This window comes from Camellia sinensis, chromosome 7 (assembly GCF_055761805.1).
Source record: "Camellia sinensis isolate YWXY chromosome 7, ASM5576180v1, whole genome shotgun sequence".
Taxonomy (NCBI): domain Eukaryota; kingdom Viridiplantae; phylum Streptophyta; class Magnoliopsida; order Ericales; family Theaceae; genus Camellia; species Camellia sinensis.
The window spans coordinates 184,822,456-185,110,813 of NC_138967.1; the positions used below are offsets into that span (position 1 = coordinate 184,822,456).

A 288,358-nucleotide genomic window follows, 5' to 3' on the forward strand; every position below is an offset into this window, starting at 1 on the left:
ACATTGTTCACGTCGACTCAACGAAGCCCGATGTATGATGGATTCAGGCGTGAACTCGACCACGAAGTCAGCCAAAACTTGGCCTTTGATTGCTGTTCTGGGTCTAAACTCCAGGTCATACTGGCCCAAGGCCACTGCCCATCTGGCTATTCTCCCTGTCAGGTCTCCTTGCTGCAACAGGGACTTCAATGGGTATTTTGTTAACACCACAATTTCATGGGCTTGGAAGTAATGGTTCAGCTTCTTTGAAGCCATTACTAATGCCAGTGCCAACTTCTCTAGGGATAAATACCTGGTTTCTGCGCCAGTCAGGATTTTGCTTACATAGTAAACAGCCCTTTGTTCCTCTTTTTCTTCTCGGATTACCACTGCACTTACCGCATGTTTTGAAACTGCCAGGTATCTCTCCAGGTTCTGGATTTGAAAGAACTGGAGCTGTGGTTAGATACTTCTTCAAGTTGGCCAAGGTGGCTTCGCACTCTTCGGTCCATAAAGAAGTTTGTGGCTTTCTTCACTAAGTTAAAGAAATGTTTGCACTTGTCTGAGCTTCTACTTATGAACCTATTCAGGGCTGCGGTCCTTCCAGTCAGCATTTGTACTTATTTTGCCGACGTCGGGCTCTTCAGCTTCAGGATGGCCTTGATCTGATCTGAGCTGGCCTCAATGCCCCTTTTGGTCACCAAGTACCCTAAGAACTTACCAGATCCAACTCCAAATGCACACTTCGATGCATTGAGTCGGAGCCGATATGTTTTAAGGATTTCAAAGACTGCTTTTAGGTTGGCCAGATGACCTTCAGGTTCCTTGGTCTTCACGACCATGTTGTCGATGTAAACTTCCACCGTTCGGCCAATCAGGTATCTGAACATCTTGGTTACCGATCTTTGGTAAGTTGCTCCTACGTTTTTCAACCCAAAGGGCATCACTCTGTAGTAATACAGCCCTTTGGGGGTGATAAACACGGTCTTCTCTTCATCTAGGGGGTACATGGCTATCTGGTGCTACCCCTGTAGGCATCCAGAAAGCTCATCCTTCCATGCCTTGAAGTGGCATCCACCAGCTGGTCAATCTTGGGTAAAGAAAAACTGTCTTTGGGACAGGCCTTGTTTAGGCAGGTAAAGTCAACGCAGACCCTCCATTTACCATTCTTTTTCTTCACCACTACTGTGTTCGATAGCCATGTCGGGTAGTTTACCTCTCCAATGGCCCTAGCCTCCAGAAGTCTGTCTAATTCCTCTTCCACGGCCTCGACGTGCATCAACGTCGGTCTTCTTGCTCGTTGGATTACAAGTTTGGCCGACCTGTCAACGTTCAGTTTATGGCAAGTGACCTCGGGATCAATGCCAGACATTTCGTAGGGCGTCTAGGCAAACACTTCAATGTTTACTCTCAAAAAATCCTCCAACTCTTTTTCCTCTTTTTCTGCTAAGCCCGAGCCGAGAAGGAAGAAGCGTTCTTTATCCCCCTCCTGGACGAGGATTTTCTTCAGTGCTTCTTTACTCTTCTCGGCTGGCTCATTGTCGACATTTTCTAGGACTTCCGCGTCCTCGTCTTCGATTTTTGCCTTCTCTGGTTCTTGTATGCTGCAAGTAGATTTCATTGCTGCCATGGAGCAATTCTTTACCTGCAGCTGATCTCCTCTAACTTCTTATATCCCATGCTCTGTTGGGAACCGTAGTAGTTAGTGCAATGTTGAGGGAACAACCCTCATTGCGTGTAACCATGGCCTCCCCAAAATTGCATTATAAGGGGAGGGTGTGTCGATTACGGTGAACTCTATTTGTATCTTCTTAGTACCAACCTGCACCTCCAAGCTCGTTGTTCCTAGTGGCCACGTCGGCGTTCCATTGAACCCGACCATTGGGCCATTAGATTGTTCCAAATCGTCTGGGTGAAGGCTAAGCTCTTTGTAACACCTGACGTACATGATGTTACAAGAGCTGCCTTAGTCGATTAGGATGCGCTTCACTTGGCACTCCCCGATCTGGAGGGATACTACAAAGGCATCATTGTGGGGATGTTGGACCATCTCAAGGTCGGTTTCAGTAAAGGACACTGCTGGTCCTTGGTACACCTCGGCCCGATGTCGTTTTTTCCCGACTTGGTACACGTGCTGCAAGTGTTTTACCCTCTAGGTCTCCCCCTGTATTTCATTTTCGTTGACCTTCGAATGAATTACATTAATTACCCGAGGTCTGCTTGCCTGCGGTTGTTGTGCTGGAGGGGGGTGGAGCTGCTGGTGCTTGAGGCAATCTTGCCTGTTCTTCCCTTGTCCTGGCCTCGTCTACAAGGTCCCTTAAATGGCCTTGCCTTACCAAGTTTTCCAGGTGTGCTTTCAAGGCTTTGCAACCCTGAGTCATATGTCCATCTTCGTTATAGTATGCACAATGCTTACCAAGGCTTCTTTCCATAAATTCTCCTAGCACCCTAGCTGGTGCTCTGAAATAGGGCTGGGATCGAATTTTGTCTAGGACTTTATGAATTGGGATTCGGAACACAGTTGTGACTGCCTATATAGCCCTCAGTCCTATCTCTTTGTTGGACTCGTTGTTCCCCCGGCCTCGCTTCGGCGAGCCGTTGCCTTTCTCTTGCTTTGTCTCTTTAGTTCCTGACGTATCTTCCTTGGCTTTAGCATACTTCTCGATTCTGGCCATGAGCTCTTCCATTCCGTTTGGTAATGTCTTTGTCAAAGACTTTCATAGTGGACAATCGTCTTTTAGGCCGTTCTTGAAAGATACGACCGCCACCTCTTGGTTGCACTTGGGTATTCGATTGAACACCTCGTAGTACCTTTTTGCGTGGGCCCTAAGGCCTTCACCCTTACTGATTCTCAGAGCCATCAATGCATCCACCCTTAATGGTTGTACCTTATTTGTTACAAACCTGGCCACAAACATCTCGGCCAGGCCTTCCCAAGTCTTCACACTTCCCTTTGGCAGTTTGTGAAACGAATCCGATGCAATCTCCCCGAAGGATAATGGGAACACTTTGCAGAGCAATGGCTCGTTCCCACTGTACAATGCCATCGAGTTCAGGTATAATCCAATTTGGAAGTTGGGGTCCGACTTACCGTCGTATATTTGGAACCTCGGCATACTGAATCTCTTTGGAGCCTCAAATTTGTCTAATTCCACCGAGAATGGTGTTCTCGGCTTAACAGGTGAAGTTACCTCGGCATCGGCATTATGTTGTTTCCTCTTGAGGTAATCTCTCAAGTCTTCCTTGCTCCGCCTAGGAGCTCGGCTATCTTCTGACTTCAGTCTTTTCAGTATACTACTCTCAGCTTCGTTATGGGCCTTTTTCGACCTTTCTCCATGAATTGTGTCAAGGCACAGCTCCTGCCTTTGAACATGCCGATCTTCTCTAGAGTCTGCTTCTTTTGTGCAATGTATCCTTCGTGACTCTTCTCTCCTCGACTCTCCTCACGCCGACCTCCCTGGAAGGCCGGTGAGAGTGTTTTTCACTTCTGGTGTGCTGACGGGCTATTGGGATTGGTTTCTGCCCTCCCTTCTGAGCATTGGCCGCTAGAATCGGCGTGTCCTGCAGTAGGAATGGTGGCTGCATGACGTTATTTTGCATCATAAAATTGACGACAGATTGCAGGTCTGCTAACTTGTTTGTAATTTCTTTCACCTCTTCGTCCCTCCGCAGGCATCTATCCTTCCATACCTGGAGGTCGTCCTCGTTGTAGTATCCACTTCAATCTGGTTTCTTTGGCACGTCGCCATCCTGGCCAACGTCTTTCCTGTCGTGATTCTGGTTCTGAGTCTCCTCATTGCGACCATCTTCCTCCATGTTTGGGTCAACGTGTTTACCACTCCCAATAGGGATTTCGTCCCCAACCTTATCCTTCTGTCCGTCACTGGCTATCTATTCTCTTTTCTTTCCCACAGACGGCGCCAAATTGTGTGGGTGAATTTCTGACTACACTGCCAAACTCAGTATTCAGCTGGAGACCACTGGCAAAATAGATGGCACCTGACTGACCTGCAACAGAAAGAGAAGATTCCGGCGGTGGTTCGTCCACTCGGAGGCACTCCGACGATCAAGTCAGTATATCTCAAAGATAATCAATAGTGTTAATCTCACTGTTCAGAATATAAATTGTGTACCTTAGACCCATCGGGGGTGCCTCTCTTTTATAGTTAATTCAAGCCTAGTCCCCATAGAAGCCTAGCTTCAATGGACTTCTGCTCAGTGCTTATCCTGGACTCTCCAAGAGATAAAGATGAACTCTCTAAGAGTGTTATCCTTATCCATGCTGAAGTTCTTCCTCATTCTAGGACTCTTGTGCCTTATCCGCTTATCCTAGATTCCGATATCTTCGGAGGTAACCTCGGCCTAGCCGAGATAACCTCGGCGTCATGATCAGGACATGTGGCACCTTGGCTGACACTTCGGTGCCTCCTCGGCCACGTGTTAGTACTCAGAAAGTATATCTCCACAAAAGGCATAAAATTATTTGTGTTGTGGAAATAATTTATCCAAAGAATAGCTGTAGATGACATTTAAGAGATGAGAGTGATATAGTGGACATACATGTTGTTGTTGTTGTCTTTTTTTTTTTTTTAATCCTTTTAAGATTGTGTTCCGTTGATTAGACATGGTCCTTTTATGTGATTGAGCTTTGTTAAAACATTTTATCCAATGGAAAATGCCTCGTAGCTCGACTTTTAGAGGCTCGAAACGGCTCGAAATGGAGAAAGAGGGAGAGAAGAGAGGAAACAGAGGAGAAAGAGGGAGAGAAGAGAGGAGGAAGGGAAGAATCAGAGGAGAAGTAGAGCCTCGCCACCGCCACCGCCGCCGCCGATCGTCGCAGCAGACCGTCGCCTCGCCCAGCCTCGGTCGTCTGCCCAGCCCCGCCGACATCGCAGCACCACCGTCGTCTGCCAGCCCCGGTCGTCTGCCCAGCCTCCCCTCCTCCTCCAACCGATTTTTATGGCCCCCTCCCCTCCTTCTCCTCCTCCTCCTCCTCCTCCTCCCTCTCCTTTCTCTTCTTCTCTCTTCTTCTTCTTCTTCTTCGTTCTGTAACAAAACCAGGGAAGAAAGAAAAAAAAAAAAAAAGAATCGACACCAAAACGACATCGTTTTGGTGTCGAGCCAGATTTCGAGCCGTGTTATTCAAGCTACCAATCGGAACCGTTATCCAATTTTGTGTGTTTTTTTGTAATTTTATTTGTATTGAAGTTTGATGGAAGTTTTGTTGATTGGTTCTTAAATTTGGTTTCTATCATTGTTTAAAATTTGTTGATTTGAGTTATATGGTGACAATATCTTATCAATTAATTTAGGATAAATTATAAATATATATTTTTATATTTACTTAAAAAACAAATAAGCCTGTAATCATAAAAATTACTAACAGTATTGATAGATTATCTTATGCTTGAACTTTTATTACTCAACATGAGTATAGGAAAATATTTTTCACTAGGTTTGGGGATTGATGTGCACTATGTGCAACAACCACTGTTGGGCAGCCTTTTGGATCTATTTGGAGGCCTATTTAAATGATCTGAATCGTTCACTTTTAAGAACAAGTCAAATAGAATATATTTGTAAAAAAATTAAGTTGATAGAATATCAGTAACCCCTTCATCAAGTCACATTTATATTTAGATTTATACTTCAAATTACATTTATTATTAATTTTTTATAAATACAAATGTGTTTTGATGAAAAGACTACCGATATCTGACCAACTAGTTTTTTGCAAGTATGTTTCATATAATGTATTTTAGAAAATGAATAATTCAGATCATCGAAATAAATTTTGAAATAAGCTCAGAGGTTGCCAAATCCATTTTTCACCTTTTATGTCCGTTGATATTGATCTTGTAGTTTATATTTCCTTTTCAAAATTTTTGTTAGAATATTTATATTTGCCTTTTATGTTAGAATCATACGTCCATCCCTAGTCAAAACTTTAAAATTTGCTAAACCTTCCTCAAAATTAGGAAGGTCAATCCAATTTACCTTTATATGTTCATATTTATTTTATTAAAAGCGTAGATCAAATTATTTCTGTGCTTTTTATTTTTTTCTTTCAAAAATGTCATTTTCACATTTGTTAATTGTCACATCAATAAATGTACTTTTAACATGAGTGTTATTATTAGTATCCCATTAATTATTTTAGACCCTCATTTCTTTGAACTTCTATTTATAAATTTTAAACCCTTAAAATTTCTTTTCTCCTCCTAAATAATACCAAAAGTATTCTTGTAAAAACAATCCACTCATTTAATTGAGACCTTGTTTGGAAACAGATTATTTTAGTAACTTTTTGACTTTTTACCAAAAGATATGTAAAGAAATAGAGAGAGTGATGTGACAACTTATAATGAATTTTTAACTAAAATGTATAGTTGACAAACGAGACTTGAATGCACTCTCTCATACCCCAAAAAATCTCTCCCCAAAATCCTAACAAAACCCACGATAGTGATTGCTACTCTATCTCCAGATACTTGTTCATGACTTGAGAAAATAAATATAGGGTTTTTTTTGCTATTGATTCAAAATTTCCCTTTTGTGAGTTCTACAATCTCCACGAGTTTCAGTTATCTGATCCCGAACAAATAAGAAATGTTTGGTTATCTGTTCCAGAACAAATGAACAATGTTCGAACTTGTGTTCCCGAATTTTGGTCATATATTCGAGAGCTTAGTCCTGAAAATATGACGAACAATTTTTATTATTTTTGTCATTTTTTTTCCAATAAACTTACCCTTACAAGGCTATAAACACTATCATAGCTATAAAACCTCTCTGAGCTTATTGCTGTACTCCTCTCGTCTCATGGAGTTATAATTATCGGAAAAAAATTCATTCATTGTTATTGACGAAGAAGTGTAGGTAATCAAATGGTTGCCACCCTTACCACCGAAATATTTTCACCAAAGGATTTTCAAGATTTTGAGAGTGAATAAGTTTTGAAGAACATGAATGTTTGATGATGAAATGAGTGCTTTCATAAACTTATGGTGTACTGAGTGTGTGATCTTAATTGTGAAATAGAGTATCATAAAATTACTGATGTCTTTTTTAATAATTTCATTTAAGATTATTATTGTAATAATAAATAAAAAACTAAAAAATTAAAAGGTCCAAAATAATTGATAAGGAATTTATAGCAGCACTCTTTAACATTCACCAAATTATCCAAAATTACAAAACAAATTTCGCACCATCATTAAATTGTCCATCAATTTTCAAACGATTTAAAATTTTAAGAAAATAATATACAAACAAAATTTATACACAAACCAATACAAAACGATGCGGCAATAGCTTCTGCAATTTTAAGCCACAATAATGATAGATGTTTTTCTTTAACTAATTCAATATAAAATTTTAGTTTGAAAATTTTGTTTGTCACATTACTGAAAATCTAAAACGTACGTAAAATTGCAAAGCCAGAGGGGGAAAAAATATAAATAATTTCTCAAATCCTATAGCTTCAAAACTCAAGTAGCCTTTTAAATGGCACATTGGTTCCACAGAGACGTTACAAATAAACAAATAAATAGACGTTGAAGTAAAGGAAGCAATTTCCCAGTAATCAAATTCGATGAATTTTCGTTCAATTCCATATAACACCAATATATGAATGTCCAAACAAGGCAAATTGCAAACGAGCCACTGTAAAGAGCAAGACTTCAAGCAAGGCATCAGATAGTAGCAAGGAAGAGATAAAGAATCAAATACAGAATTCTCTGGTCAAAAATAGCTCCAAGTGATCATATATTTCGGGTCAACAAAATCTTCATTGTCATGCTGGAACTAGGGTAAGAAGACTGGCTTACAAGCTACAATACACGAGAGATGCCCATGCTAGCTGAAAGGATATCAACTTATTGCAAGTAGACAATGTCACAATGCGTCGTACAAAAACTTTGTTCAAATAAAGATATTCCAACCATCGATCAACGCTTGACCCACTGGAAGCTCTTTCTGGCTTTGGCTTTACCAGGTTTTTTCCTTTCTACAACTCTTGGATCCCTCGTCAGGAAACCAACTGGTAGCAAGACACAGTAAAATCATTAGTGAGTACTAATGCATACTAATGTAATACATAATTGATATTCTTTTCACATATGATTAGAGGGTAAAGTAGATCAAGATTCTGAAGTACAAGAGGCTAAAAAATATGAAACAAATAACATATGATCTACTGGTTTATGCAATTATTCATGCATGGACACAGAGCCAAGTGTTTGCTACACAGTTCATACAAAAACTATAATCTCATTTGAAGGAAACTTGGAAGATGTGCAGGTCATTGTGAGTATCTTAAGCATGAATATGGGAAAAAAATGAATAGAAAACTATGCTTGCATAGGTTGTACCCGCTCTGAGAGGTGAGCGCAGATCAGGTTCCCAGTTTTGCAAGGCTTTGCTGATCCCCAATTGAATTGCCCCCACTTGACCTGTTCCATGCAGATTCAATTTTACAAATTAAGGAATAATAAGAACACACCAACAGATAAGCCAGAAGTTTGAGCAATAAACAGAAGTGAAGTGACAAATTTGCCACATGCATTGAGTAACATTATAACATGTCCTGAAGTAATTATAATTGTAATTACACAATTAGTACAACCAATCCCAGCCCTATGGGCTCCATCAACATGAGCTTCCATACCAAATTCGATTTGTCAATCAGAATATGAACCTCAACTCACTGATAACAAAATCTCTACAGATCTCAAGGCAGCAAAAATTGATTGCATTCACATAACCAAAGACCAGCTTTCATGAATAGTAGAATAGAGCTACAGTGAGAACATCATGTATGTGGAGAACAGAAGAGCATCAAAAAAGCAATGGAAAACTTCAGGTAAGCAAGAGTAGGAGCCAGTCTAAATGACTCAACTAAATTCTGCTTATGCGTACATTGCAAGGGCAAAACCATATGTCATGTATTTGTACAAATTTCCTATCAAGGGTGAATCCAATTTAATTTTAATTCACTTGACGAGGATAAATCATTAGGTTGAACCTTCAACTCCAGTATAGATCTCTCAAATCTCAACCATCAACACACACACACACACACAAAAACCTCTATTTAGATAATTCATCAACATGCTTAGGATGTACATATACAAGTCCAAAAAAGCGTAAAATAAGAGCAAAGGTGTCCTTATCTCCTGCTTAGAACACCACCAGTCAAACACAAACCAGAAAATAATACAGACCTGAACTAAAAGATTAAGGACATTAAAAGATGGGATATTTGCAAAATTTGCTACAAGGATGTTGAAAACACAGTTTGCACTAGGAATAATAAGCTGAGGGAGACTCAAAAACTTTATTTATCTTTGCAAGTATTATCACTGATTCATCTTATTGAAAACAAATGTAATGATATTTTTAAGGATATATTCATAGAAACCAATAGAAGATTATAGAAAGACAATTTATACTATTATGTAATTCAATCAATATGAAGTTTAATGATTGTAACAGAAACAAAAATACCAAATAATTAGCCCCCTGGTTTCAAACACAAGATTAAGGAACCCAGGAGATATAATTAAGAGTCGAAGATACAAAATACTAAAAGAGATATAATCAAGATGATTAGACCACAGAGAAATTCAGGATTCAGAGTCATCTGGTGTAGAGGGACATTTGAAAAAAAAAAAAAAATGTTCATTGAAGATATTAAAATTTCAGCAGCTATTCAGTTCTCAAAGTCAAAAATGGAATTCAAAAAACTTAAAAAAGATATTTCCGCGACAACCCATCATATATTAAAGGAGAAATTACAACATAATGGGAAGTAGGGAATTTATTTACCGAAAGGTGGAGAGTGCAACTTTTGTGGTTTTATTGCATAGAAAAAGTTGCAACCCCCATGTCTTTGTAATTATTTTTGGTCTTCTACACTGAATTGTAATTTCCCCTAGATTAAATTACAAATTTATCCTCATTATAATTGAACTAATTCTGAAGAATTGTAGATTTTTTGCCAACTTCAAAAAGATTAGTAGAAACAAGATAACAATAAAATCAAATCATTAGAAACAAAGAAGAAATTCATTCAAAAGGTTCAGAGATGTAAAAGATTGGTGATATTTCTTCTCCAGCATGAGAAAAAGGGGATGAGAGAGAATAAGTGTTGAGAATCTAATTCAAACATGTCCAGATTTATTTTAGTGAGTCCATTTCATGTTTGAGTCCAAGTTAGTGGCCTTTGACTTATTCAAAGTAGTGGTATGTAGTTTCAGATTATGTAGGGATTGTGTCAAGTGGTGTCATAGTTTTTTGGATAGTTGGATTAGTGGATAGTGTTTGTTATTGTTCATGGGTCTGCTGCCATTTTTCAGGTAGTGGAGTTAGTGGATAGTTCTCTATTTAAAGAGCATCGTAGAGTCCAAGTTTGCGTGAAAAAAGAATTAAAAAATTCAGTGTTTTCTTCTTCAATCTCTGTATCTAGCATATATTACTTTTGTTTAAGAAAACTACAATGTGGTATCAGAGCCTGGTTGAGGGCTGGAAGAAAGCAGCAAGAGTTTACAACAATGACATTGACTGCAAGGTGTTCGTAGAAAAGTGCAAGTGAGTATTTTGGAGCTCATGGCATACAAATACAACTTCAAATTCTCTAAAAAGTGTTCCCATATTTAATGGAAACAATTATCAATTCTGGTCTATTAAATGAAGACATTATTTGCATCCTATGATTTGTGGGACTTGGTAAAGAATGGGTATGAGATTTTGCTGAACAGGAAAAGGTGTCAGCAGCACAGAGAAATGAATTGAAGGAGAAACAGAAGAAGGACGCAAAAGCCTTGTTTATGATCCAGCAAAGCTTGGAGGACACCATATTTCCAAAAATCATGGCTGCCACTACATCAAAAGAAGCATGGGACTTGCTCCAAGAAGAATACCAAGGTATGTTGAAGATAATCACAGTTAAGCTCCAAACTCTTCATAGTGAATTTGAGAATTTGTATATGAATTTTTTAGAGTATTCAGGATTTTTGCACAAGATTCACTTCTATTGTGAATCAAATTCGATCATATGGGCAAGAGTTGTCCAATCAGAAAATTGTCGAAAAGGTGATAAGGAGTCTTACTCTTAAATATGATCACATAGTTGTTGTTGCTATAGAAGAATCCAAGGATCTAACCACTTATTCTGTGAATGAACTGATGGGTTCACTTCAAGCACATGAACAAAGGCTGAAGACGACAGCAGAGAAGACAATGGAGCAAGCATTTCAGTCAAAGGTGGATTTAAAGAAGTGTTCAGAAGATCTTGGAAGAGGACACAGTGGTAAAGGCAGGGGACGTGGCAATGCATCTCGTGGAAGAGGAAGAGGTAGATTTAATGCCCAACAGAGATACTTTATTAGAGGTAACAATGCTTACTCTATTCCATGTTCACATTGTGGAAAAACAAATCATGAAGACAAGGATTGTTGGTGTGACAACCGAGTTGTGCATAACATTCATGCATCCATTCATGTTAGGAAATTATCTTATTTCATTTGCATTATACATGTGATATGTTCGTTAGGGAGAAATTTAGAATTTATTGAGTATGAGTAGGAAATCTAAGCAGTTTTGATATGGAACCTTGAGATAGGAAACTTGGCAGGAATTGAAAAGTTAGGGAAATTATTTGAAATGGAGATTGAATGCCTAGATGATTTAGAAAACGTGAGAAGCTTAATGATCTTAGTCTAATGAATAGAGCCTAGTGAGTACTAAATTAGAAACTAAGCGGGATTACTAAAAGTTAAGTGGGATTAACTAAAGCCAAGTAGGATTAATTACACTAATTGAGATTAAGATTTAAATATGGTTAATTAGAACTAAGCTTGGTTAATTAGGGTAATGATGAATTAACCTAACCAATTTCCTACAAAAGAGAGAAACTTGGAGAATGATGGAGAAACTTTGTTCATGAGGAGGAGGAGGAGAAGAGAAGAAAAGAGAAAAGAAGGAGAAAAAGAAAGAAAATTCAAGGAAGCTTGAATTCAAACCTAGAATTCCAAGAAAAATCATCAATAAGTATGAAACTCAACCCTCTACCTAATATTGTTGCTTTAACCTAGCTAGAAATTCATTTGAATCAAGATTTGGAAAAATTTAAATGCAGGGGAAAAAAAAAAAGAAAGATTGAAAACTAGAAAGGGTTGAAAGACTGGCATCAAAAACATGTTTTGAAATGTTTTTATCTTGAATTCATAGCATACAAGTGTTTATCTCTAATATACCCATCGTCTATTCTTGTCTAGGAACCTCAACATGTTTTGAAAAGATTTGAATGAAGAAACATGAGGAAGATGAAAAGGAAACCAAGTTAAAGAATTATTGGATTTAACATTGTGTCTAGTTAGTTTAATCTTGAAATCTTTGCAAACGAAAGAATTTCCATGCACATATTTACATGTTTTGGGATGTTATATATGTCATGTTTTGGGGTTTGGAAGTGAAGAAAACTAAATTAGGAAGCACAAGAGCACCAAGAACAGCAAGAACCCGACCTGCCCAAGTTTTCCCGCAAGTGTGGCCAGACCTCCGCATATGCGGAAGTGAACCCCGCAAGTGCGGCCAATTTTTCCCCAGACACCATTTTGCTGCTGTTTTAATTGCACATGCGGCCCGCAAGTGCAACTCATGGTCCCGCACGAACGGCCCAGAGCCCTGCACATTTCGATTCTTTTGACCCTCAGACACCCTTGTGCATGTTTTGAACCTAAATTATGGTTAAACACAACTAGAAACTAACTTGAATTCAGTAATTAGAAAAGAAAAGCTAAGTTAGGATCATTTGATTGTTTTACTTTTGCTTCATCAATACTTGTATTCGTGTTATGTAGGTCGAAACCATAAAGGAGTAACTCTGAGCACGAGCGATTGTGAGTAATACTACTGTAAAGTTATGTTAAAACTAGTTCTGAAAACATTGATGATATGATATGCTTTTGTGAAATCCTTATTTTGTTTCTGAATGAATGAATATCCTGTATTTTGTTAAATCTAGCAGTGGCATCCTTACATAGTCCCAAGCCATTCGGGGACAGTATTATGGACCAGTATTATGGACCGTGGCCTTTATGACATCTCATCAGCCTCTTGAAGGTGAGGCGTTGTCTAACCAGTACGCAGACCGGTTATTCAATTAAAAGGCTCTAATGGATTACCATGTATCATGCTTTGATTATGAGTTATTCTTACGAAATGTTTGAACGATTGTAAATGCAATATGAAATGACCCTTGCAAATGAGTTTGTGATTCATTCATTTACCACTTTACTTTGATATTATTCACTGGGCTATAACTCACCCCTTCATATATATATATATATATATATGTAGGTGATCAGAATGAGGAGTATCAATAGAGGTCATGGACTTAAGGAACCTGTCTTGGATGTCTTTTCTTTTGTTTTCTTTTTTTGATCCTTTTGTCTTTTTGAAAGGCAAGTTTTGACGAGTTGTGTCATAGTTAACAGGTCTTGATACTTTGTGGATGTAAGTATTTGTTCCTTTTGTAATCTATGTACATGATGTAAATTATTCGGGAGTTTAATAAATGAAGTCTGTGTGTTTCATTTTCATATCCACTTATGCACTGCACTATGGACTTAATGGATTAATTATGAAAATTCCGCTATTAAGCCCCATTATATTTTAGTCCAGTTTGAGATTTGACAAGTTAAGCCTTCAGTAATCAAAGATTACTGGCCGGTCACCTCACTATCCTTTAGGGGCAGGATGGGGTTGTGACAGTTGGTTTAAAACCAAAACAGCTAAAAATAAAAATGTTCCACAATGTTATAATTGCAAGGAGTTTGGCCATGCTAAGAGAAATTGTTTTAAAAAGACTAGGGAGCAAGCCAATTTTCATGAAGAAAAAGAAACTAGTGAAGAACATGAGAACCTGTTTGTAGCATGTCTTAAAGCCCATGTTGAAATGAATGAAGAAATTTGATATTTAGATAGTAGGTGTAGTAATCACGTGATTGGAAACAAAAGTTATTTTGAGGGAATTGATGAATCTGTGAAACCATTAGTGAAAATGGGCAATAATAGTGGACTTCAGGGAATCGGAACTATTGAAGTGGCAACCATGATTGGAAGACAGGTTATTAATGATGTCATATATGTGCCTGGTTTGGTCCAGAATTTATTGAGTTTGGGTCAACCATTAAAGAATGGTTACTATGCTGTTTTTGACAATGAGGAATGTGTGCTTTATGATAAGAAAAGCAAGAATCTAGTTGTGAGCATCAAAATGACAGCAAATAAGATGTTCCCTATTGTGTTCTCAAACCCTTCATGCAATGCATTTTGTACATCTAGTGAAGAGTCCATATTGTGGCATAGGCGGTATGGTCATTTGCATTTTGGTGATTTGCATTTGTTGCATAAATTGGATATGGCAGCTGGTTTTCCATTAGTGAAAAATGATGCCAATGAGTGTGAAGCTTGTGCCTTGGCAAACACCATAGGGAAAAATTCCCAAAGGGAAAATCTTGGAGAGCAGATAAGCCATTGTTGCTTGTGCATGCGGACATATGTGGTCCTATGCGAATGTTGTCCTTAAGTGGAAACAAATACTTTATTTTGTTTGTTGATGATTGCACTAGAATGACATGGCTTTACTCCATGAAAGAAAAGTAAGAGGCTCTCTCAATTTTCAAACAATTTAAATTAATTGTTGAAAATCAATCTAGTTGCACTATTGTTACATTGCGTACTAACCGTGGTAGTGAGTTCACTTCCAATGAGTTCAGAATGTTTTGCAGTAGCATGGGCATTCATAGACAACTGACAGCAAGTTACACTCCACAGCAAAATGGTGTTGCAGAGAGTAAGAATCAGACTATTGTTGAAGCAGCAAGGAGCATGTTGAAGGATAAAGGGATGCCAAATTGCTATTGGGCTGGAGCAGTTTTGACAGCGGTATATTTGATTAAATCGCTTTCCCACGAGCTGTTAGAAGAAAGACTCCATATGAAGCTTGAAGCAGGAGAAAACCCAACGTAAGTCGTTTAAAGATTTTTGGGTGTATAGCCTATGCATTTGTACCATTTGAACAAAGACAAAAGTTAGATGATAAAAGTACAAAATGCATTTTCTTAGGCTATAGTAAGGAGACAGAAAGGCTATCGACTTTATGATCCTATTGCCAAAAAATTGATTATAAGTCGAGATGTAATAGTTAATGAAAATGAAGCTTGGAGATGAGATGAAGATGAAGTTATCCCATGTGAACAACCTGCCCCTGTGATTCCTTCAATAAGTTCTAGTGATCTACCTAATTCTTCTTACGATTCTACTCCTAGAAAAGTGAAAAGTCTTGCTGATATGTATGATTCATGTGAATTCGCTTGCTTTGCCATGGAGCCTACTTATTTTAAAGAAGCAGTAACAAAGAAGGAATGGTGTGATGCAATGAATGAAGAAATGAAGGCAATAGAGAAGAACCAGACATGGAGCATGGTAGAACTACCTCCCGATAAAGAAGCTATTGGACTTAAATGGATTTACATGTCCAAGTTTAATTCTGATGGAGCTCTCCAAATGCACAAGGCTTGGTTAGTTGCAAAGGGATATGCACAACAGCCAGGTATTGATTTCCTTAACATTTGCACTAGTTTCTCGAATTCATACTATTAGAACTATCTTGGCTTTGGTGGCTCAAAGAAGTTGGCAAGTTTTGCAACTAGATATCCAGTATGCGTTTTTTAATGGAGATCTTGAGGAGGAAGTATATGTTAAACAGCCCGAAGGTTTCGTGATTAAAGGGATGGAACATAAAGTATACAAACTGAAGAAGGCACTTTATGGGCTCAAGCAAGCACCAAGAGCATGGTATAGCAAGATTGAAAGGTATTTTTTGGGGAAATTGTTTTCATAGAAGTGTTAATGAACCTACTCTTATGTGAAAACTCAAGGCCATCATGGTATCTTGATTGTATGCATATATGTTGATGATATGATATATACTGGGAATTCTTTTGACTTGATGAGATGGTTTAAAGAGAGCATGATGCAAAACCTTGAAATGACTGACTTGGGTCTTTTGCACTATTTTCTTGGCATAGAAGTAATTCAAAACTCAAGTGGCATTTTCATATGTCAAAAGAAATATGCCATGGACCTATTGAAAAAGTTTGGCATGGAAAATTGTACTCCCACAAAGACACCTATGAATGTAAACGAGAAGTTGCTTTTGGCAGATGAAGATGAGTTGGCAGATGAGAGGACTTTCAAAAGCATGGTTAGAGCTTTGATATTGTGGGTAAGTGAGGTTAGAGGCGATCAGTCGTTGACCTTTACAAAGATGGCGAGCATTTCAATGGCCTGAGATCACTAGAGGTGGAAGAGAAAACCAAGGCAAGCTTAGAGAGAAAAGAGGTGGCAGTGAAAGACCTTGAACACGTTGTATATATTCTTGTTATGATTCTTGTTGCTCTTGTTTGGGGCCCCCACTTATGATGCTGGTATATAGACTCCAAGAGTGTTGGAGCCCAAGCAACCTCAAGATAGGTGGCAAGTTCTTGACTTGACAAGAGGTTGATATCAGCCCTACTAATTGTGTCCTATAATTCAGGTCCTTGGAAAGGTTGCTTCATAGGAGCTACAAGTGTACGTATGATATTTTGAGAAGCGGATCATATATGCAACAGGTGTAAGTGTAAGGTCAACGTCCTTTTCTCTAAGCCAAGTCAAGGTAGAACTGTCATTGCAGGGAGACAGTTACATGACCTTAACAATCCCAAAGTCTTAGCCTCCAATCCACAATCCTCTAATGATCCCAAGGGGGATTGCCTAGGTCCTGCTCCTAACCTAGGCAGCCAAGGGGAGTGCATGGATGAGCCAAGACTCACCTTGAATAGCTAAGTGAACATAAATAAGCAAAGGGTCCAATTTTGTTGTTAGAGAGCACGGGTGAGTAGGTAGAGAATATTTATGAAGCACGGATACGGACACGAGACCCGACATGGACACGCAAAAAGGCAAATTTTCAAAAAATAGGGGACACGACACGCCGGGGACACGTTCAATATATATAATTAATTTTATTTATTATATGTCATAAAATTATTAAAAAAAATCAAATAAAGGTAATAAAATATACAAAATAACACTATTAAAATTAATAATTAATAATTGGTCCCCATAATAAAATTAATAAATATACATTATTAAAATTATATCCTCAAATAATAGAAAATAAAAAATAAAATCAGAATATAAAAAAAAAGAAAAGAAAAGAAAAAATAAAATAAAACAAAATCAGAATTAAAGAAAAAGAAAAGAAAAAATTAAATTAATAAAAGAAAAAAAATAAAAGAAAAAAATCAAAATCAAAATCAAAATCAAAATAAAAGAAAAAAAAATAAAAGAAAAAAAAATCAGAATCAAAATAAAAGAAAAAAAATAAAACAAAAAAATGAAATAAAAGAAAAAAATAAAATAAGGGCGAGGCGAAGTCAATTGAGAGGAAAGAAGAGGCTGAGACACAGAGAGAGAGAGAGAGCTATCGAAGAGAGAGAGAGAGTGATCGAAGAAGAGTCGTACCTTCACGAAGCAGAAAATCGACTGAAGATCGCAAATCGCAGATCGAACAAAAAAGATCGAAGACCGACGACAGACGACCGACGAGGAGCAACGATCGACGAGAGAAGACGAACGACGAAGTTAGGTCCTCTCTCTTTCCCTCTTTCTCACCCTTTCTCTGCTGTTTATCTTCTATTCGAAAGTCGATTCGAAGCAGATTAGGGCGAATGGTAGATTAGGGCAAATTTGATCTGTTTTAGCTTATTTTCAAATCGACCCCAAAAAAATTTAGTAAATTGTGAAAATGCCCCCTCGCGTGTCCCAAACGTGTCTATAGCGTGTCCAAAACGTGTCCGGATGTAAAAAAAAATTTAAAAAAATGGGACACTCTCCCATGCGTGTCGGACACGTGTCCACCGCGTGTCCGACGCGTGTCCGTGTCCGACACGTGTCTGACACTGGTACGGAGCCCTCGGAGAGGTGTCCGTGCTTCATAGGAGAATATATTTCTTATGAGTCATGAAGGACCATAGAGAGCTCTAGGTGAGCCAGCTCTACCAAGGTGAGTTGTGGTCATGTTTTATACTTGGTGGTGTGCATGCCCCCCTTACGCTAGACATGCAACCCCAACTTATCATGATGCCTCAGGGGTCTGCCACGTGGATGTGTGATGGCGATGACGTGAAGCCCGTACGGCTTGCCAAGTGCCAAGCACGAAATAGATACCCATAGATATATCTTATTCTAGACTTTATATTATGTTTGTTGTGAGTATTGTTTCCAATTTCATGCATCATCCAAGCAAGCATCTTTTTGGAGCAACAAAGAGGATTTTAAGATACATTCAAGGTACTCTCAATTTTTCCAAAGTCACTAACTTTAAACTGATTTCTTTCACTGACAGTGATTGGGCAGATTGTATAGATGACAGGAAAAGTACTACAGACTACGTCTTTAACCTTGGCTCTAGAGTTATATCATGGGCATCAAAGAAGCAGACTACTACAGCTCTTTCCAGCACTAAAGCAGAGTATATTGCTTCCACTGCTACAGTCTGCCATGCAATTTGGCTGCGAAGGGTCCTCTGTGATTTAAAGGAGAAACAAAGTAATCCAACATGTTTGTTTTGTGACAACAGGTCTACTATTGCTATGACAAAGAATCCTGTGCATCAAGGAAAGGCTAAGCATATAAAATACGCCATCACTTCATTAGAGAAATTGTTGCCAAAGAAGTGCAGATAAAACATTGCAACACCGAAGATCAAATGGCAGATGTATTCACAAAAGCTTTGTCAGAGGAAAAATTCAAGGTGGTATGATGGGTGCCCAACCAAGTTTGAATTAAGGGGGCATGTTGAGAATCTAATTCAAACAAGTCCAGATTTATTTCAGTGAGTCCATTTCACGTTTGAGTCCAAGTTAGTGGTCTTTGACTTATTCAAAGTAGTGGTATGTAGTTTCGGATTATGTATGGATTGTGCCAAGTGGTGTCATAGTTTTTAGGATAGTCGGATTAGTGGATAGTGTTTGTTATTTTTTAAGGGTCTGTTGCCATTAGCAGGTAGTGGACTTAGTGGATAGTTCTCTATTTAAAGAGCATTGAAGAGTCCAAGTTTGTGTGGAAAAAGAAATAAAAAATTCAGTGTTTTTTTCTTCAATCTCTGTGTCTAGCATATATTACTTTTGTTTAAGAAAACTACAATAAGAACAAATAAATCAATGTAAAACTATAAAAGCAAATAAAATAAGTTCACAAAAATTCTATCTCCATGGTTCATATTAGTTTGTACTGCAAAAAAAACAATACTCTTGCCAACCCAAGATACCATACAAGACTAACAAAGAAATCACTAATGGACCATAATATAAACAAAGTTAAACCAAGAATACAGAACATCTCTTTGAGGCTCATATGAAGAATGAATAGAACTATAAGAAACTAAAGAAATGTTTTGATAACTACATAAAAATCACAAATGTAACGGAAGCCAAATGGCATTTAATCATTATATGGGGGGTGGGGGGGGGGGGGGGGGGGGGGACCTTTAAACTCTAGCTAACAATCAACGTCAAAAGAGGTCAAATTTGGGAAAACAGGGGTAGCATATTAACAGTATTGATGTACTTGCTGGTGGTGATATGAACTACACAGAGAAATGGAATACTAGAAAGAGGCAAAAATGCAATTCTTCTTCCACATATAGAGCAAATGTACCATAAAGGAAAGGAGGAAAAAAGCAACATGCTGTGTGATCCTTTTGACAAAATGCAATAAAGAGAAAATGTATTCATTGTCTCCAGCAGAATTTTGTTCCAAATAATGATGCTAATCGATCATAACATATGTTAGTAAAAAAGAGTAAAGCGTACCTGTAACACCACCTCCTTTCACAGTACAACTGATGTCCCAAAGACCCAAAGTCTTCGTCTCAGAAAAAGGCCGAAGAAGAGCAGCACGATGATCAAGCATTGGGAAATAGACATCAAACTCTTTGTCATTAACTACAAATTTACCATCACCGGGTTGGATCCAAACACGGGCCACACTGCATTTCCTTCTTCCAGTTCCATAAGCCCTTCCCTTTTCATCTACTTCTCTCACCCGTGCATTGGCAACTTCTTCCTGTTTCTGGCGCTCTATTTCAGCTCTTGTAGATTTTCGTGTATTTTTCAGATAACGAATGTCTTCTATTTCTTTTAGTGGAGGCAATCCTTGAACACCATCCAGATCCTTCAGAGCAATCAAACTATCTAGCATTGCGTCTGTGATACCAGATGCTGCAACTAGGTCACCGAATGCTCGATTTGGACCTAAAATTAAAAATATTGGATCGATAGTCTTTAGTCAGACATTGTACAGATGACATGATGAGCGAAACTTAAAAACCTTATAAAAACCTTCCGTCACGTAATTTTCCAGCCCAGTATAGCTTTTACAATTTTAGAAAAATAAAATAAAATCTAAAGCAAGGGAAAACTGTCAGGTTCAATGTCACAAGGATGTATTTGAAATAATTTGCCTTATGTAGTCTCCAAGAAGGAAGCAAGAATACTATTTTCAGATTGTCTATAGACTTAGCTAAGATAAAGAAAATACAAATTCAAGACTGCATTTATATTTATGCAGCTTTGAATTCATTAGTGGAAACTAGCAATTGAAAAAGAAGCATGCCACAGATAAAAATAAAAATAACATAAAAACTCAAACAATATTTGTCGTACATGATGCTAACGCCAAATCACTAATCATTCAAAAGAGTGGCTCCATTCTAAGCCTGTGTTTATATGAAATGCATATACAAATGTAGTTAGATACAGTGTTAATGAGCCTAATTCATCATTTGAAAGATATTTCTTTATATGAATCTAATGGTGTGCAATTCACCATTGCCGCTTTGCATAAAAGTCCTGGTCTAGTGAATAATGAATTTTGAATGCAAAGAAGGTTGGTTTTCCTTGTAAAACAAACTTAAATGAAATCTGCACTCAAAGAATAAAAATATTGATAAATAAGATACATCGCTATCCTGAAAACATGTGTACATTGATGGATATATAGGAAAATAATGATATTGTTTCAAATAAATTATAAATAAATTACAGAAGTACAGTGGATACGAGATATTGATATCTTGAAAACAGAGGATATACTGACAAACATATCACAATTCACAAATATGTGGATAATTTATTCTATGACTACATTACCATGCTTAAGAGGCAACTAGAGCACAAGCCAAACTTTGAAGCAGAATTTGTGGCCCTTGAAGGTTATGGAACCAGAAGAACTCAAAATCAACATATTTATATCCATTAGCTTATTCAAATATCATGAAAAGTTTAGCTATGGGTGTCGGACACACATCTCACGTCTTACCCTTGTCATATCTAGTGGACACGGGGTACTCTGAGACAATTAGAAGAGTCCACAATGCTAATTCCACAATCAAACCACAATTATGATATTGAAACAGGTTATTTTCCCCCAAAAAAAATCACAAAAAATATATTTTTTAAAAAAAGAAAAGAAATTCATAAATTGGAGACAATAAAATTGGAACAATAGCTGCATACCAATTGAACAATAAAAATGAGAATTCTACAATTAAGCATAATAAGAAAAAGGGAAATTCTACGGTAAACACCACCTCTAGGGTGTGCACACACCTTTAGTTACGATCTTTGTGTTCTTGGTTATGAACTATTGTGTTGTTAGTTATGACACATTATTTTGGTTACGATTAGGATCCAAGAGTTGTTTAGTGATGTATGGCTATAACTCAATTTTTATTTTTATTTTTATTTTTTTAAATTACGACTTATATGATGATCAAACTCACAAATGGCACCCAAGAAAAAACATATATATTCTCAGATGTTTGACAACAAATTAATAACTGCAGCAATTAATTAAGGTATTTCTAGTTTATACAAGATACAATAGTTAATATAGAAGTGTGAATATATATCAGATATGGTTAGAATAGAAAGATGAAGAACTGAAGGTTACCTTTGAGTACAAGAGAGAGCATTTTCTCTTCCTCCTCAAGCTTTTTAACTTGTTCACTCTTGTCAATCTCCACTCTCTCATCAGAATCACCATCACCAACACCCATTTCTGATAGTTCAGCTCCTATATCGAACACATCGACCTCGCTTTTCTCTTCTTCCGCCAAAGTCCAGGGCTTGTAATCATCATCAGCTGTCGCCCAATCTTCTTCACCAATCTTAACCTCTTTATCAATGCCCTTGAAAATATCTTCCTCTGTATCAACCCCATCTGCCGAAGCTCTCAACCACGGCTCATTCTCTGGTTTTGAATCGCTGCCTTCGAGAGTTCCGAAGACGGAGTCCACAGACTGATCATTCTCCCTCGAAATCTTCCACAAATCGGTTGTTGAGGTTGGCTGATCATTACTGTTCCTCTTATTATTGTTTCCACCATTGTTGTTATCATTGCTCGAGAAGCATCGGGCGATGAAGAAGGAGAAATTGGAGCTAGGGTTTGGAATTGGAGAGAGCAAAGTATGGAGATGGTGGTGATGTTTGGGGTTTGAGATGTGATTTGGGGAAGATATTAGGGTTAGGAGACGACACTGCGAGGATCTGGTAATGAAGCGGGTGAGCATTGTACACACAGAGACAGAGAGACAGAGAAGACAGAGAGAGCACGGTGAAGGTTTTGTGCCAGCTGAGAGGGTTTAGCAAGAATTGTTTTTTTTTTTTGAAAAAAAAAAAAAAAAATTGATTGTTGGTCGAAGGCCCAATCCTAAATGATACTGTTTAATAATTTTTTTTTTCAGTTTTTAATTTATATTTATAAAAAAATTTTAATAATTTTTTAATTTATATATAATTGTCTTAATTTATAAATTTGAGAAAAAAACATAAACTAAAAAATGAGTTTACTTACAGAAATTTAAAATTTTGACTAATAATTTTTTTTTTCAAGTATAATGTGTATGATTCTATTGTCATAAATAATAAAAAATAAATATAAATATTTTAAGCCTGAACAAACATGTTTTTTAATTTATGTTTTAAAATTTTTTTAAACATTTTGTTCAAACCAAACGCGTTTGTAGTTTGTGTTTTTCTAAAAATAAATAAAAATCAATTTATAAAATTTTTATAAATATAAATAAAAAATGTAAATATTACCAAACGATAATCAATAGGGCACAAAACTTATAATGGTCCTGTTTGGTAGAGTTGTGAGAAAGTGATTATAACTTGTAACCTAACAGCTTATAGCTTATAGCTGTGAACATAAGCTGATTTTTTATTTATAAATTAAGCTTCTCCTCCCCCACTCAAAGAATAAATTAATTTTTGACTTACAAAAAGCTATAAGTTGTATTGTTAAGCTGAACCAAACACATTAAAATAGCTTAAATTAAGCTAAAAATTGAAATAAACTAGGAATAAGCCCTACCAAACAGGGTCAATATTGGCCAATAAAAACTCCTTCAAATATTGACTCGATACACAAATTCTTTTTGTTTATTTTTTTTTTGTAATTAATCTGTACTATTTATTAAGTGAAGTCCAATTTTAATTACCACCCGTAAATTAGATAATAATAAATAAATAAAATCCTACCCCTATCCGATCTGCAGTTTCTAAAAAATGTTAGAGATCCCAAAAGTTGTATTAAATTTTTTACTAAATGTCTGGGATCTATATGGGACTCACATGGTGTAAGTCTCACACCTATATGAGACATTTGGTCGAAATTTTGATAGAATTTTCAGAATCTCGCGGTTTATTTACTTAGAGCATCTCCAACGGTTCACCGAATATTTCATCAAATCTGAGTAAAAATATCACCAATTCCTCTATTTGATATTAGACACTCTAACGGAGCTTTATCAAACCACATGATATCTGGGGGGGTCAATCGGTCAGTCAACCGGCAAGAGCAATTTTTTTTTTTTGCCTTCATTTATGTTGTTATTTGTTCCCTTTCTTTATCCATTTCCTTTATCTGTAAATAATAATAATATCACATGGAAATGGAGGAGGGTGATATTAGCAAGAAGAGAACGAAGACTTGCCATGATGATGATAGTCATATTAATATTGCATTCAAGAAGCATGCGAAGGCTCGGAAGAAGAAAACAAGAGGAAGAAGATGAAGAAGAAAGTAAAGGAATAAGAGAAGGTTGTTGCTGTTTGGAACCCTTCATTTCGACTCAAAGATTTCACAGCAGATGATGAAAAACTAATCAAACCTTTACTCATGGAATTGGAAATAGAATTGGAGGTATAGAGTGGATTAGAGATAAGAATTGAGAAAGAGAACATGATAGAAATGGATTCACGGGAAAATGGAAATGAAGTCAAAAAAGATGCTAAGGTGCTCAACCTCGGGGGTCAACTGGTGGGTCGACCTGTCAATGTAAATTTTCACAAATTTTTGTCGTAAAGCTGTTATCTAGGGGGACATTCGGCCGGTGGGTTCAGCTCAACGGCTACGCACAATAAATTGGTGAAAGGGGCGAGTCATCCTTAGTTTGGTGAAACTTTTGATATTTTCTCATTTTGATACTATTTTGGTACAACCGTTGAAGCACAAAAAGCACATATTTTTCATCAAATTTGAATTTGATAATGAATTTAGTAAATGGTTAGAGATGGTCTTAACTGTTCAATTTCATTTTTTTTTTAAATGCTTCTTCCCTACACTTACACGTTCTCTCGCAATTTCTAGCTTTACTTTCATTTTATTGTTCCACACCTACACGTCCCTCATTTTAGTTTGTTTGTTTTTTTTTTGGGGGGGGGGAGGGGGGGTTTAAAGCACTTATTCCTTACACTTACACCTTCTCTCTCAATTTTTAGATTTTCTCTCATTTTATTCAAAGTTTTTTTTTTCCCCATCAGATTTGATTATTTCTATTGTCTTTTTCTTTTTAAAGTTGCTCACTTTAATTTTTCATAATCAAACTATGTTGTTTTTATTTTTAAACTCAACCATTTTGTTAATTTTAGAAGCATCTGTTCTTCAAGCAAAAGCTTAAAAATAAGCATTATCAAGTATATTTTTTTTATACAATTTATTTTTGTGTTATTCGTATGTAGAACACGAATTGAGTATTGTAAAAAAAAATCTTCTGAAACTATTTTCTTCAATTTTTCTCAAATTTTTTTTTAATTTTATTGCTTTATTATGATGTATCATAAAAATTGTGAAGAACCAATTCTCCTTCTCTTAAACTCTTTTTTTTATTTGTTTGAAATATGTAAAACATTGGTGGATTAATGCAAGGTTCTTTAATTGATTTTTTTTTTCCTGGGTTAAAAATTTCAACTTAAGATATTTAAAAAAAAAATATATATATATATATATATATGATAGGTGTCGAAGATAATTTCAAAGTTTTGATTAAATAAAATAAAATAAAGCATATGCCAAAATATTTATAAATTAAAAATAAAAATAAAATAGAATAGGGTAAATTACAAATACAACCCCTGAGATTTGATTAAAATACGAATCGCCTCTTGTGATTTTCAAAATTACATTTCACCCCCTGAGGTTTCTAATTTCATAATAAATGTCCCTTTTATTAATAAATTATCAAGTCAATTAACAGTTTTTAATGATGTTAAAAATATGTTTCAATTAATAATTTAGGTAATTTTATTATTGTATAGAATATTAATTATGAATTTTATTTTTTTAGTTAATTTTATTAAATAAAAAATTATAGTAAGGGGATATTTGTAATTTTTCAAACCACAGGGACAATTTATATTTTAAGCAAACCTTAGAGGGTGTATTTGTAATTTACCAAATAGAATACTAATGAGATAATAATTTTTTTAAAAAAAAAAAAACTCTGAAAGATAGTAAAAAGATATAAGAACTTCAGAAATTATATATGAATAGAAAATAATTTTAAATTTGATTAAGTAAAAAAAGTGACAAGTTATCTATAATAAGGAGACTTCAAAAGATTTTAAAATTAACAACATAAAGTAGATAAGATAAATTTTTAATTTGTTTGTTTTAGCTAATAAGGTTTAATTTATTTGTTTATTTTTTATGTTTATTAATTAGCAGTTTAGATCTAATAACTTCTCAGAGGATGTCTAACAACTCTACCCTTCGCTTACTGTATGTGTGCTATCAGTGTTTGTTTGTTTTTTTAGTATAAATTCTATAATTGTTTAGTAAAAAAAAAAACAATATTTATTTATTTTTAGTGTCAAAATACATCTCAGTGGTTATTTGTTTTTTATTTTTTAATTTTTGTATAAATTTTGTAATTGTTTAAAAAAAATAAAGAAAAATTAGTGGCACATTTCATCTGCTTTGACCGTATACGTTTTATAGTGTTTTGTTTACTTTTAATTATTCTTTACATTCATTTTGTTGATTACATCTATTTTTTTTTTTTTTGTGTGTATAAATCCTGTAATTCTTGAATGAAAAATTCTCGTTTCTATTTTGTTGATCATATTGATTGAAAAAATAACCCAAAAAAAAAACCCAAAAAATATATATATATATATATATACATTATGATGTGGATTTTAGGCTCACATTTTTATGAAAAACTTTTTCATTTTTCCCACCCTATAAAAGTCCAATCTAAACTACAAATTATCATTCTTAGTAATTTTTTTGGATATAAATTCGATTTAAAAAAATAGAATTCATAGGTTCATTATTATTATAAAAATTAAAAAAAATATTGTAATTAAGTAATTGCTTTCTTTATGGTTAACCAAATTAAATGTCTTAAAATCAAACGGTGGTGCTACATGTACCAATTACTGTACACACTAGTATACTAACTAGTGTTGTGATATTATTATTGATCACATTTGTTATACAAGTTACAAATACTCAAAACCATACAAATGATGTCAGATCATCTGTTAATACACTAGTATGTACATTAATTGATATATATATAGCATTATTCAAAATCAAAATACTCCAACTAAATCACATAATATTTTCTTATTATTATTATCATCATTATTATTATTATTGTTATTATTTTGCAAGTTGCTTTACAACTTTGTAACATTAAGAACTAATAACTTGTTAAGGAGTTGTCTAACAACACCAACTTTCTTTTGCTACCAACTTTCTTTTGCTGTAAGTGGTCTTTAGTGTTTGTTTATTTATTTATTTATTTTTTGTATAAATTCTATAATTGTTTAGTAAAAAAAAAATGGTATTTATTTATTATTTAATTTTTTATATATACTATCTACCTATACTATTATATAAAATGAGTCTTTTAACTTGATTTCTTTAAACTTTTGCCATGTGACATTTAGGCCTCGTTTAGGAACATGTTATAGTAACTTTTTGGCTATTTAGCTAAAATATGAGTTAAAAAAAATTAGTATGTTTGGAATGACTTTTTAGCTTTTTACGAAAAGATGTGCAAAAAGTAGAGAGAAGAGAATCTTTGAATTTTTTGTATGAGTTATTGACTTTTTGACTAAATCGGTCGCTTCTCAAACGAGGCCTTAGATAGGGATTTAATAAACCAGTCATAGCCAATCACTTTTACATTCTTACCTTTTCTCAAACTATTGTACAGTTTCAAAATCACTTATTATTTTGCGTATTGGTGGAATCTATTATGTGGGAGGGAAATTTATATTTGTAAAGATTTTACAAACTATTGTACAGTTTCAAAATCACTTCTTATTTTGTGTATGGGTGGAATCTATTTTGTGGTAGTGAAATTTCTATTTGTAAAGATTTGTTGGGAATGTTTCTACGCGGTGTTTGAGCGATAAGCAAATAAATAATAAAAAAAATATAAATAATAAGGAAGACAACAAAAGATATTTAAAAAAATTATTTAATTTTTTTCATGATCATTATAACAAAAATATTAGGATTGTTCCTAAAAAAATTAAAAAAAGAAATTACAAAAATAATTGAAGATAAATCAAAATTTTAAATTTGTCTGTTATAGCTTATAAGGTTCAATTTATTTGTTTATTTTTTATATTTATTGATTAATAGTTTATTATTTGTAGATAATAATAAGATTCTAAAAAATATTAAATAAAAAAAAAAGAGAGAGATAGGATACCTTAAAAAGATTATGTACAAATATAATTTTAAATCTGGTTAAGCAAACAAAATTTAAAAAAAAAATTTATAAATAATAAAGAGGACGCCAAAAGATATGAAAACTAAAAATAAATATTATAATTTTTTTTTTTTAGTTGCACACGCATTGGGTATGCCCTACCGCTATTTCATATAATTGTAGCTTAGGTTGGAGCATTATAATAATTATAATCTTAATTAATTTGATAAATATTTTAGTTTTTTTAAAAACAATTGAAATAATATTATTTAACAAAATAAATATCTCTAATTAAATTTTTTTAATTCATTTAATTTCCTCAAATACCCCAATGGATGTAATTGTAGCACAAATCCTTCCATTGTACTAACAACATGGGAAGAAAAGAGATTTCATTTAGGTCCCAGATAAATTGAGAAATTTAAAGAATAAACATTTATAAGCTATTATCATGAACAGATGGTGCCCCATGCTCTTGAATGATTCACGGAACAAAAAAAAAAAAAAAAAAAAATGTACACACAATTTGAATGATAAGCACATAAAATAATTTATCTACTAAATTATGGAATAAACTACCACCACTTAAAAAATTGTACACATACTTAAAAATGATTCCTTCAATTTGTCCATCAGTCATATTTGGTGAAGAGAGAGAAAAAGTAAAGAGAGACAAAAGAATAGAAGGGTGGTGAGTGGAAAAAGTAAGGCGGGGTGTGCTAAAAACATAAAGGAGAGATAAAAGTGAACAGAAATTGAAGAGGCGAAATGTAATTTTTAGAACTACATGAACCAACACTACAACAAATTGTACTTTTGGTGACTAAAAATAATTTAGTTGCCAAAAGTTGTGGAATTGATGACAAAAAATTATATTAGTCAGCAAAAATACAATATTTAGCTACTATTTTTTTTTAATCAGAGTAAATTTATTATTGGTGACTAAAAAAAAATTAGTCGCTAAAAATGCCACAATTGGTGACTAAAATTTTTTTTAGTCGCTGCATAGTTAGGCCTAGTTTGGGAAGATTAAATAAGTGCACTTTTTGACTTTTTATGAAATATGGGTTGGGTTTGGGTTGATGTGTTAGAGAGGTGATGTGACTTTAATAAGATGATGTGACTTAAATAGGATAGTGACTTTTTAACTTTTTGTCTTTTTTTAATCATGTCAAACTTGGCCTTAGTTTTGGCTACTGAAATTATTTAGTCACTAAATGAAAATAAAAATTTATTTTCAGCGACTAAAAAAAAATTTAGTCACTATATGTCTTGTAGTCTTTGAACAAATTGTTATCCATTTATATATTCCATGAGTTGTTTTATTTTTGGGAGCGATTAAGAGGTAATGGTGATGATATTGCAGCCTCAAGGATAGGTGCAAAGTTAAATGTTGCAGGGTGGATTTTTGAACAAATGGGTGACGTTAGGTTAACTATCTGGACTGTTATCTATTGATTTAAATTTTGTCTGAATGGTGTATGGTGGTGTCATTTGTCAGCTTGTTGGTTTAAAATTTTCTTGGTTGATGAGCATTGATGATGTGTTGTTGTCGATACTTGATTTTAGGGTTTAGTTACACAAGGCATGCATTAGGCTTATGCTTCATGCATCGATACTTTTGTACATTTGATATGTGGGCATCACATAGGAATGTATTGTGGACTGTGGAGGGCCTTACAAATATAATTGAGACTTGTGTTTAATTCATTAAAAAAATTTCTAGCTCAACAAGCAGATGATGTGCTGTTATACAAATTATTTCAGCTTCTTGTACTTTTTCTTCAGTTTACCAAAAAGTATTGGCCTTAAAAATTTCAGTTGACATTTCGTGCTTCATAATTATCTCATAAACTAGTTCACATTCTGGTAAATCTTTCCTCTTATGTTACTTAAGTATTAGAGTTGTTTTATGTGCTAAAGAATGAGAATTCCTATAGAAAATAATTTAAAATTTTTTTGTTGCAAATGTGCAATAGGTGGGTGTAACTGGATTCTGCATGTGGTGCTTTCTCTATTGCTGGCTCTGTTTTAGTCCCTGAGGTTGATGTTGTTGTAGCATTCTATGGAGTTCCTTCATCAGAGCTTGCAGATCTTGCACATGCAAAAGCACCTGTTCAGGCTCATTTTGGGGAGCTCGATAGTTTTGTTGGCTTTTCAGATGTGACGGTATGGTTAATGGATTCTGATTTTTCAATATCATTTTAGCATGTAAATTTCAGTTCATCACTTTATATTTTCAATTGTCTCTGTGTCTTTAAATAATTTTTTTGTAATGCCCCAAAAAATACTACAAAAAATTCAACCCATAAGTGGAAAAATAATAGAAATAATATACTTTCATTCATCAGAGTCTGTATACAAAAGATAACACATGCGATATATATTCACAAACTGTTCATTCTAAATCTACAACATATATTGCAATGATAAAAAACAAAAAACTAAACAGATAATCATATGCCATATAGGATTACATCTTTCCAATTCGTTGCTTGGTTACAACAAAAGCAAGTGTAGCTCAATACAATTAAAGCCATTGGCTATACAAAAAAAATATAACAAAAGAAAGAGGTCCTTACTCCCAAAAGTCCCTCAAAGCTATTGCCTTGGTGGAGGCAATGATAAAAGAACGAAAGACTAAATAGATAATCATATGCCATATAAGCTTACATCTTTCCAAATCATTACTTGGTTACAACAAAAATGAGCCTAGCTCAATACAATTAAAGCCCTTGGCTATACAAAAAGAATACAACAAAAGAAAGAAGCTCTTGCTCCCAAAAGTCCCTCCAAGTTATTGTCTTGGCTGAGGCATATCACCAACACCTGAAAATGGTTTTCCCAAATAAGGTAAGCCAAAGCCCAGTAAAAACAGTCTGACACAATATATGAATTTTAATAAAGATATAAGTATAATATGTATATACAATGCCTACGCCAAACACATTTGTATATTCTACATGATCATAAGATACCAAATTTTATATCTCTATCCATTTTCCTTCAATTCATTTCAAGTTAATTCATGAGTCAATTCATGTATTCTTCCAAAAAACCCATATGAGATTACAACTTAGTGTTCTCAAATCAACACAACTATCACATAAACACTTCAAGCTGTCATTTTACGGAACTTCCGTCCGTGAGAATCAGCATCCATGTATACGCGCGATTTTGGGACTTTCACCCTGGACACTCCGGCCAACTTAATTTCAATGGTGTTCATTCCTTATCTCCTCCCAAAACATGGAGTATATCTCCTTTCTCCTCCCAAACATCATACATATACAATGTATTTAAACATAGTCATATTCAATGGCAGCCAACAAGAGATTAGTTTCAATTCACCTAATTCTCATGCAATTTCTATAACAATTATAGCTATCCTCCACCGATAGCCTAATACAAATATTTCTAAATAGATATTCAATCTTAAGACAGATAATTTATTCAATTTCCATGGATGTAAGGTGATATATATATTTTCAACTCCACCTTTATTTCAATGTTCATCAAATTTCATCTTTACAACACCAATTCCATTTATTTATACAAAATAAATATTTAAACCATTTTAGGGCAAACTCCATTTTTCTCAAATATCAACCCAAAGGCCAAAATTAACTACTTTAAAACAAAATAACCCCATATTCAAATCCCATAACCATTTATATTACATTTACTTAGAAACCCCTGTTTTGACTTTAAACCCAAACCGTAGGTTTGTCCAAAATACTCTCAACTCCCACCATTGTTACACAACAACGAATAACTAAGCTAAAAATTATATGAAAGTGTAAAGAATCCCTACCTCAAAAAGAGAAAACGAGCAAAGCAAGGTTGAAACTCCAAAGTCACTGAAACCCACTTTTGTTCGAATGAAAAAAGAGCCCACGACGTGCTCTACCTTTTTCTCAAAGGCACTAGGGTGAAGAACCCCATGGATCTAGATGAAATAGTAGAGAGAAGATGAGTCTGAGAGAGAGAAACTCAAGATCTAGGGTTTTGGGGAGTTTTAGAGAGAGAGATGAAAAAGTGATGTAAAAAGTCATTTTCGCGATCTGATATACGTACAGTCCGCTTGAGCGCAAGAAGTGACGCTCGAGCGTCAGACACAATAAGTTGTTTCGCTCGTGTGCAAGAAATGCCGCTCGAGCGCCAAGACACAATGAAAAAGACGCTCACCGCTCGAGCGCAAGAAGTGATGCTCAAGCGTAGAAAATACACATCCAGTAGTTTTGCAAACAGTAGACCAACGCTCAAGCGCAATAAAGGTCGATCGAGCGTAGGAAACGCCACTCAAGCGTAAAAAACACTCTCCCAGTAATTTTGCAGACATGCAAAGTACTGGGAGTTCGTAAAGCCTGTTCAAGCGCAAGAAGTACCGCTTGAGCGGAGGACCAAAAATCTGGGCAACATAAGGTTTGAAAACCAAGCAACCAACCTATTCCAAACACACTTGAGACAACCAAATAGCCAAACTCAAATAAGAATAAGGGGAAAAACAACAATGAACAACATTCAAAAATCATAAGCCCGAGCTCGGAATACAACAAGTGTCCGGCCAAAACTAAAATCGCTATAACCTCCCCCCCTTAAGAAATTTTGTCCCTGAAATTACAAATCAAGTTCAAAATCATTATTAAACCATTCACAACAATGTTAATCTAACAAGCTTAACACCATGACCCACTCTCCAGTCATCCATTCTCAACAACTCCATATACAAGTTCCAATATTGAAAGTGCAATTTGCAATTTCTCCAAGATATTTACAATATTTAAATCAAAATCCAAGTTTTTAAAATTTACACAACATATACAATGCTTCCAAAAGTGATACAACATACACGATATTCCATATTCTCAAAACATATGCAATGCTTATATTGAATCCATGTTTCCAAAACACCCCACAACATATACAATGTTCTCGTGTTTTAAAACATATTCAATGCTTTTACATTTTATTAACATAATCAAAATCTCAATATATGTTCAAACACCAACAAATAAGTTCAGATATTTCTCTCGGACTTCCAATTAACGCTTCCAAGTTGTTTCCTCAACTCCGTGATGTTTCCACAATACCTTAACTAAGGGAATCGTCTTGCTTCGCAAAACTTGGTCCCGAGTATCCAAGACCCTCACCAATCTCTCCTCATACGAGGAATCCTCATTTACCTCTAAGTCGGTCCAATCCAATACGTGCGATCGATCCGGAGCATACTAATATGGAACACGTCATGAACCCCAAAAAGTTGTGGCGATAACGCCAAATGGTAAGTTACCTCCCCAATCCGTTGAAGGATCTCAAAAGGCCTAATAAATCGAGGAGACAACTTCCCACTCTTCCCAAATCTCATCAAACCCTGCCTAGGTAATATCTTCAAGAAGACATGATCTCCTACCTTAAAAGACAAAGGTCTCCTCCTATGGTCGACGTAACTTTTCTGGCAACTCTGAGCCGTAACTAATTGCCTACGGATAAGTGTCACCTTCTCCGTCGTTTTCCAAACTAAATCCAACCCCAACATAGGTGCATCACCCACCTCGGCCTAACACACCGGATGTGATACCCTAAGTGTTTAATTAAATACTACATAAATATTTATAGCTATATATAATTATGATTGTATGTGGTGATATATTATTAAATAAATAAATAATAATAAATAACTATATAAATCTAATTTGGCATTGGGTTATCAAATATGAGATTAATTATAGATTATTATTTAGGGTCAAATTAACACAAATATGGAATTATAATACTAGTTAGGCCAAATTAGAGTTAAAGATAATAAATAAATAAATAAAAGTAAAATAAAACAAATATAATAACTAATTTCCACAATTAATTAAGTAACAATTAATGGAAAGATTTGCAAATATTGTTTGGAAAATGAATATGAGCCATCTGTACACCTAGGACTAAGGGAGGGGATGTGACTTAGCATCCTTAGGGCCATTAGAGAGGATGATTTCAAGATCACCCCTCTGTGCTTCTATCAACCGATTCACAGTGTGAGTTGGGCAACTACCGTAAGCAAGGTTGTAGACTCCACAGACTTGCCAAGATGCAAGTCAAACTCACCGAGAGTACCCAATATCTCTCATTCTTGGATGGCGATACAAGCTATACTGCTAACTGATTTCCTACTCAAAGCATCAGCCACAACGTTGGCCTTTCCCAGATGATAATGCAATTCGAAATCATAATCCTCTATGAACTCCATCCACCTGCTCTGCCTCAAATTCAAATCTTTCTGTGTAAACAGATACTTCAGACTCATGTGATCAGACAATACCTCAAATTTCTCACCATACAGATAATGCCTCTTAATCTTCAAGGCAAAGATCACTGCCGTTAACTTTACGTCGTGAGTAGGGTAGTTTCTCTCATGTGTCTTCAATTACCGTGAACCATAGGCTACTACTTTCCCTTCTTGCATTAAGACACAACCCAAACCTCCCGTGAATCATCACAATAAACGGAATAGCACAAACCTCTCTCCGGAATAATCAAAACTGGAGTAGTGGTAAGTCTAACCTTAAGCTCCTGAAATGACTCCTTATAAGTCTCACTCCACACAAATTTTATCTCTTTCCTCGTCAATCTAGTCAAAGGTGAGGCTAGCCTAGACAAATCCTCCACAAATCAATGGTAATACCCGGCCAATCCCAAGAAACTACGAATTTCAAAAGCATTCTTAGGCTGTGCCCAATCTTGCACTGCCTCTATCTTGAATGAATCTATAGTCACTCATTCCCCGGATACCACATGGCCTAAAAACTTAACTTTCCTTAGCCAGAACTCATACTTCTCAAACTTAGCATACAATTAGTAGACTCTGAGCAATTCAAGCACCACTCACAAGTGTTTCTCGTGTTCCTCCTCAGAGGGTGAGTAAATCAAGATGTCGTCCACAAAGACGACCACAAAACGGTCTAGAAACTCACAAAATATCTGGTTCATCAAATCCATAAATACAGCCGACGCATTGGTTAGTCCAAAAGGCATCCCTAGGAACTTGTAATAGCCATACCGCGTACGGAATGTTGTTTTCTGGATATCCTTCTCCCTTAATCTCAACTAGTGATAACCTGATCTTAGGTCTATCTTAGAGAAGCAACAAGACCCCTTCAACTGATCAAACAAATCATCTATACGAGACATTGGGTACTCGTTCTTAACAGTTACCCGGTTCAATTTCTAGTAATCTATATAAAGTCACAATGTTCCATTTTTCTTTTTGACAAAGAGAGTCGATGCTCCCCAAGGTGAAGTACTAGGGCAGATAAAACCCTTATCTAACAATTCTTGGAGTTGAATCTTTAACTCACTCCAATTAGCAGGTGCAAATCTATACGATGCCATAGAAACCGATGCTGTGCCAGACACTAAATCAGTAAAGAATTCTATCTCTCAGTGAGGTGGTAAACTAGTAAGATCCTTGAGAAAGACATCTGGGTATTTAGAAATAACCCTCGACAACTCCACTCGGACTTCATCACACTCACTACTCAAGAAGTTAGTAAGAAGGCAACTAAGTTCACTCCGCCTACGTGGATCATATACCGGCGATAAGACTCTATCCACCCGGTCCCCCCAAGAAATAAAAGCAATCACCGTACAAGGTACATACAGTAACCCTCTGACGGTAGTAATTTATAACAGTCCGGTATGACGATAACCAGTCCATACCCAAAATAACATCAAAACTAGATATATCAAGCAATAAAAATGCAAAAGATAATCGGCGACCGACAACCTCGATGTCATAACCCCGACACCTCTGCTTCAAAATAACCTCACCACCGATAGGTGACTCTACATAGATAGAAGATGCTAACTAAGCCAACTCCAACCCCAAAACCGATGCAAATGCAGACGAGATAAAAGAATGGGATGCACCCATATCAATCAATACATTAGCAACTGAATTGCAAAACAATAAGGTACTCTCACTACAAAAGGAGCAGGTACAAGATCTGGCGTCGCAACAGCATACGTATGCCCAGTAGGTCTCTGCTTAACCTGCTCACCTTTCGGAGCATAAGCCTGATGCACTGACTGAGCCGAAAAAGGCTCCCTAATTGACCCTCGAGGCCTATGTTGATTGTGCATGCTGGTGACTCTGTGGCTGCCTTGAACCAGACGCACCGGGTGTGCCACCCAACTTTAGGCAAAATCTCTTCAAATGCCCTGCCTTCCCATATTGATAACATGTGAGCGGCTGCCCTATCCCTTGACTCTAGCCCTGTGAACGAACCGAAGACGAAACACATAGTTGCCCTCTTTCTCTCTGCGGTTAAGTTAGAGACTTATGGCCCAACTAACCTGTAACAACCCTCACCACTGTTTACCGACTAAAACACTGAACTGACTGATTGAATATGTTAGTTAAATTGCATTTCTATCTGTTTAACTGTTTGGTTACCTGTTCACGTCTTATGCTTTAAACTGCGAATTGAAGGCCTTATCGGCGGCCGAATCTGAAATCGATTAATGTTTTATGATCATTAGGATTTATGTGATTTTATGGTGTATTTATCTGAAATATGATTTGGTACGATTAAATTAGATTAATTATTGATAAATTGCAAGTTGGCCTTATTCACAATTTTGCAACTTAAGTGGCCCATCATTTAAACATTTGAGCCTTACACACACTTGATCACATAACACATTTCATCAGCCTATTTCCTTGTTCTAGCCGACTAGAGTGAGAGAGTGAGAGGAATTGAGTTGTTCATCTTGAGTTCTTGAGAATTGGCTTGGAAACTTGGTAGATTTGAGGAATCCATTGCTAAATTGAGCTGCTAGTCTTGTAATTCAAGACCTAAGGTAGAGTAATTACCCTCTTATTTATGAATTGAGCTTGATCTTGCATGCTTCATGTCAAATTAGTGAATTAAGTCTAGAACTAGCTCAAGTTGTTGAATTAAGAGCTTAATCCATGGATGCATGTTGCCATTCTTGAGTTTTGAAGTTAATGTTCTTGGAATCTCACATGCATGTTCATGTTTATGCTAAAGTTCAGGAAATCATCATGTTTTGGAAAAGAATTGGCTCATTAGAGCAAGTGTTGAAAGCTTTGAATTGGTTAAATTCATGCATGTTTGCATGTTCTTCATATTCATGAAATTTGGTTTCAAATTGGGTTCAAATGATCTTCCTTTGGGGCTTTGATTTTACATTTGAGCTTAGAATCATGTTGAACTATGAGTTTTGGAATGTTTTTTGGAAAATTGGCCTAAAAAGGTTTGGTTTTGATGCATCAAAGGTTGAATTTGAGCTTGAGGTTCAAATTTGGGAATTCCAGATTTTGAACTCACGCTCGAGCGGGATGACTGGCGCTCGAGCGTGAAATTCGTGCTCCCAGTACTTTGCACTGTTTTGAAGTCCGCTCAAGCGGAAGAATTGACGCTCGAGCGGGATCTTGTGTCTTACGCTCGAGTGGATGTTGAGCGCCCAATCGAGCGTGAATTTCACCTATCCAGCACTTTGGACTGTTTTGCAGTACGCTCGAGCGGGTAAGTCTACGCTTGAGCGGATACCTTTGCTGCATGTCCGCTCGAGCGGGTAAACCTATGCTCGAGCGGGACCTCTGCTTTCTGAAAATTCTGAAAATATTTTCTGAATGCGTCTTTACATCCTCTTCCCATCCTAGGCATTCTTAGGCCTAGTTTAAGACATCTTAATGAGGATATAGCTGTAGAACACACCGAGGCAAATTAGGGATTAAGTTATTATCTTTCCCAACTGTGTAGCATAATGTGTGTTCAATCTGTAACTGTGTAGGGTTGGTGACTGGGGACGCGTTCTAGCTTTACTGTAGCCCAGAACTCTGTGAGTAACAACTGTGTAAAGATATGTTCAAAATGATTATCTTCTGAACAAATGAACTGTACTGCTTTCTGAACTGATACTGTTAATTGAATGAATGTATGTCCTATATTCTGAACTGTATTGTGGCATCCTTAGTAACTACTGTTTACCGTTATTGTTACAGAGATCTCTGTCGGTTCCCTTGTTGGAACCACTACTGTTTACTGATTGATGGCCATCATTTACTGTTCAGTCTTTTAAGACCTACTGTTTACTGTACTGCTATGCTAATGGATGAACCACATATGACTGAATGACTGATATACTGAATTAACGAACTGTTTTCATGACTGTAAGGACATTCATTCTTAACCCCTTTACGCATTACGTTATTCACTAGGCTTTAGCTCACTGCTCATATATATATGTAGGTGTACAGGCACCAGACCATGGTTAGAAGCGTCAGGGTAAGCTCCAGTTTTGTCAAGCCAACCACTGCGCCTCACTGCGAGGTTCCGAGCCCGTCAAGTTATGGCTTAGGGGTGTTTTAATTTCCCCGTCTGTCTCTGTATCTGTTTGTATAACTATATAGACTGTTACTGGACTGTTTAATAGGGATTAGGTCCCTGAACTGAATGATTGTATATATGTACATATTGTTCTGTACCGTTCTTGTATATGTGTATGAAAAGTCTTTTTGGCATACAAACTGTCACAGCTCATTGGACATTGTTTATTTACTGTTTTGGCTTCCGCCATACCCCTGTACTCTGTTTTACTGTTAAGCAGGCCGTCGGTAATCTTGGATTACTGGCCGGTTACGGTGCTAAACCCATAGGGGCAGGTTTGGGTCGTGACATAACCACACTTAAAACAAGTAAAATCTCCCTGACCACCTCTCCCAGAACCTGAACTCGGTACTGGAAACGTGGATAACATATGAGCGGCTTCCCTCTCCCTTGACTCTGGCCTTGTGAATGAGCCGACGACGAAACAGACAATTACCCTCCCCCTCTCTGCGGGCAAGCTGGAGACTTATGGCCCAACTGACCACACTTGAAACAAGTAAAATCTCCCTGACCACCTCTCCAGAACCTGAACTCAATACTGGAAACGTGGACCTCGACTAAGCTCCCTAGGACGACTGGGGGTTAGAACCCCTCTATCTCTTACTGTTCCCCTGATTGTCCTGACTCCTCCTAAAGCCCCTCATTCTCTTATCCTCTATCTGTATAATGGTCTCAAGATGGGTCGCCTCCTCCACAAGGCACCCATAGTCTCTAATTATGAATCCGGCCACTCTAAACATGAACCCGGTCCTTAACCGCTTCTTAAACTCCAGACAATGGCGTTCCTCAGTTGCCACAAGCTCGGGTGCAAACCTCGACAAGCTAGTGAATGTGGCCTCAAACTCGACCATTGGTGTGTTCAACTACACTAACTTAGAGAACTGATCTCTTAACTTCTCCCTAACCATGGGAGGCAAAAACTTGTCTTGAAAGGCGTTGATGAATACCTCCCAAGTCACCCCAATACGCCCACGCACATACTTCTACCATTAACCCGCATCCCCCTTTAGCTGGAAAGACGCCAAGGTCACCCTCAACTGGTCGTCCTCGATGCCAAGCATCTCAAACATCTTCATTATCTGCTCTAACCACTCATCTGCCTTTAGTGGCTCATTGGGATTGCCCAAAAACTCATCCGGATTTGACCGAAAGAACTCTCTCTTCAGAAAAGATGGCCCTGCCTTAACGACCTGGGCCTGGATTTGATTCTCAGCCCTAAGAATGTCCATGGATTCCCGCAATGCTCCAGCCATTTCACGGGCTAAGGTGCCCATGGCCTACTGACCCATTAGTTTGCCCATATTGGCCTGACCAACCCCTTCTTCCTGTGCCGAAATATCATCTGGTAGAGGCATCTCGTGCCTTCTAGGCCTACCACGCCTACCACCATTACGTCCATATCTTGACATCCTAACAAAGGTAACAAAAGAGATTAGCACATTTACCATTGTGCCGAGGGTAACTTACTCGCGTCCTAATGCGATGGATAATTGTAAATCACTCAATATAAGCACGTAATCACATAAACACATACGAATTTCCTTCTTAGATAATAACTGTCCCGCGACGTTGCTAGAGTTCTAATTTGAAACTGCAGTGATCAAGTGCTCTTCTAATAGGACTTCTAGAAACCCATAGACCCAATCAATGTCTTAGGAACTAAATCCCATACCCATATAATCATTTAAGCATGTTATCATATACGTATACAATGTATACTAACGTCTCAGTTAAGCGAGACAAAACCTATTGTGGTAATAACCACTTCTCACGTACCCAAAGTATTCAAACCCGGTACGCTTTGATACCAAGTTGTAACGCCCTAAAAAATACTACAATAAATTCAACCCATAAACGGAAAAATAATAGAAATAATATACTTTCATTCATCAAAGTCTGCATACAAAAGATAACATATGCGATATACATTCACAAACTGTTCATTCTAAATCTACAACATGTGTTGCAATGATAAAAGAACTGAAAACTAAACAGATAATCATATGCCATATAGGCTTACATCTTTCTAAATCATTGCTTGGTTACAACAAAAGTGAGCCTATCTTAATACAATTAAAGCCCTTGGCTATGCAAAAAGAATACAACAAAAGAAAGAAACTTTTGCTCCCAAAAGTCCTTCAAAGCTGTTGCCTTGGCAGAGGCATATCGCCAACACCTAAAAATGGTTTTCCTAAATAGGGTGGGCCAAAGCCTAGTAGAAACAATCTAACACAATATATGAATTTTAGCAAAGATATAAGTATAATATGCATATACAATGCCTGTGCCAAAACATTTACATATTCTACATAATCATAGGGTACCAAATTTTATATCTCCATCCATTTTCCTTCAATTTATTTCAAGTCAATTCATGAGTCAATTCATGTATTCTTCAAGACAACCCAGCAGAGATTACAACTCAGTAGTTTTCAAATCAACACAACTATCACACAAACACTTTAAGTTGCCATTTTATGAGAATTTTGTCCGTGGAAATCGGCACATAACTATCACACAAACACTTCAAGCTGCCATTTTATGAAAATTTTGTCCGTGAGAATCGGCACCCATAAATACACGCGATTTCAGGACTTTCATCCTAGATACTCTGGCCAACTTAATTTCAATGGAGTCCATTTCCTATCTCCTCCCAAAACATGGAGTACATCCTCTTTTTCCTTCCAAACATCATACATATACAATGTATTTAAACATAGTCATATTCAATGACAACCAATAAGAGATTAGTTTCAATTCACCTAATCCTCATGCAATTTCTGCAACAATCATAGCTATCCTCCACTGATAACCCAATACAGATATTTCTAAACAGATATTCAATCTCAAGACATATAATTTATTCAATTCCCATGGATGTGAGGTGATATATATATTTTCAACTCCATCGTTTATTTCAATATTCATCCAATTTCATCTTTACAATACCAATTCCATTTATTTATACAAAATAAATATTTAAACCATTTTAGAGCAAACTCCATTTTTTCTCAAATATCAACCCAAAGGTGAAAATCAACTATTTTAACACAAGATAACCTAATATTTAAACCTCATAACCATGTATATCACATTTACTTAGAAACCCCTCTTTTGACTTTAAACCCAAACCTTAGGTTTGTCCAAAATACTCTTAAGTCCCACCATTGTTACACAGCAGCGAATAACTAAGCTAAAAACTATATGAAAGTGTAGAGAATCCCTACCTCAAGAAGAGAAGACAAGAAAAGCAAGATTGAAACTCCAAAGACACCGAAACCCACTTTTGTTCGGATGAAAAGAGAGCCCATGACATGCTCTATCTTTTTCTCAAAGGCACTAGGGTGAAGAACCCAATGGATCTAGGTGAAATAGTAGCGTGAATATGAGTTTGAGAGAGAGAAACTCAAGATCTAGGGTTTTGGGACGTTTTAGAGAGAGAGAGAGATAAAAAAGTGACGTAAAAAGTTATTTTTGCGATATGATATACGCACAGTCCACTCGAGTGCAAGAAGTGACGCTCGAGTGTCAGACACAATAAGTTATTCCGCTTGAGCGCAAGAAATATCGTTCGAGCGCCAAGACACAATGAAAAAGATGCTCACTACACGAGCGCAGGAAGTGACGCTCGAGCGTAGAAAATACACATCTAGTAGTTTTGCAGACAACAGACCAACGCTCAAGCGCAATAAAGGCCGCTCGAGCGCCCACCCGCCCAAGCGTAGAAAACACTCTCCCAGTAGTTTTGCAGACTTGCTGTAACAACCCTCATACTGTTTACTGATTAATGACTGATTGATTACCGATAATCACCGATTACTGTTAAACGAAACGGATACTGACTGATAATTGAACTGGTTAAAAGTACTGAACTGACTGACTGAGATTGGAAACCGAATTGATTGAGTATATGTTAGTTAAATTGCATTATATCTGTTTGACTGTATGATTATCTGTTCATGTTCATATGTTTAAACTGCTAATTGAAGGCCTTATCGGCGGCCGAATCTGAAACCGATTAGTGTTCTGTGACCCTCGTAATTAATGTGATTTTATGGTATAATTATCTGAAAATTGATTAGGTATGATTAAATTAGATTAATATTGATCAATTGCATAGTTTGATTTATTTACCAAATTGCCACCTGAGTGGCCCACTACTTGAGCCTTTTTGATCTCCTAATACACTCAACAAAACATTTTCTTCTCCTCTTCTTGCCTCAACCGACCCAAGCTAGAGAGTGAGAGAGAGTTGAGTTGTTCTTGAGAGATTTGCTTGATCTTGCTTGGAATTGAAGTGTTGATTGCTACTTTGAGCTCCTAGACCTTGAACACAAGACTAAGGTAGGACATCATCATCTTCTTGTTGTTGTCTTAGAATCCATTCTTGCATGATTCATGTTAATTTGTAGAGCTAAGTCATGATTTGGTTCATTAATGGTGGATTGAAGCTCATCTCTTGCATGCATGTTAGTATTGTTGCATTTTGAGGTTGATTACATGGACATTAGTACATGCATGCTCATATTGTTGTTATAGACCATGTTTCCAACTGGTTTGAAAAGAAATGAGCTCATTTGATCAACCTTTGGAGCTTTAATTTGGTTTAAAACTCATACATGACATGTTTGAATGTTATTCTTGAAAATGGGTTTGAATGTGGTTTTAATTGACTCACCTTTGGGGCTTGAATTCATAAATTGAGCTTTGAAACTTGTTATACATTGAATTTAGTTATGTTTTCCAGAATTTGGGCCCAAGAGGTCGAGTTTGGAGTGGTTGAATGCTTGGTTTGAGCTTGGGAGGCAAATCTGGAAATTCCAGATTTGGCTTCCTCGCTCGAGCGAAGGATTCCCCGCTCGAGCGAGCACCTTTGTCCAGGGCTCCGCTCGAGCGACCATCGAGCGACCATCGCGCGTAAAATCTCAGCATCCAGTACTTTTACTGTTTTGCAGACCGCTCGAGCGAAGGATTCCTCGCTCGAGCGAAGCCTTTGATTTTGGACTTCCGCTCGAGCGAATAAAGTCTCGCTCGAGCGAGGCTCCTATTTTCAGCAACTTTGCAAAATGTTTTCTAAGTGTATTTTTGCATCCTCATCCCATCCTAGGCATTCTTAGGCCTAGTTTAAGGCATCTTGATGAGGATATCATTGTAGAACACACCAAGGCAAATTAGGGATTAAGTTATGAGATTTCCCAACTGTGTAGCTTAGTGTGTTCAACCTGTGAACTGTGTAGGGTTGGCAACTGGGGAGACACGCTCTAGCATACTGTAGCCCAGAACTTTGTGAGTAACAATTGTGTAAAGATATGTTCAACTGATATCTTTTGAATACTGAACTGAACTGTTTACTGAACTGGTATTACTGAATGAATGTATGTCCTTTATTTCTGAACTGTACTGTGGCATCCTTAGTACCTACTGTTTACTGTTACTGTTACTGTTACAGAGATCTCTGTCGGTTCCCTCGTGGAGCCACTACTGTTTACTGACTGATGACCATCATTACTGTTCGGTCTTTTAAGACCTACTGTTACTGTTATACTAATGGATGTACCACATATGACTGTTTACTGTACTGAACAACTGAAATACTGATTGAATTAAACTGTTTTCATTACTGTAAGGACATTCATTCTAAACCCCTTTACGCTTTATGTTATTCACTGGGCTTTAGCTCACTGCTCATATATATATGTAGGTGTACAGGCACCAGACTGGAGCTAGGAGCGCGGGTTAGACTCCAGTTTTGTCAAGCCAGCCTATGTGCCTCACTGCGAGGTTCCGAGCCTACCTGTTAAGGCTTAGGGGTCTTTTACAATTCCCCCTTCTGTACTGTTTCACTGTTTTGTATAGACCGTACTGTTTGTACAGACGGAATGTTTTCTGTACGGTTATGTAGGGTTGAGTCCCTAGTTTGAATGGATGTCAATATTGTACATACTGTTCCGTACTGTTTGTATATGTATGAATGCATGAAAAATCTTTTTGGCATACAGACTGTCACAGCTCATTGGGCATTGTTTAATTACTGTATTGGCTTCCGCCAGGCCCTGTACTCTGTTTTACTGTATTACTGTTAAGCAGGCCTTCGGTAATCTCGGATTACTGGCCGGTTACGGTGCTAAACCCATAGGGCCGGGGTTTGGGTCGTGACAGAGTGGTATCAGAGCGATACTTACCACGAGTTATACCGCACACACGTGTCCAAATGAGCTATAGGGTGTCCTAGAAAAGTCATTAGGGCATCTCATGAGCATGATAAGTGTGTGATTATGTTATGACTGAATGCATGCTAATGTGGTAAACTGTTAAACAAATGACTGCTTATGTTTAAAACTGTTATAACTGCTTATAGTGAAATGGACAATGCAAATGAACCTGAATCCTCGTCTACCGAGGCAAGAATGGAAAGAATGATAGAACTGATAACTGCTAGACTTGAGCAACAGAACCAACAGCCCCCTCCTCCTCCTCCTCCTTCGGTACAGCCGGAACCTAATGTTAATGTGAATGATGGGGATATTATTGCTCTGACCCAGAAGTTTAGTAAAATGAAACCGCCATCCTTTCAGGGAGGCCTTGAACCGTTAAAAGTTGAAGCTTGGGTTCTGGAAACAGAAAAATTATTTGAAGTATTTCCGTGCTCAGAAGCAAACAAAGTATTGTTAGCTACCTTCACCCTACAAGAAGAGGCTAGAAGGTGGTGGATGTTGATCCGCGATACAAGCACTGTTTTGACTTGGGCTCAGTTCAAGGAGTCCTTCTTTGAAAAGTACTTCCCTCAGTGTGTCAGGGATAGAAAAGTGACTGAATTTGAACAGCTGAAGCAGGGCACAATGTCCGTTGCAGAGTATGAAACCAAATTTACTGAACTTGCCCGTTATGCACCGCACATGGTGGATACTGAATATAAGAAGGCCAGAAAATTTGAAGGTGGCCTTAATGTGGCAATACTTGACCGGATAAATGTTTTGAAACTACCGACTTTTGTGGGTGTTCTCGACCGGGCATTGATGGCCGAGTCGAACATTGCAGCAGTGAAACAATCTGAAACACCAACAACTGAATGGCATGGAAAAAGGCAGGGTTTCAAATTCAAGAAAGGCAAGCACAACCCAGCCAACAAGAAACAGAACACGGGGTTGACGACTAGCCCCAGCCAAGGGAGTGGGTTCATACCACCCTGTCCTGAGTGCGGCAAGAAGCACAAGGGGGTCTGCTACAGAATATCTGGAGCCTGTTACAGGTGTGGCAAGGTGGGCCACATGGTTAAAGACTGCCCCTCTGCTCCACAAGCCAGTAGTAAAGCTGCACCAAGCGCAGCAGCATCAACTGTAGCACCAAAGCCTAACCCCAGGGCTACCGGGAAAGAGCCCATGAGGCAGGGCCGAGTGTTCGCCCTAGTACCGGGAGACGTGCAAAATACCGAGACCGTTGTGTCAGGTATTCTCTCTATTTGTACACAAAATGCATATGTATTGATTGATTCGGGGTCTACACATTCTTATGTATCGCATGCTTTCTCACGGAAATTGAATAGACCCTTAGAACCTATGAACTATCTGCTAGCCGTATCATCACCTGTAGGAGGATCTATGACCTGTGCATATATGTATCCCGCATGTGAAATTATTGTTGGGGATATGCATCTGTTTATTGATTTACTACCATTGAACATTGATCATTTTGATGTAATATTGGGGATGGATTGGTTACAAAAATATCATGCCACTATTGATTGTGTGACCAAGCAAGTTGTTTTCCGTCCACCTGGTCTGCCTGAATTCGTGTTTAATGGGAGTGGAGTAGTACCTCCTCCGTATTTGATTTCGTCAGTAAAAACTGTTAAACTAATTAGAAAGGGGTGTAAGGGATATCTGTGTTCTGTACTGACTGTATTTACTGATGATAGTGTTAAAACTGATGTGAATTGCATTCCTATAGTCAGAGAATTTCCAGATATTTTTCCAGATAATCTTCCAGGAGATTTGACTGACAGGGAGATTGAATTTACCGTTGATGTGATTCCCGGAACACAACCAGTTTCTAAAGCTCCATACCGAATGGCTCCAACTGAATTGAAAGAACTGAAAGTGCAACTGCAAGAACTGTTAGACAAAAAGTTCATCAGACCCAGTACCTCACCATGGGGTGCACCAGTTTTGTTTGTAAAGAAGAAAGATGGCTCACTGAGACTGTGCATTGACTACCGTGAACTGAATAAGGTAACTGTAAAGAACAAATACCCATTGCCACGCATTGATGATTTATTTGACCAGTTACAGGGTGCACAAGTGTTTTCTAAGATTGATCTCAGATCGGGGTATCATCAACTGAAGGTTAAACCGGAAGACATTGATAAAACTGCTTTTAGAACAAGGTATGGACACTACAAATTTTTGGTTATGCCTTTTAGAGTCACGAATGCCCCTGCTGCCTTTATGGACCTCATGAACAGAATTTTTAAACCGTACCTTGATGACTTTATTGTTGTATTTATCGATGACATATTGATTTACTCCAAAAGCATAGAACAGCATGAACATCATCTGAGACTTGCCCTACAAACCTTAAGAGAACAGAAACTGTATGCTAAACTGTCTAAATGTGAATTTTGGCTTGACCATGTTATGTTTTGGGGGCATGTTGTTAGCAAAGATGGAATTTCTGTTGATCCGCAGAAAATTGAAGCTGTAGTGAACTGGCCTAGACCAACAAATGTGACTGAAGTCCGAAGCTTTTTGGGATTGGCTGGATATTACAGAAGATTTGTCAAAGATTTCTCCAAAATTGCTCTACCATTGACTCAGTTAACTCAGAAGGGGACATCATTTGACTGGACTGACCAAAGGGAATCTGCCTTCTAGGAGTTGAAAACTCGATTAGTGACTGCACCAGTTCTTACCTTACCTTCAGGTACGGATGGTTATACTGTATTTAGTGATGCTTCTCATAAGGGTCTGGGGTGTGTTTTAATGCAGAATGGGAGAGTTATTGCTTATGCTTCCCGACAACTGAGACCAAATGAAAAGAACTACCCGACCCATGATCTGGAACTTGCTGCAGTAGTATTTGCACTGAAAATCTGGCGTCACTATCTCTACGGGGTGACATGTGAAGTATACACCGACCACAAGTTTAAAGTATTTCTTCACACAGAAAGAACTGAATATGAGACAGCGGAGATGGATGGAACTGATTAAAGACTATGACCTACAGATATTGTACCATCCGGGAAAAGCCAATACCGTTGCCGATGCATTGAGCCGGAAATCGATTGGAAACTTAGCATGTTTGCTCACCGGACAGAAAGAGTTGCTTTGTGACCTTGAAAAATCTGAAATAGAAATTGTTTTGAGAGAACAAGGTGGAACCTTAGCTGCTATTTCTGCTCAACCGGCGCTGATTGAGGAGATTAAAGAGAAACAGCAACTGGATGACTTCTTGAAGAAGATCATCGAAGAAAGAGAATCTAAACCGAGACCGGGATTCAAATTCGAGAACAATGTACTGAAATTTCATGAAAGACTGTGTGTACCAAATGATACTGAACTGAAAAGAAGAGTTCTGCAAGAGGGCCACAACTCAAGATTGTCTATCCATCCGGGGAATACGAAAATGTACCAAGATCTGAAACAGAATTTCTGGTGGCCGGGAATGAAGAAAGAAATTGCTGATTTTGTATCCAAATGTCTTCATTGCCAACAGGTCAAAGCTGAACATCAGCGACCTACCGGATTATTGCAACCCCTACCCATACCAGAGTGGAAATGGGAGCATATCACGATGGATTTCATTGTGGGATTACCTCGCTCCAGAAAAGGTATGGATTCAATTTGGGTTATTGTTGATAGACTAACCAAATCTGCTCACTTCTTACCTGTCAAGACGATTTATAATGCGGATAAATTGGCTGTTATTTATATTGATGAAATTGTAAGACTGCATGGAGTGCCTGTGTCTATTATTTCTGACAGGGATTCGAAGTTTACATCGAGGTTTTGGCAAAGCCTACAAACTGCACTGGGTACTGAACCGAGACTGAGTAGTGCCTATCATCCTCAGACAGATGGCCAATCAGAAAAGACCATCCAAACTCTGGAGGATTTATTGAGAATGTGTGTCCTTGATTTTCAGGGAAACTAGGAAAGTCACTTGCCCTTAGCTGAATTCGCCTACAACAACAGCTACCATTCGAGTATTGGTATGGCGCCTTTTGAGGCATTGTATGGCAGAAAATGTAGATCTCCAATTTGCTGGGCAGAAGTTGGAGATGGGCCTTTGCTTGGGCCCGAGATTGTGTATGAAACAACTGAAAAAGTGAAACTGATACAGCAAAGACTGAAAACTGCACAGAGTAGACAGAAAAGTTATGCAGATGTCAGAAGACGGGACATAGAGTATGAAGTGGGTGATCACGTTTTTGTGAAAGTGACACCAATGAAAGGCCAGACTCGTTTTGGAGTCAAAGGCAAGTTAGCACCGAGATACGTCGGACCATACGAGATCATTGAGAAAATCAATCCGGTGGCGTATCAAGTTGCGCTTCCTCCTGAAATGGAGCACATGCATAACGTCTTCCACATCTCTATGTTGAGAGACTATCTCCGGGATCCCTTCCATATAATAGAGCCTACCCACGTAGTGTTGAGTGATGACTACACTTACGAGGAACGGCCTATACAGATTGTAAACAGACGAATCAAGAAACTGAGGAACAAAGAGATCCCGCTAGTGAAAGTTGACTGGCGGAACCATGGTGGTGTGTATGCCACTTGGGAAAGGGAAGATGACATGGCCAAAAGATATCCTGAACTGTTTCCACTGAATCCTGTTTTCTTCCAGAATGAAGGTAACTCAAGTTTAGAGGACTAAACTCTTTATAAGGAGGGGAGACTGTAACAACCCTCATACTGTTTACTGATTAATGACTGATTGATTACCGATAATCACCGATTACTGTTAAACGAAACGGATACTGACTGATAATTGAACTGGTTAAAAGTACTGAACTGACTGACTGAGACTGGAAACCGAATTGATTGAGTATATGTTAGTTAAATTGCATTATATCTGTTTGACTGTATGATTATCTGTTCATGTTCATATGTTTAAACTGCTAATTGAAGGCCTTATCGGCGGCCGAATCTGAAACCGATTAGTGTTCTGTGACCCTCGTAATTAATGTGATTTTATGGTATAATTATCTGAAAATTGATTAGGTATGATTAAATTAGATTAATATTGATCAATTGCATAGTTTGATTTATTTACCAAATTGCCACCTGAGTGGCCCACTACTTGAGCCTTTTTGATCTCCTAATACACTCAACAAAACATTTTCTTCTCCTCTTCTTGCCTCAACCGACCCAAGCTAGAGAGTGAGAGAGAGTTGAGTTGTTCTTGAGAGATTTGCTTGATCTTGCTTGGAATTGAAGTGTTGATTGCTACTTTGAGCTCCTAGACCTTGAACACAAGACTAAGGTAGGACATCATCATCTTCTTGTTGTTGTCTTAGAATCCATTCTTGCATGATTCATGTTAATTTGTAGAGCTAAGTCATGATTTGGTTCATTAATGGTGGATTGAAGCTCATCTCTTGCATGCATGTTAGTATTGTTGCATTTTGAGGTTGATTACATGGACATTAGTACATGCATGCTCATATTGTTGTTATAGACCATGTTTCCAACTGGTTTGAAAAGAAATGAGCTCATTTGATCAACCTTTGGAGCTTTAATTTGGTTTAAAACTCATACATGACATGTTTGAATGTTATTCTTGAAAATGGGTTTGAATGTGGTTTTAATTGACTCACCTTTGGGGCTTGAATTCATAAATTGAGCTTTGAAACTTGTTATACATTGAATTTAGTTATGTTTTCCAGAATTTGGGCCCAAGAGGTCGAGTTTGGAGTGGTTGAATGCTTGGTTTGAGCTTGGGAGGCAAATCTGGAAATTCCAGATTTGGCTTCCTCGCTCGAGCGAAGGATTCCCCGCTCGAGCGAGCACCTTTGTCCAGGGCTCCGCTCGAGCGACCATCGAGCGACCATCGCGCGTAAAATCTCAGCATCCAGTACTTTTACTGTTTTGCAGACCGCTCGAGCGAAGGATTCCTCGCTCGAGCGAAGCCTTTGATTTTGGACTTCCGCTCGAGCGAATAAAGTCTCGCTCGAGCGAGGCTCCTATTTTCAGCAACTTTGCAAAATGTTTTCTAAGTGTATTTTTGCATCCTTATCCCATCCTAGGCATTCTTAGGCCTAGTTTAAGGCATCTTGATGAGGATATCATTGTAGAACACACCAAGGCAAATTAGGGATTAAGTTATGAGATTTCCCAACTGTGTAGCTTAGTGTGTTCAACCTGTGAACTGTGTAGGGTTGGCAACTGGGGAGACACGCTCTAGCATACTGTAGCCCAGAACTTTGTGAGTAACAATTGTGTAAAGATATGTTCAACTGATATCTTTTGAATACTGAACTGAACTGTTTACTGAACTGGTATTACTGAATGAATGTATGTCCTTTATTTCTGAACTGTACTGTGGCATCCTTAGTACCTACTGTTTACTGTTACTGTTACTGTTACAGAGATCTCTGTCGGTTCCCTCGTGGAGCCACTACTGTTTACTGACTGATGACCATCATTACTGTTCGGTCTTTTAAGACCTACTGTTACTGTTATACTAATGGATGTACCACATATGACTGTTTACTGTACTGAACAACTGAAATACTGATTGAATTGAACTGTTTTCATTACTGTAAGGACATTCATTCTAAACCCCTTTACGCTTTATGTTATTCACTGGGCTTTAGCTCACTGCTCATATATATATGTAGGTGTACAGGCACCAGACCGGAGCTAGGAGCGCGGGTTAGACTCCAGTTTTGTCAAGCCAGCCTATGTGCCTCACTGCGAGGTTCCGAGCCTACCTGTTAAGGCTTAGGGGTCTTTTACAATTCCCCCTTCTGTACTGTTTCACTGTTTTGTATAGACCGTACTGTTTGTACAGACGGAATGTTTTCTGTACGGTTATGTAGGGTTGAGTCCCTAGTTTGAATGGATGTCAATATTGTACATACTGTTCCGTACTGTTTGTATATGTATGAATGCATGAAAAATCTTTTTGGTATACAGACTGTCACAGCTCATTGGGCATTGTTTAATTACTGTATTGGCTTCCGCCAGGCCCTGTACTCTGTTTTACTGTATTACTGTTAAGCAGGCCTTCGGTAATCTCGGATTACTGGCCGGTTACGGTGCTAAACCCATAGGGCCGGGTTTGGGTCGTGACACTTGCAAAGTACTGAGAGTTCGCAAAGTCCGCTCGAGTGCAAGAAGTGCCGCTCAAGCAAAGGACCAAAAATCTGGGCAACACAAGGTTTGCAAACCAAGCAACCAACCTATTCTAAACACGCTTGATACAACCAAATAGACAAAATCAAATAAGAATAAGGGGAAAAACAACAATGAACAACATTTAGAAATCATAAGCCCGAGCTCGGAATACAACAAGTGTCGGACCAAAACCGGAAACGCTATATTTTTTTTATTTTGCGCATTTTTTTTTCACAATACAGTCGTGCGACCACTGTAAGTCTCAAATCTGCAATTAAATTCTGTTTTGGTTTTTGTTGTTTTTATATTAGTTTAATTGTTTTGGTTATTATGCTAAACCCCAAATAAAAAAGATTACAATATGGCACCAAACTTAGTTATAATGTTTACTTCTAAAACAATGGTTACTGACAAGAAAATATTTATAATTTTTTTTTTCTTTTTTGTTTTTGATTTGATGATGATAAGATCAATAAACAAATAGTAGAAGAGAAACAAGGTAAATAAGAGCCAAAAAAGGAATAGTAGCACGAAATATTTTATCATCTGCTATGTGGAGGTTTGTATGGTACTTACAAAAGGAGAGTATCACCAACCCAAAATTGCAACAAAATCTCTTACAAGAAATTTTTTTAAAAAAATCATGCTCTGAAATTGACAATGGAACAAGTGGTAAACCTTGAAATATTCTTTTACTTGTCAAGGATTTCGTCCAACAATGTATATTAAGCTCTCACACAACCTCCCTTGCGTGTGACTCTCCATTTTACATAGAAAGAAGAACAACTAACAGAGTGGAGACCAGTCTACAGACAAACCAAATAAAGGAGCAAATGCAGATCAGGAGACTTGAACCCAAGACCTCCGAGCATCACCAAAACATAGATATTACTTTAGATCAACAGTTGTCCAAAAAGCTTAACTTGTTCCACTGGACCAACAATATTTACCAAGCTTTATCACAAACAAAAATACCTACAGAAAACTAAAGACCATTGTGAAAAATGATCTAGGTTGGTTTTTCTTCATGTTCACACTAGCAATATATATGTATATATATAAAGCACTAGGAACTCCTTGATTTCTGTAAATTCATAGAACTCCGATGATGCATAAGTTGATTGACGATAGTCAGGTGAAGAAAAAATATTTCATTAGAAACTTTGTATTTTTGCAGTGACTGGTGTCACAGTTTCACTCAGCAATTTATCTGACGCATATGCTTGTTTTATATTTGAATCTATCAGGATCTAGAGGAGCTGATGAGTTTACTACAAGAGAAGATTTTGCTTAGGTGGGTGAATTTTCATCTGAAAAAATTGGGCTACAAGAAAATAATCACGAACTTTTCTTCTGATATAAAGGTAAGTCAGTATGAAGCTAAATTGTAATAATTTTCTAGTGTTTCCATCATTCTTAGTTATTTGACATTCTTTCTATAATTTTCAACAATTTTGCTCTGTCAATTTCTTGTGTTCCTAAATTTATTGCTGGTGTGAAGATGTGTTGGTTTCTACCCCTTGTTTCTTTTTTGTAAGAAGTTTTATTCCAACTTGCAACTTTTAAACTCTTGAAGCACTTGAATATGATTAGACTGAGGGTGAGGATACAAACATGCTGATTCATTGTTGGGATGAGGATTAATAAATTAATCAGACTCATATTTCTAAAATTTCACATTGTTATACAGTTAATTCTTGTGTTTTTGAGTGGTGCATTGATATTGATAGAATTTTAATGTTGATTGAATGCATACATAGGAATGTTGTTTTATTTACAAAATGATATTGATAGTCCTTTAATTTGTTCATGTTTCTTTACTTTCCATGGACCTTTTTCAATTTTTGTCCAATTTTACAATCCGAGTGATGTGCAAATATTTTTATAAAAAATTTACCTGACATTATTTTTGTTTTTCTTTTTTACAGATGGATGAACTCGTGCACGAAGCTGAATTGTATAGGACTAGTTGGCACTTGTTACATGTTTTGAAGGATTATATATTTTTTGATAGATGTATATGGAAAGTATTTGGATAGATTACTAGTTATATTTTTTGATAGATGCATATGATTATGTTTTAAATTTTTATACTAGATGGATGCGAATTGGATAATTATATAGATTACATTACCATTTTAATTGGACGATTATGTAGTTTGAAATAACTTTTAGATGAAAACTTATAATAGTTGATGACTTTAATTAAGCAGGTTAAGCATTGGCTGATTTATGTATTTTGTTGGATGTTCATGATTCACTTGATTTTGTTGGTTTGAATGATTCTTGCAAATTATAGGTTATATTAAATGGTTTGGATGAATTATTATATATGATACATGTAGCAACCCTAATTTTTCTACTGTCATTATTATTATCTTATTTTGTCTTTTGATTTTATTAATTACATGGATATATAAGAATTTAATGTGATATTTAATTAATTTAATGTGGTATTTAAATATATATAATTAATCTGAATATTTATATATATTTATATTTTATATATATATAATATATATATGTATATAAGGTGTTATATATATATATATTCATCTTATATAGCATTTTTTATATGTTGTATTTATATAATACAATGGAATATAATGTCAATTGGGTTATAAGTAGAGACTCACTAAGATTAAAAATAAATAAATTAATTAAAAAAAAAAAACAGAGAGTTGCGGAAGAAAGCCGAGAGAGAGAGACTCCGGGAGAGAGAGGAGAAGGGAGAAAGAAAGGGTTAGGGTTTTATTTTGGTGGCTTTATTAATTCTCTAAGTATTTCTTTGATCTTCAAAAAATATCGTGAGTGCAAAACCCACTTTCCTTGATTTATATTTATTTTGTTGTTATTATTTATTTATTTTTATTTAGTAGATGTTGGTTTGATATTGTATTTGCATAAAGATGATGAATTGATTTCAATTATTTTGGTTAATTGCGTATGCAAGGTTCAAGGTTTTCGTATATATTTATTTTATGGATGTAATCACACTCATGGATATATGAAATTAAAATAAACTAGGAACCCATAGATAAATTCCGAATACTCCATCATGACTCTATGAATTGTTGTTTTATTTGAGTGCTGGTAGAAAAAACGTATAATAAAAAAATAAGGATTATGAGATTTATGTATAGACCGGAAGTGAAAAGCTAAAGTGGTAGAGTTAAGGTACAAAAAATTAAATATGAACTTCTTGGTATAGTTTGAATTATATTGATTTATACATCTTGAAAAATAGTAAACGACCTCAATAAATTATGAAATTTGGATAGAGGCATGTATATATAATTTTAGACAACTTTTGTATTTTAACTTTTTACTAAAAAGATCGATTAGAACTTGTAATCGAATGATCTTGGTTACAATAAATTTTATTCATTTTAACAATGCAGATTTTAGATGTTGTTTTAACCCACAAAACGAGCTTATTTTTATTTATTTTGCATAAAATAAAGTAAAACATTATTTTGTACACTTTTCTTGTTTTGAAATTTTCCGAAAAAAATCATCTTCGGGCAGTTTCTTTTCGTTTTCAGTTTTAGATTTTTCGCTCAAATTCTGTTTAGGTTCTTCTGTCAAGTTTTCCTCTCAACCTGTTCAGTTTCTACTAAATCCTTCCGCTTAACCTTTTAGAAAATTTGATTCTGTATAACTTTTGTTCTTTGAGTTTTGGTCAATTCGAATGATTCAAGTATGAAATTGTGTGTTTTTATACTTCTTCAGCAATTTACTTATGATTAAATTATATTAACTTTATTTTTTGTAGAATGGTGGGTTTTACTAACTTTTTATGTAGAGCTGACCCATCATATTTTTATTTTTATTTTGTGTATTTTATACTCAATTTATATTTAGTTGTATATGGGCAAGAAACTAAACGCTACCGTATCTTGGGAAATTACCCCTTCGTCTCGATGTGGATGGAATTACTTGTCTTGTCCTGTAATAAGAATTAATGTACTTTTTGTTTGTGTCTGGTGGACACGTAAGTATCAAATCTTGTACTCATACCAGTATACTTGTATACTAACTTGTTTTGTCTCTTAACATCTCGGGTGCATTCAGTTTGAGCACTGCCGAGCTACCTTTGCAAGATTAGTTGGGACTTCGGTGGTGACGAGAAATAACTATGGTTGTATGACATGTCTCTCGAATTTCTTTTGCTTTCATGAGATTAGGGTCGATATTAGTTTATTTATTTATTTATGACTTTAGTATTTTGATAGTTTGGCATTGTGAATTATTTTCCAACTTTACATTATTTTAGCTATTTTCACTATTTGTTGCTATTTTAATGTTGGAGGTATTGGATAGTCATGAATTTATGATAGATGGTTTGGTTGGCGTTTGATTTTATTTTATATTTTTTATCCCTTGTATTGTTTTTTGAGCATTGAAATTTACTTAAACCTTGTGGAGATGAGAACATTTAAATTTTGTTTCACCCTTAGGATTTGGATGATGAAATATTGATTGGGATTTAGTTGTAATTTAATATTTAATTGTTCAAATTTTTGGACGTGACAATATAGGTCAAATGGAATTCTTTTTCTATTTTATTTCTATTTTGATAGACAAAAAAATTGAATTAGCAATCAAAATTTGGCTTCCTTTTTCCTCTTTTCGCGACCAAGTGATTAGTTGGTGTTTCAATATTTACATTTGGCGATCAAAATGTTGGTGACTAAATAATTAGTCGGTAAAATTATTAATTTTGACAACCAAAGTGTTTAGTTGCGAATAGGTCTATTGTCGACTAAAGTTTTAGTTGCGCAAACATTACTTTTAGCAACTAACATTTTTGGTCGGGTAATGTGACAATTGGCGACTAACATATTTAGTCGGGAAAATATCACTTTTGACAACTAAAGTGTTTTAGCTACAAAATAGATTAGTCGCGGTAATTATATATTTAGCAACCAAAAATTTAGTCAGCAAATAGAACTTTTTCCTGACTAAAAACATTTAGTCACTAATTACTTTTCCTGACCCTCAATTGATGACCAAAGTGGCGATCAAGAAAATTAGTCACAGGTAATTTTTGTAGACTAAAAATGGACTTTTGCTGACTAAAAATTTAGTCGGCAAAAGTGCGATTTCCTATAGTGTGAGTAGGCTACGTGAGAGGTGATGTGATAGCTTATTGGACAGTTTAGTTTGAATCTTTAGACAAATTAATTATCTACTTATATATTTAACGTTGTTTGTATAAATTAGGGTGACACTTTCTGTACAAGCACAAAAATAATCTTCTCGTATAATCCTGTTGATCAAGTTTGCACTCCTCCAAACGTCGTCGCTTTGCCACCTAAAAACACAAATGTGAGCTGATCAGCGGGTGTGTGCCGGAAACCCCTCCGATGCTTAAGTCAGCAACTAGACAATAGACAATAAGCTCTGTGTATTCTAGAGTAAGAATTGAGATACCTGTACATAAGTCTGGTCATGAGCTTTTATAGACTTTACTTGGCATAATCCTAGTAGGATTCCAACTCTCCTTATAAGAGTCCTTCTAGGAATCACACACCCTACTCACTACTAACCAAGTGAGATGGTTTGCACAATCCTAGTAGGACTTTACTCTCCTTAGCAAAGTCCTCCTAGGAGCCACACTCCTACTCACTACCAACCAAGTGAGATGGTTTTGCATAATCTTAGTAGGACTCTACTCTCCTTAACAGAGTCCTCCCAGGAGTCTCAAGCCCAAGGATAATGATTATTCCTAAAACACCCTCATCACTGCAAGCCAAGTGAGATGGTTGAACCCTTATCTCGGTTGACATTGCGGTCAACCGTGCTCACACAGCTCGGTGATACTTTAAGCACCACTGTCAGTCTTGACTTTGAGATGACACCCTGCAGAGCTATCCTTTAGCTCGGTTCTCCCTCCACTGATACCTCGGTCCAGGATAGCTAGGTCAGGTCACTGGTAGCCCATCTCTGACCGACTCGATGTTTAGATGATCAAGGACCGTGCTACATAAATAATTACCTCGGCCCATAGTTCGGCCCAAACCCGAAATATGAGATGTCTTCTTGGCCTAAGACTGAGCTACACCAGCCCTTATCTCGGCCCATTACGCGGCCCAACTCCTAAAGAAGACTCTTCCTAGCTCGGCCCAATTTGTTTACAAATTACCCTCTCAATTGCCCCTTAATTCCATCTACGTAGCATGACTGAGATTATTTTTCCTCCAGCCGAGCTAAGAACGCCCCACTCTACCGAGCTAAAAAGTTGTTCGGTTCGTTCGGCCCCAATAAGCTTTGTCAGTTGCTCAACATGTTCTTCCACTAATCTGGCACGACGTCATTCCCAAGATACGTGGCGTGCCCCTATTATCCTCGTTCTCTTGTTGCAACCGTCATGTACCTTCAAAATTTTGAACAGCCCCGCCTTTTTGCCTTTAATATTTATATCCTTTGAGTTCGCAATCATATGAGAATGCGTTCTTTTAGTGTAACCGGGCTATATGTCCCACCTTTTGTAATCATCTTCCAATTAATGAAAAATTTCGATCTCTTTGCTCGGTTACTGTGTTTCTTTTTCAATGTTTTGCATCATTTCGACCGCATGCCTAGCCAAACTAATTAGTTTGGCCTTACTTGATCTTGCCAACCTTCTTTGGCCGAGAAACGCATCTCGGCTGAAGAATCCAAAAAACTTGTTGGTCAAAACTGTCAACCTACTTTTGCCAGGTAACTGTCATCCCGGCCAAAGAGTGTAAAAGTTTTGTTGGTCATACCTGCCAACTTCCTGCAGCCTAGATCCTTATCTCGGCTTAGGAGAGCTAAATGTTGGTTATTCCTGCCAACCTTCTTCAGCCTAGATCCTTATTTCGACTGAAGAGAGCTAAATGTTGGTTATACTTGCCAACTTCTTGCAGCCTAGATCCTTATCTCGGCTTAGGAGAGCTAAATGTTGGTTATTCCTGCCAACCTTCTTCAGTCTAGATCCTTATCTCGGCTGAAGAGAGCTAAATGTTGGTCATACCTGCCAACTTCCTGCAGCCTAAATCCTTATCTCGGCTTAGGAATGAAAAAAGTGTTGGTCAAACCTGCTAACCTTTTTTGTTGTCCCCCAGTCGGGCAAAGACTTATTTAGAAAGAGTTGGTCAAACCTACCAACCCACTTTGCCCCAAGTTGGGCAAAGACTTTTGCGCGGTTAGTCCTACTTGTCAACCGTGTTAACTCTTGCCAAAGGCTTTTTGTCTGGTATCATTGTTGCGTCAGACTCTGCCTTGGTGCACGCCTTATCTTCTTCTACCCGGATGTGTTGGTGCACTCTCTCCATTAGGGCTTCCATAGTAAGGGGCAGCGTCATTGTCATTGAATCCCTTAACTTATTGTCAACTGGCAAACCTCGTTTGTACTGTGCGATAGCTAGGTTTGTAGGGCAATCTCCATTCTGATTAAAAGTCTCCCAATACCGGTTATTGTAAGACCTCAATGTTTCTTTCTCACCCATGTCTATGGAGAGAAGGTGGTCAATCTCCACTGGTGTCTTGGTGTTCGTTCTGAATCTGGTTACAAATGCTTCTACTAGTTGCGCCCACGAAGCTATGCTACCTTCTGGCAACCTTTCAAACCATGTTAGACCCAGGTCACCAAGGTTGGAAGGGAATAGGATACACATTACAACCTCGTTTGGCCGATATACCGCGATGACTTGGCGGAAGTGGCTCAAGTGCATGTAGGGGTCCGACTTCCCCTCATAAGTTGTGAATTTAGGCTGATGGAAGCCTAAGGGTAATGGTGCGTTCTCAATTGCTGGAACGAACGGCAAGCTCTACAGCCTTGTTAACACTTTGTCTGCTGGTTCACAGGCAAGGCGCGGCTTTAGCATTCCTACTTTGACACTCCCATGAGTTCTAGGAATCAATCATTGTAGTGCGGAGACTCTGCGGGGGTCGTGAGCCAGAGTGTCTTCTCTCATTCGAGCCCTTCCTCAAGCACTGCCTACAGGTTCGCCGACCTAGGCGACTCCGTGTGCCTAGATGTCGTTTGATGCGAATGTGAGGGCCGATAACTGCTTCCCTCCTTGTAAGACCTTTCATTCCTCATTCTCTCAGACCTGGAGTAGTGCGTCCTAGAAGTCCTTGATTGGGTGTCGCCTGTTCTAAGGCTCCTACTTTTCTTCTTGTGATGGCGTGACATGTCTATCACGATCTTCTAAGTGGTAAGGGGGCGTATGGCATTTGTGTCCCTTTTCTGTTGCCACCCCTTTTTCTTTGATCTGGCACTTCTAGTCTCCATGTCTGCCGCCATCTTCCTTATTAACTCGTCTTGCTCCCTTACGCGATCCTTCAGAACTTGAGGATCCAACCTCCGCCTCTGTCTTTCTGGACTTTGAGAGCGACAGGGACTAGTGCCCCGTCTCTTCCTTGTGTCCCTCTGGGAGTTCCGTCGCTGGGGTTCTAATTCTGCCATGGGTGGGATAGAAAGGAAACCTTCGCGCCTCCCACCCCCCTCTGGGGTTTGCCCATCAATAGCGGATTGCGGCAAGTCTTCATTGTGCGCCATTGATTTCAACTAGAGAGGAAAACTCGATCAAAAGGTTTTGTTTTTCATGTATTTCCCACAGACGACGCCAATTGTACGAGCATATAAATAATCTTCTCATATAATCCTGTTGATCAAGTTTGCACTCCTCCAAACGTCATCGCTTTGCCACCTGAAAACACAAATGTGAGCTAATCGGCGGGTGTGTGCCGAAAACCCCTTCGATGCCTAAGTCAACAACTAGACAATAGACAATAAGCTCTGCGTATTCTAGAGTAAGAATTGAGATACCTGTACATAGGTCTAATCATGAGCTTTTATAGACTTTACTTGGCACAATCCTAGTAGGATTCCAACTCTCCTTATAAGAGTCCTTCTAGGAATCACACACCCTACTCACTACCAACCAAGTGAGATGGTTTGCACAATCCTAGTAGGACTTTACTCTCTTTAGCAGAGTCCTCCTAGGAGTCACACTCCTACTCACTACCAACCAAGTGAGATGGTTTTGCACAATCTTAGTAGGACTCTACTCTCCTTAGCAAAGTTCTCCTAGGAGTCTCAAGCCCAAAGATAATGATTATCCCTGAAACACCCTCATCACTGCAAGCCAAGTGAGATGGTTGAACCCTTACCTCAGCTGACATTGCGGTCAACCGTGCTCACACAGCTTGGTGATACTTTAAGTACCATTGTCAGTCTTGACTTTGAGATGATGCCTTGTAGAGCTATCCTTTAGCTCAGTTCTCCCTCCACTGATACCTTGGTCCAGGATAGCTAGGTCCGGTCACTAGTAGCCCATCTCTGACCGACCTGATGTTTAGATAATCAAGGACCGTGCTACATAAATAATTACCTCGGCCCATAGTTCGGCCCAAACCTGAAATATGAGATGTCTTCTTGGCCTAAGACCGAGCTACACCAGCCCTTATCTCGGCTCATTACGTGGCCTAACTCCCAAAGAAGACTCTTCCGAGCTCGGCCCAATTTGTTTACAAATTATCTTCTCACTTTCCGTTTTTTTAATAATATTATGATTTAAATACCGTTGAGTCTTGAATCCCAATTTAAGATTTCATTATGGAATTGATTCATCTTTGGTCAGGAAAAATTAGGTTCAACAATTCTCATTGTTATGCTCACACTTCTGTCATTGCCAGCGATATCACACAATAAAAAATGAGCCAATTCCCTCAAGTAGCCCCACAAGAAATTCTTGTTATTGCTTCTTTCTTTCTTTTTTTTCCTTAAATTTTTAAATATCATCACATAGGTTCGGATCATTATATAACGATTCTTTATGATTTAATCATTTTTTAAAAATTTTATTCAATCATATAAATACATAATTCCTTATCATTAAATAGACACATAATAAATGTGATATTCTGATAAGTCTTAAACTAAAGGGGGGTTTGAGATGATCTAAATAAGTGTACTTTTTAACTTTTTATGAAATATGACTTTTTATGAAATATGAGTTGGGTATGGGTTGCGTTTGAAGTGATGTAGTAGAGAGATGATGTGATTTAAATAAGATGATGTGATTTAAATACAATAGTGACTTTTTGACTTTTTAACTTTTTTAGGTTACGACAAATAAGGCCTAACTTTCCACCTTTCTCAATAATGTACTCTCTTTCTGTGGATTGAGTGTGCTAAAGACTATTTTGCCCAAAGCTTCAATCGATGCCGTACATCTCACTATCTTTGTTATAGGCTATGCTTGGCATGAGTTTTTTTTTGGTTATTTAAATCACAAAATAGACTAAAAAGTTAAAAGATAAAATATTACATCCAAACTAAAATTATTATTTTTTTTTCTCACAAAAATAAAAAAATCTCATCACAAATGAGACTTTTTAACCCTAAACTAAAAAAGTAAAAAAATTAAAAAGTCAACTTACATTTCAAACGAAGGCATAAAGTTATTTGTGTTTTGAAAATAATTTATCCAAAGAATAACTGTAGAGAACATTTAAGAGAGGACAGTGATAAATTTTTAGTAGATATGCATGTCCTTGCCATTGATGATGACCCAATTTGTTTGTTACTATTTCAAAAATGGGTCTTGCTACATCCCCTAAAAATATCCCCCTTAATCCCCCTAATTTCTATATCAAGTAAAAAAAAAAAAAAAAAAGAAAAAAGTTGCCCAAATTGGAAATTAGGGGGGAAATTTTTAGGGCTCTAAATCATTTTCCTTCAAAAATATCATTACTACAATTTGATTATCCCATGGTTGTTTTTTTTTTTTTTTTTCTTTTGAGATTGTGTTCCGCTGATTAGACATGGCCATTTTATGTGATTGAGTTTTGTTAAAACATTTTACCAAATTTTGTGTTTTTTTTTGTAATTTTTTTGGAAGTTTTGTTGATTGGTTCTTAAATTTGGTTTCATCATTTTTTAAAGGTTTTGTTGATTTGAGTTACATGGTAACAATATCTTGTCAATTAATTTAGGGTAAATTATAAATATATTTTTTAATATTTATTTAAAATACAAATTACTTGTAATCATACAAATTACTAATAGTAGTTTATGATTTAATCCTTTCTCCTTCTTCTTTTTTTATTTATTTTTATTTTTTTGTTCATTCAATCCTATCAACACATAATTCCCTGTTATTAAATAGAACAAACGTCATATTTTGACAAAACTCAAGACAAACTTCCATTCCACCTTACTCAATAATGTTTCCTTTTTAATTCTTTGGCAGTCCCACTGCTAGATAGAGTTGGAAGACCTTTGATATATAACCCTTTAATTAATACACACAATGATGGAGGATCCAACCTCCATGTCTTTCCAAAATAAAGAATAATGTTATATATATTAACTAGTATATTAATTAATGTATTAATAGATAATGTGATATAATTTTAGAGATTTTAGTTATTTGTAATTTGTAATTTGTAATTTTGGGTAGGATCATAATTTTGAAGTGACAATGTTATAACATATGTTAGTATATTAATTAGTATATCAATTGGTGCATGTAACACTACTGTAAAATAATTTTTTTAAAAAAAATGTAATTGACCTACGATATAATTTGTGAAATATACAACTAACTACCCTCTGTTTCACCAAAAAGTATACTTTGGCCTATTTTGACAAGTTGTTAATACTTTTGATTTTTCTGAGTCATATGACTTCTCTATTTTTTTACATATTTTTATAAATAAAAAAAATCAAAAATTCAGTATTTAACCAACTTTTCAAAACAATCCTTTTAAGTCAAATTCGAACACTAAAATGTCTCAAATCTTAGGTTGATGAGTTTTTTTTTTTTTTTTTTTTGCTTTTTGCTTTTTTTTTTTTTTTTGTTGGATGGGGTTACAATAGAAAGATAAATATAACCTAAAAACCTAATAAAATTATACCAACCATGTGGCTTGCAGAAAGAAGTCAAGACTTTGAGAGAAATTTTAATTAATGTTATATTTAATTAAGGATTTAAGAAGGAATTTGAAAAAAAAATGTGTGAAATTAAATAAAATGTAAATATATTTTATTCACATTTTAACTACTTTATTTATTTTTATTTTTTTTCTAAATTTCCCAATCAAACATAGTGTGAGTGGCTTTTTTAATAAATAATAATAATAAAAATTTATAATCATACTATCAGAATGTGAAATTTGTCATTGATTAATCGCTATGTGAATTAACAATTACACCCAATACTCCCATTCAAAAGCCAAAGATTGACCAAGAATTTTGCCAAGTCACCAGCAAAATTCATTCTCTTGAGTTATAATTTATGATCTGACAAATCTAAAACAATATGGTCATGTTTGATTCACTTCACTATTAGTGAAGCATTAATAATCCTATCAAATTAGTGTGGTGTTAACTATCCCACCCCTACCCCATTACTAATAATCCTACAAATTTGTTGGATTAATTATCCATTGGATTAATAATCCTAAACCAAAGTGTCAAAACAAACATAGGATAATTGGGCCCACGGATTAATAATCCCAATCCCATACTTTAATCCCTCCAATCAAACATACCCTATGAGTAACAAAGTACAAAAACTTCTATGAAAAATATTTGCTGTCTCTGGTTGATTTCATTAACTCAATTCTTTCGCAACCCAGTTAAAAGTTAGTAACTTATTTGAAGTCATATTATTTTTCACATTTTTTATTTATAAAAGAATAAGATAATTAAAAAAAAAGTTAACTTTTAACTAACTTTTTAAAAAGTTTAATTATGAAACTCTGAGGTAGTATTTGGTAGAGTTTTAAAATTATGATTTGAGAATAAAGTTATATTTTGAGTTTGTGAGTGTTGGAAGCATGATTTGAAAAGAAAATTTTTTTTTGGTTATAAGTTTTGAATTTTTTGTTGTGACATATGAAATGAAAAAAATTATTTGGTTATGAGTTTTGAAAAGAGTTTTTAAAATTTTAATTGAAAAACTTATAACTTATAACCAAATACACAACTGAAAACTCTATTGAAAATTTTATTCAACACTCATAATCAAACTCTTTTTAAAATTCAATTCAAAAAAATAATTTGTCATTTTGGTTTTAAAAAATAATTTATATATTTAAAAATATTAAAAACAAATATAATTTTTTTTTATCCAAATAACAGGTGCCGATTGACAATTGAAAAAAAAAAAAACAAAAAAAAGGGTATTGTGCCGGTCAACTGGACGGCCGACCGGGTATATCAAAAATTCAAAAATTGTCTACTTTACCAAACATGCTTTCAAAATGTATTTTAAGATTGATTTGAAATTATGATTTGAAAACTCAAATCAAACATATTATTAAAATGTAAGGATAAAATTAATTTTAGAAAACTCTACCAAAGACAGCCTAATATTTTTAAATTTCCAAATTGAAAACTCCAACTTGCAGTCTATCCCACATTAACAAGAATGTTTTGAGCAAGTTTACCTAATGTATGAACTTTGATAATTATTGATTTATATAAGATTTAATATTTTTAAAAGAATATAAAATATGATAACTACTGAATAATACTATAAAATATCACCCTAGAAATACTTAATAATTTTCACATATAATGTAGAAAAATATACATTGTGTTTGGTAGAAATTTCAAAACTTAATTCTACCATTTGGTTTGAGTGTGGTGTTTGGTTAGAGTTTTTAAAAATTAATTTCACACTTACTTTTGAAAACACATTCATTCGGTCGTCCATCTGGACGTTCGACCAGTCATCTAACCAGTTGGCCGGAACAATATTCGTGTTTTTTTTTTTGGGCACCTGTTACTTTTATATTTTAAATAAAAAAGTATTTTTGGAATTTTTTTAAATTTTTTTATGGGTTTTGAAAAAAAAAATTGAATTGTGTGTTTGATTATGAATTGTAAATTTTTGAATCAAATATCATATGTCACATCAAAAATTCTAAACATAATTCAAACTTATAATCAAATAAATTTTTCATACTCAAATCATAATTTCAAAACTGACAAACTCAAAAAATAATTCTATTCTTAAATTATAATTCTAAAATTTTACCAAAAATTATCATAAATTTTTAACAAATAATAAATATATTACTATTATTATTTATAACAAAATTGAACCTAGAATCATGGTCCACTGTTTCCTATTTCATAGACGTAAATGGTCTATGGAAGGGAAAATTATTACTTTGCTCCAGGGGAAAATTTAAGTGGTGCTCCAAGAAAAAAAATAAGTGGTGTTAACATGTATTTTATTAGTTAAATCTTATCAGTTTTTTTTCTCTTTTGAGAAGACAATGGGACAAGTATCCTGATTTATATGGGATGGAGCAATAATACTCGTGGACGACCCAATAACGTCTCTTATTGAAGTCATCTATTATCATTGGGTATATCCATTTTCTGTTTCACATGAATCATTAGATCTCAATTTATTTATTTATATATATATATTTTTTTGAAAATTACAGTTCAACATCTTCACTCTCACACAGATCTCATTTCCTTTCCAAGTGGCTTTGATTTTGCTTTCATGGCAGGTTAAACTTCTCCCTCTCAAGCCTTTGCTCTCACACTACATCTCTCTCTCTCTCTCTCTCTCTCCAATCTATGTCTCCTCTGCATCACCATTGTGTTTATACATATTACAAAGTCCACGACCGCAAGTAGTCCCATCTTCAAAATCTTAGCATTCACATTACACCAATCTCTCTACCTTTCTCTGTAAAAATTTAAATCTTTATCTTCTTTGCAACACCATTTCTGTGATTCTTCAACAAAAAATTCAATCACAATGACTTCACAAACACCCAAATCCTCCAAACCCTCAAAATCCCAAACCCAATCCCCTTCAAGATCATCTTCTCTCTCCTCCCACCTTGCCATGGTTGAGCTTAAGCAAAGAATCCTCACTTCTCTCTCCAAACTCTCCGACAGAGACACCCACCAGATCGCCATCGAAGACCTCGACAAGATCATCCAAACCGTCTCTCCTGACGGCGTTTCGATGCTCCTCAACTGCCTCTACGACGCCACCGCCGACCCCAAACCCGCCGTCAAGAAGGAATCGCTCCGCCTCCTAGCCGCCCTCGCCGCCGCCCACGTCGATTCCACGGCCACCCATTTGACGAAAATCATTGCCCACATTGTGAAGAGGCTCAAAGACTCTGATTCGGGGGTTAGGGATTCGTGTCGAGATTCGATTGGGGCGCTTTCGAAGCTGTATTTGAAGGGTGAGGGCGATAATGGGGGTTTTGGGTCGGTTGTTTCGCTGTTTGTTAAGCCATTGTTTGAGGCTATGGGTGAGCAGAACAAGTGGGTTCAAGGTGGTTCGGCAATTTGTATGGCGAAGATGGTGGATTGTGCGTCGGACCCGCCTGTTGGTCCGTTTCAGAAGCTGTGTCCTAGGATCTGCAAGTTGCTTAACAATCCTAATTTCTTAGCAAAGGCTGCTTTGTTGCCCGTGGTTTCGAGTTTGTCTCAGGTGGGTTGAATGCTGTGTTTTTAATTGTTTGTGAGTTGTTTTCAAATTTCAAATTGTTTGAGTTGTTTTCAATTTCAAATATGCTGCTTTTGTGGTGTCAAATCTGATGGTTGAATTGAGTTTTGAACTTTGTTTAGTTGGCTAGGAATTAACAGTCCGTTTGGATAGATGGATTTGGTGAGAAAAGAAAAGAAAAGAAAAATCTTTCACTTGTTTGCATGACTAATAGATGAGAAATGATGTGAAATGGTGAGAAATATAGCTCTCTTAAAAACACTGTTTCGATTCTCACCAAAAGATTTGAGAAGCTGGAGTTCTTACATGCTAATAGCCAATTTTAGATGATTTATTTTAAGCCGTACTCCATTATACGAAGAAAGTGAGAGGGGTAGCAAGATTGGGTTCTTAAGCTGAACTGTCTCATATTTGATTTTCTAGTTTTACTTTAAAGCTGTGTAATTGCTGAGGTGTTTTAGTAGAAGAAAATGAATTGGATTCTTGACTTGAATTTGATGATTCAATGATATATATTGTACCATCTGCCATGTTTGAGTGCTGAGAAACGATGGTATAAAACTTGGAATCTTGATATCATATGAATTGAGTTTTACAATCAATTGAAATATATGCTTGGTTTGCTTGCTGAGAAAATGTAGGTGAAGGGAAGAAAAAGATGGTGTGTTTGTTAGGTAGTCACTTCAACCTAATCTGCTTTGAGATTGAAGTTTGTGTTTACGTTTATGGTCCTATCGTTTTCACAACCAAATGGATTATTGGGTACTTTAATATTATTTACAAAGTATTATCAAACCTCAATATAATTTCTGTGAGTCCTCGTTAATATTGTTGGACTATTCAGTGTCAGCAATCTGTCAGCTTTCATTATATAATTCAGGTGATTTTTTTATTTAAATTGATTGTAGTATATAGTTGACTACACTCAGATCCTTTATTTCTATAATTTATTTCAAGAGGATTTCAGTTTTGAGAGGCTCTGTGCCATTTAATATATAATTTTGAAGGCCTGATCAGAAATCAGCAATGCATGTGTAAAAAACTCTATCATGTCAAGGAGAGCACAAACCGTGTACCAATCCTGTGATCTTCGTCTTTAATCGGAGTACAAACCATATCCCAATTCACCGGGTGATATTCGAACTCCTTTCCACTAAGAAAGAAAGGCAAATGTTAGAGAAGTTGTTACTTTAAGTGGAAACTAGATTGAAGGAATAATATACTAATAACTCAGTTAAAACATAAAAATTTGGTTAGGGCCGTCCAATTGGAATCTCCTTTGTTATCTAGGACAAATCACAAATAGCAGTATTGATATATTTACATATCCAACCTTGCTACAAGTTTACAATATTGATATTTTTATGTACCAATATCTGCCAGCATTGTTTTCCTACCTCCATCTATGTTTCTTTTGTTTCTTACCGCCATGTATATTGTACATTTTGTATGAGATAGCAAAACTTATTTGAAACTGAAACCATTCATCAGTAGCCTAGGTTGTATAGAAGCTCTTTTAGATATAAAACGTACTCAAATAATGTTGTCAATTTAAAGCTTCTTTATCAAACACTTCCTGTAGGTAGGGGCTATTGCGCCACAAAGCTTGGAGCCATTGCTGCAAAGCATTCATGAGTGCCTTGGAAGTACAGATTGGGCAACACGTAAAGCTGCAGCTGATACATTAAGTGCTTTAGCGTTACATTCAAGCAACTTGATTGCAGATGGAGCTACTTCCATGGTGACAGTGCTTGAGGCTTGCCGCTTTGACAAGGTACTTAGAATAATTTTTCCTCTAGATAATGATCCATTTTAAAGCCCTCTTGCTGTGATGCATGTGTCTATACTTACAATGTCTACAGTTATCTCGTTTCAGTTTCATTAAAATTATGATGCTAGAAATCTTTACATGCGCCAAACACCTGCCTGTTTTTTTTGCTTGTGGCATTGTTAGATGTTCTTTCTTCAGCGGGCTTGTTTGATTGTGTTATTCAATTAGCATTTCAGGTTTAGAGTCTGAATGCATCTACTGAGTTACTAGAGTCTAGGATATGAATCTCTAGTTAGGTATATGTAAGAGCAAGGTAATTAGTCTTTACCTGCACATCAATGGCGTATTTCACATTCTATATATGCACTTATTTTTACATTCTTCATTTTCACCCTACTTCTGAAGCTTTTCCATAGTCTTCTTGAGGGGAGGGTCCCTCCGGGGGTGGGTTGAGTTTGACACAACATTTGAGTTTGAATTGTATCCTTATTCTCAGCTATTGACAGTTACAACATTTGAGTTTGAATTGTATCCTTATTATCAAGCAATTGACATTTTCCATTCTTGATCCACGAACTTGAAGCATGTTGCATAATAGACTGTTGAAGATGGAATGATCACAAATCAGCTTCACTCTCATGTTGAAAGATTCTGGAGCAGGGTCCATATAACAATTTGAAAATGAAAAAATCATGATGCAAGCTCTAGAAGAGAGCATGACTTGAGGAAGAAGGGAGGGTTGGCTCTGTTTGTTAGTTTGTTTGCTTCTTCTTCTTTCTTCTTTCTTTTTTTTTTTAAGTGGAACCTGTAAGTGGTTATGTGATTCTGCATAGAATTTGTTAGCTTTTATATTTTTAAAGACGTCATATAGGTCTTCTAAAGTGACTTTGGTATATAAAATAAGAATGATTGATTGCTGTAGGTTGTTATACACTCATTATTTCAACATTCACATGATTAATTGATTTTTCAGATCAAACCTGTCAGAGATAGTATGCTGGAGGCACTGCAGTTATGGAAGAAAATGGCAGGAAAAGGAGGAGACGGGGCTTCCAAAGACCAGCAAGCTGCATCTCGTGGTAAGTTTACCAGGGCAATGTTCTTCATTTGACTGATTCTTGAATTAGCTTGTTGCATTTATTCATATCTTGATTTTTCACTTTTTCCACGTGGCCAATTTTTCAGATGGTGAAAATTCTGAGCCAGCTGAGCTGTCAGGAAAAAAGGACCTGAAAGTTCCAAATCATGGCAACACCAAAACTGAGGCCTCAGCGAAGGATTCTCCATCAAGCGGATCATCTCCTAGTGATTTTGCTTCCAAAGGAAAAGGCAGCAACAGTTTAGACAAAGCAGTTGGGTTATTGAAGAAAAGGGCACCTTCCCTAACTGACAAAGAATTGAACCCAGAATTCTTCCAGAAACTAGAAAAAAGAGGTTCAGGTGATTTGCCCATAGAGGTGGTTGTTGCTCGTCGATGTCTCAACTCTGAAAATATGCAAAATGAGGGAGAATCAGAGCCAAATGATTCAAATTCAAGGGCAAGGTCAAAGGGGAACTGCCAGCCAGATGATGGACTGGTAAACCTCAAGTATAACAGCACTGAGAAAGGAACTGTTGGCGTGTCTTCTAGACAGCGAGATTTTGACGAGTTTACCAGAGAAAAGTGGGCTGAAGAGAGAGGTAATGGGAAAGACTCAAGAACGAATTGGTTGGCTATCCAGAGACAATTATTACAACTGGAGAGACAGCAAGCTCATCTTACGAATATGTTGCAGGTCTGTCAAATTTATTTGCGTAGAGAAAGTGGTTTTACTTTTTCTTACTTCATCTTTATTTATTTATTTATTTATTTTGTATCTGCTTATTTCATTATAGTTTTCTTGAATTGCAGGATTTCATGGGTGGGTCTCATGAAAGCATGGTGACTCTAGAGAGCAGAGTACGGGGTCTAGAGAGAGTAGTTGAAGATATGGCACGGGACTTGTCAATATCCTCAGGTCGAAGAGGTAGTAGCTTTATGGTGGGATTTGAGGGTGCTAATAGGCCTTCAGGCAAGTATAATGGCTTCGCTGACTACTCTGGTTCCAAGTTGGGGAGAAGCAGTGATGGGTGGATGCCCTTTGGGGAGAGGTATGGCCCACCTGAAAGTATAGGTTCAACCATGAGAGGAAGGGGACCTTCTTGGAGATCCGATGTTTCTGATAATTGGGATTTTCACACATATGGAAAAAATGGGCAAATGGGATCTAGGAGAATCTTTGGTGATGGTAGGTCACCTAAGTCGGAACATGAGAATGATCAGATTGGCAGTAGGAGAGCTTGGGATAAAGGACCTGTTAGGCTCGGTGAAGGGCCTTCCGCGAGAAGCGTGTGGCAAGCTTCAAAGGATGAAGCAACCTTGGAAGCAATTCGAATAGCTGGCGAAGACAATGGAACTGCTCGAAATTCAAGAGTAGCGATTCCGGAATTGACTGCAGAAGCTTTGGGAGATGACAATAGTGTGCCCGAGAGAGACCCTGTATGGACTTCATGGAGTAATGCAATGGATGCGCTTCACGTAGGTGATATGGATTCTGCTTATGCTGAAGTTTTGTCTACTGGTGATGATCTCTTGCTTGTGAAGCTGATGGACAGAACAGGAGCTGTTGCTGATCAACTCTCAAATGAGGTAGCAAGTGAGGTTTTGCATGCTGTTGCACAGTTTCTACAAGACCAAAACTTGTCTGACATTTGTGTATCTTGGACTCAACAGGTACTTTCTTCTCCTGATTTTTACAACTTTAACCTGCTTTGCTTGTGCAAAACCTGGAAAAAAACAAAAAAAAAAAATAATTCCCACAGCCAAATGAAGAATTAACAATGATCATAGTAACTGGAAAATATGCAGTTTCTGTTAGCAGTATAAGTAGTTATGTACCAGAAATACATATTTCATTTTGTTTTCACCACATGCCTGAAAGGGTTTCTCTGAAATATATTTTTAGATTGAAGAAACTTGAAATAAAAATTTAATAATTAATTTTGTTTTTAATGCAATAAATGAAGTAATTTTGAATGCGTGAAGCATTGTAGGAATGGGTTTCAGTCAAAGCATCAGAACCACCATTAAATGAAATCTAGTTTCTTGAACAAGCTACACCTTCCCTCTGCTGAGGCCTGTTATGAATCATGCAGCACAAAGTTAAGAAATTTCAGAAACCTGTTGTGAGTCTAGCTTATAATATTTTGTGGACTTAGATAAAAGTAACCATACGATTGATCATTGACCCATGGACGCAAGTTGGTTGAACAATTTTGTTGTGTGTTTATTTTGGGGTAGATGTGAGAAGTGACTATGAAGTAAAATGCTGATGCATTAGATCCTCCAACCAAAGTTGTGAGTTTGATATTCTGCAATGTCCATCCAAGTAAAATCATACCTGGTCTTTATATGATGAGCCATCTTATGTTTTCAAAACTGATATGCTGGGGGGGGCGTGGGAACAGCAAAACTATGAAGAAATTAGACATTCTGCCTTACCAAATGCAAACCCATCATTGTTCTCTACTCATGGTTTGAAATACTGTTTATGTTCAGTAGCTTTCCTCTTTTCTGTTTTGCTTCAACTGCTTAAGTTATCTTCTTGTTTCGCTCTGCTTTTTCTGCAGTTGGCAGATATCGTGGGAGAAAATGGACCTGACGTCTTAGGCATTCCAACAGAAGTAAAACAGGAACTTTTGCTGAATTTACACGATGCTTGCACAGAAATTGACACATCTGAGGACTGGGAAGGTGCAACACCCGACCAACTCTTGTTGCAGTTGGCATCAGCATGGGGAATTGATCTGCAACAGCTGGAGAAGTAATCATGAGCTCTGTGGCCTGTCAAGATTGGGTTTTTTGGTTTTTTGGGGGGGTCTGGTGATTGGGATGAACATGTTGTGTACATAGGTCAGGTGAATTGTCTACAGCACAACCATATAATGGAATTGACTAGTTACAGTTTATGATTTTGATTTGATTGAAATTGGATATAAATTTTGTTCTAATATAAGTTGGGGGTGGCACATTACAAATGCTCGTCCTCGTGGAAAGCTCTTTCTTTCAGTTTATTGCAAAATAGATGCTTAAATGTGAAAATCAAGAGACACCCGCAAGTGCTGTGAAATGTAGCTTATGATTTGCTTCTCTTATTGACAAAAAAATAGCAGATTTCGCACCAAGTTCAAATTTTTTATAGAAAACCTTTTTGATAGAAAATGGCTAGGAAAATGAAGTCATATTCCAGTGAAGTTAAGCTTTTTGACGGAAAATGGACAGGAAAATGAGAGTTACATAATTTTCACAGGTTTAGGAAAGAAGAAAATTTCGTAATTAAGGGTGTATATGGTATGTGAGAGTATAATAAAATTCTCCTAATAATGGTCATTAAGGTGAAGAGAGAGACCCCTTTGATGAAGCTTCCTTTTGGAAACTGCCATTTGCCCCAACTTTTTGTTTTTTCCATGAGCTCACATTTTTTCATAATTTTTTATTTCAATTTTATACCAATGTAAAATTCCAACCTTACTCTCATACCTAACCTTGACTCTAACCCTAACCCTACACCTTCATAGCCACCACTTTCAGGACCCCTCGACATGGAGACTCAGGCAAGAGAGAAGAAAGGGGAAGAAGGTTCGGTCATGGTGGTGGGGATTGCCCGAGGCAGTAGTTCTATGGTGGCTGGCATTAAGGTTTCAAAAAGTTAGGCGTAAGGGTAGAGTTGGAACGAAAATGGGAAAAATGAGTTGGTATTTGCAGCACCATGCCAAGCCCTGCTACTGAGTACTGTATTAGCCTATGTTGGCCTTCAGAAAGCATAGAGTAAACACTATATTTTCATTCCTTGAATCAATGTTGGTTTGTTCCCACAAAATTAAAGAAACAGAAATCAGAATAATGCTGAAATATATACAAGCCCTAGTATCTGCAAGAAAACAATGGAATCCAATATCAAAGGGAATACAAAATCCCTTGCAAAATAGTAAGAAACTTCTATATACATCGATGCATCACTCCCATAGTCTCATTTTTTCAAATGTATTACAAAAAATCACCGAAGCAGCCAATATTTGTACTACTAACCCAAACCCTAGCCAAATCATGACTACCACATGGACAAAATTGAAATTCCAAGTCAGCATGAATATAAGAACCATTTCTCTTATGGAAACACACAATTGTTGCACCAGGTGCAAGGTACCATTGAAACACCTGCTGCGCAGTGGGAAGCTTGACACACCGTGCACACGTTGCACTGCTGCTAGGGGTGGGGAGACAAAATTCGACTGTTCTGGGAATTGTGCCGACTATTTACTTGGCTGAATACCAGTTTTGAGCACATTTGGCATCAACAGAAAGGCCAACGTTAAGAATGTTCTTTCCGTCAAAGGGTTTAGACATGCACTCGACGACGACGATCTTGGCGTCCTCAGCAGACTCTGTTGGTCCTTCAAGGATTACTTCATCATGAACCTGTGCACAGCAGAATTGTCTTTTTCAGCCACCAATGCCATGTTAGATAGCATGTAATTTGATGACTAATTCATCAAAATCTGGAGATATTCCTGGTCTCACAACCAAGAAGGCATTCCAGGTTAGAGACTTTTTATTATTATCTGACTCAAACTACTTGAATGATGATGGTGCAAGTTATTTTCACATGAGTGTTAGCTGATGTCATCCATATAGATTTATGAATAATCAGATAAGATCTTAAGATTGATTCTAGGGGAAAAAAATGATATAAGGCAAAGTTAAGGTCAACATAAACATGCATGCAGCAAGTCAATCATATGAAGATGTCTACAGCAAGTTACATAGTAAATGGATATAGTGACAATAATGATGATAATGTTAATGGGCAAGCGCAAGCACAAGCACTTTTAATTATGGAATCACTTGGAAATATATATGATCTATCATGTTATTAATAATTAGAAGTGAGGTGGGTTTGGGTGCACACAAGACAGACCATTTTTCTTTCCAATAATTATGGGCGGTAGGGGAGGGGTGGTTTATGATGGGAATAACTTAACCTGTAAAAGCAACCTCCATCCAAGCTCCTTCAAACGTGAATTCCTTGATATTTCTAACATGGCACACATGGCAACATCAGCAGCGCTACCCTGTTGTGATTGTCAATGACAGACTTCAATATCGAGAGAGAGAGAGAGAGATTTGAAGGTGTTGAGATAACAGAACCTGGACTGGGGTGTTGATGGCAGCTCGTTCAATGTGACCTTTTTGAGAGGGTGTAGCATGATCCATTGAAGGGAACCGGCGGGCTCGTCCTAGCAATGTGTGAACACATCTTGTTTGTCGAGCTTCCTTCTTGCGTTCTTCCTGCCAATCTCGAACTTCTTTTCTCCCATTGTACCAGCGATTGACTGTTTCTTTTGCTTCCTTGACAGAAACCTGAGAGTAGAGATGGAAATTACTTCATGCCTTGGTACACTCAAATATCTCAGTTGAAACAAGAGAAGTCATTTCTCAATTCAGGTACCTTCCAATCACGGGCAAGACCCACTGGAGTTTTTCCATAAGCAATGGAAAAATTGAGCATCTTTGCTTTCCTTCTTTCAGAACCAAAAGCATCCTAGAGAGCAAAATAGTTTAAACATTTCATATATGAAACCCATCTACAAATCTGGTCCATCCTAATCAGTCACTGCCAATATGCCTTGGTTTGTCCAAAGCTTAAGTTAACATTAACACACCTCATATGCATTTAATGCAAAACATTTCAAGATACAAGCCAATATATTGTAGTACCAATCATAGTCTTTGACATGACTCCACACAATTCCCCCAAAAAGAAAAGAGGGATTTTTAAAAAAGAAAAAAGAAAAGGGATCTACTTATGTCATTGAACTAAGAAGATTCTATAGTTTACCTTTAATAGAGGAACTGGGGGCTTTTCTTCACCAGGTTGAGGATGCCACTCAAGAAGCACACGCTTTTGTTCGACAGCTTCACGAATGTGTGGATACATATTCATTGCAGTCCTTGAATGGAAGTCCCCACCAGCTCTGAAGGCATCCAACATACTCTTACAGTTGGCAAGATGTGCAAGAATCCTAAGTTCCAGCTAATTACGAAGATATATGTCAATCAACCATTTGAATCCATACAAAGAAAAATTGGTTAAAGAAACAGAGATAACTATTTATGAATAGAAGAACAGTCGAAGTGCCTTACCTGTCCGTAATCAGCAACGATAAGGGAGTTTCCTGGCATGGCAATAAATGCCTGGCGGATCTTATAGCGATCTTTTTCCAGAGCAGGTTGATTCTGATTTACATAACACAAGAACATTAACACCCCCATACATTTTGTGTGAAAGACAGTGGAGGAAAAATGGCTTTCCACGTCTTTGTCACTTTAGGTGGACATCAAAAGTAGGGTATATGTTATGCATTGGTGACAGCAAATAATCCATTCAACGAATTAATTATTAACGGGGCAGCTTAAGCAAATGCTAAGAATCTGTGTCTTTCAGTTATAATGTACAGCTGGTAATTAGTTAGATTCCTGGATGACATGTCAAGAACCTGCAAATTTGGTCTTCTAGCTGATAAACGCCCAGTTTCCGTGTTGATATTTAGCGAACAATGGATACGCCCATTCTTGCCTGATATATGACTGCCCTGTGGTAGAAAGAAACAAGTATAATCATTAACTGTCTCATGTTTGAAACTAAGATATTGTAGTACATGCAAGTATTAGTGAAAAACAAGTAACAGAAAACACCCCCATGAAGGGAAAGAGATGTCTGTTGTGCATGACCATCATTGCATGACAGAGTTATGAGTCATGATATATGATATACTAAGCCACAGCCAGAACATTCCAGTATACTAGGGCCTTAAACTGTAATGACCCAAGTAGCCTACTACCCAGTGACTTGAGTGGAGTGGCCTACCAACATAGCCAAAATTCTTAAGCTCAAGTTGCTAGTAGTAGCACACATCGATGGAAAAAGCATGTGTGCTACTACTAGTAACTTGAGCTAGTATTTTGACCATGCTGGTAAGTAGGCCACTTCATTCAAGTTACTAGGCTTCTTGGGTCATTATAATGGAATCAGAGCCAACCCTAGTGCTGGAAATTTGTGTTAATGTATATAATAAGATAGTGGCATGTATATAATATGATAGTGGTGTTGGTGGCAGATAGTGGCATGTATAGAATATGATAGTGGTGTTGGTGGCAGATAGTGGCATGTATATAATATGATAGTGGTAGATAGTGGTAATATATAATATGTAAGTGACATATAATGGGTTATAATGATGTTTGTAATATCTCCTATATAAGGAGTGTCATTTGGTCTTGTAAGATAAGAAGTTTTGAATATAACAGAAATATATTCCTTCTTTCTCATATTTTCGGAGTTCTACTTCCTCATATTTTCTAAGTTGGTATCAGAGCAACAAAAAACACAGCAGCCCTAAAACCGTCATAGCCATGTCGGAAGTCACGTCCGAAACCACTTCAACCCCTGCCACTGCCATTTCGGTGAAAACGTCCAACTCTCACTCTGTCCAAATCACCACCATCCGCCTAAATGGTGATAATTTTCTCCGCTGGTCACAATCTGTCCGGATGTATATCCGTGGGCAAGGAAAGATCGGTTACATCACTGGTGACAAGAAGGCTCCTGCTGTTAATGATCCGCTGTTCGACAGTTGGGACGCTGAAAACTCCATGGTTATGACATGGTTGGTCAATTTCATGGAGGAGGATATAAGCTCTAATTACATGTGCTATACTACTGCACAAGAATTGTGGGATAATGTTAGTCAGATGTATTCTGACCTAGGAAATCAATCTCAAGTTTTCGAATTAACTTTGAAGTTGGGAGAGATTCGTCAAGGAGATGATTCCGTCACCAAATATTTCAATTCGTTGAAAAGGTTGTGGCAGGATCTTGACATCTTCAACACATACGAATGGAAATCGGTTGACGACTGCAACCACCACAAGAAAACTGTGGAAGGCAGTCGTATTTACAAGTTTCTTGCCGGCCTCAACATTGAGTTCGATGAAGTGCGAGGAAGAATTATTGGCAGACCTCCTCTCCCATCCATTGGCGAAGTATTTGCCGAAGTCAGAAGGGAAGAGAGCCGAAGGAGCGTCATGCTTAAGAAAAAAGGTACTGGTGAATCAATTGAAATTTCTGCTTTAATTAGCCATGCTGCGGCTAACAAGGCTGCAAATTACCAGCGCAGGTTTGATGATAAGCCACGGGTCTGGTGTGATTTTTGCAACAAGCCTCGCCATACACGCGAAACGTGTTGGAAGATCCATGGCAAACCTATCAACTGGAAAAGCAGCAAACAAGGAGAGAAGAATCGTGGCTTTCCTACCACTAATGAAGTCGATTCAGGTCCCTTCAACAAAGAGCAGATTGATCAACTCTTAAAGCTGATAAAATCCAACTCCTCATCCGGTACTCCTAGTGTTTTGTTGGCACAAACAGGTAGAAATCCTAAAGCCTTCTCTTGCATAAACTTCTCTCCGTGGATCATAGATTCCGGTGCCTCCGATCACATGACTAGTTTTTCCCATTTATTTAGTACCTATTTCCCTTGTTCTGGTCATGACAAAATCAGAATAGCCGATGGTAGTTTTTCACCTATTGCAGAAAAAAGATTTATTAAACTAACTGAGAAAATTAATCTCAATGCTGTTCTTCACGTCCCCAACTTAGCCTGTAACCTTTTGTCTGTCAGTAAACTATCTAAGGATTCTAATTATCGTGTTACATTTTTTGAATCCCATTGTGAATTTCGGGACCAGAACTCGGGGATGATGATTGGGCGTGCTAGGATGCTTGAAGGTCTTTACTACTTTGATGAAGTACTTGTTAGTAATAAAAAAGCTCAGAGCTTTAATAGTACTAGTTCAATCTCTGTTCGAGAAAAAATAATGCTATGGCACTATAGGCTAGGACATCCTAGTTTTCTTTATCTGAAACATTTATTTTCAGAATTATTTAAAGGGATTGATTGTTCTTCTTTTCATTGTGAAAGTTGCATTTTTGCAAAATTTCATCGCTCTACTTATTTGCCAAAACCTTACCAGGCTTCCAAACCATTTTATTTGATTCATAGTGATGTTTGGGGCCCTTCTAAAATCACTACTCTTTCTGGTAAAAGATGGTTTGTTACATTTATTGATGACCATACCCGCTTATGTTGGATTTATTTGATAAATAAAAAATCTGACGTGAAAAATTTATTCACAAATTTTTACAATAAGATTGAAAACCAATTTCAAACCAAAATTGGTATTTTACATTCTGATAATGGAACAGAATATTTCAATGAGCAGTTGAGTGAGTTTTTAGAAAAAAAGGGGATTTTTCATCAATCTACATGTCGGGATACCCCTCAACAAAATGGCATTGCAGAATGAAAAAATAAACATCTACTTGAAGTAGCACGTGCTATAATGTTTTACATGCATGTTCCTAAATATTTATGGGGTGAAGCAATTTTAACAGCCTCTTATTTGATAAACAGGATGCCTACAAAGGTGTTAACATACAAAACACCTTTTGATTGTCTCAAAACTTTTTTTTCCTGACACGAGGTTGTTTTCTGATTTACCCGCCAAAGTTTTTGGATGTAATGCCTATGTTCATGTTCCCAGTCAATTTCGTTCAAAACTTGACCCCCGTGCTATAAAATGTGTTTTTTTGGGTTATTCCTCAAACAAAAAGGGGTATAAGTGTTTCGATCCTCAAACCAAGAAATTTCATGTGAGTATGGATGTGTCATTTGTGGAAACAAAATCCTATTTCCCCAACACTTCTCTTCAGGGGGAGACAAGTGGAGTAGAAGATCGTTTTTGGAATATTTCTATCCCGCTCCCCAATGTCATTTATCCTACACAAAAACCACATCTGTCTGATAATGATCACTTAGGAGAACCAAGTTCTATGGTGCCTAGTCAAGAAGATTCTTGTTTAGGGGGAGAAGTACTACAAAATGATCTAAATCCTGAGTTTCAGGTTTATACTAGGAAGCGATTTCATTTGAGGAATAATGACCCGAATGTCCATCCTAATGACCCGAATGTCCACCCGAGTTCTGGCATCGAAATTTTGGGTAATCCTATTCCTTCTATTTCCGACCTTGATGTTCCTATAGCAATTAGGAAAGGTGTCCAAAATTGCATTAAACATCCTATTGCAAATTACCTCTCCTATCAAAGACTGTCTAAAAACCATAAAGCTTTCACATCTAGGATTTCACACTTGTTTGTTCCAAGGAATATACAGGAAGCATTGGATGATCCGAATTGGAAATTAGCAGTCATGGAGGAGATGAATGCTTTAAGGAGAAGTGGTACTTGGGAGATAGTTGATCTACCCAAAGACAAGAAAACAGTTGGGTGTAAATGGGTGTTTACGATAAAATGTAACGCAGATGGAAGCGTTGAGAGATACAAGGCGAGACTGGTGGCTAAAGGCTTCACTCAAACTTATGGGATCGACTATCAGGAGACGTTTGCTCCTGTTGCTAAAATAAATTCCATCAGAGTACTGTTATCTCTTGCAGTAAATTCAGATTGGCCTCTACATCAACTTGACATTAAAAATGCATTTCTCAATGGTGATCTTGAAGAGGATGTGTTCATGAGCCTACCGCCGAGATTTGAGCAAAGACTTGGAAGCGACAGAGTATGCAGATTGAACAAATCATTATACGGACTCAAACAATCACCAAGAGCGTGGTTTGAACGCTTTGGGAAGGCAGTTATCAGTTGTGGCTTCTCGCAGAGTCAAGCAAATCACACAATATTTTATAAACATTCAAAAAACAGTAAAATTGCAATTTTGATTGTTTATGTTGATGACATCATTTTAACTAGTAATGATGAAGCAAAGTTAGCAGCCCTCAAAGAGAAACTCGCAAAAGAATTTCACATTAAGGATCTGGGAGCCCTCAAGTATTTCCTCGGAATGGAATTTGCAAGATCCAAGGAAGGTATATTCGTTAATCAGAGAAAATATGTTCTTGATCTCCTTGGAGAAACAGGTATGCTTGGTTGTAAGATGGTGGAGACTCCGATCGAGCCTAACTTGAAGTTACAAGCTGCTAAGGCTGAAGAAGTCAAAGAGAGGGAACAATATCAGCGACTTGTAGAGAAATTGATTTACTTGTCTCATACGCGGCCTGATATTGTCTTTGCAGTCAGCATGGTAAGTCAGTTCATGCACTCACCAGGGGCAGAGCACTTTGAGGCCGTTTATAAGATCTTAAGATATTTGAAAGGAACTCCAGGGAGAGGCTTACTGTTCAAGAAACATGGACATCTTCAAGTTGAAGTATACACAGATGCAGACTGGGCAGGAAGTGTTACAGACAGGAGATCAACATCCGGATACTACTCCTTTGTAGGTGGGAACCTAGTTACATGGCGGAGTAAAAAACAGAATGTGGTAGCTAGAAATAGTACAGAAGCAGAGTTCAGAGCTGTTGCCCATAGAATCTGTGAAGTAATGTGGATTAAAAGAATTCTTGAAGAATTAAAGCTTTCTCACCCGACACCTATGAAGGTCTATTGTGACAACAAAGCAGCTATATCTATAGCTCATAATCCAGTTCTACATGATTGCACAAAACATATAGAAGTGGATAAACATTTCATCAAGGAGAAAATCAATGCTGGCATAATCTGTATGACCTACCTTCCAACAGGTGAACAATTAGCTGATGTGCTAACGAAGGGACTACACAAGAAGCAATTTGATAAGCTGACTAGCAAGCTGGCTATGGAAGATATCTTCAAACCAGCTTGAGGGGGAGTGCTGGAAATTTGTGTTAATGTATATAATAAGATAGACTTAGAAAATATGAGGAAGAAGAACTCCGAAAATATGAGGAAGAAGGAATATATTTCTGTTATATTCAAAACTTCTTATTTTACAAGACCAAATGACACTCCTTATATAGGAGATATTACAAACATCATTATAACCCATTATATGCCACTTACATATTATATATTACCATTATCTACCACTATCATATTATATACATGCCACTATCTACCACCAACACCACTATCATATTCTATACATGCCACTATCTACCACCAACACCACTATCATATTCTATACATGCCACTATCTACCACCAACACCACTATCATATGCCACTATCTTATTATATGCATTAACACAAATTTCCAGCACTCCCCCTCAAGCTGGTTTGAAGATATCTTCCATAGCCAGCTTGCTAGTCAGCTTATCAAATTGCTTCTTGTGTAGTCCCTTCGTTAGCACATCAGCTAATTGTTCACCTGTTGGAAGGTAGGTCATACAGATTATGCCAGCATTGATTTTCTCCTTGATGAAATGTTTATCCACTTCTATATGTTTTGTGCGATCATGTAGAACTGGATTATGAGCTATAGATATAGCTGCTTTGTTGTCACAATAGACCTTCATAGGTGTCGGGTGAGAAAGTTTTAATTCTTCAAGAATTCTTTTAATCCACATTACTTCACAGATTCCATGGGCAACAGCTCTGAACTCTGCTTCTGCACTACTTCTAGCTACCACATTCTGTTTTTTACTCCGCCATGTAACTAGGTTCCCACCTACAAAGGAGCAGTATCCGGATGTTGATCTCCTGTCTGTAACACTTCCTGCCCAGTCTGCATCTGTGTATACTTCAACTTGAAGATGTCCATGTTTCTTGAACAGTAAGCCTCTCCCTGGAGTTCCTTTCAAATATCTTAAGATCTTATAAACGGCCTCAAAGTGCTCTGCCCCTGGTGAGTGCATGAACTGACTTACCATGCTGACTGCAAAGGCAATATCAGGCCGCGTATGAGACAAGTAAATCAATTTTCCGACAAGTCGCTGATATTGTTCCCTCTCTTTGACTTCTTCAGCCTTAGCAGCTTGTAACTTCAAGTTAGGCTCGATCGGAGTCTCCACCATCTTACAACCAAGCATACCTGTTTCTCCAAGGAGATCAAGAACATATTTTCTCTGATTAACGAATATACCTTCCTTGGATCTTGCAAATTCCATTCCGAGGAAATACTTGAGGGCTCCCAGATCCTTAATGTGAAATTCTTTTGCGAGTTTCTCTTTGAGGGCTGCTAACTCTGCTTCATCATTACCAGTTAAAATGATGTCATCAACATAAACAATCAAAATTGCAATTTTACTGTTTTTTGAATGTTTATAAAATATTGTGTGATCTGCTTGACTCTGCGAGAAGCCACAACTGATAACTGCCTTCCCAAAGCGTTCAAACCACGCTCTTGGTGATTGTTTGAGTCCGTATAATGACTTGTTCAATCTGCATACTCTGTCGCTTCCAAGTCTCTGCTCAAATCCCGGCGGTAGGCTCATGAACACCTCCTCTTCAAGATCACCATTGAGAAATGCATTTTTAATGTCAAGTTGATGTAGAGGCCAATCTGAATTTACTGCAAGAGATAACAGTACTCTGATGGAATTTATTTTAGCAACAGGAGCAAACGTCTCCTGATAGTCGATCCCATAAGTTTGAGTGAAGCCTTTAGCCACCAGTCTCGCCTTGTATCTCTCAACGCTTCCATCTGCGTTACATTTTATCGTAAACACCCATTTACACCCAACTGTTTTCTTGTCTTTGGGTAGATCAACTATCTCCCAAGTACCACTTCTCCTTAAAGCATTCATCTCCTCCATGACTGCTAATTTCCAATTCGGATCATCCAATGCTTCCTGTATATTCCTTGGAACAAACAAGTGTGAAATCCTAGATGTGAAAGCTCTATGGTTTTTAGACAGTCTTTGATAGGAGAGGTAATTTGCAATAGGATGTTTAATGCAATTTCGGACACCTTTCCTAATTGCTATAGGAACATCAAGGTCGGAAATAGAAGGAATAGGATTACCTAAAATTTCGATGCCAGAACTCGGGTGGACATTCGGGTCATTAGGATGGACATTCGGGTCATTATTCCTCAGATGAAATCGCTTCCTAGTATAAACCTGAAGCTCAGGATTTAGATCATTTTGTAGTACTTCTCCCCCTAAACAAGAATCTTCTTGACTAGGCACCATAGAACTTGGTTCTCCTAAGTGATCATTATCAGACAGATGTGATTTTTGTGTAGGATAAATGACATTGGGGAGCGGGATAGAAATATCCCAAAAACGGTCTTCTACTCCACTTGTCTCCCCCTGAAGAGAAGTGTTGGGGAAATAGGATTTTGTTTCCACAAATGACACATCCATACTCACATGAAATTTCTTGGTTTGAGGATCGAAACACTTATACCCCTTTTTGTTTGAGGAATAACCCAAAAAAACACATTTTATAGCACGGGGGTCAAGTTTTGAACGAAATTGACTAGGAACATGAACATAGGCAGTACATCCAAAAACTTTGGCGGGTAAATCAGAAAACAACCTCGTGTCAGGAAAAAAAGTTTTGAGACAATCGAAAGGTGTTTTGTATGTTAACACCTTTGTAGGCATCCTGTTTATCAAATAAGAGGCTGTTAAAATTGCTTCACCCCATAAATATTTAGGAACATGCATGTAAAACATTATAGCACGTGCTACTTCAAGTAGATGTTTATTTTTTCGTTCTGCAATGCCATTTTGTTGAGGGGTATCCCGACATGTAGATTGATGAAAAATTCCCTTTTTTTCCAAAAACTCACCCAACTGCTCATTGAAATATTCTGTTCCATTATCAGAATGTAAAATACCAATTTTGGTTTGAAATTGGTTTTCAATCATATTGTAAAAATTTGTGAATAAATTTTTCACGTCAGATTTTTTATTCATCAAATAAATCCAACATAAGCGGGTATGGTCATCAATAAATGTAACAAACCATCTTTTACCAGAAAGAGTAGTGATTTTAGAAGGGCCCCAAACATCACTATGAATCAAATAAAAAGGTTTGGAAGCCTGGTAAGGTTTTGGCAAATAAGTAGAGCGATGAAATTTTGCAAAAATGCAACTTTCACAATGAAAAGAAGAACAATCAATCCCTTTAAATAATTCTGGAAATAAATGTTTCAGATAAAGAAAACTAGGATGTCCTAGCCTATAGTGCCATAGCATTATTTTTTCTCGAACAGAGATTGAACTAGTACTATTAAAGCTCTGAGCTTTTTTATTACTAACAGGTATTTCATCAAAGTAGTAAAGACCTTCAAGCATCCTAGCACGCCCAATCATCATCCCCGAGTTCTGGTCCTGAAATTCACAATGGGATTCAAAAAATGTAACACGACAATTAGAATCCTTAGATAGTTTACTGACAGACAAAAGGTTACAGGCTAAGTTGGGGACGTGAAGAACAGCATTGAGATTAATTTTCTCAGTTAGTTTAATAAATCCTTTTCCTGCAATAGGTGAAAAACTACCATCGGCTATTCTGATTTTGTCATGACCAGAACAAGGGAAATAGGTACTAAATAAATGGGAAAAACTAGTCATGTGATCGGAGGCACCGGAATCTATGATCCACGGAGAGAAGTTTAGGCAAGAGAAGGCTTTAGGATTTCTACCTGTTTGTGCCAACAAAACACTAGGAGTACCGGATGAGGAGTTGGATTTTATCAGCTTTAAGAGTTGATCAATCTGCTCTTTGTTGAAGGGACTTGAATCGGCTTCATTAGTGGTAGGAAAGCCACGATTCTTCTCTCCTTGTTTGCTGCTTTTCCAGTTGACAGGTTTGCCATGGATCTTCCAACACGTTTCGCGTGTATGGCGAGGCTTGTTGCAAAAATCACACCAGACCCGTGGCTTATCATCAAACCTGCGCTGGTAATTTGCAGCCTTGTTGGCCGCAGCATCGCTAATTAAAGCAGAAATTTCAATTGATTCACCAATACCTTTTTTCTTAAGCATGACGCTCCTTCGGCTCTCTTCCCTTCTGACTTCGGCAAATACTTCGCCAATGGATGGGAGAGGAGGTCTGCCAATAATTCTTCCTCGCACTTCATCGAACTCAATGTTGAGGCCGGCAAGAAACTTGTAAATACGGCTGTCTTCCACAGTTTTCTTGTGGTGGTTGCAGTCGTCAACGGATTTCCATTCGTATGTGTTGAAGATGTCAAGATCCTGCCACAACCTTTTCAACGAATTGAAATATTTGGTGACGGAATCATCTCCTTGACGAATCTCTCCCAACTTCAAAGTTAATTCGAAAACTTGAGATTGATTTCCTAGGTCAGAATACATCTGACTAACATTATCCCACAATTCTTGTGCAGTAGGATAGCACATGTAATTAGAGCTTATATCCTCCTCCATGGAATTGACCAACCATGTCATAACCATGGAGTTTTCAGCGTCCCAATTGTCGAACAGCGGATCATTAACAGCAGGAGCCTTCTTGTCACCAGTGATGTAACCGATCTTTCCTTGCCCACGAATATACATCCGGACAGATTGTGACCAGCGGAGAAAATTATCACCATTTAGGCGGATGGTGGTGATTTGGACAGAGTGAGAGTTGGACGTTTTCACCGGAATGGCAGCGGCAGGGGTTGAAGTGGTTTCGGACGTGACTTCCGACATGGCTATAACGGTTTTAGGGCTGCTGTGTTTTTGTAGCTCTGATACCAACTTAGAAAATATGAGGAAGAAGAACTCCGAAAATATGAGGAAGAAGGAATATATTTCTGTTATATTCAAAACTTCTTATTTTACAAGACCAAATGACACTCCTTATATAGGAGATATTACAAACATCATTATAACCCATTATATGCCACTTACATATTATATATTACCATTATCTACCACTATCATATTATATACATGCCACTATCTACCACCAACACCACTATCATATTCTATACATGCCACTATCTACCACCAACACCACTATCATATTCTATACATGCCACTATCTACCACCAACACCACTATCATATGCCACTATCTTATTATATGCATTAACACAAATTTCCAGCAGATAGTGGCATGTATATAATATGATAGTGGTGTTGGTGGCAGATAGTGGCATGTATAGAATATGATAGTGGTGTTGGTGGCAGATAGTGGGATGTATATAATATGATAGTGGTAGATAGTGGTAATATATAATATGTAAGTGGCATATAATGGGTTATAATGATGTTTGTAATATCTCCTATATAAGGAGTGTCATTTGGTCTTGTAAGATAAGAAGTTTTGAATATAACAGAAATATATTCCTTCTTCTTCATATTTTCGGAGTTCTACTTCTTCATATTTTCTAAGTCCTAGTGCCAGGAAGGGCGCCATGGCGGTGTGGCAGCGAAGTAGAGGCTATGGAGAGAGGTAAAGGCCCCATGAAAATGTACCCTATGCTTGCGTACCCAACAACAATCCCAACAGGGGTGGGGTTAGGTCTGATTATTCAAATATCAAGTCAAGTTTCCATCCCTCGTAAGAGATTCATACTCTGTTCTGTAACCAGTAAAATTCGGCAGAATAATGACCTGCAAGGGGAGAATGAAGTTGGATATCAAAGAGTCTATAGAGCAAACTTCACATAAAGCAGCAATGGCATGGCATGCCTCCTTCCCATTTTGCCCCCCTCCAAATGCAGCATAAGCTGTACCATAGGCAGATTCTGAGCCATCACTAACAGCTCCAACCTTTGCCTTTGAGAGCTTGGTTTCAGGCAAATTTATGATGTCGTCATCTGACTGAGAGTCATCCGTAAAATCAAATTCTGCGGAAACCTTCCCTGCAAGGGTCTTCAAAGCATCCCCACTAACAGAGGGCCAACCACTTGCAGTGTAAATCTCAGCTTCTATCCCAGAAACTAGGCTATGCAGTTTAATATTACGAAATTTTGTGGGAGTCTTCTTGCCTTCTTCAATTACTTTCTCAACATTGGGAATTTTAAACTCCCTCTGCTCTGGAAGGAACTCATTTGTGTCCTTTCTGTGAAAAGAAAATATGAGAAAGAGATGAATTATAAACTTGTACAAATTCTATAATTTATTTGATCCATGGCAATACAAAATCAGATCAGCATGCAATACTCCCCAGCAACAAAAGTTGTCATAAGAAGACACAAGCCAACTTGGAAATAACAAAACAAGATTATGTGAAGAGAAGTTTAAAGTCCTTCATTCCAGGACTCACAGTCATCATTTCTACAGGAAATGTTGATTTTCATGTTAAAAGTGTGGGTGTAAGCCATACCATAAATAATAATATGGAGAGATTTTTTAATATTATTTTGTGTAGTAAATTACAATCTACTTAACAACGGTATAAACTTATCTATAGCTACAAAGGCTCCATAATTCCTATTAACCGGCAAGATAAAACAAAATTATCTAGTTATATTAGCAAGGCATCAAAGGGCAAGCCACCCATATGCACACTTCGACATTTTTTTAACAGAAAGTATTGCTCTTCTCAGAGTAAAAAGGGTGAACAGAATTTATAAAATTGCCCAAAGAATTCAGATACCAGTTTTTTTAAGATTTGCTTCATTGAATTGAACATTAAACATATGCACTTCATACCTGTTTTGAATTCCACCAAAAAAAAGCTGGCGTAACTGTGCATCACTTCCTACATTCATGTACTTAGCTTCTGGACAATACTTAGATGCCCAACTGCGAAATCTATTAGCAGCAATCTGCTGCTCTGCTCGAGCCACTTTCTCCATCTCAGCAAGATAGGCTCGATCAACCAGCATCCCATCAGTTTCCAATTCTACAAGAAGCTCACCAAATGGGCGCCAGTATTTCTCATAAAAGTCAAACATTGATCCTTGTTTATTTCCAGCAAGTTTCCATTCCCTTCGTGATAGTTTGCTTTTCAAGCTCTCATAGAGATTTAGTGTGCTCATTGAATCCAAGGCAGAATAACAAATCCATGGTTTCCGCTCTTCTCTTTGAAGCTCTTCAACGGGGGGAATGGTGATAAGTTTTCCATCAGATCCATCTTTTTTCACCTTTTTCCTGCCAAAGATGGTTTTCATTGATATTTTACCAATCGAATTTGTATCACAGCACACCTTTGGGTCACCTGAAAGAGCTTCTAGAGAATACCCACCCTCTGTTCGTCTTGAAGAATCCCATAATCGAGCCATATGCATCGTGTCAGCATGGAAACCAGACACTTTAAACCCGTAGTTCTCTATAACATGTTTATCAAAGCTATAGTTGTGCCAAACCTACAGAATGGACAGAGAGTCTTATCATATTCATATTCATTGACAAGGTAAGGCAACACCAGTTCCTTATAAGCAAACTATGCATATAAAAACAATGCAAGATGATAGTTATATTTCTTTCAATACTAAATAAGCAATTGGAACAGTCTTTACAACAAACTGATGACTTAGTCATTGATAATGACCAATAAGAAAAAGTTACCTTTTTTATGGATGGATCTTCAAAAAATGGTGCAAATTCAACCAAAAGATCCTTGCTGCCGCCATCAAGAACATCTACCCAGATGCAAGATTTTCCATCACCAAAATTTGCTTCTGGTCCAGGATAGATACTGAAGCATATTATTTCTCCATGGTTAACAGGTGTCTCCTGCTTGACATCAATATTTGCCACCTGTAAATAACCAGTAAATGAACATATTAAGCTCACAATCAGCATAGGACTTAGGAGCGCTCGCAACTATACAAATACATGAAACTTAAGTAAAATGCATCTGCACAAGTAAATTCAGAAACATATAAATGCAACTCAAGTATGAGACATGCCTCTGTATCACATGCATGGACGCAATGCCTGTACTGATTTGTAAGCATTCTGACAATTTTCCTTGCCATGGAGATATTATCAACTACAAGAACCTTGTCATAAATGCGAAGAACCCTCTTACGAGGATCGGGCTGGTGAACTGTTATTGGCTTAATACTGGTTTCACCTACAACATTTCCATCTGCTGGATCTTTTTGGAGTGCATCACTGGTGGAGCCATTAAGTTGTTTAGAATTTATTTCCTTCACTTCCTTTAAGAACTCCCCTGATGATGAACCCTTAGGCTGGATATCTTTTGGGGATGTTTGCGCCAAAGACAAATCTTGTTCCTTCAGATAATGAGGTAAAACACGACCCTTGGTCATACTATCATGCCCTTTACCATTTCCAGAATATTTTTGTTGCTGACTAACGGGTTCATATGGAGGCGGAGAAATTCGTGGAACTATTGGATTAACCAATTGCCTTTGTACCGTTGAGCTTCTTAAAGCTCCATTCCCAACATTAGATTGTGCACTGTTCCTTGAATATTGTTTGGAGGATGATTTAGTAAGCTGCTTGTTATTGTCTGAAATACTCACTTCAACATAAGTTGGCATACATGAAGCAAGATCCTCATTAATCAAGCCAGGCACGAAGCTTGTGTTTCGTTCACTCTTGACATTACACTCATTGTTGGGTTTTTGTGCTGGCCTATGAACTGGTAGGTTAATTTGGTCATCACCTATGTATCCTTGGCCAAATGGGCTTTGAAAAGCTATTTCTCTGCTGGTATTGTCATCCTCCACAAAGCAAGAATCTTCAAAATATTGTGCAGGAACATAAGCACTGCCATCTCGCAAAGCCTCCAGCTCACTTTGCGCAATCGTTCCAGTAGTTCCACCAGATGCACTTCCATTACATCTACAACTATTCTCACTATTACTGCAACCTGCCATCCCCATGTTCCTTAATTTTTTTTTCTCCTCAAACAATTTGTTCTTCTCATCAAGCCACAGTATTCCAGCAGCACTTGAAGCACTTGCTCTCTGATAATCTCCTTGTTTCTTCTCTTCCTCCAGCCTTTGTGGACTACCAAAACCCCCAGAGAAGGAGTTTCCTTTAGAATTAATCTGATTTGGGAGATCCGGAAGCATCCGAGCAAATGAATTAGAAGAGTAGCTTGCCCGCACAGGAACCACAAACTTCAATTGAGCAGACGGAAGATAAAGTTCCATGTCATCTTGCCTATATTTTTCATCAAATGACATGGTATTATAACTTGAACCTTGTTTAAAATGAAAAGAAATACTAAACACAACCATATTAGATAATGAACCAGCAACATTGTGAAGTGCACAGTCTCCTTGCCTGAAATATAAATCAATGTAGAAATTTCAAATACAGCAGAAAGATAAGTCCATTTATGTGTGTGTTTTATTTGGGGCCATCCAAATTGGTAAGTGGGTTTGCCCACCACATTACTTATGAATCTCCTCTCGTTTGCCTGATTCACTGGCTTAAGTGGTGGCATTTGAACCTCGAGTTTACCTTCCTTGGGTGCGTCCGCCTAGGATGAGTTCTCGATTTTCAAAAAAAAGTATCCCCACCAAGAGGAGAATATAAAATGGCTTTCACAACCCACTTATTCAACAATGTATTGCATAAAACATAACTCAAAAGAAGCTTTGTCTTAAATACTTGGCTTGCCGATATTTTGTCATATACTTAAACAAGGTCAAACAGATTGTCCCTGTCTTACAAATGACCCTAATTTCCCTCCTGCTCCCAGTCAATGTGTTTCCTACTCCATCATTATTCAGCTATTGAAAAGAACCAAATGAGTCAATCCTCTATACATATTTGTACCAACTCTCTACTTTCATGATTATTTATGCATGACACACAACCTGAAAGCTTTTTTGTGCTGAGCCAAATATCAAAATTCTTGCTAAATAACATATTCGTAATTTGGATATTTAATTGAACTGCATTATGTAGTTAGAACTCAAATCAGCTAAATTCAACATTCAATTTCATGTCCAAACTATGAACTTAAATAACTAAAACAGGGACAAATTCCATGATTCTTGTTAAAAAGAAAAACAATTACATGTTGTACTAACAATAACCGCATGACCACGGCTGGTTTGCACAAGGTGCTAACACATAAAAGTTTAGTAGTGTGATAAAAACTCATAGTCCCAAAATCATCCAGTTATATCAATTACCATTTCATTCAGTCCCCAAGGGCCAACCAAATACATGGTAGATGAAAATATGAAGCTGAACATTGTCAAAATCCCAATTGAAGTGATTAGAAAAAGGTATGGATCAATTCCAAAGAAAAACCAGCAAGCACCTTGCCTCAAACGTGCACAAGCTTGTTTGTGTGTTGTGATGCAACGATGCAAGAAAAACTAAGCCAAATCCTATACCTCTTCCAATTAAGACCAAAAAAGAACCCAATAGCTCGACCTAAACTCATTACAATTTTATTAATCAATCTTAAATACATTTTAAAACTCATTAAGTTTGAACAACCCATTTCTCAACTTATATAATTAAAAAACAAATTACTCAAGCTCGACTCATTATCTTCTCCATTAAAGTTCATTTGACATCTCTAAAAAAACAAATTGCTCGAGCAATCAGCTCGATTAAAGCTCATTTGACATCAACTCAAAAGATAAACAGGCACATTTTACAGTTCATTCAGTATTCAAGTCAATTTTAAACAAGCTAATGCTCAGACACCACACCTAGGAGCTAGGGAAAGAACCCAAAACCAAAACATGAAAAATGTAAATGGGTATGTGAAAAATAATCAAAAAAACAAAATACAACACAAATAAAAAAGGAAAAAGACTGAAGCTGAACCTGTGAAAGACTTTTCTGTGAAGGGTTTTTCTGGAGGAAGTCCAAAAGGAGCGAGAAGACACAGTCGAACTTGAAACCCAGAAAAGAGGAGGGAAAGAGCAGGAGGAGGGTTTAAAGTGGGTGGTTTGAGTAGAAACCCCCATAGCCATGACCTCTACGAGTCTTCCAAGCTTGATGCTTGGGTTACGAATATAAGTAGCCGTTTTGATAAGGGGGTTTTGCTAGGGTTTATTGTTTTTTTTGTCTGAAACTGGTGGCTCTGAGCCCCTCTGAATGTGAAGCAGAAACAGAGAGCCCATGTAGAGAGAGAAAGTGAGTAGAAAGAGAGAGGGGACCTGAAAGCTGAAATCCAGGGACACGGTTAAACCCTGGTCAAATTACATCAAAACTAGTAAAAGAGTAAATTCCACTGACACCTCTGAAATTTTGTCTAATTATATTTTATTATATTTTTATCTTTATTATTAATAGTTTCATTTCACAAATTCTCATACATATAGAAAAGATAACAACTCTTAATAAAAAAATAGATAAGAGTTATGTTAGGGACCCTAAATAAATTATCAAATTTTCTACCAAATCTCTCATATGGGTATGGGACCCACACACATTTGATTTGTGTGAATCCTACACCCATGTAAAAAGTGATATGTATAACTTTTCAAATGTCAGGAGTGATATGTATTACACCCAATTTTGATCACAAAAATGTTAAAGATTCTAAAAATTCTACCAAAATTTCTACCAAACGTCTCACATAGGTATGAACATTTGATAAAATTTTTAGGATCTCTAATATTACTCTTTTGATCATCTTAACTACAAAAATACACCACTTTTACACCTTTTAGACCATCTTAAAAAAGATGTATTCATATAATTTTCATAATTAAAGGAGTTTGTATATATGAATTCCTAAATAAGATGGTCAAAATAATATTTTTTTAATAATTGAAGGGTTTAAGTGTAATTAACTCATAAAAACCCCAATATTGCTGCAATTTCTTGGCTGGCAAATATTTGTCTCTCTGCTTTTTTCTATTTATTATCATAATAGAAAATGCCATATAGAAGGAATGGCACTAATAATTGTCTATGTATTTAATAGTAATTAAAATATATAGAAAATGGAATTTTGACCAACTGGAGCTTGCTTATTAAATAATTCTTTTTGTCTATCTGCTTTTCTTAATAATTTTTTTAATTATATTTAAAAATTTTGAACAACTAATTTATCATTCGGATTCTATTATACTAGAAAACATTACAAATTTTAAAAAATAACAATAATAAAATTAAAAAAAAAGTTTATGGCTAATAATTTGATTTTTTTGTTTATTACAAAAAGACGTATAAAAAAATAGAAATAATGTGATCTAAATAAGTCAATAAGAAACTTATAAGCCATGTTGCCAAATGAAGAGATTTAAAAAAATAAATAAAAACACTTAAAAAGGTTTTTTTTTAAAATTTTTTTTAGAATATTGAAAAAAAAAAATCACTAAGGATTAAAAAATGAAATATTTTTAGTTGCCAAATAGAACTTTAGCTTAATTCGTTAAAAAGCAAAAGGTCTCATTCGAAAAATCATTTTTCACTAAAAATTAATTTGCATATGTTCTTCTCATCAACATGCCAAAAAAAGGAGAAAAAAAAATAAAAGAAGAGAGAAAGTACATAGAAAAGAAACAAAGATTTCATAGTTTTTTTGAAAGAAATCTAGGAATACAGAAAAATACACGAAAAGTGCACTGAACAAACCCAAGCAGCAGCTGCTTTTCAAATTTTATGTTACAAGTTGATAGTAGAAATCGACACGTTCGCAATAACATACCAAAAAATAAAATAAAATGACAATCGACTCAAAAAAAGTAGTGAATTTGACTTTACAATATCGTCCAATCGTACATAAAGTGCACAAAAGAGACACGAGATTGTCATCCCATTTTTTTTAAAGAGAAAATCTAGGGGCATAAAAAAAATACACAGTAAGCACAACAAAGAGACAAAGAGGCTTTTATGTGTCCATAGCAAACCTGTTTTTCCAAATTTTATGTTACAATTGGATCTCCAAGAATACACAATGTTCTCATCAAAAGGAAAAACAGAAAATCAAATGATAAGTTTCTGATCAATCTCTTTCCCTAGCACCATCATGTGAACTCTTTTCAACACCTTCAGCTATATTTCTACCCGAGGCCGAGGGCAATTTCGTCTTTTCTTCTGCATCCCCCTCCTCCTCATCTTCATCTTTGCTTCCTGTAGACAAGAACTCGAGGGCAGTTACCACGTCGCTGATCAAAGGTCGAACACTGTCTTCCTCTTGGAGACACATTGCAGCGATTGCAAGAGCTTGGTACAGTCCTTTTATGGGGTATTTGCCTTCCAACAATGGATCAGCCATTAATGTGAACTTTCTTTTGTCTTTGAATAGAGGTTGTGCCTACAAAAACAAAAACAAAAACAAAAACAAAAACAAAAATAGTTAGCATTACTTTTTACTGTAAAAAACTATGCAGGAGTTTGATATTGGAAACATAGTCAAATTCTTTAACAAAGAGGAAAAACATGCTTGGTAAACGCAAATGTTTCAAAAACTCATATTAAAAACGAGGGAGTGCCCAGAGGGGTTTGGAGGTGGAGAGGGACTCACGAGACGTGGCGGCCAGTAGAGGGGTGGTGGTCAGAGGTGGAGGGGGATAAGTTGGAGGTGGTGGCCAAATGTAGAGGGAGACTCATTGGAGGTGGTGGTCAGAGGAGGTCGCTAGGGGTGGTGCCTGGTGGTGGGGAAGGGAGGAAGGAATGAAAGTTTGTTTGAAACAAATGAAAATAATTTTTTTTTATATTTATAGAATTTAGTAAAATTTTGTAAAACTGCTTGCTTTTTTGGAAAAAAATAAATATCAAACAATTTTTTGTTTTCCACTTTCAAAATTTTTGTAAACATAAACAGAAACTTGTAAATATAGAAGCCCTACAAACATCAGTTTCATTTTGCTATTATCTCTGATATCAGTTTTCAAGAGAACTGAATTTCAAACATTGATAAAAGTTGGAAATTCAAAAATCTGTTGTGTTTTCCAGAAAACGAAAGCAAAAACAGAAAACAAAAAAATAAGAAATGATTATTTTGGAGCTGAGAGAGGGTTTTTCAAGCATACCCAAGTAACCAAATTCTGCTCGTCACTTGGTCTTGCATTGTCTATGACTCTCCTCCCTGTGATTATCTCCAAAAACACTACTCCAAAGCTGTACACATCGGACTTCGTTGTCAACTGACCCGTCAATGCATACTCAGGCGCACAATAGCCATAAGTTCCCATCACCCTTGTGGATACATGGCTCTTGTCACCGGTTGGACCGAGCTTGGCTAGCCCAAAATCAGACAGCTTCGGATTGAAATCCTCATCTAATAGTATGTTTGATGCTTTGAAATCACGGTAAATCACTGGAGGGTTCGCTGTTTCGTGCAAGTACTCGAGTCCTCTTGCTGCACCTTCTGCAATTTTCATCCTTTGGCACCAATCCAGAGGCTTCTTATTTGGAGCTAAGTCTGAAAAACAGAGCTGCTCTAAGTATAGTGAAGTTGCAGAGAAACTTGACTAGAGAAAGTAAACTTAAAACTCGTTTGAGCTTGACTCATATGTTAATTGAATCAGCTTGAGATAAAATTTTAGGCTCGTTTAGTGATCAAACGGAGCTCGACTCAACCCTAGCTTGAATAGACTCGTGAATACAATTATATATAAATCAATATTTATTTTATTTATCTATTTATGTTTAACATTTGTGCAACTTTACATATTCGATTGATGGAATTTATTAATAATATAATTTTTTTAAAATTATTTTGATCATAATCTTCTCTTTCAACCTTAATTTGCATAATAATTTAGGTTTTTCCTTTTCTTTTCAAACTCGAGCTTGACTCGTTTATGTAATTGTGTTGACTTAATCTAGGCTCAAGTTTCTCAAATACTTAACAAGCAAATCTCGAGGTCAATTCTCTAAGCTTGACTGATTTTTAGCGAGCCAAGCCAGAACACTCCAAAAATGTTAGATATCAACCCAAGGTGGTTCTCCCACTCCACCTACCCCACTAGCTAGTGGATGGGGCTAGTGGAAGGGGATAGGTGGTGACCAATCGGAACATCTCTCAATTATGTATAAATTGAGGTGAGGAAGAGGGGTTGAATGGAGAGAAAGAAAACCGAGAGAGAGCAAACCAAGAGAGTGAGAGATGTGAGGCAGAGAGACCGTCTCTCTCGGTGTGAGAGAGGGAGATGGGTAAGTGAGGATAGTGTGAGCTCCTCCTCTATTGTAATCTTTCTGTAATTTCTCTATTGTTATAGTAATAACTAGTTACTCTCCCGTGGACGTAGGCATTAAGGCCGAACCACGTTAAATATGGTGCCTCTTTGGGTGTGTGTGTTTTACTGCTTGGTATAAATTCTGGAAGGTCTTGGGCGAGATCCCCGATCTCCGACACAAAACTCAATTCGGCTCAACTCATTTGAAATTTTAGATGTGGGCCACACCCAAAAAGATTGATCTCACACATTTCAAATTTTGAATATTTTTCTATATTTTTTTTTTTTAGTACGTAGTCATTGCTCTAATTTAAAGTGGTTGCAATTGACTGATCACACAATGTAGGGCATAAACTTATATTAATGCTAAAATACCAAAGTGAAAATAAAAGATTTTGAATTATCCGATCATCTTTCTTAAAAATATATTGCAAATCAGAGCTAGTTTTGGGCATACCAAGAAGATGATCCTCCAGAGAACCATTGGCCATGAACTCATACACTAAGATCCTCTGATCTCCATCAGCGCAATACCCGACTAAATTGACAAGGTTAGGGTGGTGAAGAAGGCTCAACATCAACACCTCCACAAGGAATTCTCTGTTTCCTTGGAATCCATTCCTGTCAAGTTGCTTAACCGCCACATCCTACAAGCAACATGAACATAAAATTGATATCAAAACACACATTTCAATCCATTTTCTGACATATTTTATAATTACATGTGGAGAGAGAGAGAGAGAGAGAGAGAGAGAGAGAGATAGATTGTATACTTGATTTGAGCTTTCAATGTGCCCTTTGTAAACTCGGCCAAAGCCTCCTTCACCCACCAAGCAGTCAGGGTTGAAGTTCTGGGTTGCAGCAGACAGGTCTTTGAATGTGAAAATCTGAGCAGTAATATTCCCTTTTCCGATCTTCGCTATCTCTTCAGCAATGTACCTCCTCTTGCTTCCATCTGCACATTGAAACACGATCAAATTTCAATCGGGCAAACAAGGTTTTTGGCAAAATAAATCTTTACTGGTTATTTCAAAAAAGAGTACCCCTGTTTTGCTAGCATTTTAGGTGCATCAAGACCTTGTATCAAATTGTAAAATGATCCGTCAATATGCAAAAGACGACTAGCAAATTGAAAAAGTGAAAATTTTCTGCATTTGTAATGTTATTATTGTTAATGAAAGAACATCAATACAAATACATAATTCTTTTTTAGAAAAGTGCACAGAATGCAATTCTGGCAATTGAATTGAAGGATAGCTTTTCAGAACAAGAAAATTTACCATGCTTTTCTTCAAATTGCAAAATGATCCATCAAGATGCAAAACAGAAATAACAAATTGAATAATGAAATTTAATTACAATACAAAAAAAAAAAATTTCTAGAAAAATGAACAGAATGCAGTTCTAGCAACACTTGAATTGAATGGTAGCCTCACAGAAGAAGAAAAATTTACCAGACTTGAAGGATATGTTAGCAAAGGAGGCCAAAGTTTTCGTGTCTTTATATTCCTTGATGCTTTTCTTCAATGATTTTTGGCTGACTTGCTCTTCGGACATGCAACATGAAAAGCAACTCATCTTTGTTGACATCTAATACCTGCTTCAATCCAACCGAAACCAGATTCTAATTAGAACTTCAAATCAAATGGTGAGATCAGTGTTATCCATATGCATTGTGATTCAATTCAATCCGTGGCATGAACAAGAGGCAAGCAATTCGAGGGCAGGTTTTGAAATTTTCGAGTTTAATCAGATGAGAAATCAAAAACCTAAGCCCTGCAAAGGACCAGCCTATTCTGGTCTTTCAGGAAAGTAACGAAAAATTACGCAGTTCCTTGTTCTTCTCCCTCTAGGCTGTTGTGTTCAGACATATACTTGACATGGTCAAATATGCTAATTTTAGTAACTGACAGATATCAATATCTTTTCTTAACCACCTCTCTCTCTCTCACACACACACATTTTCAGAAGTTAGTTGAGGTGGATATTTTATTAATCATGAGAAATGATGCATAATTTTCTCTGTGCTAGCTCTTTATTTTCTTTTCTTTCTTTTTCCAAGTCAATTCTCCCTCCTACCTATTGTTAGCTACCCAAAACAACGTGTGGTGCATTAAGCCAGATCGGATGGCCTATAATCCTCCTTAAATCGGGGTTGTAATCCAACCCATCATGAATGATGATGTATCACCAACGTTCAACATTCACAAATTCTAGTTATTACCGTTTAAGCCATTTGTTGATACATGTAATGTTTGTTATTTTACTTTCATAAAAGAAGTGTCATATTCTTAATCTTATTTCATGCCTAATGAATTATTTTATTGGTTGGTTTGACACCATTTTTATCAATTGTGTGAAGAATATTTGGGCATTCTTTGAATACTAATTTAATTCTTTGAAAATTAAATATCACATTTTTTAATGTCCATTGCTGTTAGTGGAAATCATTACATTTTCTATCAGTTGAGTTGAGGTAGTTCTTTAAAAAAATGGAATGGCTCAATTTAATGAGGAATATACAGCAAAGACAGACTATTCAACAGAAATCTAAAGTTCAATCAAGCAATGTAACAAAATCAGCAGGTATTTAACCAAAATAGGCAAGGCAGAGCATTGGAACAAATACATTTGGAAGATTTAAAATGAAGGGATCTAACTGACTTACCAACCTAATTGGCATTGGCCAAGTGGTAGTCAATTGATCTTAGGTTGTGAACAAGTCAAGCCGAGACGAGTTTAAAAAATGTGTTCAGGCTTGATCTCAAACGTGTTTCAATCTCGCCAATATCTGGTAGATATAGTTTTATAATACATGTAAATTTATTAAGCTGAGTTCGATTCAAATTCAGAAAATTAACAAGTTTCAAAATCTGTTAACATAACAATCTGATCTCAAACGAACTTGTAATGAGCTGAACATAAGTTGAGCTCCAGTAGCTTGGTTCATTTTATGGGCTCAAGTCCCTGGATGTCTTGTCCATCATCGTTAATAACAACAACATTATGCTAAGAACACAGTGTTGGCCAAAAAACATTACAATGTTCTTATGATTCAAGAAGATGGAGAAACAGAATAACAACATTGTGAAATACAAATATGAAAAAGACTACTTGAAATAAAATTGTACAGTACAATTCACAAACTAGAAAAGCACTCAATAAGTCCTTTCTGAAAATATTACATGTCTCTACCTTCTTTTTAGATGCAAAGATGGTGATTCAAGCTAGCTATTCACCACAAGAAGCAAGAATAAATTGTCCACTTCCTTGACATTTTGAATTATCCCAAGGAAAACACACTGCATGTTCTGATTAGGGTTTCTCAACTGTACACCAAACTCGGACTTTTATGACTTTTGTTGCCCTTTAATCGAAACTAACGCCTAGCTCTTGCTGCTTTTAGCTGAGCAAAAAAATTCTCGAGTCTGCTAATCCGGGCTTCAAGTTCCGATACCGGAAACCCAGGTATATCGTCGATATCGATTTCTCCTTCATTTTTGTTGATGCTTACCCCATTATCAATCTGAATCCCTGCTCTACTCTCAATTACATTTTCAGTGAATTGACACGATTCCCCCATCACCGCTTCATTATACCTAGTATGTTCTCCTGGTTCCACTTGAGATTCCAACTCTTTCCCATCTCCATTATCTGCAATTAGAGGTGATGGAGTTTGAGGTTTTGTGCATTGAGAAGACTCGAGTATGTGCTCATCTTTGCCAATAGATTTTGCTGCTTTGATCCTCTTGGTTTTGGGGGCATCATTGTCTACCTTCTTTCCCTTAGAACTGTGTGATTTTTTTCTCAAATTCTTTTCCTGTACAAAATTTGATCGAATCCACCACTTCAGATATCGAGTGGTAACATCTGACTCGAAGAGTCGTGATGGAACGTACAATTTTGCATCTCCAATTGGTCTGGTGTAATTTTCCCAGGCAATTTCGGGTGTTTCATTGAACCGAGCCACACGACCTGGAAGATCTTGATCCATCCCAAATTGCATGGCAACGCGATGAGGAAGATACTGTTCTATACAGTCTAGGCCAACCAACTCACAAGCCCTCAAAAACCGAGCAAATGACTCCAAATCTTCATCCATTTCAGTACAAGACACCCACTCTTCTCTTTCTTTGTAGAACTCATAAAGAAGCCAGCTTTTCTCAGAAATGGCGAAAGGGCGCCATTGGAAGCTGTCTCCGGCAGAGTCTATAACCGATCCCACATTCTCAATACCCGGTCTCTTCGCCTTGTTCCATCGAGCCATTCTTGGCTCCCCGTGTTCAATCAAATTGGGTATTGGCCTCAATGAGGGAAATCTCTCCCAACCCCAAATCTGAACAAGATGCATTGGTGCCCATAAATCAATTAGACCTAGTTCATCACCATCTTCATTAGTTCTCCTACTAATCATAGAACCAACAATTGCTTCTTTCAACAATCTCAAATCGCGATAAATCCGCGAAAGAACAGCTGGAGCAAGAGCAATCTTCATCCCTCTAGCGAGACGAATCGCGATATGGTGAACATGTTTACCAACATTATTGAAAGAGTTTGGAAAAACATGCCTGGACAACCAGAGTACTAAAAACGCTTCGTGCTCGATTTCGCTTCCACTATTCATGAACCTCTTCGTCCATTGATGTTGATCGGCTTTTCTAGACTTGCTTCGGGTGATTTCAGTTCGAACTCTCAACAATTTCTCATCAATTTCACCCAATTCTTCGATTTCGACAGTACCCAAAACAGAGTCTCCAAGAACAGAGTAACCACCCAACACCACAACATCTTCCAGAGTAACCGTAGCTTCTCCCCATGGAAACACAAACGTGTTCGTCTCAGAACAAAATCGAGAACCAAGCCCTAAAACAATGTCAGTGTCGATACGGATTTGATACGTAGAAGTGATGATTGCTTCAAAGATCCCAGCTTTCTTCCATGTGAGTTGGTGCAGAGATTTCATTCGATCGACCCAATCTTCCCACTTTCTCAGAGGGTCTCGGGAGCCTTTGAATGCGACCTTCAATGGAAGATCAGAGAGATTGAGACTTGGGTTTTGAAGCTCGAAGATTGGGTCTTCAATGGCGGAAACAGAGGGTTTGAGGAAATGGGCGGGTCGGAGAGTTGGGGTTCCGCCAGAGAGTGAGACCATGAGATCTTCTCGATGCTCGATGATGGTGGGTTGTTCAAGGTCCTCCATTGTTGGAGCTCGAGAGGTCTTGATTGATGGGATTGGAAGATTAATTAGTAGGGGTTTTGTGGGTTCTGGATTGGAAACTGAACCATTCGGAAAATGGAGAGTCTGTTGTGCATGTTGACCCAAACCCTATAATGGAGTGTAGCACAAGCTAGTGAAAGACTTATAGAGAAAGGAGTCTGGGTCTGTGGGCCCCTTTTGGTGGGTCCAATTCATGATTTCAATTGTTGATTTTATAAGATTGACAGAAAAATTAAGGAAAAATTACTTAAAAATTTCATTTGGAAAGATGTTGTTCTATTTAGTTATGGAATTTTTTTTTAAAATTAATTAATCTTTTTATTTATGGTATATTTTGGAGGTTACGTATTTATCAGTGTGATTTTGGTTGTGATTTTTTTCTTAATGTCTGAATGGGTTGGTTATGATGTGGTGTTAATTTTTGAAATTTTTGTGGAGGATTGCATAAAGTGATTTGTAGAGTTAGTGATGTTTAGTCATTTGATGTGAAGGGACTGATGTGGAATTGTAGTGTTGTTGTTGATTTGTTATTTTATTTTATTTTTGTTTGATTTTAACACTACCACCCATACAAGACCCACTACATACATGATTTTGACAAATGCATCCTCATTACCATGCATTTCAATAACATGTACACCTCCAACAAATCATCGCCAATAACATACAAGTCATCAACATTCCATAAGAATTCCAACATATCTACAATTGCAGACACTGACGTAATGAAATCATTGCTTCCATTGAAATTGGTTAATTTTTACTAACATGGAAGTCACACGTTCTAGCATTTACGTGGACAATCGCAATCAAATCCTACACAAAAGTCGACAAAATCTTTCACTACCACTGCAACAAACCTCCACTCAAATAAAACTCATTTTCGAAGGCTTCCATTAAACATCCTAAGGCCTCATTTGGGAACAGGTTAATTTAGTAATTTTTTAGCTATTTGGCTAAAATATGAGCTAAAAAAACAAAAATGCTAGAAGCCCCAAAAATTCTACCAAAAGTTTTACCAAATGTCTCACATGGGTGTGGGACCCACATGGGACCCACATTGTGTGGGTCCCACACCCATGTGAGACATTTGGTAAAAATTTTGGTAGAATATTTGGGGTCTCTAGCATTACTCCTAAAAAAAACTAGTATGTTTGGGATGACTTTTTGACTTTTTACAAAAAGATGTGCAAAAAGTAGAGTGAAAAGAGAATCTTTGACTTTTTGGTATGGATTGTTGGCTTTTTGGCTAATTTAGGCCCCGTTTGGGGACTTACCTTTTTAGCCAAAAAGCCAAAAAGGTATCCTTTTAGCCAAAAAGCCAACAACTCATACCAAAAAGTCAAAGATTCTCTTTTCTCTCTACTTTTTGCACATACTTTTATAATTAGCCAAAAAGTCATTCCAAACATATAAGTTTTTTTTACCTACTTTTTTAGCCAAATAGCCAAAAAGTTACTAAATTAGCCTGTTCCCAAACGAGACCTTAGTAACTTTTTGACTTTTTTGCTAAAATGGAGGATTCCCAAACGAGGCCTAAGCATCTATATATCATCAATACCACTCTAAAAAAAATGTAACACTCTAATATAACACTCCAAAAAAATTTATTAGTGTAACATTCTAATATAACACATAATTTTTTTTATTTATTGTAACACTCTAATGGCCCCGTTTGGTAGAGCTGTGGGAAAGTGATTATAACTTATACCTTAACAGCTTATAGCTTATAACTGTGAACATATGCTGATTTTTGACTTATAAATTAAGTTTCTCCTCCCCCACTCAAAGAATAAGTTGATTTTTGACTTACAAAAAGTTATAAACTGTATTATTAAGCTGAACCAAACACATCAAAATAACTTAAATTAAGTTAAAAGCTGAAATAAGCCCTACCAAATAGGGCCAATGTAATACACAAAAAAACTCTTTAGTCTATTATTTCCAAACATAACACTCTAATATAACACTCAAAAAAAATCTTTAGTGTAACACTCTAATGTAACACATACAAAAACTCCTTAGCCTCCGTTTGGCAAGAAAAAGCCCAGGTTTTTTTGGCTAAAATAGCCACAAAAAACAAAATAGGCTATTTTAGCCACAAAAAACAAAACATCAAATCCAACCCATAATCATTACAATCCTCTCTCACAAAAAAAGCCAAAAAAGTCAAAAAGTCCTTCCCAAACCAGGCTAAAAAAGCCAAAAAGCCAAAAAGCCAACCCACTTCCCAAACGGAGGCTTAGTGTAACACTCGAATGTAACAAAAAAAAAAAATTCGTGTACTTTTTCTAAATGTAACACTCTAACATAATACTCTAAAAAAACTCATTGGTGTAATACTCTAATATAATACACAAAAACTCCTTAGTGTAACATTCTAATGTAACATACAAAAAAACTCCTTAGTGTACATTTTTTTCCCCCAAACATAACACTTCAATATAATACTTAAAAAAAAATTTCTTAGTGTAACACTTTAATGTAATACACAAAAAAAACTCTTTGGTGTACTTTTCCTAACCTTAACGCTCTAATGTAACAAAAATAAAAAATAAAAAATAAGTCTATTTTTCTTAAACGTAACATTCCAATATAAGATTAAAAAAGGAAGAATGTGAGATTTTTCAAACCATTGCAAAATAAATATAAATATTCCTTAGTAAGTTTTGGACAAATGTATAATTTCAAACTGTGGGTGTTACGTTTGGAAAATGAACACTAATGAGTATTTTTAGTGTTTTTGTGTATTACATTAATGTATGTTTATTGGAGTGTTACATTTGGGATTACACTGATTTAAGTGTTACGTCTGGGATTACACTGATTGAAGTGTTACGTTTGGAAAAAGTACAACAAGGATTTTTTTTTTAATTTTATTTTTATGTTACATTGGAGCATTACGTTTGGGAAAAGTATACCAATGAGTTTTTTAGTGTGTTACATTGAAGTATTATGTTATTGGAGTGTACATTAGAGTGTTAGGTTTTTGTTCGTTCTAAAATTAGGAAAAATTCAAAACTTCTATATTGTAAATTGTTCAAATGTGTAATTTTATATTTTGAGAAATTCACTTTTATCTCTAAAAAATTAAATCCAAACATGTAAATGACTACCCTTTTATGTAATTTCTATTTTAATAAGACATTTGGGTTCATACAAAAAAATGAAGGACTAAACAATTTACAAAATCACATTTTGAGATTTATTGGTATTTCACTAAAAAAATAAATTATGTAAAATTTTAATTAATTAGATATAATCATTACATGATTTCGGGGTGATTTGGAAAGTCGGTTAAAAGTTGATTTTTTGAATTTTTTATCCTTTTGTGTTTAAAAAATATGAAAGATGATGTGACCAAAAATGGATTAAAAGTTAAAGTTTTGTTTGGTTATGTATTTTTGGCTAAAAAAACACAAAAAGACAAAATTATCTATATAAGTTAATAAGACAAAATATCACATCTAAACCATAATTATTACATTTTTTTTTCACAAAAGTCAAAAAAATCAAAAAAGTCAAATCAAACAAGGTTAAAAAAATCAAACTAAAAAAATCTCAATACAAAAAAATTAACTAAAATAGTCAATGACAAACGAAGGCGGTAATTTAACTTTTTTTTTGGCTTTCTAAATGGTCAATGTATTATCTATAATCTATGGTTTCTTTTGACAATATTTTTTTTAAAAAAGGTTAACTTATTGAGTTATTAACTTATTTAAGTTATATTATTTCTCTATTTTTTGTACTTTTTTTCGTAATAAATAAAAAAATCAGTTAATAAATTATACCTAAAACAACCCTATATTATCAACCTGTTTGGGAAGTAATTTTTTTATTAAAATATAAAATGAAAAAAATTAATATGTCTAGAAAGAATTATTTAATTTTTTACAAAAAAAAAAATTTGTGTAAAAAATAGAGATAATGTGAATTTTTTTTTGATGTTCTTGTATGTGTTAAATTTTTTTATGACTTTTTTTAATGATTTTTTTGTTTTTTTTTAGTTTATAATATCTTCCAAATGATTACAAAATTTTGCGGGTTCTGTTCTATATGCTTGAAAAATTCAATGCAATTTTTTGAATTATTTAAACAATGAAAATAAGTAAATTCATTATGTGTCACAATTTGATTGGTCTAAAATTAAACTTTTAAAGTAAGTCCTTAAACTCTCATGAGTTGTCAAAATGTTGTTGAATTTCTTTCCTTAAATAATACTATCGTAATTATTTGTCATTAAGACTTTATTACCTTAAAACATGATATCACAATGACAATAGGCTATTTTAATTGACTTTTTAACTATTTTAAAGGGTGTTTGAAACAATCTAAATAAATATATTTTTTAGTTTTTTATAAAAAAAAAATATATGAAAAAATAGAGAGATAATATGAACAAAAAAAGATTAAAAAAAATGCTAATATAGGGGATGCCAAATAGTGTATTTGGAAAAATAATTAATTTTTTTAGTTGATTTGATGGTTATGAGAAAAAAAAAAAAATAATTATAATTTAAATGTGACATTTTCTCTTATTAATTATTTTAACTTATTTTGTCTTTATTAATTATTTTAATCCAAATTCAACTTACCAAACATGAACAATACCCTTGGACACTGTTTTGGGGAAAAAAAAAATTAATTTTTATAATTTTAAAAGGGCGCTTTTTTGATAAATCCCCTTTCTAAAAGTTTTATTCCATTCAATCTATATTTTTTTTGACTATTCGTTTATGTCCTATTTGAGATAATAAGACCAAAACATCCTCAATCTCTCTTACCCCCATTAATGTTGATATTTAATGTTAATTGTCATTATGTTTTGGTAATTCCCATACATCAAGATGTTGACTGTTATTATATTCATATTAATTTGAAAATGAATTTTTGTCATTGTGTTGTCATTTACATAATGTAAATATTCATAATAAAACATACGAATGTGAATATTCACATAAATTCTGGAATATAGATAAAGACACCATGATCATGGTGGCATGTGTGAAAGTTCGCATTGGGGCAAAAAAATAGACAATATTAAGTAGAAATGAATATTTTTCAATGGTAATTTTCATGTTATATCCATAGACAAATGTTAATGTTCACAATGTTTATATCAACATGATCATGGTGACAGGTGTGAAAGTTCGCATTGGGGCCAAAAAATGGAAAATATTAAGTGAGAATGGATACTTTTCAATGGTAATCTTCATATTATATCCACATACAAATATTAATGTCCACAATGGTAATGTCAAGGTTCACATTAACAACCCCTGTTTTGAATATAAGAATAATGTTAATATTCACGTTGTAGCTTACAAAGTATAAAAATATGACAATATCAACAATACATTAACCATACACTACTATTTTTTTTGGATAATCAATCATGATGTGAATAAGAATATACAAATAATGTGAATGTTCACATTACAACACTAGCTACACACACAAACAATAATATATCAAACCACCATTTCATTATTTTTTGAAAAAAAAAAAAAAAAAAAAAGCAGAGAGTTCACATCTTTTGAACACCATCAACACCAATAGCAACCACAATCACAAAAAGGGAAAAAATAACATATTATCATTGCTTAAAAATAAGAATGTTCACATGTTGTGAACGTTCATATCACTACATTACATGAGAGAGAATTGTCCGAAAAGGTGTTGTGAACGTTCACATAAAATGAGGGAGAAAACACAAAAATATGACAGCTTCAACAATGTATTAACCACACACCACTATTTTTTTGGGTAATCAAACATGATGTGAATAAGAATGTACAGATAATATGAATGTCCACATCACAACACTAGCTACACATATAGACAATAATATATCAAACCACCATTTCATTATTTTTGAAAAACAAAAAAACAAAAAATAGAGAGTTCACATCTTTTGAACACCAACAACACCAATAGCAATCACAATCACAATCATAATCATAATCACAAAAATGGGAAAAATAACATATAGTCACTGCTTAAAAATAAGAATGTTCACATGTTGTGAACGTTTACATCGCTATATTAGATGAGAGAGAATTTTTCGAAAAAGTGTTGTAAACGTTCACATCAGATGAGAAAGAATTCTCAAGGCGTTGAAACCATTAAAGAACTTTCTAGAAAGGTGTCCATTTTATAAGATTATCAAATTTTTTAATAAGTTGGATGAAAATGGAGCTTTTTTTATTTAGGGTTTAGGGACATTAAATATCAACATTAAAGTTTGATGAAAATGGAGCTTTTTTGGTTTAGGGTTTAGAGACAGTAAATATCAATATTAAATATCAACATTAAATATAAGAGTATAAAAGTCTAAGAAAATAGTGTAAATCAAGAAAAATGACTTTATGGAATAAAAATATACATACATAGAACTAAATTGTTAAAAAATTCCTTCATGAACTTCTTAAATTAGAACACTTTTAAATGAGATTTAAGAATAAAAATCCCATTTTAAAATAATAAAAGAGTTTTGCAACACAACATTAATTTATATAACAGAGCTGCTACAAGGCCCAAATATGTAACGGCTCGAATGGCTCGAAAGTGGTTTCCCTCCGAAAATTTGATGCATGTGGAGCTCACGTGTTCTGGAAAGCAAACTAATGAAACAAAAAACAGAAACAAGAGAGAAAAGAAGGGAGAAAGAGAGAGAGGTTGCGAACCAGACTACAGGACTTCACGATGACGAGAGAGACAACCATGATGACCATCGACCTGGTGTTCACCGACGAGCGTCGCTGACCACTGTCCACCGTCGTTCGGAATCTCCATGTCGAATGTCCTAAACATTTTTATCTGTGCATGTAGGTAAGTTATTGTTTTTATTTTATTTTATTTTTCTAAGATGCATTTGTGAGAGAGGTGTAAGAGGCAATTTATTTGATCTGTATCTGTTAAAAAAAAAAAAACTTTTTTGGTTGTTTCGAAAGCAAGCCCTCTGTTAAACATTTCCATTGTAGTGATGCATGCCAATTGTTTGATGAAAGTCCCCATAGAGAAATTATCTTGATTTTTTATGTTTTGGTTAATAAAAGCCCTGATGCATGGCAATTGTTTTGGTTGATGAAATTATCCCCATAGATTCATGATTCATGCCAATTATTTTCAAACAAACAAGTAAATAAATTTAACCAAAGTCAGATTGTGACCAACCTATATAATGTCATTGAGTTTACAATCTCAATTGAGTTATTTAGCAAGAACAAATGGTATTTAAAGTCCCTCTCTTAGGGATTGTTTGGGATGTACTAAATAAGTGCACTTTTTGACTTTTTATAAAAAGATGTGTAGAAAAGTAAAGAGGAGATATTGATTGATGTGACCTAAAAAAGATAAAAAGTATGGACTTATTTAGTCTTCCCAAACAAGTAATTTTGTGAATAGTTATACAAATTTAGTGACACGATGCTAATCTTTCTTGATTTAGCAAGAACACTGAAATTATGTTTGAATTAACTAATTTTGACAGTTAGAGTAATGTTTGGATTACTGTTTGAATTCAAACACTAATCTCAATGTTTGAATTAACTAATCTCATTACTGTACATTAGTTAATTCAAATAATCTCAGTGTTTGAATTTAAGTGTATGTACAGTGTTCTCATTAATTAACAAATTTCGGTGTAAGAATTAACTCATTACTGAGATCAGTGTTCTCATTAGTTAACTGAGATCAACTCATTACTGGGATCATCTCAGTGTAAGAATTAACTCATTACTGAGATCAATGTGTTGAATTAATCTCAGTGTTCTCATCCATTGTTGTACATTATTGTTTGAAAATGGAACACTTAATTTGTTTCAGTGTTGAAATTCCTATGTATGTTAAATTCGTTTTTGGCAAAATTATTGACCATCTAAGAACTTGGAAATCATTGTAAACCATTTCAATGTTGTTTGATAAGACATAGAACTTTCATGGACATTAAAACAAATGGTATTAATTAACCTTGAAATGAAATATCCCTATCCAATATGAAAATCTATTTGGTTACCGGTTAAGTTGGAGAACCTTAGAAAAATTGAAATGCACTTACACTTTATTTTCTATTTGGTTTGAAGCTACACGAACTACACGCTTCAATGGACATTGATTCAAACAATCCTTCATTGAATGAGACTGAGGAAGTTGAAGAAGCGGAGAACAATTCGTCATTAAATGAGATTGGTGAAGTTAAAGAACCTAAGAAGGGCATGTGTTTTAGCTCAAAGCAAGAAGTATATTCGTTTTATGCAAAATATGCGAAGCACCTCGGATTTGCTGTAGCTTATAAAACACAGAATATTGGACAAGATGGGGAAGTAAAATACTTTGGAATTGAATGTACTCGGGTACGCAAGAGAACAAAACAATCAGAAGTACACCCTCTCGAACCATCTTTGTCATCATTCATTGAATGTAAAGCAAAGGTTAGAGCAACTTTACAAAAGGATGTAAGATTTAAGTTGACCACAGTTGTGCTTGAACATACGCATGACTTGATTCCTAGTGACTCGCGACATTTTGCAATGAATAAGAGAATTCTTACCCCTGTGAAGAGAAGACTAGAAATAAACGATGAAGTAGGGATAGGGGTGGCTAGATGTCGCGACCCAAAACCTGTTTCTATAGGTTTAGTGTCGTAACCAGCCAGTAATCTGAGATTACCAAAGGCCTTCCTGTACAATAAAAAATAATCGGGGCTAGCGAAAGCAATATTCAAAAACACCAATAGTCCAATGAGTTGTGCATCTATATGAACAAATATTTACATGCAAAAAAACGTTAATTTACCCACATTCAGTACATAACTAGTAACTTAAGGCACTCAAAACAACTCGGTAGACTTCAAAAGGGTAACTCGGTTAAAGACCCCTTCTAGACTTGACTTCCAGAACGCTCACCTATACATACATATATAAACGGTGAGTTAAAGTCCAGTGAATAACATTAACGTAAAGGGGTTAGTGAACTAATTCCAAATATATCATATCCGTAAAACAAATCATGACACAGTCATTCATATCAGTCTCATATCAGATTATAACATAATGATATATCTCATAAAACATATCACATATCGTCTTCCGACTAGAGTAATCGGTTCCGGATACCGATTAAACACATATCACCACAATGAAGTGGCTAACGAGATCTCATAATCACATATATGTCATGGACCCGCATTAACATGTCGTCCCCCATGACTTGGGACTATCTATGGATGCCATAATAGATTTCAAACATCGGACATTCTTTCAAGTAAACAAATATCATTTCAAAAATCATAACTTATCAAATCACATTTGGAACATAATTTATATGAACATATCTTTACAATAATGTTACTCACAGTGGGCTTCCAGAATGGTTGGTCAAGCAGTCCTTTGACTTGTGACCTACAATCACAAATATACATAGCATGATACACAATCATCTTAAACATATTTAATTCACTTAAGCTTTTAAATATAGATGACTAGAATTATGAATTAATTAGATTATTAATTTCCTTTAATCTCTAATTAAAACATGTTTAGTCATATATTAACCAAACTAATTAAATATAAGTAATCTAATCATAAACCAATCCTTATTAGGTTCACTAATTACACAATCAAGCCTAAATTAGGCTCATACACATTAAATTAAAATTATTCAGTCATGTTTAAATTACTGAATCAGAAACTCATAAGTATGCACATTTTGCAATTTCAACTCCATTTTCAAGCAAATGAAGGCCCAAATAATTAATCTTCACATTTATTTCCATAATCTTGAGCCTAACTCAATTTCAATTGAATTTAATTAATTCTCAATTAAGTCTTAATTTGACTACATCTAATTTTATGAACCTAAATCAAAATTTTAATTGAATTCTTATAAAGCTCTAAATATTAAATTAAACCCATTTTTTCCATTTTTGAAACTCAATTTCATGAAACATCCATTTTCTTGAACCCAAGCTCTAATTCATGCTTAATCTCTCCTTAAACTCCATGAATCATGTTTGAAAATAAGTTTAGAATCATTGTTCTCTTGAAAATATGTCATGCATGTAAGAATTATGAGTTAAATTGATCAATTCTTCAAATTTTTTTCACATGCATGCCCTAAGCTCTTAATTACATGAGTAAATCTCCTATTTAAGGACAAATTCAATTCATTTAAACTTATACCTTGGAACATGATGTGTAATAGAGCTTCAATATCAAAAGTTTGGAATAATTTCTTACCTTAAGTGAACAAATTATAGAGGAATGGCCTTCAATTCTAGTTCTCTCTTTTCTTTTCCTTCTCTTTTTCTTGTCTGTTGAGTTCACATTCTCAAAGTCTCTCTTTTTCTCTCTGTAATAACCCTCACCACTGTTTACCGATAACACCATTGATTACTGCTAAATTAAGACTGATCATGATAATTGACTGAATTGACTGAAATCCTGAACTGATTGATTGTCTGTATCTGTTTAAGTGCATTTCTATCTGTTCGACTGTCAAATTATTTGTTCCTGTTTTATGTTTTAAACTGCAAATTGAAGGCCTTATCGGCGGTCGAACCAGAAATTGATTAGCGTTATGTGCTAATTAGAATTTATGGGATTTTATGGTATATTTACTTGAAATGTGATTTGGTATGATTAAATTAGATTAAATAGCATTGAAGCACAAAAGTCCAAGTATTTACCATAATGCCATGTTAGTAGACCACTTAGGCAACACATATTGAAGCCTTATTACATTCAAACAAAACATTTGTTCAGCCATTCTTGAGCCCTCAACTGACTAAGAGAGAGAGAGAGAGAGAGAGAATTGAGTTGTTCTTGAGAGTTTTAGCTTGGAATTTGAAGAATTATAGAAGAGACTGCTTACTTGAGCTTCTAGTCTTATAATTGGAGACTTAAGGTATACCTTCTTGTTCATGAATTCAAGTCATTTTGTTGCATGGCATGGAAGTCTAGAGATTAAAGACATAAATTAGCTTCATATGTAGAATTAAGAGCTTAATCCATGCATGCATGTTGCCATTCTTGAGTTTTGAAGTTAATGTTCATGAAATTCCACATGCATGTTCATATTTTTGCAATGGACCATGAATTCATCTTGTTTTTTAGGGAATTGGCTCATTAGAGCATGTAATTGAAGCTTTGATCTTGGTTAAATACTTGCATGTCACATTAAAGCTATGTTCTTGAAATTTGGTTCAAAATTATGTTTAATTGAACTACTCTTGGGCTTTGATTTCTCAAATTGATCTTCAAAATATGTTATACTATGAGTTTTAAAGTGTTTTCCAGAAAATTAGCCCAAAAGGATCGAATTTGGTACATTGAAACTTGTTTTTGAGCTTGAAGTTCAAATTTGGAAACTCCAGATTTTGGACTCACGCTCGAGCGGAATTACTGAAGCTCGAGCGTGAAATTCATGCATCCAGCACTTTACACTGTTTTACAGTCCGCTCGAGCGGCGTATTGGACGCTCAAGCGAGAACTTGTGTCACACGCTCGAGCAGGTATTGAGCGCCCAATCGAGCATGATTTTCACACATCCAGTACTTTTGGCATGTTTTACAGTCCGCTCGAGCGGGATAACTCATGCTCGAGCGGATTATTTTGTTTGCCTCTACGCTCGAGCGGGTAAACCCACGCTCGAGCGGGACCCCTATTTTCTAAAAATTCTGAAAATGTTTTTAAAGTACATCTTTGCATCCTCATTTCATTCTAGGCATTCTTAGGCCTAGTTTAAGGCATCTTAATGAGGATATTGATGTAGAACCACACCGAGTCAAGATAGGGATTAAGTTATTATTTCCCAACAGTGTAGCTTAGTGTGTGTTCACTCTGTAACTGTGTAGGGTTGGCATCCGAGGACGTGTACTAGCTTATCTGTAGTACAGAATTCTGTGAGTAACAATGTTGTAAAGATATGTTCGAAAATGAATATTTTCTGAATGATCAACTGAACTGTTTTCTGAACTGTTTACTGTTAACTGAATGAATGTTTGTCCTCTATTCTGAACTGTATTGTGGCATCCTTAGCAACTACTGTTACTGTTACTGCTACTGTTACAGAGATCTCTGTCAATTCCTATCTTGGAACTTCTGTTTACTGTTACGATGGCCATCATTAACTGTTCGGTCTTTTAAGACCTACTGTTTACTGTACTGTTCTGCTAATGGATGTACCACATATGACTGTTATGACTGAATGACTGATATACTGATTCAATGAACTGTTTTCGTTACTATAAGGACATTCATTCTTAACCTCTTTACACATTATGTTATTTACTGGGTTTTAGCTCACTGCTCATATATATATGTAGGTGTACAGGCACCGGACCGTTACTAGAAGCGTCATGGTAAACTCCAGTTTTGTCAAGCCAACCAACGTGCCTCACTAAGAGGTTCCAAGTCCTTCAAGCTAGGGCTTTTGGGTGTTTTAGTTTCCCCCTTTTTGTATCTGTTTTGTAATTACTGTATAAACTGAATGACATCGTACTGTACTGTTATGGTAGGGATTCGGTCCCTAACCTAAATATCTGTATATGATGTAGGTATGTACTATTTTGTTCTGAATGTGTATATATATGAAAAGTCTTTTTGCATACAGACTGTCACAGCTCATTGGACATCGTCTAATTACTGTTTTGACTTTTGCCAGCCCCTGTACTCTGTATTACTGTATTACTGTTAAGCAGGACTTCGGTAATCTCGGATTACTGGCCGGTTATGGTGCTAAACCCATAGGGACGGGTTTGGGTCGTGACACACACACTCTCTCTCTCTACGTGTATTTGATATGTGAAACTAGCAATACCCACTAACCTCTCTATCTTTCTTATTCAATTTATGGGAACACACTAGTTCTTGTGATTATACATATTTTAGGTTTTAATATTATATTACCTAATTGGGATAAAATTCTGTCACGCCCCAAAATTTGAGACAAAATATATATATATATATATATATCAAGTACAACTCAAACAAGAGAGATAACCACAATATTTTAATATACACATACAAGCAGACTTATAACATAGATAACTGATTTAAGTTCCACTAGAGGTTTACAAACATTGTCAAATCAAAAGGTAAAAGAAAAGAGAACACAAAAACAAACTACTAGTCCAAATTTTCAAGTGAACCACGGCTCTAAAACTTCATCTTGATTGTCTTTGGGATAACCTTCCCCGTCGTAAGCTACTTCTTCACCTGGCATGACACGCCATGAGCTTGGAATGCCCAGTAAAGACGCACACGCTGCCATATCTTCTATCAATCAATCAACCATACACAAAACAATTCAGGTAACATAATGTACTTACAATAAGGTTTTATGAATTAGTAGTTAGACTAGGCATCTAGAACCCCCAAAAGAGATCATTCTACCTAACCACAAGGATTGAACACCGGACTATTCAGAACTCCCCTTTTTGCTGCTTTGCAGACCTTACCACCTATGCCCACCTTCCGATTATTTACCTGTCAGTGGCATTGATGGACCTCAAAAGGGATGGCCAACAAGTGGGCTCGCTTACACCCAAATCGTGCCCAGGGCTCGCTTACACCCTGCACATACCATACCAAAGGGCTCGCTTACACCCTAAAACTACCGTGTAAAGTCTGAATACATCCGGGTCAACCTAGGGGCCCGCTTAAACTACTTACACAAGACTTAACTCACTTGGTATTAATCCCATCATAATTCATGTCATGCATATGTATAAAATTGTTCTAAGACACTAAGATGAACGTCACCCATTGCCAACCCCTTATCATTTCCCGTGTAGTAGATCTTTTGCTAAGTAAGTTAGTCACATTCCCTAATTCGGTCATATAAAAGAGTAAGAGAAAAACATACGAGAGGAAATATAGTCCATTATCATCATACATAAGTATAGTAAAGCAAGAAAACAACATTAGAAATGCTTTGAAACATTTAGAGACAAACAACATAATAGAACACAATTTCCAGCACTGTTCGGTTCTGCAGGGCTAACAAGAACGCTTTGGTAAAAATACTTCCAGGTCAAATTAGGGGCTAAAATTGCACATAAACAATATTAAATCTGTCTAGTTTAAGTTCCAATTTTTAGAAGTTGCACAGCCCCTCCAAAAATTCATCTACAAACTATATTAAAAAACCTGTCCTTTTCTCTCAATCCACCCGACGATTTTCACTCAAATAAAATCTGTTGGAAAGAGGACTCAGAGTTCTAAATTTTGACAGAAGAAACAACATGAGATGATTTTTCTAGAATTTTATAAAATTGCTAAAAGTGGACTGTTTTTAAGAGACTCAGGACCAGATTTTTCAACAAATTATCCAACCCCTAAAAACACACAATTAGGAGCTAATAAAATTGTCACATGCTCTAAACACATAAAATATCCTACAATAAATTCAGATTTGAGAATTAGATAGATTTGATATTTCTTTTAAATTATAGAAGTTGCAGCAGTGCCTAATTTCACAAATTTGCAAGACAATGACACTATATCATACCCATACTTTCACACACACCAAAAACCCTATTTACCATTAATTTGTAACACAAGAGACATACTAGACAATAGAATGAGATGATGAAAGGATTGGAGAAATTAAGGGAGAGGTATGTTCTTACCTTCAAGAATTCCTTCTTTTTTTTTTTTTTTTTTTCTTCTTCTTACTTCTCTACTTCCTTTGAACCAACTCTCCCTCTCTCACCCTCTCCTTGGGCTTTTGAAAAACGTGGGAGTGGATTTGGACAAGCCCTCAATTTATAGAGTATAAGGTAGCTTAATGGCTAAGGGAACTAAATATCTAGATATTTGTTTTATTTTATTTTATTTTATTTTTTTGTTGTTATCCAACCAACTCTTCCACCAACATATTATATATATATATATATATATATTTGAACTATGTACATATTCAAATACACAATAGTATTCTATTCAAATAAATAATAAATGAAAGAACAATAAAAACAAAAAAAAAAGAAATAAAAATAAAATGTGTGAATTAATTTAGAAATTATGAGGTAAAATAAATAAAACCAAGTTTTAGGATAGTTCCAATCATAAATTGGTGTTCTATGATTTAATTATGGTAACACACGGAGAAATTATTCTTTACTTAGGCCCTTACGCAGACTTTTACGAAACTATGGCTAAAATGTTATTAACCTAAGGCTCAGGGTTTCAAGTGTAATTACAAAAAATTAGGGTCTCTACAACCTATCCCCCTTAAATAAATTTCGTCCTCGAAATTAGATCATACCATACGTCTCAAATAGTTGTGGATAATTTGCCCGCATCGCATCTTCATGTTCCCAGGTGAACTCTTCAATACCATGGTGACGCCAGAGTATCTTAAGAAGGTGAATTGTCTTCCCTCGCAAGTTCTTTTCTTGTCTGTCCATAATTTCTACGGGTCCCTCCTTAAAGGTAGCGTCTTCATTGAGTTGGATTTCTTCCCAGTTGATGATGTGAGAAGGGTGCATTATATACTTCCGCAGCATAGATACATGGAAAACATCATGTACTCCAGCCAACTGTGGGGATAAAGCCAACTTGTACGCAACCTCTCTGATTTTCTGAAGTATCTCGAAGGGTCCAATATATCGAGGTGATAATTTTCCTTTCTTTCCAAAACGAATAATCCCTCGGTGGGGCTGAATTTTTAGGAAAACATAATCACCAACAGCGAAGGTTAGCGGTCTTTTCCTTTTATCTGCATAACTTTTCTGACGATCTTGAGCTGCTACTAATCTTTGTCGAATAAGTTTCACATTTTTTGTAGTTTCTTGCACGATCTCTGGGCCCACTAGACTCACTTCTCCAACTTTAGTCCAACAAACTGGTGATCTGTAAGGCCAACCGTACAGTGCTTCGAATGGAGCCATGCCAATGCTAGCCTGGAAACTGTTGTTGTATGTGAACTCCACCAACGGTAAGTGTCGCTCCCAACTCCATTTAAAATCCATCACAGAAGCACTCAACATGTCCTCTAATGTCTAAATGGTACGTTCCGAATGTCCGTCGGTTTGAGGATGAAATGCGGTACTGAAACATAATTCGGTTCCTAATGCTTCCTGTAAGCTTCCCCAAAATCGGGAGATGAAACGCGGGTCCCGGTCGGACACAATTGATACAGGAATTCCGTGTAATCAGAAAATTTCTTTAATGTAGAGATAATTCAGCGATGTCAAAGTATCGGAGATTTTATATGGCAAAAAGTGCGCAGTTTTCGTCAAACAATCAACTATAACCCATATAGCATCATGTCCTCTAGGTGACCTGGGTAGTCCAGTGACGAAATCCATTGTTACATGCTCCCATTTCCATTCTGATATCGGCAAGGGCTGAAGCATCCCTCCAGGTCGCTGGTGTTCTGCCTTTACTTACAAAAACGGTGGCTCCATGTTTGAAAAAAATAAACAAAAGGAAAAAAAAAAATAGTCTTACTTTTATCTTTTTAATTATTAACATTTGCTGACTATTTAAAATCAAGGAGTGTGCTTATGTAAGCCATGACATCAAGAGCGTGCTTATGTAAGCCATGACATCAGCAAGGAGCGTCCAACGGGTATATTTTTGTGTATAAATAGAAGTGTTGTGTGTGGAGAAAAAATCAAGAACTTGAAGAGAAAATTTTCTGTGAGCTCCAAATTGTATTATGCTCTTTCACATTCAGATCTAAGTCTAGCCTTTGTTCTTACACTTTCATATCTACTCTTTGTGAGAGAATTATTGTAAAAGAGGGTTTAAGTACCACTTATTCTTATTCCTTATTTTTGTGAGAGATTTTGTAAGGGTAAGGCTTTTATTATTGAGTGAGGCTCAATAGATAAGAGTAAGTCCTGTACCAAATCCACAAGCTTGGTGGTGTATTTATTCAATTGATAGTAAAGAAATTCTCAATGAGGTTCCTTGGAGAGTGGACGTAGGCCTGGCGTGCCGAACCACTATAAATCGCAGTGTTTGATTTTCTCTCCCGATCTCTCTTACTTTTATATTGATAATTATTATTATTTTTTTTTTATTTATTAAAATTTTGAATATTATGTTGATTTTAATATTATGAAATTTTTAATAACCCAATTCACCCCCTTCTTGGGTTGCCTATCTGGGACAACCCAAATATATCCGCTCATTTGGTTGCATTCTTCTAAGCCTTCCTAACTCTTCAAGAATCTAGTTTCCGACTGGTCTTGGCAACTCCTCAGCAGGTATAGGTCTACCGCGATTAACGCCTTGATTGCGAGCTGGACGTCCTCGTCGGCGTCTTACTTGATCGTTTGCTTCCATATTGTCCACCATCTGCCAAATTTGTGGGTAATATAAGCTTAGGGTTGTTGTGAAGGCGAAGAGGTGTTCAATAAATAGGCTAATTTAATGTGGTCCGGGGTGTAATTAATTTTTTTCTTTCTAAATTAATGATGTAATTAAACCAAGCAAAATAAAATAAATTGACATACAATACACTAGAATAACCAACTAGATATTTTATATATACGTATATAACTTGTTCTTACAAAAGGTTACACTATCTAGGTTAGCGTGTAGCGTGTATATACTAAAACAAAACACGCTTCTACCACACAAAACACTATTTACAAAGGTACACAAAAAGGTTCGTTCCATGACTACTACAGCCCTATGTCAAACGATTCCTCTGGGTCTTCTTCGGGATCTTCCTCGGGATCCTCTGGTGGTAAAGAAGCATATGTCGGGGAGGCTGGAAACTACTGAGCTGGTGTAGGGGAGTACTCTGATGACACCTCTATAGGGAATGCAGTGGAAGCTCCGGGAAGTACTGAGACAAAAGGAACCTCTAAGTCAGGATGATGAGAGCCACAACTCTCGAGTCCAATGCGACGCACCACCGGACGCAGATCCTCAGCCAATACCTCTTGCCTAAGCTCAGCAAAAGTCTGACCATTCCGCTTTATCTGTAGAGCGAACCTAAGCTCCCGGTATTTGCACTGGAGGCATCGACGTACGAACGCTCGTCTTGCTTGCATGGTGTAGTATGAAAAATCCTCCTCTGTTTTCCAAATAGCTTTCTTTATCACGCGCCCCGCTCCTAATTGACACCGTCGGTTAAGTCTTTGTGGACTAACAGCTACTGCCCGCCTATTTTGGAAACGAAAAACTCCCCAGTCATCAATGCTTTCTGACGTACAATCCATCCTACGGTAGGTAAACAAATTTTTTTTTTAGTCCACCTTTAATATGATATAGTATAATGTTAACAGAATATAGTAATGTGAAAGGCAAGGATATATAAAATCACAAGTCAACACGCGTGGGTTAAGGGTTGAACCTAGGGCTCTGATACCAATTTGTCACGCCCCAAAATTTGAGAAAATATATATATATATATATATATATATAAAGTACAACTCAAACAAGAGAGATAACCACAATATTTTAATATACACATACAAGCAGAGTTATAACATAGATAACTGATTTAAGTTCCACTAGAGGTTTACAAACATTGTCAAACCAAAAGGTAAAAGAAAAGAGAACACAAAAACAAACTACTAGTCCAAATTTTCAAGTGAACCACGGCTCTAAAACTTCATCTTGATTGTCTTCGGGATAACCTTCCCCGTCGTAAGCTGCTTCTTCACCTGGCATGACACGCCATGAGCTTGGAATGCCCAGTAAAAACACACACACCCCCATATCTTCTATCAATCAATCAACCATACACAAAACAATTCAGGTAACATAATGTACTTACAATAAGGTTTTATGAATTAGTAGTTAGACTAGGCATCTAGAACCCCCAAAAGAGATCCTTCTACCTAACCACAAGGATTGAACACCGGACTATTCAGAACTTCCCCTTTTGCTGCTTTGCAGAACTTACCACCTATGCCCACCTTCCGATTATTTACCTGTTAGTGGCATTGATGGACCTCAAAAGGGACAGCCAACAAGTGGGCTCGCTTACACACAAATCGTGCCTAGGGTTCGCTTACACCCTGCACATACCATACCAAAGGGCTCGCTTACACCCTGAAACCACCGCGTAGAGTCTGAATACATCCGGGTCAACCTAAGGGCCCGCTTAAACTACTTACGCAAGACTTAACTCACTTGGTGTTAATCCCATCATAATTCATGTCATGCATATGTATAAAATTGTTCTAAGACACTAAGATGAACGTTACCCATTGCCAACCCCTTATCATTTCCCGTGTAGTAGATCTTTTGCTAAGTAAGTTAGTCACATTCCCTAATTCGGTCATATAAAAGAGTATGAGAAAAACATACGAGAGGAAATATAGTCCATGATCACCATACATAAGTATAGCAAGGCAAGAAAACAACATTAGAAATGCTTTGAAACATTTAGAGACAAACAACATAATAGAACACAATTTCCAGCACTGTTCAGTTTTGCAGGGCTAACAAGAACGCTTTGGTAAAAATACTTCTAGATCAAATTAGGGGCTGAAATTTCACAGAAACAATATTAAATCTGTCTAGTTTAAGTTCCAATTTTTAGAAGTTGCACGGCCCCTCCAAAAATTCATCTACAAACTATATTCAAAAACCTGTCCTTTTCTCTCAATCTACCTGACGGTTTTCACTCAAATAAAATCTGTTGGAAATAGGACTCAGAGTTCTAAATTTTGACAGAAGAACCAACATGAGATGATTTTTCTAGAATTTTAAAAATTGCTAAAAGTGGACTATTTTTTAGAGACTCAGGACCAGATTTTTCAACAAATTATCCAAGCCCTAAAAACACACAATTAGGAGCTAATAAAATTGTCACAAGCTCTAAACACATAAAATATCCTACAATAAATTCAGATTTGAGAATTAGATAGATTTGATATTTCTTTTAAATTATAGAAGTTGCAACAGTGCCTAATTTCACAAATTTGCAAGACAATGTCACTATATCATACCCATACTTTCACACACACCAAAAACCCTATTTACCATTAATTTGTAACACAAGAGACATACTAGACAATAGAATGAGATGATGAACGGATTGGAGAAATTAAGGGAGAGGTATGTTCTTACCTTCAAGAATTCCTTCTTTTTCTCTTCTTTTTTTCTTCTTCTTACTTCTCTACTTCCTTTGAGCCAACACTCCCTCTCTCACCCTCTCCTTGGGCTTTTGAAAAATGTGGGAGTGGATTTGGACAAGCCCTCAATTTATAGAGTATAAGGTAGCTTAATGGCTAAGGGAATTAAATATCTAGATATTTGTTTTTTTTTTTTATTTATTTTTTTGTTGTTATCCAACCAACTCTTCCACCGACATATTATATATATATATATATATATTTGAACTATGTATATATTCAAATACACAATAGTATTCTATTCAAATAAATAATAAATGAAAGAACAATAAAAACAAAAAAAAAAATTAGAAATAAAAATAAAATGTGTGAATTAATTTAGAAATTATGAGGTAAAATAAATAAAATCAAGTTTTAGGATAGTTCCAATCATAAATTGGTGTTCTATGATTTAATTATGGTAACACACGGAGAAATTATTCTTTACTTGGGCCTTTACGCAGACTTTTACGGAACTAGGGCTAAAATGCTATTAACCTAAGGCTCAGAGTTTCAAATGTAATTACAAAAAATTAGGGTCTCTACAACCTATCCCCCTTAAATAAATTTCGTCCTCGAAATTAGATCATACCTTACGCCTCAAATAGTTGTGGATAATTTGCCCGCATCGCGTCTTTACGTTCCCAGGTGAACTCTTCAATACCATGGTAACGCCAGAGTACCTTAAGAAGGTGAATTGTCTTCCCTCGCAAGTTCTTTTCTTGTCTGTCCATAATTGCTACTGGTCTCTCCTCAAAGGTAGCGTCTTTATTGAGTTGGATTTCTTCCCAGTTGATGATGTGAGAAGGGTGCATTATATACTTCCTCAGCATAGATACATGGAAAACATCGTATACTCCAGCCAACTGTGGGGGTAAAGCCAACTTGTACGCAACCTCTCCGATTTTCTGAAGTATCTCGAAGGGTCCAATATATCGAGGTGATAATTTTCCTTTCTTTCTAAAACGAATGATCCCTCGGCGGGGCTGAATTTTCAGGAAAACACAATCACCAACAACGAAGGTTAGCGGTCTTTTCCTTTTATCTGCATAACTTTTCTGACGATCTTGAGCTGCCACTAATCTTTGTCGAATAAGTTTCACCTTTTTTTAGTTTCTTGAACGATCTCTGGGCCCAATAGACTCACTTCTCCAACTTCAGTCCAACAAACTGGTGATCTGCAAGGTCGACCGTACAGTGCTTCGAATGGAGCCATGCCAATGCTGGCCTGGAAACTGTTGTTGTATGTGAACTCCACCAATGGTAGGTGTCACTTCCAACTCCCTTTAAAATCCATCACACAAGCTCTCAACATGTCCTTCAAAGTCTGAATGGTACATTCCGAATGTCTGTCGGTTTGAGGATGAAATGCGGTACTGAAACATAATTCGGTCCCTAATGCTTCCTGTAAGCTTCCCTAGAATCAGGAGATGAAACGCGGGTCCTGGTAGGACACAATTGATACAGGAATTCCGTGTAATCGGACAATTTCTTTAATGTAGAGATGACTCAGCGATGTCAAAGTGTCGGAGATTTTATATGGCAAAAAGTGCGTAGTTTTCGTCAAACGATCAACTATAACCCATATAGCATCATGTCCTCTAGGTGACCTGGGTAGTCTAGTGACGAAGTCCATTGTTACATGCTCCCATTTCTATTCTGATATCGACAAGGGCTGAAGCATCCCTCCAGGTCGCTGGTGTTCTGCCTTTACTTGTTGACATGTAAGGCATCTGGCTGCGAATTGAGCCACGTCTTTCTTTATTCCGCTCCACCAATATTGGCGTTTTAAGTCTTGGTCGTCCCTCCTGGGTGCACTGCGAACACCGAATGGTAGAACTCCTTTAGAACTTTTTCCCTAAGCGACTCATCTTGTGGTACAAACACTCTACCCTGATGTCTCAAACTTCCATCTGAATGAATCGTCCAATCAGGTATAGGATCGCTAGATGTTATTCGCGCTTTTATGAACGCCACCTCCCGATCATACTTCTGTGACTCTATTACCTCATTCAGTAATTTGGGTGTAGCGATTTGAGCGCCAAGGTATACCTTCTCGTCCTGAGCTTTCATCTGTACTCTAAACTCATTAAGTGTTCCGATCATGTTCCATTCCTTGAGTGCCAAGATAGCAATAATTCCCCGGTTCTTGCGACTCAGGGCATCCGCCACCACGTTAGCTTTGCCAGGATAATAGGATAAAGTAAAATGGTAATCTTCGAGGTATTCTAGCCACCATCTTTGTCTCATGTTCAAATCCTTCTGCGTGAACAAATACTTCAAGCTCTTATGGTTCGTGAAAATGTCAAATTGTTCACCGTACAAATAATGACGCCACTGCTTTAACGCAAAAACCATTGCTGCCAACTCTAGATCGTGTGTCGGATAATTCTTTTCATGCGATTTCAGTTGCCTGGAGTCGTAAGCCACCACCTTCCTTTTTTGCATTAGCACACAGCCTAGTCCATCCTTGGACGCGTCGCAATATACCGTATATCCTATGTCTCGCTCTGGAATGATGAGTATTGGGGCACTAGTCAATCTCATCTTGAGTTCTTGAAAGGATTGTTCACATGCTTCGTTCCAATCGTATTTTATACCTTTTTGCGTTAGACGAGTCATCAGTTTAGCTAGTTTAGAAAAGTCTTGAATAAACCGTCGGTAATAGCCGGCCAACCCTAAGAAACTATGAACTTCGAATACTGAGGTTGGCTGCTTCCAATCTAATACTGCTTCTACCTTGGCCAGGTCTACAGCGATTCCATGCTCCGACACTACGTGTCCCAAAAATGTGACTTCCTTTAACCAGAACTCGCATTTACTTGCTTTTGCGTACAACTGGTTGTCTCTTAAAACCTGGAGAACCACTCTCAAGTGTTGCTCGTGTTCCTCTTCTGACGGTGAATAGACTAGAATATCATCGATAAACACCACCACGAACTGGTCCAAGTACGGAGTAAAAATCTTATTCATCAAGCTCATAAACACGGCTGGTGCATTGGTTAATCCAAAGGGCATCATCACAAATTCGTAATGGCCATATCGTGTTCGGAAAGCAGTCTTTGGTATGTCATCATCAGCGACCCGCAATTGATGATAGCCAGATCTAAGATCAATCTTTGAATAACACTTTGAACCTTGAAGCTAGTCAAAAAGGTCATCAATCCGTGGAAGTGGATATCGGTTCTTGACCGTCACCCGATTGAGTTGCCGATAATCTATGCACAATCTTAGTGTTCCGTCCTTTTTCCTTGCAAATAGAACTGGTGCGCCCCACGGTGAGGTACTTGGTCGGATAAATCTCTTTTCCAGTAAGTCTTGCAGTTGCGTCTTCAATTCCCGAAGTTCAGTAGGAGCCATACGGTGGGGCGTCAGGGATATTGGTGCAGTACAGTACCTGCTTGTAACTCGATGCTAAAATCTACTTCACGATGTGGCGGTAATCCTGGCAATTTCTGATGGATCTTCATTATCTTCCTCTTGGAGAGCAAAAACTCTGTCTGCGGCTTTTTGATTACCGGTTAGTCAAACTTTTCGGTTTCCTCCTGACTTGTTCGTCCATGGCCTTTGCCCGCCAATAACTTGAGCATTCGCGCCTGAAACCTCTGTTTGATTTCCCATCCCAGAAAGTTGGGGACATTCCGACTTCTTGTGCCCTATCTGATGACAGTGAAAGCATTGGATTTGTGTAATATGCTTGGTTTGTAAACTTCGTTTCTGGCTTTGCTGTTACGGCTGTTGCGACGGGCTGGTGTATGGTGTCCGTACCACATTCCTTTGGTCATTTTTTCTTGGTCCTACAAAGGACTGACCCCATTTCTTCGTTTTCATCATCCAAATCCTTTTTGAGTCTGGCCACTCTCTTTCTGCATCCAATGCCGTATGCACCACATCAGCAAATGTAGAGAGGCGCAAGGGTAACACTTTACCTTTGATAATTGGGTCTAAACCCCACTCGAATTTTCATGCTTTCTCTCCCTCATCTGCGACGTATCGGGTTGCGTATCAAGCCAGCTCTTCAAACTTGGCCACATACTGAGTCACTGACATCTCACCCTGTTTCAAAGTTTGAAATTGCCAAATTCGATCTTGTCTAACTGTGTTTGGGAAATATTTTCTTAGAAACAATTCTTTGAACTGAGCCCAAGTCATGCTTGTCGTGTCCCGAGAGTTTTTCATCAAGGACCACCAATGATCCGCTTCTCCTTCTAGCGGATAACTTGCCAGGGCAATCTTGTCCGTATGCACAGTAATACCCACGGTTTCCAACATCTTTTCTATTTGACGAATCCAGCTCTCAGCGACTTTCGGGTCCGGCTTACCTGTGAATACCGGCGGACTTTGCTTTCTAAACTTAGATAACAAATATATCCGCTCATTTGGTTGCGTTCTTCTAAGCCTTCCTAACTCTTCAAGAATCTGGTTTCCGACTGGTCTTGGCAACTCCTCAGCAGGTATAGGTCTACCGCGATTAACGCCTTGATTGCGAGCTGGACGTCCTCGTCGGCGTCTTACTTGATCGTTTGCTTCCACATTGTCCACCATCTGCCAAATTTGTGGGTAATATAAGCTTAGGGTTGTTGTGAAGGCGAAAAGGTATTCAATAAATAGGCTAATTTAATGTGGTCCGAGGTGTAATTAACTTTTTTCTTTTTAAATGGATGATGTAATTAAACCAAGCAAAATAAAATAAATTGACATACAATACACTAGAATAACCAACTAGATATTTTATATATATGTATATAACTTCTTCTTACAAAAGGTTACACTATCTAGGAAGAATATCAAAACAAAACACGCTTCAACCACACAAAACACTATTTACAAAGGTACACAAAAAGGTTCGTCCCATGACTACTACAGCCCTAAGTCAAACGATTCCTCTGGGTCTTCTTCGGGATCTTCCTCGGGATCCTCTGGTGGTAAAGGAGCATATGTCGGGAAGGCTGGAAACTGCTGAGCTGGTGTAGGGGAGTACTCTGATGACACCTCTATAGGGAATACAGGGGAAGCTCCGGGAAGTACTGAGACAAAAGGAACCTCTAAGTCAGGATGATGAGAGCCACAGCTCTCGAGTCCAACGCGACGCATCACTGGACGCAGATCCTCAGCCAATACCTCTTGCCTAAGCTCAACAAAAGTCTGACCATTCCGCTCTATCTGTAGAGCGAACCTAAGCTCCCGGCATTTGCACTGGAGGCGTCGGCGTACGAACGCTCGTCTTGCTTGCATGGTGTAGTATGAAAAATCCTCTGTTTTCCGAATAGCTTTCTTTATCACGCGCTTCACTCCTAATTGACACCGTCGGTTAAGTCTTTGTGGACTAACAACTACTGCCCGCCTATTCTGGAAACGAAAAACTCCCCAGTCATCAATGCTTTCCAACGTATAATCCATCCTATGGTAGGTAAACAATTTTTTTTTAGTCCACCTTTAATATGATATAGTATAATGTTAACAGAATATAGTAATGTGAAAGGCAAGGATATATAAAATCACAAGTCAACACGCGTGGGTTAAGGGTTAAACCTAGGGCTCTGATACCAATTTGTCACGCCCCAAAATTTGAGACAAAAAAAAAATATATCTATATATATATATATAAAGTACAACTCAAATAAGAGAGATAACCACAATATTTTAATATACACATACAAGCAGAGTTATAACATAGATAACTGATTTAAGTTTCACTAGAGGTTAACAAACATTGTCAAACCAAAAGGTAAAAGAAAAGAGAACACAAAAACAAACTACTAGTCCAAATTTTCAAGTGAACCACGGCTCTAAAACTTCATCTTGATTGTCTTCGGGATAACCTTCCCCGTCGTAAGCTGCTTCTTCACCTGGCATGACACGCCATGAGCTTGGAATGCCCAGTAAAAACACACACACCCCCATATCTTCTATCAATCAATCAACCATACACAAAACAATTCAGGTAACATAATGTACTTACAATGAGGTTTTATGAATTAGTAGTTAGACTAGGCATCTAGAACCCCCAAAAGAGATCCTTCTACCTAACCACAAGGATTAAACACCAGACTATTCAGAACTCCCCATTTTGCTGCTTTGCAGACCTTACCATCTATGTCCACCTTCCGATTATTTACCTGTCAGTGGCATTGATAGACCTCAAAAGGGACAGCCAACAAGTGGGCTCGCTTACACACAAATCGTGCCTAGGGCTCGCTTACACCCTGCACATACCATACCAAAGGGCTCGCTTACACCCTGAAACCACCGCGTAGAGTCTTAATACATCCGGGTCAACCTAGGGGCCCGCTTAAACTGCTTACGCAAGACTTAACTCACTTGGTATTAATCCCATCATAATTCATGTCATGCATATGTATAAAATTGTTCTAAGACACTAAGATGAACGTCACCCATTGCCAACCCCTTATCATTTCTCGTGTAGTAGATCTTTTGCTAAGTAAGTTAGTCACATTCCCTTATTCGGTTATATAAAAGAGTATGAGAAAAACATACGAGAGGAAATATAGTCCATGATCATCATACATAAGTATAGTAAGGCAAGAAAACAACATTAGAAATGCTTTGAAACATTTAGAGACAAACAACATCATAGAACACAATTTTCAGCATTGTTCGGTTCTGCAGGGCTAACAAGAACGCTTTGGTAAAAATACTTCTAGGTCAAATTAGGGGCTGAAATTGCACAGAAATAATATTAAATCTGTCTAGTTTCAGTTCCAATTTTTAGAAGTTGCACAGCCCCTCCAAAAATTCATCTACAAACTATATTAAAAAACCTGTCCTTTTCTCTCAATCTACCCGACGGTTTTCACTCAAATAAAATCTGTTGGAAAGGGGACTCAGTGTTCTAAATTTTGACAGAAGAACCAACATGAGATGATTTTTCTAGAATTTTATAAATTGCTAAAAGTGGACTGTTTTTTAGAGACTCAGGACCAGATTTTTCAACAAATTATCCAAGCCCTAAAAACACACAATTAGGAGTTAATAAAATTGTCACAAGCTCTAAACACATAAAATATCCTACAATAAATTCAGATTTGAGAATTAGATAGATTTGATATTTCTTTTAAATTATAAAAGTTGCAGCAGTGCCTAATTTCACAAATTTGCAAGACAATGACACTATATCATACCCATACTTTCACACACACCAAAAACCCTATTTACCATTAATTTGTAACACAAGAGACATACTAGACAATAGAATGAGATGATGAAAGGATTGAAGAAATTAAGGGAGAGGTATGTTCTTTCCTTCAAGAATTCCTTTTTTTTCTCTTCTTTTTTTCTTCTTCTTCTTACTTCTCTACTTCCTTTGAGCCAACACTCCCTCTCTCACCCTCTCCTTGGGCTTTTGAAAAACGTGGGAGTGGATTTGGACAAGCCCTCAATTTATAGAGTATAAGGTAGCTTAATGGCTAAGGGAACTAAATATCTAGATATTTGTTTTTTTTTATTTTATTTATTTTTTTGTTGTTATCCAACCAACTCTTCCACCAACATATTATATATATATATATATATATTTGAACTATGTATATATTCAAATACACAATAGTATTCTATTCAAATAAATAATAAATGAAAGAACAATAAAAACAAAAAAAAAATTAGAAATAAAAATAAAATGTGTGAATTAATTTAGAAATTATGAGGTAAAATAAATAAAACCAAGTTTTAAGATAGTTCCAATCATAAATTGGTGTTCTATGATTTAATTATGGTAGCACACGGAGAAATTATTCTTTACTTAGGCCCTTGTGCAGAATTTTACGGAACTAGGGCTAAAATGCTATTAACCTAAGGCTCAGGGTTTCAAGTGTAATTACAAAAAATTAGGGTCTTTACAAATTCTCTCAAATTAAATTAACTCCCATCATATCATGATCTCAATTACAATAAATTAAATTACACCGAGGTGAATTAGGCTCTAACTCCTATCTAATTTCTTAATTCCAATTTGCTAAAATTAGCGAATCAGACGAAATCAGTTTTCAATTAAACGTCCTAAATGGCTCTAAAAATTCCCATTAGCATATCCATGTACCTAATTTTAGTTTCTGAACCCATTATGGTCGTCAATTTCAGTCCCAAAGTTGTAGCCTCATTATATATTTTCAAATTAATTCGTATTATCGCATAATTAGATAAAGATAACTGTGACACGCATTTTGGAGCCATTACACTAGGAATTTTCATTCTATAGTTGTTGAAGCAGGGAGGGGTATGAGGCATTAACATTTGATGAACGAGATGCAATGAATCACATTCAGAGTATGAGAAGATTGAGGCTTGGGGTAGGAGATGCTTAATCAGTTGCACTTTATTTTCATAGAATGCAACAACAAAATTCAAACTTCTATTCTGCAATTGACCTCAATGAAATGGTCGCATGCGAAACTTGTTTTGGTCGGATGCAAGGAGTAGGGCAGCTTATAAAGCATTTGGGGATGTGGTTTCATTTGACATAACTTTTCTCACAAACAAATATGATATGTCATTTGCTCCGTTTGTAGGAGTTAATCACCATGGGCAGCCAATTTTGCTTGGTTGTGGGTTGTTATCTAATAAAAACACTGAAACATTTGTGTGGCTATTCAGAGAATGGTTAAGTTGCATGTTTGACGTTTGTCCAACAGCTATAATAATAGACCAGTGTAGAGCTATGCAAAATGCCATTGAAGTTGTCTTTCTACAAGCTCGACATCGTTGGTGCTTATGGCATATAATGAAGAAAATTCCGGAGAAATTAAGAGGATATGCCCAATATGAATCCATCAAGTTTGCTTTGCAAAATGCAGTTTATGATTGTTTTACAAAAAGATGAATTTGATGAAGAATGGCAAGCGATGATTGCAAAGTTCAAGCTAGATGATAATGAGTGGTTGGGGGTATTATACAGTGAGTGACATAGGTAGATTCCTGCCTATGTTAAGGACGTTTTTTGGACTGGCATGTCGACTACACAACGAAGTGAGAGTATAAATACATTTTTTTATGGATATGTGAACTCAAAGACAACTTTAAAGCAATTTGTTGAACAATATGATAATGCCTTAAGAAGTAAGGTTGAGAAAGAGATGAAATCAGACTTCAAATCTTGAAACAAATTATATAATTGCTTAACGGTATATGAGTTTGAGAAGTAATTTCGTGCAGTCTACACGAATGCAAAATTTAAAAAAGTGCAGGTAGAATTGAAGCGACTATTGTATTGTCGTGCGAATCTTGTCAAAGAGAAGGGAGCAATTTGTACTTATCATGTGAAGGAGGCTGTTCTTGTCGGTGAGAAAATGAAGACTGTGGAATTTGTTGTGTACTTTAATGCAAGTGAATGTGAATTGCATTGTATGTGTCGGTGGTTTGAGTTTAAGGGCATTATGTGTGCCCATGCAATTACTGTATTACTTGAGAGGTGTATAGATCAGGTTCTAGATAAATTCATTATATTAAGATGGAGAAAAGATATCGAAAAAGGGTACACATACATTCCAACCACATACACTAAAGCCGGGGCTGTTCTTAATGCAAAGTTGCATGATAAATACCACAAGATATTGGATGAAATCATAGAAATTGCTGCCAACAATAATGGTAAACACGAAGTGCTTGATCTTGGGTTGATAAAAATCAAGGATAGAGTGAGAAAAAATCAATCGGGTAATGCGAGTCACGTACCACCTTCTACTAGTAACGTGCCACTTTCTACTAATAATGTACCACCTTCTCATAGTTCGCTGAAAAGTTCGTCTGCTCGTAGTACTACAAAAGCAAGCATGTCTCGCAAGATGCTTAGTCCTATGGTTGCTCGCCGAAGAGGACGTCCATGTACTAAACGAAACGTTAGCAAAGTGGATGAAATAGTGAATCAGTTGAAGGGAAAGAGTAAAAAACCTCCAAAACCACAGGTAAGTTCTTTTCTTGTGTGTGATATTGAAATTGTTGAATGTACTTAAGATAAATTATTTACCAATGTGTTTGTGTCTGTGTCTTACTATAGGGACGCACGATTCCTCAATGTCAGCCTCTGAAGTTAAATTTTCCTGTTATAGATGATATGCAATACAATACTTATCATGACCCGATATGTATTTGAATTTTTATGTTGTTGGTTGTTGGTTGTTTTTTGTTTTAATGTCTGAAATGTATAATGAAATTGTGTTACTATGATCATAAGGCGACGCAAACTGCACCTTACTATTTTTCTTGCATGGATGGTACGCAATAGAGCATGTATGTACCGGTATGTGTTCAATGTCTGAAGAAAAATATTTGTTCTTGTTTTAATTGATATATATGTTGAATGGACAATATTTGTAAAGTGTACTTGTTTATTGAATAGGCACAGTTTAGTCAAATGCAAACAGTGGACAATATTGGAGGCACATCTCATACTCAATCAGGAATAGTGAACAACATCAGCAGTCAATGTTCGACAATCGCTTCAAATTTTGTTCACTTCAATGTAGATGCGGACCCAAATGTCCCTTTTTTTTTTTTTTTTAGTTTCGCATTAGTACGTTGTAATATATATATATATATATATATATATATTTGTACTTTTACACTTTTTTTTTCTTTTCTTGTGGAATGCTCCTGAGATGAGTTTGTTTGTAGAATACTATGAATGATGTTTAACTATAAAATTAAATGGGGTAGATTGATAGTTAACTATGAATGATGTTGAATGGGGTAGGTTGATGGTTAACTATGAATGATGTTAAATGATGTTGAATGGGGCAGATTGATGGTCATATTTTCTATTGCTATGATTTTTAACTATTGCTATGATTTTTAGGGTCATATTTTCAAACTGTTATATGACTGTTGCTATGATTGTTCACTTCAATCTGTTTCTCTTTCAATCTGCCACATTTTCAAACTGATGCTTCAAGTCCATCTCATGATCTTTTCCTACTTCCATTTGCTGCTGGAACCTTCTCTATGGCCCCTAAAAGTTACGCACATTATGCCTCCTCATCCGATTATGGGGGACAAATATTTCATGGGGTTGAAGGTGGTTTTGTTGATGTTACAATGATCAATGGAAGAGGAACATACAAGCGAAATAGTGTTTACTTTTGCATGTTTTAGTAATTCTCCATAATAAAATTACATCCATAATGAAATTACAACAAAATAGATCCATAACAAAATTACATCCATAATAAAATTATCCTAACCCTGTTTTAGTTAATTCAAACAATACATTACATCTATAATAAAATTACAACATCATATTCATTCAAACACTAACATTCAGCATGTCCATTACATCCATAATTACATTCATCAAATTTTCCAAAAACTAACAATCAAGCACTTCAATTCTTACATAATAAAGTACAAAACGATACAAATTACAATCACATAAATCATAGCCTTGAATTTGTTGTCCATCCTTTGAAGCCTTCTACCATGGTCATGTATTTCATTTTCCATCTCAGAAGGCCTTGCCCTAACATCATTCAATTCTTCTGTTCGGATAGCTTTACGAGGTCCACTATTGGAATGGATTGTCGAGGTAATGGCCCTATCATCATCGTCCGCAAACTTGAAGTAATTGCAGTGTTCTTTGTTACTCTTACTCTACAATGCATGACAATCAATTATTTAATTTACACAAATAATTTCCGAAATACTACAAGTTTAATTTCATAACACATACTTACATATTTGGATGGGCAAACAAAAAAGAGACGCCCTTGATTTCCATTCTCATTGGTTCGTACAATATACATTGCAGCTGTTTTCCTGCATTCACACATTCTTGGTCTTAATCTAATGTTGCTGTTGTTAGTAGAAGAAAAAGCCATTTTTAACCTGCATAAACAAAATTTAAAATATTTGAATATTAATTTCAAACCATGTTTCCATATTTTATGTCTTCAATGCTCTATGATATTCATTAGACAAGTGTCTTATACATTCAAAATTCAAAATTGAGATTTTATGGCAGTGAGTTTTTACAAAGTACATTTTCAGGAAAACTCATAACCTAAATCACTTAACAAGACACTGAACATATACATTCAAAATTGTTAAGTGTCTTATACATTCAAATTAAGTGTCTTATACTGTGATAACCCTGTTCCGTATTATGCTAATTGGTCCTCATTATAAATGTGATTATGTGTTTGATACGATTTTGTGTGCTATAATATGAAAATATGTGGTTTTGAATTTCTATCTGTTCACCGTAAGAATATCTGTTTGATTATCTGCTTTGGAAATTAAATTAAAGGCCTTATCGGCCACGAAATCCGAAATTGATTACGCCATTGTGATTAGTGTAATTTTTAGAGCCTACGGTGAAATTTAATTGAAAATTTATTTAGATCAGAATAATTAGATTCAGAACGATGAATTGAGTGCCCAATTATTTAATATTGATAAATTGACTTAGTGGGGCTATATAAAGGGCCATATACACTCAATTCTCCTCTTTAGCTTCAATATTGGCTGATTTTAACTCTAAGAAGAGAGGGGGAGGTTCGGCTAGAGAGAGAGAGTGTAAGAGATTGAAGTTTGATCATTGAAGCTTGAATAATTTGAAGACCAACTCAAGATTTGACTATAGTTTGGGACGATTAAAGCTCCTTGGTGAGTAATCCATGAGTTCTTGTTGTAAATTTGTAAATTCAAGGTTGAATAATGATAAAGGTCATGAATTGAGTTGTTTTTGTCGAATTTGAAGTCATGGAATGAATGCATGTGTATAATTGCCATGAATTTGTATAGTTGAGTATGAAAAATATGATCCATGTAGAATTTTGGTTAGAACTCATGTTTGTGATCACCATTTGCACCACTTAAGTTGAAATTGGAGTTATAATCCACATGCATGTACGAATTATGAGGAAATGAGTTTGAAATACATGTAATTGTTGTCATAAAAGCAAGTGTGGTGTAATTTGGGACATGCATGTGTTTGATCATGAAATTGAGCTTCATAATGATATAATGTGGTGTTTGTATCATGTTAGCACAAGTATATTTGAAGTTTGAGCTATATATGCAAGAAAGGTTGGTTTGAATGTTGAATTCGAGCTCAAGAACACAATCTGGAAAACCCAGAATTCATGATGTTCGCTTGAGCGGGGAAACAGCCGCTCGAGCGTAAAATACGAGCTTCTAGTATTTTTCTGCAGACATGACGCCCGCTCGAGCGCGGAAGTTCACGCTCAAGCGGGGAGCCATGTAGTGAGGCCTTCAGCTCGAGCGCCCAACTTCACGTTCGAGCGTAAATTTGATGCATCCAGTACTTTTGCAGGCGTCATGGGTCCGCTCGAGCGGGGACCCTGTTTCTGAAAATTTTAAAAAGGTATTCTGTGTTTCGTTTTCTGTTCTCTTTCACTTCTAAGTACTCTTAGGCATACATTAAGCATTGTAATTGAATTAAAGGGATAAGAAAGAGGAATATGTGAATTAGAGAACGGATTGAATCATTTGTGACCCATATGTGTTATGTGATGTGTAGGGTCAAGCTCCAGGGCAAACCAACCAACCGATCACTATGAATAATATCTTGACAAAGATATCTGAAATATGTTGTTGTCCAATTGCTTACTTCTATGTAAGTTTATAAGTTTGTTAATCTGATTGGTGGACAATGTTTGCTATGCCAAATGAATGGGCCTAATGCCAGTTTGACATGAAAGTATGAATGGGCCAGAGGCCAGTTTGACACGAATGAATGAATGAATGAACGGGCCGAAGGCCAGTCTGACATAAATGAATGGGCCAGAGGCCAGTATGAGTTTGAATGATAGAGTGAATGGGCCAGAGGCCGTATGAGTTTGAATGACAGAATGAATGGGCCAGAGGCCAGTGTGATCTGAATGAAAGATAAATGGGCCAAAGGCCAGTTTGAAATGAATAAATGAATGGGCCAAAGGCCAGTTTGACAAGAAAGTCTGAATGGGCCAAAAGCCAGTTTGACATGAATGAAAGTCTGAATATGCCAAAGGCCAGTTTGACATGATTGAAAGTATGAATGGGCCCAAGGCCAGTTTGACTTGAATGACACGAATGAATTGGGCTCGAGGCCGTATGATGTACTTGGAACCGTAATCACTTGACGTATATTTATATATGCTAGTTAGAAACACGAATTGGAGTCAATGCCGTTTGAAGCACGTTGTTCTAAATACCATTTGTGTAACTTCCTTATTTGATATTATTCACTGGGCTTTTGCTCACGCTCATTCATGTGTTTGTAGGTGAGCCAAGAGAGGTCCAAACCTAGCCCCAGTGAAGTTTGTGTGGAACAACCAAGGTTTTGAAGAGTCAGCCTTACGTCTCACGCACGAGATTCATCTTCGCCTTTTTGCTATCTTTTTATTTTGTCATATTGGTGAAGACTTTGGATACGTTTGTATATAGTTTTGTTTGGCTGACTGAAACTTATATGATCCTGTATGTACAGAGCTTTGCGTAGTACTTATTTTGATGTGAGTTATTAATATGCATATGTATGGTTTGTTATGATGTGCCATGTAAGCACAGCTCTATGGACAAAGTTTTAAATTGCTTCCGTTTGGCCCCCATTAACTCTGTTAAAATACGTTGGGTTTGGTTTGAGGCTATAAGTAATCTCATGATTACTGGCCGGATATGTCCTTAACACACGGGGGCGGGTTCGGGTCATGACATATACATTCAAATTAAGTGTTCCATTTTCACTAAAAACTCACAACCTAAATCACACCAACAAACACCCAACTTACATCCACAGTTACACCATTAACAATTTCTATGTGAACTTTCATCAAACATAAATTTTCTATGTAGACTTTGTGAAAGATGGCTTCTTGATGTTTCCTTGTTAAACATTCACAAATAAAACATACGTTAAACATAATTCTGGCTTCTTTATTTTTCCTTGTTAAACATTCACAAATAAAATAGATGTTTCCTGATTGCTTCTTGATTTTTCCTTGTTAAACATTCACAAATCAAACCTATGTTAAACATAATTCTGGCTTCTTGATTTTCCTTGTTAAACATTAACAAATAGAATAGATGCCAAATCAGTTGCTTCTTAATTTTTCCTTGCTAAACATTCACAAATAAAACCTATGTTAAACATAATTATGGCTTCTTGATTTTCCTTGTTAAAAATTCACAAATAAAATAGATGTTTCCTGATTTTTCCTGGTTACACATTCAAAAATTGATTTTTCAATTCCTTATTAAATATTCACAAATTGATTTTTCCTTGTTAAACATTCAGAAATTCCCTTCCTGTTTTAATCTAATGGAAGAGGTTTCCACAGAGTCTCACTACAGAATAACGACAAATTTTTTTTTACAGAATGATTGGAACAAAATTAGTTGGGGACTTTCATCAAAACAGGAAGGGAATTTCTGTAATGAAGAAAATCAGTTGGGACAAAATCAGTTGGGGACTTTCATCAAACACTTGGAATGCATCAATATAATGGAAGATGTTAAACCGAGGGTCTGATTCCAGAACAACCAAATAATTTTTTTTTTTAACAGACATGGAGTCACACAATTCAGCATATCCATTGTTCCTCTCACAAATGCATCTCAAATCGAAAAAAAGAAAAAGAAAAACAACAAATAGAACAATAGCTTACTTCACAAGCTGCAACTGTAGGGCAAAATACAAAACCCTCAATCATCAAACCCTAGTTTTGAGTTTACAGAGTTTACCTGAGATTGGAAGGAGAGAGGAGGTGACATAATAACTTCTTTTCGGCGTCATTTCGGAGGAGATAGACTCGAATGATTCGGAAAAACGATGACAAATAAAGCAATAGAGAGAGAGTTTGAGAGTTTGGGTATGAGAACAAAAATGAGGATAGAGGGTGAGATAGTTTGGGTATAAGAAGAAGAAAAATGAAGACAGAGGACGAGATAGGTGTGAGCCCACGTTTTCGGGCTATTCGCGCCAAAGTATTCGAGCCCTCAAACAATTTTCTTTATCAAATTAATTACATAACAGGCACAGGAGTGAGCTCACTCATCCTTTGTGTGGGACCCACCACCTGCTTCTATTCTTTGTTTAATTATGTGAATCTCTTCTGTTAAGCATGGGATATAGGCCATCACTTGTATTTATTCTATGTTTAATTATGTAAATCTCTTCTATTATTACATAACAGACACAAGGGGTGGGGCCTACTATTTTTTTTTTTTTTTTTTTTTTGTGTGGAACCCATAATTTGTGTCTATTGTGTGTTCAGTTACATGAATTTCTTTCATTTAACTTTTCTGATAATAAAAACGACACATATGATTGTGGCTTTGTTTGGCAGGTTAATTTGGAGTTAAAATAATTATACAAAAAATAAAATAAGTTAAAAAGTCAATAAAATAATTCTACTTATACTATTATTTTAACTCTTTACGCCTCTTATCTCATTTCGTCACTAAAAAATGTGATTCTTTTTGGGCCAATTATACTACCAAAACTAATCCTAAACTAAACTAAAAAATGTAGAGTTTGAGATCAAACATAGCCGTTGACTAAGGCGCAGTCGATGTGGATGGAGACGAAACTCTCTCTATTTCGCATCACTACTCGATTTGTTCACCTCACTCAAATCGAACATGGCTGAATCGTTGTTGCCCCCAACAATTTCTTTCTTCGAAGGGCCTTGCGATTGGGTCATCAAGCCATACAACACCTCTGCAATCTCAATCTCAATCTCCTTTGGGTTTGAAGACAACAATTTTGACAATGATTTTGGTGGCCTTGGCTTGGGTCCATTGGGTTTCTACAAGAAAAAAAAGTTCAAAAGTCAATCAATTGAACAACCTATGAAGACAACAAAAAGGGGTTGAAGAAAAGGAACTGACCATCCTCTTCTGAACCAAAGCATTGGAAGAAGATGGCGAGATTGGAGTCGCCAGAGGTGTTGAAGTCGAAACCAAACTCAATCTCACTATCGAATTTGAGGCTTGGCAATGAATTTGCTTTTCTCCAACTCCACGACCAGAAAGTCCAGTATTCATGAGGCCTTTCTGCGTAATTTCACTCGTGGGTAAAATTGAAAACAAATCCCATATGGGTGTAAAGAAATAAAATAATAATGTAGCTAGAATTATTTTAAGATAAAATATTACATTCAAATCATAATTATTTTATTTTTTTTCTTATAAAAATTTAAAAAAATCAAAAAAATCTAACCCAAACCAACTTTTTAACTCTAGACTAAAGTAGTTAAAAAATCAAAAAAAACTAACCTACTCCCAAACAAAGGCTATGTGCTGCACTTTGGTTGGTCTAAAAAGTTCAAAGTCTCAGCCTAATTTTAAATTTATAAATAAATTTAAAATAATAAAAATAACATGCATCATCATGTGTCACAATTTAATTGGTTTACAATTAGCTTTATATAATTTTATTAATTATAAACAAGTAAGCACCATAATTTAAACAATTTACTTTTCTATAATTAGCACAACTACCATATATGTGTACAGGCATTTTTTTTTTTTTTTTTTTTTTTTTTTTTTTTTTTTTTTTTTTTTAAGATAGAATATGTATGTGTACAAGTTAACCAATATAGTGCAGGTTAACCAGCCACTATCCCTGCCATTTTCTCTTTTTTATTTGCAAAACAAATATAAGTCTTTTATATACATTATTAATATATATATATATATATATAATAAAAACAAATATTAACAGCAACCTCAACGTATTTCATTCCATTTGTGTTCAAGTAATATACTAGCTCAAATTATTCCATAGAATATGTATGTTTTACATGGTTAAGTAATGGTTATCTCAATTTGAAAAAAAAAAATAAAAAAATACTAAACAATATTGCTTCGGCCCTTTATAAGTTTTCATACTTATGCTACCATCTCCATCTCATCAGTCCTAAAATGTCCTCCTCATCTAATCTCTACATTCTCTATAATTTATTTTATTTTATTTCCTATTTTGGTTCCCTAGACTGTCTAGTGAACTCAATAATGCTAGAGACTTGTAACAAATTCTTGCTTATGGACAATCTCCCACCCCCCAGAATATATATGATCTTGAACACTATGCAGTAAAGGTCATGTAATTTTTTACATTGTTCGCAAACTAACACATTAATAACTTATTAAGACTAGCGGCATGGCCAGCAGTAGCTCACATTTATGGTGATTAATGAAAGAGGTGAGACTCACCATTTTGTATTAGGTGATAAGAGAATAATAGGGGTATAATGGTTTGTGATTGGTGTGTCACATGTATCACGTGATGCCTCATAAATACCGAGTATCTTGCAATGAGTGAGTCACATAATTGCAGATAGGACACTATAAATACAATAATAGTATATACTTGGGAAAAAAAGTCAAAATTCAAAACATACTAATCATATTGATTCTACATATGACCATATCATACTAAATTTAAATTTACGCCATAATTCTAAATATTTTTTGAAGTATTTTTTTTAATAAATACATAACACATTTACATCAAAATGTGCTTAGACACAAATGTTACCAAACCACCACACACACACACACACACACACACACACACACATATAACCAAACCAAATCAAATCAAGTTTCAAGTCCATCAAATGTGATCGAGTAGATGAATCTTTCTTCATACTAAAAAAAAAAAAAAAAAGTTCGTACGAACACTTAGGCTGAGTTACTTCACTTTTTTTCAACGCATGGAAGTGGGATTTATCCCCAACCTCTTCTCTATCCTCTGAAACCTTCCTTCTATAGACAATTCAAGTTCTTGAAATTGACTTGCACTAATCTCCATCTTCCAATCATCAACATTCACAGGATTATCATAAGACTCTTTAACAGCAACTACTTTAACTGATTCTTCTTTGCTCTTGTTCTGTTTCATCATCTCTCTCAGCAACACAAAATCCAATTCTTCATCAAAGTGGTTAACGATATCAATGGAGCCTTTCTTCTTTAAATTCCCTTCTTCTTTCGAAGACAACTTTCGCTTTCTATTCATAGTAGAAGAAGAAGGAACAACATTACCTTTCCGCGAACTTCTTGTCCTTTTCCAAACACTGGAATCTTGGTAAATCTTTCCAATACTTGAACCTTGATATCGCTGCAAGTTGTTTTCTTCGTTGACAATTTCTTTTGAAAATTTTGAAATTTTCTTGGGAATTTTGGGAGTACTTGATGCATTTGAAGCATGGAAATCACCCTTTTTGTTTCTGGTCTTGATTTTCGATGATCTTTTAGACCGTAAATCAGCTCCTTCATCGGTCCAATCTCTAATTATCTGTGTCTTTGAAGAAACACCAGAATCTTGATGAATCTTTTCAATACTTGAACCTTGATATGGCTGCAAGTTTTTCTCTTCATTGGCAATTTCTTTTGAAACTTTTGAAATTTTATTGGAAATCTTGGGCGTGTTTGAAGCATTTGAAGCATGAAAATCACCCTCACTGTTTTTAGTCTCAATTTTTGATGATATTTTGGACGGTAAATCAGCTTCGTCATCGGTCCAATCTCTAATTATCTGTGTCCTGGAATAATGACAGTTTTTCTCATTCATTTTTGGTTGGACTGACGATGATGAAGCTTTTTTCATCATCATTTTTGCTTTCTGCATTGAGGCATCCCTAATTGCTCGTTTTCGAGCAAACATGAAATCATCCCACCATTTCAAGTACCTAACCGACACACTGGGCTCAAAGAATCTTGATTGGACAAAGAAACCGACATGTTTCAACCCAGTCTTTGAACCCAAATGATCAGCAGTAGGAAGATCTTGATCCATTCCAAACTGCATCGCTACGCGGCGTGGCGAATACTTCTCTACACAACCTATTCCAACCATATTAGATGACAGTGTTGATCGAATGTAAGATTTTATTTCATCATCAAAACACGAACGATCAGATACAAATTGTTCGGTTTCTTTGTAGTATGATAAATGGCGCCAATTTTTCAAATCACTAGCATAAGGCCGCCAAAGGAAATTTTCCGGCAGCCTAAGAGCCGATCTGACAAGTGGCAGATTTATTTTTGAGTTTAGTTTGTGCCACCTGGCGGCTCTAGGCTGGCCGAGTTCTAATGAGTTTGGGGTTTTCGGTCCCAAAAGTGGGAACCGCTCCAATGCCCAAAGCTGCACCAATTGAAATGGCGCGAAAACTACAATACGTTGTGAACTAGTGATCGCTTGTTCGTGCAGCAATCTCAAGTCTCGATACAGACTCGAAAGTACTGCAGGGGCAAGTGCGATTCTTGCCCCTACAGACAAATGTGCTGCTATAGGAAAGATGTGCTTTCCAATAGTCTTTTCAGAAATAGAAGGGAACACATGTCTAGATAACCAATATGTTAAAAAAGCAACATGCTCAGACTTAAACTCAGACTCACCCGTGTTTTCCATACATTGCTTTATCCTTCTAGACATCTCCATTTGGAGGCATCTCAACTCGTGCTCGACTCTCAACAAGTCCTTGGGAAGCGGGCTTGTCACGGGCTTTCCCAGAACCGAATACCCACCAAGAACCATGATGTCTTCGAGGGTGATCGTCGCTTCACCCCATGGAAAGACAAATGTGTTGATCTCGGGACACCAAAATTCAGACAATCCCAATACCAAATCTTTGTCGCGACGAACCTCGTACAAAGAACTAAGGATGGCGTCACAGATACCGGCCTTTTTCCATGTTTTGGAGTGTTTTCGGGCTAATCGTTCGACCCATTCTTTCCATTTTCTGTGGGGAAGTTTCCAGCCTCGGAACTGGACCTCGGAAGGCCATTGCTGGAGATTGTGAGGGAAAATATCAGATAACAGAGGGGTGTTTGGGATTGGGACAGCATTTTTGAGATGTTTGGTGCATGGTTTGAGGAATCTGGCAATTCTGAATGTGGATTTCCCGTCTTTGTGGGAAATCATTTTCTCAGCTCTTTCTTCATAGATATTTTCAATTGCCATTGTTTTAAACTGTGGAAACTAGAGAGAGAGTTGTTGGATGAAATAGATGAGGATGAATTTGAATTTAGGGGGGTTGATGCAACGATTTGTTTGGGAAGTTGAAGAGCGGAGAAAAAGCCACTACTGATAGTGGGCAGTTATTTTTAGGAGCACTATGCAAGGATTGCATAAACCACAAAACCAAACCTGACATAAATCCACAATCTATTTTTTGAAAAATTACTACATTTTTTGGAATAAAAAATAATTTAATTAAAAAAAACTCATCAATGTCATATGATTTTTATATTTTCTGAGAGTTTTTTCAAACTAATTTCTATTTTAAATAATTATTACAAAAAAAAATCCAATATTTGAGCGTTTTAATAAAATAAATTCTAAAATTTTAATTTTATTAATTTAAATTTAAATTTTTTTATTTGTTTCTAATATAAATCATCAATCTATTTTCATTGAGTAAACTAACAGAAAAAAGCATATTTTAGTTAATAAACTTAATGAAAAATGTATTTTAATTTTAAATTTTTTTTTTGTATATATGACTTTAAATATTATTTTTTTATTAATTTTATTTAACGAAAATAGACAAATGATTGAAATTGCAAAACAAATTAAAAGATAAGATTTTAAATTGATAAAATTAAAAAATTAAAAATTATTTTATTATAAAACTCAAATTTAGATTCTTTTTTGTTGTAATTTTATTCTTTTTTATTTTATTAGAAATATTTTTAAAAAATATTCTAAAATTGAAACTAAAACACGTTCAATTATTGGCTCCGTTTGGTTTAGTCTTAAAATTATAATTTGAGTGTGGAGTTATGATTTAAGTTTGGAATTGTGAGTTGAGTTTTGAAAAGAGTTTTAAAAGGTGTTTTGAGAAGAGATTTTGAATTTTGAATTTTAAAAAGAATTTTAAATTGTATTTTGAGTTTTGAGTTTGTGAATTTTGAATTGTATTTTAAAATTTTTTAGATTTATTTTTTTTAAATATTAAAAAATGTTTGAGGAAATTTTATTTTTATTTTAAATATATAATTTTTATTTAAATTTTTTTATTTTATTTTGTAAATATTTTAATTTTTTTAATATTTTAAACTTAAAACACAACTCTACACTCAAATCGTAACTAAACACATAACTCAAAACTCAATTCAAAAACTATTTTCAAAATTTATAACCAAACACATAACTCGAAACTTTACACTCAAACTATAACGAAATACATAACAAAAAATTAAAATATTTAAAATATATTTATAAAATAAAATAAAATACAGCACACAAATGTATGAACTATAGTGCACATTAAAATAAATAAATAAATATTTACCCTAAAAAATAAAATTAAGAATTTTTTTAAATATTTAAAAAAAAATAAATCCAAAAAAAATCAAAATAGAACTCAAAACTTATTTCAGAACTCATAACCAAACACATAATTCAAAACTCCACACTCAAATTATAACCAAACGCATAAAAAACAAATTTAAATATTTATAAAATAAAATAAAATATTTAAAATAAAATAAAGCACACAAATGTATGAAATATAGTATACATTAAAATGAATAAATAAATATTTAAAATATAAAATATTTACCCTAAAAAAATAAAATTAAGAAATTTTTTAAATATTTTAAAAAATAAATCCAAAAAATTTCAAAATACAACTCAAAATTTATTTTAAAGCTCATAATCAAACAAATTTTCTATTTTCAAAACTCATAACCAATGTTTTAAAAATCGGACCTGTGAGCGAACTAAAAAAATGATTAGGTGGACAGGTCACCGGTTCAACCGTAGGGTTAAACCGAAGTCTAACCGTGACGTCATAAACATATTTAAACTATATTTAAATAAAATTATAAATTAAAAAAATTGAAAATATTAAACTATTTTAAATATTTCTCCTAATATTTTTCTTACCGAAAAATATAATAATGTATTTTAAAATATTATTAATTTTAATTTTGAAAGAGGAAACCAAATATTTAATATTCCCTTTATATGATTTTAATTCAAATAATTTGATTGAAAGAAGAGCAAAAATTTTGGAGGGATATCAAAATTTTAAGTATCCCTCCAATAAATTTGATTGAATCCCACATAGATTTTTTGAAAGAATTTTTTTCTTATAAATAAGTTGAGAATTTCACAATAGTTTCAAACTCTCAATGAGATTCCTCACAAAAAGAGATCCTTGAAAGAGAGTTTATAATTAATTTATATATATATATATTATATATCTATATAATATGGTAGACTAATGTTATATGCACCAATTAGTGCACTAACTAGTGTACCAATTGATGATGTGGCATAATTTAAGATGTTTTTGGTATTTGTAATTTGTATAATAAGTGGGTCAATAATAATGTCATAACTAATATTGGTATACTAGTTAGTATACTAATTGGTGCATATAGCACCACTCAATATGACATGACGATTTTTAAAAATGTCTCAAAATGTATTCAGATTATTTCATCTAACAATTTAAGGGTCAAGATGATTTCTTTACTTTTGCTTTCCCCCCAAAATCTCTCTCTCTCTCTCTCTCTCTCTCTCTCATTTTTGAGTCTTTTCCCAAATTTCAAGTGTAGTGCACTACTTTCTCCAATGCAATTGTTTTCTTCACATCTAACATTACCATCTAAAACTTTGCACCTTCCCTTCCTCCATTCCTCTTTCTCTCTCACGTCTCATCTCATTCTCTCTCTATAAACTCTTATCTCTCTTTCTCTTAGCTTCACTTTTTAGATTTTAAATTTCAAAACACACATTCACTTCCTCTCTCCTCTCATACTCTTCTCACTCTCTCTCTAAACTGTTTCTATCTCTCTTAAGGCTCTCAGCCTTACTTCCCAATCTCTAGTCTCACTAAACACTCTATCTTTTGTCTCTCAGCCTCACTTCCCGCGGCCCAAACTCAATAACTCGGTGGCGTCGACGAACAAGCTTTTATTGTCGTGACCACATCCGAGAGCAATGTTGGGGACTTTGGTCCTCCGAAACATTAACATTTCAGTTGAAAAATCGCCCACTGTGAACGAACCGTCACCGTACAATACTTGGTAGAGACATATCTGATGGTTGTTGCAGCCCGTCGAGTTGATTTAGTCAAATCGAAGATCAGGGTTAGTTTGAGTGTAGCGTTGGAGGTGACGTGGAAGAGGCATTATGGGGTGACAGTGAAGGTGGTTTCGGAGAGGGTTGTTGGTGAGGGTGGTGTAACTGTAGGAGAGGATGATTTTGGTTTCTAATTTGGCAATGAGGGTATTTAAATCTTGGGTTATTGTCCATGAGAGAGACTGTGGTTTTGGAAGAAATTATAGGATGAGGGTTTGGAATTTGAGGGGTTGGGAGAGAGAGGTAAAGGTAAAAAAGAAGAGAAGTGAGAAACTAAACATTATTTTTATTTTTTTTTCTATAATCCAGGCATGCCTTAGATTTATGAGTTTATATGTTTTATGCTCTTAAAAGTGAAGAGTATGCCCTAAATTAATGGGTTTTTGTAGTTTATATATATATATATATATATAAATAAATAAAAAGTAGGGAAGGGGGATTTGGAGGCAAAAAGCATGTGAAATTGGTACTTCTTTTTTTTTTTTTTTTTTTTTTTTTGGCATTTGCTTTGTGTGCTGGCTAGTGCTGCTAGGTTTGATTATGGTTAAAAAATGTTTATGGAAATTTTTTTTAGTTTACAAAGTTGATTTCAAAATTTAAATAAATAAAAAAATTGAAGTTGCTTGGTTATTAAGAAATGAAACATTATTAGAAATATTTATATTTAATAGGTGTTTGGGTTAACCTAAAAAAGGTAAAAAGTTAAAAAGTCATTACAAAAGTAAAAAAGTTTATACTATTCACAATTTTTTTGGCGGGAAAACAACAACACGTGTCAGAGGCAAAAAAGACTGAAATGCCCCTTTTTTTGTTTGGTGAACAGGAAACATGTACCCCCAAAATATATATATATATATATATATATATATATATTAAACTTTGTACATATATATCTTCTCAAGTCAAGCTATCCCACCACACATTGAAAAACCAAGCCATACTGGCCATCATGTGAGGCACTGTCAGTACGCATAAGGACATAGGGGCAATACAATAATTTGTATATTTATTACAATATTATAATGCACATTTTTTTCGTAAAAAGTCAAAAAATTATCCCAAATACTCATCTTTTTTTCCCAATTTTTTTAGGAATAATATTTTGTAGCTCGAAATTCCTTTAGCTCGAGTGGCTTGACTGCCCAAAACAACGTCGTTTTGGGTAGTTTTTTTTTTCCCCCCCCTTCTTATATCTCTGAAACAAAGGGAGGAAGAGGAAGAGAAAGAAAAAGAGAGAAAAGAGAGGAAGAAGGAACAGAGAGAGAGAGAGGCTCCATCCATCATCGGCATTACCACCAACGCCATCACTGGCGCCGCCATCCTCTGTGTGTATACACAGATCTGTATAGATCTATGTACATCTGTGTGTGTGTGTGTGTGTGTATGTATAGATCTGTGTATGTATAGACTATTTCTCTCTCTCTCTCTCTGTCTGTGTATAGATCTATGTGAGTTATGGAAGAAGAAAAGAAAAAAAAAAGGAAAAAAAATAGAGGAAGAACATATACGAAGAAGAAAGGGGGGAAAAAAAAAAAGGTGCCAAAATGTGTTGATGATGATGTGGTGTCGTTTGTTGTTGTTGTTCAGATTCTACAATGTTTTTTTTTTTTTGGTTATTGTTGATGCCTTCCTTTTCTCTCATTCTTCTTCTTCTTCTTCTTCAGAGAGCAAAGAGAAAGAGAAAGAAAAAAATAAAAAATAAAAAAATTGCCCACTCCGGCCAAAAGAATTTTGAGCCACCTAGCGGCACTGTTTTTTTAGCTAAAAAAATCAAAAAGTACACTTATATAGATCATCCCAAACAACCCCTTAATGATGAGATCAAAATATAATTGGAAGATTTTTTTTTTGAAAATGTTTTTTTTTTTCTTTGGTGAACAAATTTGAATTCAAAATTTAAATTAGGTTCTGTTAACAAAAAAGAGTGATTTAGTTTTACTATTAAAATGTAATCTTTTCACAACGAAAGATAAGAGAGATAATGGGGGTGGTGTAATTTGTTTAAAGACTAAAAAAGGCCACCTCAATAACAAAGACAACATATTTTTATTTTCGGATAACTAATCGGACCTATATTTATATTTTTACCTCAAATTTTTAGCAACAAATTTGATAAGTTACATTTTAACTTAATAATTTTATACTCAATTATATTTTGATCTTATTATTAATTACACCGCACCTTTAGACACGATCATATACTAGTGTATAAATATAATAAGAAAGAAAGAAAAGATAAAAAAAATAGTTAAAAAATATAAAATAAAAACAAAACAAAACAAAATTTTTAATTTATTCAACCCAGCCGGTTCACTTGACTCGTCCCCCACCCAGTTTTGCGTTCCAACCGTCGATTTTTCAAGTTTTCTCTAAATAGGTCGATTTTTAGGTTAGAACGGTTTGGGGGGTATATCCGGATCAAAACCTTGGCCGATCAACGATTCAACTGGTCGAACCAGCTGGTTCGATCCGGTTCTCAAAACCATGCTCATAACTCAAAATGCGACTCCATATTCAAATCATGATTCTAAAAATAAATTTAAAAAATAAAATAAAATAATATTTTTTTGATATATTTTTAAATAGAGTTTTGAAAAGAATTTGGTTTTGAATTTTGAAAAGAGTTTTAAATTGAGTTTTGAGTTGTGTGTTTAGTTATAAATTTTGAAAATAGTTTTTGAATTGAGTTTTAAGTTGTGTGTTTGATTATGAATCTTGAAAAAAAAATTGAATTTTTTTTATTGAAATCACAATTTGAAAATACAATCAAACGCTACCATTTACTTTGTTTGGTTTTAGTTTTCATAATTCACTTTTTAAAAAATTATACTTTTTCAATTTCTGTATTTTTTTTATTTTTACTAAATTTTTTTAATATTTTAAGCAATTTTTTTTTTTAATTTTTAGATACACCTAACATAAATACACTTAAAAAGTTTAATATTTGTGAAAAAATTCTTTAAAAAATTCACTAAATACCAAAAATACAAAAAATAAAATAAAATAAAAATTCAATACATTTTTTTTGTATTTTTGTGTATTTATTAAATTTTTAAAATATTTTTTTACAAATATATTTACTATTTAGAAACATCTAAGGGCATCTCCAACGGTATATCAAATATTTCACCAAATCAGAGTAAAAGTTTGAGAAATTCCCCTATCTGATATCCAGCTCTCTAACGGTATATTTTTGGCTATCAACAAAATGCCGATCGACTAAGAGGACGACCGGCAAAGTAATTCGAAAAATCTGTTTTCTTTGTTTGCTCATTCATAGTCTCAAACAATGGCTTCACAGACAGCGAAACCACCGACCCAAGACCTCTCATCCTTTCCCCCATCCTTCAAATACTACAACGAAAACGCCCCAATCGCATCGCGACACAAGTCCCTCACCCTCGAATCAAAGTCCTCGAGCCTCTTCACAATGTGGGCAATGATTTTCGTCAAATGGGTCGCCGTAGAATTGCCATGGGAAGTGCATAGGATAGTGAGAAGGCAGAGAGACTCTTTTTCACAACGGGTTTTAGGTCGTTTGTGGATTCGTAGAGGTAATTGAGGAGCATCGAAACGCCATTAGGAGAGAGGTTTTGGATGATCTTTTCAAGGTCTTCAATGGTGATCTGGTGGGTATCTCTATCGGAGAGCTTAGAGAGAGAAGTGAGAATTCTTTGCTTTAGTTCAACCATGAAGAGGAAGGTGATCTTGAAGGTTGGTTTTGGGTTTCTGAAGATCTTGAAGATTTAGATGCTTATAAACTAATTGTTGGTTGATTTTTTTTGTTGATGAAGAATCAGAAATGAGGGTGGAAGTTGTGAAGATTGAATTTGGGAATGTGAGTTCATTGTTGATGAAGTTTGATCTTGAAGATTTGGGTGCTTGTGAACTCATTGTCGATGAAGAAACCAGAGACGAATTCAATTTGAATTCATTTAACTACCGTGTTGCTGAAGCATCTTTTGGAGTCAATTTCACATTTACTTGAAAAATGGCTTGAACAACCAAATATACAAAGTGAATCACCATCCGACAAAGAATGTGTTTCCACCCGAACACACCTTAATCGGTGTCTGATGGCCATCTCAATTTAGGCTCAAAGTTAGCCAAAAGTCATAGTTGCACAAACCATTTTTTCAATACTCTGTGTTACCTATTGTTGTAGAAATTTTTAAATGAAGAGGATGACTAGGGGACATCCGACCGATCGTCCTATGGGTCATACCTCAACGGACATGCAAAGTAAAATAGTAAAAGATGGTCCAGATCCTTAGTTTGGTGAAATATTTTTTAGATTCTCAATTTGATACAGGTTTGATAAAATTATTGGAGTACAAAAAAAGAAATTTTTTCATCAAATTTGAATTTGGTGATGGATTTGGTGTAACGTTGGAAATGGCCTGAGTAATGTGTATATAAAAAAATAAAAAAATTATCTAAAATTAAAAAATTGTTTACTAAAAATAACAAAATAATAAGAAAAATAAAAAAATTTAATTTCTAAAAAACTGAATTCAAACAACTGAAACAAAATATGCTGATTTATTTTCACGGACAGTGGTGCTACATTCACCAATTAATATACTAACTACTGTAGTAATACTAATTATGACATTATTATTGACTTCCACTTATTATACAAACTATAAATATTAAAAATGTCTTAAATTATAGAATAAAGATTGAGATTCTCTTTCTCTCCACCCCTTTCTTTTTTGATTGGTCACTTTTTTTTTTTTCCTCCTCCAATCACCATCTACCACGTATGTATAAAAATGATGAGGGTTGAAGTTTGAGGGGTATAAATCACTGCTCTAAATTATATTACATTATTAATTGATATATTAATTACATACCGTCGCTTTTTCACGAATTGACCCGAGCCACCTCGTTGGAACAGGTTCCCGGGTTGTTTTGACGGCCTACGCCCAGACATACCGGATACTCCGGTTACCGGTGAGGAACCTGACCTCCATCTTCACACACAAAGCTGTATCTCGAAGAAGCTAAACCAGAGAGACAGAGATAGAGAAAGAGAGAGAGAGCTCATCACAAAAGTGTGATGAAGAAGATGCTGAAACTCAGCAATGGAGTCTCAGTCCAAATGACACTGTCACTTTCTCTCTCTACAATCCTCCTCCTCATGATGTGTGGCGGCGTTCGAGCTTGGACTGGTGAAATCCATGGCAGAGTCGTTTGTGACGTCTGTGGGGACTCTTCTATTGGCCCTGAAGATCACGCTTTAGAAGGTCACTACTCTCTCTCTCTCTCTCTCTCTCTCTCTCTCTCTTACTTGTTCTTCAGTCCAATTTATGAATTGGGGTTTTGTGTAAAATCATGGGTTTCTGATAATTTTGCCTATGTTGATTGCTGCTTGTCTCTTTCTCCGTTTCTGTTGTAATTTTTTCTTGGATTGGATTGGATTGGATTGAATTGATTGATATGTTGTATTGTGATTGGAAAATCTAACCTTGATGTCGATGTAAAATTTATGTGTTGGGTTTCTGTTGTAATTACTTGTTCTTCAGTCAAATTTATGAATTGGGTTTCTGTTGGAATTACTTGTTCTTCAGTCAAATTTATGAATTGGGTTTATGTGTAAAATCGTGGGTTTCTGCTAATTTTGCCTATTTTGATTGCTGAAATTGATGTATGCTTGTTTGTACTCTTTCTCTGTTTTTGTTATAATTTTTTCTTGGATTGAATTGATTGATATGTTGCCTCTTGATTGGAAAAACTAACCTTGATGTCGATGTAATGATTGATTTGCTTCAGTTTTATGTTCTCTCATGGAATTACTTGTTCTTCAGTCAAATTTATGAATTGCGTTTTTGTGTGAAATCATGGGTTTCTGCTAATTTTGCCTATTTTGATTGTTGAATTGATATATGCCTGCTTGTGCTCTTTCTCTGTTTCTGTTATAATTTTTTTTTGGATTGAATTGATTGATATCGTGATTGGAAAAACTAACCTAGATGTCAATATTATGATTGATTTGATTCAATTTTATGTTTTTTAATTGCGATTTATCGTGTTTGTCTGCTTTACATGCTGGGTTGTAATTTGAGTGACTGATCTATTTTGCATATATACTTCATTTTCAACATGTATCCCAATCAAGAGTTACTCAATTACCTCAGTTGGGATTGGTTTTTAATAACCCTAATTTTTTTTTTTTAATGTAAATGATAAGGCTTTAACATCAACTTAAGAACTAATTGGAGACGAAGTCATTTGGTATTGTCAATTGAAGCAATGAAATCTTTAGTATACAGAAGTTGAGGACTTGGTATTGTTTTTGTCTTGACCAAGCACTGCATTAATGTGCTTTCATCCATGACTTTGACCCAAATTCATTTGTCTTACCAATCTATATGAGTTACCCTTTCTCCGTTTCACAATCTGGAATTTGAATAATTTTGTTGCCCCCAAGTCCAAGGGCTGTTGTGTGGAGGCTCTCTAAATTGTTACATCTTGATTAAGAGAAAATGATGTGTAGGTCATTTTTCAAAATTTTCTGCTGGAAACCTTTTTTAAAGGTATTCTCCACTGACATCAAAATTGCATGATTAAGAGTATTAGATTCTATCTTTCCCACATTCACAGCATGACTCGTGCATGTATGCCCACAAGCAAATTTGTCATTGATGGCGAGGCAAAACAAGCTTATTGGACATAATGCTGGAAAGCTATGCAAACTATTGATCTGAGAGACTTCGTACTGTAAGGTACATGATATGGTCAGGCCAAAGGTTGTGCATGTACTGCACTTGTTTCTGCCATCATATGGATTGCTTTTGGTATTTTCTGGCTTTCTTTTTAGGTTGAGTTGTGCATGAGGAACACAAATCTATGATCGGAGTATCCACTTCATATGAGTCTTAGCCAACTAAATGTGGCAAGCAGTTCAACAGCATAACCTCCTAAAAAAGGAAGGAAAAAGAAGAAGAGGGGGGCGTGGGGGGAGGACCATTGCTGCTGTTATCTGATTAATATGTGCTAGCGCTACAATTTTACAGGATAACCGGTTCTAAAGTAGTTTTGTGGTCCTAAGTTGCAAAGTTGTAGTGTTTGATGTCCCTGCTTGCTTCCTCACATGAACACTTGCATCACTTTTGACTTTCATAGTGCTGTGATGTGAACAGTGGATGGGCTTGGTTATCCCATGCCAAGTGACCTAACCATTTCATGTAGGTGGAAAAGTTGTTCCCAACTCACAAATTGGTTATTAAGACCAATATGAAATCCAAATTCATGTTTTAAATGTGTGGAATCAGGATGTCTGCTTCATTGGATTCTAGTAGGCAGCCTTGTGTGTGGTTGTACAACTATGAAGCACCGACACTTCAAAACAAGTGTCATATCCGTGTCAGACATACGGGCACTTCGGGGACACAGCAGAGACATGCATGTGGCGCGTCTCCTTATTTAATTAATTTATTTTCAGGGGATATGCTGGGAATACTTTGGAGACACATTAGGGACAAGCCAACTTGTCTTTTCCCTCATTTTCTTTAGTATTTTTGATGAATGTTTGATGTTGAGTGTTTATTATTATTTTTTTCTTAGATTTAAATACTTAATAGATCACCTATAAAAAAAAATATAAACTGTAAGTGTTAATTTAAAAATACATTTAAAAAAAAATAATATAGAATTAGAGTTAGTTTTTGTTAATATTGATTGTTTGTGGATGTAATATTAATCTAGATAGCAAATAAAAATATATGAAAACATATTTTATTAGCAAGTCCCCACTGTCTTTGTGTTTCTATTTTTTTGAAATCGACATGTCTTGTGTCCGCATCCGTGTCCATATCCACATCCATATCCGTGTCCGTGCTTCTTAACTGTACAGGGTTATTGTTTAGCAATTATGGTAGACAGTAATACATCAGAGTGCATCCATCAATGGAAGCAAGCTGGATGGCTATAAAACATCCTTGACTGTTGGCACGTGGGCTCAAACTTCATACCAAAGGAGGGGCAACATGCATTGAACCACTGTGCCAAACAGTATTTTTTTAAAGTTTTAGATGATATGATGGTATTTAGTTGTACATCCAATTCTTCTTGCTGGAAAATAAATATGAAGATGTAAAGGCATATGCACTATATGGTTATATAGAAAAAATACTTATGACTGTTTGGTGTGGAGTTCAAATCATGATTCCACACCCTTTTTTGAGTATGATGTTTGGTTAGAACTTTCAAAAATTATTTCTACATCACTTTTGAAAACTCGTTTCAGGTGGGGTTTGAATTTTGAAATTTGGCCTACCTAATCCTCCTCCTGGACCTTCGGCCGGTTGACTGGAACACTGTAAATTTTTATTTATTTATTTTTTTTTTTGAGAATTGGCATCTATTATTTTTTGGGCGATGCACCAATAAATCCCAAATCTTTATCTTATGATCCATTTGGTCCTATGTTTTATCTTATGATCCAATTAGTCCCAAACTAATGTTAATGACAAATTAACCAGTGTTACACTATGTTTTACGCTTTTTAGTAAGGATAAATGAAAAAAACCCCAACATGGTATTGACTGAAATGCCCAAAACTCTGTAAAAATTTGTTTTTCCTCCAAACAAACATCAACAAAACAAAAACATCAACAACATCAAACATTAAAACATCAAATATCATCAAACACATCAACATCATCAAACATCACAACATCGTCAACATTGAACATCAACGTCAGAACATTAGGAACAAACATCGTGAAAAATTACACATCGCACTAGCTCCGTCAACCTCTTCATCAAAGACCAAGTCATCAATCTTCATCAAAGCATCAAAGCAGCGTGAATCAAAACAAGAACAACTCCAATCAAGACCAAAAACAGTATATTGGCGGTGGCGTGAGTCAGCAAGAGGAGAAAGATCGTGAGAACCGGTAGTACAATGAGCACAAAGTTGAATCGAGTTGGATCCGATCTATGTGACGTGTATCATTGCAGTTTTTCGAAACTGGGAAATAGATCCCTCCTTCCTCTCGCATATCTGTTTCAGAAACAGATCTCAGATCTGGAACAACTATTTGTCTTGCTTCAACATGTGGAGAGTGTTATGAGTCAAACCATCCGCGGCTGTTTCAGATCTCAAATCTGAGGCGATTCCGAAGGTGGAACTCTGGTTTGGAAGTGAAAATGGGCTAGAACCTTGCGATCTGGCAATGGCTTCAACAGCAATTCCTCTGAGAACTCTTCCCATTCTTCTTCTTGTGGTTCGTACCCTATCGATTCGAACGCAAAGCAAGGCATGAATAACAACAACAACAGAGAGATCATCGACCGTGGACGAGCCATTTCGCTACAAACCCTCCTCCGCCATGGAAGCCTCTGAAAAACTCATCTGGTTTAAGATCTGGCCAGTTATTGATGTAAAAGGGTATTGATGTAAAAATAAATAGAATCAAATCACACCCTCAAAAACTGGTAATACATTAGGACTAAATGGTATACAAGAAAACTTAAGGGACTAAATGGTTTAACTTTTTTCAGAATAGGATTTATGGGTAATTTTTCCTTATTTTTTATATATTAAATAGAAAATATTTTTCAAAATTTTTAAATTTTTTTTATAAGCTTTGAATAGAATTTTGGGTTGTGTGTTTGGTTATGAATTGTAAGTTTTTTAATCAAATATCATATGTCACATCAATTATTCCAAACTCAATTCAAATTTTTTTTTCAAAACTTTTTTCAAAATTCATAATCAAACAAATTTTCCACACTCAAATCATAATTTCAAAACTCATAAACTCAAATACAACTCTATTATCAAATCATAATTCTAAAATTCTTCCAAATGCAACCTATGATTTTTCATAATTGTTAAGAAGACAAACATAAACATTCAAATAATTTAAAAAAAACCTTGCTCATGCACAAGGTGGTAGACAAAGGCGGCTTCATGCAATACCTAGTCACCAGGACAATAGCTCGTCCTCGTCCAGTAGCCACCAAATGGAAGTTCGAGCCCCACGTTTGTCTTAACTGAGCAATCGCCAGATGGCTGCTCAGTTCTCTGGATCGCTCTCACTGATAAGCCGCCATGTAGTCATTTAGCTCCACAGGTCAATCCGTACTGATCGGTTTCTAGTGCGACCTTATCGCCTCTCTATTGATCCCAATGATCTAGCACCTCTTCCATTTGTTGGACAAGCGGCTTTCGTGCAGATATCCCACCTACACTGGAAGCAGGGCGTAGGGCATCCACTTGAGATTGTTGGAGGAATGTGGCTTGGAGGCTGGAGTCAACGGATTGTCAGGGTTGCTTGGCCCACCCCTACATGGAGGCCCTACCTTGACCAATGTTAGAGAGAGGGGTTTTGACTGAGAAGTGATATCTCGGACAACGTATCATACCTATGTCTGTAAACTTGTGATACGCCCTCTGATGCATATCATACCTATCCACTGTCATCTGATCATCTTCATACACATCTCCCAAGACCTGATCATGGAAATGGGTAGTTGAAACATCTGGATTGTTGGAACGAGGAGTACGAGTCAGCTGTCCAGGGTGGCTGTCCTCCATGGTTCGACTCTCCTATAAAAGGGTCATCCCCATGCCTGTAGGACACAAGCAAGCCTCAGTCTCCCTTTGGCAAGCTTAAGAGCTCTCTCTCCGCTGCCACCCTTTCTTTGTCGCTCCCTTGCCTCTTGCCTTCTCCACCTCCGGTCGTCTCATGCTAGCTTAATGCTTATCACGTTCCCAAATCCGCCCTGGCAACCTCAACTGCCCACAATCATAAAGAAACATAAATGATTAACCTTTTTTGTTCTTATTTTTGGTGATTTCTATACTTTTCTGATGTATTGACCTTATCTTTGTGGTTGCCTTGTGCCTTCAATTGCTATGAATAACAAAATGGAGATTTTTTTTTTATTACCGATGATAAGGTTTAAGGTTATTGCTTCAAAATTTATGGATGTAGATATTAGACTGAACTTGGTGGTATAATCAATATTGAGAATTATTAAATTTTGTCTACAATACAGTACTGATAACCTCAATGAAATGGTTTCTTCATTGCTATACTTTTATCACATGTTCACTTCATCATTGTGGTTGCCTTGTGCCTTAAGTTGCTCTGGAAGAATAAAATGGACCGATTATGTTTCTTCGCTGAAATGTTGTTATCTGAATCACCAAAATAACCCATAAATCAACAATAAATAAATAATAATGCACCAATTAAGTCATGATATCTTGTATTATTGTATGCATACGTTCTGACGGGGTGGTTTTTGGTTGTTTCGGGGCAGGTGCTGAGGTGGCTGTTCTTTGCATAACAAAATCTGGCGAAGTTCTAAATTATCAGGCATTCACAAACTCTAAAGGGATCTACACAGTGGCAGAGACGATGCCAGAAAGTGACCGTTGGGATGCATGCCTGGCAAGACCTATCAGCAGCTTCCACGAACACTGCGTTCATCTGGGAGACGGCAATTCCGGTGTGAAGTTTGGTTACAATCACCCATCGGGTTATTCTCACACCGTTCGACCTTTTGTCTATCAGCCAGCCGATGTTCCAACTTACTGTCTTTAAATGTTATGCCTTTGCTATATAGTACTTATATCTGAAACATGTGTGAAGATGAAATACAAATTAGGTCATATTTATTGTAAGTTTGTGCTTGTTTGGCTACCAACAAAATGTCTTTGTACATATTTTGGCTTGACCGATAGGTCTGTGCTATGACTTCATAGTTTCATTGTCAAAATTTGCAAACCTATACTTAGTGGAGACTAGTTTATGAAGAATAAATGGCTATGATTGTTGCAAGTTCAATTTTTTGTGTCATTTCAGAGGGTTTTGATAGCTTTTCTGTGATGAGATTTTTGCTTCTTGTGAAGAGAGCATGGTTGTTTGTTATTTGGATGTTACAGAATCACTTGGGGGTGTTTTTATTCTTCATGTTGCTCATTAATTTTGAATACCAAAAAAATATATATTTATAGAATTTTAATTCAGAATGATGTGGTATCATTTTAAAAGCAAAAGCTCATCAATTGGACTTACATTTTTAAGATTGTCATTGTCACATTATTTATAGATTTTTTGTTTGTAAATTGTTTTCCTTACTTCCCTATGATGTTCTTATAGTTTCAATCTTATCAATTTAAATTCTAAATTTTTAATTACATTTTAATTTGATTAAAATGTTACGTGTAACTCACATGAGAATTTTAACAATTCTCGTACAATAAATAAAAATGTACAAATTATAATAGTGTTTATATATATATTTTAAAGTTTGGTCTCTTTAGTTTCGTATTCATTTTTGTGTCCAAATTGTTAACGGCAACTAACAATTGGATTAATGAGTTGGGTTCGACTCCAGGGTGTGCGAAAACGTTGGATTTTCCAGTAGTTTTTTTTAGACCTTTGTGCTGTACTCCGATCGAACGGGTGGTTAATGAGTTTCACTAGTGCCTCGGTGGTGGGTCTTTTCTTATGGGTTGAGCTAAGTTAGGCTAGCAACCAGTTATCCAGAGGCTTGAGCCCACGGATGCCGTGATGACACCAAAGAACATTCTTTTTCTTATTAAAAAAAAAAACTAATAATTGGATTATATTGAAACAAAATTTGAAAGTGTAGAATATAAATTGATGGAGGTTTTTTTTTTTTTTTTTTGAGAACCAAAATAATAAGTAGGAAAATTGTTTACGGATCTGGCTAGGTTATGAACTGGTTTAACATCCTGCTGCGGGACTTTATAAAATACATAGATAATCAAAATACTTACTAGCCCTCTTTACAAATACATAGGATTTTACTAAAATTAAAAGACTAATGATGTAGTTACAATCTAATGTGATTATGCTCACTAACTCAAATTTAATTGACTGAAAGTAAAGGCATATAACAATCTATATGCATTCGTTCAATTTATCCATAAATAAATAAATAATTGATCTGATAATATTAATTATACAATTCATTATCAAATAAATAAAAATATATAATTTTGAAGATATATTTACGAAACAATTGTGATCAAATTATATAATTATAATTGTTGAATCAGATTACTATTTTTATTATATAAATAATCTACATACAGTTTTTTATTATTAATTTTAAATATTTGTAGGTCCGATAAACTCAACAGTATGATCCAATAAACAGATGAGAAACTGTATCCCAAAATGGACAGTTATGGAAGTTTTTTACAATATCCAAATTACAAAATATGATGACGAGCGTGTGCGTGGAGCTTTGATATGATTGGTCCAAGTGGCGAATTGTGCCACGTGTCAAGCAATATATGGCCCCTGTGACATGGCCGAATATGAGAACAAAGTTTGGCGCGAATAACTTTCCCAAAATGTTATTTATTTAAAATTATTGATTCTTATGTCAAAATATTAGAAAAATATTTGGAACTCCTTTGGAGATGACCTCCACACCCTTATGCTAGTTGAGAAATTTAAAAAAAAAAAAAAAAGAAAGAAGTTAGGTAAAATATGAATAAAATTATTCATATTTTACCTAATTTCAAATATTTTTTTTTTCTAAATCTTTGAACTAAACACACTATTAGTGATTCTGATCCTTCATATATATGTGGGATTTACTTATGTATGTGTAAAGTTTACATCATGAGTGATTCAAATTTATAGAGATCTTATACTCCAAAATATTTATAATTATAATATATATTTTACATATTACCAAAATATTTATATATATATATTGTACATATTTTAATACTTTTTATAGATATTATTCAACACTAAGATAACTCTTAGCATTTTCCTTCAAAATTATTTCATTCATTTCATCATCTCATTATTTAGGGCAAATTACATATACACCCCTCGAGGTTTGACTAAATTACAAATATCCCTGAGGTTTGAGAAATTACGAATTCCCCCCTGAATGCTATATTTGCATAAGAAATTAGGGGGTAATTTGTTATGAAATATAAACCTCAGGGGGTAAATTGTTATGAAAATACAAACCTCAGGGGGCTGGATGTAATTTCCGAAACCTCAGGAGGTATCTGTAATTTAACCAAACCTCGAGGGGTGTATATGTAATTTGCCCCATTATTTAAGTTTAAATTTTAATAAAAATTAAAAGATAAAATTATATAGTAATTTTTATACTAATTAGTTTTTTTTTTTTTGGAGTAATTATTGTTTGTCCTATTGGTCAGACAAAGAACAATAAACCGTTGAAAAAAGCGAGTTGTGTTTAAAAAGAGTTGTGGCATGGATGTTCCCCCGAATTCGGAGAACGCACTCTCCACAATCCCCATTCTTCTCTCTCTTCGATCCAGAAGACCCAAAAGCGACACACACACACAGAGAAACACAGCACAATCTGGGTTGAAGCGCGAAAACCAGCTTTTAGTGGCGTTAGAATCCAAACACGATGATACGGTATTTGCAACGGATGCGAATCGCATTCGGGACTTCTTTTCTTTGGCTCGTCTGCTTGATTTACTTCACCCAGGTTCCATTTTCCCTCTTTCTTTCTTCCCAGATCTATTTCTATTGATTTCTTCCTCTACAATCGCATTTCTCTTTTCAATTCCTGTCATGATCGACGCTTTTTAATTTTTTTTTTTTTAAGGCATTTGAATTGAATTTATTTCGAGGTTTTGGGTGACGGAGAGACTTTTGGAATGTGGGTTTGTTGTTTTGGGATTCTGGGTCAATCAGGTTTATTTTTTATAGGTGATCTTCTAGCTAAGATTTTGAATCAAATTTTTATCTTTGTAGGGATTTGTTTCTATATAGCCAAGTTAATTTGGTTTTGTGAAATAAAAAATGCAACAAAATGCTAAAAGCAGGGAAAAAAATTCTAATTTCTCTACAGGCTTTGTGATGATATAATAAACCAAGCAAAAGATATTTGAAAAATATTGAATTTTTCATGGATATAATTGATTTCAAAATTAGCTGTGGAGATGGATGCCCTAAAGGGCAAAAAAGAAAAAGAAAAAGGGTGTGCAATGCATACATTGGTAGACTTCTTATGTCACATAAGTTACTCATTTGGTATCCAAGTGATAGTTTTTGTTATCTGGGATCAATTGGCTGGAGTGGGAGCCTTCTAGCTTCTGTGAAGAACGTAGGCACTAAGATGGCAAGGGACAATCAGGGGTGGAGGAGGTGAGAGCTGAGGCAACTCTAGAAGAAGAGGGTAGTGATTGAGAGGGAGAGAACTTTTGATCTTGTTGAAGGGAGCCTGTGTATCTTGCATGCATGGAGAGGTCTCTTGTAGAGGGGAGTTGAATCATAGGGGCCCACTCAATGTTGTGCTGGGGGGACAGGTGGCTCAACCCCTCCCTTAGTTCGACAACTGGGAGTTTTCCCAACTACCTGTTGTGCCCATGATCAAATATTGGTAGTTGTATCATGAGATTGTAATGGGTAGCTATTTTAAACCTCAGGGATGTATTGGGGTTTTGCAGTGGTGGGTATGATACGTCCTTTGAGGTGTCACGTGTCTTGGTCAAAGCATCTTTCTCTAAGGCCAAGCAACCTTGACATCCCTCTACTCTAGCCTCTAGGCTACATATCCTCTGGTAATCCCAAGTAGAGGTTTCTAGACTAAGGAATGGAGGTTTTTAATTCAGAAAAGATGGAATTTTAGGAATAAAAAATGGCTAAGGAGAATTTGAGAGAGCACAAGAACAAAGTTTCCTCAAGGCTTAAGGCAAAAAAAAGTGTTCTCTGAGTTGGAGAAGGCCTCTGGTATTTATAGAATATTTTTGTGCCCAAGGGCACACATCTATAAATGTGTATAGATCAATTTTGGTATGTACGCATCTATAGATGTGTATAGAAGGACCATACTGTCCCACATGGTCCTGGTATGGGCAACTGTACCTGAAATGACCAAAATCAGATTTGTTTTGGATTTTCAGGGGAAAATTTTAATCAACATGCATCTACAATTGTGTACAAAGGTTTGCTTCACTAGTCAAATTCGGAATGCGCCATGGGCTTTTCTAACCTCAGATTTTTGTGTCATATATCCTTGGAAATCTTAAGAAATTTGGTTCCATTTCCAATTAGGCTGGTTACCAAACTCCTAGTATTGGAAATGACTATTTTACTCTTGATAGGTCGAAACAAGAGTGAGTTTTGTAAAATTATCATAACATTTTCACCTAAAATCGGATTAAGTACCATTCTATATGGTTAGAAAGCCATTTCACGATATGGAAAGTTGGTCAGACCAAATTTGAAAAATGAAATATATGGAGCACAAAAATCAAGGATATCAACCTTCTTTTCAAAACAATTCAGTTATTGACTTTAATATTTTTCCTTTTTGGTCAAATGAAAGTTATTGGAGGCCTTTTGTAAGTCTTATCAAGTCTAGAAACACTTGGAAAGTTTTTTGTTGGTTTGGATTATTATTATTTTTTTATTATTTTTTTTTTATAAATAAGTTGGTTTGGATTATTCCCCAATTGATAATAGGTATGAACAAATTGGGGTGTCAACGTTGTGCAGTCATAAAAAACCGATGTAAATTATGTTGTGAGACAATTGCTTGTGGTCCAGCCTGGAATTCTTTCTATCATATCGAGTAACATTTTAAGGCATTTTCAGAATATTTGATTGCTTTCTATGGTGTTTTTCTCTTTCTGTTTTTCTAAATTCCCTTTTCATTTGTTCAAATTCTTCTTGCTTACCTTTTATCATATGTGTGAATAGGGTTTCAGGTCTTTTGTGTGGACAGCAGTTTCGTACCAGCTGAAAGATAGGCTAAAGTTGTCACCCTCAGCCTCTCAATTTGTGTCTTCAATAGCATTTTTCCCATGGAGCATAAAACCGTTATATGGGTATGTATTTGATTTTTACTGTATTGGAACTGCTCAATTTGGAAATTTACACGTCCATTAATTTTGGAAATAGAAGTGGGTCCTTTAAGTAGTATCTCCTATTCCATGAATACTCTTCACCACATACGACTGCAAATACACTCTAGATACAAGTACTGATACATACAGTATATTAAATTTGTGAAAAACTGAGGCATTTCACCATCCATCAATTTGTCTCTCTTTGTGCACATAGTAGTTTAGTACTTGAAGACACAAGCCATTATTCTGAAGGAAAAATATGGAATAGCTGCAAAAATTTTGATTCAACACAAATATATTTGAAGTGATGTGGTGATGTTTCTTCTTGAAATTGTAAATATGATCATCAACATGGAATCTTCAAATGATAGGTGAAACAACATACTGGTATGTAAACTATTATAATACAACGTCATTTCTTTCTTTCTTTTTTCTTTTCTTCTTCTTCTTCTTCTTCTTCTTCTTCTTCCTCCTTTTCTTTTTTGGACCAAAAAAAAAACATGATGACATTTCAAGAATACATTCAAGCTTACCTTAAGAAAGCATCAAATAATGAATTTCAAGAGAACCAGTTGGCCATAAGACAGTTGCATATGTGGATGTGTTAGTAAAATTTTTTGCCAGCACACTTAAAATCCTTCCAGGGGAAAATTTTGCTAGTTCACCTCATGAGATTTTAATTCCTGTGGGCTGTCAATTGGTGTTTATAGCATGAAATTTGTGTTGAGTAGACCATTCTTTATTCATCATTATAGTTCATATTTTTGTTCTTCGAACTGTAATTTGAATGTGTGTCCTCTGTGCAGTATCTTGTCTGATTGTATCCCAATTAGAGGCAGAAAAAGGGTTCCATATCTGATGATTGCAACAGTGCTCTCTCTTGTTCCGTGGCTCATTTTGGGCCAAGTTTCATCCCTAAGGAGTTCCAAGATGCCCTTCATGATCTTCTTAACTCTGCAAAACCTAGGCTCTGCAATGGCCGATGTTGTGGTTGATGCAATGATAGCTGAGGCAGTAAGGGTTGAGCGGTATGTTCATTAAATAATCACTTACAGTTATGTATATATGAATTCTGGTTTACATATTGGCCAGTCTGTAGCATGCAGTCTGTCAACAATATGAGATACTGCAGCACTAGGTTGTTGCACGAACTGATGAACTGAGCTGCTCTTGAGCTGCTGGGTTCAAATCTTGTTAGGAGATTAGATAGACTTGTTTGCTGACCAAGCCAACCAAGTTTAAGCTCTTAAATTTAAAGTTTGATTGCTTCAAAAGCTGAACTTGGGCAATGCAAGTCCTGACTTGTCTAGGCTACCGAACAGTTGATGTGGGTGTTGGTGTCTTGCAATTATTGAACATAAGTATTGCATTTTATTGTAACTAGTTAGGTATTATAAAGAATCAGTAGACTTTTAGTATAGTTTTCAGCTTTTAATTTGCACTGTTGTGGTCAAAGTGTTGGATATAATGTAAAAACAGCTATGGGCTTAGGCTAATGAGCAACCCTAAGCTTCGCGAAGGCCGAAGGGCTTTTTCATCTTTGATTCAAGAGCATTATATTTTGCATTTTCATGATTGGCCCAACTGTGAGATCTAACCCTTCAAGTCGACCCACCTGAAATGAAGTGGCAATACCTTATGTTTGTGTCTTCTACGTGTGTGTGGATCTCCCACATGGTTCACACTTGTCTTTTATGTGCAAAGTGTGTCTTACAGCTGATTTAATGTATTGATCTTTTGTTTAAGAGAATAGAATATGAGTTGACATTTTACAATTACCCATGATCAGGGCCTCATTTGCTGGTGATCTCCAGTCAATATCATGGATGGCGATGGCTTTGGGCGGCATCTGTGGGAGTTTGTTGGGAGGATATGCATTAACGAATATACAGATAGAGAATATTTTTCTTCTATTCTCTGTTCTTCCTGCCATACAGTTGTTTTCATGTGGTTTGGTCAAAGAGAATAAGTTTGCAGAAAGTAAAGTTTTGCCTGAGGTTCATGCTTCAGATAGTTCCCATGTGGCAAATGGAAACATTAATGGATTGGATGTAGACAATTTCTCAGTTGAGAATTCCAAAACCCGTACTTCGAAGAGAAAGAAGAATCGGAAGAACAGTAAAAAGAGGCCGGTCATCACAAGCAAACCCCAAAAAACAGAAAGTGATGGCTTGTTTATATCAAAATGGTTCAAATCTCTGAAGACGGCCAGTTATAGTTTGTTACAGGCTTTCAGACAGCCAGTCATTCTGAGGTAACTAGTGAGAAATTTTGTGGAACTTTGCTGGTTAATCTTTTTATGCCAATTGAGAATCACTTGTCAACTTGTCTGCCTTCAATCACCACTCTTATTAGGACAATGCATCAATGTTTGTAATTGTTTGAGATCTTTGAATTGTGTTGTCTAATCTGAGGTTTTGGAATGGAACTAACATGATGTGACAATGCACTCTTTATGTGCATTTTTATAATTGGTTGTAGTTGGGGCCAATTGGCCTATACCATGTGTTATTATTATTATTTTTTAATTTTTTTTCTATGGATTTGTTTATTTAGTCTAATCTGATTAGTTTCCCCTCAAATTCCCTTTTGAAAAGCCCAGACCAATGAGTTGGTTTTTCATAGCACATGTGACTGTCCCGAACCTCTCAACAGTCATGTTCTATTACCAGACAGAGTTCTTAGACTTGGAAGCATCCTTTTTGGGTACAACACGTGTTATTGGGTGGCTGGGCCTCATGCTTGGAACTTTCATTTATAATCGATACCTAAAGAATGTGAAACTACGAAGAATCCTCCTGTAAGTAGAAAATTTGTATATATCATTAGTATATTTTTGCTTTATCTTCTAATCTGTTTGCTGATTGATGTTTTTTTCTTTTATGAAAATATGATGCAGGTGGACTCATGTTGGCTTGGCTTTCTTGAGTATTCTAGATATGGTTTTAGTGTCTCGAAAAAATGCTGCATTTGGCATATCAGACAAGGTTATGGTGCTATATGGGTCTGCTCTTGCTGATGCAATTAATCAATTCAAGTATGTGCCTTTTTTAGCCTCGGAACAATTGCAATTTGATTATTGTTAGGTTCTTGTGCATGCATTGACTTGACAGGCAGAATGCAAAAAACATAGAAGCTAAGAAGCACAGACATGGACACGGCACATAAATTTTTGCAAAATATATACAGTTTTATAAACATAAAATTATGATATGTCATGTATATGAAATGCAATTTAAATATAATAACAAAATGTAGTATAACACTAACTTTTGAAGTTTAAAGGAAGAGAATAAGTATAAATTTATATTGTTTTTCTTTTATCATTGGATTTCAAGTTATTTTATTCAAACTTGTAACACTAAACGTGTGTCTAAGTGATAGACATATATGTTCCCAAAGTGTTTGAAATGTGTTCGAGTCTAGAAATTTTTTAAAAAACATTGTAAGACATATTTAGATGTGTGTCCAATAAATGTCATGTCATGTTGGTGTCTGACACGAAACGCCATATTTTTAGAAGTGTCTGTGCTTCTTGGTGTACCAGTGAATTTTACATACCTAACTCACTGTTGTATGCTAATTCCAATGAAACTACAGGTTTATGCCGTTTCTGATCTTATCGGGACAGCTTTGCCCTCCTGGAATTGAAGGAACTCTGTTTGCCCTCTTCATGTCAATAAACAATTTTGGGTCGACAGTGGGATCATTTGTAGGGGCTGGTTTGGCCTCGGCTCTAAACATCTCTTCGGGTTCTTTTGACAACCTTCTTCTGGGCATTGGTATTCAAGTCATTTGTACTTTCATTCCAATTGCTTTCCTATTTTTGATTCCAAAGCAGGCTACAGGGACATCAGCATAGTGTAGTGACCAGCCATTGAACTTGAAATGAGATAGAGTATGAGGACCAAACAGGGGTCTTTTCACCTTTTGTCTTTTTTTTTTTTTGTTGTCCCATTACTTGGTGGTGGGTTAGTTTTCACATAACAGCATAGATGTAGGATACATAGTGAAATATTTCAAAGTTACATCCTTTCTTTTCTTTTTCTTTTTTTTTTTTTTTTTTTTTTTTTTTTTTTAATACAGTTTTACATTTGGAGCTTGACTCTGACAATTTTGGTGCATGTAACTTGTGTATAACAGCTTGGAGTTAAATTCTTATTTCAATATACAGAAGCTATTTACATCATTAATGCTGTGTTTGGTTGGGGTTTTTGGGATGGGATTTGGAAAAGGAATGAGAAATGTAATCCTATTTATGTTTGGTTATAATAAAAAATATATGGGAAAAGAAAGGGGGTGAGAAATAAATAAAGAAATAGGAGACCTTTTAGGACATCAATTCTATTTTATAACCAACACAACCAAACATAGTTGGGATTTGGAATTCTATTAATTCTTTCTCCTTTTCCTTTCATTTTCATTTCCCTTTCCAAATCCCCCAACTAAACACAGCTGAAGTTGCTTTCATTGGTATTCTTTTGGAAAAATTGCAAATAAGTGGAAAAGAGAGAAAATAACTGTAAAAATATGGAGCTGCAAGTGGAGTCTATTAGTGCAAATAAGGTCATAATTTTGACTTGCATCAAAACACAATTTCACTCATTAGTACTTTCATGTTCTTACAATTATTTTCTTTACTTCACTTATTTTCAATTTTTCTTATTCTTTTCATGGTTGACCACATTAGTTTTGCAATGATAAAAAATTATATATGTTTTGATGGAAAATGAAGGCAAGGTGACAAGTTACATAAATTTTATATGAATTATATATAAAAATTACATTTGTATATTATTATTCTAAGATAATTATTAAGGCAGGGTATCAGGCCTGAAGGCCACCTGAGTCCAACTTGCATTTTAAGAGATTGGGATTAATTTTAAGCCGATAAGGTTGGGTTGAGTTTGATTGGGATGATAATCATAATTAAATAATTTGTCTTAAAAAAGTTAGACAATAAATATGATTTTAAAATAGTTCATTCATTTTATTAAAGATAAATATGATGAAATTATGTGACTAATATTATCATATAGACACCCCAATTGATTGAGATTGTTACTCGTCACCATATGATTCAGTTTTCTAAAATCCATCATGCATTTTGTAATAATCTCATTGAATATGTGTGGCCACCATAAAAAGAATAAATTTGTTAAAGTGATTATATTTTATACATGTGGAATGTTTTCAAAATTTACTTTGAATTAAAATTATTCTAATATGATGGTTAATTTCAATTTTAATTTTAATTTTATTTTTTGTGAAAAAAGCATTGATTTTAAGTTTATATACATGGCATGACATTTTTGAAAACAATACAATAAAATTTAAAAAGTCAATTGTTAAACATTAGTTGTTGTTTGGAAGTGACTTTTTTAATAGTTTTTTGATTAAAATAAGAGTCGAAAAAAATTAATATGTTTAGAAATGGCTTTTTAATTTTTACAAAAAGAAGTAAAAATAGAATAAATGGAATGAATTTTTAACTTTTTTTTATATCAACTAAATTTTTTTGAGAAAATAACAATTCAGAGTGAATTTGGAAAAAAAAAAAAGTTCAAATCAATGGTAAAATTTATGAAAGTGTTAAATTTTTACGTAAATCTATAATTATTTTGAAAATGTGATATTGAGATGTAATTTTCTGAACTTTTTAATTAAAATATTAACCCTCATCTAAAAAACACGCTAAAATAGTAACTATCCATCCGAACAAGACCTTACTCATGCTAAAATTAGGCCAAACACTTTTATTACGTCAAACGCAATCAATTTATTAAATTAGTTTAAAAATTAATCTCGATCTCATTTACTATTTATTTATTTAACAAATCAAACCAAATTAAGTCTGTGTTTGGCAAGTAGGTTTGCAGGTTTTTTTGGCTATTTTAGTCACAAAAAACAAAATAGGTTATTTTAGTCATAACAAACAAAACATCACATCCAACCCATAATCATTACATTCTTCTCTCACAAAAAAACTCAAAAAAGCCAAAAAGTCCTTCCCAAACCAAGCTTTTAAGCCCAGGCTAAAATAGCCAAAAAAACCAAAAAGCCAAAAAGCCAACCTACTTCCCAAACGGAGGCTAAAGGCTTGTTTGGCATCTACTGTATAAGTCAAAAAGTCAAAAAATTACTCTAAAATCCAAAAAGATATCACTATTCATAAAAAAAAAAATCAATTTTTTTCAACAAAAGTACACGCGGAATTGATGACCGTGCAGCTGCTGTGTGGCAGTGGGGAAAACAAGAAATGATTGGGTGTGCTTTTTACACACACCGTTGTTCGTTTCATGGGGCTATCACGGCTCCCATTTTGACAATCTGAACCGTTCAATGTGTAGAAATCGTCAGGTACTATATATTTGCAAAAAATCACATTGATCAGATATCGATAACTATATGATCAAGTCAGTTATGTACAACTAATGGATGGTGTTATAATTAATGATTGAAAAATAAATAAATCTGATCAGATAGCTATCGATATCCGATTAACGTGATTTTTTATAGGTACATAGTGTTCGACGCATTACACACATTGAACGGTTCAGATTATTAAAATGGGACCCGTTATGACCCCCACGGGCCAAACAAAACCGTCTAGTACAATGTCCAAAAATTAGCCAATAATTTCCTACTCCAATTCGGACACGCAGGTTGTACGGCTGGGCCCACTTCTCTCTAATCTTCTCTTACACATTTTTTTTTATACAATTTTTTAATACACATTTTTCCATAAAAAGTCAAAAAATTAACTCAAACCTCCATATTTTTTTTTCAACTTTTTTAGTCTAAAAAGACAAAAAGTGCACTTTTTTAGGACACCCCAAATCAGCCCTAAGTCGAATTAAAGGTCTCATTTAAGAAGTCGAATATTTTAGTAAATTAAAATATTTATGTTTGAAAAAATAATTAAATTTTTTTATAATTAGATATAATAATTAAAAAATAAATAAAAAAAATAATTATAAATTTGATATGACATTTTGTTTTACCAACTAATTTAACTTATTTTGTAAATTTTAATCCAAAAGCATACTGAAAAAATAGCCCGGCCCGTATTTTGGAAGATCGGGTCGGACTATGTGAGCCCGCAGAATGTCAAGGACGATTCATATGCAGAAGGTTTATACATGGAAACCCCCAAACTGTTGTGAATCTTCAGGCAAACAATTCTGATCAATCGGTAATGAGATAGATATGCATCACCATGTGTGCCAATCATTTTTTGCAAACTCAGTTTTTTCTCTGATCCCCAATCTGTTGCCTTTTCAGATTGAAATTGAAGAAGAAGAAGAAGAAGAATGAGGCGAAGACCTGGAATTGGTGGTTTACAGACCGCCGCCGCAGCTAGGGTTCGTGTTTTTAGAATCTACTTTTTTCATGTCATTATACATATATTCATATGTGTATATATATATATATATATATATCACTCTTGTTGTATATACGTGAATTGTGTAATGATTTCAGGATCAGTATCGGTTGCTCGGAGAAAATGTAGCGAAGTTGAGAACTGATCTTATGAAAGAACAGCTTGCGACTTTTCGCTCTCAGTTGGAAGACTTTGCTCGCAAACACAAGGTCCACTCTTTATTTATTTTTATGTATTTTTTCTGTTTTTGATAATATGATTAGTTTGGTTTCTGATTGAATCACTGAAATAAAACCTTGTTTAGTTTCCCAAGATTGGTTGGTTGATATTGAATTCGAATTGACAGCTTCTAATGAAGTGGGTGAACTCATGATCTGAATTTGAGAACTTTTTCAAATTTTTGGTTAAGAAAGATTTGTTGGAAACATGCTTTTGTCTTAATTTGAATTATAGATTCAGTCGAAGTCAGGCAGTGGAATTCGAATTGTTTCTGATCGAATCACTGAAACAAAACCTCATTTAGTTTCCCAAGATTGGTTGGTTGATATTGAATTCGAATAGACAGCTTCTAATGAAGTGGGTGAACTCATGATCTGAATTTGAGAACTTTTTCAAATTTTTGGTTAAGAAAGATTTGCTGGAAACATGCTTTTGTCTTAATTTGAATTATAGGAATTCAGTCGAAGTCAGGCAGTGGAATTCGAATTGACAGCTTCTAATAAAGTGGGTGAACTCAGGATCTGAATTTGAGAACTTTTTCAAATTTTTGGTTAAGAAAGATTTGCTGGAAACATGTTTTTTTCTTAATTTGAATTATAGGAATTCAGTTGAAGTCAGTCAGTTGAATTCAAATTCGAATTGACATCTTCTAATGGAGTGGATGAACTCAGGATCTGAATTTGAGAACTTTTTCAAATTTTTGGTTAAGAAAGATTTGCTGGAAACATGTTTTTTTTCTTAATTTGAATTATAGGATTTCAGTTGAAGTCGGTCAGTCGAATTCGAATTGACAGCTTCTAATAAAGTGGGTGAACTCAGGATCTGAATTTGAGAACTTTTTCAAATTTTTGGCTAAGAAAGATTTGCTGGAAACATGTTTTTGTCTTAATTTGAATTATAGGAATTCAGTTGAATTGAACTGTGTGAAACATGAATTCTGAATTGGGCCAATTGAATTGGGTAGGATCTTTTAACATCCTTGCTGATTAGTTTCCCTCAGAATTAAGGAGTGTGATGGGTTTTGCTTGTCTCATCTTGAATTTGACTGTGTGTGTCTATTGTCTTGCAAGCATCTTCATGTCACAAATAATAGTCATAAATAGGGAGATATTGATGTTTGTGGTTTGTTGAATTGAAATGTTTCACTATGAAGTGATAGATTTGGAATTGGTATAAAAAACAACAGGTCACCCAATTGAATTTTTTGGCAGTTTAAGATGTTCATTATAATATGCTCAGCATTTAGTGATTAAAAAATATACTTATGTTGATGTTATTGCTGCAGAATGACATACGCAAGAATCCTGCATTCAGGTCACAGTTCCATGAGATGTGTGCTAAAGTTGGAGTAGATCCCTTAGCCTCAAATAAGGGTTTTTGGGCGGAGCTGCTAGGGATTGGTGACTTCTACTATGAACTAGGTTGGTACCTTTCTTTGTGATTCCGGTGCATCTCCTGTAAGTCAAGTCTCCAATTTTGTTATGATGGAATGGGGAGCATAATGTTGATTGTTGCAATTACTGTTTGACTGTATGATCTACCATATTGAGAAATTAATGGGAAAGCATGTAGGTGTTATTTGTGGTGCAGCACCTGTTAACTGTGTGTTGCCAGTGCACATGGGTCACTTGGTGAAAATTTCTATCATTTTTTCCCCCATATAAATTGAAGAACTCAACGTTATCTTTGCATTCTAATATCTGGAGGCTTTGACACCTTTACTCATACTTGCACCTGATGCATTTACCCCCAGTCCATGTACCAATGGAATTACATATTAGCTAGAAAATACATAATCATGAGTTAAATATATGGTCTGTCTGCTGGTGAATTCTCAATTGTCAGATGACTTCAGCTGATTTATTGTATATTAAGGTATGGATTTCATGTTGTTGAATTGGATGGATAAGAGGTAAGCAATTCTTAATGTTGTTGCCTGTGGAAATTAATCTTCAAGATTCATGGGTTTAGGTTACTGGTGTTTTAGCGGGTCTTTGTTTTAGGAAACTATGTCAGATTGTTATACATAATCTGGATAGGCATGATGTGCATGGTTTTTGAATTTCGCCATTAATCCATTTTTGTCAATTATGTTTAAGTCATGACTTCTTGCCTGTTGTCATTGTGATAACACTTAGTAATGTCTAAACTTGACATGAATTGACTCGGCTAGACAGGGGTGCAAATTGTTGATATTTGTTTGGGTACCAGACCCCATAATGGGGGTTTGATCAACTTGGAGGAACTCTGTAAATTGCTTTGTCAGAGGCGAAAGAGTGCTCGTGAAGCTGTGTCCGAGGATGATTGCTTGCGTGCCATTAGTAAGCTGAAGGTATTTTTGTTGAAGATTTATGTTAGTCTTTGATAGCATATTATGGACACACATTGAGAGTCTGCTTGTAGATGCATTACATTCACTACCACATGCCTCTATTATTTGTTTATGGGTTATAGATTCTAGATAATGAAGCGAATGAGGATGGATTCAGAGATGTCATAAATTTTAGGAGTTGAGGCCAATGGGGTTGTATTTTGCCTTTTGTTTTTAATTCTATTTTTATTTGTTAACTAATTTTGTCATTTAAGAACAAAATATCTAATGATATGTGCATTAGCGACTGTAGCAAAACGAATATCATATATCACTGAACACTTCCCATTAGATAACTGATTTCTTGGGTACTAAGAGAGGTTTTCCTGGGAATGCAGTAAGAACATGGATGTAAGATTTACAAAATTCTCGCGCCCATGCGATATAATCCAGGAGATCTCCTAAGCAAGAGTCAATCAATTTGATCAATATAATCATCACTGTTATCAACTTATTCTGGTGAAATATAAATGATGATGTAAAATTTTGGACTTCATGTGATAAAAATATGAAACCATAGATTTTAAAATTATTATCTCGGTGAACCTAATTGTCTTGTGACTTGTAAAAAATGCAGCTCACCATTGTGCTTTAGTAGTCTGCAACAGTAGATAGGTTTCTTCACTTCATGCTTTGTAAATTTTCAAATTTATGTTTGTACAATTAGTTAACATTTTTTTTTTTTACTTCGATTTGTTATATGAATCTGGATTAGTTAAAATGACTTTCATCTTGGCTGTGTAGCATAGCATACTGACCTGTAGTGCATGGATTATTCCAGGTATTAGGTAGTGGTTATGAGGTGATCTCTGTTGGAAAGAGAAAGCTTGTTCGGTCGGTTCCAACTGAGTTAAATAAAGACCACAATGAAATTTTGGAGCTGGCCCAGGTTATTTCTAATCTCCCCTGCAACCTTTATTGTCGAGTCTTGTTTTCTTTGCAACTTTTCGTATTCCTCAAAAGTGATGGTAATGCATATTTGCTTTATGAACATAAATTTTCCAAATTATAGTCTATAGATATGTATTAGGGTAGTTGGTGTTACAAAATTATGCTTTTTTAGATTGCATTGTGTCGTTTAGGGGGATTGCGTTAATTGGATTGGCATGTATTCCTGTGCCATTACAAAATTCTTAACAAGGAAATGCAATGCAGTGGAGAAGTGATATGAATTGTTGGGAACTGGAAGATTATATGAAATCAAGGGGCAAAAAGTTGTGAAAGATGGTGTTTACAAAATTATGCTTTTTTAGATTGCATTGTGTCGTTTAGGGGGATTGCGTTAATTGGATTGGCATGTATTCCTGTGCCATTACAAAATTCTTAACAAGGAAATGCAATGCAGTGGAGAAGTGATATGAATTGTTGGGAACTGGAAGATTATATGAAATCAAGGGGCAAAAAGTTGTGAAAGATGGTGTTTTGGGGGGGGGGGGGGGGGGGGGGGGGGGGCTCAATATGTATATGTTTTCAGCAATACTTGCTAAAAGGGGAGGGAGAAGAAATAACACAACGTAATAATTATGTGCACTTTATTCTTCTTACTCTATATTCATGAGAGAAGCGGGAAGAGCCTGGAGAGAGAGAGAGAGAGAGAGAGAGATCTGGACTGATCTAGCCCCAGTGGTTGGGCAGGGATGTTTTGAAGCCAACAACCTTTCATTCCAACCAAATTATATGCTAATTTAAGAATGGGTCATTTAAATATACACGCAGCTTTGATAACACTTATTAATTTGATAAATGCTCGTAGTTAATCAGAAGCTAATTCTTAAGAATTTCTTTTGTCTTCTATCTTACTAGTGTTCAAACAGGTGAGACTGTACTAGTTATATATAGATTCAATTTGAGCCTAAAAAGCTTCATCTATGCTGAAGGTTTTATCACTAGTTTTTGTTCTTGTCTTTTCATATAAAAGGTGATGACTTTGATTTACTAATTGTGTACAGAGAATTTTTTTTTCTTCCTTTTTAAAGTTAAATTGGGAAAGTAAATAGCCATCATCCACACATAGAAGAACATTTTCTAAACTTGTATAATGGTTATCATAATTTCAATGGCCTTGCTCTCTTAGGCTCAGGGCTTTGTGACGGTTGAAGAGGTAGAGAGAAGGCTGTCCTGGTCCTCTGGTCGTGCCACCGATGCCCTTGAAACTTTGTTGGACGTAAGTTACTGCTTCTTTTAACTTCATTTGCTGTCTCAACATATACTTACATCAGGCCCTCACAAACCATTTCAATATTGCAGGAAGGTCTTGCTATGATTGATGATGGTCACAGAGATGGCAAACGACGGTATTGGTTCCCATGTGTATCTTCCATCTCCGCTTATGTAGGAGCTGAAACAATGTAAGATTTTATATTTCCGTCATTTAGAGTTTTATCATTGTATTGGTGATGAGATGTTTTAAGTGAATATATTCATCATTTCTTTCTGTAATATTAACCATAAATGGCTGTTGTTGAACAATAGAAAAATATTCCTACTTTCACCGAAAGACCGCCTTCAGATGTTGCAAACTGTTTTTTGTTACAGTATTGTATCACCGCGTGCTTTATTTCTGGTGTAGAAAATAGTGAAAGAAAACAATATATTGTATCGTGTAGAAATGATTATCAAGAAAATAGTGAGAGAAAACAATATATTGTATGGTGATAAAATGGGTGTCTTCCATCCAATTTTTGAACAACACCATTGACAAACCTTGCATTTTAGCAAGATGAATAGATATGAGAAAAAGAATAAAAACTAAATCAATGGAGTGCGAAGTATTTGAGGAGTTTCTATCTCCTCAGCCCAGTCCAAGTTAGGCTCAGTCCAGGACCGTGGTCGAACCCCAAGCTTGAAGAACACGACCATCTCCAATGCCTCAAACACTTTATGCTCGTCCAAAAATTCATTCCACACACCACTCACTATGCAGTAGTTGTTGTTGTAAGGCTGCCGGTGGTGTGCTGCGTGTTGTGACCGGGACACAAGCACTCCGGCATCCTGCAAGGCCAACACTGGTGGCGGGAGGCGGCTCTTCGCGCTGTGGGCCCAAGCATGGAATTGCTGGCTAAACATAATACAACCGGAACATACAGCCACAAACCCATGTAGTACTGGGCCGTTGAAAGCGAGATCTATGGGAAGCACAGTGAAGGTAACTGCTCGAGCGAGGGCCTGTATGTTGTTGGCGAACTGACGCCGTGTGATTGTCCATGGCCACTTATGGTGACCTTGAAATGCTTCTATTTGGGAACCGAAAACAGGGGTTGTGGAGCCTCCATAGTTGTCGATGGCCCAATGGTAGACACCGGAGCCGAGGTCCGCTAGCACATACCCAACCAGGCCAGCCAAAATGGGTTCGAGCCACATGTGTGAATTGGCTGCAGCAGTGACACATTTTCCTAGAGAAACAAGCACGGTAGTGCACCCGCAAGCCACCCAAGCACGGTGAGACCATGTTGATTGCAGACTTGGGTCATTGAATATTGGCGGTGTTTGGAGCCGCGATGGTTCAATGACTAGCTTCGCAGGGTTGTGCTTGGGTTTGGTTGTGGTTGTGGTGGTAGTGGTAGTGGTTGAGCAATGGACACGGCTGGGGCTGGGGAGGTGTTGGCGGTGGCGGTGGCAGTGGCGCGGGCTGGCATAGTGGAGGGACGTAAGAGGGGAGTGGTGGTGTTGAGATAAGATGGACATTGAAGCAAATGGTGGCCAAAAAATTTAAGAGAGTTTGTGGCAATCAATGAGCATGAGAGTGAGAATTTGTAAATGGAAAATAGAGGAGGTAGAGAGAGAGTTTTTGAGTCATGTGATCATTTTGGAGAGAGAGAAGAGAGTTGTGCAATATTGTGGTGTGAAGAAAGGTTGCGTGGGGTTATGGAGGTCGTTAGAGCCTTCTAGAGGTGGAAATGGATGGGTGAGTCCTACAATTCAATTCAATTTGGTGGACCCTTTTAAAGTGGAACAAACCCTTGGCTGCTAGCGTAGTATGTTCTAGTGGTGCACAGTGACTCAACTTGCTACGGTACCAATTAGATCCATTAAACTCTTACTAGCAGGTATAAACTCGTAAAATAAAATATAAATTTCAAAAAAAATTAAAAAATTGAAAAGCAAATTAAATATGAAGGGAAAAAACACTTGAAAAGCAAACCAAACACTCATAGAACATTTACTGTTAAAGAAGATTGGTACTGTTATATAACCACTTAAAAAGTTATTTTAGTATTTTGCCTTGAAGACACCTGATTTGGTTAATAATAAAAAAAGCAATTATATAATCGCGATGCTATTTTTATTTTTATAATAATAGTGAACCTATTAATTTTTTTTCTTTTAAATATAATTTATACCTAAAAAAATTACTAAGAATGATAATTTATAGTTTAGATTGAATTTTGATATGGTGGGAAAAAACTGAAAAGTTTTTTATATAACTATGAGCCTAAATTTTCATCATAATGTATACATGCTTTACGATTTTTTTTATTTGTTATTTTTTATTTTATACCTACAAAAATTATTAAGAAGGATAATTTATAATTTAGACTGAACTTTTATATAGTGGGAAAAAAACAAACGGTGTATTAAATAAAAACAAACTTAATGTAAACAATAATTAAAAATAAACTAAAAACTCATAGAACAGTTACAGTCAAAGAAGATTGTGTGTTTGATTTGAGTTTTTTGAATTAAGTTTTTTGAAGACTAAGTTTTTTGGTTTTCGTGTTTTTTATTTTTATTTTTAGTGAATATTTTTTAAATTTTAAACGTTTTTTTTTTAGTTTTTAGATGCACCTTACTTAGATGTATCTAAAAAGTAAAAAATTTGTGAAAAAATATTTTAAAAAATTAATAAATACATAAAAATACAAAAAATGTATTAAATTCTTGTATTTTTTTGTATTTTGGCTATTTAGTGAATTTTTAAAAGGTTTTCTTCACAAATTTTTTACTTTTTAGATACAGTTAAGTTAGGTATGCCTAAAAATTAAAAAAATTGCTTAAAATATTTTAAAAAATCAATAAAAATAAAAAAACACGAAAAATAAGAAAGTAGAATTTTCTGAAAAGTGTTTTTTGAAAAGTGAAACCAAACATATTGAGACAACCACTTCAAAAGTTATCTGCTCTCAATAGCACAATGTCATAAATCAACCTGTAAAAAAAAAAAAAAAAATCTATAATTACCTCTTTTTTCATCACAACAAATCATATAAGTACTTAATACATTAACCTGAGATCAATAGATATTATCTTAAAGATTAAATAATTCCAAAAAATGAAAAGGAAAAAAAATACAAAAAACAAAATAAAAAAATAAAACCAAATTCTGGAGAATAGAAATGACATAAGCAAACTCGCTTTGTTTGAACCCAAAAAAATTAAATAATTCCAGTAAATGGGCCTCTCGTTTCCCGGTTCCTGGATGGCTTCACAATAGTAATACACAACTTTAAAAAAGAAAAAAAAAAAAGAAGAAGTAATAATACAAATTACAGCACAAAAAACCAAAACCCACTTTGAAAGCCGTGAACTTTAAATAGTTATAGAATTTATATCTAAAAAAATAAAATATTCAATCACTGGGAATATAAAAAATTGAAGACTCTTGAATAATTATAGAATTTATATCCAAAAAATAAAAAAATAAAAGCTTTCACTGAGAATATAAAAATTGAAAAGTCTTAAATTATTTACTGTAAAAAAGAAACAAAAGATTTGTATTTTGTTTGTCATAATTGCGTCAAATATTTTTGTACTTTCTTTGAAAAAGAAAATCATTGGAAAAAGAAAAGAGAAACCATAAAGTAGAGAGGATGAAACCAAAAAAAAAAAAAAATTGAAGAAAAAAATAGTGAAAATAACTTACTGATTGTAGAGGTGTAGAGTTGGATGAGAGATGGAGAAAAAAAAAAAAAAAAAGTTGAGTGGAGGGATAGGTGAATTTTTTTTTTTTTTAATTATCTAATTTTTACATGACAGAAGTTTTAAGATATTAAAATTGATCCTTATTTAATATAATAATATAGATAATTCAAGTAAATATTCATTTGAATCATCAAAAAATCATGGTGAGTCTTATGCGCTGGGTTCTTTTAATTCTCAAGTTTAAATTTGTATTAAAGAGAAATTTAAAAAAAAAAAAAAAAAACATTGGCCTATTTTGAGAAAATGGTTAAAAGTCATCTTTCAACTTTTAACCTATTTTTGATTACATTATCTCCCACAACTTTTACACTTTTTTTCAAAAAAAGCCAAAAAAAGCGAAAAAACTAATTTTTAACCATCTTGGTTCAACATTATTAATTGCTTTTATTACTACAAACTTGACTTCAGATTCCTATTTCTTCCTCATTGAAGGAATGTTTTCGATGGAATATTGTGACAGCCTTGAGTCATATCACTTTAAAAATAACACTTTATCAATGAATAATTTGTATTTAGTGAAAATTTGTATTTTTAAGATTATCATTGTTACATTATTTTGATATATGAAATTATTTATAAACTTTTTGAATGTAAATAAGGTCAAGAAAATTTATTTGAAGAGACGAAATTGTGAAATTTTCATAGTAGGATGACACATTCACAATGAAATCACACATTAAAGGAGAGTGAAGAAAATGGAAGAGAGAAGCAAAATTGGTTGTTCGAATTGAAAAGAGTAAGGAACGGGAAGGTTAATAACTCAATGAAATCATACATTAAAGGTGAGATTTCATTCTCAAGTAATATTAGGAGGTGTTTGATTGGAAGAATTAAGGTGTGGGATTAGATTAAAATTCATTAGAAGTCTTTTATTCGGCATTTATTCATTTTTTTTACTCTGTTGGATATAAAGTCCGGTCGGACTCTTTATTCTCTATATATGGGATTATACTGTTCGGGGGAGGGGGTGTGGGACAATTTTCATGGAATAACAATTCCATGGGATTAAATCGTAAAAAGCTTATTTTGCCCTCATTATGTATCATTTGCTTCCTCTATTGTTGGTGCGTATTGGGTCAGTATTTTTTATTTTTGTTTTTTTTAGCCTTGAAAAAGCATAGCTGGCTATTTTTTTTAATGGATGCTATTGCTGCTGATTGTTTGTGGTGAGATGCTTTTTTTTTTTTTTTTTTTGGGAGCCTTGAAACATAGCTAGTATGTTCCTTTTAATCTGTGGGTGTGAAGGCGTCTTGTTGAAATCTCTTCAACTTTTGTTTTTTATTCTTTTGATTTTTGGGCGTGTGCTTTTTACTCTTTTTCTTTGTTAATGCATTTATGCTTTGTTCGTTCTATACATTAATAAAGTTATTTTCTTATTGACCAAATTATTATTATTATTATTATTATTATTATTTTTTTTTTTTTTTTGTGTTGGATAAAAATTAGAAGGGAAATGGCTTTATTTATATTGAAAGAATGTAACCATTAAAAAATGTAACTACTGGAAAAATGTTTGTTTAAAATATTAAAAAAAATTAAACAATTAATTGTGGTCAGCTAATCAATTATAAATAAAGATTAAATTTAAAGACAGATTTAATATTGCTATTACTTAGTAAACAATTAAAAATAGTAAAATAGTCTTTTGATCATTTATCCTTTTCTAGTCCAGGGAGCTTCTATTTGCACACAGCACTTCCCCTCTCTTTACACACTTAACGATATTTTTTTTATTACATTTTTATCCGAAAATAAAATTGCCAAAATATCATTTTCTTCTTCAACCAAAACCCTAACCCTAACCCTAATACCCAACACAGTCCCTCCCCCCTCCGGTCGTCCCCTTCCTCAACACAATCCCTTCCTCCATCATCTTTCCCCAACCTCTCTTTTCTTAAATCGAAGCCCCTCCTCACCCGTCACTCGTTGCTCACCCACCCTTCCCACCACCTCCGTAACCCTTCACTTCGCAACGTAACACCACCACCGTCGCAACTCCCATCCTTTCGCTATCCTCAATCTGCAGAGAAAGAGAGAGAGAAGCATCTTGGAACCTAGATCTGGGAAGAAGACTCATTTTCTTGTCATTCGAACTACCAATATCGAAAGAATCGCCTCCATTCGGAAATCAACCATCGAATCAATGAATTTGGTTCGACCATCAACATCCAAACAAAACACATTGGTTTGACCATCAACATCCGAAACCCCCTTTTCGCGACTGAGAGACAAAGAGAGAGAGATTGAGGGGATGAGGTGAGGGTCGCGGTAGTGTCGCCAATGGTGGAGGAAGGGGTGAGAATGGCAACTGGAAGTGAAAGGGAGGTGGTAACGGTGGTGCTATGTCGCCGCCGGCAAGGTGATTGCTGGTGTGGAAGGTGCATGGATTGGGAGTGTTGGAAAGTTGTGTGTATGGGGATATAACTGGAATGTGTGTAATAAGTAAATATATATATTTTTTTAGGTGTGTGAACTAAGAAGGATGTGCACAAAGAAGAATGCGTATGTGCAAATAGAATCTCCCTTCAATTTGTCCAACCAAATATTGAATTCACTAAAAATAGTCATTTCTAGACATATAATCCCATGAGAAAACAAATCCGGGATATACATTCAATCCAACCAAATAGTTTGGAGGATTCACGGTGTCAGAATTCAAATCCGATGAATTCTAATCCCCTTATCCAACCTGTCAAACATCCCCTTATATTATTAATATGCGATTTAATGTTCATGGTGTTAAATACATTGTCAAGGTGTTCCATGTGATTTTATATTGACCACATTAATTACATTGCCAAGGTGTCGTGTTATGATTTTACTTAAAATTACGTATAAAAATTGTGATTTCACTTAAAATAGTGTATTTAATTAGGGAAATCACAAAACAAAGTTATATTTCAAAAATAATTATTGATTCATGAGAAAATTTATTATTTTAATTATTAAAATTTATAAAATTTATCATTAATATGATTTTTATTTTTTATTTTTTTGTTACAACTATCCTTGAATTGTTATTTCTCCTATTTTAATTTGTAATTTCTAAAAGTGTTAGATTTGGTTAAATAATTTTTTAGAGTTTGGTAAATGTAATTAAAAATATAAATTCTTGCTGAAACACTCTTAGGTTGCGAACTAGCGATACTTTTTAATTTTACTTTTTCAATTAAATTTGATGATACTAATTGGTTCATGAGGAACGGGACGGGCTGATCCAGGCCTCCCACACCGCTGTCCGATCGCTGGGCCCACTGAGAAACCTGCACAAGAGTCCAATGGGAAACGGGAGTCCCCTAGTGAACCTTCCAACGAGCAAGTTAGAGAAGAGAGATTAACGGAATATAGAGATAGGATGGTGATAAAGAACTTAACCTTCTCTTTGTCTTAGAAATCTGCTTATATCCTTTGTTCATCATTTCCTTGTCCACTCCGACCTGTCATGTTGGCCGAAAGTCTATGTTCTAGCTTGCCTTGTTCATGGCGAGGCTGTTCTGTTCCGACGTGAAAGGGTTATTGCAATAAATGCTACAGGGAACCTCATAATGGCTGATGTGTGGTGCAATAACTCTGCAGGATCTTTGTCTGCTTATGTGGCTGGTTCTTCTCTTGACAAGTGTTTAGATGTCATTGGTTCTTGGTGTAACGTTGGGTTCCAAGGATGTTAGGCTTTAGTATTTGAATCATGAATTGGGCCTTAAGTGGTGGGCCAAAAGCCCCTATGGACCCACCTATGTCAGTAGTCCCTCATTCCCAAGTGCCCACCTATGGGAATAAGGAAGAAGATGGGGGTTGTGGGTGGTCGAGTGAGAGAAGAACGACTGGAAGTAGAGCCGATTGCGAAGGATGACCAAATGAGGAGGCCGATCGCGAAGGGTGACCGAGTGAGAAGGCCGACCGCAAGGAGGGCCGACCATGAAGGGTGATCGAGTGAGAAGGTCAACTGCGAGGAGGGTTGACCGTGAAGGGTGACCAAGTGAGAAGGCCGACCACGAGAAGGGTCGATCGCGAAGGGTTACCGAGTGAGAAGGCTGACTACGAGGAGGGTCGACTGCGAAGGATGACCAGGTCAGAAGGCCGATCGCGAGGAGGGTCGACCTCGAAGGGTGACCAAGTAAAAAGGCCAACCGCGAGGACGGTCGACCGCGAAAGATGACCAGGGAAGGAGGCAGATCGCGAGGAGGGTCGACCGCGAAGGGTGACCAAGTGAGAAGGCCAACTTCGAGGAGGGTCGACCCCGAAGGATGACCAGGTGAGGAGGCCGATCGCGATAAGGGTCAACCGCGAAGGGTGACCGTGTGAGAAGATCGACTGCGAGGAGGGTCGACCGCAAAGGATGACCAGGTGAGGAGGCCGATCCGCGAGGAAGGTTGACCGCGAAGGGTGACCAAGTGAGAAGGCCGACCGCTAAGGGTGTCCGAGTGAGAAGGCCGACCGCTAAGGGTGTCCGAGTGAGAAGGCCGACTGCGAGGAGGGCTGACAGCGAAGAGTGACCGAGGGAGAAAGGGGAAATGACGGCGCGAGGGGCTCGAAGAGCGGCGTGACACGTGATGATGTGAAGTGGAATAGACAGGGAAGGGGAAAAGAGTAGTGGATCGTGGTCGTACACGTGGCACAATCCCATAGTAAGGGAGGTGGTGCGTTAGCAGGAAATGACGGGATAGGCTAATATAGGGCGTTGAAGAGGCGGGGGTGGAAATTTTTGAAAATTTTCAAACTGGCGAAATTTAATCTTGACCCTTAGAATATAGGCAAACCGTGGGCATTTGAAGTTATTCGCTTTACTTACCTTATCGCAAAAAACCAACACATCCTTGAAGTGAACTCATTTGTCTCATGTGACATGCCTATACAACACTTTGCGAACTTCCTTGTGCCAGCGTCCGAAGTGATATGAAGACACGTAGGAGGAATGGCTCGAGATGAAGTGCCAACCGCAAGGCTTGACTCGTTGGGAAACGACGATGCAGTGGAGTTGGCGGAATAGTATCAAGCAGAGCGAAGGGATGAGAGATGAGCGGGTCAAGCGGCGTAGGCTCATCAGGCGATGATGATCGTAGCTGCTAGGCCAATTAGCCAAGTGGAGCCAGACCACTAGCATACCAAGGCCGGCAAGTCCACGTTTACGGCGGAGGAGTTGGAGGAGGTACGAAGGAAATCCCTACGGAGATAGAGCTGATGCTGCCCATATCGAAAGAGAGGGCGTCAGATGCACGACCGATAGGATTCGCATTGTACGAGGAGGCATTGCGAGGGGGTCTGAGGCTACCACTCCCCCAAATAGTAGCAGACGTACTTAACAAGCTAGAGGTGGCGCCAGGGCAGTTGATGCCGAACGCCTAGAAAATACTGATGGCCTGTGCGAGCGCCTAGTCGCAGGTTGCTGGAGGAGCGGCAATGATAGTGGAGGAATTCTTCTCCTGCTATAAGGCCTCTGGTCAACAGGAGACGTGGGTGACCTTGCAGGCAGTGATGGGCCGGGGTCTAGTAGCAGGCTTGCCATCTTCGATGAAAGGATGGAGACCGAGATGGTTTTATGTATCAGCGAACTGTGGGAGAGAAGTTCGCACAACATGGAAAGCCCCCATGAAATTGGTGGAGCCAAAGTTAGATATGGGGGCCGAAAACAGGGTGAAGAAAGTGAAGGAGTGGAGGAAGGAGAAGGGGGTGAAGTGGGATGAGCTGATCCTTCTTTCAACCATGTTTGCCTTGAAACTGGGACCGTAGCCGACGGAGAAGGATTCGGCGATGGAGGAGCTGGAGGCGCAAAGGAAGGCAGAGGAGGCGGAAGACAGGAGAGCATTCGCCAAAGCGGATGAGTATAAGGAGACACAGTTGGGGCCTGTCCCTAAACTGGTGATGAGGGAGCGGGTCCGACTGCGTTCCAAGCCACTGGGAGACAAAGACTTAACTGACTTTGCCCCACTGCAGCGCCCCAGTAGACCCGCTGAAGGAGAGGGGTGAGCGGGAGGTGGAGGCAATGTTGAAGAAGACAAAGAAGAAGAGGACAGCTGTAGAGGGGGGAAAAGATGCCCCTGTCTTGAAAAAGATGAAGGTTGTGAGCGAGTACCCCCCTATGGTGGGGAAGGTGAATGAGGGAAAGGTGGAGGCAGCTCCAGAAGAGGAGACCGCCTAAGTAACGAAGGAAAACAAAGATCCAAGCACCCAAGTACTGAAAGAACACTTGAGCCCAAGTGCCCCTATGGTGGCGACGGTGGTACCTGTACCAGAAATAACCCCCAGTCCCAGTGAAGGGAAGACTGAAATCAATAAGCCGGAGACGAGTGCCGTGCTGGCGACCGCGTTGTACCACGCGCGCACACTGGCAGGTCGCTCGGCAGAAGAAGGGAAGCCAGGGTCGCAGCCGACCACGTTGTTGGAGTGGTGGAGGATGCGGCCGTGCAATCGATGGCGCGGTTGACGGAGGCCGACCTCCTGAGAGGGTTTTGCTCAGCCCAGATGGAGGCAGCGACCCTGGCGACTACCTTGATGAATAAAGCAGAGCGCGCGAACGTGGAGGTAGAGCTGCTGAGGACCCAGTTGGAAGAGACAAAGCTGCAGCTACAGAACCTAAGGGTTGAGACAGCAGGGTGGAGGAGGACCGCTCAGAGTGCATGTGTAGACACCTCATTTTTGACCGTCCTTAAGACTTGGACGTCATCGCTTGAACACTCGATGATCATCCATGTCTGTGTTCGTTTTGAGTTTCCGGAGGCCTCGGTCGCGCGTCTTGCCTCAAGATCTCTTAGCTTGTCTGTTTTGTGCTTGGTTGTGGACCAAACACTTGTGTTTTTGCTTCTGAGGGAAGAGGGTGGCTTGTTTGCCATCCCCTGAACCCATCGGCCAAGGCTTGAAGCCGTCGGCTTTGTTTTCTTGCCATCAGCCAAAAGTTTTGGCCGATCGGCACTCCTTTTGGCCGATCGACACTTATGTTGGTCGATTGGCCATGTTTTCTGGCCGAACCCTGTTTATCTGCTTTATGTAGATATTTTATGCCAGCTGTCACAACTGGCATGCATAATTCTCCCCCTCCATACACGTATATGGAGGGATTTGCCCTTTGCTTAGCTTCCTCAAGAAGCTTTGCTTTTGGTTCTCTATAAGAGAGAACCATCTCCTCCCTTCTCAAGGGTTCAAAAAATTGAGTCTTGAGGGATAGATATACTTTTGTATCTATTCTTCTTTGTTTAGCCTTGTTTTGTACTCAAAAGTGTAGTATTGTCTTACTATTGTACACAAATACACACTAGAACACTATCCTCTTGGAGCTGAGGTCCCTTGAGGTTGATTTCAGAGTTCTTGGGTTGGTTTGAGTTTGGAAAACCTGCTGGAGCTTTGTTCTTGAAAATGTTTTTCAAGGGTGAGCATTCTTGCTTTTAATACCCATTTCTTGCTTAAGATTTTAGACCTTCTTGCTTATTGTTTTAAGCTTAACTCTAAACTACAATAAGTTCTGATTTTTTATGCTTTAGATCTTTGTTTAAGATCACTTTTTGGTTTGGGATTGTTTCCCTCCTCTTAGGCCTTGTTTTAGGCCATCCCTTTTGGTCCTTGTTTGTCACGACCCAAACCCGGCCCTATGGGTTTAGCACCGTAACCGGCCAGTAATCCGAGATTACCGAAGGCCTGCTGAACAGTAATACAGTGAAACAGAGTACAGAGCCTGGCGGAAGCCAATACAGTAAATATATAGTGTCCATTGAGCTGTGACAGTCTGTATGCAAAAAGGCTTTTCATACATTATACAAAAACAGTACAGAACAGTATACACAATATTCACATCCATTTAACTAGGGACTCAACCCCTAGTAACAGTACAGAAAACATTCCGTCTGTACAACACAGTATACAAAATTAACAGTCACACAGTACAGGGACCTAATCCCTGTATAACAGTACAGTAAACAGTCAGTCTATACAAAACAGTGAAACAGTACAAAAAGGGGGGGGGGAAATTCTAAAACACCCCTACGCCTTAACAGTAGGCTCGGAACCTCGCAGTGAGGCACAAAGGCTGGCTTGACAAAACTGGAGTAACCCTGACGCCTCTAGCTGCGGTCTGGTGCCTGTACACCTACATATATATATGAGCAGTGAGCTAAAGCCCAGTGAATAACATAAAGCGTAAAGGGGTTTAGAATGAATGTCCTTACAGTAATGAAAACAGTTCATTTCAATCAGTAATTCAGTTGCTCAGTACAGTAAACAGTCATATGTGGTACATCCATTAGCATAACAGTAACAGTAGGTCTTAAAAGACCGAACAGTAATGATGGCCATCAGTCAGTAAACAGTAGTGGTTCCACGAGGGAACCGACAGAGAATTCTGTCGCAGTAACAGTAACAGTAAACAGTAAGTACTAAGGATGCCACAGTACAGTTCAGAAATAAAGGACATACATTCATTCAGTAAATAATACCAGTTCAGTAAACAGTTCAGTTCAGTATTCAAAAGATATCAGTTGAACATATCTTTACACAATTGTTACTCACAGAGTTTGGGCTACAGTAGGCTAGAGCGTGTCTCCCCAGTCGCCAACCCTACACAGTTTACAGATTGAACACACACTAAGCTACACAGTTGGGAAATCTCATAACTTAATCCCTAATTTGCCTTGGTGTGTTCTACAATGATATCCTCATCAAGATGCCTTAAACTAGGCCTAAGAATGCCTAGGATGGGATGAGGATGCAAAAATACACTTAGAAAACATTTCGTAAAGTTTGCTGAAAATAGGAGCCTCGCTCGAGCGAGACTTTCTACGCTCGAGCGTACGTCCAAAATCAAAGGCTTCGCTCGAGCGAGTAATCCTTCGCTCGAGCGGTCTGCAAAACAGTAAAAGTACTGGATGCTGAAATTTTACGCGCGATGGTCGCTCGATGGTCGCTCGAGCGGAGCCCTGGACAAAGGTGCTCGCTCGAGCGGGGAATCCTTCGCTCGAGCGAGGAAGCCAAATCTGGAATTTCCAGATCTGCCTCCCAAGCTCAAACCAAGCATTCTACCACTCCAAACTCGACCTCTTGGGCCCAAATTCTGGAAAACATAACTAAATTCAATGTATAACAAGTTTCAAAACTCAATTTATGAATTCAAGCCCCAAAGGTGAGTCAATTAGAACCATATTCAAACCCATTTTCAAGAATATGAAGAACATGCAAACATGCAAGGATTTAAACCAAATCAAAGCTTCAAAGCTTGTTCAAATGAGCTCATTCTTTTCAAAACAAGATGAAAACATGGTCTACTCTTACAACATGGACATGCATGTAACCATTTACCATGAATTCAACTCAAAACTCATTAATTCAACCATGCATGCAAGAAATGAGCTTCAATTCACCATTAATGACCCAAATCATGACTTAGTTCTACAATGAAGCATGAACCATGCAAGAACTAGTTCAATAGCATCAATAAGAAGATAAGATCCTTACCTAGAGCTTGAATTAGAAGACTAGGAGCTCAAATATGCAATCTATACTTCAATTCCTTCAATTCTCTAAGCAAAACCCAAGGTAGGATTCAATTCCTCTCACTCTCTCTCCTCTCTTCCCTCTTGGTCGGCAATGAGAAGGAAAATGGCTGAGGAAATGTTGTTCTTGGCTCAAGTATGTGTGTGAGATAGTGGCCCACTCAATGGCAAAACGGTAATTAAGTCCAACTCTTCAATTGGCTTATTTTAATCTAATTTAATCACACCTAATCAGTTTTCCGATAATTATACCATAAAATCATATTAATTATGAGGGTCACGGAACATCAATCGGTTTCTAGTTCGGCCGCCGATAAGGCCTTCAATTAGCAGTTTAAACATATAAGCATGAACAGATAATCAGACAATCAAACAGATAGAATGCAATTAAGTAACATATACTCAGTTAATTCAGATTCCAATTTCAATCAGTCAGTTCAGTACTTTACTTAGTTCAATTATCAGTCAGTTATCAGTTCCGTTTAGCAGTAATCGGTAATTATCGGTAATCAATCAGTCCTTAATCAGTAAACAGTATGAGGGTTGTTACATTGTTCTTGGCTTTGCATGACCTTTCTACCACTAAAATCCAGAGGATTTTCAGTGGTGGAAAGGTGGTTTTGGAGTCCTAAATAGGAGAGGGTCATCCCCTCTCCTTATTGTCTTGAATACTAGTATAAATGGCTTATATTGATAGCATGTTTGCTTGGCTTGTTTTAGCTTCATTTCAGTATGTATTAGGCTTTGTTTTGCCATGATATAACATTGTTTTGCTTGGTTTGGACATACCATGTATGCTTCATATACTTGCCTTGCAATCCTTTCATTTGCCTTAACATGCATCATGCTTTAAGCCATGTTTCTAGCATGATTTTGGCTCGACTCCATGAAGCTTTTAGCCTTGTTGTAACATGCTTAAGCTTTGATTTGAATTGTTTTGACCATATATGCCATGCTTTGTATAGCCATAACGCATTCTAGCTTGTTAGCCTTAAGTGTCCAAGTCACTAGCATGCTTTACTTGAACCATTTCAATGATTTGACATCATTTGTTATACTATTTCAGTCCATGTTTCATGCTCAAACACTTGCACTTGTCACTCCTTTAATGCTTTAAAGAGTTGATGTTTTATGTCTCATGAATGGGTCATTGCGTGTGCCATTATGTTTAGGTCTTTGGGATGCCATCTAAGTGGGTTTTTGGTCTTGTTTTACCATGCCATACCTCTGTTTTTCATTGCTTAAGTCATGCCATGTTTGGTTTTGATAGGTGTAGTGTAACACCTCTTTTGTAGCCTTGTATGCCTCATGCTTTCGGCCCTTTGTTCTAGCTTATTTTGGCTTTGGTTCTTGCATGTTTTAGGCTCATTTTGGCATGATCTAGGACTGTTTTGGATTATACCTGTCATTTGCTTCAGATTTTGCATAGCCTTGGTTTGAGCCCCTTGGCTAGTTTCAAGCTTTAAACCTTTTTGCATGACTTGCTTGCTTTGTCTGGTTGGTTTGGCACCTTTCCTAACATGATTTTAGAGCTTACAATGTCTGTCACATGTCCATATTTGTCCCCTTTTAAGTGTTCTTGAAAGTTGCTCTCCTATGCTTAGGTGATAGGCCAATTGGCATGCATGTTTGTATGTACCTTTGTCTTCATTTCCATAGCATTTCGGCCACTGATTTGGGCATGTTTAAGAGCTGTCCACTTTAGTTTAAGTCCATCCTTTCGCATGTTGTTGCATGTTTACCTTGCATGTTGTCGCATGCTTATTGCATACTTGGTACATTATATGTTGTTGCATATTAGTTCCCTTGCATGTTGTGGCATGCTAGTCCTATTACATTATGCTTACATGCTTGCTAATTGACATGTTGTTGCATGCTCATCTATTTTTCATACTTGTTAGATTACATGTTGTTGCATGTTTGTTATCGGTATTGTTGTTGCATGCCTATTATATTGTATGCATGCATGTTTGCATGCTTAGGTTGCATATCGTTTGCTTGCATGCTCATGTTGCATTAGCTTGCTTGCATGCTTAGGTTGCATTGCATTGTGTGTGTATTCCCTTGCCTCTTGATCAAGCATGATAGAGGTTGGGGCCCCTTATGTGTTTTGTGTTTTATTTGATATTGAATTGCACACTTGGCTCCTTTGGCCATCATGCATTGGAATGCGTGATTGGTGGCTCGAGGGTCGAGAACTACACACCTTTGAGTCTTAAACATGATAAAGGGTGTAGTTGTGCAGACATTGTCTTGTAAATGTATTGCCATGCTCTGTTTGTCCTCTGCTGCAACAACATGAGCTTTTTACAAGAAGAAATGGTCGATCAACCATATTCAGTGCCGATCGGCAATAAACACTTGGCCGAGAGCCTTATATTTGGTCGATGACCTTCCTATCTTGGTCGATGGCATCATCTCTTGGTCGATGATCTCCCATAGTGTACACAAGATGGTTCAGAAGTGTCACAGAAGTTGACACAATTTTCAGAGGTACAGAGCAGTGCAAATAGAGGCAACATGAAGCATGGCAATGGATTTCTGAGCGAAGCCGTCCAAGCATGCATTTGTTCCTCTTCCCGAGGCTGCTTTACTGTTTTCATAGCTTAATTAATTTGTTTAATTAGTTAAGAGTTGTGTAATAATTAATTAGCTTGTCAGTTAGTTAATTAGTTGATTTGTATTATTCTTTCGGTCTCTCCCTCGAGAGAGCCAATTGGTGTAATAAGCGTACGTGTATGTGATGCATGCCTTCTAACCCCCACTTCTTTCTCCTTTTTACTTACCTGCTTTCAGTGGTTAGTTCTAGGGCATATTTCATTTAGCATCCTTATGCTATGCACGTTTACATCATTCATCTGTATTGCATGCACCGAGCTCGGCGCATCATACTAACTGCATTGTATTTCAATTTTAATTTGAATACATGTATTGAATTGTCGCATCTCATATGTCATTTTAGAATAACCGAGCCTATTTCTAGTTGCATTTTGCATGTGTTGCATTAGCCATCTTAACATGAACTAGGGTCATGCATTGATTTCTAACTAGTTCTCTATTTTGGCTCGGAGTACACTGTGAGTGTTTATGCTTTAGCATACTGCATGTGTGTTAATCTTGCCATGTCAACATGCTTGCCATGAGGCTAATTGCTTATGTGATATAATTGCCTGAATGCCTGCGGGTGAAGGTTGGATTACTTGAATTGGAACGATTCATTGAAATCCGTATTTTAGCCTACTTGCGAGTAGCAAACTTCAAACCATTTTCAAACAAATGAAAATGCAATGCTTTGTTTCAAATTAGGCGATCTAGTCTATACTTGTGAGTAGTGCGCATCACATAGTAAATTCTAGCTAATAACCGAAATAAGAACGCATATGTTTTTCAAAAACAAGATATCATGCTTAGTACATGCCGATCTTTGATCGGGCGAGTGAGGGTGCTCATAGATGACCTTCCCCTCTCGTACCCAAGTTCCCGAGCCGAGGCAACTTTGGTATTGACGGACACATGGCCTTAGGCATGAGTCAGGGTTTCCTGAATTCCCTCAAAATAAAATATTTAGGTGGCAACTCTGTATCTGGCAAAACAGTCCATGTTTGGCACTTCTTTCTTAAAAATCAGTTTTCGAAAACGATTTGTCAGATTTTGACTCTTTGGTGATTTATCAGTCTTGCATTTCATTTTGCGAGATCAGATTAAGAACCGTGACATTGAGTCCGAACTGTAGCATGAAACCCAATGGAGCGTCTATAGCATGCGCCAAGGAGTTGAAGTATGCACAAAGGGCGAAGAACACGGAGATATTGGCGTTGGTGCAGAGCTACTCAGGAAGGCGAGCTGGTGTCAAGCTCTTTGCAACCAAATCAGAACTGGAAGCGGAGTCCCACAAGGCGGTATCGCTAGAGTTCGAGTTAGCGGGCGAGAAAAGGAAGCTAGAACAGGTCCAGCAAGCCTGCACCACTGCCTGTAACAACCCAAATTTTTAATTATTCTATAAAATTTATACTAATATTATTTAATTACAGTTGGAAAATATATGATTTATTTTGTATTATTATGTATAATTTTGTAAAATAATATAATTATTATAAATTTAGGGATCAAAGTATAAATAAATAATAATAATAGGGTGGTAGTAAAATAAATAATTAATTTACTGTTAGTATACGATAGAGTGTAATTTAATTAGGAATTAATTTATTTATATAGTTATATTAAAATACTGGGCTAAAGTGTAATTATCTTAAATATCTATTAAAGATAAGTATAAATCTATATAATTATTAATCGAATCTGTTGGGAGATTCGGGGCCACGTATGCGCCTTATCTCCCTATAAATAGGGAGGTGTTCACCTGGGAAGAAAAGGAAAAGAAAGAAGGAAAGAAAGAAAAGAAAGGAAAGAAGAAGAAATGAAGGAAAAAATAGTGGAAGGCGAAAGGGTCTTTGGTAGTGGAAAGAAAGATTAAGGTATTAAAGTTAAGGAGAGTTATATTCTACCTTGAGTCACCATAATGTATTTTACGTATGTTTTGACTTACCCTTATTTATTTTATACAAGTTATGTTTTATAAATTATTATAAACTATATTAATATTTCAGTTACATGGTTTAATTTTTGAACCCTATTTGTAAAAATGAAACCAACGGATATGTTTGTTTATATATTAAAGAATATTTGACTATAACCTTATAAACAATTATGTTTTGTAAGTACTACCACGGGAGTCCCACACCTTTGGGGACTTAAATAACCATTGGCCTTTGTTTAACCACTTTGTGGTCCTCTGTTTGTCATGGATCCATTGACCTCTATTCTGTGCGAAGCAAAGTGCTGTGCGGAGCTAAGTGCAACACTATTGTGGGAGCCACCTCTAGAGTCCGTACGAGCCACCTCTTGAGTCCGTACCTCTGTTCTGATTGTCACTTCTGTGACCTCTGTTCTGTTCTGTTTTGTACCGTGGTTATGGTTATTTATTTACATAATTTCCATATTTCAGTTTCTGCCACTTAAATGATTTATTTACCAAACTGAGTTATATAAATGTTTTAGTCTAATTAACTATCCATGGTTATTTCATGTCCCTTATACTCTTGGTATAATATTTCTCACTCTGCCATGTGCTTATAGCTGTTTACCAATTTTCAGAAAACAATGCAATTCAGAAATAGCTTTTGGAAAGTCTTAGATGCAGGGCTGCGGAATAGACGCAAATAACACTTTTATGATATTTTTATATGTAAATATCGGCCTTTTTAGTCAATAAATTTTGTAATAAAAATAGAAACTCCGATGATTATTTTGGTACTCTTATTTAAATATTACTTCCACTCGCGTTTATTTATTTGTTCAAGAATTGGCCAGAGGTAACTTCAATTACTGACCATCACGATGCTTAACCCTTAGGTACGGGGAGCGGGTCGTGACACTGCCAACAAGAGATGGGAGAAGGCCATGACCAACAACGAAGAATTGCGTGACCAGGCGGTCAAGGACAAGGAAGAGGCCGATGGTCGGATCGCGGAATTGGAGAAGGCCCTAGCGGAGGAGAGGGCCAAATTGGCATCTGAAAGGGCGGCATACCCCGACTTGTGTATTGCGACCATAGTGCAGTTCAAGGGGGCCGTCGGCCTCCAAATGGCCATTGATGTCGCTGTCGCCAGTAACTTGGCAAAGGAGGGGGATTGGGGGGCTAGGCCATTGGGAGCGGCCGCTGGAGGTAGGAGTGAAGAGGAAGTGATCTAGAGCTTCCAGCGGTCTGACTTCTACAAGCACGAAATGAGCGAGTTCTGGGACAGCGGCTGGATGTCTTTCAAGCATAAGGCGCAAAAGTTGTTCCCGGACGTGGACTTTAGCCTCGTGAGGATAGGCGAAGACAACGTCGCCCAGACCCCTTTAGACGAGGGGATTGAAGAGGAAGATCTTGCCTCTAGTAAGGAAGAGTGATCTGTGTAACTAAGTGTAAAAATTTTGTGTTTGTGTATTTTGTTTTGTTGTTGTTTTTTTTATTTATGTAATTTGTGCAACGATTTGTATGAAAGCGTAAGTTTATGAATAAAACAACGAGTTTTCTTGTGTATTATTGTTGTCATGATTCTGAGTTGTAATTTGGGATGGTAAAAATGGCTGGGCGGAATTTACCAAAAAGTAGGTGTAAAAAATGAAACTTGTGCGTAAATTGTGAAACTTGAAAGAAAAATGTGATGTAAAATGGTCAAAATAAGCAATCATGTTGGCTTGTATAGATGATCAGTGAAAATGTTAAAAATGGGCAAACCATGTTGTAATGCGAAAGTTTGTAACAGCTAAAGTAATATGAAATTCGTAAGTAAACCATGATGTAAAAAATGTTAAAAATGGGCAGGCAGTCCAACTTGTATGACTAGTGAAAATGGATGGTCATAAACTTGGATTTTAACTAAGTATGGCAACCGTGTTGTAACATTAAATTGTGAAAATGTACCGGCTGAATTCTTCATTCGAGTTCTAACTAAGACTTGGAGGGCTCTGTCGCACTGAGGGTTAAGTTAACTCGGTCTCGCTGAGCTCTGCGTGTTCAGTCTGGCTGAGACTTTAGCTAACTCAGTCTGGCTGAGCTCTTCGTGCTCAGTCTGGCTGAGGCTTTAACTAACTCAGTTTGACTGAGCTCTTCGTGCTCAGTCTGGCTGAGGCTTAGCTAACTCAGTCTGGATGAACTGTAGTTAACAAGTCGTTATTGAAACACAATGCAGATAATGGAGATATAAAGTCATTGTCATTTAAGGCGTAGCCCAGTGATCACAAGTTTACACCATGTATGGAAAGGACAAAAACGAACAAGTGTGTAGATCGTTAAAAAGAACATACAACAATTGATCAATACAAAAGTAGGAGACGCCATGTTACTGGAAATAACGCTTCAAGTGCTCGGCGTTCCATAGATGGGGGAGGTCTCTGCCTTCCATGTCCTGGAGTCGGTAAGTGCCTGGGTGAGGTCTAGCTTAACGACGTAAGGTCCTTCCCATTGGCTGCTAGCTTGCCCTCGGCGGGATTTTTGGTGGCAAGAATCACTTCATGTAAAACTAGGTCCCCAATTGCGAACTCCCTCGGTCGAACTTTGCGGTTGTAGTGTGTTCTCATTTTTTGTTGATATGAGGCCCGTCTGACAGCAATAGTCTCTCGGAGCTCTTTAATCAGGTCTAAGTCAACCCGACGCAATTCTTCGGTTAGTTCTAGATCCGGGTACAGAACCCTCAGGGTCTGCAGGCTGATTTCCATTGGGATGACCGCCTCAGCGTCGTATGTTAAGCGAAAGGGGGTCTCCCCAGTAGGGGTTTGAGCAGTAGTGCGATAGGCCCAGAGTACGTTTGGTAATTCCTTAGCCCAGAGTCCCTCAGCGGCTTCCAACTTAGTTTTGATGATCTTCAGAAGAGAGCGGTTGGTGACCTCGACTTGCCTATTGGTTTGGGGATAACCTGGGGAAGAGAAACATGGTTGAATGTAGAGCTCTGCATAGAATTTCCTGAACTTAGCATTGTTGAATTGTCTGCCGTAGTCTAAGACGATGGCTTGAGGGATTCCAAATCGGTATACGATCGACTGCCAGATAAATCTGGTTGTGTTCCGTTCAGTGATTGTGGCGAGGGGTTCCGCTTCCACCCATTTAGTGAAGTAATCAATGGCGACCACAGTGAACTTGGTTTGGCCCCTACCGGTGGGTAATGGACCAACTAAGTTGATGCCCCACTTGGCGAATGGGTAGGGACTGCTGAGTGTAATCAGTTCTGTAGGTAGAGCATGAGAGATGTTGACAAACCACTGGCATTTATCACATTTAAGCACAAATTCAGTGGCATCGTGGTTGAGAGTAGACCAGAAGTAGCCGGTGTAAAGGATTTTATGGGCCAGCGACCTGGCACCCAAATGATTACCACATACGCCCTCATGGACTTCCCTTATCACATAGGTCGCTTGATCAGGACTGAGGCACCTGAGGTATGGGCGTGAAAATCCACGTTTGTACAGTAGGCCGCTGATGAAGATGTAATTGGACGACCGGGCTTTGACTTTGGCGGCCTGCTGTTTGTCGTCTGGCAACTCCCCACTTGTCAAAAACAGAAGGATGTCCGCCGCCCATGGGATAGGTTCGTTTTTGAGGAAGTGGACCTCCTATTGGGTTGGCGAAATAGTTGGGTAGGCTAGGTATTCAAGACGGACGCCATGGCTGAGGTCTGACTGGTCGGTCGAGGGTAATTGGGCCATTTCATCTCCCTTGGAGTTTTCTAAGCGAGGGATGTGTTTGATGTGGAAAGTGTTGAAAAGGCGAATAAGGGGGAGTGCAATATCCCGGTAAGCTTGCATGGTGTCTTTTTTTTAGTCGAATTCCCTTATAATCTGTCCGACGATCAGTTGGGAATCACTGAACACTTGGATATGGCTTACACCAATGTCTTTGGCTAGGCGAAGACCGGCTATCAAGGCCTCATATTCGGCCTCATTATTGCTTGCATTGAACAGGAAGCAGAGGGCACACTTGAAATAACCGCCCTCGGGGGCGGTGGGGATGAAACCAGCCCCACTGCCTTCTTTGCGGGATGATCCATCGACATTGAAGGTCCAGGAGTGGGGATCTTCTGCCTCAGTATTGAATTGCCTAGGCGGATGGGGCGTGGTTGGAGTGGGATTGGTGAATTCCAAGATAAAATCGGCGACAACCTGTCATTTGATCGCTGTTCGAGGTCAGTAAGAGATTTTAAATTGGCTGAGCTCGACAGACCATTGTGTAAGTTTTCCAGACAACTCTGGTTATTGCATTACCTTCTTCAAAGGTTGGTTAGTGAGGACCACTATGGATTGAACTTGGAAATAAGGTCAGAGTCGTTTTGAGGCTATGACCAAGGTAAGGGCCATTTTTTCCAACAGAGGGTAGTTCTGTTTTGCCCCCCTGAGAGCTCGGCTAATGTAATAAATCGGATGTTATATTGAGTCGTCCTCCCTGATGAGGGCTGTACTGACTGCGATGTTCGATACGGCTAAGTATAGAAAGAGGGTCTCGCCCGAGAGTGCCTAAGAGAGTAGGGGGGTTGGCCATACACTGCTTCAATTGTTGGAAGGCCTCTTCGGATTCAGTGGTCCACTCAAAGGCCTGCTGAAGGACTTTGAAAAAGGGGAGGCACTTGTCTGTTACACAAGAAATAAAACGGTTGAGGGCGGCGACTCTGCCAGTAAGCCTTTGAACCTCGTTAACCGTTCTGGGTGACTGCATTTCTATCAGAGACTTGATCTTTTCGAGGTTGGCCTTGATACCCCGCTGACTGACCATAAAACCCAAGAACTTCCCAGATCTTACGTTGAATGCGCATTTCTTTGGATTCAGCTTCAATTAATACTTACGTAGGGTTTCGAAAGTCTCTCGCAGGTCTGTCAGATGATCAAAGGAGAGTTTGCTTTTGACGAGCATGTCATCGACGTAGACTTCCATGTTCCGACCTATTTGATGGTGAAAGACGGCATTGACCAACCGTTTGTAAGTTGCTCCGGCATTTTTCAATCCAAATGGCATAACACGATAGTGGTAAGTTCCCCTGTCTGTGATGAAGGATGTGTGTTCCTAGTTTGCCGGGTGCATCAGAATTTGGTTGTAGCCAGAGAAGATGTCCATGAAACTAAGCATCTGATGTTCGGCCATGACGTCGACAAGCAGATCTATGCGGGGGAGGGATAACTATCTTTGAGGCAAGCCCTATTAAGGTCGCAGTAATCGACACAGAGTCGCCACTTACCGTTGTTTTTACGGACCAGGACCACATTTGACAGCCATCTGGGATAATCTACGTTCTTGACAAACCGTGTCTTTAGTAGTTTGTCTACCTCAGAAGTAATAAGGGCATTGCGTTCTGGGTGGAAGACACGCTGCTTCTGGAGAAAGGGTCAGAAATAGGGCTTGATACTGAGATGATGAGTGATGATGGAGGGATCGATACCCAGCATGTCGGAATGGATCTAGGCAAACACATCATTGTGCTCGGTTAAGAGGGCTGTAAGGTTGACATTGGCTTAAGAGGATAAGTGGCTGTCGATCTTGGCTATTTTTGTTGGGTTGGTGGGGTCGATGGGGACTTCAACAAGTTCTTCCACTGGTTCCCCTCTGACTAACTCGTCTTCGTCTCTGACGTCGAGTCCTTCAATGATCATAGCCTCTTTCAGCTTGATCTCTTTGAGTGAAGCGACGTAGCATTCTCTGGCCACAGTCTGCTCTCCCCTCACGGTGCCGACCCTGAGGTCGGTAGGAAATTTCATGGCCAGATGGTATGTAGATGTGACAGCTTGAAAAGCGTTAAAGGCTGTACGACCGAGGATGATGTTATAAACAAAAGGACAGTCGATGACGAGGAAAGTGAGTAACTTGGTGGTCTGTCGTGGGTACTCTCCGATGGTGATGGGAAGATCAATGGTGCCTATGGAGGTCACCTGATCCCCCGTGAAGCCGACCAGTGGGGTTTGGAGAGGGGACAATCTTTCCTTCCCGACCTTGAGCTGCCGATAGGCGTTTAAGAAGATGATATTTGAGGAGCTGCCGTTGTCGACAAGCATTCGTCTGACCTTGTAATTGGACAAGTGAGCAGAGATGACGAGGGGGTTGTCATGAGGGTAACGAATGCTTGTACAATTGGCCTCCGTAAAGGTGATGGGTTCCATTCACTGTTTAGGGTGTTTGAAAGGGCGATCCAATGTCGCGACTTCTTTGTCGGAACCCTGCCTGATTTTTCTGAGTTCTGCTCATTGGGCCGAACGGGATGGTCCTTCGCATGCCAGCCCGCCAGCAATGACTCGAATCTCTCAAATCGGGGGGGCAGTGTTGCCTTGCCCTCGGGGTTATGGTGGGGGCCGATCGTTGCTTTAGTTAGGTTATGTGGGTTGTCGAGGAGGGGTGTGTCAATGATTGGACGTGGTGGGTTCGGTTCTTGGCCGTTGCTGGGGACGGGCTATCGTGAATCGACTGAGGTGCCCCTGGCGAATCAAACTTTCTACCTGGTCCTTAAGGCTAACACACTCCTCAGTATTGTGGCCATGGTCTTGATAGAAACGGCCGTATTTGGATAGGTCTCGCTGGTTGGAAGGGGACTGCGAGGGTTGTGGCCATTTCAAGTTGTGATCTCATTGGATCTGGTTTAGGACTTGTTCCATGGGAGAGTTGAGGGGTGTGTACCGTTTGAAAGGATTAGGTGGTTGGGTAGGTGCCGCTCGATCGGCTCGAGCGGTTCGGTCAGTATACTGAAGTGTTTGCAGTGTGTATTGGGTGGTTCTGGTTTCAGATTCCTTTCTCTTCTCTTTGAGGGTTGGGTTTTTGGTTGTGGAATCTTGGCTGGCGGCCAGAGAATCTTCGGCATTCATGTATTTTTGGGCTTTAGAAAGGAGGGTTGCCATGGAGGTTGGAGGGTTTTTGGAGAAGGAGAAAAGAAAATTGAATGATCCCAAACCAGCCATGAAAGCCGTGAGAATGACTTTGTCGTCATTTTCTGCCACCTGCAAGGCTTCGGTGTTGAAATGGGTGACGAAGCTACGCAGTGACTCCCCCTCCGTTTGATGGATGTTGAGGAGCTAGGTTGTCGGATGCTGTTGGCACTGAGCACCAATGAAGTGGCTAGGAAAGAAGTCACTTAGGTGCTGGAAAGTAGAGACGGAGTCCGTCGACAGTTGACTAAACCACAGTCGGGCTGACCCCTTAAGTATTACGGGGAAAACCCGACACATGATCTCATCAGGGAATGCATGGAGGACCATCAGGGTCCTGTAAGTCTCCAAGTGGTCGACTGGGTCCGTTGTACAGTCGAAAGAGTCGATGGAGGGCATTTTGAACTTAGGAGGTAGGGGTTTGTCCCTGATGAAAGTGACAAACGGTGAATTGGCTATTGTGGAGGGTTTATTCTGTATGTTCTGAATGACTCCTTGAAGTTGGAGGTTCATAGCTCGTAGTTTCGCATCCCAGATAGGAACGTTGTCACCACCAGAATGCAATGAAGGCTGGATACTACTGGCCTCTCCCTCGGGAGCAGGTGCATGGATTGATGGATGTGGAGCTTGATGTGGTGAGTTCATATCTTAGAGAGGGGGTCGCAAACCCTCCAAGTTGGAAGGACGGGCTTGTTGGAAGGGATGGCTTGAAGTTCGTTATCGGCTTGAAGGAGGTAAAGGGAGGTCTCGTTGAAGTAAAGCGTTGATCAGGGCTTGGTTTTGTTCGGCTAGGCAGTTGATGCTGTTGGTGAGTTCTGTGAAATATTGCGGTGGGTCGTTTGGGTTAGGAGGGTCGGCTTGGGGGTCGGCAACGTTGTGTTGAGAGGCCATGCATCTAGTTGTGACCATTCACCTTGGTGGGTGGCAGGTAGGGATAATCGGGAATGCGTCTCTGGCAACAATGAGCACAATTGTTACACGGAGTGAAAGGTTCCCACAAACAGCGCCAACTGATGATACTAATTGGTTCTTGAGGAATGAGACGAGCTGATCTAGGCCTCCCACACCGCTGTCCGATCGCTAGGTCCACTGAGAAACCTGCACAAGAGTCCAACAGGGAACGGGAGTCCCCCAGCGAACCCTCTGACGAGCATGTTAGAGAAGAGAGATCAACGGATTATAGAGATAGGATGGTGATAAAGAGCTTAACCTTCTCTTTGTCTTAGAAATCTGCTTATATCTTTTGTTCATCATTTCCTTGTCCACTCCGACTTGTCATGTTGGCCGAAAGTCTATGTTCTAGCTTGCCTTGTTGATGGTGAGGCTGTTCTGTTCCGACGTGAAGGGGTTATTGCAATAAATGCTGCAGGGAACCTCATTAATGACTGATATGTGATGTAATAACTCTGCAGGATCTTTGTCTGCTTTATGTGGCTGGTTTTTTTCTTGACAAGTGTTTATATGTCATTGGTTCTTGGTGCAACGTTGGGTTCTAAGGATGTTAGGTTTTAGTATTTGAATCATGAATTGGGCCTTAAAGTAGTGGGCCAAAAGCCTCTATGGGCCCACCTATGTCAAAATTCATTATTTACTTTTCAAGGGTTCAACATTTCTTTTTTTTGGATTGATAGTTTAGGGTTTATTTGATTGGAGAATTTGATGAGAAAAATTAAAAGAGAGAAGAAAATATAATCTCACTTTTTATTTGCTTATAATGAAAAACATGTAGAAAAAAAAAGTGAAAGGAAGATACAATTCTACTTTTGTCTTTTAACTCTTTTCTTTTGTTATTTCCCAACTCAACTAAATATAATTTGGAATTCAAATTTTATCAATTTATTTTTCTTTTCTTTCTATTTTTCTTTTTCTTTTTATTCTCATCAAATACTTTAATCAAACACAATTTAGGGATAAAAGGAAAAGATTTGGATAGAATTTTTATTTATTTATTTATTATTATTTTTTTTATAAAAGTAGAATATGACACATTTTTTGGGAGATAGAATATGAGATTTTTAGTTTTCAAATAACTAATATTTTATACTTTTAAGGTCATTCACTTTACATTTTTTTCAAGGAGAATGGCCCACAACATTTTTATTAAATATTTTATTAAATACCTTATATGAACGTGACTCTACCCCTCACTTAAAATTTAAACTTATATAAGATATTTGATAAAAAATATTAAAATTTTTAGAATTACTTTTTTATTATTATATAAAAACAAAGAATCTTATAATATATATCTTTACTATATGTACTTTTAATTATGCTCATGATCAATTTTTTTTTTAATTATAATATTATTTTGATATATTTAATTATATCCTATGTAATGTTTAATTATAATTTTTTTTTAGTTATAATTTAAAAATATAAAATTATCACATTTTTTTAACAAAAATGCCTTAGACCCCCAGCTGGGGGTGCTGGCCCCAAAATTTTTTTTTTTTTTTTTTTAATTTCAGCCAACCCCAATGCGCCACGTCACTGGGAGTCTGTAGCATAACCCTTTTTTTAATTATAAGATATATGTAGGACATCATTTTGAGAGACGTGTGCTACTACCTTCCCTCCCTCTCCTTCTCATGCTTTCCTTTCCTTCACATCTCATGCTTTCCTTTCCTTCACAACTAAACTCACTAATCAAATAACCGAATTAAAAAGTCAACAGTTACCTCTCATTCACGATTAGTAATTGACATTTTTTATTTAATTTATTCCATAACAAATCTGAGTCCGATTCATGATCCATTATGGAGAAGATTCAAATCCCATGATTCGATCCATCTCGATATGACCCAAATCGTGCGATTCGCATGGTTTCATCTACTCATTTCGCCATGAAATTCAAAACTTGTTGACCCCCAGACGGAGAGAACCAGAGGAGAGACATGTCTTCTTCTTCTTCTTCTTCTTCTTCTCTCTCTTCTCTTCTCTTCTCGACCCATTTCATCTTCACCTTCCTCACCATCTCTTCTCTATTCACATCACATACACATGGCCTGAAATCACTGTTTCATCCAAAGGACTTACTACCTCTGTTGCCGAGACCAGTCTCATGGCCTATTCTCAAGTCTCTAAACAGTGCAGTCGACATTTTGCCCACTTTCGTGGGTGCTGCTGTTTCGCCCCCAAACGACGCCTTGGAGTGGAAGGGCACTTGCTTTTACAAGAACCGCGCTTGGATGGAGTTTCACAACAAAAGCGGCTCTGAATTTGGTGGTGGCACTCTTCACATCAAGGTCTGTGTGTTCGTATTTGGGTTTTTGTGTTTTTCTGCTTTATTGATGATTTAGTTTTGGTTTTGGCGAAATTTGGGGTATTGGGTATGTGGGTGCTACTCAACTTGCTGTTTGAAACTTTGAATTGATGTTTTTGTAAATAAGTTAATTGTTGGTTTGAGGGTTTGTTTGTGTGTATTTTTATTTGGGGTTTTGTGTTCTTTTACTTTAGTGATGATTTAGTTTTGGTTTTGGCGAAATTTGGGTTATTGGGTATGTGGGTGCTACTGAACTTGCTGTTTGAAACTTTGAATTGATGTTTTTGTAAATAGTTCATTGTTGGTTTGAGGGTTTGTGTGTATATTTATTTGGGTTTTTGTATGCTTTTACTTTAGTGATGATTTAGTTTTGGTTTTGGTGAAATTTGGGGTATTGGTTATGTGGGTGGTACTGAACTTGCTGTTTGAAACTTTGAATTGATGTTTTTGGTAAATAAGATCATTGTTGGTTTGAGAGTTTGTGTGTATATTTATTTGGGTTTTTGTGTTCTTTTACTTTAGTGATGATTTAGTTTCATTTTTGGCGAAATTTGGGGTATTGGGCATGTGGGTGGTACTGAACTTGCTGTTTGAAACTTTTACACTCTGGATTGAGGGGTTTGGTGAGAAAAGAAAAGAAATAGAGAGAATGAGGTTTCTCATGACTTGTTTGGATGATTAATGATGTGAGTAATGGTGAGAAAGGAAGAGAAATGGTGAGAAAGACAAATCACAGCAAACTTAAATTTTGTAAATCTTATTTTCATTGTTGTTTTGTGGGTTTGTGGTTAGAACTTGTGGATGTTGGTCTTCCTTAATGTTGCTCTGTGACTGAGCTTCTCTGTGTATGTTTTGTTTACTTTCTTAATAAATTTGATTGGTGTTTGTGGTTTTAAACCAAACCAAACCAAACCAAGCCTTAATCCCATCAAATAGGGTCGGCTACATGAATCCTTCTTCTCCAATCGATTCTATCAACAGTCATTTGGTTAGTCAAATTAAAGATATTCATATATCTATTTACTACACTAGCCCACGGCAATTTAGGTTTGCCCCTTCCTCTGACACTTTCATCTACCGTCACTGTATCGTATCTCTTCACTACTATCTCTATTGGTTTCCGTTGTATATGACCAAACCATCGCAATCTATTATCTCTCAACTTATCTTCTATTGGTATTACTCATACCCATTTACTAATATACATTCCTGACTCTGTCTTTTCTAGTCTTGCCACATATCCACCTTAACTTCCTCATTTCAGCAGCACTCATCTTATTTACATGTTGTTTCTTAGTTGCTCGACATTCCGTCCTATACAACATCGCTAGTCTAATAGCCGTTCTATAGAACTTTCATTTTAGTCTAGTGGATTCTCGTTTATCGCACAGTACTCCGGACGCACTCTTCCACTTAAGCCACCCAGCGTTAATTTTATGGACCACAAAAATGACCTAGTTTTGGATATAATTTGGCTCTCTTTTAAAATTATTGTTGATTTCTAGACTTTGGGATTTCGGATGTTTGGGTATTGATGTTGTTGAGATTACTACCTGAATTTGAGTTTTTGGTTGTTCGAGGATTTGAACGGTTTTGTTCTCGAACTTTGTTGCTGGAGTTGGTGGTTGTTATGACTTTTCTGTTTGTGGACTGGTCTAGTAACAGAGTCTTTTACAATTTTGGAGTATTGGGTACCTGCGGATTGTGCTACTTGCATCTTCTATTAGGGCTTTTTTGTTGCTTTACTTTTTATTGGATGTCTTCAGTGGGTTACTTAAATGTTTGTCGTGAGCACAAACAGATATGATTTGGCTTATACGTATAGATTGCTCTAAGTTTTTGGCCGATTGTGTTGAAAATTAAAATGTTGGGGAATTTGGTTTATGAGCGTGTAAGTTTCCAGACATGCTGTATTTGAGGTTTTGTTGGTTTTCTTCCAATGACTCTTTAAGGGGATTCGTTTAGTTGTTTACACGTTGATTTGCTTCTTGGCAATTCATATGTTTCCATTATATATTCTTGCATGCTTGCTAGATTCTTTTTAGCTAATCATGAGTTATTCAGGAATGTAAATTATTTAGTATAGGCATTTAATTAAAATTGGAAAATTTCAGTGGATCTTCTCTCATGTGAGTTTGGTAAAACACAATCAATCACCATTTAACCCATGTTAAAAGAGATGTAACTTGGTACAGAATGCTCAACATGCTCACTGGAAGGTGGTTGTAGGAAAGATTAAATCGTATATTTTATTTTTACTGATTAAACACTTAAAAGTTTCAGCTCTAATATTTTCTGTACTTCTTATATAACCTGTAATATTAGGTCTTTCAGATTTACACCCTCAATTGCTTCATTAGTCCAATAATTTATATCTTCTTCTTTTTCTTCTTCTTCAGGTTAGCAATGCTCATAGTTGGACATGTATGGATCTTTATCTCTTTGCAACTCCATACCGTGTGACATGGGACTACTATTTTTTAGCTCGTGAACATACCCTTGAGTTCAAGGAATGGGAAGGGAAAGCTGAGTTTGAATATGTGAGTTGCCACTTTTTATGTTTTTCAGGACTTGCTACACCAGTTTGTCTTGAACTTGCATTTCTTTATAGACAATGTCTTACTTTCTATGAGAACAGGTGAAACATAAGGGTGTTTCAATTTTTCTCATGGAAGCGGGAATGCTTGGGACCCTTGAAGCGCTGTGGGATGTCTTTCCCTTATTCACAAATACAGGATGGGGTGAGAGCTCAAACATTGGGTTTCTCAAGAGTCATATGGGGGCTACCTTTGTACAACGTCCTCAGCCATGGGTTACAAACATTAGTGTTGATGATATTCACTCTGGAGATTTCCTCGCAGTATCCAAAATCCGGGGCCGATGGGGCGGTTTTGAGACTCTGGAGAAGTGGGTCACGGGAGCTTATGCTGGTCATAGCGCAGTTTGCTTAAAGGATCCTGAAGGAAAGCTATGGGTTGCAGAATCTGGACATGAAGATGAGGAGGTACTTCCATACTAGTTGCCTTAATTCAGTAACTCTTTTAACAGAAATTTATGCTCCCATGAGTTATAATTCCATTGGATCAATTAGTTTTGGTTGTATGTCCCCACCACATTTGATTCCTCAGAGGTTTTTCATTTACATTTGCTTTCTTATATGTGACCTGCATGTTATTCCAATTATTGCTTAACTGGGCTCCATGGGTTGAAGGTCCAATATCTGTTTCTTCATAAACATCTTTCCTTGCCTAGATTCAAAAATCCAAAAAATTCATTGCAATTATGCAAATTGGAAGATGTTGCAGGGATGAGATATATCGAATTTGGATGAGTTTTGCACTCTAATATATCCTCTTATATTGCAATATAGATATATGATGCGGGATATTAATAGAAATTTTATGTCTGATTTCAAATTTTATGAATTATGAGTTGATAATTTTTAGGATTTGCTGTGAGATGATTGTTGATAGGAGGAATGGAGGATTGGAGTAGGATTGAGGTTTATTAGGATTCTAGATGGTTTGTTCTGTGATATCATTAGGGTGAGTCGGTGACACTGCTTTACAGCAGAGAACTGTAAGAAAAAAGACAATTGAGGTGACTAGAAGAAGAGGGACAAGAAAGTAATTTGGGAATCCCACACCTAAGGTGTTAATTATCACCTTCAGTCAATCTTAGATAACAGGGCAATGATTAAGCTGCTTCAAGGTTTAAATTCTCAATGGGTTGTTACTATATTTTGAACCCTTCTCACTGGCTTGTAAACTTCGATTGCAAAAAATTTGGTCCATAAATTGAACTTAAGTCTAAGTGACGTTAATAAATGGTTAACGAGATCCAGAAAATTCAATTTCTAATTATTTCTTGCTGCTTGTGTAAATAATATAATACTGGTAAGTGAAGAGAACTCATTACGGTTGTGTAAAAGTAATGCCACGGTAAGTCACTGCACTATTGTACTTCTAACATGAAAAATGAAAAGCAACTCCTTTGCCATGTTAGTGTTGCCTAAGCATCTGGGCTCTAGAACCAAGCCCTCAAGGCCTGCTCTTATGGGTAAATTTTTGCACTGGATGCCAATAACTGTTTCCAGGAGTGTGGGACACAAGTTCCCTTGAATAAGTTAATAGTTGTTGACTGTATAATGACCAAAGGTAAATGATACATTTCTGCCTCCTTCTTTCACCTTTGGTGAAATCAGGATGTGAGGCACGAAAAAGTTATTGAGCCTTCTCTCCAAATTCTTATATGTTGGAACCTTCCTCTATAGTCTCTTTCTTTGCTTTCCTTTTTTTTTTTTTTGAAAAAAAAAAAAAATCTTATGTGGACCCAGCCAGTCCCTGGTCATATGCAATCCCCCCATCCCACATGCATCTGGTAATTGCTGAGAGAAATCCTTTGGGGTGGCCCCAAATGGCATGGCTTGAACACAGGGCTTCTTTGTTCCAAGGCAAGATTGTGGCCATCTCATCTTCACTTGGGGCTAACCTCTCTTTCAATCTGAAAGTGTGCATTTTATGCTAAAATGTTTGTATATTAAGTTTAAGGTGCATGTGGCCAAACCCACAACCTTTTTTTCATGCATTTGAAATTTTGGCTTGATTTATCAATGGTTTTGAGGAAAAAGAAAAAGGGATGATAATAGTTTATCATGTAATGCAACAAAGATTTTTACTTTTTGAGCTGATTTTCTAATTCAGAATCCTGGCATTTGCATTCATACAAGTTTTCTTGGTGTACATACATACATAATGAGCTGTTTCACCGACCTTCTCATTTTGCAATTTTTGATCTTCTGTATACGGGTTGTAACCCAGTTGATTGTTTTCTCCCTTGTTACATAACTTATTTGAGTATTTTTTAGATGTGGCTAATTGAAGTGTAAGATCCTTAATTCCCACTATCTTGAATTATTATTTTTTGAACATTTCTTCTCATTTGGTTGTAATTTGTGCATTGAGCTGTCCACTATTACCGCCTTTAAGGAGATTCTTACACCTTCCCTTGTAAAATGCACTCTGCTGTGATGGAAAGAATGGAGCCAAGCTTATCAAATAAAATTTCAGCTGCCTATTTTGCACAATGGTACATTTTTCTGTAGATGAGTGTAGTGTGTATGCTGAAGTTTTAGCATAGCCTTTGGTACATTGTACTTCTTCTACAAATTGTCGTTAGTTCCATATTGTTGCCACTTTAAACCAAACATGACTTAAAACTCATGTAAAACTGGTGTTTCACATTTTCGTTTTAGGGATATGTTATAATTGATGTTTTGCCATGGGATGAGTGGTGGAACTTTGAGCTCACTAAAGATGAGTCCAATCCACATATTGCACTTCTTCCTTTGCATCCTGATGTCCGGGCCAAGTTTAATGAGACTGCTGCTTGGGAGTATGCTTTAAGCATGGTGGGCAAGCCTTATGGTTATCATAACCTGATATTTAGCTGGATTGACACTATTGATGGGAACTATCCGCCTCCCTTGGATGCTCATGTGGTAATACATTTATTTTTCCTTTTCATATTTTATTGTTTGGGCCTAGTTTGCAAAATAAGTAGAGATATACTTTTTCTATTTTATTTAAGCTTTTCGTTGTCAACATTTATGCAATTTATTAATATTTCTATTGTATGGTTTGGTACCATTTGATAAACCAAACCAATCCTTAAGTCTCATCAAATGGGGTCGGCTATATGAATTCTTCTCCACTTGACTCTATCAACGGTGATGGGTCGTTTCACACACCAAAATTAAACACTAAATTATACCAAATTCTATTAGAATAATGGCAAATCCAGGTATCAATCCACAAGGACAATTGTGAAATTAAACTAATTTAATTGTTAAATTCCTAAATTAATGTTGATAAAAAGATTAATTGTTCATAACCTAATAATAATTAAATCAAGCAAAGCGAATAAACTAGTAATTATAAATAAAGATGAATTTACTGATTTGGGAAAAAACCTAGGGCAATGGGTTCACTACTAGTTACGTAAATAAGGTTTCAATTTGAAATCAATTATGCTACGGTTCGAACGGAATAATACTTTGCAACTACAAGTTCGAAGCATTTATCAAGAAAATCATCACGTTCAATGTACGGGCACGAACCATCTCAAGTAGTACGAATTGTTCGCTCTAAACTAGGATAGCAACACGACTCGTCTCTCGTAGTATGGTTCGTCTTATACCTTGAATATGAAAGAATAGAAAACTATTGTATGGAAAACACTCAACAATCACAGAGAGCCGAATACTCGAAGAAGTAGTGGAAAATATATATATGAAACTTCTAAAACACCATACAATTGTTTAAACTTTTACAGAATCAAAAACAAAAAAGAAACCCTAATTACATAGCTAGGGTTTCATCAAAACCCTAGAAAAGAAGAGCTTAGCCACTCATGGAGGAGTGGGAAGAGGTGGAAGAGATGGAACCCTCTATGAGAATTTGCTTTGAAGATTGAGAATCACCTTTCCCAAACCCTAGCCTCCTCTTTCTTCTTCCAAATTTCTAAATCCTAATCTAACCTATTTTTTGCCTTTTAATCCCTTGGCTGTCTTTCAAACAGGTTCAAAACAGCGGCACAAAATCTGAGGTACGGCCGCACGTGCGGGAGTGGTCACCGTACGTGTGGGAAGGGGTGCCGCACGTGCGGGAAAAACCCTCCGCACGTGCGGGAAGCTAAGGTTCTATTTGGCTGTGAGGTAAAGGCCACACGTGCAGGAAGGAATTTTCTGCTCATTTTATGCTCCCACTATGTACAAACCTAATTGACATTAAACAGGCATAAAATGTATAGTTTGTCAGGCAAGTTAAGAGATCCTAATAACGTCCTCAATGTTGCACAATTCGGCTTTAATCAAACGGCTATTTGGTTAGTCAAATTAAGGAGAGGTTTGGTACCATTTGATATTTCAAAGAATTATATTCCGCCCACTACTGCTTTGAATCCTAAGGCTATCAGGTATAACTTGATTATAAACACTATTAGTGATTTATCTAACATGTAATATTGCACAAGCACTAAAAAATTATGTAAATGGCACTCGAAGCGTAAACCAGATATCTCAAGACTACACCTTAAGGAGTGGATATCCCAAATTCAAGCTGGCCCACAAAGGAGCCAGCCCATCGGATTTCCAAGGGTTATTTAAAAAAAAAAAAAACTGAATTTTGATTCTCATACTTCGACGGCAAAGTTAACTTCATGCTGGCCTTTGGGTTTGCTATGTTCTATGATCTTTGCACACCCTTGAGATATGCTTAGGAATCGGGCAATTGAGAATCAATTTATTAATGAATTAGACAATTAGATGTGTTTGGTTGTAAAAATGAAATAATTAGAAGATCTACAAAATTTGCTTTTTTCCATGAAATTTTAAATGTGTTCAATTAATTCATTACTACCTACCACATTCCAGAGGCATGTAAAGGTTGAAAAGGTTAAGACTGGCAGTACCATAATGATGACACTAATAATGTAGAACTTATTTGCTGGTGCTGCGTTCCTTTCTGTCTCCTCTTTCTCCTGTATATTATGCAGCGTGGGGGGTTTTATTTTCATTTACTGGTTTTGATTGTCAAATTTGTTACGGAACAGGTTGCTTCTGTTATGACCGTTTGGAATAATGTACAGCCTGATTATGCTGCTAACATGTGGAATGAAGCCTTGAACAAGCGACTTGAAACTAAGGTATTGTAACAATTTATTCCTCATTTTATTGGCCGAAAGTTCATAAAGGTTTGCTTGTTGAAAAACGTAGTTTAAATAGATGGGATTCTCATGACCGAAAGAGGATTCCCATCGTTATCTATTTGGGTCCTTTTATATTGAGGAATGGTGTATCAGGCATCTGTATCTCTAGAGTGCAATTGGGATAGTGAAAAAAAAAGAAAAGAAGAATTTATCTCATTTAACTAAGCATATAGTTTTTGATAGAGCTGAATGGTGAAAAAGGATTCATGTAGCTTACGATTACCCCGATTGGTTGGAATGTAAGGCTTAATTTGGTTTGGTTTGGTTTGGTTTGTTTTGTCATCAAAGACGACTTGGGAAATGTATTGGTACTGGCAGTTCATGAGATTAATCGACAATCTCTTGGAACAAATCTAGACAAGATGGTTTGATCCTAACCAGCAAGCCATTGAATTTAGACGTTGGTCTGGATGAAGTGATATACAATAACTAATAGCATCATTAAATTCTGGTGTAATACTTAAAATAAATGAAATGTGTACTTGTCTGTATTTGTTTAAATATTTGATTTGACATTGGACTTCTGTGTAGGGCCTTGATCTTCCTGAAATTATTGTAGAAGCTGAAAGGCGTGGGTCATCTTTTGATGAATTGTTGACAATTCCCGAGCAAGACGATTGGATATACACTGATGGAAAGTCTACATCATGTGTCGTTTTCATTCTTGAAATGTACAAGGAAGCAGGGTTGTTTGATCCAATTGCAAACTCCATTCAAGTTACAGAGTTTACGGTGAGTTTGTTGTGAATATTCAATTTCATTAATTTAAATAACAAAAGTCTCTAATTTGCATCCAATTGATGTTGCATGATCTGTAAAATGGTTTTATTTATTTATTGAAATGGCTTATATGTAAATCCAGTACTTAGATGGTTTAAAGTATGTTATTGTATTTGCATGAGGTTGGAAGATCTGCTGTCTGAACCCTCACGTTTCACCTAAGTTTGCATTGAATGATTATTGACAAATTTTTTTCTTAATAGAACTGTTATTGTCTATATGCACTGCTTTGTACTTATTTATGTACAAAAAATAAAGAATTTAAGTTTATTTTAGGGTAAATTACACAAATGGTCCCTAAAGTATTTTGGTCCCATATCTTTAATTTGCATCAATTGCATCCCTAAACTTCTCACATTAATCCAATGTAGTCCCTTTCTTAATTGTTGTCTAAAAAACATACTAAAAATTGCTTATGCCAGTCTCACATCAAGCATAACGGGCATTTTGACACATCTATTTATACCATATACTATCATTCAAAGAGCCAAACACGCTATGTATTTGACTTTCATTAATGAAGTGGAAGTCTTAGATGTGTGTTATTTTGTAAATAACGTTCATTTCACTTGTCTTGCTATTCATTTAGGTGGAAAATGAGAAATTGTTTCTAATGCTCTCCAAATGCCTTATGTGAAGCTGACATAAGCATTTTTCATATTTTTTTTAGACGATAGTTAGGATAGGGGACTACATTGGATCAATGTGTAAAGTTTAGGAATGTAATTGATACAAATTAAAAACTATAGACCAAAATGAAATTAATGGTATACTTTCGGGATATTTATGTAATTTGCCCATTATTTTACTATCATGAAACTAAACTTGAACTGTGTGGGAAAATATGGATGTTCAACTGAAATTGATTGTTGTGTGGATGTAAAACCCAGGTCCGGAATTTCACTTATTATTGCTTTATTAATTTATCTTGTCCAAACTGCAGATAAAAGATGCTTACACACTCAAGTTCTTTGAAAACAATTCAAGCCGCCTGCCAAAGTGGTGCAATGATGCGGACACTGTGAAGCTCCCTTTCTGCCAAATTCGAGGGAAGTATAGAATGGAATTACCTGGATACAATACAATGGATCCATACCCACATATGAATGAAAGGTGCCCATCTCTTCCCCCAAAATACTCTAGGCCTAAGGGTTGTTAAAAGTCTTTTGATTTGTTTATTTTGTTTCGGAGTTTTTATACCACTGCTTTGTATAATACTAGGTTACTAGGTTGTATTTTTTTTTTTCTGTATACAACTTTTCTGATGCAAAGACTTGAAAGATTTCGAAAGTTTAGTTGATATAGGTTTGAAGTTGTTTGTAAATTTGCTATCACAATACAACGAGAGTAATAGTAATTTCATTGTTACTGCACAGTTCTACTTTGGAATATCCTAATTCACAAATCTAGATGATGGAATAAGGTTTGATTTGGATGGAATTGCTATTCTTTTTCAAAGATCAATAAATTATGGAAGGCATCGTACAAAAATTGTGAAGTTAGATCTAATCTATGTAGAGTTGAAGTGCCTAATATTGAATTTGAACTTTGAATCACATGGTTATGATTTTTATTTTTTTTCTAAGTTCATATATTATTCTCATTCATTGAGGTTTATAAAGTTTGAAAATTAAACTTCCTTTGGTTTTAGATTTTTGGTTAAAAAAGCGTAAAAAGACAAAATTGGTTAGCCAATAAGATAAAATATCATATTTAAACTATAATCATTATATTTTTTTTCTTACAAAAGTTAAAAAAGTCAAACCAGACGAGACTAAAAAAGTTAAGTTAAAAAGGTCTCAACACAAAAAAGTCAGTTAAAAAGGTCCAAATGATTTTTGCAGCCCTAAAAAATCCAAAAAGTGATAATCCTAAGAACTATTCATTTTGAGATTTGAAAAACTTGTGCCAATTTAAATTAAAATGATTAAAAGTAGTGTTTAGTAACTTGTGGTTACTTCTTTTTTTTTTTTTCTATGTACAAAGAACATAAAATATGTTTATTCTTTATTCTTTTTATTTTTATTTTTATTTTTTGGTAAAAACTAAAATAAATAGCATATTTTCTCAAAGCATAAAAAATCAAAGAGTAGTGCTACTCTAACTAAAATGTTAGATTCATTTTTCAAATCACATGGCGCTCTATTATAATATCGGGTAAATTATAAATATATTTCTTGAGATTTGATTAAAATATAGAGTGTTTTATGTGATTTTGAAAATTACATAATGTCCTTTTAAGGTTCTAATTACATAACAAATAACTCATTTTATTAATAAATCATCAAGTCAATTTAGCTTCGTTTGAGAAGAAGGGTTGGGTTGGGTTAGGTTTGGGGGCTATTTTAGTTCCAAAAAGATAAAATAGGTTTTTTAGTCTAATAAAACAAAATATCACATCCAATCCATAATCATTACATTCTTTCTCTCACAAAAAGTCAAAAAAACCAAAAAGTCCTTTCCAAACGAGACTTTTTAGCTCCAAGCTAAAATAGTCAAAAAGCCAAAAAAATCAAAAAGCCAGCCCACTTTCCAAACGAATGCTAACTGTTTTTAATCATGTTAGAAATATATTTTAATTAACAATTTAGATAATTTTATTGTTATATAGAAGAATAATTAAAAAATTTATTTTCTTGTTAATTTTGTTAAACAATTTTTTTTGAAAATGAGATATTTGTAATTTTCAAAATTACAGGAGACAATTTATATTTTAAGTAAATCTTAAAATGTGTATTTGTAATTTACCTTAAAATATTTAAGTCAACTCTCTCTAATATTTTCTCTAATTATTAATCAATCATCTTTTTTACATTACATATCACTAAGTTTAAAAAATGAGTTTAAAAAATAGACTTGTATATCATTTTTCAAAATGAAAATAAGTATAGTAAGTTATCAAAAAGGGGAGTGGTTGGACGTGGTTGTTGGAGCAGAAACGGTGGCTAGAGGACAGAAGAGTGAAGGAGGTAAGAAGGAATGAAACTTATTTTGAAAATAAGTAAAAACAAAATTTTCTCATTTCCTCAAATTTGTAGCCAATTTTTTTTTACGAGCGAAAACAATTAGCAAACGTATTTTTTATTTTAATTTTCAAAAAATTTAAAGCAAAGCAAAATAAATAAAATAATAATTTCACCAAACTTACCCTAAGATTTAGGGTTCCAATTAAAATATTTGTGAAATTACCAACTCTCAAGGATTAAAATTAGGCGGTCAAATAACAGGCTCCCCATCTACTATAAAAACAAAAATTTAATAGAGAAAAGAAGGAAAAAAGAAAAAAGAAAAAAATATGATCCCAAAATGAATACAACAAATCGAGTACCAAGAGCACGTGAAAATAAATAAATATATAATAAGCATTTAAATGTGGTAATGATCCAATATGGTTAGAGTTTTCTCTTCTGTCGCTATAGATAATTTTTGTCCCACGTAGACATGTTTTGTATTGACAATCCCAACTTCTGGAATGCGTGCAACTTTCCAATAATTTCCACCTTCTAAGTCTTTGTTCAGGCTCGAAATCAATTTGTCAGAAATATTAATCAAATAAATAGATTTAAGGTTGGTTAGATATTCAATGCCAGAGGGCAACTCTTCTACCAATTTACATTCCCGTATTAATAACACTTCAAGATGAGGCATCGAGCGAGCCTCCACTTTCACCCATTTCAATCCTTTTATTCCACAAGTCCTATTCTCACGAGTCTTTTAAATCCACTAGCCTTGAAACACAATTCTTGTCCTTGAAACCACAGCTTTGTATAATACCAGGTGGCTGTATGATTTGTTTTTCTGTATACAACTTTTCTGATGCAAGGACTTGAAAGATTCCAAAAGATTAGTTGATGTAGGTTTGATATTGTTTGTAAATTTGCTACCACAATATGCACAGAGAGTAATGGTAATTTCATTGTTACTGCATAGTTTTACTTTTATGCTGTGTTTGGTTGGGGGATTTGGGAAGGGATTTAGAAAGGAAAAGGAAAAAGTTGTGTGAAACTATGTGAAATATAGGCATGATTTATTCATATTTCATCTACCTTTTCCATTTCCCTTTCCAAATCTCTCTCTCAAATCCCCCAACCAAACGCAGCATTAAAGATCCTAATTAAAAAATATAAATGATTGAATAAGGTTTGATTACGATGGAATTGCTATTTTTTTCAAAGATCAATAAATTTTGGAAGGTATCTTACAAAAATTGTCAAGTTAGATCCAATCTATGTAGCTATTTGATGAGCCATCAGGATTCCACGGTTGATTTTGACGTGCTTCTCCTTCAACTGGTTGCTCTATTACATCATGTTGCTCAATTAGTTGGGTAGAAAGAACTCATGTTGTGTCAATCACGTCATGTCTGCAAAGTGGAAAATCAACTAAAGACCTCTAAACGGAGGAAGCTTGTCTTCACGCCTACACTCTTAGCCAAGTCATCATTCTCCGATTCTTACTACTACATATATTGAGTTTGAACTTTGAATCATATGGTCATGACTCAAAAAATTTTAACTGATTGCAAATATTATTCTTATTCGTTGAGGTTTATAAAGTTTGAAAATAAGTTTTCAAATGCTTTTTGCAGCCCTAAAAAGATTCAAGAAGTGATATAATTCTAAGAAATTCATTTTAGTGGTGCTACATGCACCAATTAGTGTACTAACTAATGCACCAATACTAGTTATGACATTATTATTGACCTCACTTATTAATCACATTACAAATATAAAAAACTTTTTAAATTATGCCGCATCATCAATTGGTACACTAGTTAATACACTAATTGGTGCATATAGTTTTATTCAATTCATTTTGAGATTTGAAAAACTTGTGCCAATTTAAATTAAAATGATTAGAAACCAATATTTGAAGAAGTGTTTATGAACTTTTGGTTATTTTTTCCCCCCCTATGTACAAAGAACATAAAATATGTTTATTTTTTATTCTTTTTATTTCATTTTATTTGTAAAAACGACAATAAATAGCATATTTAGTATACATGTTCTCAAGAACATAAAAAATCAAAGAGTAGTGCTACTTTAATAAAAAAGTTACGCTTATTTTTCAAATCTAATGATGTAGCACTCTATTAAAATATTGATAAATTATAAATACACTTCTTGAGATTTGCTTAAAATATATATTGACCTCTATGATTCTAAAAATTACATCTCGCCTCTTTAAGTTTCTAATTACATAACAAATAACTCATTTTATTAATAAATCATTAAATTAATTAATTATTTTTAATGATATCATAAGTATGTTTCAATTAACAATTCAAATAATTTATTATTATATAGGAGAATAATTAAAATTTTCATCTTTTTGTTAATTATGTTAAATAATGTTTTTTGATAATGAGGTATTTGTAATTTTCAAAATTACAAGGGACAATCTATATTTAAAGTAAACCTTAGGAGGTGTATTTGTAATTATTTTAGAATATTTAAGTCAACTCTTTTTCTAATATTTTCTCTAATCATCAACCATTTATTATTATTTTTTTTTTTACATTATACATCATCGGATTTCAAAAGTGAGTTTATAAAATAGATTTGAATACCATTTTTCAAAATGAAAACAAGTATAGTAAGTTATCAAAAGGAGGGAGTGGTTGAAGGTGATTGTAGCAAAGACGGAAGGGTGAGGGTGGTAGGAAAGAATGAAACTTGTTTTGAAAATAATTAAAATCACAATTTTTTTATTTCCAGAAATTCAAAGAACTATAGCTAGATTTTTCTGAAAGTGAAAACAATTAGCAAATGCGTTTTTTTATTCAAATTTCAAAAAATCTAAAGCTAAAGAAAAATAAATAAAATAAAAATCTCACTATTCAAAAATTTGTGAAGTTAGCAAACGTGTTTTTTAAAAGTAAAAACAATAAACAAATGTGTGTTTTATTTCAATTTCAAAAAAATCTAAAGCTAAAGAAAATTTTAAAAAATTAAAAAAAAACTCACCAAATGAACTCTAAGATTTACAATCCCAATTAAAAAATTTGTGAAGTTACCAACTCTCTAGGATCAAAATTAGAATGTCAAACAACGGGCTCCCAGGCTGCTAGAAAAACAAAAATGTAATAGAGAAAAGAAAAAAAAAATAGAGAAAAATTTGATCCGAATACAAATACAACAAATCAAGTACCAAGAACACATGAAAATAAATAAATACATAATAAACATTCTAAATGTGGTGATTAGAGCTCTCTCCTCCCTCACTATAGATAATTTCCTTTCCAATAGCCATGTTTTGTGTCCCCAATCCAAACTTTTGGGATGTGTGCAATTTTCAAATTTTTCCCACGCTCCAAATCTCTGTTCATACTCGATATCAATCCATCAGACATATCATACAAATCAAGTGATTTAAGGCTGGTTAGATGTTCAATGCCAGAAGGTAACTCCTCTACCAATTCGCAGTGCCGGATAAATAACTCTTCAAGACGAGGCATTGAGCCAGCCTCCACTTTCACCCGTCTCAATCCTTTTAATACGCCGAGTCTAAGTCTCAGAAGTCTTTGAAATCCACCAGTCTTGAAACACAATTCTTCCCCTTCATGAGTCCGAACAAGTTCAAGTTCAACCAAATTGGGCAAATCTTGAAGGGATTCCAGTGGATCAACATCCCTTAACTTACTCCATGCTAAAACTACGCTTACCAAGCTATGCAGTGAAGGTATCCAATTCGGTACCCTACGTAAACTTCCACCTAGGTAGAGGGTTCGAAGATGTTGAGGTGGTGAGGAAAGAGAATCTAGATCAATGATCTCGTCTTCCTCTGTTGCACGAACAATCAATGAGCGAAGGTTACTAAGCTTCTCAAGGGACGAGCATAACACCCTCCCATCTTCATTTCTCAGGCTTTCAATCTGTAATTTCCTCAGTTGAGTCAACTTCCCTACCTCTCCTAGCAAAATGGTCCCATTGTCATGGTTTGTTTCAATAGAACAAAGTTTCTGTAAGTATGACAACCTTCCTATTTCCGTCGGGGCTTTGAATCCGCAAAGGTGTTGAAAACAAGTGGAAGGAACAAGATCTTGTTTGTAGCGATACAACAAGATATGGCGAAGTTGTTGGAGCTTCAGGATATCATCAGGCAACTCAGTGACGCACGTATCTTTGAGGTCCAATGTTTCCAGGTTTTGGAGCTTTCCAATCGACTTCGGAATTACTTTTACATTGGTTCCCCTCAAACTTAAATACCTGAGTTGAACTAGTTTCAAAACTTCATTTGGGAATGTCTCCAACGAGGCACCTTTCAAGTCTAGCACGGTTAGCAACCGTAGACCATCATTTGACGATGCAAGCATGGAGAACTTGGACAGTGAACCTGTTGCGTTGAACATAAGCAAAGAACGGAGTCGAGTGAAACACTTGCTTTGTTGTGTATTTTCCAAATGACTGTGGATTGATAAGCGCCGCACCTTTTTGGGCCACTCTCTGCTTTTTTCACCGGCTAGTGTCACAACATTTTGCTCTCCCGACTTCGAAACAATCATTTCACGCCAAAGGTCATGGATGCGATACGTTGCGACCCTTCTATCTCTTCTTCTCTCTGCCACTTGAACCAAGCTTCTATTGATTAGCTCATTGAGGTAGCCCTCGGCAACTTCTTCTTTTGTCATTCCTGCTTTCGTTTCTACAAATCCTTCTGCCACCCATAATCGAATCAATCTCCAATGGTCAATGAAACAATCCTCTGGAAAAACACTTAGATAGAGAAAGCAGAACTTCAGATAATAAGGTAAATCTATGTAACTGAGGGACAATAATTTGTTCATGCTTTGGAGTTTGTCATTTCCTTCTAGTTCTGCACCGAGGCTGCGGTAGATCTTATCCCACTCATCCACACTGCTCTTATCCTTTGTTGATAAAAGACCACTAATTGCCACAATTGCAAGCGGCAATCCCTCGCATCTATTCAAGATGTCTTTTGAAAGTCTTTCCAAATGTGAAGGGCAAGAATTCTCCATAAATGTTTTCCTGCAAAACAATGTCCAGGATTCTTTGCGAGGCAAGGGCAGGAGATTATAGACATCACCATGATATTCTTTACTCGTGAAAGAGGCTAAATCTGCATTTCTGGTTGTGAGCACTACTCGACTGCCACAATTGCCAATGGGAAACACATATCTAAATGATTGCCAGGCATGAATATCCCATACATCATCGAAAACAAGCACATACCTCTTTTCTTGCAGGAAAGCATTAATTATCCCTTTCAAGCTGTTGGTATCCATGTTGTCCATCCTTTGTGGGACTGGTTGCTTGATTTCTTCAAATAATTGTTCGACGATGCCTTTTAGGAGCACCTCAATCTTGAAGGATTCAGAAACAGTGATCCAAACATGGCTCTGGAAATGATTCTTCACAACTGCATCATCAAATACCTTTTTAACGAGTGTTGTTTTGCCCAATCCGCCCATTCCTGATACGGAAAACACCTTCAGTCTGGGGTCTTCATGCACCAACCACGTAATTAGTTGCGATTTGGGCTTGTGGATGCCCACAAGCTCAGATTCATGGAGTAAAAGGGCATCGCCACGATAATCATGGCATGCTGTGTTAAGACCAGTGGACCTTGAGCTTGAGCCTTGCTCTAACGTACCATATATATCATGGTACCTCTGATGTCCCTTGGAAATTTCTTCGACTCTGGACTTCATTCTTTGAACTTCAGAACCAATTTGATGACGAGCTTTTAAAGTCTTAATAAAGCAAGAAACCTTACGAAGAGAACCGCGAAATCCAGCGCCATGACGATGTCCGAGGCGAAGCATGTACAACTCGAGAACATCTCCAATGTCGTACGCAGCTTCTCGGACTTGCCTGACCCATACTTTGAGTTGGGGGTTGTTGTCTTCCATAGCATCGGCACCTCTGAGGAAAGCTGTCATGCGCTCGAATTCATCTCTGATGTATTCGATCTCTTCTTGAACTCCGATCAGCAAATTGGCCTCTTGTTGGAGGAAGGGTGCAAGGTTGGCTAGTAGATGGAGCACCGCAATCTCCGCCATTTTGCTCTGTTGATGAGAAAATAATGGAGCTCTGAATTCTGAACTGAGTTTGGAATAATAGGTGAGTAGTGAGTTTGAAAATTGAGGATTTGTAATGCTCAAATTCAACTGGGTTTCATTGATCCTTGATTGGGGATTAGGATCCTCTCCAGCCATGGTTTCCTCCAGCAGTGTGCTGCAGTTTGTACCAGATGAAAACACATGGAGAAGAGTTGATCCAATGGACTGACATGGACCACGTAGTGCAGATGACCAGAACAAATTGAAACGGTACCGTTTTCGAAAAAATAGCATCGTTTTGACTAACGGTGGCAATGGCAAACGGAGTGTATTTCTTTTTTCTCCCTTCGAATTTCAATTTGAGTCCAAAAAAATCAAAAAAACAATGGGAAAGAACCCTTCAAACATCAGCAGCAACACTGACTACTGCCGCTGTGCATAGACCAGCAGTAGCACCGACGGAAAGAACCCTTCAAACATCAGCAGCAACACCAGCAAAAAGAACCCTTTACACAGACGGAAGGGACACTCCATTTTGGTACATTGTCAACTTTCTCTCTATACGTATCCTTGGAAGAGATGTTGTGTTGATTTGCTTGGAGGTGTTGTGTTTATTTACATTATCAACTCTCACTCTCTCTCTCTCTCTCTCTCTCTCTCTCTATATATATATATATATTTTATCTAATTACATTATAAAAATATTTTATTACTTTTGGTGCTCTGTGTTTTTTTTATTGCATTTGGTGCTCTGTTTTCTTCATTACATTTGGTGGTCTGTTTTATTATTTTTATTTTATTTTTTAATTGTTCTTTATGAAAGTGCTTTTTATTCAATGATAATAACATGATAGTGTTATATATAATTTTCGTTGAACCTAATTTGTGAATCGATTTTTTTAAGTTGGTATAATAAAAAAATTTAGTTTATTGGATTTGTTGCCTAATTTGTGAATCGACTTTTTCATTCATGTTTAAGAGATTTTTGTCTAAAACAAAACCATTTTATTCTTGGTAAGGGCTGGCAGTGACACCAATTCAATTTGCGTTCTTAGCAAGTAGCTGCTGCTGCATCAATGTTGAAGGGCATGTTTCTCAAAATACATTAAAAAAAAAAAAAAAATCTAAAACACGCATATTCATACATACATACATATATATATATATATAGATAGAAAAAATTGGTGCCCCAAAGTCATGATACAAAATAAATCTTTTGTTCATTCATCAAAATAAATTCACCAATGTCATTACAATGTTGAATGGTGCACTACCATTACATTCTGTTAATCTCCATTACAGTGCTTTCAAAATAAATAGAAAGTTCACATTTTGTCATTCTTTTTTTTTTTTTTTTTTTTGTTTGAACAAGCAAAACTGGGAAATATAGTAAAGAGGAGAAGTCATTACATCTTGATGCAGAAGAGAACAAAGCTCTAAAGGGGGCAAAACAACCCAGTTAACAGGTAAAGACCTGTGTGTATGAGCCTTGGCAAGGCAATGCGCCACTCTGTTGTAACTACGCCTCGTCCAGCAGAAGGACACATTCCTCATTTGGGAGAGCCCTTTAATATCAGAAAAGATGGCCATGCAATCCCAGGGGGGAATCATTTCAAACACACATAACTTAATAACCAGTGAGTTATCACTTTCGACAACCACATTGGTCAAAAGCAAATCTCTGGCCATCGAGCAGGCCAATCGAACCACATTTTGTCATTCAAAGGTTTACATTTTTGCCCACAAAGCTAGTAGATTCATAAACAAGGAAGCAACCAAAGCAAACACCAGCCACTCAGCTCTGCACAATACTTCTCTACTATTTCTAGCCTTACAATTTTGATCCTTGCCTGCAATCACTTGTACATCTAGTATGCTCTCCCTAGTTGTTGAAACTTCGACCTTCACTAACACAATGCAAAATAAGCATATTTTGCACCACAAAGGATCAAAATCTATGTGAAAGTCCTACAACAAAGTTAATATTTAAAGACCAAACATTCACAACCATCAACAACCAATAAATTAGGCAACAAATCCAATAAATTAATTTTTTTTCTTATACTAACTTAAGAATGCAAATTCACAAATTAGGTTAAATTTTTTTTTATAATAACACTAACATGTTATTATCTGTCAATAAAATGCACATTGATACATGAATAAAAAACATAAAAATAAAATAAAAAATAAAAAACCAGAGCCCCAAATGCAATAAAAAATATTTAAAAAAAAATCAGAGCCCCAATTGCAATAACATTTTTTACAATGCAATTGGATAAAAAAAAGCATTAGTCTGATACAGTAATATAAAACAATTAAAAAAAAAACACTAACGCTGTGTTTGGTTGAAGGATTTGGGGAGGGATTTGGAAAGGGAAAGGGAAAAGGTGTGTGAAACTATGTGAAATGTAGGCATATTTTTTTCACATTTCACCTACCTTTTCCATTTCTCTTTCCAAATCCCTCTTCAAATTCCTCAACCAAACACAGCATATATAAATTTGATACAAGAACAAAAAACAATATATATATATATATATATATATAGAGCAAGAGAAGAGTTAATTTTATTAAAGTCCCAAATTTCTTGAAGTCACAACACAAGACTTTAAGCAAATCAACACTTCTCTTCTTGGATATATGGAAAAAATAAGAGAACATGGCTGATTCATGGACCCTTTTTGTGTTTTTCTTTGACTGAAATTGAAGGGGAGAGAGAGAGAGAGAGAGAGAGAGAGAGAATATGGGTGCTGTTTCCGTTGTTATGGGCACCGTTAGTCAAAACGGTGCTATTTTTTCGAAAACGGTACTGTTCCCCTTTGTTCTCACCATCTGCACTATGTGGCTCATTTCAGTCCATTGGATCAACTCTTCTTCACGTGTCTTCATCTGGCACAAAGTGTATGACAGTGCTGGAGGAAACCATGGCTGGAGAGGATCTTGATCCGTTCGGGATAAGCTGTAGTTGTCTCGCTTGACCGAAGTAAAAGAAAGAGACAAGAGGGATGTCCCTACTTGTACATACTTTAAACTCTGACTTGTGTTTTAAGCTCCCACTTGCACTTGTGTGGTAGTGGGTAAATTTCTCATCATTGTCAAAAAGAAAACAAATTGAATCAGGACAATATATAAGAGGTTTTGGTTAATATGTGTGTTAAGATGATTTGTTAAGAAAACATTAAATGAATATATTTATATTAATTTGTGTAGAAAATAGTAAAATATTAAAAGTTGTCTTAATTATAGAAAATAGTACAATATTAATTTGCGTTTATAATTATTTATATATATGTGAATTATAATTTTTAAATGTTTTTTTTTTTTGCACAAATAAAAAGAAATATAACAAATGAAGCATATTTTCAATCAATTATTTTATGTTTACTTTTGTTCAAAATTTAAAAATAATGTATGGACAAAATTTATAACTAAATTAAGGAAAAATTTATTTCTAACAACATTTATTTACTTCTACATAAATACTTAAAAAGACAAAGCTAAAAAAGGTAGTCAATATAAATATTATGCATTAAATAAAAAAATGTGGTTAGCAATTATGCTTACATAAATTTACTATAATTTTAATTTCAAATTTAAAAAAAAAACTATTTTAAAAGCATTTTATTTAGCTAGTACCAAATGAAATTTTCTTTGCAAAAAAGAAAGTTATAAAATTTTGTTGCAAATTTTCAAATGTCTATTGTTAAACATTCTATTTTACTTACTTGTTTGTTTGCTTGCTTATTTTGGAGTTTTGATCTTTGATTTTTACTCAACATTCATTGTATTGTTTTATTTATTTTTCTTCTTCTTACTTGATTTTTGCATGGCACTTCTTTCATAGTGTATAACTGAGTATATTAATGAGAATATCATACACTTAAAATGTATAAAATTACAATATATAGGGAGAAAAAAAAGTAATTGCTCAAAACTAAAACTATTTTAAGAAAAAATAAAAAAAATAAACACAAAAATGAAATTGTTTGAAATAGAAAATGATTTATTTATTAATTAATTAATTTTAAAAATAAACTTTTAAAGAAAACAAAGAAAATTATATATATATATATATATATATATAAGTATATAAACCAAACATAAAATATAATACAAAAAATAAATAAATTATAGGATTTTTAAGAAGTGAGACCCACAGACAAATGTTGTAAATCATGTCTATTCATATACTTTTTGTGTATGTTTTTTTTTTTTTTTTTTTTTTTTTTTTTTTTTAATCTCGAGAATGACATTAAAATAGTTTGCACTTCTTATATTAGGTCCATCTAATAGCTTTAGCAAGCAGAGATGTAATAAATTTTATAACACCAAACACAAATAATTGTGAGACAAAGTATTTAAAAAAATGAAAGTAATGTTCAATGATGATGTAGCAGCACATCTGACAGTTTAATTGGAAGTATAACCAGATAAATCACCATATAAAAGGAAAACAATCTTTATTTTTCATCACAACAATTATATAACTCAATATATAATTTTAATATCTGTCACTCTTCCACGCGTCCAATTGTCTATCAATATTAGAATGAATGCATGAACCAAAAAAAGGGAATATTTGAAAGGACAAAGAGATGTGGATTGAGACCTTTCAATTACTGAATTCTATTAATTAATAGTTATTAGGCTTCAATGGTCGGACTTCTAGTATTTGTTAGCCATTAAAGTTGAGATCTTTGGTTTAATCTATATTCATTTAATAATTTGAGAGTTGACACATGTCAAGTCTTTACACAAATACTTGACACATTTTTTGAGTGTTATTAATGAAATGTAGAGTGTAATTTTTTTTTCTTCGCTTTTTTTGCAATTGCAATATGTTATTTTTAATAAGAATTTATATTTGTTTTACATATTTTTTTAATATAAAAATTATTTTTTACAGTATATTTTTTTTTCTCTTTTTTTTTTCCGCAATTGCAACCTATTATTTTTTAATAAAAAATTATATTTATTTTAGATATTTTTTTAATATAGAAATTATTTTTTTTAGATTTTAATAAACTGCACAGTGTTTTTTTTTTCTTTTTTTTTTCCCCATAATCGTAACATGTTATTTTTTAATAAAAATTTATATTTATTTTAGATATTTTTTTAATATAGAAATTATTTTTTTTAGATTTTAATAAAATGCGCGGTGTAATTTTTTTTTCTTTTTTTTTTCACAATTGCAACTTGTTATTTTTTTAATAAGAATTTATATTTATTTTAGATATTTTTTCAATATACAAATTATTTTTTACAGTGTAATTTTTTTTCTCTTTTTTTTTTCCCCACAATTGCAACATGTTATCTTTTAATAAGAATTTATATTTGTTTTAGATATTTTTTTAATATACAAATTATTTTTTTTTAGATTTTTTATAAAAATAATTTAATAATCCCATCACTAACCATAGTGTATAGGAGAAGTTGAAAATGGTGCGGTAATAGGTATGGAAGAAGTCAAAAAGACTTGTGGGTTTGGAGAAGTTAATAAATCGTGAGTTTTTTTTTTTTTTAAATCAAAAAATTAAAAGGTTAAGATTGAGATACTGTCATGATCCAAACCCGATACCCAAAGGTTTAGCATTGCAACAAGCAATAATTGAAGTCATAACAAATTAATAGTGCAGCGGAGTAAAATAAAAGGGTACCAAAATCTTTATTCAAGTTTAACAAAAATGTATATATTGGAGCTTCTATTCGATTGCAATACCAGAGCTATACTATGACTACAAAGTGCCTTGAGTTTATCCCATGCACTGGTCTTGACACGTTACCTTAAAATTAATACATCACTCTTTCTTTCTGCTATCAAAGATCTTCTTGACTTTTTCTATTTTCTTCCCCTTTCTTAGTTTGTTTTTCCTTTTTCCATTCATAGCACCACTCCTTTTATACCAAGTTTAATACTTGCTCAACACTTTTTAGGTGACACGTAGCCTCTCTATTTTGTAGCCATCATCATGCTCTAGACTTGAAGCTTATTCCTCAAATGGATAAGTTTAGATTAGTTGCTTATTTATGCTTGGGCCCAAATATTAAACTAATTATATACCCCTTTTTTTTCGATAATATATACTCCCTAATTTAATTACGCTTTATCTCATACACCTATAACATTCAATATTTTATTTTACTATTATGGAATATTTAATGAAACATTTAGGATTTTTCTCATTTATAATTAAATAATACTAATATAAAATTTAATGGACAACTTAAATTTTAGGGTTGTTACAATCTTCCTTCCTTTTAAAAATTTCGTCATCGAAATTTGTCATATGTGTAAGCTATCCGTTGCGTACTCTGATAAATATATATATATATATCAAGAATAAATTTGATGATTAATTTGATATAAAACATTGCTAAATCATTACCTCAAAAAAAAAAAAAAAAAAAAAAACCAAGAACAACTCACTGTTTATTTGTCAAAAACTGTTTTGGGCTAAAATGAGAAACAATGGGTGACTTTAAAAACCTTTCATTGATTTTGTTTACAAAAAAAAAAAAAAATGAGAACACAGTTAAACGGGCAATTAGAAATGAAATGACAGAATCATATACAAGAGTTGAAGAAATTTGAAATAAGCTTCCATTTCTTTTATCCGTGAACTTTCCATTGATGGGAAATAGTTTCAAAATCAGTATTTTTATAAATTTTTTTTTTTTGTAAATTTTGAAAGATTATAAATTTGAACCCACTTCTAAAAAAGTCAAAATGAATTTTTTTTTTTTTTTTTGTAATTGTTTTTGTTTTTTTTTCCTTCAAATTATTTAGCATATGCATGAACGATATATACAATTATATATAAAGTAACAAATAGCTCATCTTAATTACAAAATTTAATGAAATACCATAATTATATATACTACGATTGTTGCTACACAAATATTTAATTTAAATACAACTTGTAATCTAACTCAACGTTTCCCCCATCCTATTTGTGCATGTCTTATGCTCCAATGGTTTGATAAAAATAATTTAAAAAACCTAAGCTCTGATACCACTTTTGTCATGACCCAAACCCAGTACCCAAAGGTTCAGCATCGCAACAAGCAATAACTGAAGTCATAACGAATTAATAGTGCAGCGGAGTAAAATAAAAGTTTACCAAAATCTTTATTTAAGTATAACAAAAATGTATACATTGGCGCTTTTATTCGATTGCAATACTAGAGCTGTACTATGACTGTAAAGGGCCTTGAGCCTACACCATGCAAACGTAGCCTCTCTGTTTTGTAGCCATCATCATGCTCTAGACTTGAAGCTTATCCCTCAAATGGATAAGTTTAGATTAGTTGCTTATTTATACTTGAGCCCAAATCTTAAACTAATTATATATCCCCTTTTTTTCCCGATAATATATACTCCCTAATTTAATTACACTTTATCTCCTACACCTATAACATTCAATATTTTATTTTACTACTACGAAATATTTAATGAAACATTTAGGATTTTTCTCATTTATAATTAAATAATACTAATATAAATTTAATGGACAACTTAAATTTTCGGATTGTTACAGATATTGAAACTCTTACAAGGCTTGTGGGTTAGAAACACTATTTTCCTTATATAATATATATATTGTATAATTGAATTTAAAATTTAAAAATTAAATTGAATTTAAAAAAATCATAAGTCGAGAGATTTTGAAAAACAAATCAAAAAAATAAATAAATAACTTGAATTGAGGACATAACTGCCCATACCACTACTATAGGGATATTTAGGAAAAATTTAGACATGAACATCAACACTGACCTTCCCATATAATATTATCGATATTATTTTTTATTGAAATTTTTTATTTATAGACATAAGTAGATTTTATATACATTTATTAATGTGCAATGTTATACCTAATTCATTTTTTTGTACTATTTACTCACTCCTAAATACAAGGTAATAAGATCTACACTAATAAATACACATGAAACTAAAGTCTCATTTGGAAGCATATTATTTTAGTAACTTTTTGGCTTTTTATGAAAAGATGTACAGAAAAGTAGAGAGAGTAATGTGACAACTTATAGTGACTTTTTGATTAAAATTGAAACTTTCCAAAAGAAGCCTAAGTATAGAAATGAATAAAAAAAAAAAAGAAGATAAAAAATGAATTATATATAATATCTTTCTTTATTGTCTCAAAATAATGCAATTACTACACTCTAGTTTTCACTAGCTAAAGAACGAAAAAAGTACACTGTTTATCTTACTTAATTACTTTGGCTATTGTATTCTCCAATCACAAATTTTAGCTAATAATTCAAACTAACTTAATTAATTCTCAAAACAAAAAATACTAATTGCTGATATTTTACTAATGTAAATTTGCAATAATAATAAATTTGTCCATACAAGCATACAAAACTTGTAGAATGAGGAGAAAAAAAAAACAAAATGCAAAATAAGTTATTCCGTAATTCATCAAAACAAAATTGAAAAAATATATAAAATTGCTACATACATATATACATATACATATATAAAATATATAAAATTCAAATCCAAGACTTATATAGAAAAATCCAAGACATAAATATAGAAAAATCCAAGACATATACATACATATTTGTTTGGAGAGCCTATGGGGCTCTTTAATTGTAGCTAGCAAAAAGGTAGGATGGTAAAGTAGTTGGCCCAATAGTCCAAAATGGTAAAGTAGATGGTAAAGTAGCTGGCCCAATTATTGGAGCCCAAAATTAGAGTTACATTGGCGAAAATACCTAACAAGCCTTTTTTAGCCACACCTTGGAGATGCTATAGTTTAGTCATTCCATAAGGTTATGACTATGGGGGTGATTATGACGTTTTTGTATATAGTTGGGCCCAAAATGTGAATTCTCCAAGAAGTTATTGGGTGGTACAAGAGCATGGTTAGTTGGTTCCTTTTAGGATTGTGATTTGTTGATAATCTGATGAATTGACACAATTATTCAACCACCCCACTAATTAGGGTGCTTACAAATCCAACCGATTTATTAAAATCAAACAATCCGATTTAATTCATTCACTCTTAAGTAGTTTCAGTATAAGCGGATGGATATGAATATAGATTTTTTAAATTTACTTATGTTCGAACGGATGGTGGATAAGAGGTCCCTTGACCCATCTGAATCTACCAACCCTGCTTAAAAAAATAATGTTATGTTTTAATACTTTGCATGTTAAAAAATAGATATTTTATTTAGTAATAATATTAGCTATTTATGAAATTTGAAAATTTGACCTTTATTTTAATTATAAAAAATGAACAATAAAAAATTTTAGACTCAAATAAGGCTCAAAACAGTAAAAAATTGCTCTAAAAAAGTTCCAAGAAAAACATAAAATAGTAAAGCCCATACTACCAAATCATTCTACATTCACCCGCCAATCTGCACGGTTCGTTCAATCTGCATCTGCTAACCGAGTAAACAAGAATGTGAATTACATTTTTTTAATCTACCTAAATTCGAATGAATAGTAGATGAAAGGCAATCTGATCTGCAAACACCCTATCACTGACAAAGGGTCTAGCCAATAAAAATGGCATTGGTAGAACACGTGTAGCTGCCCTAGGCCAACTAACAATTTTCTAAATGTCTTACTTAAATATTTGTTGAAAGTGTAAATGATATATACAAGGCCGGCCTTGAGTTTTTGAAGGCATAAGGCGAAACAAAAATGGAGGTTTATATTTATAAAGAAAAAAAAAATCACTCTATTTCGTATCATTACTGTCGATTGATACCAAAATAGATATCAAAATGTATTCATACAAAAAAAAAAAAAAAGTTACCAAAATTAAGAAAACTTTATTCAATTAAAATGTATTGGATATACATTGAATTAATTGTTGTTTATTGAATGTGTTGTTTATGAGTGTGATTGCATTGTTGTTTATTGAATATGTTGTGTATGAATGTGATTGAGATTGAATTAAGAGTAATGATAGAGAGCACTAGAGTTGGAGCTCTAATGCTAACTCCAGGGATGTAGCAATACATAAAACAAAAACAAAAAACAAAAAACAAAAAATGCAACATCACAAGGCAAAACATCAAATCATAAAGTAGGGCCTACCTCTAGAACTCCCTCTAAAGCTCCTCATTTAGAGGTCTCAAACATTTTTGTTTCACAAAAATCTAATAAAGAAAGAAAATAAAAAAAAAAATAAAATTAGGGGCCCTATTTTGGGCCACTAACATTTTGTATGTGTATTTAGTGTTTCTCATTCAAGAGCCACCAACATTTTATATATATTTTAATTTCAATTGGGTCAAATCACACTTATAAACAAATATGGGCTCAACAGAATATTTTTGAGTCTTTTAGATTGGTCCTAAAACAACAAAAATATTTTGGGCTTATTTATATTTATAATATACTATAATACTTTTCTAAATTTGGAGACCCTATTTTGGACTAATTTTTTGAGGCCTAAGGCACAGACCTCACTGGCCTTAGCTCAAGACCGGTTCTGAATATATAGATCGAGACGTGTCCCGCATGTTTTAGCCGGCAAAAAAAAATTATTTTGGCTAGTCTCAATATGAGGTGTTGTCATGTTCTTATCTTGGTGGATTTTAGAGCATATACAAAGTTTTTAGCCGGCCAAAAAAATAAATAAATTTGGCTAGTCTCAATATGAGGTGTCATCATGTTCTTATCTTGGTGGATTCTAGAGCATATAATATATAAAGTTATTTTAGGAAGTATTAAATAAGTTGATTTTTTATTTATTTATTACAAAAAACGTATAAAAATAAAAAAAGTGATGTGGTCTAAATAAATTAAAAAATTAAAAAATTGATTTATAAGCCACTTTCCATTAGTTTTGAACGATTTTTATTTAAAATTTTAAAATTAATAATTAAATATAATATATTTATATCTATAAATATAAATATGAATGTATATTTTCTTAATTATTATATATATGTTCTTATTTTTTTTATTAAAACTTCTTATTTATGTCGACGTAAGTAAGTGAATTTTACATATTTTTGTTAATGTGTAATGCTATACATTATTATTTTTTACCTTATTTTCTTATTCTTACACACTAATGAGATCCATGCTGATAGATGCACATGTGACTGCCTTACTTGTGTATAGTGGTGAGAAAATTAGATAAAAAAATGAATTATATGTAACATTTTTAGGGCAAATTACATTGACAACCTTGGAGGTTTGTGTTTAATACAATTTTCCTTTCACATTTGAGAAATTACACTAACCTCCTTATTATACTTTATCTTTTAACATTTGTAATAGAAAATATAAAATTACCTTATTACGCTTTGATGTTCAAACAAAAATATTGTTGGAACAATATTCTGTTTAAAATAAATAACTTGAAATAAATCAAACAAAAATAAATAAATTACTTATAGAATTTATCACCGATACAACTTTTAGATCAAGTCGAGTGTGTGACACTCTGTCTTTAAGACAGATTCGCCCCACTTAGGTGTTTACGGATAAATGGCATCTATCTCTCAAGATATAATAATCTACACAAATTGTAGTAGTACTCCAAACAATTTGTACGATGAACAAAACCTGTGTTCTATACTCTCTGAATTTTTCTCTAAAACTAGTATGAAGAATAATAATGCGAGAGAGTAAAATGAAGGCAAGAAAATGAATTTTTCCGAATCAAACAAATGCTGGAAAGGGACTGCTTTTATAGGCAAATGGTAACCATTTAGATCTGTCCGAATAGGTGCAAAAAAACCTGAACAGATCAGTTTGAATTTTAAATAGATCTGGTGGCAGTTTCAACAGATAACTGCTTGGCAGTTTAAATCTGTCTGGGCAGTTTTAAAATTGCTGGAAATGGACTGAACAAGGGACTGTTTGGACTGAAAAAATTAGCGCAAAATTTAAATTAATTTTCCTGCAAGAAATTGAAAAAATTCAAATAAATTTTGTCTAAAAAATTAATGCTAGAACCGACCAGACCGGTTGGCTGCGGTGGCGCGCGTGTGTGTGGTGGTTTGAGTCAAGATTCACTTTGTCCATAACTCTTATTTTCTACAAACTTGGGGTGTTCCTTGGGGTCCAACCCAAGTGTTGCCACCTAAAACTTATATATATACGCAAGCTCTTTTAAAGTTTCAATGTAGGACAAGCCTTACAAGGAAACCCATATTTTATTCTTTAATTTATTCATTCCACGAACCAGAAAATGACGTCAACTTCCCATTTACTCATAAATGGTTTTGACGAACCGTGTTCACCATATGACTTGTCATGCGACAAGGAACACGTCACATCTTCGAACCCACTCCAAAAGACATATGGGTCTTATGCAAATTTAGGCTAAAAATTAGCCCAAAATAAGCCTATAAAACCATATTTTTCCAACAATTACCTTATTGTCCACGTCTTACCATGGTCATCTTCGTCAATCTCAAAATTAAATCTAGCATTCAATCAATTTATTTGGAGGGAATGTTTAAAAAATTTAATTTCTTTAAAATAAGTGACTTTTTTTTTTTTATCAATTATGACTTTATTAAATATTATTAATAAATACTATGCAACAATTTTTATTTTTATTTGATTATTTATATATATTTTTATTTATTTATAATTTATAATTATATTTTTTAATTATATAATATTAATTATGACGTCACGGTTCGACCGCTTTGACCCGATGGTTGAACCGGTGACCCGTCCACCCGGTCCCTTTTCCGGCTCACTCACCAGTCCGGTTTTGAAAACATTGCTCTAGAACTCCCTCTAAAGCTCCTCATTTAGAGGTCTCAAACATTTTTGTATCACAAAAATCTAGTAAAGAAAGAAAATAAAAATAAAAAAATTAGGGGCCCTATTTTGGGCCACTAACATTTTGTATGTGTATTTAGTGTTTCTCATTTAAGAGCCACCAACATTTTATATATATTTTAATTTCAATTGGGTCAAACCACATTTATAAAACAAATATGGGCTCAACAGAATATTTTTGAGTCTTTTAGATTGCTCCTAAAACAACAAAAATATTTTGGGCTTATTTATATTTATAATATACTATAATACTTTTCTAAATTTGGAGACCCTATTTTGGACTAATTTTTTGAGGCCTAAGGCACAGGCCTTAGCTCAGGACCGGTTTTGGATATATAGGTCGAGACGTGTCCTGCATGTTTTAGCCGGCAAAAAAAATTTATTTTGGCTAGTCTCAATATGAGGTGTCGTCATGTTCTTATCTTGGTGGATTTTAGAGCATATACAAAGTTTTTAGCCGGCCAAAAAAAATTTTTTTTTGGCTAGTCTCAATATGAGGTGTCATCATGTTCTTATCTTGGTGGATTCTAGAGCATATAATATATAAAGTTATTTTAGGAAGTATTAAATAAGTTGATTTTTTATTTATTTATTACAAAAAACGTATAAAAATAAAAAAAGTGATGTGGTCTAAATAAATTAAAAAATTGATTTATAAGTCACTTTCCATTAGTTTTGAACGATTTTTATTTAAAATTTTAAAATTAATATTGAATATAACATATTTATACCTATAAATATAAATATGAATGTATATTTTCTTAATTATTATATATATGTTCTTATTTTTTTATTAAAACTTCTTATTTATGTTGACGTAAGTAAGTGAATTTTACATATTTTTGTTAATGTATAATGCTATACATTTTTACCTTATTTTCTTATTCTTACACACTAAAGAGATCCATGCTGATAGATGCACATGTGACTGACTTACTTGTGTATAGTGGTGAGAAAATGAGATAAAAAAATGAATTATATGTAACATTTTTAGGGTAAATTATATTGACAACCTTGGAGGTTTGTGTTTAATACAATTTTCCTTTCACATTTGAGAAATTACACTAACCTCCTTATCAGACTTTATCATTTAACATTTGCAATAGAAAATATAAAATTACCTTATTATGCTTTGATGTTCAAACAAAAATACTGTTGGAACAATATTCTGTTTAAAATAAATAACTTGAAACAAATCAAACAAAAATAAATAAATTACTTATAGAATTTATTACCGATACAACTTTTAGATAAAGTCGAGTATGTGACACTCTGTCTTTAAGACAGATTCGCCCCACTTCGGTGCTTACGGATAAATAACATCTATATCTCAAGATATAATAATCTACACAGATTGTAGTAGTACTCCAAACAATTTGTACGATGAACAAAACCTGTGTTCTATACTTTCTGAATTTTTCTTTAAAACTAGTATGAAGAATAATAATGCAAGAGAGCAAAATGAAGGCAAAAAAATCAATTTTTCCGAATCAAACAAATGCTGGAAAGGGACTGCTTTTATAGGCAAATGGTAACCATTTAGATCTATCCGAACAGGTGCAAAAAACCTGAACAGATGCAGTTTGAATTTTAAATAGATCTGGTGGCAGTTTCAATAGATAACTGCTCGGCAATTTAAATCTGTCTGGGCAGTTTTAAAACTGCTGGAAATGGACTGAATAAGGGACTGTTTGGACTGAAAAAATTAGCTCAAAATTTAAATTAATTTTCCCGCAAGAAATTGAAAAAATTCAAATAAATTTTGTCCAAAGAATTAATGCTAGAATCGACCAGACTGGTCGGCTACGGTGGTGCGCGTGTGTGTGGTGGTTTGAGCCAAGGTTCACTTTGTCCATAACTCTTCTCTTCTACAAACTTGGGGTGCTCCTTGGGGCCCAACCCAAGTGTTGCCACCTAGAGCTTATATACATACGCAAGCTCTTTTAAAGTTTCAATGTAGGATAAGCTTTACAAGGAAACTCATATTTTATTCTTTAATTTGTCCATTCCACGAACCTGAAAATGACGTCAACTTCTCATTTACGTATAAATGGTTTTGATGAACCGTCTTCACCATGTGACTTGCCATGTGACAAGGAACACGTCACATCTTCGAACCCACTCCAAAAGACGTGTGGGTCCTATGCAAATTTAGGCTAAAAATAAGTCCAAAATAAGCCTATAAAACCATATTTTTCCAACAACTACCTTATTGTCCACGTCTTACCATGGTCATCTTCGTCAATCTCAAAACACCACATCTCTTTCTCTTTACAAGTAACGCTTCTTCCTTTCTCTCTCTTACTCTCACCATGTTTTCATTTTCACCAATGCCTCCATCTCCGCTTTCCCTTCCTCTACCCCATGTACATCATTCCATTCTTTGACGATATAACCCTTTCTTCATAATTGTGAGCCACCGCTCACTGTGCCTCCGTATTATTATTTTTTCTGCTTTCAACGTTTCTTTGTAATCAACAACATCATCTACTCCCAAGCATGGGCGGACCCAAGATTCGTCAATGGGGTGGGCTAATATTAAGATAAAATTATATAATATATTTTAAGTATAATCACATAAGAAAAAAAAAAGAATTTAATAATATAATCTAGATTAATATCTAAATTTATTGATTATAAACAATAATTCTTGAGTGTGCAAGGCATATGGTATGCCATTTACTTACGTATTTTTGTGATGTAAGTTACACATTTATGTGAGAACTTACGATATATTTTTATGGGTTAACTTACACGAATTTATATTAAATTATGCGATTTTATAAGGTGACTTGTATATGTTTATGAGAATTTACGATAAGTTGTGTTTTTTCAAATTTTTATGAATTAAATTATGTGAATTTGTGTTTAAATTATATGATTTTACAAGATAATTTTCATATTTTTATGAAAATTTACACACACTTCCTTCCCCAATAAAAATGGCATAGGTGCAACGCGAGGAACTGCTCTTAGACTTCCGAATACCTCACTTAAATATTTGCTCAAAGTGTGAATGCTATATAGGTCCAAGATGTGTTCCACATGTTTTAGCCGACAAAAAATATTTTGGGTCTCAATCCATGGAGTCATCAAGGTCTTATCTTGGTTGACTTTGGCATGATCTAAAAAAGTTAAAAAGTCACTATCTTATTTAAGTCACATCACCTTATTTAAATCACATTACCTCTCTAACACATCACTTCAAACCCAACCCATACCCAACTTATATTTCATAAAAAGTCAAAAAGTGTACTTATTTAGATCATCCCAACCCACGGTTATATAATATTTGTTTGTTAAAATGTCTAATTAACTCATTTTTTTTAGAATAATACTTGGAACTCCCAAAATTTGTAACCCCCACAACCTCCAATTGATTTGTAACCAATCATTATTTTTTTTTATATTTTTTTCCTCTCTCTCTCCTCCCTCTCTCTCACAAAATGTGTGGGGGGTTCTAGAGGTCTCTATCACCACTGTTTATTTATTTATTTATTTATTTCTTGAGTAATATTAGAGACATTAAGAGATTTATTAATATTTTTATTAAATGTCTTATATGAGTGAGTCTCATACCTATAAGAAACATTTAGTAAAAATATTAATAAATTTCTTGAGGTGCCTAACATTTTTCTTATTTGTTTCTACCCAATGCATAGTAGAGGTGTTCATAGTTTGTTTGTCACTAAATTTGAAACCAATCCAATTGTAATCGTTTTTGAGTTTTTGGACTTAGAACTAAACCAATCATGTACTAAAACCAATCTAACCCAACCCAAACCAACTTGGATTGATTCGAGTTGAAACCACGATTCCACTATATTAAAAACAAGCAAATCACTCAATAATAAATAATTAAAATAAATAAGTTTTTAACATTTAAACATGCCACAAACTAAGAGTAAAATATTATTTAATACAACTAATACAAATTAAATCAACTACAAAATCTGACCCAAGCTTCTAATACTTTTTTCGTTTACCTGATAATTTTGTATATAAAATTTATAAGTGTAATCAAAATTCATTGTAACATAACAATAAGACAAAAACATGTCAATATAAATAAAAATTTAAAAAATAGATACATATATACAAATTGGTTTGATTTAGGCGGCAAAAAAAAAAATATTATGACTTGTCTCAATCCATGAAGTCATCACAATCTTATCTTGGATTTAGAAAAAAGCTTGGGACTCCCAATTTAGAGATCCTCTCATGACCTCCAAATATGTGTGATTGGCCCATGTGTGTTGTTGTTTTATTTGTTTATTTATTCTCTCTCTCACATAGAATGATGTGGGGGTTGTGGGAGTAAAATTTTTGTGGAGGTCTCAATTATTGGTCGTGGATTTAATAGCATCCCTAATACACTAGACGTCATCAATATACCATGGTGGATTTAATAGCATCCCTAATACACTAGACGTCTTCAATGTACCTTTTATATAATAAATAAAGATTAAGAGTTTTAATTTTGAAACTCTAAAGAGAACTTTAGTAATGTAACAAGGAATGAGGCTCATGTGTGATGTGATGTGTGTTTATATTTTTGTTTTATTTTTTTATTTTCTTTTCTTACCACATCACTACAGCTCTCTTTAAAACTCCAAAATTAGAGCTCTCTATCATTATTGTTATATAATACCTGTTACTAGTTAAAATGTCTAATTAACTCATTTTCATTTTCTTATTTGTTTCTACCCAATGCATACCGTACATAGTTTTTGTTTCAGTTTGAAGTATTAACCAAACACTAGAAAATAAAAAGATTATTTTAGTGCAATGTAGGTATATAAATACATTAAAACAAATGAAACCTATATGTTTTTTTCATCTTTTTTTTTTTTAAAAAATGGACAAAATATGATAAAATTATATTGGGGGTATTTTTTTATTTTCATAAATCGTACTTCTACTATCTTATTACACTTATTAAAAAAATTTAATTTTTTTAAAAAAAATTAATAATCTACACAGAGGAACTTTAGTGTCCCAAACTCTAATTATCATTGAACAAAGTTCAAAAAAAATATACTAATCTAAATCTATTTATTTATTTATTTTTTTAAAAATAACTCTTTGGGTCATAGATATTATTATTTTAAAAATTCAATAAATGTGTCATGTTATTTACACAAGATATGATTTTTTAATAAATTTAAAAAAATTAACAAAAAAAAATAATTATAATAAGATAATACTTTGAAAAACTTAACTGTTAAATTTTGAAGTTCAAATGGAGAAATTACAAATGAGTTAGAATTTGAGGGGTTTTAGTAATTTATCATTATGCTGTGTTTGGTTGAAAAATTTAAAAAGTGATTTGAAGAGAAAAATGAAAAAAGCGTATAAATGTAAATAAAATATAAATAAATTTTATTGAAAGAGCGGTGATAGAGAGCTCCTAAAGTAGAGCACTAAGGGCATGTTTGATTGGATGGATTAGAGCATGAGATTGGGATTATTAATCCGTGGGCCCAATTATCCCATGTTTGTTTTAACATTTGGGTTTAGGACTATTAATCCAATGGATAATTAATCCAACAAATTTGTAGGATTATTAGTAATGGGGTAGGGGTGAGATTATTAATCCAATGGATATTAATCCAATTGGATAATGAATACCACACTAATTTAATAGGATTATTAATACTTCACTATTAATCTTGTGAATCAAACATGACCTAAGAGCTCTACTTATGTGGCAATGAGAAAAAAAATAAAAAAATAAAAAGAGCAATGATACATTCCTATAATTTTGAAGTTTTAATGATGTGACAAAGAATAAAATAAAATAAAATAAAAGACAAAATATTACGTCATAGTAAGGTTCACTCCCATTAAAGCTGATTAGAGCTCCTTTATTAGAGTTCCCAATCATTTTTCAAATAAAAAAAAAGGGACCAAAATATCATATTAATAAATAGACCCCACCTATTAAAACTCCTTTAGAGCACTTAATTTAGAACTCTCCAACATTTTTATTATTCAAATTTCACTTATATTTTGTTTTTGTCTTCTAAAATTTTACTTCAACCAAAAGCGGCGTTAAGAAGTGAGCGCAAAATGTCGTCACTCTAATGACCTTTTAATACAAAAATATTTTGGATTCACATTTCAAGCGATAGTTAACTGCCCAACTGTTTTGCGCCGTGGTGTGATTCACACAGATGCTAGTAAAAAGGTCTTTCCATGGCATCTTTCAAAACATCAAACCCTAAACACTCATTCATCTCCTTTCATCGTGTAACCTGTCCCACATTCCTCTCTCTCTATCTCTAGTTTTTTAACCCAATCTCAATCCCCAAACGAAGATACCTACGACCCTCCATTTTCTTTCACCTCCAAAACCCTAAACCCAATGACGAAATCAAGGGAATAGTCAGAATGAAGCTTCATCGAAATCGAAGAAAGTCTTGGGTTTTCCGTTGAAGAAGAAGAAGTGGCAACGATTGTTCTCGCCCGATTAATTTGGGCTCTCTCTCTCTCTCTCTCTCTCAGGGATGCAATCGATACAAATTGAAGATTATAGACCAAAATGAAATCAATGGTATACTTTAGGGACTATTTATGTAATTTATCTTTCATTTTACTATCACCAAAATAATCTTGAACTGTATGGGTAAGTAAATATGGATGTTCAACTGAAATTGATTGTTGTGTGGATGTAAAACCCAGGTCAGGAATTTTACATATTATTGCTTTGTTAATTTATCTTGTCCAAACTGCAGATAAAAGATATGCTTATAACACTCTCAAGTTCTTTGAAAACAATTCAAACCGCCTGCCAAAGTGGTGCAATAGCGCGGACACCGTGAAGCTCCCTTTCTGCCAAATTTGAGGGAAGTATCGGATGGAACTACAAGGATACAATACAATGGATCCATACCTGCATATGAATGAAAGGTGCCCATCTCTTCCCCCAAAATACTCCAGGCCTAAGAATTGCTAAAACATCTTCTGATTTGGTTGTCCTGTTTTGGAGTTTTTATGCCACTGCTTTGTATAATACTAGGTTTTTGTATTATTGATTTTTCTGTATATCTTTTCTGATGTGAAGGTTTGAAAGATTCCAACATGATCAGTCGATGTAGGTTAATGTTGTCTGTAAATTTGCTACCACGATACACATGGGGAGTAATGTTAATTTCATTGCTGTTTATAGCACAATTTGGAAATTTCATTGTTCTTGAGGCTTTTGGAGTCCATGTCATATGTTGAAGTCACAGCCACATCCAAAATCAAGGTTTCTATTGCCTTAACACTATACTATTGTTCTTTTTGTTGTGCAGAATAAAATAGATAAATAAGAGGAGAGAAAAGAAAGCTATTGAAATTCTGATTTTATGTTATTTACATCTAGATAATCAGCTACAAGATGATGCTTAGACTTCTTTTTTTTGGAGCACTATGTTTGATGTTAGTGGGTTATTAAGTTAGGGTTAGCTCAACCGGGCATTCAACGCTTCTCCATAAGCTCGAATGCCAAACCTCCCTCTAGAACCTGGAAGTACATCCACTTGAGCTGTGCTCAAATTCAGATGATGCTTGAGAATTTATAGAAGATGACATTTCAAAAGGAAAATTTAGACTAAAGAATTTATATCAGATAGATAGCAACCTAGTTGGTGCAAAGTCCTTGATACTGTAGCTGGTTTTGATTAATTCAATTCTTGTGGTTAATTTAGGAACTTTGATTTTATTGTTATCAGTATATTAACTATTTTAGTATGAGAATGGAACTTGTTGGTATTAGCCTTACTGGTGAATGGGACTGGTTGAAATTCTGTTTCAAAAGCATTAAATCATTTTTTGTTTTTCGCCTCATGATTCATTTGATTAAATTTAGTTTGAGATCGACTCGAAATATAAACAAGCCAAGTTCATTAAGTTTTCAAGTCAAACTTGCACAACTTATTTACTAAGTTCAACTTGACTCGTTTACAAGGTTCTATGTAAAAGTGTTAGACATAAGAGCAATGCTACGTGCACGAGAAAAAAAATACACACACAAATATGCACACTTAAAAATGAACAAAACACAACACAAATTCATTTTTTTCATACGCTTTTGTTTATACTTTTCTGTGCAATACCATTATTGTTAGAAGAAGAATAAAGAGATCAAATAGAAAAGACATTTAAAAGATGGTCTGATAATGAAATTTGATACCAAGATAAAAAAGCAGTTGTACATAAAGAATGAGGTCCATCAATGAGTCATGAAAATAGACCTCATTCATTATATACAATCTCCATCAAGATTGGAGAAAAATTGATTTAAAAAATAGCCAAGAAGTTAATCCCAAGGGGTTGGCCTGGTGGCAAGGCCTTAGGTCTTGGGGTTGTGCTCCCTCCAAGGTTCAAGGATCGAAATCTCTTAAATGCTAACAATTCCTTAGGGTCATTAGAGTGGGAGAAAACCCTTGCATTGACCGTGATACACTTGCAAGAAACTCCTTGCCAAGGGTCTATGCACCCCTGGTGATTTGTAGGGCTTTGATCTGGATACCTCAGTGCCAATAAAAAAAAAAAAAAAAAAAAAATTGTCCAATACAAACATGTCTAGAACCACCTCACCAAACGTAATGTAATAAAATAAAAATGTTACGATTATTATATTGATTAAATTTTTTTCACGGATAATATACATTGATGGTCTTACAGAATTGTTCGAATCATTGAAATGGACTCGTGATGGGCCCCTTGGGCATGAACTTGAGAGAAATTCAACTAAAAAAAAAATCACAATTATTGGCTTGATTGAATAAGGTTTGAAGAAAAAATGTGGTAGCTGCCATCTCATATTCCCTCTAATCATTAACCAATCATCTATTTTATATGGTACTAAATATAGAAAACGAGTTTAGAAAACTTGTATATCATTTTCCAAAATCAAAACAAGTATAGTAAGTTACCAAATGGGGGAGTTGTCGGAGGTGGTTGTAGGAGAGGAGACGTTGGCCAGAGGATGGAAGGGTGAGGGAGGTAAGAAGGAATGAAACTTGTTTTGAAAATAAGTAAAACCACATTTTTCTTATTTCCTCAATTTTTGAGAACTGTAGCCATTTTTTTTAAAAGTGAACAATTAGCAAACAGTTTTTTTATTTCAATTTTCAAAAAATTTAAAGCTAAAGCAAAATAAATAAAATAATATAAAAATCTCACCAAACTAACCCTAAGATTTACAATCCCAATTTAAAAACTTGTGAAGTTACCAACTCTCTAGGATCAAAATTAGGAGGTCAAATAACAAGCTCTCGATCTACTGAAAAAAATGAAAAGGAGAAGAAAAAAAAGGCAAAAATTTGATATCAATATGAATACAAGAAGTCAAGTACTAAGAGCATGTGAAAATAAATAAATACATAATACGCATTCTAAATATAGTGGTTTCCAATATGGTTAGACTCCTCTCTCGCTATAGATAAGTTCCTTGCATAGAGCCAGATATTGTGTCCCCAATCCAAACTTCTAGAATGTGTGCAATTTTCCAATAATTCCCACCTTCTAAGTTTATGTCCAGGCTTAAACTCAATCCATAAGACATATCAACAAAATAAAGAGATTTAAGGCTGGTTTGATGTTCAATGCCATAGGGTAACTCCTCTACCAATTTACATTCACAGATAAATAACTCTTCAAGATGAGGCATCGAGCCAGCCTCCACTTTCACCCATCTCAATCTTTTTAATCCAGCAAGTCCTAATCTCACAAGTCTTTGAAATCCACCAGCCTTGAAACACAATCCTTTCCCTTCGTATGTCCGACGAAGTTGAAGTTCAACCAAATTGGGCAAACCTTGAAGGGATTCTAGTGGATCAACATCCTTCAACTTACTCCATGCTAAAATTACTCTTACCAATTGTGCAATGAAGGTATCCAATGCGGTACCTTATGTAAACTTCCTACTAGGTAGAGCGTTCAAAGAAGTTGAGGAGTTGAAGAAAGAGAATCTAGATCAATGATCTCGTCTTCTCCTACTGCACGAACAACTAATGAACGAAGGTTACTAAGCTTCTCAAGGGACGAGCATAACACCCTCCCATCTTCATTTCTCTGTTTTTCAAAGCGTAATTTCCTCAGTTGAGTTAACTTCCCTACCTCTCCTAGTAAAATGGTTTCATTATCATGGTTTGTTTCAATAGAACAAAGTTTCTGTAAGGATGACAAACTTCCTATTTCCGTCGGGGCTTTGAATCCACAATGGTGTTGAAAACAAATGGAAGGAACAAGATCTTGTTTGTAGCGATACAACAAGATATGGCGAAGTTGTTGGAGCTTGAGGATGTCATCAGGCAACTCAGTGACATACGTATCTTTACGCTGTGTTTGGTTGGAGGATTTGAGGAGGGATTTGGAAAGGGAAAGGGAAAAGTTAGGTGAAATGTGAATAAAATATACTTATATTTCACCTAGTTTCACACACCTTTTCCCTTTTCCTTTCCAAATACCTCCCCAAATCTTCCAACCAAACACAGCATTAAGGTCCAATGTTTCCAGGTTTTGGAGCTTTCCAATCGACTTTGGAATTACTTTTACATTGGTTCCCCTCAAACTTACATACCTGAGTTGAATTAGTTCCAAAACTTCATTTGGGAATGTCTCCAACAAGGCACCTTTCAAGTTTAGCACAGTTAGCAACTGTAGACCATCATTTGATGATGCAAGCATGGGGAACATGGACATTGAATCTGTTGCATTGAACATAAACAAAGAACGAAGTTGAGTGAAACACTTGCTTTGTTGTGTATTTTCCAAATGATTGTGGATTGATAAGTGCCTCACCTTTTCAGGCCACACTCTTCTTTGTTCACCAGCTATTGCCACAATGTTTTGCTCTCCTGACTTGGAAACAATAATTTCATGCCAGAGGTCGTGGATGCGATACGTTTTGATCCTTCCATCTGATCTCATCTCTGCCACTTGAACTAAGCTTCTATTGATTAGCTCATTGAGGTAGCCCTCAGCAACTTCTTCTACCGTCATTCCTACTTCCATTTCTACAAATCCTTCTGCCAACCATAATTGAATCAATCTCCAATGGTCAATGAAACAGTCCTCCGGACAAACACTTAGATAGAGAAAGCAAAACTTCAGATAATAGGGTAAATCAAGGTAACTGAGGGACAATATTTTCTTCATGCTTAGGAGTCTGTCATTTCCTTCTAGTTCTGCACCAAAGCTGTGGTAGATCTTATTCCACTCATCCACACTGCTCTTATCCTTTGTTGATAAAAAAAGACCACTAATTGCCACAATTGCAAGTGGCAATCCCTTGCATCTATTCAAGATGGCATGAACAACTCAAGAACATCTCCAATGTCGTACGCAGCTTCTCGGACTTGCTTGACCCATACTTTGAGTTCGGGGTTGTTCTTTTCCATAGCATCGGCAACTTTGAGGCAAGCTGTCATGCACTCAAATTCATCTCTGATGTATTGGATCTCATCTCGAACTCCAGTCAACAAATTGGCCTCTTGTTGGAGGAAGGGTGTGAAGTTGGCTAGTAGATGCAACACTGCACTGTCAGCCATTTTTTTTTTTAAATGTGTTTTGTTGCAGAGGAGTAGCCTTTGGTTGGTTGGGTTTGAAGGGAGGAGGAAGATGAGAAAATAATAGTGGTGGTCTGAACTGTGAACTGAGTTTGTGATCAAAGGTGAGTAGTGAGTTTGAAAATTGGGGATTTGTAATGCTGAAATTCAATTGGGGGTTTCAGTGATCCAGGTGGGGGGCATTTACTCGTTTTGATGTGTGAAATCTCATTTTTCTTCCTTCTGTTGAATTTGTTGTTGCTGTTCACGTGGAGCCGTCTTGCTTGACCAAATAAAAAATAGAAAGAGACAAGAGGGGGGGTGTTGTTACTGGCCCCACTTGGTACCAATCAAAATTCAAGTAATATCACAACTTAATGGGAAATTCAATTGTATGCAATTTTTTATTACAATTTTTATGTCTTTGATTGTAATTTATTATGTTATTAGTTATGATATATTATGATATTAATTATGTTATTATTTTAATTATAATTAAAAAAATTATTTAATTATACATAATGTGATATTTGATTATAATTATTCTATCAATTGAACATAATATTTGGTAATTTATTTAAAGAGTTTTCGATGCATTAGGTTAGGCACGTGTTATAGTTATTGAATTTTTAATTATATTTAAATAGTGAGTTGACTCCTAATTGTTTTATTATTAGTTAATGGTGACATAGTATTGTACTGAATTTAAACTCCCACGTGTGTGGTACTAGCTAAATATCTCTTGGTTGCCAAAAAGAAAGAAAATAAATTGTATAAAGAAAATATTATATATATTCTTATTTTTTTATTTGACGGAAAATGTCTTTTGTTTTAAATAATTGGCATATTTCTTATTGTTCAGTTGAATAAATAAGGAGCAAGTAAAATATGTTTTTAAGAAAACTATTTTTGGTCATAGTCTCCAAAATAATTTGTCACTAAAGATTTGGTAAGTCAATTTTTAGAAATTCACTTTCAACCTGGCTATTCCAACACATTGAACTTTTCAAAAGTGAAAGGGTAGATTTTTATTGGTTTCTACCCATAGAGTAATTTTTTTTTTTTTTTTCAAGTGTCAATTAAATACTGAAAAATAAAGTTTTTTATTTTTTTTGTGTGTGTGTGTGTGTGTGTTTTTGTGTGTGTGTACAAAATCAATTTACATAAAGAATATTTATAGGTGTAAAATATTTTACAAACTTGTTCAATAGTTTTTACATGTAAATCTATGTTAAAAGATGACTTTAAAAATTTGGTTTTATAAATTTCTTTAATTGGTATCTTTGGGATATTCCAACTTAAATTGATTTTTAAATTTTGAAATTCATGTTCTTCTTTGTTTATTATTGTATCCAGTATGGGAGCTAAGGTTGTAGATCTAGAACTGACTGAAAAATTATTTCTGAATAATCGATTCATGGTTCTAAATTCTATAAATGGTATCAGAGCCAAGTTGTGGTCATGCTAATTGATTAGTTGTTCTGTTTGTATCTTCTTTATTCTATTTCTGTAAATTGTTTCACATCTTCTTTATTCTTCCCAACTTATCACTAATTTTTCACTCTGCTAGTAAGAAGGATATAAGGGTTTCCAAAAAGGGTATGAGCGAACACATAGTATGTGAAACTATGATAAGTCATCAAAGAATTTAGATTGTCTTGAAACCATTTATGGAATTTAGAACCATGAGTCGATTATTCAGAAGTAATTGTTCAGTCAACTCTAGATTGACAACCTGAGCTCCCATACCGGATACAGTAATAAACGAAGAAGAACATGAATTTCAAGATTTAAAAATCAATTTAAGTTGGAATATCCCAAAAATACCAATTAAAGAAATTTATAAAATCAGTTTTTTAAAGTCATCTTTTAACATAGATTTACATGTAAAAACTGTTGAACAAGTTTATGCTTTAACAAAAATTCAAGAAACATGTCAAGTATGAACTAAAGAATCAATCAGAAAACATCTATCCATTGGTCATAATTTTATTCATATAGGCTTAATTCAAGTAGTAGTCAAACCATTAACGACTCAATGATGTAATTCTTTTGTTTTGTTATGTTTATGAGATGCTCGATTTATCAATTATTATGATAGTTTAATGGGTATGATGGAATCTGGTCTTCATAAAGGTCCAATCCATTTTAATTGCTTTCTTGATTTTACTTTTAGTCTCCGAGATCCTCACATATTAAAAGCTTTAACATTAAATACCTAAATTTCTGGTGTATTTACTAATATGCTTGGTGGTGCACATTCTATTGCTTTAATATATTGGATATATTATAAATGTATAAAGACCAATCTTAATGTTCATGCCTTATTTAAGAGTCCGAAAGACAAAACCTTACTCATGCATGGTAGTACTAATGAAACAAATATCGAAGTCCCTACAACTATTTGTTGGAAAAAAAGTAACTCTTCGTCATAGTTGGGTTACAATCAATGAAAATTATTCTCACCCATACCAATCTAGTAGAAATAATGTCCAACAAATTCGACAATATGATGATGGTTCAGTCCATATCCGTTTTAATCGCCTAACTTGTAGTCAATCCTCTCGTCATAGTATCTTCAGTATCCCCATTGATGACGATGAAATTTTTAGTACTCCTTTATTTACTTGAAGAGACAAAAAACTTCACATTAGTCAACCTTCACACACTAATGAAAGTAAGTTAAAAGGCATAGATAATTCCTCTACATCTTAGATTAGTAAACCCGTTTATTCAACACAAACATATCTCCATGATGAAGTTACCACATCTCAAGATTCACCCACTCAAACTGATTTTGAAGTCATTCCTCCTGTTAATCCTCAATTATTAACCATTAGTAAACCATTTACGCCCAATCTTAATAAATTCCATGCTGAATTTAAGTTTAAAGATAATAAATTAAACCGACACACTTGTCAGACTAATTATAATGAGCAACAACAATCCAAAATCACTAGGAAATGGGGTAAATTTATGCATGAATTAGGTACTGAAGTCAATTTCTTTGATTATCTGGAAAATTATTATCAAAAAATAAATACTATTACAAAAACCAAATGGAAAACTTCCACGAATACTACCGTTTATTCTAGTCATCTTCTTCTTTTAAAATACTTGGTGATGAATTTGAATTAAAAAAGTTATTGAACAAAATAATTGTACAAATCAATGTTTAAAAACTATTGGTAAACAGTTAGATAAAATTGAGACTACTTTTGATGATTATTCAAATAGCCATACATCTACTAGTAAAACTCTGCAGAAACCACTTATTAACCTTCCTAGCACTAGGAATAGATTAAGTTTAGTCACCCATGATACTAATATAGTTGACGCCACTGAATAATTATTTACCAAATTATCTACCCCTTCCAAGGACAAATGAATCACTATATTAACTCAACAACTATCTTTAAATATTGACCCTGAGTCCGGCATATTTACAGCTACTAATCATGAAATTAGTCAATTAGAACAACAATTTCAACCTACTAATCTCAATCGACTAGTACATCCAAAAGTTAACCCTACTGTTACTAAAAATTGGTACACCCGACCGACACCACCTGATCTTCAATTTGAAGAAACTAATATCACTAATCAATTTTTTGTTTCTGCTAAAAAATTGTAAAAATGGAATATTGATGGACTTAGTGAAAATCAAATTGTTCAAAAATTAAATCACACGTCTATGGTAGCAAATAGCTATCTTCGTAATTGGCCTGATTATACCCAACCTAAGATTGTCTCTCTACTTACCTCTGGTTTTACTGGAATGGTTAAATCTTGGTGGGACAAATATCTTACTAATGATATGCGCGAAACTATTCAACATGCCATCCAAGTAGATGAAAATGAATTCCTTATCTTTGATGAAGAAATAGGTATGAGTAAACCAGATGGGATTAATACTTTAATATTTACTATCATTAAACATTTTATCGGAACACCTACTAATGTTCATTCACGAATCCATGATCAACTTAGTAATTTTGCTTGCCCCACACTTAGTGATTTTAGGTAGTATAAAGATGTCTTTACTTCACGAGTTATGCTTAGAGATGATTGTACTAAATCATTTTGGAAAGAAAAATTTATTTATGGCTTACTTAATCTTTTTGCTCACAAACTTAGAGATGTCCTTAGTCAACCTACTGGTATCATTGAATATGATAATTTAACCTATGGTGATATAATTAGTACCATTTAAAAAGAAGGATTAAAAATGTGTATCGACATGAAACTCAGTCAGAAAGCTGCTAGGGATAAACATAAAGCTAAATATGAATTAGGTAACTTTTGCGAACAGTATGGTCTACCTCCTGTCATGCCATCACGTTGCAAACATAATAAACCTACATCTTCACATAAAACACATACCAAATACCGTAAAAAATATTCACCTTCTAAATCACTTGATAAATATTATGCTAAACTTAAAAAGAAATATCACAAGAAAACTAAACACTCTAAGAAGTCGCAATCCACCCAAGTTGTTACTTGTTACAATTGTGGTAAAAATGGTCATTATTCTAATAAATGTAAAGTCAAAGATAAACTTAAGGATAAGCTTAATCAACTATAAATTACTGAAAAACACCAAAGTCAAATATTTGAAATATTTAACCTAAATAATAGCCAATCTTCTCATACTTCTAGTAAATCTTCAAATGATAATAACCCATCAAGTTCTACTTACTATAACGATACTTGCTGATACCGATAATAATCAAATTGAATTAGGATGTAACGATACTTGCTATAAACAAGTCATTGTTCCTAGTAAATCACAACAAAAAGAAGATTCATTAATTGAATTAATTAGTAAATTAGAGAATCTTGAATTAAAAAGAAAATATACCAATAAATTAAAATCATTATTAATCAATGGAGACAATAAACCTCATCAAGATAAACCCATCATTAGTTTAACCACTACTGTAGAAAGATTCTGAAAAGATAAACATAAAGAAATAACTTTACAAAATTTACAAAATGAAATTATCAAATTAAAACAACTATTAAAGAACTAAAAAATAAGGATAAATCATTAGAAGAAGAAATTGCCATACTTAAGTCTAAATGATTTTCAAAATAGTAAAGACACCTCCTCCGATGAATCTAGTTCTACTCATAATCCAAATTGCGTCATCTTTGATAATAAATCCACCAAATCTTATAGTGACAATGATAATCAAGACAATACTCGATTAAACATATTCAATCGAATAAATATTCAAAAATGACATTCGAAAGTCAAACTAGTTATTAATGATTTTGAAATTGAAGTCATGGCCCTCGTTGATACGGGTGCTGATTTAAATTGTATTCAAGAAGACTTAATCCCTACGAAATATTATCATAAAACTAGTGAACAACTAAGTCCTGCTAATGGAAGTCCAATGCATATTAAATATAAATTACCCAAGGTACATATTTGTCAAAACAATGTCTGTTTCAAAACATCATTTGTTTTAGTATGGAACATGACCGATAAGTCATTTTAGGAACTCCATTTATTTTTTTATTATATCCATTTACCACTACTAATTATGGTATAACAACACAAGCCGTTGGTCAAACAGTAACTTTTAAATTTTTAACTCCTCCTGAAATAAAAGAATTAAATCAATTAAAAGAATGTTCCATATCTCAATCTATTAATCAATTAACCAAACAACTCAAATTTCTCAAAAAAGAAGTGAAATATAAACGGGTTGAATCCCAGTTAACTAATCCAATTCTTGTTTCAAAAATTGAACAATTTAAACAAAACTTAGAAACTATAGTTTGCTCTACTCTACCCTACGCTTTTTGACATAGGAAAAAAACATGTAGTTCCTTTACCTTATATTAAAAATTTTAATGAACGTCTAATTCCTACTAAATCTAGATCAATTCAAATGAATAATGAATTGGTAGAAATATGTAAAAAAGAAATTAATGAATTATTAAAAAATAATATCATTTGTAAAAGTAAGTCACCTTGGTCTTGCCTTACTTTTTATGTTAATAAAAATGTTGAACTTGAACGTAGTGTTCCACAATTAGTTATTAATTATAAATCATTAAACAAAGTTTTAGAATGGATAAGATATCCAATCCCCAATAAAAAAGACTTAATAAAAAGACTTGGCCAAGCCGTCATCTTTAGTAAATTTGATTTCAAAAGTGGATGTTGGCAAATACAAATTCACCCTAATGATAGATATAAAACTGTTTTTACTACACCTTTTGGTCATTATGAATGGAATGTAATGTTTTTTGGGTTAAAAAATGCACCTAGTGAATTCCAAAATATTATGAATGAATTATTTAATTCCTTTAGTCAATTTTCTATTGTTTACATAGACGATATTCTTATTTTTTTCCAAGTCCATTGAAGAACATTGGAAACATCTTTAGATCTTTCTCCACATTATTAAACATAATGGCTTAGTCATCTCTACACCTAAAATTATGTTATTTCAAACCAAAGTCAGATTTTCAAGTTATGACATATACCAAAGTACTATTTTTCCAATTAGCAGATCTATCGAATTAGCTTCTAAGTTTCTTGATGAAATCTTAGATAAAACCCAGTTACAATGATTCTTAGGTTCTCTTAACTATATTGTTGAATTCTATCAAGACCTTAGAAAAACCTATCAACCCCTCTTTGATCGATTGAAGGATAATCCTCCTCCTTGGTCTCCCAATCATACTGCTATTGTGCAACAATCAAAAAATATGTCAAAACTTTGCCATGTCTTGGTATTCCTACTGAAAATTCATTCAAAATTATTTAAACAGATGCCTCTGACATTGGTTATGGTGGTATTCTCCTACGACTCTCTCCCAAATCATCTGAACAAATTGTTCATTTCCATTCTAGTGTTCGGAACAAAGCACAAAAAAATTATAGTACTATTAAAAAAGAAATTTTATCCATTGTCTTATGTATTAGTAAATTTCAAGATGATATTTTAAATCAAAATTTTTGAATACGTGTTGATTGTAAAAGTGCTAAATATGTTTTAGAAAAAGATGTTCAAAATATTGCTAGTAAGCATATTTTTGCCCATTGACAATCTATTTAAAGTATTTTTAATTTTGATATTGAATATATTCTTGGTAGTCAAAATTCTATTGTTGATTTCCTTACCCGAGAATTTTTATAGGGAGGCTAGTGTCATTCCTACTCCTTATATTTCCACCCACAAGTTACAAGTTATCAAATATCGCAAACTAATTCGTTGTTATGCTTTTAAAATATCCCATTTAAAGACAATTGACCAGGATCCTTATCTCCAATTCCTTCAGATTAGGAGTCAACGCAATTTAATTGCCCATTACACCAATCTTCTTCACTTCCATGTTGAAAGTCTTAGATATCCTTAGTGGATGCTATTCTATTTCTATTTTACAGATGTCAAGCCACAAACCCTCTACAAAATCTCTTGTCATCGTACCAACCAGTCAACCTCTTGTTGCTCCCCAATTGATCTAGTCAATAGATACCAAATTCTTGGTAATATTCTTAAGCCTAGTTACACTTCAGTTCTGGCTTCAGACCCCTTTATGTGTTAGTCAATTGCTCCCATGCCTCCTAATTATCCATACAGATCAACCCCAAGGACAGATTATGTTCTTAAACCTCAGTCATCCAATCTTTTTTTACAAAGAACCAGTCCACAAAAACAGTCACAATGTCATTGACTTAGTTAAAATGTATTTCCCTTCTGGATGGCATTTCATTCCCTCTCATCCAGACAAGTCAATTACTTTTTATAAAGATATCTTCTTTCATCACAAATCCATAGTCATTAAACCTATTTATGATAGAGTTAATGTCAGTAAAATTATCTACCATTCCGTATACATACACAATATTGTATCCCTTGAAGAATGGGGTCAACCTTATTTACTGCGAGATCTTCCAAATCATAAGATACAATACAGTTATTATGATTACATTGATGCATGGTTCAGAATCCTCCTGCATCAAAATGAGTCATTCATTCATTCTTGGTTTTTCTCTTTTGATCATAAATTCAAGTTCGAATTCTCTTCTTGGTTTATGAGATGGTGGTCTCAACATGGTGCCATCCACAGAAATAATCCCTTCTGATATAATGGAACAAGTCACTTATTTCTCTTTAGTTTACAAATTAAGTCAACACAAGAGTCAGTTCCCCATTTTACTCCATTTTATGTCCAAATACAAAGTCCTCTGGATATTTAAATGGCAATACAGTCTTTCAGACAATATAGTCACTTGGCAGCATTCTGTCAAATGGTGGGATGCATTCAAAACCCATCACATTATTGATCAAGTCCAATAGGAATTTTCAGTCAATATTCATGCTCCTACTCCAGCAATGATCAAATCTACTCAGCAGAACCCAACTGCTTCAGTCACTCAAGGAAGCCCACTTCCTCTCACCACAATCAGGCTTGGAAGCCCAGCGACAAGTTCTGAACCTTCCAAATCCAAGTCATCCAAGTCCAAGCCTAAAGCAAAACCCAAGTCAAAGACCAACAATGAAGAACTCATCCAGAATGCAAAATTATTATTGGCCCAAGACAAGTCACAAGATGAAGACTATGCTTCTGATGGTTCAGCCTCATTCGAAGCCTCCACAAGTCATGATCCATATGATCCACAATTCCAAGAAGTTCAGGACTCATATGCCTAAGAACAATCATTGGATTCCATATATACATCAACTTCAATCACTACTCCTACTTTGAGAAAAACTGTTGATATATATATATATATATATATATATATTGATTCCCTTTCAGTCAATCTTGCAGTCACATCTCTCCACCGAAAGTAAATGAATAGTGAAAAAAGTCACTATTTACTATTCACAAAAAAAGACAAGTTAAAGTAGACAGCTCTCAATCAGTCACCGATTCAGCAGACAACGCCCATATGCCTCCTACTTTCCAGTCACATTGGCTCACAAACCTCATAGTCATCTCCTTCTCCTATAAATAATCTTCTTCAATCAGATAGAAGGTAGGATTTTCAAGAATTGAGAATACACACCTTTCACCTTCTCAGTTGTATTTTATATTCAAAATTCAGTTATTTTGAAGTTATGTATTTTGAAGTTACCAGTTGCTTTCAGTAATCAATTGTAAGTTTTAAATTAAAGCCTTATTTCAAGGTTATTTATTTCAAGTTATTTCCATTCTTTGCTTGTTTATCCTATTCTTCCGCTCTTTCCGCTCATTTAAATATTTTACATTGAAACAAACGAAACATAAATGTTTTTTGCATTTATTTTTGGAAAATGGACAACAGGTATATTGTCCACATTTCAAAACAAATATGTTAAAATCATCTTATTACAATTATTAAATTAATTATATAACACAGGGACTCAATGCATCCTTAGGTCATGTGATAATATTGAGACACATGAATCTCGAGGTATAATTTAACAAATAAAAATGTATTAAAACAAGTGGAAAAAGACATGTGCTTAAAAAGATTGCATATTGAGATTCTGCTTTAGGCCTTATTAGGGGTTGGGCTGACCTTGTAAGAATCGATAAGATGAACAATTTAAATCATTACAATACAGTTTATTTGACTGGAATTTTATTTTTATTTTTGTAAAAGTAAAAAATATTTTCAAACTAAGGTTTTACTAGGGGAAAATTAACATTAAGTGGTAATTTAAAAAACATATTACAAATTTATGAAATCGTCACCACCGTTGCTACCACTACTTTCGCCACCCTATGACTACACCACCCTTACTACCTTCGCTTCCACATTCACCCTTATCATTAATACAATCATTCGAACACATATAAAAACATTTTTTTAAATAAATATTTTTCATGAAAACAAAGAGAGCGTTAATATTTTGTAACTCTTATATGAAGTAATCTCACATTTTTGTTTGGTGTAATATTTTTTTAAGTTAAAAGTTGATAATTAAAAATTAAAAACTAAAAGTTTTATTTCCCAATTTTTAAGTGGGTCATTTTTTTGATAAATTCTCTTTCTAAGTGTTTTACTTCATCTAAGCCATATTCTTTTTGAGTATTTGATTAAGTCATATTTAATGTAATATGACCAAATTATTCTTTCTAATTTTTTTCACATGTTTCAATTTTGAAACTAATACATAACAATAGTCCTCATTTATGGAGAAAATTTTTCCCTTATTCCATGGAGAAAAGTTCTTCCTTATTCTAAAGTGAAAATCTCTCTCGCATTTCATGGAGAAACTCTCAAATTATGGACTTTGAACCTTTTTATAATTTGAAAATTTAAAAAATAACGAAACAAAAAATTTGAATAAAAATTAAAATACAATGTGAATGTTTACAGTAAACAACTAACATACAACTAACTTTTGAAAAACAAAACACATACTAAAGTACAATGTGAATGTTCATAATAAACAACAAACATACAACTAACCTTTGAAAAAATAAAATTCATATCAAAATATAATGTGAATATTCACAATTTATAATTAACATACGACTAGACTTAAAAAAATAACTCATACTAATGTAAACATTTATAGTGCAACGTGAAAATATAAAACAAAATTAAAAATAAAAATAAAAAAGTGAAAATTGACTATTTCAATTATTCAATGGTAACAAAAATGATTGTTCAACTAATAAGTATAGTAACAAAAACAACAAACATACAATTAACTTTCGAAAAAACAAAATTTATACCAAAATATAATGTGAATGTTCACAATTTACAATTAATATACAACTAGCTTTAAAAATAAATAAATAAATAAACTCATACCAATGTGAATATTCACACTACAATGAGAAAACATAAGATAAAACTGAAAAAAAAAAATCAAAATCGACTATTTTGACTGTTCAACCAGCAAGCATAGTAAAAAAAAACAATAAAATACAACTAATTTTAGAAAAAACTTCAAAAAAAAAAAAATCATACCAAAATACAATGTAAATGTTTACAATTTACAATTAACATACAACTAACCTTAGAAAAACTAAATTTATACCAATGTGAACATTCACACTACAACATGAAACAAAATTGAAAGAAAAAAAATTTACTATTTCATTTGTTTAATGGTAACAAAAATGATTGTTTAAATAACAAGTATAGTAACAAATAACCAATAATATGTGGACATTCATATCTTGTAAAATATATAATTATGTCCATATCTATATTCCAACACTTATTTCTCAGACTTTCAAACAATGCGAAATGTAAGCATTCACACTGATTGACAAAAAAATAGAAACAATGACAGCTATAGAATTAAAAATTCAAAAAAAAAACTCAATCACTCTAGAAACAAAAAAAATATCACCCACATCCTCACCTTCATCATCATTTTCATCATTATTACTATCATTAACAATCTATACAATTTCACCAGGCGACCAATCTAAATCAAACCAAACCCACCTTTGAAGAATATGTTTATAACAAAAATGACTAGACATAAATAGATCTTTGATTTACAACAATACAGAAATATAGAGTTTCGAATACAGAGTAACAATAGACGAATATAGAACTTCGAACACAATGTAACAATAAAGGAACACAAAGTTTCACCACAATAATGGAGAAACATAATATTATTTCATCACCATATGTAAATTAGAGTTTCTAAATCCTACCAAATAGAGAGTTTTGAAACCCTAGTACAATGAAACAATACCACAAATGTGAATGAAACTGATCAAAAAGAAAAACGTAAATAATGGTAATTACCAAAATAGAGGTAGCAACAAAAATGAAATGTGTATATCTTTTTTTTTCTGTAATACATATCAACAATAAACATAAGAGTATAATAGTCTAACAAACAATATAAATCAGAAAAAAAAAAGACCTTGTGGAATAAAAGTATGAATACATGAGACTAATTATGTTATAGTTTTTCTTAGTGGACTTATTGGGTTAGAACAACCCTAAATGAGACTTATTAATAAAAAACTCTAAGTAAAAAATTCAACTTTTTAAATTAATTATACATGCTATAAGTAGAAATTGAACAAAACACTCTGTCACTATGGGTGGCAATTAAATGTGAAGGAGGAGGGATGGATATAGTAAAAACACTCTCTGAAAACAAGTTTCATTTTTAATTTTTTTTGAATTATTTCTTTGAAAAAAAAAAGAAAAAAAAGAGCAATATGTCATATAAATTTTAGTTTTCACATTTTTTTTAATAAAATAAAAACAGAAACAGAAATCTTCAACACACACTCTCTCTCTCTCTCTCTCTCTGTGCATTTGTATCTGTGTATGAATGAAAATCTCTCTGTTTCACACTTTCTGTCTCTCGCCCCTTCGATTTATTTCTTCTTCTCCCTTGGAGTTGAGTGGTACTTCTGTCTAGCAACGGTAGCCAAAGAACTTCCGCGACGACGATCGTAGGTTAGTTTTTTTATCTTTATTTTTATTTTATTTTCTTGTAGTTCTGCATAAATGGGTATCTGATTCAGTAAACATTGTTGGTTTATGGGAATTATAATTGCAATGGGTGTTGGATAGGAGAGAGATATATATATAAAAATAATAATCGCCTGTTTGGGTGTCTTCTTAGATCTGCTGCTTTAGGTAATTGTTATCTTCTTGGTTGGAATACCTCGATTTTTTCAAATACAAACAAACCCTCTTTCTCTCTCTCAAGCGCAAGAATACTGGATATGTACATCTTGAATATATCAAATTCAAATTTGAGTCAAAAACTCCCAAAACCCTCTTCACTCCTTTACTTGAAAAGCTCATATCAAAATGAATTCCCTCCACTCTTACTCAAATTTTTATCAATTTTACTCAAAACAAGGGAGGCCTATAGTGGAATGGTTCCATATGTTGGATAGGTCGCTTGTTGGTACAGTGGGAGAGTGGCAAGAGGATGAGCTTTGCTGCAATGTCTGATTGGGTACAATGTTGGTGGAAGACATCGGGAAAGGTTGAGGTGCGTCCGTTAGGTAGCCAGGTCTTTCTCTTTGTTTTGTCAAGCAGACATGAGGCAGAGGTGTTACTGCGACGGCGGTGGATTGCAGATGGGAGGGATCTCCAGTTGGAATGGTGGTTGCCTTTAGCACTTTGTACATCGAAAGCTACAACCTTGACAGCGAAGAGTGTTTGGATTCGGGTGATGGGGGTGCCCATCTACCTTCAAGGGGAAGATGTTTACCGTACCATTGGTGATCGGTGTGGTGGTTATGTGGAAGTAGATGAATCCTCTGTGGATCTAGGTTATGTTCGGCTGCGAAGTAGAAGCTCTCATGACACACCGACGCGTGTGGTTGTTCGTTGGGGTCGGTGGCAGTTTTCTTTAACTGTTTGGGTGCAAGAGGGACCTTCGGTGGAGTCGGCGGTGCCGGATATGGTGCGCGGTGGAGGAGGGGGAACGGATAAGGATGACCGAGATTCGTTGCAATCAGCTAGAAGAAAATGGTGAGATCTGGGGGTCAATGAATATCTGCAGAGATTTGGGCTAACTAATGGGGATAATGGTGGACGTGGTTATTTATTTGAACGGACCCACTTGGGCCTGGATCAAGATTTAACTCAGGGTAATCAAAAGGGTTATTTGGGCTTTACTAAGGTCCAAGCTAAAAGGAATGTGGGTCTACCCAAACCGAAATGGGCTAAACATCAAGGGGTTACTAGAAGTGGGCCATCTCAAGGTGTCTTATTTAGTCAAAGGAGGGTTGAGAGGGTTCATTCTATGGAAGCCCATGCAAACCCAGTTCTCAGTCGGGTTTTCTCTTCGTTGCAAGTTAGGTTAGGTCCAAGACCAGATGACAGGTCTTCGCCAGTGGTGCGTGACCCGATGGGTATTGCCGAGAGGGTGACCACTGGTCCACTGCCGTCGTCTACTGTCGAGAGGGTGACCACTAGCCCATTGCCGTCGTCTGCTGCCGTTGTTGATGTTCCTTCAGATTTACAGGGAATGGAGCGGCACAGTCGGGTTTCCGACGGATCTTCGCCGGTGGTGTGTGCTTCGATGGGTAATGCCGAGAGGGTGCTGACTTGTCCACCCCCGTCGTTTGGTGGTGTTGGTGATGTTCCTTTAGTTTTGGAGCGGCATGTTGACGAGGTGACAGAGCAGCGATCTAGTCTAACTGGGCTTTCGGAATTGCAACTGCAGCAACCTGTAGGTGATGAAAATTGTTGGTTTGATATGATGGATGAGTTGGCCATGGTGGTCAGGCCTGAGGCCGGTTCGGATGAGGTGGTTGTGGAGTTTGGTGTGAATGAGAACATTGGTTCGGATGAGGTTGACCTTGACAGTGTTACTGTTGGTTCAGATGTTGACATACCGGTGCCAAAGGAGGTTTCTACTTGGGTTTTGTCTCGAATTAATGAGGTAAGCCAATCACTGGGGGTTTCTTTTGAGGGCCACGAAGAAGAAGCTTTGAGACTATTTTCGGCATTAGAGAAATCTTGGAGAGGTGAGGTTCCTCTTCAGCAAGGGATGGCTTCGACTAACCATAATGACAAAAATGCTAGGGAATTACATAGGTTGGAATGTACTGTTAATTATGACCGGTCTCAGGGAGATGAAGTGCGATGTACCAGACGAGGACGTGATCAGCCATTGTTGTTATCATGCGGTTAAAAATTTTATCTTAGAATGTGCGAGGATTGAATGACAAGGGGAAGTGGGTTTTGGTGAAATCCGTCCTTAGAAGTGCACAGGCAGATGTGGTTTGTCTTCAGGAAACAAAGATGGACTGTATTGAGGGGGCGGTAGTTTGGGATCTTTGGGGTGGTAAATTTGTGGCTTGGGATTTCCTCCCTACACTGGGAGTGGCTGGGGGTGTTCTTCTGTGTTGGGATCAACGAGTGGTGGTAAAAGAGGATGTGGAATTGGGGGGTTTTTCTTTGTTTTGCCTCTTTCGATGTGTAGAGGATGATTTTAGATGGGCCTTCACAGGGGTTTATGGGCCAGTTCGGAGAGTAGAGAGACCAAGCTTTTGGGAGGAGCTACAGTCTATTGCTTATCGCTTGGGGGTCCCGTGGTGTGTGGGTGGGGATTTCAATGTAGTTTGGTGTTTGGAGGAGAAAATGGGGGCTTCCTCAGGGAGGGGTCCAATGCAGCATTTTTCTTCTTTCATTAATGATATGGAATTGGTAGATTTTCCGCTTCAAGGCGGTGGTTTCACTTGGTCCGGGGGTGAAGCTATGTCTCGAATTGATAGATTTTTGGTCACAGGGGATTGGGAGAAGCATTTCTTTCAGGCAACTCAACGGTGGTTACAACGTCCAACTTCAGATCATTGGCCAATATTGTTGGATAGTGGGGATATTAGAAGTGGTCCGTCGCCTTTTCGGTTTGAGAACACGTGGTTACAATCTGAGGGCTTTGTGGAAATGGTTAAAGGCTGGTGGGTGACTTACAATGTGGTAGGATTGCCTAGTTCACGGTTAGCGAAAAAATTAAAACTCCGTAAGTTAGATTTGAAGAGATGGAATAGGGAGGTTTTTGGGCAATTGGAGGGGCAGAAAGCTAGAGGTTGGAGGAGAAACAAGGTGGTGAGGTGTTGTCTGAGGTTGATGTGGTTCGCCGAGAGGAAGTTCGGCAGGAATTTGGTCACATTGCACACTTGGAGGAGATTAGTTCCCGCCAGAAGTCTAGATGTCTGTGGTTGAAGGATGGTGACCGTAATATTAAGTTTTTCCATCATATGGTGAATGCTCACCAGCGGGTTAATCAGATTGGTCGGATTCGAGTAAATGGGGTGGAGTTTTCATCCTCAGACGAGGTCAAGGCAAGTATTGTGGGTTTTTATGAGCACTTATTTCGGTGCGTAGGGAAGGAGTGGCATCCGGGTTTGGATGGGGTAAGTTTTGATGTTATTTCAGATGAAGAATGTACTTCTCTAGAAAGGCCATTTACAGAAGAGGAAGTGCTTAAGGCTTTGCAAAGTATACATGGGGATAAGGCGCCTGGTCCAGATGGGTTCACTATTTCATTTTTTCAACACTGTTGGGGGTGGTGAAGTTAGAGGTGATGGCTATGTTTGAGCAGTTTCATCAGTCAGGCGAATTTGAAAAAAGTCTTAATGTTACATTTCTTGCCTTGATTCCCAAGAAGGGGAGGGGGGGGGGCAGAGGACATTAGAGATTTCCGGCCTATTACTCTTCTAGGGAGTGTGTATAAGGTGTTGGCTAAAGTTTTGGCGAATCGTTTGCGCGAGGTGTTGGTAGGGGGGGTATCGGAATCCCAGAATGCTTTTGTAGGGGGGGAGGCAAATTTTAGATGCAGTTCTGGTAGCGAATGAATGTGTGGATTCGCGGTTGCGTCAAGGGAATGAGGGGATTATTTGTAAATTAGATATTGAGAAGGCCTACGATAATGTAGATTGAGATTTTTTGATGTATTTGTTGGAGAGGATGCAATTTGGGGTGAAGTGGCGGCGTTGGATTTTGTTTTGCATTTCTACTGTGCGAATGTCAATCTTGGTTAATGGCTCCCCGGCAGGATTTTTACCGACTCATCGCGGGCTGCGGCAGGGTGATCATTTATCTCCTTTGTTGTTTATCCTGGTTATGGAAGCTTTGGGGCGTTTGTTGGCAAGGGCGGTGCAAGCAGGTTTGCTGAATGGATTTGAGGTAGGAGTGGCTCCTGGAAATGTGACGGTGTCTCATTTGTTTTATGCAGATGATGCGCTTATCTTTTGTGATGCGGAGGAGGCCCAGATTGGACATTTGAGATGTGTGTTGTTGTGTTTTGAGGCAGTGTCTGGGCTTCGGGTTAATTTAGCAAAATCAGAATTGATTCTAGTGGGGCAAGTGACGAGGTCTTCGGTTTTGGCAGCCATTTTGAGGTGCAAAGTGGTATCGTTACCTGTCATATATTTGGGTTTGCCTTTGGGGGCTTCTTTTAAAGCAACAGGGATTTGGGAAGGAGTGATGGATTGGGTGCGTCGTCGGTTGGCAGGGTGGCAACGACAGTATTTGTCGAAGGGAGGGCGGCTTACATTGATTAAAAGTATTCTGTCGAGTATTCCGACCTATTTTATGTCTGTTCATGTGATACCGGTTTCTGTGGCAAGGCGGATTGAGAAATTGCAAAGGGACTTTTTGTGGGGTGAGGGTGGTCGGTATCATTTGGTGTCTTGGGATCGGATTTGTCAGTCTAAGGAGCAAGGGGGATTGGGGGTTCGGAGGTTGGTCTTGTCTAATTTGGCCTTGTTAGGGAAGTGGCTGCGGTGTTTCGTGGAGAAGAGGGAGTGGCTTTGGAGGCGGGTGGTGGCTGCTAAGTTTGGTGTGGTTAGGGGGGTGTGGTGCTTGGGACGGGTGGGTCATTCTCATGGTTTCGGGTTATAGAAAGGGATTTGGTTGGGTCGGGAAGCATTTTGGCGGCACGTGAGGTTCAAAATTGGTGTGGGGGATAGGGTTTGATTTTGGCGGGATAGGTGGTGTGGTGACTTGTCGTTAGAGCTTCACTTTCCTTTGATATTTGCTATTGCTATGAATTTTGAGGTGTTGGTGAGTGCTGTGCGGGTTGGGGAGGGGCAGTTTAGGGTGTGGAACGTGCAGTTGCGTCGTCATATCTAAGGCTGGGAGCTAGATCAATTAGTGGATCTCCTTGGTTTTTTATATGGTCTACATCTTGGACAGACGGATAATGATGCCTTGGTTTGGGATTGTCCTAGGGCCAAAGGTATTTTCACGGTGTCTTCGTTCTATGGGGCGCTTGTTGAGGATAAGTGTGTTGTTGATGGCACCTTCGTCTATCCGTGGAAGAGTGTTTGGGTGCCAGGCACGCCATCCAAGGTTGCCTTCTTTGTGTGGACGGTGAGTTTGGGTCGTATTTTGACTATTGATAATTTGATTCGTCGTGGGCATATTTTGGTGAATTGGTGTTGCTTGTGCGGTCAGGCTGCGGAATCGGTTGACCATTTGCTTATTCATTGTTTGGTCTCTTCTCGTCTTTAGATGCTTGTGGTGGCAATGTTTGGGCTGGTTTGGGTTCAACTGGGTTCTTTGTTTGCAGTTTTGCAGAGTTGGGTTGGGGGGAGGTTGGGGAAGAGGCGTCAAAAGGCTTGGATTCTTGCCTTGCACTGTTTACTTTGGTTGATTTGGTTGGAGCAAAACAAGCGGGTGTTTCATGGGGTTGCTCATTCCATCACTTGGTTAGAGAGGCGCCTTCTTACTGTTCTGTATAGTTGGGTGACAGGTTTAGTGGATCCAGATGTATTGGCTTTTATAGATTTTGGGGAGAATTTGATTTGTTAGTTTCGATGAGCTCTCGAGGCCGTTGATTGTGTTCTTTGCATCTTCTTGATGCTCTTTAATAAAGTTTGGTTATTTATCAACAAAAAAAAAAAAAAAGGAGGCCTATATTCGTTACTAAAAGTTCTATCCAATCCAAACTTAACAATTGGGCACTTTCACCTAAACTTTCCACTAATCTCTTCTACTTCAACCCATAACTTTCACTCAAACTTGACACTTTGGCAATTTTGCTCAAACTTGACATGTGGTTAATTTTTTTGTTTTCTACGTACAGAGAACCTAAAATACATTTATTCTTTGTTTTTTATTCTTTTATTCTTCTTCTTTCTTTTTTTAGTTGTAAAAACTAAAATAAAATAAATAGCATATTTGGTATACTTAATTCTCAAAACATATAAAAACTATAAATAAATAATAAAAAAAAGTTTGGTAAGTTATCAAAAGTAGGGGTGATAAATGAGCTAAACAATTGATTTCCTTGTTCAAAAAAAGAAAAAGAAAAAACAAGGAGCCGATTAGTATACTTTTCAAGCTTGGTTTAATAACTTTAATGAGTTTTAAAATTTGTTCAAACATGGTTCCTTTACTTTTTGAGTTGATCTCAAACGAGTTTTTCTCGAACCAAACTCGAATAGTTTCGTATTTTTATATAGTTTTAGGCTTATCGAACTGAGCCACATAAGAATTGTCTGTTCAAGCTTGGTTTGAAAACTTTAAAGAGTTTCAAAATGTGTTTAATCATAACTTGTTTACTTAATAAATTGAGCTCAAATGAGCTTTTAATGAGCCAACATGAGTCGAGCTCAAACTGTTTGGTTCATTTATCACCCCTAACCAAAAGGGGGAGTGGTCGAAGATGGTTAGTGAAACAAAGAGGGTGGCCAGAGGATAGAGGGAGGCAAGAGGGAATGAAACTTAAGTAAAAGCACTTCTTTTTTTTTTTTTTTCTGCGAATTATGAAATTGTAGCCATTTTTTTTTAGAGTGAAAACAATTACCAAACGTTTTTTTTATTCAAATTTTCAAAATTTTTAAATCTAAAACAAAAAATTGTAATAATCATAAAAATAAAAACCTCACCAAACGAATCCTAAGATTTACAATCTCAATTAAAAAATTTGTGAAGTTACCAACTCAGAGTCAGGAGGTCAAATAACAGGCTCCTAATCTACTAAAAAAACAAAATTGTAATAGAGAAAAAATACATAAATAAAGAAAATTTGGATCCCAATATAAATACAACAAATCAAGTACCAAGAGCACATGAAATAAATACATAACAAGTATTCTAAATGTGGTGGTGATCCAATATGGTTAGAGCTCTCTCCTCTTGCACTAAAGATAATATTCTTCCACATAGCCACGTTTTGTATTCACAATCCCAACCTCTGGTATGTGTGCAATTTTCCAATAATTCCCATCTTTTAAGTCTCTGTTCAGACTCGAACTCAATCCATTGGACATATCAACCAAATGAAGAGACTTAAGGTTGGTTAGATGTTCAATGCCAGAGGGTAACTCCTCTACCAATTCACATTTCCGGATAAGTAACACTTCAAGATGAGGCATGGAGCCAGCCTCCACTTTCACCCATCTCAATCCTTTTAATACAGAAAGTGCTAATCTCACAAGTCTTTGAAATCCACTAGCCTTGAAACACAATTTTGCCCCTTCATATGTCTGAAGAAGTTGAAGTTCAACCAAATTGGGCAAATCTTGAAGGGATTCCAGTGGATCAACATCCCGTAACTTACTCCATGCTAAAACTACTCTTACCAAGCTATGAAGTGAAGGTATCCAATGCGGTACCTTATGTAAACTTCCTACTAGGTAGAGTGTTCGAAGAAGTTGAGGAGGTGAAGAAAGAGAATCTAGATCAATGATCTCGTCTTCTCCTGTTGCACGAACAACTAATGAGCGAAGGTTACTAAGCTTCTCAAGGGACGAGCATAACACCCTCCCATCTTCATTTCTCAGTTTTTCAATGCGTAATTTCTTCAGTTGAATCAACTTCCCTACCTCTCCTAGTAAAATGGTCCCATTGTCATGGTTTGTTTCAATAGAACAAAGTTGTTGTAAGGATGACAAACTTCCTATTTCCGTCGGGGCTTTGAATCCGCAGTGATCATGAAAACAAATTGAAGGAACCGGATTTTGTATGTAGTGATACAACAAGATATGGCGAAGTCGTTGGAGCTTCAGGATATCATCAGGCAACTCAGTGACATACGTATGTTTAAGGTCCAATGTTTCCAGGTTTTGGAGCTTTCCAATTGACTTGGGTATTATTTTTACATTGGTTCCCCTCAAACTTAAATACCTAAGTTGAAATAGTTTCAAAACTTCATTTGGGAATGTCTCCAATGAGGCACCTCTCAATTCCAACACGGTTAGCAATCGTAGACCATCATTTGACGATGCAAGCATGGACAACATGGACAGTGAATTTATTGCATTGAACATAAGCAAAGAACGAAGTCGAGTGAAACACTTGCTTTGTTGCGTATTTTCCAAATGATTGTGGATTGATAAGCGCCGCACCTTTTCAGGCCACACTCTTCTTTGTTCACCAGCTATTGTCACAACGTTTTGCTCTCCCGACTTTGAAACAATAATTTCATGCCAGAGGTCATGGATGCGATACGTTTCAAACCTTCCATCTGATCTCATCTCTGCCACTTGAACTAAACTTCTATGGATTAGCTCATTGAGGTAGCCCTCGGCAACTTCTTCTAGAGTCATTCCTGCTTTCATTTCTACGAAGCCTTCTGCCACCCATAACCGAATCAATCTCGAGTGTTCAATCAAATAATCCTCTGGATAAACGCTTAGATATAGAAAGCAAAACTTTAGATAGTAAGGTAAATCAATGTAACTAAGTGACAATATTTTTTTCATGCTCAACAGTTTGTCATTTCCTTGTAGTTCTGATCCAAGGCTGCGGTAGATCTTATCCCACTCATCCACATTGCTCTTATCCTTCGTTGATAAAAGACCACTAATTGTCACAATTGCAAGCGGCAATCCCTCACATCTATTCAAGATGGCTCTTGAAAGTCCTTCCAAATGTGAAGGGCAAGAATTCTCCATAAATGTTTTCCTACAAAACAATGTCCAAGACTCTTTGGGAGGCAAGGGCTGAAGGTTATAGACATCCCCATGATATTCTTTACTAGAGAAAGAAGCTAAATCTGCATTTCTGGTTGTGAGCACTACTCGACTGCCACAATTGCCAATGGGAAACACATATCTAAATGATTGCCACGCATGAATATCCCATACATCATCGAAAACAAGCAGATACCTCTTTTGTTGCAGGAAAGCATGAATTATCCCTTTCAAGCTATTCATATCCATGTACTCCACCCCTTGTGGGACTGGTTGGTTGACTTCTTCAAAAAGTTGTTTGATCATGCCTTTCAGGAGCTCCTTGATGTTAAAAGATTCAGAAACAGTGATCCAAGCATAGTTCTGGAAATGCTTCTTCACAACTGCATCATCGAAGACCTTTTTAACGAGTGTTGTTTTGCCCAATCCACCCATTCCTGATACGGAGAGCACCTTGAGTCTGGGATCTTCATGCACCAACCACCAAATCAGTTCCGATTTGGGTTCATCGATGCCCACAAGCTCTGCTTCATCGAGTAGAAGGGCATCGCCGCGACAATCATGCCATGCTTTGTTAAAACCAGTGGACCTTGAGCTTAAGCCTGCCTCTAACATACCATATCTTTCATGGTACCTCTGATGTCCCTTCGAAATATCGATGACACTAGCCTTCATTCTTTGAACTTCAGAAGCAATTTGGTGACGGGCTTTTAAAGTTTTAATAAAGCAAGAAACCTTGCGAAGAAAACCGCGAAATCCAGAGCCATGACAATGTCCGAGGCGAAGCATGAACAACTCGAGAACATCTCCAATGTCGTACGCAGCTTCTCGGACTTGCTTGACCCATACTTTGAGTTCGGGGTTGTTTTCTTCCATAGCATCGGCAACTCTGAGGAAAGCAGTCATGCGATCGAATTCATCTCTGATGTATTGGATCTCATCTCGAACTCCAGTCAACAAATTAGCCTCTTGTCGGAGGAAGGGTGCGAAGTTGGCTAGTAGATGGAACACTGCACTCTCGGCCATTTTGCAATGTTGATGACAACTCTAAACTGAAGATGATAAAAGGGTAGAGAATAAGGGGTGGAGGACGTCCCTCACACATGTGGAAGCATCTATCAAAATTTGGTCACTCTTTTTTCTGTTTTAATTATATATTAGCAATTTTTATGATCCAAAATATATATATATATATATATTTGCAATTTCATCTATTTAGTTTTCATAATTTTTAATTTTAATTCATGTAGTTCAGTTGGTAACAATTTCACCGTAAAATTTGATTTGATAAAGATTATTTTAAAATTTTGAACCACTTAAATTATGTAACCCAATACTCCTTTTTCTTTCCAAAGTGTGATATGGTGCAATTAGGTGCATAGGAAAATTGGGATTTCAAAATAAGACTATGAATTGTAAATTTTGGAAATTATCATAATCATTTTTCATCCAAAACTTTAATTATTATTTTTTATTTTCTTTAATTGGCACAAATTATAAAATTTAAGATTAAATATATTTCGGTTGAAATGACATGAATCAAATTGACATAATCCATAAATAATCCGCAATAATCTAAATTGCTGACAACTATTAATATGCAAACTAGTTTTGATGAAAGTAAATACTAAAAAAAAGTTAAATTAGTTTTTGCTTTTTTTTTTTTGGAACAAAAAAAAAAAAAATGAATGATGTAAACAAAAAAACAAAACAAAACCTTTTGGTAGAAAAACGAAAAATAAAAAATTCTCATCATTTAATGGTTCTCTTTTTTTAAGATATATGTATATATATATATTATTTTTTTTATATTGATTTTTGTCAAATTAATTTTTATTTTTAAAAAAATAGTAAACATATTCTGAAAACTCAATTACCCAAAATATTTTATCTTGATTTTTGTCAAATTAATTTTTATTTTTACCAACGCATTTGTGTATTTAGGCAACCTCTACATAATTTTTTTTTCTTTTTGAATGAACCTCTAAATAATTGCTCAAACTCGAAGTATGAAAGCCCCATGCTTTGGTACCGAAAGTTCTACGTGTCCCACACGTTTTAACCCCACGCGTTTTAGGAATCCGGATCCTCGGCCGCCCTACCCGGCAGCCCCCCAAAACGACGTCGTTTTGGGGGGTTTTTTGTTTTTTGTTTTTTTCTTTTCTTCTTCTTCGTTCTTGCTTTCTCTCTCTTCTTCGCAGAACCAGAGGGGAGGGGAGGGGAGGGGAGGGAGAAAGGAGGAAGAGAGAGAGGAAGGGGAGAGGAGGTCATCGAGCTCGCCAGCCGGATTCGCCGAAGACTCGCTGTCGCAGGTCATCGAGCTCGCCGTCGCAGGTCCGATCGTCGCCCGACCGCGGTCGCCTCCGCCTCCGCCCCGCCTCCGCCTCCTCCTCCTCCTTCCCCACTGGTTATGGCCCCCTCCTTCCCTTCCTCCTCCTCCTCCTCCTCCCTCCTCCTTCCTCCCCCGTCCTCTCCTTCCTCCCTCTCTTCCTCTGCGTTTTTTTTTTTTTTGAAAATTTGCCCCCAAAACGACATCGTTTTGGGGGCTGCCGGGTAGGGCGGCCGAGAATCTGGACTCGCGTTTTAGCGGACAAAAACGGATTTGACTTAATTGTACATAGAAATGATAAAATATTAAGTTCATGGATAATTATTCAGTGCCTTGGGATCCCCTCTCCCCAAAAATTGTTGTCCCTATGTGTCAAAGCATTCATAATTATTAGATATGTCTTGGGATTCTCAATTCTTGAGATTCTCACATGATTCAATGGCTTTGAGTGATTTGGGACAGGGGATCCTTACTGTTATTGAGTAATCTTGGAATATGTATACGTAGTCTTCTATAGTATTATGATTGGTGAAGAAGATGAATAGATAAGGTATTGTGTTGGATGATTGAAGAATATGAAAGAATATATTAAATGATGATTAATTAAAAAGTACAGACACATAATATTCTGAAATTATTGAATAACTTTCCAAAATTTATAGTCCCAGTTTTGAATTTTGCTTTGAGGGTGGGGCAAAAGAAGGTCAATGGCTAGGGTAGGGTAGGGTGGGCTGGGAGCAAAGCAGGATTGATTAATTTCATAACTCTAAAAAATTGTAAATATTAATGAAAGTTAAAAGATGAATAAAAATAACGTTAAGTATCACATTTTAGTGTTTTAATCTTATTATATTGAAAAAAAGTAAAAATTATATATTATATAAATATATTTAATAAATATAATTTGGACCGGAGGATAAAATCTATGCAGAGCAAGGCATGGATGTAGGGGCGGAAGAAAATTATCATTCCTAAGAATACAGTTGTTGAGCCCGTGAAATTTATCATGTGTCTTACTTTGGAGATATAATTTTTTTGATTTGTTAATTTTTTGTATAAATTATTTAATAATCATGATTACATGCTTTTTACCTGTCTTCACAAATTGGATGACAAGTATACTGTTTATCTTTTACAAATAAATATAACAAAATTATCTGGTCATAATTATTAAATTTGTTTATTTTCTAATGTATAATTTACACACAATAACCAAGATAAACAATTTAAATCATTATAATAGGCCCAACTACACCACAGCTTTCTTTGGGAGTTAGTTTTTTTTTTTTTTTTTTGTCTATTTTAGTTCGGCTTATTTTATCTTTATTTATTTATTTTTTGATTTTAAATTAGAATCATTTAGATGAGACCAACCTAAAAATGAAATTGATTTTTATAAAATAAAAAATAAAAATAAATTGAAAAGATAAACTAGACCTTTTATAATTTTAGCCAAGGCAGTGAACTTAAGCCATGGCAATGGGTCAATTTAAAAAACAAGCCATGGCAATGGGCTAGCCCGGACCTAAAATTTAAGGCCTATGTCCATGGGTTTTGACCAGTCAACTGTGGGAGATCGAGCCAGGCCATCTCTTATGGACTTAAAAATACGAGTTTGTAGGATTCAAGTCGGTCTTGGCTATATGAGCCTAATCTAGGCTTTAAATTCAAGAGAAATACTTTCAAGATGTGTACCATATAGGAATTATGTTATTTGTAAGTTTGATTATCATAAATGACATAACTCAATATTATAGGAAATCATAATTGAAAAAAAAAAATTTATTATAACTAAATATCATATGAGATATAACTAAATAGCTCTTGAATTATAACTAAAATCTTATCATAACTAACATTACAATATATGATATATGTCGTAAGCATTGATTCAAAATTCATAGCAAAAGATGCATATAGTGTGTACAATAGAATTTCACTTAGTTCAACTCTTTTTTATTAAATTCAAAATAAATTAAGAAAAAAAGTTACTTATATAACACAAAATCTTAAAATGCATTACCATAATTAGAATAGAATATTGAATCAAGAAAAACAAAAAATAAACTTTATTTCTTGAAATACATAATTACATTCATTATGATTATGTTATTAAACTCTAGGAATCTTTAATTTGATTAAAAATATAGTTATTAATTTCACAGTTGGAGTGCTACTCATTTAGTTTTAGAGAAAATTAGTGAAACAACTCTCTCCAACTTTGTGTAGTATGAGAAGTCCAAGATATTTTTTTTATTAGTTAAGATCCCTCAACATTTTTACGGAGAAAATTTGACTCAAAGAAATTTCACCCAATTTGGTATGATCACAGATAAATTTTTTTAAAAATTTCTCTATGAAAATTGAAATTTCTCCGAGTCAAGCAAAATTTCTTTGAGTCGAATTTTCTCTGTAGAAATGTTGAGGGACCTTAACTATTATGAAAATATTATATATCCTTTATCTTATAAAATCTTAATATCAAGAACCTTAAAAAAAATTCCCCTTAGCTTTATATTATTTTACTAAAACTGTATTTGTACACAAAAAATAAAAATAAAAATGAGAGAGTGAGAATATTTATTATTTAATATATATATATATATATGAGGTCAATATGAACCTCCGACATAGGCCTATTGGCCAACTCATGAGTCCAACCCATATATTTTAAGGGCCATATCAGTTGGGCCTATCATTGGGCCTGGGTCGAATCCAAAAAACTAGACAAATCCAACTCTCTTTCTCTGTCTCTCTCTCTCTACTGTGAATTGTCTTTGGCTCTTGGAGAACTTCCATGACGATCATAGGTTAGTTTTCTACTCGCTGTCTTTCGTTCTTATTTGTTCTTTCACTATTTTTAGGTTCTTATTTGTTTAGGCTTCTCTATCTTTATTTTTATTTTATTTTTTCAATTTTTTTTTATAAGTTTGCAATGATTGGGAATTGGAGTTGTTATTTTTATCTAATTCAGTTAAGATTGTGGGTTTTATGATATTCTGCAATGTGGGAATTTTAATTACAGTTAAGATTTGTGTAGCTTACCTCAATTGATTGGGAAGCTGGGCTTAATTAGGTTTGGTTTGTTTTGTCATCGAAGACCACTTGGGAAATGTATTGGTACTTATAGCTCTTGAGATTAACTGACAATCTTTTGGACTAAATCTAGACCAGATAGTTTGATCCTAATCAGCAAGCCATTGAATTTAGACGTTGGTTTGGATGGATGATATACAATAACTAATATCTTGTTGGACAATTTTCACTGTATTTAACTAGATTAAATTCTATTATGTACTAAACAACAACTAGAATATAAAGAAATAAAAGAAATGAGAGAAAAATGTTTGATTACAAAAATAAAACTAGAAATAGAATTAAATAAATAAAAAAAAGATTTTATTTTGTTACCAAAACAAAATTAAAATCTAATTTAAATAAATAATAATAAAACAGAAAATAAATAAATAACTTACTTGATTAATATCTTCAATAGTATTCTGATCAAGTCCAGTGTTTGACACTGTGTCCTTAAAACATATTCGTCCTCTCCACGGTGCTTTCAGAATGTGAACGTCTATCTCCCAGAATGAAATGATCAACTACAAACAATAGCAGCACTACAAATTGTTTGCCTAACGAACACACTAAGAGTTTATATTCTTTCCCACAAAAAATTAAATGCTACAAAATGAAGAATAAATTTTGCAAAGATGAAGTACGAAATTTCTAAATGTAAAAATCAAATGAAGGGCTGATCTATTTATAGGCAGAATTGTGGCTGTTAGTTTTGAATTAAACAGGTGCAAAACCTGTTTGAACATGTATGATACATGTTCAGTTTGAATAAACAGATACAAGTCTGTTGGGTTCAAAATTTGAACAAATAAAAACAGGAAGGGACTTGTTTGAGTGTACAGAAAAAACCGGACCAGTTTATTTCTGGAATTAATTTGAATTCTGGATTTTATTTTTCAAAAAATAAAATTAAATTCAAATGTTTTTGACCCAAAAAGATAGGTATTGGGTCGAACAAGCCCAACCCAACCTCACACCCACGCCCAAGCACAAGCCCAACCCAGCCCGCCCGACCAACCGGACGGACGGCGGCGGCAGCGCGCGCGCGCGTATGTGGTGATTTTTGGGTCCAATGGGTCTAGCCCATTTTGCCCATAACCTCCCTCTCTAAAACACTTGGGTACCCCTTGGGGCACACCCAAAGTTCCAATCCCATGCCTTATAAACTCATTCAAAACTTCCTACCAAATTAATGTGAGACAAGCCTTATTCAAACCTTTAAGGATTTTCCACCAAAACTTCATTTCCATGGAGCATACTTTGACTTCAATTTTTCATTCACTCGGTAATGGTTTTGAGCAACCAAATATACCACGTGAATCACAACGCGGCATAAAACACGTTACCACTTTGACCCGTCAAAATCGACGCTCGGGTTCCACCTAAATAATAGACCAAAGTTAGGAAAAAATTCTGATTTTACCTAGAATTTTCCAACCATTTCCAACAATCCCCCACATGAATGGAATTTGATGACAACGGAAATACAACAATATGCAGACTTTATCGAAAGAGTATAATTCAAAAATATCTTGCATCAGGATAGGTAGCTTTCGGCCTTGAACCTTCCCTAGTGATAACCTATCAGACTTACTGGCTAACCAATGGACGCGATGCCTTGAATTGTTCAGCTATTTGTGTAAGCCAAGATAATAGATTTCACACAAAATATCTTCTAACACATCGTGGTTCTCACTGTTGTGTTCATTTTAGCCTTGAACGCTCCTAGTTTTCATGAGTGTTTCTAGAGAATTTAGCCTTTTTTCATTCTCATAGAACCGGCCCCAATTCGACACTCATATAGGTGATTCTTATTTTGAGTATCTCCTTATACTCGTCTTGATTTTATGCCTCAATTAAGATATAAGTAATCATTAAAAGCAAAACTTATCCTTATACCCCTACATACAACATATGTTGCAGATATCACTCTCACCATAGGAATGGGTAAGGAATTTTAATCCCTTGGTGATTTCTGGCGAGCCACACATAACTTAGTTGTCCCTTTGAACTTAGTTTTTGGGACCTCTAGTCATATAAGTAGGGTTACCATTATGACAACTCTTATGTAATAGGCTTTAATCTCATCTCCTTCGATGAACTATACACTAGCTCTTTTGTCAAAACTTCTGTTAACGGATCCGCAATATTCACTTTAGATTTTATATAATCTATTGAGATTATTCCATTTGATGACAACTGCCTAATGGTATTATGTCGACGACGAATATGTCATGACTTACCGTTATACATATGATTCTGTGCCTTGCCTAGTGCAGATTGACTATCACAATGAATGCAAATAGCTGGCACAGGTTTTGGCCACATTGGAATGTCTTTTAAGAAGTGACAAAGCCATTCTGCTTCTTCTCCTGCTTTGTCTAAAGCAATGAACTCGGATTCCATTGTGGATCGTGCGATGTAAGTTTGTTTCGTGGATTTTCAAGAAACAGCAGCGCCTCCCAGAGTAAAGACATATCCACTAGTGGATTTTGAATCTTTAGTATCCGATATCCAATTGGCATCACAATAACCTTCGAGTACTGCTAGATATCGAATAAAATTCAAACCATGATCATGAGTAAATCTTAGATATCTAAGAACCCGAATGATCACTTTCCAATGGTCTTCTCCGGGGGTTACTATTGTACCCACTCAATTTACTGATTGCATAAGCTATATCAGGACGAGTACAATTCATTAGGTACATTAGGCTTCCAATGATTTGGGAGTATTTTAACTGCGACACCGCATCACCTTTATTTTTCGATAAATAAAGATTGACGTCTACAGGTGTTCTAGCTAAATTCATATCATCCTTGATAAATTTAACAAGAATTTTCTCAATATAATGCGATTGAGATAATGCATATCCGTCAGATGTTTTAGTAATTTTCATTCCTAATATAACATCTGCAACCCCCATATCTTTCATATCAAATCTTTTTTAAGCATTTGCTTAGTTGATTTGATCATGTTTCGACTACTTCCAATAATAAGCATGTCATCCACATAAAGACAAATTATGACATATCCTTGGTCAGTGTTTTTAACATAGACGCATTTGTCACATTCGTTTATCTTAAACCCATTAGTAAGCATTGCATGATCAAAATTTTCATGCCATTGCTTAGGTGCTTGTTTTAATCCATAAAGAGATTTTACAAGCCGACAAACTTTCTTTTCTTGTCCCGACACTACAAACCCTTCGGGTTGCTCCATATAGATCTCTTCATTTAGATCACCGGTTAAGAAAGTTGTCTTAACATCCATTTGATGTATTTCTAAATTAAACAACGCTGCTATAGAAATAAGCATGCGAATAGATGTTATTCTTGTCACAGGGGAATATGTATCAAAATAGTCCGGACCTTCCTTTTGTCTGTAACCTTTTACTACAAGTCTTGCTTTATACTTGTCTATTGAACCATCTTCTTTCATTTTTCTCTTGAATATCCACTTATATCCAAGAGGTTTAGAACGTGGTGGAAGATCCACCAATTCCCAAGTATGATTTTGCATAATGGATTCAATTTCATTATTAACAGCCTCTTTCCACAAAGATGCTTCAGGACCTGTCATTGCTTCCTTAAAGTTTTGAGGTTCATTTTCTAACAGGTATGTCAAAAAATCTGGACCAAAGGATCTTGATGTTCTCGCTCTCTTACTTCTCATTGGTTCATCATCAGTTAAATCCTGTTGGTCGAGACCATTACTAGTCTCTTGTGTTTGATTATCATTAGTCTCTTGACTTTGTGTACAATCATAAGTTCTTTTCTGTGAACTTAATTCTTGTCCTTTCTTGTAAAGAAAGATATGTTCAAAAAACACAGCATTCCTTGACTCTATAATAGTGTTCACATTTATATCAAGTATTTCTGATTTATAAGTCAGAAACCGATATGCACTACTATTCTGAGCATAACCAATAAACACACAATTTCAATTTTAGTCTTTTTAGAAACAGGAACTTCAACTTTTGCCAAACACCTCCACACTTTTAAGTATTTGTAGGAAAGTGGTCGATCTTTCCATAATTCATAAGGAGTGCTGTTGGTTTTCTTGTAGAGTATTCTGTTAAGAACATAATTAGCAGAAAATATTGCTTCCCCCCACAAGTTCTGTGGTAAGCCTGAACTTAGTAACATGGCATTCATCATTTCTTTTAGGGTTTTATTCTTCCTTTCAGCAATTTCATTTTGCTGTGGAGAATAAGGTGATGTAGTTTGGTGAATAATGCTATGTTGTGCACAAAATTTATTTAATGGTACTTCATATTCACCACCCCTATCACTTCTAACCATTTTAATGGTTTTACCAAGTTGATTTTCAACTTCTGTTTTGTAGAGTTTAAGCATTTCTAAAGCTTCATCTTTACTTTTAAGTAAATAAACATAACAATATCTTGTGCAATTATCGATAAATGTTATGAAATACTTTTTGTCCCCTCTAGTTTGAACAAATTTTAGATCACATACATCAGTATGAATTAATTCTAGAGGTTCGGTTTTCCTTTCAACCGATTTAAATGGAGCCTTAGTTAGTTTCGCTTTTACACAAACTTCACATTTATGATTAGGATTAATTTTAAACTTTGGTATATAATCCAAACCAATTAATCTACGCAAAGCATCATAATTTACATGTTCTAATCTACCATGCCATAAATTTGACTCAAGAATGTAACCAAAAGATATGTTATTCTTATTCATAGCAACTTTCGGTACAACTGTCATTACATTCAACTTAAAGAGACCATCACTCATGTATCCCTTACCAACATACATACCACTTTTTGTTAATACAAATTTATCAGACTAAAAAACAAGCCTAAAACCATTTTTACTTAACAAAGAACCAGAAACTAAATTCTTCCGGATGTCAAGTACACGCAGTATGTTGTTGAGGGTCAGTTCTTTCCCTGATGTCATCTTCAAGATCACTTTCCTTTGTCCAACCACAGTAGAAGTAGAAGAATTTCCCATGAAAAGTTGTTCACCATTTGCAGCCTCATTGCAGGTAGTGAACATCTTCTTGTCCGCACAAATGTGACAAGTTGCTCCAGTGTCAACCCACCACTCTTTGGGATTTCCAACCAAGTTAGCCTCAGACACCACATCAGAGAGGTTAATGTCATTCACTCCGTTAAAGATGTAATCTAGTTCAGTTACATTGACTTGATTGGTAGTCTTCTTGCTTGTACTTCTATGATTCTTCTTAGGGTGGCGGCAGTCAGAAGCTCGATGCCCAGTCTTGCCACAGTTATGGCATTTTCCTTTGAACTTCTTGTTGCTATTGCCTTGTTTAGGACCATCTCCAGTAAACTTCCTCTTTTTGTTATGTGGTTTATGAACTTGTTCAACCACATTAGCCTCGGACTCAATGGGATTTTTCCTATTTCTCTTTTCGGCCTTTCGGTTATCTTCCTTAATTCTCAGTCTTACAATAAGTTCATCCATGGTCATTTCTTTGCGTTTATGTTTTAAATAATTTTTGAAATCTTTTCAAGTCGGTGGTAACTTTTCCACTAAAGCAGTGACTTGGAAGACTTGGAAAGACTCGCTCAGAGACATACCCTCAAAATGAATATCGTGTAAAATTAATTGAAAACTTTGAACTTGAGAAATTACCGTTTGTGAGTCTACCATAACAAAGTCCAAAAATTTACCGACGACAAATTTCTTCGTGCCGGCATCCTTTGTCTTGTATTTCTTCTCCAAAGAATCCCACAATTCTTTTGCTGACTTCAAAGAACTGTAAACATTATACAACATGTGGTCAAGGCCATTGAGGATGTAGTTTCTGCACAGGAAATCTGAATGTTTCCAAGCATCTATAGCGACAACAACTTGCCGATCACTTTCACCCTCTTTAAGTGCTGGAGCCTCTTCATGGATAAACCGGGCCAAATTAAGAGTTGTAAGATAGAACAGCATCTTCTGCTGCCATCTCTTAAACTCAGTACCGTTAAATTTTTCTGATTTTTCTCCATGATTGATTGGTACATGAACGTAGTTCTGGATAGAGACCGGTGTTGGTGTAACAATTGGAGTACCACTTCCAGTTGCAGTTTCAGTTGCAGTAGCCGTAATTTCTGATTACAAAAATCAGAAAAAATTAAAACACAAATTAATTTTCTAGTTACTAAAACCAAGAAATAAATTATTACACAAAATAATTTTATTTTCCTTATTACTAAAACTAAAAAAATAAAATACTCTAATAATTTTCTATAACACAAATTAATATTCTGCAATTGTTAATGACACCAGTATATTACTACTAGTTGTCAAAGAAAAGAGACAGTATATTACTACTATCTGTCAGATAGCATAAATCACTATTTGTTTTTCCAACCAGAATATGTCTTTATGAAATCACAGAAAATTAAATAGAATGAAGATACCAAAAAATAATCTGTCTTAAGATTGTTGGACAATCTTCACTGTATTTAAATAGATTAAATTCTGTTGTGTACTAAACAACAACTATAATATAAAGAAATAAAGGAAAGCAGAGAAAAATGTTTGATTACAAAAATCAAACTAGAAATAGAATTAAATAAATAAAAATAAATTTTATTTTGTTACCAAAACAAAATTAAAATCTGATTTAAATAAATAATAATAAAACAGAAAATAAATAAATAACTTACTTGATTAATATCTTGAATATTATTTTAATCAAATCCAGTGTTTGACACTGTGTCCTTAAGATGGATTCGTCCTCTCCACGGTGCTTTCAGAATGTGGACGTCTATCTCCTAGGATGAAATGATCAACTACAAACAATAGCAGCACTACAAATTATTTGCCTAACAAACACACTAAGTGTTTATACTCTTTCTCACAAAAAATTAAATGCAGCAAAATGAAGAATAAATTTTGCAGAGGTGAAGTACGAAATTTCTGAATGTAAAAATCAAATGAAGGGCTGATATATTTATAGGCAGAATTGTGGTTATTAGTTTTGAATTAAACAGGTGCAAAACCTGTTTGAACAGGTATGATACATGTTCAGTTTGAATAAACAGATACAAGTCTGTTGGGTTCAAATTTTTAACAGATAAAAACAGGAAGTGACTTGTTTCGATGTACAGAAAAAATCGAACCAGTTTATTTTCGAAATTAATTTGAATTCTGGATTTTATTTTTCAAAAAATAAAATTAAATTCAAATGTTTTTTACCTCAAAAGATAGGTATTGGGCCGAACAAGCCCAACCCAGCCCGCCCGACGGACCGGACGAACGGCAACGCGCGCGTGTGGTGATTTTTGGGTCCAATGGGTCTAGCCCATTTTACCCATAACCTCCCTCTCTAAAATACTTGGGTACCCCTTGGAGCACACCCCAAGTTCCAATCTGATGCGTTATAAACCCATTCAAAACTTCCCACCAAATCAATATGGGACAAGCCTTACTCAAACCTTTAAGGATTTTCCACCAAAACTCCATTTCCATGGAGCATACTTTGGCTTCAATTTTCCATTTACTCGGTAATGGTTTTAAGCAACCAAATATATCACGTGAATCACGACGCGGCATAGAACGCGTTACCACTTTGACCTGCCAAAATCGATGCTCGAGTCCCACCTAAATAATAGACCAAAGTTAGGAAAAAATTCTGGTTTTACCCAGAATTTTCCAACAATATCATCATTAAATTCTTGTGTAATACTTAAAATAAATGAAATGTCTACTGTCTTTATTTGTTTAAATTTTTTATTTGACATTGGACTTCTGTGTAGAGCCTTGACCTTCCTGAAATTCTTGTACAAGCTGAAAGGCGTGGGTCATCTTTTGATGAATTGTTGACAATTCCTGAGCATGATGATTGGATATACAGTGATGGGAAATCCACATCATGTGTTGTTTTCATTTTGGAAATGTACAAGGAAGCAGGCTTGTTTGAGCCAATTGCAAACTCCATTCAAGTTACAAAGTTTACGGTGAGTTTGTTGTGAATATTCAATTTCATTAATTTAAATAACAAAGTCTCAAATTTGCATCCAATTAATGTTTGGGAAAAGCACCAATAAGTCCCAAAATTCAATTTGTTAAACCATTTAATCCTACAATTTATTTTGTAGACTGATAAATCCCAGTAGAATGTTAATTACGTAGAAACCCATGCAAGCAACACGCGACTTGTCTTTAGTAGAGGGTAAATGTGAGTTTTTGCTGATGTTGTAGTTACCAAAATACCCAAAAATATACCATGGCATTTTTATGTTTTCCTTCCATCCCGAACAAAACGGTCAAGATGTAATGGAAACTTCTGGGTTTCCATCCCAATGTTAGTGATTGGAATCTTCATCCTGTGTGATTAAATATTCACATTCGGCAACGTTGATCATTCAATATACAATTCCAATGTTGTAACCCAACCCACAAAAAACTTAGAAAATCAAAAAACCCCTTGTTCAGCGTTAACATTTGTAGAGGCGATTCACTGTTCTTGACCTGTGATTGTCATCGATACTATAACATCGGCGAGCTAACATCATTGGTGAGTCGGCGTTGGCGTGGGTGCTATTGTGCGATGACAATAGGTATGTGAATTACTTTGATGTTGATTTGAATGTTTGTGGGTTAGAACATCACGGGGTTGATGTTCGACACCAATGTTATTTTCGGTTTCGAAGTCGTATTATGGGTTGGAGGGTCGAATTGTTCTAGTTTTTGAAGATGTTATTTTGTTCCGAAATCGACTATAATGAACGAATCACCCAACACATGAACATCTTGAGAAGATGATGTTGCGAACCCCTATTCGTCGGACAATTGTGAATACGTTCCAAACACAACATCATACACTCATTGATCCAACAAACACCACAAAATCGCTATTCGCTGTGAGAAATGAGGACTCTTGACCTGTGATTGTCATCAATCCCATAACATTGGCGAGCTAACATCATCTATGGTTATGTTGTTTTGTGATGTTCCAGTATTGTGTTTGTTACTGATGTTGCTAATGTTGATGATGTTGTTTTGTGATGTTCCAATACTGTGGCCATGTTGTTTTATGATATCCCAAAATATAACATTATAAACCAAATACTAAACTAGGAATGGTGAAACAACTTCCAAAAGAGTCCACGAAATCCCCTCCTACAAAATAGTAATGTTACAACATCTTACACACACCATGACAAAGTCAAAATGAAATCACAATATGGGCAAAAATGTAAGCTCCATACACAATATATCAAAAACATATATCATACCAAAAATAAAAAAGGACTAAATGGTTTAAGAAAAAACACGCAAGACTAACTAGAACAACATTTACTAAAATGGGATTTATGAGTAATTTTTCCTTAATGTTTCACGATCAATATAATGATTTTTTTTTTAATTTATTTTATAATATTATTTATTGAATTGGCTTATATTAAATCTAATATTCAAATGTTTTTAACTATGTTATTGTATTTGCACGAGGTTGGAAGATCTCACGACTGCACCCTCACATTTCACCTAAGTTTGCATTGAAATGATTATTGACAAATTTTTCCCCAATAAAACTATTATTGTCTACATGTGCACTGCTTTGTACTTATTTACGTACACAAAATAAAAGAATGTTAGTTTATTTTAGGGTAAATTACACAAATGATTCCTAAAGTATACCCCTAATTTTATTTTGGCCCCTAATCTTTAATTTGATTCAATTGCATCCCTATATACTCCACATATTAATTCTCTTAGTCCACCAATTTAAATTAAAATGATTAGAACCCAATATTTGAAGTAGTGTTTACTTGCGAAGGTTTTTTTTTTTTTTTTTTTCCCTCCTATGTACGAAGAATATAAAATATGTTTATTTTTTATGCTTTTTATTTTTATTTTTGTAAAAACTACAATAAATATCATATTTAGTATACATGTTTTCAAGAACATAAAAAATCAAAGAGTAGTGCTACTTTAATAAAAAAGTTAGACTTATTTTTCAAGCCTAATGATGTAATACTCCATTAAAATATTGATAAATTATAAATATACTTTTTGAGATTTGCTTAAAATATATATTGTCCTCTGTGATTCTAAAAATTACATCTCCCTCTTTAAGTTTCTAATTACACAACAAATAACTCATTTTATTAATAAATTATCAAGTTAATTAATGGGCGAATTACACTAACAGTCCCTATAGTTTAATACTTGTGTCACTTTGGTCCCTAATTTTTCAATTGTGACACATTTTACCCTGAATTTTGAATCTTGTTTCAAATAAAGACAATTGAAGATAACATTGCTCAATTTCAAAGACAAAGTCATCAATTTGATAAAATATAAACTAATTTGACAAAATTAAATGTCAAAAAATATTTTTAAATTTTTAAAAATATACCTACCAAAAATAATTATGTAAACTTGATAAATCTTTTACATATTTATTTATTACCAAATTAACTTTTATTATACGTTTGGATGATGATCATGTAATGGTTGATTTTTTTTTTTTTTGTTTTTTTTTTGTATGTTTTTTTATGGTTATTATGTAATAGATGATTATATTTGTTGTTAACAAATATTTTTGGATGATTATCATATAATTGATGGTTATTAGGCTTTTAATGTGCAACTGATATATTGAACATATGAAATGTTTTTAGTTTTGGATTTTTTGATATAATGGATTGGTTTAATAATGATATCAAAGTTGTCGCCATATTTGACTTTTGAAAAAATAGAAACTAATTTAATGAAAATAAAAACGACCACTCATTGTATGATTATCATCCAAATATCTATTAAAAATTAATTTGTTAAAAATAAATAAATAAATATTTAAAAGATTTATCAATTTGATATAATTTTATCTTTGTTGGGTATAAATAATTTTTAAAAAGTAAAAAATAATTTTTTGATATTTATTTTTGTCAAACTAGTTTATATTTTATCAAATTGACTACTTTGCCTTTGAAATTGAGCAATGGATTTCCAATTGTCCTTATTTGAAACAAAATTCAAAATTAAGAATCAAATGTGTTACAATTGAAAAGTCAGGAACCAAAGTAACACAAGCACCAAACTATAAGCATCGTTAATGTAATTCGCTGTTAATTAATTGTTTTTAACAATGTCATAAATATATTTCAATGAAAAATTCAATAATTTTATTGTTCTATAGGAGAATAATTAAAATTTTCATATTTCTATTAATTATGTTAAATAATTTTTTTTGATAATGAGGCATTTGTAATTTTCAAAATTATAAGGGATAATCTATATTTTAAGTAAATCTTAGGAGGTGTATTTGTAATTAACTAAGAATATTTAAGTCAACTCTTAGCCTAATACTTTCTCTAATCATCAATCATTCATTTCTTTTACATTATACATCACCGGGTTTGGAAAGTAAGTTTATAAAAATAGATTTGTATATCATTTTTCAAAATGAAAACAAGTATAGTAAGTTGCCAAAAGGAAGGAGTGGTCCAAGGGTGATTGCCAGAGCGAAGACACAAGGGTGAGGATGGTAGGAAAGAATGAAACTTGTTTTGAAAATAAGTAAAATCATAATTTTCTTATTTCCAAAAATTCTAAGAATTGTAGCCAGATTTTTTTGAAAGTGAAAATAATTAACAAATGTGTTTTTTATTCCGATTTCAAAAAATCTAAAACTAAAGAAAAATAAATAAAATAAAAATCTCACCATTCAAAAATTTGTGAAGTTAGCAAACGTGTCTTTTTTTAAATTGAAAACAATTAACAAATGTGTTATTTATTTTAATTTCAGAAAAATCTAAAGCTAACGAAAATTTTAAAAATTTTAAAAAAAAAACTCACCAAACAAACCCTAGGATTTACAATCCCAATTAAAAGATTTGTAAAGTTACCAACTCTCTAGGATCAAAATTAGGAGGTCAAATAACAGACTCCCGAACTACTAAAAACACAAATATGTAATAGAGAAAAAAAGAAAAGAAAAATAGAGAAAAATTTGATCCCAATATAAATACAACAAATCAATTACCAAGAGCACATGAAAATAAATACATAATAAACATTCTAGGCGTGGTGATGATTCAATATGATTAGAGCTCTCTTCTCCCTCAATATAGATAATTTCGTTTCCAATAGCCTAGTTTTGGGTCCCAAATCCTAACTTTTGGAATGTGTGCAATTTTCTAATTATTCCCACACTCTAAGTCTCTGTTCAGACTTGAAATCAATCTATCAGACATACCAACCAAATCAAGTGATTTAAGGTTGGTTAGATGTTCAATGTCAGAGAGTAACTCTTTTATCAATTCGCATTTCCAGATAAATAACTCTTCAAGATGAGGCATCGAGCCAGCCTCTACTTTCACTCATCTCAATCCTTTTAATCCACCAAGGTATAATCTTACAAGTGTTTGAAATCCACTAGCCTTGAAACACAATTCTGCCCCTTCATATGTCTGAACAAGTTGAAGTTCAACCAAATTGGGCAAATCTTTAAGGGATTCCAGTGGATCAACATCCATTAACTTACTCTATGCTAAAACTACGCTTACCATGCTATGTAGTGAAGGTATCCAATGCGGTACCTTACGTAAACTTCCCATTAGGCGGAGCGTTTAAAGAAGTTGAGGTGGTGAAGAAAGAGAATCTAGAATAGTAACAGGTCGTATCACATAAGTTAGATCGTCACTGATCTCCAACACCTTTGGTAATACTACTTGGGAAGGGTCTTGCACACACTTCCACAATAAAGATACATGGAACACATTATGAATCATAGCTAAAGCAGGTGATAGGGCTAATTCGTAAGCCATATTACCAATCTTCTCAGTGATCTCGTATGGTCCCACAAATCTAGGTGCCAATTTTCCATTCTTTCCGAACCGCAGATACCCTTCATCGGCGAAACCTTCAAAAACACATATTCTCTGACATTCAACTCAACCCCCTTACGTTTTCTATTAACGTAACTCTTTTGGCGACTCTATGCAGTCTTAATACTTTCCCGAATAATGTTCACCTTCTTTGTGGTCTCTCTCACCAACTCTGGCCCTAATAACGACGCATCTCCTACTTCCATCCAATAAGCAGGTGATCGACATGACCTCCCATACAAAGCCTCAAAAGGTGCCATTCTGATACTAGAGTGATAGTTATTATTATAAGAAAACTCCACAAATGCCAAGTGTTCTTCCCAACTACCACCAAGATCGAGGATACAAGCTCTCAACATATCTTCCAAGATCTGATTCACCCGCTCAGTTTGCCCATCTGTCTGAGGATGATAAGCCGTGCTCAAGTCTAACCTAGCATCCAAAGCATGCTGAAAACTCTTCCAAAACTCTGGCATAAACAACGGATCACGATCCAAAACTATAGAAACTGGCGCGCCATGAAGTCATACCATCTCCCGAATATGTAACATAGCCAGTTTATCCACAGTTCGGTGAACACTGATAGGAGTAAAATGAGCAGACTTGGTGAGTCAATCCACTATCACCCAAATAGATTCATTGCCTCACGTAGACCACGACAATCCATCCACGAAATCCATAGAGATGTACTCCCATTTCCAAGTAGGGATCTCGAGAGGTTGCAAAAGTCCAAATGGCCATTGGTGTTCTACCTTAACCTGTTGACACACATAACATCGAGAAACATACTCTTCTACGTCCTTCTTCATACCTTCCCACCAAAACGTCCTCTTCAGGTTATGATGCATCTTAGTCCCACTAGAGTAAATGGTATATCGAGACCTATGGGCATTATTCATAATCTCTTTCCTTAATTCAACTATGTTAGGTACACATAATCTGCCCCTGAATCGCAATCCCCTATCTGAGTCCAAAGTCCAATCAGTAGGTCAATCATCAATCAAATCCACCATAAGGTCATCGAGCTTGCTGACAAGGAACCCATCTAAATTCTGCATCTGACGAACCTTACCCAGTAATGTCGGCTACACGGTCAAACTACCAATGTGTGCCCTTTTGACACTCTCTATTGGTTGAACATCGAGCATCAAAATTAACTCCAAGGACTTTCATTCCTGAATCATCAAAGAAGCTATAATCCCAAGTTGTCGACTAAGTGCATCTACAACCACATTTCGTTTCCCTAGGTCGTAAAGGATCTCAAAATCATAACTACTGACGAATTCAACCCACCTTTGTTGCCTCATGTTCAACTCTTTTTGGGAAAAAAGATATTTGAGACTCTTGTGATCTGTGTATAACTCAAAGTTCTCCCCAAACAAGTCGTGTCACCACACTTTCAATGCAAAAACAACTGCTGCTAGCTCCAAGTCATGAGCAGGGTATCGTCTCTCATGAGGTTTTAACTATCGAGAAGCATAAGATACAACCTTTTGATGCTGCATCAACACATATCCCAAACCAATTCCACTCGCATTCCCCTTGTATTGGTATAGTTAACACTGGAGCTGTAGTCAAACGCTACTTTAACTCCTGGAAAGCTCTCTCATAATCATATGACCATAAGAACTTCACATTCTTGCAGGTCAACTTGGTCATGGGTGCTGCAATAATGGAAAACTTCTCAATAAATCTCCTGTAATAGCCGGCTAGTCTTAAAAAACTCCTCACCTCTGAAAGATTTGTGGGCTACTTCCATTCTTTGACCGCAACAATTTTCTCAACATCTACCACTATCCCCTAATTAGATATAATATGTCCCAAAAACCAGACTTCTTTCTTCCAAAAGTGGCACTTACTGAACTTAACGTATAACTGCTGCTCCCTCAAAGTCTGTAATATAACTTTCAAGTGTTCTTTGTGTTCTTCCTCATTCTTAAAATACACCAGGATATCATCTATGAAGATAATCATATACTTATCTAGATACGATTGAAAAATTGTGTTCATCAAGTCAATGAAATAGGTAGGAGCATTAGTCAAACCAAAAGGCATTACAAGAAATTTGTACAATCCATATCGAGTCTGAAAAGCAGTAAACGATATACTTTCCTCTGACACACCCATCTGATGGTAACCTGTTCTGAGATCAAACTGAGAGAACACAACTGCCCCCTTTAACTAATCAAACAAGTCATCAATTTTAGGTAACGAATACTTGTTCTTGATAGTCACCTTGTTCAGCTCTCTATAATCTATGCACATGCGGAGAGTGTCATTTTTCTTGGAGACAAAAATCGTGGGTGCTCTCCACGGGGAGTTACTTAAATGAATGAACCCTTTCTGAAGCATCTCTTACAGCTACTTCTTCATCTCCAGAAGCTCCTTAGGCACCATTTTGTATGCCGCTTAAGAAATCGGTGCAGTTCCCGGCACTAAGGTCAATGCGAAATGCTACTACTCGTCGAGGTGGAGGTCCAGGTATCTCCTGAAATACATCCTCATACTCACGCACCACATCTACCTCACTAATATCCTGCTTAGAGATTTCTACCGAGCACAGAAAACTCGTCATCCCCGGCTCTTCTCCATCGCTAGAAGTGTGGGTAAGCTGTGGCATACCGAGAATATCTATATTTATAGTCCTTCCAACATAATCTAGAGTCACAAAGTATTTTTGCAGCCAATCCGTACCTAAAATAATTGTAAACCCCTCAAACCCTAACACAATTAGGTCCGCATACAAGACTCTGCCCGCAAAATCAATTTCAAAATCTTTACACATCTCAAAAAAAGTAATTGCCCCTCTTAAAAGGGTCTCAATACGAATAGGTCTAGACAAAGAGATAGTTAGAAGGTGTTCTCTTTCTACAAACTATCTAGATATGAAAGAATGAGAGGCACTAGTATCAAAAAGTACTCTAATGGGTTTTTGAAAAAGATTAAAGATACCTTCCAGCCATCACCTTCAAGTTAAACACATAAAAAAGAATTCATTCATAAATACTATGAATAAATTCAATCACCAAACTAAACTAGTTAACCCATGTTTCCACAATCCGAGGATCACCTAAACTCTCATAAGTCTAAGGTAACTTAAAGCTTTGATACCATTTATTTGTAACGCCCCAACCCTTTACATGTCATCAATATTGTCCGCTTTGAGCCATGCCTGCACGGATTTGTTCTTTCCAGTGGGTCACCCATCTCAGAACTACTCCAGTCTAAGCACGCTTAACTGCAAAGTTCTGCTAGGGATTTTACCACCCAAGAAAAGGCCTTGATGCTATATAAGGGTCCAAGTTTTTTACTTTTATAGCCCAAGAACTCCCCCTCCATTCCCTATGTGAGACACCGGGACCTTACAAGATATAATAAATTTTATAATACCAAACACAAATAATTGTGAGACAAAGTATCTAAAAAAAGGAAAGCAACGATCAATGATGATATAGAAGCACATCTGACAATTTAATTGAAGGTATAACCAGATAAATCACCATAAAAGAGGAAAACAACCTTTATTTTTTATCACAACAATTACATAACTCAATATATAATTTTAATGTCTGTCACTTTTCCATACA

The 288,358-nt window shown here is 35.6% G+C and overlaps 16 protein-coding genes and 3 long non-coding RNA genes across 21 annotated transcripts; 7 read left to right on the forward strand and 12 right to left on the reverse strand.

Moving 5' to 3' along the window:
- Window positions 1-7,436: 7,436 nt before the first annotated feature.
- Window positions 7,437-22,789, reverse strand: LOC114297273 (Ribosomal protein S5 domain 2-like superfamily protein). Its single transcript, XM_028241671.2, has 4 exons — window positions 22,048-22,789; window positions 19,908-20,348; window positions 8,352-8,432; window positions 7,437-8,020 (listed from the first exon to the last, which is right to left on the reverse strand). Exons 1-4 carry the CDS (start codon window positions 22,664-22,666, stop codon window positions 7,929-7,931), a joined length of 1,233 nt encoding a protein of 410 aa, XP_028097472.2. The 5' UTR covers window positions 22,667-22,789; the 3' UTR covers window positions 7,437-7,928.
- Window positions 22,790-66,175: 43,386 nt separating this feature from the next.
- On the forward strand, window positions 66,176-73,157 carry LOC114297303 (microtubule-associated protein TORTIFOLIA1). The gene is made up of 6 exons (XM_028241706.2): window positions 66,176-67,315; window positions 68,913-69,104; window positions 70,075-70,180; window positions 70,287-70,876; window positions 70,993-71,853; window positions 72,750-73,157. The coding sequence occupies exons 1-6, from the start codon at window positions 66,626-66,628 to the stop codon at window positions 72,945-72,947; spliced, it is 2,637 nt and encodes an 878-aa protein (XP_028097507.2). The 5' UTR covers window positions 66,176-66,625; the 3' UTR covers window positions 72,948-73,157.
- A 786-nt stretch (window positions 73,158-73,943) lies between these two features.
- On the reverse strand, window positions 73,944-93,066 carry POLGAMMA2 (polymerase gamma 2). 2 transcript variants are annotated; one of them, XM_028241704.2, is made up of 12 exons: window positions 92,698-93,066; window positions 89,838-91,065; window positions 89,494-89,685; window positions 88,636-89,291; window positions 87,592-88,042; window positions 76,677-76,772; window positions 76,324-76,416; window positions 76,019-76,213; window positions 75,629-75,721; window positions 75,328-75,540; window positions 75,162-75,251; window positions 73,944-74,598 (listed from the first exon to the last, which is right to left on the reverse strand). In XM_028241704.2, the coding sequence occupies exons 1-12, from the start codon at window positions 92,844-92,846 to the stop codon at window positions 74,437-74,439; spliced, it is 3,618 nt and encodes a 1,205-aa protein (XP_028097505.2). In that variant the 5' UTR covers window positions 92,847-93,066; the 3' UTR covers window positions 73,944-74,436. The 2 variants fall into 2 exon arrangements, with proteins under 2 accessions (XP_028097505.2, XP_028097504.2); XM_028241703.2 differs by having other exon boundaries at window positions 89,838-91,188; window positions 92,698-93,054.
- Window positions 93,067-94,712: 1,646 nt separating this feature from the next.
- On the reverse strand, window positions 94,713-100,338 carry LOC114258156 (putative serine/threonine-protein kinase PBL23). Its single transcript, XM_028198044.2, has 6 exons — window positions 100,203-100,338; window positions 98,462-98,604; window positions 97,781-97,962; window positions 97,465-97,654; window positions 95,859-96,250; window positions 94,713-95,140 (listed from the first exon to the last, which is right to left on the reverse strand). The coding sequence occupies exons 2-6, from the start codon at window positions 98,595-98,597 to the stop codon at window positions 94,829-94,831; spliced, it is 1,212 nt and encodes a 403-aa protein (XP_028053845.2). The 5' UTR covers window positions 98,598-98,604; window positions 100,203-100,338; the 3' UTR covers window positions 94,713-94,828.
- Window positions 100,339-100,386: 48 nt separating this feature from the next.
- On the reverse strand, window positions 100,387-102,207 carry LOC114258166 (uncharacterized). Its single transcript, XM_028198054.2, has one exon. It carries the CDS (start codon window positions 102,205-102,207, stop codon window positions 100,387-100,389), a length of 1,821 nt encoding a protein of 606 aa, XP_028053855.2.
- An 8,126-nt stretch (window positions 102,208-110,333) lies between these two features.
- LOC145796368 (protein FAR1-RELATED SEQUENCE 4-like) lies at window positions 110,334-110,876 on the forward strand. Its single transcript, XM_082881458.1, has one exon. The coding sequence runs from the start codon at window positions 110,334-110,336 to the stop codon at window positions 110,874-110,876; it is 543 nt and encodes a 180-aa protein (XP_082737584.1).
- A 12,034-nt stretch (window positions 110,877-122,910) lies between these two features.
- Window positions 122,911-123,953, reverse strand: LOC145796369 (uncharacterized). Its single transcript, XM_082881459.1, has 2 exons — window positions 123,783-123,953; window positions 122,911-123,303 (listed from the first exon to the last, which is right to left on the reverse strand). Exons 1-2 carry the CDS (start codon window positions 123,951-123,953, stop codon window positions 122,911-122,913), a joined length of 564 nt encoding a protein of 187 aa, XP_082737585.1.
- Window positions 123,954-133,545: 9,592 nt separating this feature from the next.
- On the reverse strand, window positions 133,546-139,335 carry LOC114258176 (uncharacterized). The gene is made up of 4 exons (XR_014336553.1): window positions 139,157-139,335; window positions 138,008-139,074; window positions 133,999-134,149; window positions 133,546-133,915 (listed from the first exon to the last, which is right to left on the reverse strand). It is a non-coding gene; the product is annotated as an uncharacterized LOC114258176 (long non-coding RNA).
- A 1,643-nt stretch (window positions 139,336-140,978) lies between these two features.
- Window positions 140,979-143,377, reverse strand: LOC114297281 (uncharacterized). Its single transcript, XM_028241679.2, has one exon. The coding sequence runs from the start codon at window positions 143,235-143,237 to the stop codon at window positions 140,979-140,981; it is 2,259 nt and encodes a 752-aa protein (XP_028097480.2). The 5' UTR covers window positions 143,238-143,377.
- Window positions 143,378-151,624: 8,247 nt separating this feature from the next.
- On the forward strand, window positions 151,625-157,681 carry LOC145795504 (uncharacterized). The gene is made up of 2 exons (XR_014336554.1): window positions 151,625-153,274; window positions 153,306-157,681. It is a non-coding gene; the product is annotated as an uncharacterized LOC145795504 (long non-coding RNA).
- A 2,769-nt stretch (window positions 157,682-160,450) lies between these two features.
- LOC114297294 (Major facilitator superfamily protein) lies at window positions 160,451-167,415 on the forward strand. The gene is made up of 7 exons (XM_082880103.1): window positions 160,451-160,850; window positions 163,070-163,197; window positions 164,025-164,246; window positions 165,008-165,472; window positions 165,821-166,018; window positions 166,118-166,255; window positions 166,819-167,415. The coding sequence occupies exons 1-7, from the start codon at window positions 160,770-160,772 to the stop codon at window positions 167,078-167,080; spliced, it is 1,494 nt and encodes a 497-aa protein (XP_082736229.1). The 5' UTR covers window positions 160,451-160,769; the 3' UTR covers window positions 167,081-167,415.
- A 2,647-nt stretch (window positions 167,416-170,062) lies between these two features.
- VPS22 (EAP30/Vps36 family protein) lies at window positions 170,063-175,693 on the forward strand. The gene is made up of 8 exons (XM_028241692.2): window positions 170,063-170,413; window positions 170,503-170,582; window positions 170,701-170,811; window positions 172,107-172,242; window positions 172,999-173,153; window positions 173,974-174,081; window positions 175,267-175,356; window positions 175,440-175,693. The coding sequence occupies exons 2-8, from the start codon at window positions 170,532-170,534 to the stop codon at window positions 175,542-175,544; spliced, it is 756 nt and encodes a 251-aa protein (XP_028097493.1). The 5' UTR covers window positions 170,063-170,413; window positions 170,503-170,531; the 3' UTR covers window positions 175,545-175,693.
- Window positions 175,694-175,819: 126 nt separating this feature from the next.
- On the reverse strand, window positions 175,820-176,876 carry FADA (fatty acid desaturase A). The gene has a single exon (XM_082880104.1). It carries the CDS (start codon window positions 176,874-176,876, stop codon window positions 175,941-175,943), a length of 936 nt encoding a protein of 311 aa, XP_082736230.1. The 3' UTR covers window positions 175,820-175,940.
- A 25,686-nt stretch (window positions 176,877-202,562) lies between these two features.
- LOC114297289 (inositol-1,4,5-trisphosphate 5-phosphatase) lies at window positions 202,563-213,210 on the forward strand. Of its 2 annotated transcripts, XM_028241683.2 has the most exons (7): window positions 202,563-203,271; window positions 205,688-205,828; window positions 205,927-206,292; window positions 208,543-208,788; window positions 210,900-210,992; window positions 211,587-211,787; window positions 212,779-213,210. In XM_028241683.2, exons 1-7 carry the CDS (start codon window positions 202,921-202,923, stop codon window positions 212,992-212,994), a joined length of 1,614 nt encoding a protein of 537 aa, XP_028097484.1. In that variant the 5' UTR covers window positions 202,563-202,920; the 3' UTR covers window positions 212,995-213,210. The 2 variants fall into 2 exon arrangements, with proteins under 2 accessions (XP_028097484.1, XP_028097485.1); XM_028241684.2 differs by lacking the exon at window positions 208,543-208,788 and having other exon boundaries at window positions 202,578-203,271.
- Window positions 213,211-217,899: 4,689 nt separating this feature from the next.
- LOC114323214 (disease resistance protein RPM1-like) lies at window positions 217,900-221,238 on the reverse strand. The gene has a single exon (XM_028270762.2). It carries the CDS (start codon window positions 221,149-221,151, stop codon window positions 218,059-218,061), a length of 3,093 nt encoding a protein of 1,030 aa, XP_028126563.2. The 5' UTR covers window positions 221,152-221,238; the 3' UTR covers window positions 217,900-218,058.
- Window positions 221,239-239,781: 18,543 nt separating this feature from the next.
- On the forward strand, window positions 239,782-241,009 carry LOC114297282 (uncharacterized). Its single transcript, XR_014336555.1, has 3 exons — window positions 239,782-240,212; window positions 240,394-240,568; window positions 240,723-241,009. It is a non-coding gene; the product is annotated as an uncharacterized LOC114297282 (long non-coding RNA).
- A 2,074-nt stretch (window positions 241,010-243,083) lies between these two features.
- Window positions 243,084-245,199, reverse strand: LOC145796370 (disease resistance protein Pik-2-like). The gene is made up of 3 exons (XM_082881461.1): window positions 244,994-245,199; window positions 244,135-244,946; window positions 243,084-243,508 (listed from the first exon to the last, which is right to left on the reverse strand). Exons 1-3 carry the CDS (start codon window positions 245,197-245,199, stop codon window positions 243,084-243,086), a joined length of 1,443 nt encoding a protein of 480 aa, XP_082737587.1.
- Window positions 245,200-264,762: 19,563 nt separating this feature from the next.
- On the reverse strand, window positions 264,763-267,561 carry LOC145796371 (disease resistance protein RPM1-like). The gene has a single exon (XM_082881462.1). It carries the CDS (start codon window positions 267,559-267,561, stop codon window positions 264,763-264,765), a length of 2,799 nt encoding a protein of 932 aa, XP_082737588.1.
- Window positions 267,562-284,513: 16,952 nt separating this feature from the next.
- On the reverse strand, window positions 284,514-285,031 carry LOC145796372 (uncharacterized). Its single transcript, XM_082881463.1, has 2 exons — window positions 284,899-285,031; window positions 284,514-284,806 (listed from the first exon to the last, which is right to left on the reverse strand). Exons 1-2 carry the CDS (start codon window positions 285,029-285,031, stop codon window positions 284,514-284,516), a joined length of 426 nt encoding a protein of 141 aa, XP_082737589.1.
- Between the last annotated feature and the right edge of the window lie 3,327 nt (window positions 285,032-288,358).

What these genes read in the sequence shown, in the direction of transcription:
- VPS22 (XM_028241692.2), top strand. Translation starts at nt 170,532, where the DNA reads ATGAGGCGAAGACCTGGAATTGGTGGTTTACAGACCGCCGCCGCAGCT. An exon ending in AGACCGCCGCCGCAGCTAGG is followed by an intron (nt 170,583 to 170,700) that starts GTTCGTGTTTTT and finishes TAATGATTTCAG; the next exon opens with GATCAGTATCGGTTGCTCGG. An exon ending in AAATTTTGGAGCTGGCCCAG is followed by an intron (nt 174,082 to 175,266) that starts GTTATTTCTAAT and finishes TTGCTCTCTTAG; the next exon opens with GCTCAGGGCTTTGTGACGGT.
- LOC114297303 (XM_028241706.2), top strand. Translation starts at nt 66,626, where the DNA reads ATGACTTCACAAACACCCAAATCCTCCAAACCCTCAAAATCCCAAACC. An exon ending in TGGTTTCGAGTTTGTCTCAG is followed by an intron (nt 67,316 to 68,912) that starts GTGGGTTGAATG and finishes CACTTCCTGTAG; the next exon opens with GTAGGGGCTATTGCGCCACA. An exon ending in GTGTATCTTGGACTCAACAG is followed by an intron (nt 71,854 to 72,749) that starts GTACTTTCTTCT and finishes CTTTTTCTGCAG; the next exon opens with TTGGCAGATATCGTGGGAGA.
- LOC145796369 (XM_082881459.1), bottom strand. Translation starts at nt 123,953, where the DNA reads ATGGACTTCGTCACTAGACTACCCAGGTCACCTAGAGGACATGATGCT. An exon ending in TCCGATTACACGGAATTCCT is followed by an intron (nt 123,304 to 123,782) that starts GTATCAATTGTG and finishes CTGAAAATTCAG; the next exon opens with CCCCGCCGAGGGATCATTCG.
- LOC145796372 (XM_082881463.1), bottom strand. Translation starts at nt 285,031, where the DNA reads ATGGCACCTTTTGAGGCTTTGTATGGGAGGTCATGTCGATCACCTGCT. An exon ending in GGTGAACATTATTCGGGAAA is followed by an intron (nt 284,807 to 284,898) that starts GTATTAAGACTG and finishes GTGTTTTTGAAG; the next exon opens with GTTTCGCCGATGAAGGGTAT.
- LOC145796368 (XM_082881458.1), top strand. Translation starts at nt 110,334, where the DNA reads ATGGACATTGATTCAAACAATCCTTCATTGAATGAGACTGAGGAAGTT.
- LOC114297294 (XM_082880103.1), top strand. Translation starts at nt 160,770, where the DNA reads ATGATACGGTATTTGCAACGGATGCGAATCGCATTCGGGACTTCTTTT. An exon ending in GCTTGATTTACTTCACCCAG is followed by an intron (nt 160,851 to 163,069) that starts GTTCCATTTTCC and finishes ATGTGTGAATAG; the next exon opens with GGTTTCAGGTCTTTTGTGTG. An exon ending in AGCATAAAACCGTTATATGG is followed by an intron (nt 163,198 to 164,024) that starts GTATGTATTTGA and finishes TCCTCTGTGCAG; the next exon opens with TATCTTGTCTGATTGTATCC.
- LOC145796371 (XM_082881462.1), bottom strand. Translation starts at nt 267,561, where the DNA reads ATGGCCGAGAGTGCAGTGTTCCATCTACTAGCCAACTTCGCACCCTTC.
- POLGAMMA2 (XM_028241703.2), bottom strand. Translation starts at nt 92,846, where the DNA reads ATGGCTATGGGGGTTTCTACTCAAACCACCCACTTTAAACCCTCCTCC. An exon ending in CCCCAGTTCCTCTATTAAAG is followed by an intron (nt 75,722 to 76,018) that starts GTAAACTATAGA and finishes TTTGCTCTCTAG; the next exon opens with GATGCTTTTGGTTCTGAAAG. An exon ending in GTCTTGCCCGTGATTGGAAG is followed by an intron (nt 75,541 to 75,628) that starts GTACCTGAATTG and finishes CTCTACTCTCAG; the next exon opens with GTTTCTGTCAAGGAAGCAAA.
- LOC114323214 (XM_028270762.2), bottom strand. Translation starts at nt 221,151, where the DNA reads ATGCTATTTTTTCGAAAACGGTACCGTTTCAATTTGTTCTGGTCATCT.
- FADA (XM_082880104.1), bottom strand. Translation starts at nt 176,876, where the DNA reads ATGTCCATCTTATCTCAACACCACCACTCCCCTCTTACGTCCCTCCAC.
- LOC114297273 (XM_028241671.2), bottom strand. Translation starts at nt 22,666, where the DNA reads ATGCTCACCCGCTTCATTACCAGATCCTCGCAGTGTCGTCTCCTAACC. An exon ending in GCTCTCTCTTGTACTCAAAG is followed by an intron (nt 20,349 to 22,047) that starts GTAACCTTCAGT and finishes TTTTAATTTTAG; the next exon opens with GTCCAAATCGAGCATTCGGT. An exon ending in GCGCTCACCTCTCAGAGCGG is followed by an intron (nt 8,021 to 8,351) that starts GTACAACCTATG and finishes TCTTGCTACCAG; the next exon opens with TTGGTTTCCTGACGAGGGAT.
- LOC145796370 (XM_082881461.1), bottom strand. Translation starts at nt 245,199, where the DNA reads ATGGCTGACAGTGCAGTGTTGCATCTACTAGCCAACTTCACACCCTTC. An exon ending in AAGCAAGTCCGAGAAGCTGC is followed by an intron (nt 244,947 to 244,993) that starts GTACGACATTGG and finishes CATCTTGAATAG; the next exon opens with ATGCAAGGGATTGCCACTTG. An exon ending in GGACCTTAATGCTGTGTTTG is followed by an intron (nt 243,509 to 244,134) that starts GTTGGAAGATTT and finishes GAGTAATTTTAG; the next exon opens with CATGGAGTAAGTTGAAGGAT.
- LOC114258156 (XM_028198044.2), bottom strand. Translation starts at nt 98,597, where the DNA reads ATGTCAACAAAGATGAGTTGCTTTTCATGTTGCATGTCCGAAGAGCAA. An exon ending in TAACATATCCTTCAAGTCTG is followed by an intron (nt 97,963 to 98,461) that starts GTAAATTTTTCT and finishes TTCAATGTGCAG; the next exon opens with ATGGAAGCAAGAGGAGGTAC. An exon ending in TCTGGAGGATCATCTTCTTG is followed by an intron (nt 96,251 to 97,464) that starts GTATGCCCAAAA and finishes TCTGTTTTTCAG; the next exon opens with ACTTAGCTCCAAATAAGAAG.
- LOC114258166 (XM_028198054.2), bottom strand. Translation starts at nt 102,207, where the DNA reads ATGGAGGACCTTGAACAACCCACCATCATCGAGCATCGAGAAGATCTC.
- LOC114297281 (XM_028241679.2), bottom strand. Translation starts at nt 143,237, where the DNA reads ATGGCAATTGAAAATATCTATGAAGAAAGAGCTGAGAAAATGATTTCC.
- LOC114297289 (XM_028241683.2), top strand. Translation starts at nt 202,921, where the DNA reads ATGTCTTCTTCTTCTTCTTCTTCTTCTTCTCTCTCTTCTCTTCTCTTC. An exon ending in GTGGCACTCTTCACATCAAG is followed by an intron (nt 203,272 to 205,687) that starts GTCTGTGTGTTC and finishes CTTCTTCTTCAG; the next exon opens with GTTAGCAATGCTCATAGTTG. An exon ending in CTCCCTTGGATGCTCATGTG is followed by an intron (nt 208,789 to 210,899) that starts GTAATACATTTA and finishes GTTACGGAACAG; the next exon opens with GTTGCTTCTGTTATGACCGT.